At 39.7% G+C, this 206,634-nt stretch overlaps 2 protein-coding genes across 3 annotated transcripts; one reads left to right on the forward strand and one right to left on the reverse strand.

Moving 5' to 3' along the window:
• Window positions 1–1,543: 1,543 nt before the first annotated feature.
• On the forward strand, window positions 1,544–178,203 carry LOC105221357 (uncharacterized). Its single transcript, XM_054234723.1, is given in 23 exon segments — window positions 1,544–2,195; window positions 17,209–18,308; window positions 19,348–20,255; window positions 35,814–35,921; window positions 36,045–38,194; window positions 41,933–42,124; window positions 54,012–54,120; window positions 54,291–54,396; window positions 55,115–55,231; window positions 56,226–56,471; window positions 57,361–57,549; window positions 57,794–57,919; window positions 57,986–58,132; window positions 128,958–129,103; window positions 140,932–141,056; window positions 141,145–141,300; window positions 144,468–144,683; window positions 147,321–147,653; window positions 164,233–164,451; window positions 166,383–166,516; window positions 166,954–167,049; window positions 170,535–170,729; window positions 170,788–178,203. Coding segments are annotated over 19 exon segments (7,023 nt in total). The 5' UTR covers window positions 1,544–2,195; window positions 17,209–18,308; window positions 19,348–20,255; window positions 35,814–35,921; window positions 36,045–36,579; the 3' UTR covers window positions 173,344–178,203.
• Window positions 178,204–178,947: 744 nt separating this feature from the next.
• LOC105221359 (hypothetical protein) lies at window positions 178,948–201,440 on the reverse strand. Of its 2 annotated transcripts, none has more exons than XM_011198267.3 (5): window positions 200,011–201,440; window positions 187,328–187,794; window positions 181,810–182,030; window positions 181,201–181,748; window positions 178,948–180,451 (listed from the first exon to the last, which is right to left on the reverse strand). In XM_011198267.3, exons 1-5 carry the CDS (start codon window positions 200,321–200,323, stop codon window positions 179,991–179,993), a joined length of 2,010 nt encoding a protein of 669 aa, XP_011196569.2. In that variant the 5' UTR covers window positions 200,324–201,440; the 3' UTR covers window positions 178,948–179,990. The 2 variants fall into 2 exon arrangements, with proteins under 2 accessions (XP_011196569.2, XP_011196570.2); XM_011198268.3 differs by having other exon boundaries at window positions 178,948–180,400; window positions 200,011–201,410.
• Between the last annotated feature and the right edge of the window lie 5,194 nt (window positions 201,441–206,634).

The following is a 206,634-nucleotide window of genomic DNA, read 5'->3' on the forward strand; positions in this document are numbered from 1 at the left end:
CAAAAGTGCGCTTTGACTTCGTTACAACAGTCATTTGAGTGCCAGTGCCAGTGACAGTTCGGTTGAATGTCGGTGGTGGCGCGAGGCTACGACGTTGTGCTGTTGACATTTGCTAGCAAAGTGAAGGCAGTAAACTGTGAAAGGGTACAAAGTCACCGCGCGGCAAAGTCGTTAAAAGTAGAGTACGAATTAATCTAGCCAGTCTACGAGTGTGTGTGCGCGAGTAACGGAGTGTGTTAGTGTAGCCGCGCGTTGAAGCGTCTAAAGAAAGCAATACGAGAAACCGAAAATGTTTTAAGAATTCGCTAAAAAATATGTTCTTCACGTTGCGTTGAATGTGCGCGTGATTTCTTTTGGCTCGGCTCGTGCGAAGCGGCAACTTATTGCGATGCGTGGCGGCAATAAGCGGCGGGGAATTGCATTGGTATCGGCATCGGCGGCGGCGGCGGCGACGCATGTTGCAATTTGATAAAGTATGCGGCATGTGGCAAGTGGCAAGTGGCATATGTGGCGGGGCGTGCGTGCACGTGTGTGTCACCTCACCCCACTCACATCAGAGTATTTCCGATCCTTTATGACCTCTTACATGTTGCAGTGGCATTTGTTGCAATATTGTATTTACAGAACACGCATGTGTGGCACAAATCAAGTGGCACTGTGTGTGTGTACAAATGTAATCGGAATCGTCGCACTGCGTGTGGAATTTACAAATATGCATTTTCATGTACTCGCACGTAAATTTTAGGGCATTTATTATGCGCGCACACACACACACAGAAGCTAAAGTGTTGTTGTTGTTGCTGTTGTGCTTTTTAATGCCACAATCGCATGCAGCACGTACTCGAGGCGTACACACATAGCAGCAAACATTTAAATAAATATTCATTGCATGTGTGTGTGTGGCAAAGGAGCTGAGTGTGCTATGGCGTTAAATCCGAATGCAGTTGAAAAGCTGATTGAAAAGTATAATTACAGGAAGCAGCTTATTCTGAATTTGCTTACAACTAAGACCTGTAATGAAAATGACTTCGTTTCAAAGGGCAAATATCCAATTGCATACAATTGACCCAATTCAAATGAGTAGCACTCTGTCTCTGTGAATAAAGATTATAAGGGGGCTAAGTCTTCTATTCGGAGGTGAAAGAGAAAGTCAAACTGTTGCTGAGGTTCAACTAACTATGACATTACAAGCATGAAGGTGGATCAATTAGTGCTTGACAATTTAAAGAGATGATTGTGGTATTTAAAAAGCAAATTTTTTGGTATTGAAGAAAGAAATGTACAACTTAGTTTCCATTTCATTAGAAATAATATCCGTACTGCAAAGATGACTGAAAATAATTTTCGGGTATATAGGGTTAGAACTAAGGATTACCTATCCTGTAAAGACCGTGTTGTAGTTGTAATGGAGTTCTATCAAGTATTTGTACATTTATTTTGAAAAGTGTAACTGATATATTTTTTTATATGCCTCCCCGATGGAACTAAGAGGTTATCGATTTCATCATTCATTTGTTCCATATTTACGATCTGTACATTTTTTTAATATTTTCCGATTAATAAAAATGTGTAAAAGAAAAAAATTCTGGTCTTTATTCGATCCACGCGTCTTTTATAATATTTTGGCGTAATAAAAACTAAAACATAGCATAGCTAATCGTTATGAAATCGAGAACGCGTGAGTTGGATACATTTTCACAGACCTCAAAATTTTAAATTCCCACACGCAATAAATAACTGTGAAATGAAATGTTAAGAGTCATAGCAACAAACTGTTTATCAAGAAATCGCGAAAAGAACAGTTTGTGTCAGAATACATTCTGAAAAGAAAAACAACAAAAGAGTAATTAGTTGAAAATTTATGTGACAATGAATCTCTCAGCTGCTTGCCAAAATCATTGAACTAGAGGAACCGATGGGAATTTGGAAGTGAACGGATTAAGGTTATATGCTCATATAAGTGTACCTATATTATATATACTCGTATGTATGTGGAATAAGAGGCATTGAAAACATTTCTCTGCGCGTTCCGAGCCAAGCAACAACAACACGCAACAATTGCAAAAGATGAAATGAAAGCGAATATTCGATGAAACACTTCGTGTGGCTGTAAATACGCGTACTCACCTGTTGAAGCTGCTGGCGAGCGTCTGTTGGCCATTGAGGCCCACCATCGGTCACTGCGAGTCTGTCGGGTAAGTGGTAATTGTCTGTGTGTTTTTTATTGCTGCTTAATTAGTTTGCGATGATAAGCAAATTCTGTTTAGGTTAACCGCAAATACAAAATCATGAAAAGGTCTATGCAAACACATTTACTTTTTTATATAATACATATTTACAAAGGTGAGTGAAAATAAAAATGTGCTGAACAAATATTTAGAGAGATGGCAAACGTTCGCTCAAAAAAAACAATTCGACCCACATAAAGTGATGATAACAAATGTGAACTATGCACATTCACATACATACATACACACGCATTAGCCATATATGTAGGCGCAAGTGTAGACATAATAAATGGCAGGGATCCATTAGCATTCCCCCTAAACGCTAAGCCAATGAGTCCCGCAGGCAGGGCATGTGCGATATACAAATGTATCAAAACAACAAAAAAAAAAAATAAAACTTTTTCGTGCTTTCATTTACTTATTTACTTACTTGCTTTTGTATTTTATTTTTCGTTTGTTTTTTCATCTATTTCCCTCTTTTCTTTCCCCCCAAAAATATAATACATTTGTGAAATTATGCTAATTACTCGTGCACAGCGGTGGCGCGAGGCATGTGACCACATACGAATAGTTTCTTTTATAAATATTTAGATTTTTCCGGAAAAGTAAGAGTTTTCAGTATATAACTCGTGCTGAATTTCTATTATATATTTTTTCCGAAAGCAAAAATCTATTTAGAGTTGATTCTGAAGGTTTTACTTTAATATTTTGCCAGACAGTTTGCAGTTTATTTTGTACAGATAAACGTTAATTGGTGTTTTACTAATCATATGAACAAGTATTCACCTAAGGGCGGTTCTCTATTCCGATTTGGTTTGGAATGTGAACATAGATTTCCCAGAATTTATAGACTTCTTAGCATCGAAATTTCGAAATCGAAAATCGAAAAAGTTTTATTTTCACTAGCACACAAAATAAGTCAGAGTAACTTTTTTCCTAAATTCGCAAAAATGTGTTTATCGAGGTCCACAATAATGGATACCAAATTTTCATCAAGCAATGTTGCCTACATTTTGGCGCATTTCATTTATAATGCTGCAATGCGGGAAATAATAATTACAAAAGAGAAATTTAAAAATTGCAAATATAACTATAATATACAGTGGAACTCCACTCCATAACTCGCACTTTTGAACTGGCAATAGAAGTCAAAATTCATACGAATTTCGTTCTATAAATCGAACTTTTCGACCAGGGCATACCTAATTTTTAATTTTACTATCGAGCCAGAATTTTAAAAGAGCCTCTCTATATCATAAGGAGGCGAACAAAAAATATGATATTAAACTTATGGATTGCATAAATCATATAACAAAGGCATCGGATACAGTCGTCAAGAGCCAAACATTAGTTTTATTGATTATGTTATCCATACATTGTTAGTGTTAATGGAAGGAAAAATTATCAATTTCAGTAAAAGTGAGCATAGCGCTTAACCGCCAACGCGTTTTATATACCATAATCTATAATGATATGATAAAATTGATACGACGGCAGTCAAGTAGAATCACCACTTTAATTGTGATTTCCAAAACTGGTTCGCCAGCTTGTTTTCAATCTAATCTTTCGCCATATTATTAGACTCTAAAATATAGTTCTCACTTATCGTAAAGAGTACAACTGATAAAATTTTTATAAAATGTGTGAAATATCTTCCAGGGAGGTTTCGAATTATTTTCATCGAAAGCAAATTTATAATGAATTTATTTTTGAACTGTTTGAAAGATTTAATAGTAAACATATAAAATATTTAATTGCCCGCTTAGTTCTAGGTTACACATATGTATGTATGTCCCCATGATAGTTCATTACAGTTGGTGTTGAATTCTCTAAATAAATGGGCTGAAGCGTGCACAATGAAGTTCTCCGAAGAATGAGAAACTTCAATTACAATTGTGTCACAACGGACACTGTCCGTGACTGATGTGCACCCTCCGCTGATTATATAGGGAGTATAAGTTGAAACCCGAATTTTTAGTCCACAAAGATATCCTGATAATTCACAGCACGTTCCGTTGGTGGAATCAACTCCTTTCATTGAACAACTTGGTGAAGTTGAATGTAAGCAGCTGGAATTTTTTCCCTTTCTCTTCTTTTACTTACCTTTTGTGCACTCTTAATTCTGATAGAAAAGTGCTGTTATTTCGCCTTTCACAATTTTTATTATGATCATTAAAAGGAATACTATAGTATAGCAGCAATGCTTGGCGCACTCGCTTCACCCGCCCACCAACCCACCGACCCTTATGACGGTAGTGACTTTGCAGTGGATTGGAGACCAATGACCGCGTGGCCCAAAATGGCACAAGAGAATGCAGTGAACCGAGCAATGTGAACTGGGTGATCCGTGAGGCGGTGCAGTGACAGAATCTCCCCCTATTTCAATGCCACCATAGCGAAGGGCAGGGAAAAGGGTCACACGAGTGAATGTCTACAATGCAGAACGCTCTTTTGTTAGACTCAAGTTTTCTTTATAGATTTTTCATTTATTGTGTTCGATTAATGTGCGTTGCTAAGGCGAAGGCAAACGCGGAGGCGCCACTGAAGTAGGGAGAGCGGAGCGGCGCGTAATGCTCTTTTAAATCACAGCTTATATTCGCCATTGCAAGGGTCGTCAATTCATTTGTTGCGCTTCATTTATCCTTCACCTCAAAATATACAGAAAGGTTCATTGAAGCATCGAATAGCTTGACTTGGCTGTGAGGTCAGGGATAATTCTGAAAATTCCTCACAATAACGGTGCTTGTAATTATTTTACTGTAGTTAAGCAGAAACTAAAATATTTTATAGTAATTACGAAAAATTAAGAAATCACCAGATAGGACAGAGTTCAGCTTGGTTCCAAAAATGTACAGCAATCATTGCAACCTGCAAAGAAACCTGAAATGCAGTTATGATAGACCATTTAATAATGTCCAAAGGGAGTGTTTAAGACGTCTTTGAGTATTTGCGCATTTTTTATCGAATGAGTTGCTAATAATTCAACGAATAACAGTTCCTTAAGTGATGAAAAGATCACATATGGTCAAAGCAATATTACAAAATGCGCGAGCTCCTTGACATTTGATAAACTTGAACCCATAAATTTGGCATTGATTTTAAAGTAAACACTTTCATAAAAATATAAAAACGCTTCGAGCTGCATCAAAGCAAATCAAGCAAATTGGCGTGTAAATTTATGCAACCGCCCCCACATCAGATAATTGATAATAGCTTCGTGATAATAGTGGAAAGCGAAAAAGCAGTACTGGACTAGTGCAGCATGCATACCTTCAGGCGCCCAGCACTTAAGGTTCATCGCTCACTGTGTCGAAGAGGTGCCGACGCGAACAATGAACATGAACACGCCGAGCAGCTAATCCCGCCGCCAATTTGCGGTGCACGTGCACAAGTGCGAAAAACCCGAAAAGCACGAACCAGCGCACAGGCGACAAATTGATGAAAAGCGCACCCAAAACTAGGCAACTTAAACATATAAGCCTCTACTGCCTGCCATTTTAGGCGCCACTGCGGGTGCTATGATGTATTGAGTACACCAAGGAGGTGGGGGTAAAAACACGAGAATAATGAATGCACACTGAGGGCAAATTACTAAAAATAAATGCATAAAACGAAAGTGAAAAAATAAAACAGTGTGTTAATTACAAAAACTACAACAAGTACGCCCATTTGTATTAGGTGAGTGTTGCGACACAGTATTCTGTAACGGCACAACAAAAGACGAACATGTAGACATTCCTGTAAGAGGGAAGGGGGCATGGACACTTTTGTTGCGGCGCTTTGCTGGCTGGCAGCGTTTCCTTTCTGTCTCGTCAGTTTGTGTTTTTTTGCAGTTTGCAATTTTGTTTCCCTTCAGTCCATCCCACCATGCATCAACCAAATTAGGTCGAAAATTGCCATCACACGCACTGTTTGCGTCAGGTTGCCAAGTGCCACCGGACGAGTGGTCAGAATGAAAGTGATTTGAGTAATCTATGAATGAGGTACGAAAAACGATGTTAAAACGCCGCCGAACTGCGGTTACTTCAGCAGGCAGAGGGCGGCGCATGGTCATGGACAGGGGATCACTATAAACGCACCAACCGTCGAGGTAAAGTGGCTACGTAAGGCGATGGGCTACGCTAGTTATATGTTCGTGTGGGAAATGAGCAATGTATTGTGCTTTCAGACCTTCAAATACATTGTCTTCGTTTGCATGTAAATAGTAATCGTACTTTCAGTAGCGTTTAGTGCCATTATAAGGTCATCGCATTGTCGAATCGTAACTAAAGAATAGGAAAATTCCAATTTTTTAAATTGTGCAACTTGGTTTATTGTTCGCAAGTAAACTCCTAGCTGATAATTATTTAGTTGCACCAATGGTTTAGTTTTATTCGTAGTTGAGCTTTTGGAACGTACCTGTTCTCAGGGAAGATGCTATTGAGAATCGATTTTATCTGTAATGAGACTTCGCACAATAAGCTTAAAGATATCTCTCTTGCAGAATATTACAAAGGATACCTTTCCTTTAATACTTTCAGCAGGACCACAATGCATTAAAGCAAGCCAGCTGAATTTCTTCTCAACATTGCCGTGTTCGAGGCAATGAATAAAATGCTTATAATAGCCAGGTGTAAGTGAGCGCCGTATGTTTCCCCAGTTGGGGTCATAAAATCGCTAAAGATTAATGACCACTCTGCATTTAAGCGACATAAGTTGAGGTTAAATCGAAGTGAATTATTGCCCTGCAGAGGTGACTATGTATATTTCCGAAGAACAGGAAGGGTAACCGGGGCGGAGGCAACGTCGTTTGCCGCCGCGCCATTAAGTGGTCATAAAATTCGACCTGAGCTATAATGTTATGCAAATATCCATTGAATACGAGGACGAGACGAAGTTGCATGCGTAAGGCGCACCAGTGCGTGCTAGCTACATACTTATCCACGTGGAATGTTTATGTTGTGAAAATTTGTACTCATATCGGTAGAACATAAGCTGGCAAATGACCTTAGAGGCAGCCATAAATGCTCTACAGTGAGCCGAGGGCTATTGGTGGTCGAACGTCGAAGGCAGTCGCGGCAGACACGAGCATGCCATTTCGCAGATTTAACAAACAATTTTTTGACAGTCCAGTGACAACTGGTGGCTAATTCTATTATTCAGCTTATTCGCAAAGTCAAATACATTCACTCCTTCCCGCGGACATTCCACAGAGTTTCCGTGGTTGAGGTGAAACTTTTGCGTTGTCAATCATTTTCATTGCCAGATGTGAGAAAAACAAAGAATTAGACAAGTTGTTTGGTGACATTTTAGCGAACTAGAAGTTTTAGTTCGTTAATTACTCCTGCAGCTTAGAGCAAAGTTTCTGCGCCTCAGCAAGTTGCGTGCGGTCAGTGGCAGCTGTCAATATAATGTCGTTGTTTTTATTGTAGTTGCACACAAAGCAAATTTTGTCGCAGGCAGCCGACCACAGCCGCAGCTTTTGCGAGAGGCCAGCAGAAGACACAGTCGAAGTAGCTACCAATTGCTAATTGCTTAATGAAGCGAGCGCGCGTATTTTTCGTGCTCCGGAAGGAGGTCCGGTGGGGGAAGCACCAAATGGTGGCACGCGATTGTGCGATTTTTATACCGAATCATTAGCACATTCAGAGGAAGTGTTAATGAATTTGTATGTCGGCGTTAATGCGATTGTAATCTGTACGATAGCGAGATCGGTATGATTTACGGGCGTGCTGATGTAAAGACAACTGTATATGTGGTAATTATGCGTGCCTTAAGCTGAAAGATAGATTCTAACATTTATGATAAACTCAAAATGATTGGCAAAACATTATGTATGAGACCCTTTGAGCCGGTTCGCAAAGCATTTGACAAATTCCAATCGGAATCTTAGTACTAGATGCTTCCTGAAGCATAAATCTTCTATCTGTTTGCGAAAGTCTCGAATTAAACAGGAAAATAACTTCCTGTTTTCGCCTTTCTCAAATTTCATTCATACATACGCTTGGTCAAGTGACCCTGTTGGAGGAAACATAAATTTTGGAAATTGACTGGCAGTAAAATAAATTTACTTTGTTTGCATTCAAATCGTTGATATGCCTAAGTCCCTACTAAAGCTAATTTCAGTGAGCTTTCCGGCTGTGAGCCTTATTTATTTATGTAATACCTTCTTAGTTAAATTGAGTGTGTTGTTGGGCAAACCAAAAGGGCAGACAGTTGAATGCCGACACCTATTCCGCCACTAATCCCTAACATTTCGCACGTAAATAAGCTATTCAAGGTTATTTATTGGCACAAACACACGGGCACATGCCTCTAGAAGACACACAAAACGTTCTCGTTGCTCAAAGGTTGTTCGGCTGTGTGAACGACAAAGCAAAGAGGGTACACTTGCATGCTGCTCACTCCTCCCGGAGAGCCTGATGTTATTTTTATAGGCCAGCGGGCCATAATTTATGATATACGAGTATAATACATGCTCTCGGAAAAACGATCTCCCGAGAGCCACCGGGCCTTGCCTGCGTTTCAGGTATAACTCATTATCGTAGGAAAGATAATGTGCTTTTATTACCGTTATAACTGTTCAAATGAGTGTAATTGTTGCTTCTGCCATTTTAATAGCGCATAGTTACACATTAAATTTACCGTTAATTACCAACGGACCTAGAGCAAGCGTCAGTTCGGCTGGGTTGAATACTAGACTTTACCAGTTCTTTGCACTTTGTTTTGCTTTTCAAATTCAAAATTGTTTGTGCTTTTCATCGACTCTATTTTCTGTTTAATTTATTTCTTTCTATTTACACCTAGTGGTATCCTCATTCATCCCTGCCGTTATCAAATTCCTTCAGTTTGTTGCTTTTTGAATCAGCTCTGCCATTTTGGTGTTGACCACAGCGCTGCCAACACTTCTGCAGGGGCACAGGTAACCCGTCACATTTCAACGGACATTTAAAGCCACAATTAACAACAAAAAGGGAGGACGACAGGGCTGCCTGCCTTTGCAGCGAATAAATTTGCTCCTAAACAAAGTTTTTAACGATTACTTGGTGTGTCTGTGCGTATTGAGCCGAGACTTCGCTAGTGTCGTGGCCCTTTCGTTGCCGTTAGAACGGAGTGTTGACAAACTGCTCCCATACACAGCTCACTTCCCTCACATTTCAACATGCTTCTCTTCGGGTGTGTGCATGCAGTCCGTTACGAGTGAATTCCATTAAATGTGCCGTTAGTGTGCGCAAAGGCGGGTGACGATGGCATTTGCATGGCGTAAAGGGAAACTTTCATGAATAAACTATGAAGTTTTCTGTTTCATGCTTTTGACATGAAAATGTTATGGCAAGACATTGTCACATGCAAGACATCTATGTACATACATATATTATATTATATTATATAAGTTGACATATGTGCTTACATACATCAAATACATATGTGTCTGTTTGTGAGAAGTAACAGTTGTGTCGCTTCATTAACGGGCAAAACTCGATAAATTCAACGATTGTTTTGCTTACGAGTATTAACGGTAATTAAAACTATAACAACACCAATACTCTCTGTCACTCATTCTGTGACATTTCGATTCGACTCGTATCACCATAAAGTATATACATAGTATATAAATATATATAGTAAATAAACACACATTCCCTTGTATATATACATATGTACATATATACACATGTAAAGTGTGTACTGTGTATTAATGAATGCGGTAGCCAGTACAATGGCTTACATGTTTCTGCATTGCGTTTCCCCAATTGCATCGTTAAAATGTCACTTCCCTTTGTTAGACTTTATTAAACTTTCAGCAACAGGAAAGCAACAGCAATCAACAACTCGAATGTGCGCTGGTGTGTATGTGTGTGTGCCATAAATAATGAATGCTAGATAATTAAGTATGAGACTGTCTGGCATGCTTTATCGCCGCAGTTTTAATGGAAACTACAATTTTGTTATGCAAATTAAGCTGACACCGCCAAATAACGATGTTAATTAAAATTATTGGGCGTTTCAAATGATTACATCAAATTAATTAAATCAATTAAATAATTTGCCTCTCTTCACAGAGCAGTGGATTCGCTGGTGGGATAATTCGTGCATTAAATTTGGATTTGGATTTGGTGATTTAACTTTTAAATCGCTTCAAATGGTTCATTGGTTTTATGTATTTTCATTGTTGGATATTTATTGAAAGGACATGAATGAAGAAATCGGTTCCGCTTTTTACCAAATCAACTTTCCAGCAATAATCTGTAAAATGTCAATTGAGGTGTCTTATAAATTTATCAGGATATCACTCCTAACAGTTTCAAAAACTAATATAAGTAAGAGTGTTCTTCCATCTAATTAGATGTCTCTGCACATACCTTTTGCTGTTGTGCAACATCGTTTATTAGCTGTCATTTCAAACACTTTAAATGAATTCTATTTGTTTACTTTTATAATATGAAACAAGTAAGGAAGGGCTAAGTTCGGGTGTAACCGAACATTTTATACTCTCGCAATTTATTTATTTAACTTAATTAATATTATATAATACACAATTTGATCCACATATTCGTTATATATGTTACATAAAGTCCACTGAAAGTTGGAAACCTTAATATTAGGTTAGTAGCACCGATGTCCTCATGTTCGATATATGGGGCCTTGAAAACATATGGTCCGATTTTGGCGATTTTTAGAATGGGGCTGCCACACTATAAACGTAGTATTTGTGCAAAGTTCTGCACCTATATCTTCACTAGTGCTTACTTTATATATTGTAAAGTAAACAATTCAGATCGTCTTCAAAGTTCTGGAATATAGGAAGTAGGCGTGGCTGTGAAGCGACTTGGCCAATTTTCACAACATATTATTGGGAGGTAAGGAAACTATTACAAACCAAGTTTCATTGAAATCGGTCGAGTAGTTCCTAAGATATTTTTGACCCATAAGTCGGCGACGCCACGCCCATTTTCCATTTTGCAAAAAAATCTGAGTGCAGCTCCCATCTGCCATTTCTTATGTGAAATTTAGTGTTTCTGACGTTTTTCGTTAGTGAGTTAATCCACTTTTAGTAATTTTCAACCTAACCTTTGTATGGGAGGTGGGCGTGGATATTATCCGATTTCAACTATTTTCATGGTGTGTGGTGGGGTACGTAAGAGAATCGACTTCAGAAAGATTGGTTTATATTGCTTCATTTGTTTGCGAGATATATACAAATAAGCGATTTGGGGGCGGGGCCACGCCCACTTCTCCAAAAAAATTACATCCAAATATGCCCCTTCTGAGTGCGATCCTTTATTCCAAATTTCACTGTTATAACTTTATTTATGGCTTAGTTATGACACTTTATATGTTTTTGGTTTTCGCCATTTTGTGGGCGCAGTGGACCGATTTTGCTCAAAGCAACCCTCTCATGATCCCAAGGAACATGTGTTCCAAGTTTCATTAAGATATCTCAATTTTTACTCAAGTTACAGCTTGCACGGAAGGACGGACGGAGAGACATCCGGATTTCAACTCCACTCGTCATCCTGATCATTTATATATATATAACCCCATATCTAACTCTTTTATTTCTTGGTGACACAAACAACCGTTATGTGAACAAAACTATAATACTCTGTGCAACAGTTTGCGAGAGTATAAAAAGCACGAACAACCGATGAGAATAGAAACTGCAGGGGCAGGGTTTGACGCGCACTTTTTCTATTTAAGTGATCTCAAAGAAAGAAATTTGTAATTAAAAAAAAAATATTTGCTCGAAATTGTTTGATTCGTAGTGCGTCTTCTTGAGGTTATATTTTCAAGTAGTTGGTGTGAGGGCTGTGAAATTAGTATTATGTAATCCGCCCTTCAGAACTGTCCACTCAAAATAACTGACGGACAAGCAGCTGTCAGCAGTTGTGCAAAGAATTGCAATGTCAAAAGTTGACAGGGGTAAAACAAAAGAGTGACAAGGGTCCGAAACAAAAAAGAAATGCTATAGTAATCAATAAATAAGGCGATAAAAGTCGGAGCGACCGGAAGTGTGCATTTTCACATTGCTCAATCAAATGAGGGATTCAGCCATAATTTAATATCTTATATAAAACCCTTAGATAGATGTTGTGGACTGTGAATTGCAAGATAAGATACCAAATTTTGTATTTCCAATTAAAAAAATGTGTATGTATATACTTGAATTTCCAAAATTTTGAGGAAAAATAAGACGAATTTAGCCTGCTAGCCTATAAGAGTTACATTTCCATTTATAGATGTATCATATGCGAATTGGGTTCCGACGTCCGTTTTGAGATGAAATAACATTGACAGAAGTTTCTACTTTACCTCACAAAAGTTAATTCAGACGGGAAATAAATCTTTTCCCTATAATAATTCTTAGAACAAACCAGGATTTACTTTAGCCTCTGGGGTCTCTCACTTTCCCTATGTCAGATGTCAGATACGTTGAGCATAATTATAATAAATATTTTAATAGGTATAGATAGGGAACAACTTCGGCTGCTTCGGACTGCTGATTTAATTATAAAAAATAAGTCTTAAAGCAAACTGAAGACGTTTGAATTTCAAAGAATATCGCCTCGGTATCGGACTGCAGAAATGCGCTGAAGAAACATCAAATATTTGTGTAAACATCACGTTCACCTTTTTATAACATAAATATTTGGATCAGAGAAACAAGTATTTTTTCGTTAGGTTTAAGAAATAATTACTTCACAAGTCTAACATAATTATTTTCTTCTTCTGCCCCCCTTTGCGCTCATTTTAGTCGTCTTTATGTATGTGTGCTGCCCGTCACCCGCACTGATCGATTGAAATACTTTGATTTGCGCTCCTGCGGCGTTATTATGTTGCCCGATGGGCGTTCTTTCATACGCACCGAGCACTTGGGTGGCCATTTTATTAGGTTTTGTCGGCATTGTTATGCATTACCTCGAAACAATGGGGAAAAAATATGTATTTTAAGTAAAGAAAGAAATGCCAATGCCAGGCGAATGGCGAACGGCGATTGCGTCAATGCCAAGCGCCAAATTTTGGAAGTGTACCTCTGATGGATTTTATGTATGGTGTGTGTATTTGTATGCGTGTACTTCTGCACTTGAGTATGCGTGCGTTTGCGTGGCATTGACGTGCACTGTGCGGCAAAAAGAAAATTAAAGCTCGCACTTTAGAATACTTACGTCTTATTTGAATCAATCAGTCAAATCCAAATAAATTGAGTTCTATAAAATGGTGTTTTTTACGAGGGCTCTGCAATATATTTTCACCCGAAAAAGTTGAGCGGGTTCACTTAGCTGCACACAAACTCATTTTACGCCTCATTAAACGCGGAATGGGAATTCTGAAATTTTACTTAATTTCTTTTGTGGCATTCGCTTGGGTAACATGGAACCGAAAAAACACTGGCGGAGTGCGGAATTAATTGGCGGTTCTTTAATGTTATTGTAGTGAGCTTAAGGATTGTCTGCAGTCTTCCAGTTGCTCTCTTATTGCAAGACATCCTCTAACCTTCTTAGGGTTCTTCATAAGTTATCTCAATAAATTCTACCCGCTCTGAGTGTTATATGTTCACGAGTATGTGTGTTGTTGCTTTGGCTTTTATACGCGCCCGCTAACATTAAAATCTAAGCAGTAATTGCTATAATTCTTTTAGTTAATGTAAACAGTGCGAGCGCAGACCAGTTTACTCTGCGGTGGAATTTAATTTTTCCCGTTTTATTGCTGTTTACCGCGAAGAAAATGTTTACGTGGAATTTTGTTTTATCTGAAATACCCGTTAAAGCAAAACTATTTATGCGCTACTGCGGGCCATGGCTTTCTTGCCAATAAATCCACTAATAGTCGGTTTGGAATAACACATTTAGAAGCATAATTGCTGTTTACTTTGTGTAATTCCTTAATGGAGATTGTAATTAGAAATTTCTTTGAACAACAAAGTGAAAATGCCTGGCGAAGAAAAACACAGCAATTAAATAAATATCTTTGCCGTGCTGGCCTCCTATGAAAGCGGTAGGTCTTGAAGATATCCGACAAATGGAGCGACCACTTTCATAAACGTTTAGAGTTGCCGCTCAAATATTGATTTGATGGGGCTTTATGATAAGCATTTTCACTGCTGACTAACCGGTGAACTGGAAAAGACTTCGGTTCAGCCGAAGAAGAAGTTTGAAGAAGTCTCAGAGAGATGATCTGGTTGAGCGGCGATGACTTGTTTTGAACTTCATTGTCACCATGATCTATGAGACCGCTCTTCGTTGTTATTCTCGCAACCAAAAAACTCAACCTCAATCGGGATAAGATCCTTCACCATGAGCTGTAAACCCAGCATTATATTAATGTGTAAATAAAAAGGCTCTTATCCATTTAAAGCATTCTCCTGGTGACTGGTGGCTGCCTGCTGCACCTACACACGCCGCCAAGTGGCACGGCCGCATTGTTGCATAAGCCATTTGTATTGATGGCTTAAACGCATTTGCTCGAAGGTTAAAAACCAGTGGTGGCACATTGTGACACTTAAAGTTGTACATTGTTGCTGCCGTGGGTAGTGTCTTGCAACATTAACAACATTACTCGGTGGCTATAAAGGCCACTGTGGCTCCGTATCGCCACCATGTTGTCGCATGTTGCAAGTTAGTTATGTCTATGCAACGTAATAAGTGTTGACTTTTATGCGCTGCCACACTGTGGAATGCTGTGAATAAATATGTTGCAACTGGTGTTGCTAATGAAAATAATATTTTTCAACAAGACCAGCGAGAGCGACGACGGGAAGTGCTGTGCCCAAGGTGTTGGCGGTGAGTAACGAGCATAATGCAAGCAGAAGTAGCTACGTAGTACGTAGAAGTGCTGTTGCACGCGCAACGAAGCAGGAGGCAGTACAATATGGAAGGAACAGAAATATAAATAAAAGTTGCTAAGAAATATCTCTTACAATACGTTTTGTGGCATGCAACATGCAGAAATGTAATAACAAGATACACGTAGATTTATGGCGCAATGACAGTAGCTTTAACTGGATTGCTTCTTCTTCTTCTTATCATACTTTTTCTTCTTCTTCTACGTGATGATAAATCAAGAATAAGTTCCTGCAGTTTTATTGCGAAAATTCCTTTGCCAGCAAAAGTTTTATATTTAATATTTTAATGACGCCAGCAGAATACAGTTCTTTTTCCGAATCCACATTCTTCTGAGTTAAAAGAGGCTTCGTCTGTTGGACTTTACCTATTTCTAGATAGAAAATAATACGATCTGCAGAGCTAAACAGAGAAGGTACAATCTTCTATAAGAGTGTACAGCTACTGGCGTACGCCGATGATATCGATATCATTGGAAACAACACCCGCGCCGTTAGTTCTGCTTTCTCCAGACTGGATAAGGAAGCGAAGCGTATGGGTCTGGTGGTGAACGAGGGCAAGGCGAAATATCTCCTATCATCAAACAAACAGTCAGTGCATTCGCGTCTTGGCTCCCACGTCACTGTTGACAGTCATACCTTTGAAGTTGTAGATAATTTCGTCAACCTGGGAACCAGCATTAACAGCAATAACAATGTCAGCCTGGAAATCCAACGCAGAATCACTATTGCCAACAGGTGCTACTATGGACTGAGTAGGCAATTGAAAAGTAAAGTCCTCTCTCGACGAACAAAAACCAAACTCTACAAGTCTCTCATCATCGTCAACATCCGATGAGACGGCACTAAGAGTTTTCGAGAGAACGGTTTTGAGGAAGATGTATGGTTCCTTAAACATTGGCACCGGCGAATACCGCAGACGATGGAACGATGAGCTGTATGTGTTATTCGACGACATAGACACAGTCCAGCGAATAAAAAGACAGCGGCTACGCTGGCTAGGTCATGTTGTTCGAATGGATGAAAGTGCTCCAGCTCTGAAAGTATTCGATGCAGTATCCGCTGGTGGAAGCCGATGGAAGGACCAGGTGGAGAGGGACCTGGCTTCGTCTTGTATAACCAATTGGCGCCAAACTGCCAGAAGGAGGGATACGTGGCTATAACCGCGTAAGCGGTGTCTACGCCAGTCAAGAAGAAGAAGAGATATTAATCTAGTGAATTTGTCAGAAATGTATATTTTTCCTATCCTTGCATAAGTTAAAGAGAGAGAGAGAGAGAGAGAGGGAGTGTGTGAGAAGAGAGTTAGAAGAGTAAACGCCAATTTGTTTATCTTAGGTGGTTTTACAAAGTTCCTTGCTGATAAAAGCGAGAAGATCACTTAAAAATATTGCATAAATAGAATATGTGATATTTGATGAAACCGTAATGCCGGAGCAGAATTAAGTGTAAGTAGTGCAAAGGTGCAAGGGCTATACTAAAGTGATTTGATAAATAAACTGTTTAGTCTTCTTGCAAAGAATTAGTTGATTTGATTTAAAGGTTCAGAGTTCTGCAGACTACGAAGCAATTTCATGGCCAACACATCACATGTATCATCACATTTCACAAGAGGGTTTACTGAAACTGTGCTGTGTATTTACGCTGTAAGTACTTCGTATTTTGCAGATGACATTTCATTGTTTCGCTGTCATTGGGAGAGGGCAGTGAAAACATATTTCAACGTACTTGTACAAATGAATTTGCATTTATGAGAGAAATGACAAATTCCTGCCTTGATTGTCTGCAAAATGTTGACAATCTATTTGATACAATTTATTCAATTCTATATTAATTTTTGTTAGCATTTTCCCTCTATCTTTGCTTGTGTATGCGCTTGCTCAGGTGGCCTAGGTAAACCGGTATGCAAATGACATTGACATCAACAACGAAGGCTCCTCAGATTGTGCCAGAGGTCCCAGTGGCGAATACATAATTGTTTTTCACTTAATGGTAGTTAGACATTCCGCTCGGGGATCTCAAAAGAAACTTCGACTCAGTTTGAGAGTGTGAGAGGCACTAGTGACTAATAATTGTTGATAAATATGATTTAAAATATCAATTTCATTATTATTTATGTACATACAAGTATGTTTATGCCATGATTTTGTTTCTTCTTTTCAGATTGAACCTGCACTTTTCCAATCATCGCAATGTAAAAGAGGGTGACAGAACAGAAATATCGCTGCCAAGGCGAAGGCAAACGCACAGCTAAGACTACGCTTCTAAAAATAGTCCCAGAAGCAAACGACAACTGCGAGACAAAAAAACAAAAACAAACCAAAGGCAAAAGCCAAAAACCAACAATAGAGAAGAAGAAGAAGCCGGCAACAACAATGTGAGTGGTAATGAGCAAATAATAATGATGAAGAGAGTACTTGAAAAGCGTTGAAGAGCATGGCTGCAACCACAACAACAACAAGAAACCCAGCAGCGACAAGTCAATAATGCATAATGCGATGATTGAATTTGTGCGCGGCCAAGAAATGTGCGACAAACGCGACAACCAAACAGCGAAAATCAACAGCTGCTTTGCTACTGCGGAGCGCTGTCTAAAAATAGGTCAGGCGCACGTTGTGACAGTCGTAAATGCGCGATGCGGTAACATCAAAGGCAACAACAACAACAAAAGCGAGGAAACTACAAACAACTATTGAGGAGAATAAACGATCGAAAACATTTTAAGCTAATTATGTGACGTCATAGTGACGAACGAGTGCCACGTCACAGGCGTCAAGGCGTTCAAATAATGCCGAAAAGCCATACAAAATCATAAATACGAGTACATAAGTAAGATAAGAGAATGCGGCGCTGAAGGTTACTTATACGCCCGGGTGCCAGTCACCTTTGTTAGTTGCACATAAAGACGCTACGAAGGGGTGGAACTAAAATACCGAGAGCCAAAACACGGACCATAGTGAAACAAGAAATCGACAGCTGCTCAACCAGATATTCTCAGCAAAATCCGAACCGAAGTACAAATTTCAATAAACACTTACTCATATACACACATATGTATATGTACGTGTGTGTGTATGTGTGCTTTTGCGGAAAATTGAGCAAATTGTCAACGAAAATTGTCAAAATGTTTTTCAGCTGGCTCAGTCTAATTTCGCTGCTGAGATCACTTGGAACGAACGAACGAGCGAACGCGACCAGCGCGAATGTGAGCTGCCACAACAATAACACAAACAAAACAGCAAATAAATAATAGCGACAATGAGGTATAGCGGGGCTAGCAACAGTGCACTGGCATGCCTTGAATCGGAAAGACTTTCTTGTGCTCTTCCCCAGAATTGAGATTTCTCGTTCCTCACTTCTGGGATTTGTGGTGGAAATTGATAAAGAATAAAAAGTGCTCAAAATACCATTTGGTGGAGTTGTGGTGCACAAAAGTGATCCATGCCAATCAATGCCATTGCCTGGTTGGAAAAAAAACGGACAAAAAAAACAAGCGATAAGTTATATAAATCAGAACAGAAAAACATTGCTTCGGTTCAAAGTGGAAAATTTGCAAAATTTATTATTTATGGAATACTAAAAGAACAACAAAAACGTTTGTTTAAAAGAAATAAATGAGCAGTAAGGATCTGAATTACTGAGTAAAAATATGCTTCTTTCGAGTATAAAAAAGACTCGATCTAAATTTGAAACGAAGAAATCTTCCTTTGTTCATGTTGGACGCAACAGTTTTCAATCTAGTTTTGAGTAGAAATAAAAACCAATTTAAAAGAGACTTGACCAGTAATCAGACATGAAAGCTAGGCCGGAGGTGATCGAGTAGGAAGTTTTATTCCGAAGAAAAGGACAGGTATATTATGCAGACTATTGCTAGTTAGTTTGGGTTTCTTTTTGTTATTATAGGTCTTAGAAGGAAAATTTTATAATTGAAAGCAATAAATTGGTCCAGTCTATTCTTTAAAAACTCGCAACGGATTCTAGAGAGCTGACAGCTTTAGTAGTGATTTTTTAAAATTTTTTTGTTCCAATATTCTCTTAATAATTTTTGAACTGGGGATCGCAATTGGCTCATTGGACTTCAAAAGCTCTACTCAGTCTGCAAAGCCACTTGCAATCGCCTGGTCGAAACAAAACGCCGCCGTCGCCGTTGCCGTCGCTCAGTGCGATGAGAGCACAAGCGACCAACCGAAGAGCCATCAATTTCAATGGCATCGCCAACGACCTCCCACGATTACGCGCCGCAACGCAAACGCGTCAATGAGCTGCTGACGTGCTAAAGAAATTTTTTATGCCTTTCATTAGCGTAAAAGGTGAAAATTGCTGAAAATTATTATTTTTGCGAAAAATACGAATTTTTCAAAGCCAAAGAGTGAAGAGGAAAAAATGTTTCAGTAGTTCTACAAAAGCGAGAAAATTAAAAAAAAAAATCAAAAAAATAAATAAATCAGAATAAAAAGTGTGAAAAATGTGAACGCGAAATTAAGACGGAATAAAAATTAAAAAGTGAGTTGAGCAGCGCGAAATTCATTTTCAACGCAACTATTAGGTTTGTTGTTTTTTTTCGGTGTGTATATTTTGCAAATAAATCAACTTGAAGTGTGTGATAAGTGTTAGCGGGCAACAAGCAGCAACAACAAAGCAAGAAAGTCGACGGCGTTCCTTTGCTGAACACGCGTGTGTATGTGGAGCAGCGGCAGCGGCAGCGGCGCTGACAGCGGATCCAGACGCTAGGCACTTAGGCAGCGAGACGGATGTGTTAAATGCAATAAATCAATGGCAGTAGAGGAAGAGCAAAAGCGAATGGCGAAAAGTGAAAAAGGGAAAGTAATGTGAATGAATCGTTTCAGAAAGCAAGCGTTCTAACATTTGTATTTGAAATACCGTTACATAAATAAATAGAAAACGCCGAGATAAATATAAATTATTTGATTAACTCGCTACGTTCGTTCATTTTGTTCCTTTTGCCTTGCCCTCACTCCCTCACTCCCTGCCCAGCTTACGCTGTTCGGTCGTTGTACGTGTGCTTGTCGCCTAAATGTGTCGCTCAGCTGTCTGCTCCACAAGAACAAGAACAACAACAATAACATACGAGTACAAGCACAAACACAGCTACGATTGTGACATTGACGTCAGCTACAGCTACGCGAAAGTCGTGCAGTTTTAAAAACACACAAAAACAACAACAACAACATATTTCACTGGATTAAATGGTGAGTGAAAATTTTATGTTTGTTTGGCCCCCGAAAGGGGTTGCAAGGGGGGTAGGGGGCGGAAAAGTAGAAATGCTTAAGAAAATATGCGAACGATTTGTTGTTAAAGCTGTGGTCTCTGGCGAATCTAACGGCACACACAGTGTTGTGTGAAACATTGGAAACTAATAAATTATATATTTATTCGCATTACATGTGTGTGTGTGTGTGTGGGTTTGTGTGGAGGGCTGAGTGTGTGCCGTTTGCTGCTTATTGTCACTTACAGCTGTCGTAGTAGCCAGAAGTGACAGAAATGGCTCTTTAATACTCGTATATACTCGTAAGCGAATGTGTGTCCCTCTCTTGTGTGTGTGTGTATGTCTGTGTGTTTGTAAATTTATTGACAAGTTGCGCCGGCTGATAGAACATGATTCAGAGTTCATTTAACTTTCACAACTATATTTATATTTATAATACTGTTTCTTTATAGTTTTCGGAATGTGTTTTGGAATATGAAAAATACAAAACTAATATTTCGGTGTAAATATAAATCTAACCTTCTAACTAACAAACAAAAGACATTAGAATTGGCTTTCTTCTTCTTTGGTTAAATTTCTAAGATTTTCAAACATTTTAGTCACGAAATTGCCGTCGACCGCTGCCGCTGGAAAAAGAAGATCTCTTCTTTTCAATAATCCCAAATATTTATATTTCGTCTATTCTAAATATATTTTGCTACCTGTTGAGATTTTCGCCAATCATTTGCACAGCAGCACCTAATGATTGACGTTGACGTTGACATGTTCTTAGTAACTATTTTTGATTTTCATATTTGCGTAATAATCTCATGTCTGTGATTTCATTCCTTTCGACACATCCACGGTCATTCACCAGCCGCCGCAATAAAGACTGATAAAATCATCATTGGAAAGAGGTATATAAAAGTGTCGTTTACTTTCATCGTAAAAGAGTTGTAAAATGTAAAATTTATTTCTAAATAATGCAGATACACGTGCATTAGGGGGCCACTCCTCTTCTTCTTCTGATTGTATTTTGTATTTCATTTTCTTTTCTCTTTTTCCAAAACGAATTGTGAGTTTAATTTCTTTGAATTTGATGAATAGAGTTTAATATTTTAACCAAAGAACGCTTTAGAAATAATAAAGATAACTAGGATGATGATAAATATTGGTTTTGAGTTTAAATGAATTGCTCAATAAATACAGATGTTTTGCAAAAATTTTATTTCCACATTACATATTTATTACAAAAAATAAAAAAAATATGTTTCCAATGGAACTAATAATTCTGCAATTTTTGAAATGAAAAGTTCAGTGCCACCTTAAAGCGCTTGTGTGTTCGTATGCTTTAAAGTGCCTTCATACACAAATTTGTCGCTAAAAATTTATTGCGCACACATTTACTCATAAAAACGGATGAAAGTGCCTATAAATACGTGCTCATGCATTTTGCACCTCTTCATGAAATGGCTTTATGCATGCGAGTCACATGCACACACACACACACTCACACACACATACACACAATTGTCGATGCATTTTCATTCCGCAAATTAGCGACCTGGGCGTATGAGTAATATTTGTGTGACAAATACTTTGATTCAAACGGATTTGATGACGAATGCGACACGGATATACGTTTATTGCTGAAAAAGCCATTCAATGGGAATAGTAATGGGGTCATTAGGCAATAGTTTATTTACTTATGCGCCGAGCTATTGATTTCTAGATTGGATATTGATTATTGGCAAGACGAATAGTTTGCTTTAGAGCATAAAATTTCTATAAATTTTAGTAGTGAACCCGATTTGAAACTTTGCAATATCATTGTATAATTCTCGATAAAAACCAAACCAAAGCTCCACTCACTCCATTCACTTTTACGTTTTGTTTGCTTCTAACATATAATCATATGAATGCATGTATTGTGCGGTATACGAAGTTAAAACCATTCCTGGCAACAACTGAGAAAAAGTTTGCTGTTTCGTAGAGATAAGTTGCCATTTATAATTCGTACGAATTCGATGTGGTTGAACCATATTTGGCTTCTGATAGAGCTGCGGTGGCTTTCGCTGTGTCCTGGGGAAAACTGTCGTCAAAGTTGGCAGCCACAGCTACAGTTCGGATTCAAAATTATCAAAATTGCGGTTAGTGGTCGAAAAAGGTTGAGGCAAAATACTGAAAAAACAGCATGGCTGAAGCTCATTTGCACAAGTAAGTTCTCGTTAACGAATCTCAGGTTTTCCGACTCTTCTTCGAGTAAAAGTAAAATATCATAATAAATAAAATTAAAAAATATGTGCTTAAAGTGTGAGATTTTAGGGTTCACAACCCCACTTTTGATAGTAATTTATAAATAATTTAAAATAATATTTTTATACTCTCGCAACAAATGTTGCTAAAGAGAGTATTATAGTTTTGTTCACATAACGGTTGTTTGTAACACCCAAAACTAAACGAGTTAGATATAGGGTTATATATACCAAAGTGATCAGGGTGAAGAGTGGAGTTCAAATCCGAATGTCTGTCTGTCCGTCCGTCCGTCCGTCTGTGCAAGCTGTAACTTGAGTAAAAATTAAGATATCTTGATGAAACTTGGCACACTTATTTCTTGGCACCATAGGAAGGTTGCTTTCGAAAATGAGCAAAATCGGACCACTGCCACGCCCACAAAATGGCGAAAACCGAAAACACATAAAGTGCCATAAATAAAGCTATGGAAATAAAATTTGGTATGAAGGATCGCACTATGAAGGGGCATATTTGGATGTAATTTTTTTGGGGGAGTGGGCGTGGCCCCGCCCCCTACTAAGTTTTTTGCACATATCTCGCAAACCAATAGAGCTATATAAACCAAGCTTTCTGCAGTCGTTTTTTTTAGCCACTTCCTAATACAGTCCAAAAATGAAAGAAATCGGATCATAATCACGCCCACCTCCCATACAAAAGTTAGGTTGAAAATTACTAAAAGTGGGTTAACTCACTAACGAAAAACGTCAGAAACACTAAATTTCACATAAGAAATGGCAGATGAAAGCTGCACTCAGATTTTTTTACAAAATGGAAAATGTGCGTGGCGTCGCCCACTTATGGGTCAAAAACCATATCTCAGAAACTACTCGACCGATTTCAATGAAACTTGGTTTGTAATAGTTTCCTTACATATTAATGTTATGTTGTGAAAATAGGCCAAATCGCTTCACAACCACGCTTACTTCCTATATACCAGAACTTTGAAGACGATCTGAATCGTTTACTTTACAATATATAAAGTAAGCACTAGTGAAGATATCGGTGTAGAACTTTGCACAAATACTATGTTAATAGTGTGGCAGCCCCATTCTAAAAATCACCTAAATCGGACCATAGGTTTTTAAGGCCCCATATATCGAACACGAGGACCTCGGTGCTTCTAACCTAATATTATGGTTTCCAACTTTCAATGGACTTTATACAATATATATAACGAATATGTGGGTCAAATTGTGTATTATATAATATAAATAAAGTTAAATAAATAAATTGCGAGAGTATAAAATGTTCGGTTACACCCGAACTTAGCCCTTCCTTACTTGTTTTTTTTTATATTTAATATGTAAGCTGGTGAAGTGATTTGGCCATTATAGGCGTTGATTCCTCCCAGCCAAGGAACACGACTTTAAATCAAAATAAATCTCATCTAAGGGTTAAATATGCTATTCGTCGTGTGAGATTTACAAGCAGAAATGAAATTTGGCATATTTACAACAGAAATGAATTCAAGATCATTGTCACGGCGTACAATTTACAAGTTCTATTTCAAGGGAAATGTAGCAACAACGAAATTCTAAAATACATTCGAAAAATGCACTGTGTTTTCGAGCATATTATTTGATGTTTATTGTTTTCATTTACAAAAACAAAGGTAAAATATTGCAAAATGCAAAGAAATATTTGTAAACGAACACGTCTCGCGACATAAATTTAAATTATTTATTTATTCTTATAGGTGAAAATTCATTTACTACAGAAATATTCGAATAAATGAGCGGAATTTTAAAAAATACTTTTTGGGCATCTTGAAGACAGTAAGATCTGCATAGGCCAAACCGACTCCAATTTATATCTCACAAAATTTTACAATAATTTACGATAAATTATGAAACGTAACAGTTAATACAGCAGTAACTCATAAAGTCCATATATGTGGTCTCTTCGCCCGACGAATCTCAATGAATTATTAACCACATGCAATATGTATGTCTCATAAAATGGTGCAATGTCTCGGTGAGCACACAAGAAGAAAGAAAGGAAATTACACTGCATTATTAATGATATGATGTGCGTCAATGCAGCGAAAGGCTGCTTGTCTTCAATATTTGTACAATCAATAACAACAAAGCTTCAACGAGCGGACAATGAAAACCTCGTTGTTGACATTGTCATTATTGTGTTTGTTGTTGCTGCTAGACATTTTGCTGCTCATTTTCACACATCAACGGGTTTTATGGTTGTTTTTCGGCAGCTAAGAACCTGTGATGTCGTCGCTGGCACATATGCCACTCCGATCCATCTCATGCTTTCAAGCACAATTGGAAATACAAAAGCAAATGGGAGATTATGTAAATATTTCGGTAAACGAAACCTGCTCAAAGGTATGGGATTCCTGCGAAGATTTCCCCATAAATATAGAGATTATTAGATTTCCTCATAATATAGCTCGAGAGAGAGAGATGAGTTCTTGCGATCTTAAAGTAAGCTTTTAAATTTTCCTTCAACTCTCTTTGTTCTTCTCTTCATTGTTGTTGGCTTTTTCGATGTTTTATTGCAATTTTTATTCGCAAAGCACACTTCACCAGCGAACGAAGAAGAGTCGCAAGCATTCATCGAACTCAGTGGCTACCGCTAGAAACGGCGAGACGAAGCTACTGCCAAATTGTCTTGCCAAAAATGCGAATGAGCCGCACAGAAGAAGCGGAGGGTCAGGAGGAGAAGAGCCAATACAATTTAATCGACATGCAATACTCGCTCAGACCAATTCGTGCGAGAACCGAAAGCGAAGGGAAATATGATGTAAAGACTCGCTCGCATTGTTATGTGTAAAAGCGGACGCCAAAAGTCTGAAATTATGGCTGCCTTTCAAGTGCATTGCCAAGGTTCACAAGCGTGTACTCGTATGTAAGAGCTTTACAAATAAGGTGCACGCGATGTGTGTACTTACTTACAATGAATGACTGGGAAGTGCTCGACGGCTCATGCCAAAGAAATTCAGTTTCATTTCCTTGTTCTATTGCCGCCAGGTTCGTGGGCAAAGACTCGTACATAGTTCTTAGGCAAATGCGCTAATAAATGTTTACATTGAATGTTCGTTTGTGCGTCTCATGGCCCATGGTTGCATTCAAGCATGTTGTAAGATATTTCTGCTATGTGACGAATGTCGGCGTGGCCACGAATTTGGCGCTCGCGTCGCATTTTATTGTATGCAAATGTTTTCTTTGTCATATTTTCTGTTAATTCTTGTGAAGGCTGTGGGTACGCTTAAGAGCACTTGGCAGAGTGTTGGGTGTGTTCTTATATAGAATAAATTATGATTTATTCCATGTATCATCATCAGCATGAATCCTTTGAAACATTATCAGTGTTCAAAATGCCAACCTTTTTATTTTCGAAACCCGAATAAGCCATTTTTAGCATCCAAAAAACAAGAAGTGTGTGCTGTCGAGTGCCTTTTATCTCCCTGAAAGTGGCAAAATCTCGACATTTTCATCAAATGCAGTGGATCGAATGAGATTATTGCGAATGTGTGTGTTGGCTAACAGGCAGTCGTAAAAAGCGCTTTTCGTTCGATTGTGCGCCATCAAAATTCGCTGAACGTATTTGTATTAAAATGTTGTGAGCGCTGATTTGCCAACACTCGTTTACTTTTCTTGCGAAATTGTATGAAAAAAAAATGTTTGCAGAGCATGAAGCTGGCGCTGGTGCCATGGCAAAAAGCGACTTTTTCAAGTGAAATTTTATCGATGCTGCCACAGAAGAAGTAATTGGGGATGACGCTTGACAAACACGATGATAAGTGCAGTCTCATAACGGAACTGCAGCGTCACACATTCCCCCTCTGCTGCTGTGTGGAAGCCAGCGGATGACGTGTCACTCATACGCTTTGTTGCCAGCTTCTGCCCTGATTGCTGCTGCCAACGTGTCAAGGCTTTGTCTCTCTCTTTTTCTCTCTCTGTGTGAGTGTGGGTAAATGGTCTTTGATACTGATTCTGCTTTCAACGTTTTTGTATCACATTCCAGCAGTTACTTTTATCTTTAATGTCTTTATTGTTTTTGTTGATTGTAGATTTTGAAAAGCCTGACTTTGACTTGCCAATTTGCATTTCATTTTTTTTATTGAAATGCCAGGTACTTGACAGGCCTCGCAGACGCGGGACCGAAGCGTTTAATTGAATGAGTTGATAAGTTTGTGAATTTCGAGTGCGCGATTTTAAAGTTTATTTAAAGAAGAGTATTCAATTTCAAATTAATTCACCGATTTACTGCTTCTCGACATGTGAATATGCCGTTGAATGTACAGGCATTAAATGTGAGTAGTATAAATTTGACAGTATTTTTTTGCGGGAGTAAAAAGGAAGGAGAACGATGTACGCAAACTCTTCGAAGGCGTGTGTTAATACAAACCTCAAAGTTATTCAATTTGTCAAGAAACCCCGCCGCAGTTGTTGTTCTAAATATATGAAAGCACAAAACTTTGCACTTAGCCGACTTCAAACACAATTCTGCATTGAGTTACTTCATGCGTTTGTATATTTTTCTCCGTACCTTTTGAGATCTTCTCAGGCGGCCAAAAGGCGGTAAGCCACTCTGCCGGCGGAGAGTGAAGTGAGTCGTTAAGAGTTTTGAGTTTTCTAATTTTATTAATGTTTTGAAATTTTTGGGCAACCAAACTTTTCCGTTTACCATTTGGGCTCTGAATGTGGACTTAATTTGGTGTGAAATTATTCGCATTACGCACTTTGCCGCATTGAAATAATGAGCGGTTGCTAATACCTTTAGTGTGTGTGTAATTGAAGTAAATTAATAAGCGTTGATGTGTTATTATTAAAATTATGAAAATACTGTTATTCTTTGTTTCAAAATACACCAAGTCATTAATCAGATTAAGTGCGAGGTGTAACCTTTGTATGATAATCTGGAAATAGGCAGTACGGAAGAGTTCTATTGTTTATATACATTTTTTGTTGTTGTCCATCAAATTTCCGATAAGCTTTTTATGTCTGTGTTATTTGAAATTGACTTCTTGGTGTGAATGTCCTGGGCTCTTTTGTATGTAATTTTAAATATTTCCTCTCATATTTTCTGGATACGAGCTTCAAGACATTGATTAGATTCAAGAAATGCTCGTCAAAAGAATATATTGCCATTTTTTGCCAGTCTCTTGACTACATATCAACGTATATGCATCTCTCAGTGAGCGCTCAGGCGGAACAATTGAAAATTGTGGTTATTCGAAGGCCTTAAAAGACATTCACATTGCACATTTGCCGTACGAAAATTGCTTTGGGATATCGAGACCGAACTTGGCTGCATGCCGCCATGCATTTGGATGTATACTATATATGTATTCGCTGGCCTTGGCGAGAAAAGCTAACGCAACTGAAGTTTAACAGTTATGCAGAGAGCGCTCTGTACAATCACGGCATAGTTATATGCAATTCTTAGGTCTGCCGTGCGGTATTTTCTGCTACTCAGACTCAAACAGCATAAAATCAGTTTGACAAAGAAAATAAGTTAGTTGGTCTATATTTATCTCAGCTTGCATATTGTGTTAAACTGAATTTTATTTAAAAATATGTTTCCCAGTGCATTTTTTACTTTTCGTGCGCCTCTAATTGTTCGCTTCAATGAGTTGCCGCTTCTGCTTTAGTTTTGCTCGCGAGTGTACATGTCCAACAGTCAGTGTTTTGGCAAATAAATACCAGCGAAATGGCAAATTTGCGCAAGGAGGCTCAGCTATCATTGAAAGCCATTTTCCGAGCCAAGTGCAGCAGTTAAAGGCGCTCAAACACTCAAACAGCGGTCCCGGCAGCACAACCACATACTGAGGCAGACTCACCTATGCATATGCTGCTGTCTTTCTCTGCGCTTATGAATATTTCAATGCAGTATCAGCGGAAAAATGTCTTGCCTGAAGAGGAAAAGGGACATATGTTGCATGCAACACACAGAAAAGCCTTAGTGGCAACCTCAAGTGTGTGTGTGTTACTCTTGTTTTTGGCAAAATCAAAGAGGAAGCATGATTTGCATGAAATGTTCTTCGAGCTGCTGAACTGAAATTGTAGCAATAACGGTATTCGTGTTAGTGTGTGTGCGTTCGCAGTGGGACTGAAATGAGTAAGCATCTTTGGCTTGCGGCCAGCTATGCGAGCGCATTCGTGTAAACAGCAGCGAAAATCATTGCCCAACCGCCTGCCTTGACTGCGCCGCGGCGCGGCAAAGGCCAATGGCGATGAATAATTGAATTGTTTATATTTGTAATTAATTTTTACACAAACCACTTGTGGAGGGGTGCGCCCCTGCCTCTCTCGCGTCAGTGGCATTAATGCTGGTGCACTGCCACGGCCGTGTGCATTGCCGCGATGCGTGCGATGAGACATCCGCGTCGCGTAGCCCCGCGCTTCAGTGGGTGAGCTGTCGCGCCGCCAACAGTAAACTCATGTGGCCACGTGTGGCATCCTTCTGGTTTGCTCGCCCTTGCCCTTGCCTCGCTCTGCGCAAATATTTTTTGAATTAATCGCTCTTAACACACACCTAATGACTGAAATTTATGCAGGCATTTATTTGTTTGTTCATTTATTCGCGCGCATTAATCAGAACAAATATTTATTTATTCATTTTCACTAATTTATTCTTGTTTACAAATGCCTGTGGATGGCTGTGTGAGTGTGAGTGTGTGTTAAATCATTTAGTATCGCTTTTGAAGCGGCCGCATTTAATTTATATTCATTTGCGGAAATTTCATATCGCCGAGTGCAGAAAAACACGCTTTCGAAAATCAATTTTAATTTATTTAATTAATAAAACTCGCATACATACTTACATATATTAGTATGTGAGCAGTGAAATGAGCTGGGAAATGTGTTTTCAATTGCATTTTAGGCGAATAGTTCAGCGCATTGCAACAGTAAATAAGTGGAATAAGCCAAATTGGCAAATTATTTTGTCATCACCGACTCTTTTCATAGCGCCGATGTTTTTCAGCGAACATTTCCGCATTTAAAATTGAATTGTGCCATTTAAAGGCGCTTTTTTATTGAAAACTTTCGCATTAAGCTTGACTGAATTAAATGCAAACAACAAACAATTGAAATCTGTTAATTACTTATAAACTTGGTTTTTTCATCTGAATTTCATTAAAACTGTGTATTGAATGACTTCTCATTGTTGCCTACAATGTCGGCATTCCATCGGAGGCCTGAAGGGGTTGGATCGTTTCTTTGCAACAGCTTTCGCTTCAGTGAACGCTGGCATTGTTGCGATCCGCTCGAGTAAAACTTTGTCCCTTTCAGTGACAGCTATACCCCGTCCCGCTTGGCGTCTTTGACGTTAGGAAAATTTGAAACATTTAGCTCCTCCCCTAGCACTGGGAGGCGTTGCATGACTGGGGTATTTCACTTCACTGATTTTACAAAGTTGAATCCAAGCACAAATCAAAGCCTTTTCCTCTCACAATCTCACTGACATTCCCGTCTATTCGGTGCTTTCATTGCGTTAGACGTTTTTTGTGCAATGCAGAACGACTTATTTAATTCACTTAACGACCTCCCTCGGCATCACACCTTACCTCGCCATTCCACAATAATTTCTGCGTTTATTTACTCGCCGTTGCACGCCCAAACGACATTTTAATGGCAGCAAATCGACAATCTCCGACAATTTCTCACTCATTCGACCATTAAATCATTCATTCCTGCAGCCATTAATTCATTTATTTGCATCTCCTCGCAGCCCACACCCCGCTCACCGCTCATCGCGCACACGGGCATCATATACTTTGCAGTTACTTACGATTTTGAACAGCTGCTCAGCATTATTTTCCGACAGTTGCTGCCACAGCTGTCCAGTTTGTTATACGAGTGGTTTGTTGTTGTTATTGTTGGCTGGTGAAAATTTTATTTCCACTGGCATTTTGTAGTCAATTCAAAGTTGTTCGCCACTTTGTTCTCTGACAAAGTGCTCGTACATCCATGTATCTATGTGTGCGTGTGTGTGTGTGTGAATTTGAGGTCCAACTTGCCGCCCACTAGTAGCAACTACAAGCTTAATTTGTGGTCACAGCTCGCTCATTCAAAATTCATGCACCCACACGAGTGGGCGTGGCAAGTGCGGCAGGCAAGACTCAAGTGCACGGCCGAGTAGTTTGGTCTAAAGCAAACTTTCTACTTGGAAAATTGTGTGAAGTTTTCACAAACTTTCGGCCGAAGTTTCACTGCGATTGACATGAGCCACTCGTCATTTTCGCAGTTATTTGTCCAAAACTGTTTTTTCGGTTAATTTTTACCCGCTTTGAGTAGCGGTCTGTGCAGTTTTTCCACAAAACTTCGAGCTTCGAGTGCTTTTCTTGCTAAGAACTTTCATTGATTTCCTATTTACTTGGGCAGCTCTTCGGTTGTGGATTTCTCTAATGACATTTTAATTGCCTTGTGAGGTTTACCTGGTTGGTGGGAGTACCTTGTGAGGGGGATTTCGGAAAACTTTATCGCATTTTGATGACACGTTTAGGCCGGAGGTAGATTGATAACTGTTGTTTAAGCAGATTGCGAAAAGTGCTTTGAGAAAAGTGAAAATATCCAATAACGAAATCAGAGACGGGAAAATTTCAAAGAAGAAATTATTCACCATTCTACTAAAGATTGTTCTATAAGAAAGTCGTAGAAATAAGCAAATTTCGAAATATATTTTGACTATTCGACCTCTCATGAGCATTATCCTGTTCATCGCAGTTTCCTTCTCAGTCAGCCTTGCCAAAAATGTATTGTAACTCAGTCAAATGGCATGACCCAACTGACCAAAGTGACATGTCCATTTCTAGGCATGGTCATAGAAGTTATTTAATTTAGGTTGATAATGAGATTAAAAGAATGATTACTATGGAATTGAAACAGAAATAGCCAATGTTTTGGATATCAAAACTAAGTAAATTTGGATTCATAGATTTTCATACGCACATATAGTTTTCATATGGGTATCGTGAAAAGCGCGCTTGAGAAACCCATGCCAATGCGCTTAATTTTTTCGCAATCCAACTACTATAATAAAATATTTACTTTTGCAGATATGAGAGTGCATTGGTGTGTATGTATCCATTCCATGCGCGATTTCAATGAACCTGTCTCGATGGTTGTTACTGTTGTAGTTGTGGATTTTGTTCCAATATGGTATGGGTATTTGCTATTGTTGTATACATTTGACGGCGATGGCATGTTGGCATGACTACAGCCATTTCCTGTTTTCATATCCGGCGGGCATAAGCACTTGCCACTGCTCCGAGAGATACATATCAAGCATATGCACATACCTTCGTAATCACATAGGTTATATGGGTGGGCATAAATAAATTTATATTTGAAAATTATGTCTACCGTCTTCAGAAGAAATATTTTAAATTTTAAAATTCGCGATTTTCTATAAATTCTCAAACTGTTTGCATGGAATGAGCTGATAGGTCCTTATGTTTCCTTATAGTTCTATCCTGTTTGTCTCATTTACCCGCGTACTTTCACTGCTTACTTCAATTACATCTGATACGAGTACCATGACTTGCCATTCGCAATTTGCCAATGAAATTAAGAGGACATAGAACATAGACATAAACAGGTTTATAAACTTCGTCACGTTTTCTTTTAAGTTTTTATGCTCCGTCTATAATAATGACATAAACACAACTTTTTTTGTGAGCTGAAATGAGAGACTTACATCTTTACGATGATCCGCATACTCTTTGAATGAAGTAACAAGGCACTCAATAAACTGAAAGCGTTTTCACAACAATGTCACTCTCATATACATACATATATATTGTTCATTATACATATATTTGTGACATTGGAAACACGAACAAACTTGGGCAATAAAGGTAAACAAATGACAACGTTCTTGTCCACATTATTGGCGTTCCAGGTCAGCCAAATATTTCGCAAACAAATATTGTGCAACATCATCCCGATAAGGTTTACGAATGTGTACGGGGGACTCACCTGCCATGATTGCTTGCGTAAACAAGTGAATAGGCTGTGGAGGAGATGGAAAAGCTCTCATTTCCGGACTTGAAGAGTTCGTGTTTACCTTTGCGTTCTTCCGGTTAACCCAAAAGTTAACCCAGTGGCGAATCGTACACGCGCTTTTCAGTTGAATCAATATCTTTCAATTCTAAAATGTCACTTCTGTAATCACAACTGCGAATTTCTACCTGACTACTGGGTACTCATGTCTCTGCACTCGAAAACTGCTAAGATTGAACCTTTTTCCGTCCGCAAGTAGGCATACATTTGCCTTCGTGAGTGCTTTCTATTATGATTGCAAAGCAAATAACAATTTGCCCATATCCTTGTCTTCGATGGTAGTTTGGACTTGCCATTTCCCTTTTGCATAAAATAGACAAACAAATACACGCAAATATACAATTTGGAGATGTTTTCCAACGAAGAAATTGCGCAACGACGAGAATATCAATAAAGCGATAGTAAATGTGGCAACTTGCGGCAAGTCCTTTCGATGGTCGTGTGTGTGTGAGCGCTCTCAGTGTAGTTTGCATATGATAAATAATTTATTTACCTTTTTAGGTAACAAGTAATTGCATAAACGCTTGAGTCGATTGTGATAGTGTATGTGAATGTGCTTAGAATACCGAGGAATGTCACGTATACGCCACAGCTAACCATTTTTAAAGTTAATTTGTAAAAATTCATTTCAATTAGAAATGCTCTTGAAATTACAAGTGCTCATTTGAATTTGCGAATAAGCTTAATATTGCCACCCACACACTTTCATAAGTATGAAAAACAAAAAGGCTTTGGCACAATGAAAATGGCATTTTCAAGGAGTGCTAAGTGAAACTCCAAATTTGCAGGTGTAGTGTAGTTTTTCGTTTTTGGGTTTTTGGAGGTCTTAAAGGGTGTAAATAACTATTCACTAATTCTCAAACCCTTAGAGAACTAGTTGTTGTAATGAAAGCTGTGAGGATTTAAAACGAAATTAGTGTTCTTGCTTTCTTGCCTTGAATAACAAGAGAAATCTGCTGAACTCTATTTGCAATGTGGTTTTAAAGAAGAAAACGGAAGGAAAGCTAAGTTGAAGAAGAGAATATGAGAAAACTTAATTTGATTTTCTGTTTCTTGAGGAGAGTTGTGATTAATATATGATAAATATCAAATATAATTGAATTAAGTACGCCAAGGTTCATGGGAACTGTTGATATGATTCTACTCTGTGGATTCATATTCCTCTAAAAAAATAAAGCTTATAAACTACTTGTCTAAATACTTCCAAGCATACTGACAGAGAACATGAAATATTTACTTCGCCACAAAATATAATTATTTCTGCAAAAAGTTTTGAAAAAAAATTCTCCATTTTGTTACCTCGGAACTAGCTTTCTTAATTACGTATAAAAATTGCAGCAAAAAAGTATTATATTTTCAAGTTGTTCCGATGTCATGGTTATACCACATTAAACTCCATTCCTTCTTTTTCCATTTTCCGTGCTTTATGATGCGCGAGTGTACCGCAGAAATATACCTGTAGAATAATAAAGAAACTTTACCAGAATAACACACACTTAAATGTCCCGCAAAGTATTTGGGAAATTGTGGAATAATTCTATTTGCAGTGCAATTTGTCCAGACTGTGTTATAATTTCCGCCAGCTTGGACTGAAGTGAAACGGCCACATAACAAGTCAGCAAGCTAACAGTCAACAAAAGTGTTTGACCGCCGACGATGGCCACGAAACAATTTTAACTGCTCGCACAGGTTGAGCCATACTCGAGGTTGTGTAACGGGTGGTAGAGAAACTTATTGCTACAACATTAAGTTAAAGGTGAAAGAGAAGACATAAATTTAACTTGGTCACATTTTTTATTTTTTTTTGCCTTTGTTCTTATAAAGCTTGTCTTTGGAGCAATAGCTCCGGCTGAGTACTTGAGTTCTCTTTTTCTGTGAGAACTCATAACAAATATACATATATTATTCAATATAACAGTCCTTGTGAAGGGATAGTTTTGGGACCAACCTACACTTCGACGAACAAAAGCTGCATAAACTTTAGTCGCTTAAGTACTTCTGCGTTGAAAAATCCTCTGGCGGATAGCTAGAAAGTGAGTGGAGAGAAAGTAGCGCGGTCTGCGAAAAACGAAAGTAAATTAAAGAGAAGTGTATTTTTGCGTACGAAGAGCAAACAGTTATCCGTACGACGTTCAAAAAAGTGGATAATAAAGACAAGTCTGCCTCGCAACATAATGTAAAAGCACGACCGAGAGCTAGTAGTAGGTATATACAAGATGAGTCCGTATGCCAGTATATTAATGTATAAAGGCGGGGAGGTTCTCAGTGCTTTAATGTAATGAAATTTTGTGTTTAATAAAACTTGCGGTAAAAGTTACCGTTAATGCAAATAACCACACAAAAAGGTAAAAGCGAAATAGTGGAAAGAGTTGGGGAAAAAAGCTTGCCGCTCATTTTATTCAACAGTATCTCTCCATTTAATTGGATTAACTCTAACAAAAGTTGAGGAACTCTACGTTCTACGTTGGTAACGTTCGCTCTATGCGAAATCTGTTTTCTTAGTTTTGGGGACAATTTCTAAATCGTATTCATTGTTAATTTGAAAGAGAAAGAGAGAGACAATAAAGTATAAACGAGAGGTGAAATGGATGAAGTCTTACAATATAATATATATTATATTATATATATGGAAGACAATCAGTCGCTCCTATTACGGTGACCACATACTGTGTTTACCCAGAATGAGAATGAAATTTGCTGTGCGGCATAAGATGGATAAAAGTTAAGCAAATTGTGCGAGACGCCTAAATGGATTCGAAAAGTTTTATGCTTCGGTCTTGTTTCGTTACACTTTGTTAGTTGGTTATTAGCTGGCAAGGAAATGGGGAAGCATCTTCCATCGCACGGTACTTTGTCGGCGTGCCGGCGTTCCGATGTATGGTAAATGCTCAGGCAACACGTATACACAGTTACAAATTGGCGGCCAACTCATGAAACAAGCTGAAATTACCAGCGGAAATGTGCTCTAATGGAGAGCTAAGCGTCTGCATACCTTTCATGACGACTCTGATTATTCTTTTTCGTATGTAAGACACCGCTATTACGACAGGTGGCAAGTTCGTTGAGTCTCAATTGGGTTTGGACTATGTTTCTTTGTACTCTATAGAAAGAGCTTCGGGAAAAAATTGCATGCCATAAAAACAATTTGTAACCATGAAATCTCTAGTTGAATAATTGAATTATTTAATAACACATCAGTTATCAAGTATTCTAATTCTTCTCAATATCTTTACTTTCAGATATCGATCAATATGCAACGTTCTAAATGACGACTACGCGTCTAAACGACGGATAGCGCGGGATGTATCAGTTTTATTTGTGATATTTGCTTTCCCTGAGTTAAAGACGTACGTTAAGTTTAAATGAGATTGCCAGAGATACACAAATACATATATATATTGCTCTATATATATTATAGCTGTATATGAATGTGAATTCATCTTTATTCTTATCTATATCTTCTTTAATAGATGTTGTGATTTAGCTGATTTTTATTTGAAAGAGTATTTAGTTGAAATTTCAAACAACAAATTTTGAGTTTAGCTGTTTTTATAAGCTAAAACAAAAACCAAGACCAAAAGACAAGAGAAATTAAGAAAAACACCGAAGACATGGAATTCGTATAATACAAATATAATCTATAAATAATTTAAGTAACTTACGAATAACACAATTCTACTTAAGAAAATAATAAAAGTAAAAAATAACACTAAAATAAAATATAAAATAAGAATATGAAAATAAAATAGACTTAAATGACCTGAGACAAATGTTAGGCCCATACGAGCAAAGTGATAACTAAACATAGTATAAATTAAAGAAATCTCCACCTAAACATCCCATCGAGCATATAAAAGACAAAAACTCTTCCACTTAATCAGCCCAACGTGTTCCCTTAAATTCTGGTCCGTCCAAGTATCAGCAGCAGCAGCTCCCTAATCGCAACTGTGAAGGCGAAGTGTGTGAGATTCGCAGAGTCACCATGTCACATGGGGCCGGCCAGGAATGTTTGTGATATTTCCAGCTGATGAACTCATTTTGATGACATATGGTCCCGCAATACCACGTCTAGCACCACGACCAACACTCGATTGTCTGCGTGAACCCGAAGTTCCAATTGAAATACCACCAAGATCATTGCCACCGCCGCAACCATCGGCAATCGCCACCGCTACTGAAACAAACAAAGCAGCAACTGATAACAGCGCCGGAAGCGCAGCCGCCACAAACAGCAGTCGAACTGCCGCAAGCAAAGGAGTTAACAGCAGTAAGGACAATAGCGCCAACACCACTGCAGCAGCACACATCTCTTCTGCGTCGCGGAACTTGAACAGCGGCGCGTTCGCCGCTGCGCCAGTCTTCACCACCGCCTTCACTTACGATTCCGCCCAACCCGCTCTACCGCAACACGCCTCGAACTCTCTACCGCCAACGCCAACTCGTCACAACTCACACACATCGCGCACGTCGCGCACATCCCTGACACATTCTGCCTCGGCCGTACCTCCGCCGGACGCAGCCACCTCCAAACGTTCCAGTGTACGGAGCAATAGAAGTAACCGCAGTCTACACCAACAGACGCCGCCGAGACAGCAGCCACTGCAGTTGTCGGCACCGTCACCATCGAGTCTGCAACAGCAACAGCAGCAGCAACTGCTGCTCCTACAGCAGAAGCAGCAACAAGAGTACCAACAGCAGCAACTACTTCTGCAACAACAACAGCAGCAGCAGGAACAGTTACTGCGGCACTTGCAAATCCAGAAGCAAAACAGTATTTCTAAGCGACTCAGCAACTCAGCTACAACCGTCCAAATGCAGAACGATGCTGCGGACAGTTCGCGTTCGATGCAGGGCCGACAGGGCGGGCAAAGACCCACGCTAGAGCGCAGCTTAGCTGTGCGCGGCACCACGCCGCAACGTGGTCTTGTGCCGCAAAGAGGAGCGACGCCACAGTTCAGTCATGACTCCGACCAATTGGATGAATATACGGGCGCTACATCACTTGGAGCAGGTGGTGGACAATTGATAAGTGCGCGTGATCGTAGTCCAAGCATATTTCTTGAGCCACCTTCGCCCGATCCAACACAGATTATTTATGGCCCAGGCTGGGGACGGCCGATGTCACCGATGGATCTGCCACCAGAACCGCGGCCCAAGTCCCCCACGCCAAGCAAATCGTCTCGTTTGCGTCCAAAATTACATCTGCCATTGGGTAGGCTAGGACGGTCCTCATCAACGGATCAGCGAGAGTCGAATCGATTGAAGGAAGACCTACAACTACTCGTCGATAACCCAGTTTTTAATTGCGAAAATTTGCGACAGCGCAATTTTGATGCGTTCTTTGAGTCGGGGGAGCCGAAGTATAAGCTGCAACCGATGACACCGAACTCGGCTCCCGCCGGCTCGTTATCGAGTGCCAGTAGTCAGTATTCGCCGCAAATAGATGGACGTAGCACGAAGAGTGCCGGTGGAGGCGGTGGTGGGGGCGGACTGTTTGCACCCACGCCAAACGAGGGCAAGGCGGCACTGAACTCGCGATCACGATCCACCGAACAGCCGGTGTCACCGGGCCGCGAAAGACGTGCGGCGTCCGTTAGTAGTGGTGTTGTGCCCCAGAAAGGTGACAGGTGCCCCCAAAATACAAATTTTTATACAATAACTAATCATATTAAGATTTACAGTTTTGCAGTTTAAGAGGCTTTTCTAAAATAAAACCAAAATCAAAAATAAAAATAAATAAATAAATTGAAATAAAATATGAATTATTATCAATCAAAAGAGATTGCTGAATTAATAGTTTTGAAACAGTTAAAGAGAATGAACTGCGTGCATCAAAAAGATTTGAACGAAATTCGAAACGACTTGAACCTAACCTCAAAATTTGTTACTTTTTATTGCATTATTTAATTAACAGCTAAGCCTAACATTGATTGGCTTTTTTGTTTGATGTTGTTGTTCTTTTGCATAATATTAATTATCTTTCATTAATTTTATTTTGTAACAGTATTGTTTGGTATGTGGCCATTCTAACATTTGAACTTTTTTGATTTGATTTGAAAATAAAATACCTTTTTTATTAGATTTATGAAATTAACAGAATAGATGCTTATTCCATAATATATAATAGTTAGTGAGTTAAAGACGTAGACGCCTATCTATCGCCCGAAGGTCCGTTTGAGGCCTCTATAAGACAGGTGTTAAATCAAACTTCTTTTCAAGATTAATTCTTAACATTTCACGATATTTTTCAATGAAAATTTTAAAGTTATGCTCAATTCTTTGCGTTATGAGTTTGGAAGGTTTTCTTTGCCCAAGGCCACATTGCTGAGAGCCAATGTTGTTGCTATTGTTTCCCACCAATTAATGTTTTGACGCGGTTTGCTGGAACATACTCACGGAAGACACTTTGGAGCTATTCATTGTTGTAGTTGTTGGTTTAAAAGTTTGCGCAGGTTATGTACACAAAGCTCACATGTCGAATACATACCGTATATCCCTAGTCCCCGTGGCCCAGTTGGAGGCTACAAAGATGTTGTCACATTCTATTTGCCCTGCTATTGTTGTTGTAGTCGACCTGCAGCCGTGTTATTGTACCAATGTGGCATGTTATGCGCGCATTTTTCACAATGTTCACAATTTACACGGCTCATACACGAGAGTCCCCCTCCATATAGCCTCTCCTCCGCGCCCAGAACAATGCTTGCGCAAATGCGATTTGGTATTGAATGTAGCAGGGTTGCCGCGGCACGCGCATGCAACATGTAGACAACATAACAAGCACCAACAATAACAACAGAATAAACAATAACACTCGCCGTAGTCATAACAAAACAACAACAAAAGAAACTGAATTCGTGCAAATGAATTTTCATAGAAGTGACTTTCCGCGGCGAGTGACTTAGTTTTGTGGCGCGACGAGAGCGTCGTTTATATTTGTAGTGAGTAGAACAACAACAACGGGGTACAATAAAATAAAATAAAATAAACCAAAAACTATTCGACATAACTGCAATGCGTGGCTTGGGGCTATCCGGGCACAAGGTTAGTGGCAATATTGCTTAACACATCCGCTGAGACCACGGCACATGGCTCCGCCAGTTGTTGCAGCTAACTGTTATTGCTTGCATAAAAACTTTAGCAAAATGTGAATTGCAATTGTCGCCTTACGAAACCTGCCGTTTCTTGCGCCATTTCGAGGATAAGATGCAGTCGTCTCTCTCTTCCCGTTCTTATGCTAGTTGACTTCAGTGACACATTGAGGGTTAACATGGAGCAAAAGGTGATATGATGATATCGGAAGTTTCTTATTCGATGACTGTAGCTATCATCGAATTTGATATTTGTGTGGTTATTTACTATCCGAGTCCATTCGAATTTAGCTCTTCCTTATATTCTTATTTATACATTCAGCCAAATAATCAAATTCATTGGCTCTCAATTATGTGACGGCATTGTATTTTGGCAATCCGATATTCATAAATCCAAATTCCCTCTATTCCTAAACCGCAACGAGCTTCAGCGGAAAAGTATCGAATTCATTTCTGTCAAGTTAGTAGCGCGTTTCTCATTTCTTGCGTCAATGCCCCTACAGTTTCCGCTGATAATTATCAATAAGTGCAATTAATTAGGAAATGTTGTTTGTGTTTCTGTTTAGCAATTATCTCGCATTGCAGCGCTAACATTTTGCATTTTTAGAAAGTTCGACAATATTTGCTGAGGGTCAATGGGGTTTTCTATTTCGATACGTAAAGTGTCGAATGTCCAATTATGTGTAGCATACCTTTAGGCTTCCCCAAATATCCTCTCTCAAATTTCACTTAGAGTAACAAGCCGATTATTGCAGGCATGAAGAAGTTAATCGCTATATTGGGGAAAATAAGTTTTTTAAAGCTTCTAAATAATTCATAGCATCCGTGCCGCGGTTCACTAAATCACAGATAAAAAGGTAAAACAAGAATAATTTTTATTTAATAATGTATTTATCGAATTTTTATCTTTCAAGTTACAAAAAATCACTGGCTTTTAGACCTTAATCCCACGCATTTAAAACTTTTGGTTCGACCAAATATTCGCCTATAAACCCATAGAAAAATCAATGCGTAAAAACATGTATCTTTTGATTTTAAAAATTCAACTGTTCACGCTCCAATACGCGGATGGAAAAATTCACACCCTAAACACGCGTCGCTGCTTCGAGTTCGTTCATCCCCGTTCCTATTCGTAACTGCCGTTTCCCACGAGGTCGCGGCAGTTATTTGTGTATTTGTACTTTATGTCTGTGACTGGATGCGTTTGTGCATTTTAAAATACGGACGGTTGTTTACCTTCGTCATTAAGAATTCATAACAAAATTAGAAATAGAATGCCAAGCTTGTTTATATACATATTTAGACTTTAAAACGGCGAACTCCCTCGCATTGCTCTGCGGCATTGAGTGGCGTCGTGCCATGTCGCTGGCAAAGCGTTTGCCGTCCTGTGCGTGGTAATTGTCCTGAGCGTCTGCTGAGCTGTACTTCGTTTTTTATACACATTTCTCCTTTCTTCTTCTCTTTCATTCCCCAAACGGCCAACAGCCTGTTCGTTTCGGATTGACAGCTGTAAACAAGCATAAGAACCTCAATTGAGGCATTCATGAATAATTGATGACACGCTGTAATGCTCCCGTCGAGGGGAAATGAGTGGAGTGGAACGGGCCCAGTGGCAGTAGTAGCAATTATCTTCTGAACACGAGCTGTCACAGCTGATTGCACTGCCATGAGGATCGTTTGCTCCAAATCACACTGTTGGGCTGTGAGTAAAATAAATAAAAAATAGAAGGAATTTATAAGTGATAACAGTGTCAAAGCTCCACACTTCCTTTCGCTGTTGAAACAATACACAAGAAAGTGTGTCGGAAGTCATTGCGTCCTTTTCGTACGGGAAGAAACCCCGTCAGTCTAACTTCATGCCTGAATTTATCACCTACTGATAAGAGAGGTTGTTTATCAGATAATAAAACGTCGAGTTTATGGTTAGGAAATTTTGAGTAAAACACAAATTCAGCTTCTAAAATCGCATTCCCTATGAAAATCGTTTTCATATTTATTCACAATGCATGAACTTTAATTCTTTCGTTTTCCGGCATGCTTTAGCTTTATATGTGAGTTTTTAATATACTTAATTTTAACTGGAGGTATTTGTTCAGTTTAAGTATAATAATTAAATTTCTTTCGTTTTGGTTTAGTTTTTGTTTTTGACTTTCAAATTCGTAAATTCCCATACTAATATATTTCAATTATTTATTCTTTTCGCTTCTCTCTACAATCTGCACTCTGAAATGATTATCACTCAACCTCAACTGGACTCTGGACGCCAACAGATTCTTCAACAAAATCTTCAAGTGGTCGAAAAAGTCGTAGATTCTTTGGGTGGAGGGGGCCACGTAGTGGTTCCCTTGGCCCGCGGGCCGGTATGGCTTCCTATAATGGGGTGCTAAAGGATTACGGACACAGCAGTTTGAATGAGGCTTTCAAATCCCAAAACAATGTCAACTTTAAGTTAATCAAAACAGGTGAGTGACACGAAAATACTTTGCACTTTTTATCGAACCAGCCAATTGTTGCATACTGCAAGTATGTTTTTAGTGTAAATTGAAATCGTGAACAATGTGCCGTCAGAAGCTGCGAGAGACGTAGATATGTTTTCATCATTGATTCATTAAATTTTATGCGAGTGTCTCCTCCACAACGTTCCTTTTATTTTAAAATTGTGACCTTGCTTTGTCAAACCCTCCACAATTTGCTTTTGTGAGTGAATAAATGTTTAATTCTTATCCGGAATAACTATCAGCCATTGTGATTAACTGAAGTGCGATAAGATAAGCTGCGCGCAAATAAATTTCGATGTTTTGTATAACTTTCCCGGTTCGATAATTTATGAACAGTTTTTATTACATGTTTGTGTGTATCAGTGTGGGTTATCCCGAAACCGAACTGTCAAACAACACTTTGCCTATGTCAAACGCGACACCTCCGATCCATCCGCTGCATTGGGGATAAACCCCATGTGGCCACAGTCGCGACGAGGGCAATTACAAAATGGCGGCGACCGCAAGTGCAAAACTCACAATTGGCTGAATACCCTGAAGCGAGTGACAGTTTTAGGAGCGGATATTGTCCTTTAGCACGTCAATTATTTCGATGAATTTCAGTGGTCGGGCTCCATTTGTGCAAGTCCAGCTGTTTGTAATCGCTTGTTCATTATTACCTCATTTCCCTGTGTGTAGTTATATACAATATTAATGTATGTAAATAAAGACGCTTAAAGAGCTTTTGGCTTCGCTAGAATAAGTTATCGGGCCCATTAAAATAGATATTGTGTGACATAAATTGGTTCATAGTTCTATAAGACCTCTACTCTGTGGCATATCGATTTGTGTTTCGCTTTCGATAAGAAGATCTAAATCAGAACTCAACGCTTTCTGGTAGGAGGTCCAGGCATCGGAATATATTATTGTTTATGACACTTAAAACTCTTCGAAACCTCACGAAGAACTCACGCTAATCGAGTTTTCCGGGCTACATGAGTACGGAGTTCGAAGTAAGTTCAGATCACTCTGTCATAATTTCAATGTTCTGTCGGCGTCCACCGTGTCTATTTGGGCAATCAAGAGCACACACAAGCACTCGTCCATGCATTCGTGGTTGTGTTAGTGTTTTGGGAAATTTCACTTCCCGCTTCCAACGCGCACTTTGCTATCGCTTTTGACTGCTGTAATTGAATGTAACCCAGATAGGACTGAGCACACTAAAAGCATATGGTATGGTAGGGGTGTGTGTCGGTTCGTCAGTGTCTGTAAATGACAAATTACAAGGTTTTGCTTTTGAAATTGTGTCGTGTGACACAAAAGGGACTTCACGTCAGACAACCCTTTCGACAAAACGACGTAACTGCGGGGTCCATTTAAGTGTGTAGGTTATATGCTATACGAAAGTGTAGTGAAGGCTTTTCTCATTTGAATATGTATCGGCATATATTTACGATGTTAGTGAGTAAATGTGTTTGTGTCTTGTTGATTTTCATCGATTTTATTGCTCTCTTTATTGTTATAATATATTCTTGTTACAGTTGCACTCAGCTTATCGCTTTAACAGAAATTCAATGAAATTTTTGAAAGGCTTCGCAAGTACTTAAACAAAGTGGCACTAACTATGCAGGGATCCTCAAATTCGTTAGAATTAAGTTCTAATCTATAGCTAAAATAAACAAGAGGAGTCTTGTGCCAAATATAAATGTGTTAACTTGATTGTATCGGTTCTTTGTATAGAAATTTGACTAGATAAATTGGGAGTTTGAAGAATTTCGAGCAATCAGCAGCGAGAGAGGGTAGAGCCACAGCGATACATTACTTTTGTAATAACAGTAACAGTAACTCTACATATATAAGAGTGGCATGCTTAATGAGAAATATGAAATTAACGCTTCATTGTTTTTGATAAATAGTTTATGTACAATCGCACTCATCGTCTCATATTAACCCGTAGGAAACATATATATGTATGTATGTATCCCCATTCGGTATTCAAAATTACTTTCATTGAACATAGACCAATTGATGGTTGTGTCCTCATCGAGTTATTGATAAAATAGTTTTTAATTGGTGAACAATTTTTTAAATCATTATTTTATTATTTATTTTTTCAGTTTTCCAACTAACCAAGCCCCAGAGGTATACCTTGAATATTATGCAAGAAGTGGCTAGTTTTTAGAACAAATGTTTCTTTGAAATTTTCGTCTGCATATGATTGTACATACTATAGAAAAATTTTATGTGAGATAAATAAACGAAAAATATTTGTGTACTGATGTGAAGTGATTTTAAGTTTATTGTTTTTGTTTTTTTTTTTTCAACTGGAGATTTTTAGTTATCAAAAGAGAAGGGAAATCTTCATCCCACAAACGGACGCTCTAGAAGTTTCAAGTTGTCTACTAACGTTAGACGCTTTCCATAGACCCGTAGGTTAATTTGTTAATGCTGGTAAGAAACCCGGATCGAACCGAATCCTGCCATTCCAGCATCCTTATCCATTGCTCAGTGGCGGTGGTTGATTTTTTCAGTTTCCTCATACCACCATTGCTACTCAAAAATGTGTAAAATCAGTTCATTACGTTAATGAATGTCTAATAATTAGACACTCTCCTTTTTTGGTCACTTTTATGAGCTTCGAATAAAAAAGCGCCATCTAATTAAGCATTCAGCGCCAAACTGTGGGCGAAATCTCCAATTAAACTATTAAGTGCTTGTTAATAAAATTTTTTAGTTTGAAAAGCACTTGCGCCACTTTTTTAAACCGCCCATATTATGAAAGAAATTTGAAAAAGTCCTCCGATGCCTTCTAACAACGGCCGTGTCAATGGAGATGGGCAAAAGAAAGCGGAAGAGGCGAGAAAATGAGAATTAAAAGACAAACTTTGCTTGTCAGTTACACTGAGTGTACCGAGAATCCCTGCGACCGATTCGATTGCTCAATCAGGCGGCGCTGATAATGATGCGCTTTTTATTGACCTTTGAAGCGAGCGAGTGAGCGGCGGAGCCGTTCGCGTGTAATGCGAGAAAAAACTTTTTGCTCAGGGACTCTTTCACAGCTATTTTTAACTAACAGAGTGAAATTTTTAATGAACCAGTTGGCGAAATGTAAGAAAAGTAGCGCGCAAAAATAGATGAATAACGGTAAAAATATGAGCGCGGCGAGCAGGAGCGGCATTCAATTGCGCTTAATGAAATTCAATGTTGACATTTTAATTGAACTTCTTCTCCGTTCAGAGAGCTTCATTCATTTATTCAACTTTTTTCGCTTTCATTATCCTTTTCAAACAACAACAACAACATCGGTCAATATTGATATTTGATTAGTGGCTGTTTGAACGCTTGAGGAAAAAGTGTTTAACAAGGTAATACTTGAAGGTGGCGGCATTGAAAGGCGGTAACCCAGTAGTGTCAAAACTAACAACAGGACAATGAAATATTACTTTTGTGACGGAAATATCACATTTCGGTTCCTAAGGTATCTCCTAAGTAAGCTCCAAAAACATGTTCGTTTATGTTGTCGTTTCTATGGTCAAAGGTGCATTTATCGCAACTAAGATGTGGCCCGTCCCACATACTACAAAGTTACAATGTCAGCACTCAGTGTCCACTACTTGAATTGTCGTTAAGAGAGTACAACATCCGTTACAGCTGCTCAAAGCAATGATAAGCACACACATACTCACACAGCTCACTCGATTTGATAGCGGTTGCAAGCTGCGAAGGTCAAGCGGGATTTTTATTGCAGCGCCAATAGTGACAGGAGAGCCATAAAATGCGTTTAAAGTGCGATAAAGCGAGCTCAACTCACCGCAAACTGCACTAAAAGATGTGCCAATGAGGCGCGTGCTATCGGTGTTGCAGTAACTACAATAGCAGCAACAACAATGGCAGGAAACACGGGGTATCATGGTATCAGGAAGCGAGTGCCAATGACACTCACAGAGCAGAATGTCAAGACAAGCGACGCATCCATCAAGCACAAGCCAAGAAGCAATGAAGCGGCGAAGAATGCTGGAAGAAGAGTTGAAATATCTGCATTTGCACGTGACAGCACGTCAGAAGTGGCGCGTGGCGCGTGGCGAGCGCATAAAAGGTGAGCTGTGGCGAGATCGAGTAGCGCGCATTTAATGGCTTTGCAATAAAATCGAACGACAGCGGAGATACTCGTAATATGGATGTGTGTGTGTGTGTGAGCAGAAAGCAAGTGTCAGCGCGTTTAAGTGAAACTTGAAGGGCTGCCGCAGCGATCTCCTAGATGACATAATAATATTTGCTTTTAATACAAGTAAATTGACGTGTGTGCAAGTGATAGCTCGAAAATTTAACGAGCGATTAGTAACAGTCTCCAGGCCTCACACCTCACACCTCCTTCTCTTTTATTTCATATTATGTAATACCTTTTATAGAAACTGTACTTAAGCTTAAAAGGACCATAGGTATAATCGAAACCCATACGGAAATCTCTCAACGGCATATAGAGAAAGATCTCGCCTTTGTGAGTCGAAGAAGGCTTCGGGATGGATTCGGGCACATCTGTTTACACAGGCAGATACTGAGGTCATTCTTCTCAAGTACCGAGTTCCACAATACAGCGGTGGCAACTACTGAATAACTAGACATATATAACAAAGCCATATATATTAAAGCGTAGAAATAAAATATTTGCAATAGTTGAAACCATGAGTACCTTTAACGCCATTCAAACGGTGAAAATAGAGCGAAAGCTTCTATTTCACAGCCTGCCTCTAGGCGTGTTGGCCAAAATGAATTATCATAATATGATTAGCCGACATTTGTCCGGCAATTCGCTCGATTGGTGGGCAGACACTCATCCAGGGACGAAAAGGAACGCGTGAGGAATTCGTAAAATTCAATCACACCGCAATATTTTGGTACGAGTAAACGTGTTTGTATGTGTGTATATATGTATACTGTTATTTTTGGCTTGCGGCCTTATAAAATTCAAGTAACTCACCGCTGCGATGCTCGAAAAGGCAGACCACGGCCAACAGCCGACCGGCCATTGAAAGTTCGCACCCGCTTATTCCATCCGAGGTTCGCACACAAACACAAACAAAGCTCACAGATATATTTCTGCAGACAGTCGTGAGAGATTTGTACTTAGTGAAAGGACTGATTGAATTTATCGGCTGTAAGCCACAATGGCTATACCTAAATATTTTTTACACGCAGAACATATTCGAGTATAAGCCACGTGCTGCTGCATTTGTGTGAGTATTAAATGCAAGAAGTAATCAAAATATGACGAATTCAGGGGAAGAGATACTGAAGCGCAGCTGAGGCGCAGATAAAGCGATAGAAAACTCAATTTCCGTTAAAGCTTCAATTTTGTGCGAACATGAGCCACTCACCAAGTTCACGAGCAAGTGTACCTACAAACATCTGGATAATGGGTGCTCTATTTGGTATAAGTCGGAAAACCCAAATCCTATTTTATAAAGGTGAAGTGCAAGAGTTCCATTCGTCAATTTATAGACTTGTGGAATGGAACTCTAAAATTTGACGACACGACATATATTTGTCTTTATTCTAGCAAATCTCAGTTTAGTTTGACCGCAGTTTGTATCCATGGTCCGCACTTGAGTCTACCTACTGAGTGATCTATCGGTGCACAACTTTTCGCAGAGGGCATTCGTGACGTCACATTACATCACAGAGCAATTGCTTGAGGCTATTTGTAAGCAAAAGTGCAATCCGAGCGGACGAGTGTAGGAGTCTAGATTGCCTTTTTGGATAAACCCACCCGCACAGACACTTGAAGGCACAAACGCTACGGAATGTTCGGGTGTGTGTCTGTATGTGTGTGTGTGAAGGGAAGTGCACACATAAACATAACATCCGTCTGCATTCAAAGCGCATAACGGATGTGAAAATCAAATTCTCAATTCCAAAAACAACAACAACAAAGCATATAGTCAAATAAACAATTGGTTTTTGGCAGGAAATCGAGTTATTGAAATATTTATCAGCGAAATAGCGCAAATCAACGGCAATCGAAGTCGCTTAAAGCAAACAGAAATCGGCGAATTTATTAATTTTTGCAACCTTCTTGTTTACATACTCAACCCAAGCCACCGTCATACGTTAGCACGGCTGCAAAGTGGAAAACCGTTGAAAAGACGGATATGAAAAATGCGCTAGTGCCGGTGAGAGGAACTGCTGAAAGAAAGATAAATGGCTGCCACAGATTTGATTGAATGATCGAACTTTGAGTTTTCATTAGTACCAGCAAATAATGCGCTGCCAAATGTGTCTGTCTGTTCTGTTTACACGGACGAAATAGTGCTCCGCAGCATCATTCCTTTATTCGCAAATATTCGCCCACGAGTACGAAAGCGCTCAAAGGTAAAGCAAAACACTTTCGACAGCGAATTCACAAGCCATTACACACACGCACCAATCGAATGCTCAGCTTGTCGCTTATTCATCTTACCTGTCACGCTTTGTATGGATGCTGCTTGCTGTAAGTTGGTCGTGTCACGCGCCATAGAAAATGATAAGATGCGGGACAATGGCCATGTCTCATCAATATTATTTCATTTCGTTTTCTATTTTCTTTTTCTTTTTGTTGTTGTTGGAAATATTATCTCTTATTTGTTGTATTGAATTACATTGACATTGAGTACGAGCATTGAGTTGTTGTTGTGAAATTTATTACTTCCTGAGGGCACAATATTGGATAATGCATGAATGACACCAAAGACAGCTTATTGAGGGAAAACATTTACTATTTCCTTTTGTAATGGCATCGAAAAATCGACAAGCGACAATCGCGAAATGCGAAAATTTAAGTAAAAACTAATTGAGAATAAACTAACTTTGCTACTCTCTTTAATTTTCACTTTGGTAATTTCCGATCTGCTCGAAAATTTTATGAAAAAATGAAGCGACTTAACGAAGGTTTCAAGACCGGGGCATCCTCATGTAGAGACCAAGGTGGTAATCTGGTAACCGATGTCCAGGGCATACTGGGATTATGGAGGGAACACTTCTCCGACCTGCTGAATGGCAGTGAGAGTACAACACCAGGAGATGGCGAACCCGATCCCCCAATCGATGACGATGGAACAGATGTTCCATTACCCGACCATGAAGAAATTCGAATAGCAATTACCGATAGATTACCGGCAGAACTATTCAAATACGGCGGCGAAGAACTGATAAGGTGCATGCATCAGCTTCTTTGCAGAATATGGTCGGAAGAAAGCATGCCTGACGATTGGAATCTCTGTGTGCTCTGCCCAATACACAAAAAGGGAGACCCCACAATTTGCGCCAATTACCGTGGGATAAGCCTCCTCAACATCGCGTATAAGGTTCTGTCGAGCATATTGTGTGAAAGACTAAAGCCCACCGTCAACAAACTGATTGGACCTTATCAGTGTGGCTTTAGACCTGGAAAATCGACAACTGACCAGATATTCACCATGCGCCAAATCTTGGAAAAGACCCGAGAAAAGAGGATCGACACACACCACCTTTTTGTCGATTTTAAAGCTGCTTTCGACAGCACGAAAAGGAGTTGCCTTTACGCCGCGATGTCTGAATTTGGTATCCCCGCAAAACTAATACGGCTGTGTAAATTGACGTTGAGCAACACCAAAAGCTCCGTCATGATTGGGAAGGACCTCTCCGAGCCGTTCGATACCAAACGAGGTTTCAGACAAGGTGACTCACTATCGTGCGACTTCTTTAACCTGATGCTGGAAAAAATTATAAGAGCTGCAGAGCTAAACCGAGAAGGTACAATCTTCTACAAGAGTGTACAGCTCCTGGCGTACGCCGATGATATTGATATCATCGGAAGCAACAACCGCGCCGTTTGTTCTGCTTTTTCCCGCATGGATAAGGAGGCGAAGCGAATGGGTCTGGAGGTGAATGAGGACAAGACGAAATATCTCCTGTCATCAAACAAACAGTCGGCGCATTCGCGTCTTGGCTCCCACGTCACTGTTGACAGTCATAACTTCGAGGTCGTAGATAATTTCGTATACCTGGGAACCAGCATCAACAACACGAACAATGTCAGCCTCGAAATCCAGCGCAGAATAACTCTTGCCAACAGGTGCTACTTTGGACTGAGTAGGCAATTGAACAGTAAAGTCCTCTCTCGACGAACCAAAGTCAAGCTCTACAAGTCACTTATCATTCCCGTCCTGCTTTACGGTGCAGAAGCTTGGACGATGTCAACATCAGATGAGACGACACTAGGAGTTTTCGAGAGGAAAATTTTGCGCAAGATTTATGGTCCTCAGAACATTGGCAACGGCGAATACCGCAGACGATGGAACGATGAGCTGTACGAGTTATACGACGACATTGACATAGTTCAGCGAATAAAAAGACAGCGGCTACGCTGGCTAGGTCATGTTGTCCGAATGGACGAAAACACTCCAGCCCTGAAAGTGTTCGATGCAGTACCCGCCGGAGGAAGCCGAGGAAGGGGAAGGCCTCCACTCCGTTGGAGGGACCAGGTGGAGAGCGACCTGGTTACACTTGGGATCTCCAACTGGCGCCGAACTGCAAAGGAGAGAGACAGGTGGCGCACTATCGTCGATTCGGCTATAACCGGCTAAACGGTTGCAACGCCAATCACATACAATTTCCGATCTGAGCATACCTTTACACAAAAAAAAATATCCGAAAATATTCGAAAAAAAAACAAAAAGTGGAGAATAAATAATTTTAATTAAATTTCTTAATTCCTTTGCTTCTAACAGCGGTTGGATTGATTTAAAAATTAATAAAACGATTACATCTCTCATTTGAACACCACTTTCTTTTGAAGCAAATTAAAAATTGAGAACTTTTCATTTAATTAAATTTGAGTGGATAAATAAGGACTTATTTCCGCATTTGTGCAATTGAAATTTCCTCCTATCCACTTATGAATTCGTTACTGCTTGCCAGAGAGGATTTACCAGTATTCATTGTATGTATGTGTGCATAAATTGTGTGTGTTAGTGTGAGAGCCCGAGGTGTGCGATTGTGCCAAAATCATATAAATGAAACATTTTGTAGCTGCCATAATTTGTGTGTAAGTAATGAACTCCTCGGCTACAGAAAATGGAAAGGAAAGCGCTCTATCAATATTTCATGCGAGCATCTCTGCATTATTAATTTGACAGTTGCAAAATCGTTTTGGGTATTGCATTTGCACTAGACAACTTGGTGTACTTTGGTTGTCGAGTGACTGAATTGTATTATATAATATTCGATATCTTTTTGACATTAGGGTGGTTCAATAAATTGGAAGGAGCTCATAATTATACATATGTAGGTATTTTCATTGCCGTTTCTGCTGGTTTAAGAGGAATGCTATTTTGCGACTATTTAATCATTTATTTTGATTTTTTAACCTGCCGCTTCAGTCTAGGATTCGAGTTAAATTATATGTTACGCATACGCCATGTCGTTCTTATTGAGGTCACGATAAGAACTTCAACTAAAGCAGATATGTACAGAACATTTTTACTTGTGTAAGTACTGGGTTTTGACCTGTCAATCTTATATTACACAGACTAATATTCTGCAGACCACCCTGTACCTCCTCCGAGTTAATGGCAAAGTTCAAGTGCCCATGCCATTTAAGAAGTCACACATACATATGTATTGGCATGTATGTAGTCGCTTCAACTGAGCAGGTGAATGTTCTTGTGCATGGGCTGGATCTCTCTTGCGAAATTATGACATCGATTTGCTTACAAGCCGTATATGCTGTCTTCTTATTGCCGTTACTTTTACAACATTTATGCAATATTTATATGCCACTCAAATGCCTAAGTGCTGCGCAAGGCATGAGCGAAGGAGTCATTTCAAATGAGATATCAGCTAAGCCTTGTGGGCAATGTGAGGCAGCTATAAAGCTCTGTATTCCTAAGCTGTATTGCAGGCATAAACATTTGCATAAGGTATTTAGAAATGCATGCAGCAAGACTCAAGACTGACTAAGGCGCGGTCAACACCAATGTTGCTAAGAGATAGTGGTGAACTGTCAGTGTGTCAAAAAAAGCTGCTAGATGCAGAAATAAATTCTCTTCGAGCAATGTGTGCTTAAGTCATTTATTAGTTATGAGCTTAAACGAAAGCAAGTCGGCGAAGAGATTGTAGTAACGGCAGTTGGCAGTTTTTCAAGGAAATCCATTAATTAATCCATTTTGCTTTGGACTTTCTCACAAACACTTCAGATTGCGTCAAATATTTTGAAAGGCAGTCTATTTTCAACTAAAATGCCAATTAAAGCGGAGCTTGGCATGACAAAGACGATATTTGCCACTATAAATCTAAAATAAAATTTGCATACGTTAATAGTTTTTGAAAGATTTCAAGGAAAATTTCTAACCTTCATAAAACCATGTAAGACAATCAATATTGCTTTACCGGAATTACTTACCAAACATTCACCAATATTTTGGAATCTGCTATAAGTAGTATAACTCTAAGCAATGCATAGCACTATCTCAGCAGTTTTACGTTTGCACATATTTTTTTTATTGCCAGTAAAACACTAAGTATCGCAAAGTTGAAGTGCAAAGCTTTAGTTTAGTGCAATGCTTTTGAAAATATTTACTCTATTACTGGCTGCTGCTGCTACCATAGCTCGTAAGAAACTTTCAACGCCACAACGCGCCAGCGTAACAACCAATAAATACGAACAAATATTTACGCTCTTATTGCCAGCTTTCAATATGATAATCTACTTGTCCCACTTGCTTCGTCGCCTCGTCGTTCAGTTGCTCAGTCGCCGATTTGCCGAGTCGCCCATCCACTTAAACGCTGAGCACAATCGAATAAAGCCACTCCAAAATCAACTGTAATTCAATTTAGCACTGTTATGCGATTGTTCTGTCTGCCATGCGAGAGTAATCGCGTCCGCTTGTCCCTCTGTGTGCATCCCCTGAGGAAAATTTTGAGCTGAATGACGTTAGGCAGAACTAAAAGTGATCACAGCTCGGGGTTTTGATGCCTCGCTTTGCATACATAGATCGACGGAGGTATCAGAAAGGACAAAAGTGAAATTTTAAGGCTTTGCTCAATGTTCCTTAATTCGGAAGAACGTTGAAAGATTCGCAAATGGATCTCAGTGTTCTCCAGATGGGTATATGGTTATAATAACCTTTGGCCGGATGATAGGCTAAGTTAAGCAGATCGCTAAGAACCAGTACACTTCTGGAAACTCCGTAGGAAACCCAAATTTTAGGTCCGTCATTCCTTCGTGGCATGTGTTGCACTGTGGAGTGGATGCCTCTCCGAATCTCATCTCTTAAGAATAAAAATGTATAAAGCGGCAAATAAAGAACTTAAAAGGATTACGAACAATTTGTTTCAAAATCAAAAGCAACCGTGCTTTATTAACGGCATTTGCAACTTCAGATATTCGCTTTGCCGCTGAGGCGTGCAACAACAGCTACAACAGTGAGTGTGTATTTTACACCTTGTGTCTTCGGCCGATTTCAGTCTGCCGCATAGTTGATCAAATTTAATTTGAAACTTTTAATAGCCTCCTAAAGCCTCAAGGCTCGCCGCGTCGCCGAGTCGCCGACTTTGCTGGCACGTGCGACCGTAAGTTCAATTTCCCCACGGCCAACAGCGGCGCAAAAACAAAGCGCGCTGTCTACCATCGTCTTATCTGTGCGCTCGACTCTGCGACGTTGCTCGAGAAAAGCTGCGGTGCAGCCACACAAACCGCTGACGGCTCAAGCTCTGTAGTCGAACGGCGGCTGTCATATTGTAGATTAAGTTATGTTTGCAGTTGGCTTTTATGGAAATATATAAATATTTATTTTGCGGTTTGTGTTTAAATGGCATCGCTGATTTTTAATGCAAATAATCTTCTGTTTACTTCCAGTATCTGATTTCACCGAAACCCTCTCCCATTTATACGAGGAACATGCAACTGCCCTACAATCTTTGGTCTCCAATTTTCGTAAAAAGAATGCAGAACTTCGTAAAGAAAGGTAAGTGCACTTATCAGGGGATATTCTCTCCATCTAAGGACCTGGAAACCGGTTCCGTACTAGGAGATATCTCCACTGGTCGGAATTTTGAAACGATACTATAGCGATTGTAGTTTAATATCATCTCCAGTTGAGGTTTTCCTTTTAACTTCTGTTCTTCTCATTTTCAGACCCGCCTGCCATTTGGCAATTTTCCAAGCATGGGAAACATTCCTACAGGAGGTTGAATCCGATTCTCAGGCATCAAACGATGTGGCCAACGTGCTTTCACGTCAGGTGAGTCCCATTAAACACGATCAAAGCGTCAAGTGAGATTTATTATGTGGCCGTGACATTAAACAGGCGTTGCTTCATTAGCGCTGCAATAATATTATCGCTTTGTGTGTGCAGCCACCTCCAAGGACCACTTCCTCTGTGTGCTTGTGTATGCATATTGACAATGCGTGGTTGATGGGCACTTTAAAGTACTGACCGCAACCGCAGTCACACCGGCGAATTAGTCAAATGCACACACCATGCTGTCGGACTCAGTAGATTTTGAATGATATCGCAACACTCACAGCTCGGCAAATGGACGTATTTCAAATGTTAGTTATAAATAAAGATTTTAAAGAAATCGGTCTATACTTTCCATATATATTTTTTAATTTAAATTGTCGCGGCATTTTTTGCAATTTGCACAGAACTGCTGGAAATTGCGTATACGCCAAGGTGCACTTTATTTTAAATACATTGTTCAATCCGCTACTCCTTATAGCGCCTACGCGGCAGGTCTGCAAGTAGCAGCAGAGCAAACATCGTCGTTTGGACCGTAAACAAAACCTGCTTCTGTCACGTGTTGCCTCGCAGCTGCAATTTCAATTATGCTTAAAAGTAATTATCTCTTCGTCCAAGGAGCAGAAACAGCAACGGTGCATTTTCTTTGACTTTGGCTAGAAACTTCAGCAAAGGCTAATTATTTTTCTTAAATTTAACTCTCGCTTTTCACTTGCAGGTGTCACGTCCAATGCTCGATAAATCCTTTCATCGCAAAGTTCAAAGTCGGAAAATTTTCACACACAGGGAGTCTTTTGAGACTATTATCGCAAAGACTGAAGAGAAGCTTTCGAAGGTGAGTATCAAAAACCACATGTTGTGTGAAGAGGTACAAGCAGTGGGTGTAGGGGACAAATGAAAGACAAACACGAAGTAAATAAAAAATACAGAGTTAAAGTAAGTAAAAGGAACGAAGTTGAAATATTAAAGCGCGGAGAATGAGTGAGGTGGCTGAGAGTAAAATCAATAAACAGGAATAAAACATATGCATTTCTCAATGTCCTTATGCGACGTCGGAATATTCATGACAAGCACTGCATTCGCCATTCGAGCTTATAAATATTCATGTCGGTTGGCGCAAAGACCGCTACGTAAGCTCTGCATGCAACGCTCACGACACTCGCTCATCATGTACGGCTACGATGCTGCTGCTGGGCATTCCCTCGGATACTAAATGTTAAACTTGCATCTTGAGCTTGTTTAAAGAAAGCACAAATAAAGGAATTAATACCTCCCGAAGCAGACAACTCAAATATAGTGCGTTCAGAGGCGTTTACTCCCATGTGAGCGTATGTTGCCCCTATGTATTTGTTCATTTGGTTGTGGAAAGCATCGCTTACATCGCATTTACTGCGTCTGTAAATAGGGCCAAAGAGACAAGGGCACTTGGCGGCGAATAGTACGCGGATGGTTCAAAACTTCCGTAAATCTTTGCTGAAGCGAGTATGATTACATGGGGTTGGCGTTGAAAGGTCTGTTTTAATGCTTTAAATCGAAAATTTATAAGAATCTGTAATCGAACCGCGATCTACTCTGTACTCTGAAAGCGTGAGTTTAGCTAAGCCCTGTGTTGACCATCGAAAGTGTCTTAAGCTGAAAACAACGCTCCAAAGAGCGGTAATTGCATGTCCCACCCCACCATTTGTCCTTCGTTCACACGAAACGGACTCGGTCTTAAGTGCGCTGTCCTTCTCAATTTGTCCGATTACATTGTTAACTCAACCGTTAAATGGCATTTTTTCTGTTTCTGTTTCTGTTCCTTTTGTTGTTTTTGTGTGCTCTCATTGCAGTGTCGTTTGGATTACAAACAATGTTACATGTCGCATCGCCAAAGTCCCACACCACTCTCACTCACCGAATACATAGACGCGCACAATGCGTACGTGCAACAGTTGCATGCCACCAACGCCATGCTGGAGACCTACCACTGTGAGACGGTGCCGCAGTTGATGCAGGAGCTGGAGGAGATACACAATGACTTGTGCAGTATTATCTCCGAATCGATACAACAGGGTGCCGATGTCATTGCCAACAAGGTGAGTGAACGCTTGCCTGTTTGTGGTAATCTCGTTTAGAGGGTATAGATCTGATATTAATAGCTTATTATAGTGCAGAGAATACTATGTGAAGGGATGGGATTGGCCCGCAATAGAGAAGGTTTGTATGTCTTGGTCCAATGGTAGAGGCTTCGCATCGGTTTCGTTGATGTATTTGGCACTGTTCGGTATGAATAGTTCTCACCCGGTTTTTTAATGAAATTATTGAATTCCGTTCGTATTCTTAAATTCGAGGTAAAAATGTGTGTTGTTGTGCGGTCAACGCTGATTTGTGGCATACAATTGTCATAAATAAATTACTGGATGGAACAATTGAGTGCCACACACATACTTACAGAAATCCAATTCCAATTAAAATCGAATTGTACATGTGTGTGGGATCTCGCAGGTGAAACACATGCCGGCCTCATGTTTGTATGTGTTCGTATATGAATGTGTGCGTATGTAATGTGAGCGCAACTGTTGAATTGCCTCTATTGCAATCGTCTGGTCAAGCTGCGCACAAAAGGTGGTATAAACAAGTTATTCATGAGCGATGCTTGGTTAACCATTAATAACAACAACAACAGCAATAAAGAGCAGGTCAATTGTAATAATATTATTGTGGCCGCAATAATAAAATGGGAAAATAAGCAAACACACACAATGCGCATTTCAATGGAATCGTTATGAATGCCAATTTAATTAATACAGTTATTCCATTACGAGTGTACACACATACACGCGCACGCCAATACAAATACTCTCGGTTTTCGGTTTTACACTTTTTTGACACGCAGCGCAGCTTTAATTTTAATTTAATCAACTTGCAGGGCATTCAAGTGAAGTTCGCCTGGTTAATTAACTTGCTTTCGAAATTCCATTGCAGGCATCGGATCAGGCGAAACGCTATGGCTCACTGACGGTGCAGTGCAGCGCTGTGTCGCCGATGCAGGACCTCACGAGCTTCGTGCGCATTCTGCCGCCGCTGCCGTTGCAGGTGCAAAAAGTTCCTAAGCGCATTTTTGCGCCGCCGCAGCTACCGCCGGCCGAAGTCGAGGATAACGGTGATTTTAATGTGAGCGAAAATACTTTTAAATTCTCCAAAAATCTTCAATTCATTTGTCTTTTTATAATTTTGTTAATCTTTTCGGAGAAAGGTATCGATATAATTCTTTTATCTTGAATTAAAAGAATAAATCTGTTTAAAAAATTCCAAAAGCCTTGTGTGTCCATCTTGGAGGCATTTGTGGGGCACCGTTTACTTTGGGTATTTTGTAACGTTTTTGTATAAACTCATCTCTTTGATTTGGTTTCTCTAGGAGATGGCGCCGGTATTGCGCAATGAGTTGGTCTTCGATCGCCATTCGACATTGTCGTTGCGGCCAGCCCTCGAGTCGTTGAAGCGGGAGGCGCATGAGCTGGAAATGCAAATACGTTTATTACAGGTAAAATTTGTACCGTTACTCCATTGGAGAAATAATGACTGAAATGTCTGTCGCTTTCTTCTCAAGGATACCGTGGACGGCTTGAACCGCACGCAGCAGCGAGGCATCGAGGGACAGTTGTACAACAAGGTCAATGAGCTACAGGAGGAACTCTCTTTGAAGAAATTCGATTTGCGTGCTAAGCAGTTACACTTTGCTGCCATCAGAGCACAGGTGAGTGGAAGTTCCCTAAAAAAGTTAAAGTTTTTATTTAGAGACATAACTTCTTCCAAGAATTATTGCAAAGAAATTCACATATGCATTGGCAATACTGAACAGCGTCTTGATTTTCAGGCGAAAAATAGTTTTTTTCAAAATACTTCTTTATTGTATTTTATTTAAAATGTTGCTTTTCTGACTTCTTTAGTTCGGTAAATTTATTTGTGGTTGAGCTTTGAAAGCGTTTAACAATTTAGTACTTGTGTTCTAAAAGCTTTCTTTGCTAGAAAGTCTTTTTGTGTACCTCATTTCTATTATGAGCTTTCCAAGTTCTATTAGTTAAGCAAAAATATAAATTTTGTGAAAGCTTCGTTAGCCTACAGTCTTGTCTACAAAACGCAAAGAAGCTTTTAGCAACAGCAAATAATATTATTGCAGTTGTTAGCTTTATTAAGCTTCGCACATTTTATTATAGCATCACATAACTTGTAGTTTCCAGTTCTCATATCCTTTTTATCGAAAAGCTTTTTTCCAAGAGCTTCCAAAGCTATCCAAAAACTTTCTACACTACAGCGTGCAACAGGTGCTTTCAATTTTCAAACAAGCTTTTCCCTCTTAAGAATATGGCAAGCTCCTTAAGCTTTCCTAGAAGAATTCTCTGTATGAAGTTCATGCAAATAGAAGTGACATTGACCTACTTAAAACACCAACAAAATGGAGATACAAATATTGCCACTGTTTACCAGCATTGGCGCCTGTGTTTGTATAGCTGTGTAGCGAACAGCTGTCACATTGACATTTGAAACTTCGCAGCTGAGCGTGTGTCCGACTGCCGCACTGCGCATGTGACCTACTCATCCTTCAGTCGCGGAACAGTTGTTTCGCAGAGTCTCTTCCACTTACCTAGCATTGCTCCAGCTGTCACTCGCGACTCCCGTTAATGTCAGTCAAGTGGCGAGCGAACGAACGCGAGGTCGTTTTTGAATTTACAATAGCAAAGCGGAGAGCTAAAGCATATGCAACTAGAGTGTAGCGAAATGGAGTGATAAACGCTGCGGATTGAACACGAAAATAGAAACAAAAATAAACCGGACTCGCTGCTAAATACGCCAGACAGTGATTGAAACCAAGGTGAATTAGTATTTATAGTCAAAGCGATTCAAAGAAATGTGATTACGTGAAAGTTGGACGGTCAGGGAGTGAAATCGGGTTCGAGCGGCTTTCCCCAGCAACGTTTGAATGGGTTAAGTGCGCTGTGTAAGGCTCGAGTCTAGATATATCTGAATATATTAAGAAAGTATAGGAAATACGCGTAACTGCCCTTGTGTTGTAGTTAAATTAGTTCAAATCGAATTTGTAAACAAAAACATTACAACAGGAAAAAGGAAAACGAATAACGGGAGTGCGTAAGAGTGGTGAACAGTTATAAATAAATCAGCAATCGACACTTTCTCTTCCTCCCACTTCCGCACTTAACACAACACTTTGTCTGGTGTTTATAAATAGATAGCTCCACAAAACCCCCCCGAAACCTAGAAAGAGAAAGTGAAACGTGCGAAGGTGTGAAAAGTGCCAGCGGAGTAAAATAATTTGACAATGAGACTAAATTCATAAAAAGAATTACAACTTTTCGATGTTTTGTATTCACATTTTCTCATTTTGATGGGATACTAAACGTAAATTATAACGATTGCGTGAAGCAATGCAAGAAGCGTGTAAGTCGAGTATTGAAACGCTTGTCAGTTGGTGCAGAGCGTAGTGAAGTGAAATGAGGTGAAGTGAAGCGAAAGTGTGAGCATAAACGCCCAAAGGAGAGTTAATTTGAGAATGAGCGAGAGCGAAGCACACAAGAGAGCACCACAGAGAGACCGAGTGAGCGTGCTCCTCGTATTGCATTACAAATACAAAGTGTCATTTGGAGACGGAAAAGCCCGAATTGAAATGCAACACTGCAACTTGTAAATTCATTTCGTGTAACTCATCATATAAAAGCGAAAGGCGTTACAGGCCGCACAGTCAGTCACGTGCTTCGCCAATTCGAGTGTATTTCGAACGGAAAAACGGTAAACCGCTACTCGCTTGCGTGCCTCACAAGCTGTTGGTCTACGCCTACGCCAAAGCCGCCAAATTCTTAAAGCAAATTCCGTGGTTCGACGGAACTGGTTTCGCTAGCAAAAAGTGTGCGCGTATAGGTGTTTTGTGAATGAAATACTTTCCGCCGCTCTTCTCGCTGTTGCGGTCACCGAACAATTCATTGCTAAGCCAGTCGTGGTCGTGCGACCAATGCGTGTCGTAGCTCTCGCTTTTCAGTCTGCTTTTAGGCGCGTGTCCCCTTCGAATAATTCAATCAAATCCGCGACCAAGTGTTTGCGGTCAAACAGTGTGTGTCTTCTCGAGCACGAGTGTGCCAGTGCGCTTTCTTTGCATTTTTTGCTGTAGATGTGCGTGATGGAAGATGCAAGCGAAAACCGCGTGAAATTTTCGTGACAAAAAAACAACAACCAACTCTTTGTGTAATAAACTTCACTCGTGTAAATAAACTTAGTTAGGAAATAGTATGTTGAAATATTAGTAGAAAGAAAATTATTTAAATAAATTAAATATATTATTTAACAAAAATATCCAACTCGTATGGTAATTATTAATAAAATAAAAAAATATATATTTTTGTTTTAACTGACTTGGACGACTTAATGTTCTAAGTCATCCTTGAAAGCTTAAACAATTCTAAGACTGGCGCTTTTTTGATACAAATTGAACCCATTATTCAAAAAATTGTAATAATATTGCTCTACCTCAATTTATGTGGTGGTCTGTTTATGACAGTAAAAGGGTTCACTTCATAAATATATCACAAAAAAAAATTCAAATCCTGTGGTTTTTAGATTGGCCTATGAGCTCATTATATCATCTAAATCGAGAATTTCAGTGGACGATATTCTTCTCCAGCTTAGAACAAGTTCCACAGCATACAAATTGAATATATTGATTAAGGTCTTTATTTCTTCAGGTGTTTATTATTTTATTATTTCTGTAAAAGAAATGTAGGACTCTACAAAATCTTTACAAAAATCATTAAAAATACTCAAGTGCTTATAATTATTGTAAAAACAACGATATAAGAAAACCATCAACCAAAAGGCATAACTCATTACACTACAAAAAATTATTTTCACAGTGTATATATTTAAATTTCCAACGTCTAAGTGATTCATCAAGTGCAACTTCCAAGTTCAGAAGAAAATAAGTAACTAAACAAATAAATAATTAAAAAAAAGTAACAAAATCTCTACAAATATATAATAAGTTGAGTTGTTATATCATCGGAGAATAGTTAAAAAAAATGATTGTCTTTCCGCTGTGAAGCTGAAAGGTTCAAAGTTGAATTTTACGAAATTTAAATAGTCTTTACAATTTTATGTAAGTAAAATATTTTTTCACTCTCGATTTTTCTACTCACAACTACAACTACTTCCTCCGACAACTCTTTTGCTATCACCACTTTCTCCGTCAACTATTGAACTAATGCTAATACTGCGCTATTCGTATGGTACTTGCTAGAAAGTATTTCTAATTCAAAATGTACTGCCGCCACTAATTATTCACGCTAAGACTTCTCACCATTGCTGTATACTAACTGTAGTGACACACGCTAATTTCTTTTTAATTTTTGATTTGACTTATCACTTTCTTGCTTACTAACATTCTCACTGATTTTTGTTCGCTTCAAAAAGTATAACAAATGTCGATAAAGAAAGACAGAATCGAACAACGTTCAACGACAGATGCCATTATTTAATTTGTGATGACTACTGAAATAATTCACCAAACAGTGCTCTCAATGAAAAATTATAAAGTTTGATTGTGCATAAATCGTATCAGTTGTTATCAGTCATTTATAAATCTTGTGTAAAAACAAATTCTTAATTTTTTCCTATCTTCCGATGCCATTTTTCAGACTCCAAACTACTTTTGATTACTAGATTTCAAATATTTTTTTATTTTTATACTCACGCAACAAATGTTGCTAAAGTTCAAATCCGAATGTCTGTCTGTCCGTCCGTCTGTCCGTCTATGCCAGCTATAACTTGAGTAAAAATTAAGATATCTTGATGAAACTTGGCACACTTATTTCTTGGCACCATAGGACCACACCACTGCCACGCCCACAAAATGGCGAAAACCGGAAACACACAAAGTGCCATAACTAAGCCATCAATAAAGCTATGGAAATAAAATTTGGTATGAAGGATCGCACTATGAAGGGGCATATTTGGATGCCATTTTTTTGGGGAAGTGGGCGTGGCCCCGCCCCTTACTAAGTTGTTTGTACATATCTCGCAAACCAATAGAGCTATATAAACCAAACTTTCTGCAGTCGTTTTTTTTAGCCCCTTCCTTATACAGTCCAAAAATGAAAAAAATCGGATCATAACCACGCCCACCTCCCATACAAAAGTTAGGTTGAAAATTACTAAAAGTGGGTTAACTCACTAACGAAAAACGTCAGAAACACTAAATTTCACATAAGAAATGGCAGATGAAAGCTGCACTCAGATTTTTTTACAAAATGGAAAATCTGCGTGGCGTCGCCCACTTATGGGTCAAAAACCATATCTCAGGAACTACTCGACCGATTCCAATGAAACTTGGTGTGTAATAGAAATTACAAAGTAAATTACAATATATAAAGTAAGCACTAGTGAAGATATCGGTGCAGAACTTTGCACAAATACTATGTTAATAGTGTGGCAGCTCCATTCTAAAAATCGCCGAAATCGGACCATAGGTTTTTAAGGCCCCATATATCGAACACGAGGACCTCGGTGCTTCTAACCTAATATTATGATTTCCAACTTTCAATGGACTTTATACAATATATATGACGAATAAGTGGGTCAAATTGTGTATTATATAATATTAATTAAGTTAAATAAATAAATTGCGAGAGTATAAAATGTTCGGTTACACCCGAACTTAGCCCTTCCTTACTTGTTTCATAATCCTTTCGTCTCGATGAATACAGTAAAGCAAAGGAACATTTTCTAAAACTAGTGCAACATAATTTTTGGTTCTTCATCATTTGATCTTTTTTGGTATCTTGGCCTGAGTGTAGGTCTATAAACGGATATATTTTTCATATTTAAAGAACCAAGTAAAAACGACAGATTTCATTCAAAATATATAATATCCGTTCAGAATGTTTATAATCCTTCCCAATTGCTCAGATTATGTTGTGGAAACCTTACTACTTCAGGCTAAATCATTTGAACTTTAATCTAAAAATATTCTTCCTTGAAAATTTGTTCGTTTTGTCAAGTACAAAATTAACTGTTTCCGCACGCAAGAACTAAATTAGCAATTAGTAAGCAATGTAAATATGTTGGTGTAAAATCATAAAATTGACAAAAAAAACTGAAATTGAAAAAATCAACAAACACTTTAAGCAGTTAATAAAACCACAATTTACTTGAGAGCCTTATTCCTACTCTATCCAGATTCTGATCTAACGAAACACGCACAAAGCACAATTTTATGAATAGTAGTCGCATTTACAACAAAAACAAACTAAAATATACCAGAAATATATAAATAAGTTCGAAAGTTAAAAGTTAAAAGCTAATGAAAAATCACTAGTAATAATAATAATAATAATAAAGTTAGTAGGAAAATATAATATTTAAAAATTGAAAAATAAATAAATTAATAAAAACAAAGTGTTTATTAAAAATAACTTAAAAATGTTATTGAAAATTTCAAGCCTTAAGTAAAGCAGTTAGAATAATTAAGAAAACAACGAAATATAAATAGAAAAAACCAAAAATTTGCCACGTAAAAAATTCAATTGAATTAACTTAATCTAAAAATAATTATAATTAGAAAAAAAGAAAAAAAAAAACAAATACAGTTTGTTGCCAGACAAAAGCACAATTTTCAATAGAAAATATAAATAGTAATAAATGATAAAGAGTTCTTCGTCATAATCGCCAATACCATTTGATCTCAAACGCATATATAGTTGTTCGCTTTAATTTTTAATTCCTTCCCGTTACCGCCGTCGTCGCCGCCGCCGCAGTCGCCTCCGTCACAATGCGCGTAATCGTGTTAAAGAAAAATCGCAGCAATAAACGCGGCACGCCCACAACCGCACCGACCACACGTGAACTTCCCAAAAAGTCACTCGCCAAAGTAAGGAAATTCAGCACCATTTCGTTGTTGTTGTTGTCGTTGTTTTAAAACAGCAAAAAACCAAAACAAAAACAAAAAGCAATATTTAACAATATTTTTTACTTGTTGTTCGTTGTTGAAAAATTACAAAAAAAAAAAAAAATCATTCATTGTTATATAAAAAAGAAGGAAGAAAAAAGAGAAATCGAATATTTTACACACTGCATCCAAATGCAATCAATTTTTGAGGTGAGGTAAAACAAAATGTAATTGCATCCAAACTTAGCCAGCCACTTCACTGCAGAGGGACAACCAGACGAGCGGCTAAGCTGAGATCTCGTCCAGAGGGCCCAGACGATAAGTGGGCGATTTGAGAGCCGAGTCAGCTGTGGCCTTTGGTCACTATTGCATTACCATAGATCGTATGACGTGCCTCGTAAAGTCGTAACCCTGTGAGGCATGTAGAGTCCACACATCTAACCTAATCTCTGTCTCACTTAGTCTCTCTTAGTTGATACTATGATAGTAATAATCGAATAGTTGAGCGCGTTTGATAATTAATTAACGGATGCTGCATGCAAATTAGTTGAATTCATTTACGTTTTTAGCGCAAATAGAACGTCCCCACTTTCATTAGCATTTACTTAGTAGCGAATCCCGGAAATGCCAAATAGTTTAATGCGGATATGCTAATGCTGAAAATATGTAGTAGTAACTGTTATTATGTATTCATTAACTCAATATCAATAAGGAAATTAATTGGGAATTGCAACCAGAGAAAAACCACAAAAAAAAAATTAATTACTCTAATGAAACTATTCAAATGAGATGAGAATTTATCTGTTGCAAAGCGTGTGTTTTTTATTTAACAACTAACTGCATTGTTAATTTTACAGTTAAGTTCTACATATTTAATTATCCAAAGTGTATTTAAAATTAAATGAAAAAATCAAAAATTATGCAATGCTAAAAATGCCCGTTTGTTTGTGACTAGCGGAAACGTGTTGTTGTTTAATGCGCGTTACTAACTCAGAAATTGGTTGTAGTGGGATGCCAAAACAGAAACAGAAACAGAATCAGAAAAACATAAAAAGTTACATAGAATTTCGTGTTAAATATTAAATTGTACATATTAATCTAGTGTTCCTGCTCTTTCTATTCTCTTGTACTTTGTACTTTTACTTGTATATATGTATTGTATTATATGTAGAATTGTAGTGATCGCTATTTGCCTCTGTAGCACTCTGTCGGATCGAAATTTCAACAGTTTTGCCATGTACATATATAACTATATAACACACATTTTTTAGATAATTCAAATTACATACGTAACTACCGATTATTTATGGTACTTTTATCACTAATATTACCCCTTAAGTTATAAATATGAAGATATTAAGAAAGACTTTAAGAATAAAACTTTTGTTGTTTGAGTTTATTTGGAGGTTTCGTACCTCCCGTTAAAATGTATGTTAATAAAGCAGAGGAATCCTTGACTTATGCTGAAAGGTTTCATGTTGTTCAAGACTTATTTTGTAAGACATGGTTTTTATTTTTAAAAAATATTGTTTATTTCGATCATGATTTTAAGTTTTTGTGATACAACTTTTCACAATTATTTATATCTATGAAAATTACTGCAGTCGCCGATATTTATAGGATTTGTAAAAAGTTTGAACTGGAGAAATTTGAAAAGACTCAGTGTTACCTTACGGTTAATGGGTGTGTATGTGGTCTACTTTGTTTCGTGATTTGTTAGTTCTAGATATCTTACTTTGGTGATGCCTAAATGAGAACATTTCCAACTATTTTAAAACTACTTCATCATTATTTTTGATCAATTAATATCTACTGATTAATAATAACTTTCTGACATTTCTTGTAATGCTTTTAGTAAAAGCAAATAGAAAATAAGTTTTCAAAACAATTTTTCATTAAAAACAATTGCACAGTTTGAAATAAAAGCAATATTGCTCTCACATGCTCTCCAACTATGTACGAGTATATCAAAAATGAAAACGAACTTTGGGTAATGAATATTTTTAATTTGTTTGCTGCACAAATTTTGTCCAAATAGTACGGTTTGCTAAGCATCGCTTAACCTAATTAAATTGAGGAAAGCAAGAAAGCAAATATGAACTTTGCAAAAATAACCACAGCCACTTTGTGTAGCTCGCACAGTGCCCAACTTGTGTATGCACATTGCTAAGCACAGCAAGAAATATTAGTTCAAAATTACTTTAAAATTAAATTAAATGCGAGAATCTGCCAATTTCAATCAAACGAAACCAAAGCAAAATTTGCACTCCACACAAAAATATTTCCAAAGGTCAGCTGTGGGTCAGCAGAGTTAGGGGAGATTCAGCTTAGGTTTAGATGGGTTTCCGATGTAATAAAGTAAATGGAATTGAAATTTTTAGATGCCACAAAATGTGCCTGCTTCCCATCAGCACAGCTCGCAGCCACAGCTCTGAGTGGCTATCCGATCCCCCTCTCTCAACAGCTGTAGTCACTCTTAGCACGCTCAACAATAAACTCGTGCGAAGGAAATAGCCACACTCGGCGTCGGTCAGATTCGACCGCCTCAGAGCAATTTTAATTGAGCTTAATGCGGCATGGCATTGGAATTTGGTAAACGACTTTTTCACTTCACTTTGGCTTCCGGCATTTGTTCCGAATCTGTTGAAACCTGCTTACGATTATTCACCCCAAGTGACAAGTGAAATTGAAAAATATCAAAATAGCAGTAATACAGCATATTTACGACTACAAACGAAACGAAACGAATTGAAGGAAAGTGAAGTGAGGAGATTAACGAGAGGAAAGAGGGGAAAACAAAAGCAAATGATCGAACAAAGTAAAAATTGTAAATTGATATTTCTAATCAAAATATATATGTATGAAGAAATTAGGTAATTGCCAACGGACCTGATACTCGCATGAGAGTTCTACCTAGATAGAGACATACACTCTCCTCACACTTCGTTTATCTTTTTCAGCCTCAGCTCGAAAGGAAGTGTAAAGTTTATTAGTAGATACTTAAGAAATAACGGTAATGTACGAAAGCTTGTAGAGTTGTGACTAGCTGCTGCGCTCCACCGAACAGTCACTGGCGCTCGCTAACAAGACAACGTCTTCGGAATGTGCCATGTGTCTCCGTTAGCATAGCAATCTTCAAATGAAACACTTTAAGTGCACTTAAGCACAGCACTTCCAATCAAGCTGAAACAGATTCTTAGTTAAAATACTTTCAAGTGTTTACACAAGACGACGACCACTTTATGTGTGGCGGCAAGATAGTTGAGTGCGCGTGTACTCGCCCAACTTTGAGTGGCAGCAAATACAATAAGTAAATTAAAGCGTCAGCGTCGTAGAAAGCCAAGAGCCGAGCATCGCTTGGACAAACTCTTTAATAGTGGTAGTTAAATAGAAATCCATGTATGTGTGTGTGCGTGTGTTTCGGTGAAAATCTTCCCAATTGGTCTTTTAGTGCTTCATCTATTTGAAAAACTAATAATCAAAAGAAAAATAAAATAAAATGTTGATGAGAATGGAATTGGTCTTTAAGGAGCACACCTAGTATAATGGCCCAAAGAAAAGGTGATTTTTGGGAATGTTTATAAAAAAAAATACTTTATCAATTATTTCAAAATTTTAAGAATATATTTATACATGCTTCAAGAATATACAGTGTATATCAAAAATGAAAACGAACTTTGGGTAATGAATATTTTTAATTTGTTTGCTGCACAAATTTTGTCCAAATAGTACGGTTTTCTAAGCATCGCTTAACCTAATTAAATTGAGGAAAGCAAGAAAGCAAATATGAACTTTGCAAAAATAACCACAGCCACTTTGTGTAGCTCGCACAGTGCCCAAAAATCAAAAGAAAAATAAAATAAAATGTTGATGAGAATGGAATTGGTCTTTAAGGAGCACACCTAGTATAATGGCCCAAAGAAAAGGTGATTTTTGGGAATGTTTATAAAAAAAAACACTTTATCAATTATTTCAAAATTTTAAGAATATATTTATACATGCTTCAAGAATATACAGTGAAATTTTGAAGAAAAAAATTAAATATTTTTTAAGTTATAGTCGATCTCCAACGGCGCGAAAAAAGGTCCTGCTGCAGTGATTCCGCCCTTCTCCGTGGATATAATCTAAAAAAAATTCTCGTTAAACTAGATAATAGTGTCTGTACAACCACCTACGATTACGTTCAAAAAAAAATAGTCGAATTTAACCCAAAATTTTGGTCGTTTTTGGCCTGCCAGAATTCAATTTTTTGATCAGATCAAAAATCGATACGGAGAACTATATATAGAACATGTAAAAAAAATTCGATAGTGATCGGATCTTTGTTTTTGAGTAATCACTGCAGCAAATTCGGAAAATGCTGTTTCGAGAAAAACGCGTTTAAAGATAAAATGATCGTTTTCACTGTTATGAGTGGATAGTGAAAAATTTCTTGAGATTTCTAGAAAGTATTATAATGATATATTTTAGTATAGTATAGAGCCAATAATAGAAACCGGAATTGGGTTATAGGGGATGGAAGGACAGTAGACTATGAACAATACCTCAGGTACGTCTCGTAGCTAATGAGACTCTCTAGCTGCCGAGCGGCTGCTCTTTAAATAGGTATAACTCAAAAACTATTTGAGATATCGATTTGAAATTTTAATATGTTATTTTTAAAGGTGTAATCTACCGAAATGAAATGAATGAAAATCGATTTTTTTTTGAAATTTCACACTAGGTGTGCCCCTTAATAAGCTCTGGATTCATTCATTTTGAATATTTTGACTACTTTGCCATTCATGTAATTATGGATATATGCACGAATATAGTCTCGCGTAAGAAGTCAGGACTAAAGGCGGCATATGTAAACGTTCGATGTACTTTGGTACACCCCTGAGTATGAGTGACATTCTCCTAACACTATTTACTAATAAAACTTTTTTGAAAAAGGATACTTACGGATAGAGAACACTCGATGCTATACAAGTATTTTTGTAAATGAGGAAATGTATGTATAAAAAATATCTAGAAAAAATACGAAATTTAATAAAACACTGACTGTTGAGGGGGTCTCAAATATAATAGAACAAACAGCGTTTCTAGCGATTATAGGAAGTCAAACGGCGCTGTTTAGGTTCATAAGGAGTTCAGATACATATATTTAGTTTTTAATGGGTGAGCATAATTCTATTGCTCGAGAACTCTCAGCTAAAAATCCAATCCAAAGAAAGTGAAATTGTAATCAATTGTCTATAAGTAATAGTAATGAAGTATCTTCGCAGAAATTCATAGTAGATAAGAATGTCTGCATGCATTTGAGAGTTACGAGTATAGTAGACTCCTGAAAGCAAATGGTATAAATATTAGTAATATGCACGGGCAAAAAATACAGAAAAAACTCATTCACCGTCAGTGCAGCTACTAGCTATTGGCAAAGTCAACCAAGCGCAGTCGAATCTGACAATTTGTGATCTCTGAGAGGCCAGCAGCAGTAACTCAATGATAGTTGGGGCAGTCACTGTGACTCGCTGTCAACTATAAAAAGGGTTAATTTGAAATTTATTGCCGCATGGGGGCAATATAGCAATGTAGAGAGTTGCAGAGAAACACACACAAACACACTATGTATGAGGATGTGTGCATAGACCATGAATAATATACTTTTTACAGCGGCCAGGCATATGCTGTTTTTATTGGTGACCCCATAAGAAAAAATCAAATTGAACTTTGAAGCTTTGAATCAAATGGAATTGGCTTATTTTGAAAAATGTTTGTTATAATCGAAATAGCTGCTTGCAACACCAGCTGGGTCCACATGATGTATAATTTCCTACAAGGCTGCTGTGAGCCACAAAGCTGATGCGCTCGAACGGTTTGGAGCAGACAGCGTGTCGCCTGAGCGCACAAAACTGCTGCCCCCTCCCTGACCCACGTACTAAGTTGGGAAGCGAATTCAGAGCAACAAGCGATGACATTGCGTGGGTGCGTCGCTGCGAGATCTACCCGTCGCCCGCTCTCTTATATTTCGCTAGATAACTGTATTCATGTGCTCATGTAAATGTGTACGTGTGTTTGTGAGCATGTTTTGTATCAGTTTGTTTGGCACGGCTCGCAAATTGCGATTTTTACGCTGCTGGCGTGGGGTGCCCTTGAATTTTTATGTATCCTCCGCTGTGTTGATGATGCCACGCACACGCACACACTCTCCTCAATCGCTCGTGTACACTTGAAAATATCCTTCACAGACGATGTGACACACTAGTGGCACTCATTCAACTCGAAAGGGTTGTAACTGTAACGAATGGGCGAACGCAACTGCTTACATGCCGTTGTTGCTCATCGGTGTGTGTGTGAAGCAAAAACAATGCCAGCAAGCGAGTTTTGTTTAAATAGAAAAAACACAGCTTAGTTGAGTGGTAATTGAGGTTGAGCGCCCTGGCAGACCCGCAGGCTGCACGCCGTTGCCTATGTGCTGCCTCAATGAATTTGAATTTTCTCATCAGTTTGCCCTTCACACACACGAACACACACGAACACACAGCCACACACATGTATCTCACTTATTGCCAGCGCTATTCATGCGTTCATTCAAGCCTCTCGGTTTGTACTTTGTACCGCAAGCAGAACTATTTTTTAGCTTCCTCTCCGCCTTTTCTTTCTTTTCTTTTTTTCGATTGGGTGCTCCTGTTGCCCAAATGTGTCACCCGAAAATAGTGGCCATCCATCCATCCATCTTGCCCCACTCAACCGCACGCAATTTCGCCGTAAGCTCGCCAGTTCGCCACGCACAATTTGTTATTGTCGGTGTTATTGCTGTTAGCAGTTGATGTTACTGTTCTTGTTGTTGCTGTTGTTTAAGCCATAAAAGCCATTTGGCAGGCAGTTAAATATTTAAAACTTGTTGCGTGTGTCATTCATTCGGTAGCTCCGAGGCATTTCTGCGAAATGGAGGTGACCGAGGGGCCATGAGACACTCACATGTGTGAGGGAAGAAGAGGAAGCAGAAAATTTATTTTTAAAATCACTCATTGTAGTTTTGCCCAGATACATTGGATTTAAGAATGAAAAATGCATCAAATTTGCTAACGTGTTCCATACCAAAAGGCCATAAAATGTTAAGTTTTGAGGGAAATAAAATTCTTAAGCTTCAGTTACACAGGGGTTTGCTAGATTAATATGTCTACATTTTATTGAAAGATAATTGTTTACTTTTTTTTCGAAAAATTTTCATTGTACAAGGCGAATGAATCTTATAAACAGATCAGAATTTAAAGTGTTTGATTTGCCTCTGCTTTGTACTGAATATTAGCTTCTAGTGCACAAATAAACCCGCATTTCTAAAGCTAGCTTGAAATCTGTATGTGGATTCTGTGGCATTCGAGCCACCCTGACGCCTAATGTGTGTGTGCTTGTGTTGCAGTGTGGGTTGTTTTGTCCCTTTCAAGGGATATTAGGGAGTATTAAAAAGTGACAAAGGTCTGTGCAACAACAACAACAATGCATTTTGTTGACATCTCGAGTTTGTTCAGTTAATTGCTTTTAATTTGTGGTTAATCGAGGATTTGGCGAACTTAAGTGACAGCTTTTCATTATCAATAAAAGGATTTCGAAAGCTTTTATGCCTCGCTGCTTCTTTTGGCAAGAATAGAAAAAAATGGTTGATCTTTTTACTTCATAACTGGGCTTAAATAAATCAACACCTCTTTCTTAAGGGTTAGTGTTTTAGAGGATGGAAGACCCGAAGGAAGGTTCGGCAGAATTTTCACACTGCTTTGTTCAATTCGTGAATGGTTTTAATAAATGTGTGAATAAGTAAATTGTAATACAGATACATTTTTATACTTTTTGCTTCCATTTTCTAAAGTACTAAGACCTTAATGAAGTGGGTAAGTAGAGGTTACTCTCCTTTGAAGGCGAGGTTCATCAATATTGAGTAAACTTTTGAATCTCGCAGATTGCATTTTGCCTGCATTAATTTGTTGAATTTGCAGAGTCAAGCAGTACCTCGGCTTTGCTCCAGTTGGCAAAAGGCGAACTATGAAAGAAGCGTCAATCTTATTGCGCTCACTCTCACTTAGCATTTTGTGTAAGTGTAAGACTAAATTTATGATTTCTTCTGGGTTATTTTACATAACAACACCTTTGACAGCATAGCCTTGTTTGGCCTGAAGCCGAATTTGAATAGAACGAATGAGATGGTGAGTGCCTGCCATTGTCAGAGATTCGCAGAAGAGGCTCAACACTTGCACTAACAGTTGTGTTCGCCTCTACATATTTATATAACGGCCTGTGTTTGTAAGCGTTAGCCTGCCCGGTTTGCGGAGCAGAGCAGTTTAATTAAAATTTCTTGCCTCGATTTTGGTGTTAATATTGCGGCTTAAGCATCTCTAAGTTGGATAGCATTTGCTGGGCCACCATCAAAAGGGTTTTGTGGTAATGAAGAAGTTATTATTGAAATATGTTTCCGGCATAAAGCTGTTTCTGCATTGTTCATAAAGCATAAAGAGCTGTGCTTCAATGGTAGAAAGCGAATCAAAGCAAGTGTGGATAAGGAAGACAAGGCAGATGTGGCATAAAACGTGAATAATATAATTATATGTACTAAGAAAAGGGTTTGCTATTGAAGCAATAAACATTACCACGTTGGATTTAGATTTTCAATTGCCGACTGTATTGAAGCTATAGCAACTAAATGTTTGGGTAAAAAGTGCCTATTTGAGAAAAAATGCCATTCACATATCTGATATGCCCTAACAGGTTGATCAAACTAAAGGGAGTATTTTACGAACTGTCCATGTCACACATACATTCAGCAATTTTCGCATATAATCTTGGGACAGGTGATCCAATACAAAAAGCAAAAGACAGTATCCAGTTCATGGAATTTGCTGCAGTCTAGAAATACTTCTCGTCTCTCACATAGTTTGGCAACCGAAAATCGAGATTTCTCATTTATTGGTTCTCATTCTCATTATTATTGTTTATTCTGAGAAACAAATTTCCATTGAAGAATGTATGTATGTTTGTTACAACATTAAGCGCTTGAACATCTAAGCCAATGGCAATTGTATTGCTTGTCCGGGTTGTCAACATCGATTACCGCACAGCTGCGATCCCAGCTGGAAGCGGGCCAGCTTCAATTTGCATGTATGACCGTTATGTTAACAGTGACTTCAACAAGCGGCGAACAAGACAGCCCACACCCACAAACACTTTCGAACAAGAGGCGCATAACTCTACTTGCCACAAGCTGCTGCATACTGGGCGCTGCTCCAGCGCCCGGCCATCGAGCAGAGCGCACACACGCCGCACGCCGCACGCATTTAATGGCTACATAAATATTAATTTAAAATACAATGTGCCATCGCACAGCAGGCGAACATTTTAATTGTTGTTTGTAGTTGTTGTTGTTGATGTGCGGTGGTAGGGGCGTCAGCGGAGGCACAATTTATTGTTATTCACATTCACAAACACCGAAAACTACTCCTGCACTTGTGCGTGTGTGTGTGTGTGCGTGCCTGTCTCCTTGCTGTTTACATTTGGCTTAAAAGCCTGGAAATTTGCATGCTCTCACAGTTATATACACTCAGTGTTGTTGTTGCGCGTGTGCTGGCGCACGTTTATTTAAATATTGACTCTCTGCTTTGTAGGCAAAGGTGTCACCTGCGGTCTGGTATTACTATTTTTGTTTGCCATTGTTATTAAAACTGTTGTGCTGTTGTTGTTGGTGTTGGTGTTGTGCGGGGGTATGCAAATAATCTGCTTCTGATTATTCCATCATGAGGATGTTTGCCTGGCAAAATTGAAATATAAATCTTGTAATAAAATAAGACAATAAGAAAGGGTGAAGTGTGTCAACAACAACAACTTGCATAGAAATAGCACAAGCTGGCAAGAACAATATTTATTTGTGTATTAAGATTAAAGTGAGTGATGCCGAACGCAGATATGATACCAAGGCGCACTTCTTAATATATGTTCATAGAATTCGGTTTATTTTTGGTCCTGAAACCACTTAACTAATTGATTACTGCCATCTTAAAATGTTTTATTAAAATTGGTGCTTTAAATAGCTTTACTATTTCCTTAAATATCACAAGCAATTCAGTGAGGGAGTTAGTATTATTCTATTACAAGAATAACAAGTTATTTTAAAATAGATGTTTTCAAAAATTGGAAGTTCAAGAAAGTTCCAAAATATATTCCTTCGTACTAAGTATAGACACAGCTAATAAATTTAAATTAGTTATTGGGAATGCTTTGGCACTGGTGCAGAGATTTTTTTCTTTCGGAAGTGTGAGGAATACAATAAGTTTAAGCAAGGAGCTTAACTCCAATATTTTAGAGAACTCTTAAGAATTAACACTGATGGACTAAACATTTTTGTTAGAAACACTTATTTTGACAGGATGTGGCACTTAGGAGAGCCGGAGAATCCTAGAATAAAGTCACAGATGTAGATGTGAATGAAATGAAGAAAATAAATATCTCAGCCTCAATACCTCAATTGTGATTTGGCATTTCAAATGCTTTTCCATGTCATACCTCACTAACACAACACTAATACACTGCATCGGAAATATAATTTCGTCATGGATTGGTTTGGTCATAAAGCTTAAATATTAGTCCATCATCCAAAAAAAGGAAATGTATGAACATAGGAGACTGAAAGACGAGTTCTTTTTCAGGTGACTGACAACACTGCCCGTTGTGGCTCAACGCTTGTTGACGGCTGTCAACTAACGGCTGTTGTATTTGGCCTTCACTTGGCCAATGGTCTGAGAGGCTTAGCAGCAAGTGTTCATACAAATTCTAATGGACACAAATACACACACACACACAGCCCCGTTAGACAAAAACAAATAAGATTTTTGACCGACAACAGCAGCCGGCAGTGGGACTCAGGTGGAATACTAAGTGGCTTGGCCGAGGCTAAAGCTACTGCTACTCCTTTGCATACAAGAGATTTCATGAGTATGTGTGAAGATAAACGTGTCGCTGGACAGTTGAGTTCGTCCAGAAATATGTGTGAACATTAGCATTGTTGTGCCTGGCATAGTAAATACGGAGAGCAACAACAACACGGCTCTGGCTGGAGAAGATAACAATGAAAGTGATGACAAAAAGAGCAAAGAATAGGCAGGTAACAGCTGTCGAAAGACAACACATGCTTTGTCCGCCTTACTCTGCAGTTTTTTAATTGAATTTGTAGGCAACTCAAATGTGGTTTCTGCACATAAATATCACTTTCGCAAGCCACACTTCCTTAAGGCCTTTAACTGTTTGTTTGGATTACATAATTTTGAAAAGGTCTTCTTTAAAGTTGAACCATTTAACATCCATTATAAAATCCGAAATCCAGTTTTTATCCGTCTGCCGCCTTTTCCGACCGCTGAGCTATCAACATTCGTTCCATCAACATTGTCATGCCCGATTATGACAGCGGCAACTCCGCATTTCGTATTTATTCGAGCTCTCAACACTCACTTATCATCATATTGTAAATAGCAGTCTCACTGACTGACGGAGGAATGTTAAACCGAAAGCAAATAAAACCCGTCAAGCATTTGCGCCAACGACTGCTTAAGCCTCCACAGACAACAGTTAACCGCTCGATGCCAACAATTGGCCGGCTCAGCTCAGCTACAAGCCGCGGCGAAGAGGGTCTCAGCGTTGGCGTACAATCCCCTGATGCCGGCTGGTGGTCATAACGGGTCGCTGCTGTTGTTGTTGTTCCGTTACAATTCATGCGATTGCATGGCTCTGCCGGAGCGTGTTGATGGACGTATATCCTCTGAAAATCCATTTATAGCTTTATTAATTGCGACTTGTACACGCTAGCCATCAGCTGGAGCTCGGTTCAGGGCAGCTGGGGTGTGAGGAGTGAGACGTAAGCCGAATGGTGCTGCCGCTAGCATACTCCAGCACATATTAATGCGTTTTTGTAACAATGCGGCAACTCCATGTGTTCAATGGGCCACTTAATGCTGTGGATGGAGAGTAGATAGCATTTGGTCATCATGTGAGTTTAATGGGCATCAGCGAATCGGTTATCCATAATGTCTGAAATTTAATAGTACTGATTTTATTCGGTTGGTCTTTGGTTTATTTGAGCATCTTTCTGCATGTTTTTCATTTCTAATCTTAAGCTTTATTCGCTGTTAGTTCTTGTGTAGTGTCTTTCCGAGGGTACAATTAGTCCAATGTTATCCTTTTTAACCGTGCATTGTAGTCTACATTGTTCTTTCAACAAACTCTAATGTTAATTCTTTATTTCCAAAGAAAAAAGAAAAGCTGGAAGCCAAGTCTTCAGTGCTTGTGTATGTATTCACTCAATATTAAACTTAGTTTAATCGCTATTAATTTTGCATTATACTGCCTCCTTTTTCGCTGTCTGTTCTAGAAGAGAACCAACAATGAATCTAAATCAAACTGCAATTATGCACCGTTAATAACCGCTGCTACTGACGGCGGAAATCGCGCGGTCGAGCCGTGACGGCGTCACTCGGCGTCTATCATTAGAGTCGGGCGTCAGCCAAGCGAGACGCACCGTAGAGCGCCGCTCAGTTAATGCTGCGCTTTTATTATGACATTTTCTAATTAATATTCATATTTCTCGCCCGCCGCTGCGCGCACCGATCGGCTGATTGGCAGCCTTTGAAATCTTTGTCAGCGATTTTTAATTGCATTAATTCACTAATAACGGCAACTGTCGGCGCTGCCGGACCAAATTTAGCGCAACAGCTCACATTTTATTTTGCCCAAATTTTTTACATGACACAAAAACAACAACACAACCAATACCATGAAAGTAGTGTTTTTTAGTGTAGAAAGTAATTATGCTTTCGTGCTGCGCTGCTAGCTACTCGCTTGGCTTGGCTTGGTTTTGTAAATTGCAGCCAGAAAAAATGCCGTACAATGAAAGTTTACCTGTGCGCCAACAATTGTTGCGAGTCAATGCACGTCAAAAAGAGTGAAAAATGTTTTAATTAAATTTTAATTAAGTCGTTTGAGATGCATGCAATAAAGTGAGAGCGAAAGTTGTGTCAGTCAACGCCGTTACCAGCGCGTAGCAACGGACGGATATGAGGTTTACACAGAGTCAGAAACCTTTGCGAGCGGGCGGCCAAAGCATCTTTTCTAAAGGGCGTGACAGCTGTGGGTTATGGCGCTGTTCTCGTTTTACTCGCAACAAATGTTCGTGTATGACTTTGGAAAATAGTTTGCTGGGCTAAATTGAGCAGGATCTCAAATGAAATGTTCTAGTTATAAAAAACTTTGGACAAGTTTTTCCTCCCGAGTAGAATGTGCCCTTTTTAATGCCTAATACAGAATAAGATGACTTTGACCCTGGTATTTACTAACCGATCATTTGATGCTCGAAATTGCAGTGAAAAAAACCGGCTATAAATTTAGAGAGGTGGATAATTAAGAATATTTTTCCAACAGTTTTCAAACACACGTCTTTCTCAGACGCACTTTAAAGCATTCCAAATAATGAACGCAAAGCTCAGTGCTTTTCAGGCTAACGCCACCAATTAAAATTAACGAAGTTTCTACTTCACAGTTCGCAGTGCGAACCACTAATTGACGAGGTACAAGTGAATTTGGCATAAAAAGCAGTTCCCTTTTTTACTAAACCACTCATTCGCCACTTTCATTTCCTTTTCATTCGCTCTCCAGCAAAGTTGCTAGTGATAACTGTGGGTGGAATGCGCAAACAAAAGTTCTGTTCGCATTTTCGTCTCCAAATGATGCGATAATTAAAAGTCAAAAAGGCTGTTCAACAGCAGAAAGAAGCGCAAAAGTAGGGGCTGAAATGAAACTGCCGCGTTGACCTTTGACGGAAAGTTTCTGGCGCAAAGGTGACTGGCTGTTTGCTCCACAAGTGAGCGCCAACGGAGGGAGCTGTGCTGCCTTTCTGTGGCTTTCTTTGGAGTGGTTGATATGCTGTTGAAAGGGTTACTTGAGTTTATGTGGATATATGTACCTCGATTGGCTTTATTTGAACTTTGACTTGAATGAGGAATTGAACTTTGGGTTTTTGAGGGAGGGAAAGACGGTCTTTCAGTTTGTAAGAGTGTGTGGCTGGTAGATTTTATTATTACATTTTATTTCTGAACATATGACATATATTATGGGGCAGATTTGAGAGATTTTTAATACATCAATCCATAGTTGACTTGAGTAAGTATTAAATCAAAATTAGGATAAATACAATTGCGTTGTTAGATTTCTGGTGGAAGCAAATATATTATTGTCGATTTTATAATATTTAAATAAAAAATATATAAGTGCAAGCTTGGCAAGACCCATCCTTGAATTTCAATTGACAAAATCTATAGATTTCAATCAGATTTGGATTCCGAACAGCTGCGCTTTCGACTAAACGAGCGCTGCAAGTCCCACATGTGTTGTAATTCAAATCCATACTTGACATGTTTGCATTAACAAGTTGTCACAAAGCCGCAAACATGTCGACAATTCTGCTCATTGCTGGCGGAAGCCTGACAGACCGACAGGCATGGCTTAGCATTCAATCAGCACGAACAACACCAACCAAACACCGGCGATAATAGCAGTCACCAGAGCTGGATGTGGCATTGACATCGATAAACAGAGAGACAGAGAGACACGTCGCAACCAAGCCCACTGGGCATAAAGCACAAGTCGAACATTCCGAGCGCACGCACACACCCACACAAAGCACACAAACAACATTAGTATGTGAGTCGAGAAGGAGGCCGTGCAGCGGCGCTTTGGCACGCAGGCGTAAATGAATTCGAGACCGAGGCGACACGGCGACGTAAGTGTGTGCTGAGTATGTGCCAACGGAAGTGCATACACCACGTGCTACACGCACACACGCACCCATAGTAGACGTCACATGAAGTGCAGGCAATGGAAAATCAACTAAGTCAACCGTGTGTGCTGGGGCTCTGAACTCAAATGCAAATTGCATGATATGTCAGCCAAAGCGGTGGGTGGAAAGGGATGCCAGCGCGAGCTGCGTGCAAAAAATGCAAATCGCACTTAGTAACGCCAAAAAGCTGTGGGCAGCCAAACTGCCACTAATTCGATTGGAAAAAGTCTCCCGAAAGTTTTGCAGCTCGCTGCCCGCCATTTAGCCGTTGTCAAACCGCCATTGATTTACGTACTAAGCGCCCGTTTGGCGAGCGGTGAGTGTCGCTAGCTAAACGTGAACTCTGGCCCACAGTCACAGCCTCGGCGACTGGCACAAGTGCACTAGCGAGTGGGTCGCATTATGGCCCGTTAGAGCGAGTTTTGGCAATTTGTCGAGCACTCACATGCAGATACACATACAACGATATAGAGCACTCACATAGACATTCGCAGGCTCATTTAATGCGATTCAGCTAATAATTTATGCAAAATACTATGCATAAAAGCAATAAAAATTCATGAGCGCTGCACATAAAGCATAGCAAACCACAAGCTACAAGCACACACCCACTCACATGGTTTTGCGTTAGAGACATGTGTGTGTAGTTATTCATAATTGGCAGTGTATAACGGTTGCGCGTGTGGCTTATGAAAAGCCAATGAATTTTTGATATTAAATCCTTTGCTTTGCTCCCGGTAGTTTCGGTGGTCGATTTTCGGTTGTTCACAAAGTATTCGGTGGTGAACGGAAATAGATGTAGTGGAAACTGCCTACTTTGTAAAGGTTAGGAAATTTAAAACACAAATATTAATAAAAAGTGAGCATTTAGCCCTCAACAACTCAAGCAAGACTAAAGGAATTGTGTTATTAAGTAGTTTTTATTGCCAAACATTGGTTAATTTGGCTCAGAAATACTTGATATAACCACTTTATTGTATTGTGTATGCAATTTTATCGGACAGAGCTTAGTTGCCGACTGTCAAAACAACCGTTACCAGAAATTTTGAGATGGAAAATCAAGCAAGAAAGACTGTTTGTCGTAATTAAATTTGCTAGCGGTGTCAGATACCTGCTGTATTTTCCCTTCAATTTAATAAAATCCAAACAAACAAGATCAAAGTCGATGCTCGTAATTCCTTGGAAGTATGTCCTGTATCTTCGGTCGTCTTTATGTTTGAATAAATTCTCATCGAAGTAATAAAGTTTCGCAGTAATTATGTATTTGCACTTTCTTAGGCAGTTTATAGGATTTTAATGCACGCGCGGAACATCATTTGATTAATATCCCGGTGATACGCGGCGTATACGTAACCTTGGATACACCTATATACCTCATCCCTCAACAACAAGAGCAAAGCTCCATTTCATTCACAATTTCACTTCATTCAGCATCGATTCAGCTAATCCCTGCCTCACATCGCGCTAACTGTATTTTATTTACCTTCATTGGCTTACGAGCACATACAACAAATCAACCTAAACACACAAACACATATACAATTGTGTTTGTGCGCATTTTAGTTGTTGTTGTGCTTGTATTTGTGATTATACCATTGTTCCGTCGGAATATTTGAACACTCAATGAGAAGCATTGCTTTGCTCTGTGTGTGTGTGTGTGTGTGTGCGAGTGGGAGCATGTGCGGTTGTGTGCGAAGGCTGCTATGCAAAAGTGCCATTATTTGCTTGGCACTTATTGTTCTCGAGCGAGAGCAAAAAAATCTCCATTCAAAGCGCTGGCTGTGTTTGCTTGCTGTTGTTGACTTTTTTCTTGATTACACGCCACACACACACACTCACCCACCCACATATGCAACACGCTGCTTATTCGCACAACTATTTATGTACCCGCCTGGTGCGGCCTTTGGATACTCGTCTACCTTCCTCTCGTTATTTGCCTTTTATTGTTGACGTTTATGCTGCAAATAAGATTTATGGTTCAATTTATTATGGCAATAAATTTGTTAAAACGTGCAAAAGCAACAAAGGAACAGCAATAGCAACAACAACACGGCGACCGAACTGTGAGTGATGCGTCTGCCGACTGATGGAGTGTCCGTCCGCGAGTGACTGCACTTTATTCGTGTTCGAAGTCATATCAGTAGTGGCGAGCAATAAGGCATTAAAGGGAATGTGTGCAATTATGAACTACCGCCTGTTGTGCGTGTTGTTGTTGTTGTCAGTTAATTGGCTCGATGCTCCCATGGAACTATTTCACTGATGAAACTGAAACTGACGATATAAAACGCCATGAAAAAGCCAATTGCTTTTAAATCGCTTGCACCACATCAATAAGTGGCGATTTCCCCTCCGAAACTGCCATTATCTTTTATATCAAATATTCGAGTAAGAACACACAACTTCGAATTTAATGAGGGATATATTCAGAACGACTGAAAGGCTCACATTTATTTTGTGGCAGTCACTTTTAGGCGCAAAGGGTTCTGGCTTACCTTAAATATCTCTTTTGTGCAAAACTGTTTCATTGCCTCAGTTAAAGGAATTTCATATAAAAAATCACAAAATATTTGGATCGAATTCTACTTTCGTAATTTTATGTTACTCTTCTTTAATATAAAATCTTTAACTAAATTTAAAGACATTTAACTATTTTCTATCCAAAATAATCCTAAACCAGCCGAGTTATTAAATATTTCGTTTTATTATTGCTCTGCGGAGTGAGAGAGGCACCCGGAATTCACCAAATGTTGCAGTTGCTTTTCGATGACAACAAAATTTTTGCATTTTCATGCTTCGTTGATCTTGTTGACCCATTTCACCGGAGTTTATGTAAAAAAAAACACAAGTCACAGATCAGAATGTTGAATAAATTCTTTACACATGTAAAATTTAATACTCAGCGAGCTAACAAGTGGAGGGACAACATTTACTTTTTGTTAGCGACAATTAAAATGGCAAAATGCACACGACCTCGCCGACATATGCACACGAATGCATTGTGCAAACACGAAGGACGAGCGGATTTAAAAATAAAAAACTAAAGCAAAGCGATAAAGACATTTCCCGAAACAACGTAGTGCGAGTACTGGGCATGGCTGAAATGACCAACCGGCTTATGGTGCGGCTGTGTGCTTCGAAGTGAAGGTGAGAGGGCGGCAGTTGCAGACACGTCCTGCTGTCAACTCGTGAAAGTTGTGCAAACCTTGCGAAAATTGTGAATGTAAGCCGACAGGGTGTTCGTTCAAATGTGTGTAACGGTAAATAATTTCATGTACTCGCATGAGTGCGTCTGTCGGTGGAGCTTACACAAACAGCGCATTTGTTGCATATGTTGCAAATAAGATGCAACAGCATGTGCCACAGTGACCTAAGCACAAGCGTGCCACATGTTCATACATATGAATGGTGTTAATATTTAAATGGGTGTTTTGTGTAAAGTATTTGCTCATTTTATGCCAACCCAAGTGCGCCAGCAGTTTAAACAAACTGATTTTCCAGAAGATTGTGATTGTGAAACCAGTCCCGGTAAATGCCACTGCACAAGTAGAAATTCCCGTTTGCAACCGAAATGAGTAACATTAAATGTATAGCAAATAGGGACCATGATTCTTACAAGTATCGTTGATGATATGTATGAATTCGGCTTGGTAAACTGAGTCATCCCCCTCAAACTAGTGGGATGGTTACCAAGGTACACATGGTATTATTATGTAAATTAAAAGACTCTACTTCAGAGTCTCTAGTGAAATATGCAAACACTTCCTTGGCTTTCCTCGTATTTGTGTTTCCCACCTTCCCACCTCTTCTTCTGTTGCATTTTAATAGTAAACAAGCTTTTGCACTTTTCGTCCCAGCCCCGGATGTATGTGTGTGTGTGTGTCTATGTATATGTAGTGTCTGTGTGTGTGCGCATCTGTTACACCGGCCACATTTGCGACACGTAACGTATTGCCAGCTGCCAACCTTAATGTACCCACAACGACTGGCCGCAACTTTTGTTGCTGTGCTTCAGCAGTGCACATTCCACTTATTGCCTTTATTGCTGCTGGCACTTTGACAACATTTCCTGTGGCTTAACTTGCCCGACGTTCTCCAGCAAATATACATCAATTTGTTGTTGTTGTTGTTGTGCCCCTGATGCTTATTTACCATTTGCGGCCATCGACCATTCCATTCAGTATTTACTATTTAAAGCCTCAGCCGATGCCATGATGCCAGTAAGGCAGAGTCATGTTTTTAACCGACACTAAATTGGAACTCAATGCTTTCCCGAAGAATCGGAATTAATTTGAATTTTATTGGAAGGCCATTTGGAGTGACCGAGCAAATATGCTGGTGTGGTGTGGCTTGGCACGATGACTGGCAGTTGGCTCACAGTCTCTGAACAAATGAGTTGGAATGCTGAGCATATTGTAAAGAATGGTTTTAGTCTTTAACCAGCCAAATTCCCAAATTTCTAACCTCAATGTGCCGAAACGAATATCATGGAATATTAAAAAAAATATCATAAAACGAGAAATAGGCTTCCTGGAATTTATGCACTAAATTGAAACGTTAAAAATTAAGCGCAAACAGTCTTCTGTAATTGTGTCTGTGCATTGCATATCGAGCCGCTTCAATCAGCGCAGCGTTACATGGCGCGTTGTCTGTGTCAAGCTTGACGAAATATTTAGTTCCTTTAGTTCCCTTATCATCTCTACAGCATCCCGATTACAATCAGGCACTCAACTGCACTTCGTTGAGCGCCACTCACTTCGTCCACTTGAACGTAACGCTTCCTGTGCGGCACGCGGTTCGCTGTCGCTGCGCTTGTCATTCAACTGAAAAATTGTCAATGCAATTTCTTGATTCTCGTCGACTCGCAGCGCGCAGCAGCCGGAGAGCAAGCACAATCAAGACATCATCAATGTCAACCTAAAAATGTCCTCACACTTGCCTCGTCCTCCGACCGACCCGCCGTACCTACTCCCTGGCGAGCATTCGCTTTTATCCAGCGATTTTTCGCTGACATTTTCCATTTCCATTAGATAAGGAATTTGTGTTATTTGTTATTCTAACCTGTCAGTGGCAGTGAGCAAATGCGTCGCTTCGCAGCTGCAGCATGAGCTCGGTGTGCCCCGACCAGCTGTGGCACCGGCTGCAGCTGCCGCTTCCGCAGCGCGCAGAAATCAGTTCAGTTCGATATGCGCCGTCATTTGCGCTCTGCATTATTGATGTTGGTTGGCGCAATCAGCGGGAAGTACAAGCATTCGTGGCGTTCAGGAGCGCTCAGAAACAGCAGCAAATTCACTGTCACTTGCACGCCGGGTCATCAGTAATTTGTCAGCGATGATTGGCAAGATTATGTGGAGATTTCTTATATGGCAATAATAAAGGGCACTTGCAGTCTGCTCGTTCGATAGTTTTTGTGATATTTATTATGTTTTTTGCTTTAATTAGTTTAAAAAGTTCATGTTGAAAAATACTCTTCCACCCTGTGAGGACTTGATAATCCGAGCGGAGCTATTGAAGGAGATGGAACGGTATGTTGGAACCAAAACCAAAAAGGACTCAATTGAGGACGATGATGATAGAATATTGTGATCTGGAAAGGCGGTTCCCGAACTCATCGCTCATGGTTCGTGAGTTTCTGGTTTGGAACCGATATCATATGCCAGCTTATCCACTAGTCTGACTTCCACTCAAATATTTAACAGACTGATACTCGAGCATAATTCACATGATCTATCATCTGCTCTGACTTTTTTCTTTTGCTTAACATTTTTGCACGCAGGCTCTGTATGACCACACATGCGAGTATATAGACCTCTAAAATACGTTTCAATGCGGTTGAGTTCATGTTTCTCACATACACTTTAAGGCTGTGTTTAACAACTCCAAACGTCCTGTGACCTTCCATTCGCAATTTCAAGTGATTTTCGCAAAACAAAATTGCATGCGTGTGCAAAGCAATTTGCCATCATTCCTCGGCGGCAGCTGTGTAAGTCAACAGACCATGTCTGTGGCATATTATCACCACTTCACGCACATAGGGCTCACAAGGCACGCACGTTGTCCTCGTGCCCTCGCATCCGCGTGTGGAATATAAAGTGTAAGTTGCAAGTTGCATGTTGCAACATTTAGTTGTTGTTGCTACCAACTTTTTTGCTGCACTCAGCATCGGCCTTGCAGCGCCCGAGAGGGGAGCGGGGGAAATGCAATTACATGCTGCAGGTGCAGAAAACTTTTCGCACACGAGTGTGCCGGAATTCTTGCTCGCTCCAACTCGTTCGTGCCTCGCATGTGTGCGCTCGCAGCAAATAATTGTGTTGTTAAGTGAAACAAATGTCAGTTTATTGAAGACACCACGAACGCGTGAACTTACTGCTTCCCGAGAATTGTGCATCCGGGATGTCAATGCGAAAGCGACGAAACGAAGGAATTGCTGGCTGCTCAAAAATTAGTGCGTTCAGTTGACGTTTTGTGTGTTCAGACACATAATTATTTTGAAAAAAAATATTTTTCGAAATTCATGGACTTTAAGTTAAGTAAATGTAAGCACTTTTGATTCCGGTTTAACTGACAGTGCGCGTGTGTGCTTTTCGATATTTCGGTATTACCAAAACTCAAGATTGCCCAATATACTCGTTTACATTCAACTTCCTTACTTTTTTGCTCTTCCTCTTCTTCACATCATTTTGACGTGGCCAGCTTCCGTGCTAATCCCCTGGGGCACGCTTTATTGGCCTTTTGACTGCCTCATATTGCTGAGTTGTGGCTTTCGCGCCATCCTTCGACCGCCCGTGGTTTTCTGGGGCTTTCGCTTGTGCACCCGCACAGCCCTCAGCCAACTCGCATTAGACGAGTGTATATGTATGTATTTTTAATCTTGGCAATATTTTTGATTTCTTTGATGTTGATTTTGCGCATTTCTTTGCTTTTCTGCTTCCTTTTGCTTTGCCTTCGCTTTTCGCTCACCATTTCCAATGGATGTATGTGGGTGTACATGTAATCATATGTTCGTCTGTTGGTTAAATACATTTTCAAATATAACTTAAACATTGTGGTTATTGATTTGTGATTTTTTGAACTCGTGATCGTTATATCTATTTATATTAGATTTTCGGAGTGTCTGCGAGTTTGGCTTTAATGCCTTCTTTATTGAGGTGAAGATAACATTTTAGAAACCAAAATTAATAAAGAGTACAAAGTAGAGTCAAGCGCAATACTTTTGATTATTTTGAACTAAAAATCGAAAAAGATGTTGAAAATGTTATTTTATGAAGAAGAGTGCTCTCTATTTAAGATATATACTTAAGGGTTCTGAGTACAATCGTATTCTCAAGACAAATATAATGTACCGTGCAGTCAAACTGTTGTTGGACATAAAGACTTCTGTAGATGAGAAATTTCTCTATAATGAAATAAACAGTTACACAATTTCCGATTCAAGTGACACTTAAGTCAATTTGCAGGTATTGCGTGACACTATCACTTGCTAATGTAACTGAATTTTCGCTTAAATCAATGAAACATGCTTTGTTTCAAATGGAACCTACTTTATGGTTGTGTGTTCGTGCGAAGACTGCAATTACGCGGTCATCTCCTATATCAGCACTCAATCGCTATCAAAGAGATGGTGAACAATGTGTGTGTGTTTGTTGTTCCAATAATTGAATGAACAATGGCGTCGGCGGTTCCCAACAAAAGAAATGCTCTCATACTCCCAGCCATAGATAATACAACAACTACTCTTTGATTTGTCTGTGTTCAGAGTAGCCTTGTAGGGAAAATCTACAAATTACATTTGATTCATTATGGTTAAACCCATTGGTTGATAAACAACTTTGCATAAGATCGCGCTTTCAGTGGTGAATGTCTTTAATATATCTCACACAAGAGTTCTTTCGCCGTTGTTGTTGTTGTCATATAAACTGCTTTGCATTGAATAGAGGTGTCAACTTGGTCACAACCGCAGCAATCACAACAACAAATAGTAATTGTCTGAGTTGATAGGCAATGTGCTTTTGGCGCGAATGCGAATTGACGGCTGCGTTAGGTGATGACACGAGTCGGTGTATGGCCTTTTCTATTAGAGAACTAGCGATGGCTGATTAATTGGGTGTACAAATTGTTAGACCATAGCACTCGAAGGAAAATAGATAAACATATCATATTATACATGTAGGTATAATGAGGCTTTACTTTAGAAACATTCAAGACTAAAGAGATCGCGCAGCGTATGAATTACTGCTTTCATTTAAAAATTGGCAAATACGTAGATGTTTACTTAACCAATATGCGTACTTAATTACTTTTTGCCGTTGAGCTTTATATAATTCGTTTAATATTTTAAAAATTATTATTTCCAAATAGGAGTTAATAACTTTTTAAGCCTTTAATTCTCTTGCGGCCTCGCTGAGAGCCCGCCACTTTTAACCAGATTTGATTTCCAAATCAGAGATTAAAATGAAAATCTGAATTTTTTTGTATGAAATTCATGACTTTGAACTCAGTTAAATACTCTGTAGTTATCATTGATGAGTTAATCTTTCGCAGCTTTGTGGCATTTGTGTGTGAGTGTGCGCCATTTACACGCTCAAACAAACAGTTTTTGTGCGCCACAAATGAAACTCGCCAAATCAGGCTTAAAATGCAAATATTGAGATTTAATTTATTGTATTAGACTTTATTAGTTTTCCAATATTCCAGTGTGTCGAATTGGTTTAATATATATTCATACGAACACACGTACATCCATATATTATTCACATGAACAAGTCTATTTTTAGTGCCAAATCGATCTGCTCTAAAAGGCACTCACTTTCAGTGCTTCCCTGCGCCGACATGTGCGCCGAGTTTGACAAAATTCTCAAAAAAGATACGCTCAGCTGGGGTCAATATGCAAATGAATTGCATTTGGGTATGCTTTATTGCATTAGAGCTGGCTGGTTGATTCCATTTGCATTTGGTTAAAGTTGGTTGCAATGGCTGCCTGTGACTGTCTGCGCCCTCCTCGTGCGCCTCGGCGTTCGATGTTCGAAATGTGAATCTAACTAAGTGTAATTCGACTAATTCAAATTGGTGTTAAAATTTATTCAAATCCGCTGGTAACTATTTATGGGAGCAGGGAATTAAGCGAGCGATACACAATTGGCAATTTTGTTTATTGGAAAGAGAAGAAGACAGTTTCTATATATGCAATATATGAAACATTTTCGCAACTAATATCAACGAAAGTTAGAAATTTCGATTATTTTAGCTTTTGTTTGCTTGAGTCTACGTGAAAAAAGTCTCGCTGCAGGGCTTCAGTTCCTCAAAGTGTTATAACTCGTTACAATTTCCATGACAACGAAACTATGCACAATGAAGAGGAGTTAAACCGAAAATCCCCAAAGAGTAAACAATGCAGCCGCCAACACCTGTACCGGGCGTCTGAAGAAGTATTTACGTAACACAATGAGCTGCGCCCCTTCCTCTCTGCTTCATTAGCACAGCCGTCAGCGCCAGCGCTATTATTCGTCCTGTTCCCTCAACTACATTGTCACAAGTGCCGAAATTCATTCTGAAATTACAAAAACAAATACAAAAGCAGAAAAAGGAAAACTTTTTGACAACATTAACAAGTTCCGTTACTCTCGTGCAAGAGCGCTCGCCTCACTTCGCTGCCGCGCCCAGTCTATTTTGGGCTCATTGTCTCAGCACACCTCTGCGCCTTGCCGCTGCGTGTGCTCGTGGTGTTTGTGTTCTGTTTGTGTGCTGCCAAACTCGAACCGCCAACAACAACAAAAGTATAGAGTGTCATAGAAATATTAGAAACTTTGCTCTGACAGTCTGTTGCAATAATGCAAAACAATGCTGTTTGTATAAACTACCGTTGTTCTTGTGCTTGTTGTTGTAATTTATTTGTTGGAATAGCTGTCACTAAAAATCCACATCGCCAAATTCACTTCACACCGCTGCACTGGCGTTGTTGTTGTCTTCGTTGTTGGTGCGTGTTTGTTGTAGCGCTTAGCAGCGCTTGTTGTTATGCAAATAGTTTTGCAGTTTAGAGAATTTAATAATGAAACTGTTATATAATGCTCGCCGATGTAAGTAAGTCGATTGGAATAATGTGTGGCGCTCAAACACACTCATACTCATTCACTTAAGTACTTTAGTACACTCTAGCTTTAATTGTGCTTCAGCATTCTACGCAACTGCTCTCTGTTAATTAAATTAATAAATTTTGTGTTTGTTTTGAAATTGGCAACCAAAATGCCATTTGTGTTCCGAAAATACAAAAGATATATAATATATGAGTTCAAAATAGTTTTAGTACGGTAATTTAGTTTAGACTTAGCTATTATAGCTTTTCTAAGATATAATACTTTAAATTATTTTTGAAGCGTTATTTTTGTTATTCCTGTCACAGAGTCACTTTTATTATTTCAAATCATTCTGATTATACTAACTGCATTATTCTAGTCGTATTTCCAGTGTGTAGTGGAACAAATATTCATCACATTGAGAAGGGTTGGCATCACATTCGAAATTTGAAATGAATGTTATCGATGAAGAGTGCTTGTTGAATAAACGCAATAAAAGGCAGAACACAATCTATGTGATGGGATGTGGATCCCACTCCGGACATAACCTTTAACTTGTGTCTATGAACTTGGTCCGGCTTCATTTAAATTAATTTCTCATTCAAGATACACGAGACTCCAGTTGAAACCATGTTTTATAAAGGGTGATTTTTTAAGAGCTTGATAACTTTTTTAAAAAAAAAAACGCATAAAATTTGCAAAATCTCATCGGTTCTTTATTTGAAACGTTAGATTGGTTCATGGCATTTACTTTTTGAAGATAATTTCATTTAAATGTTGACCGCGGCTGCGTCTTAGGTGGTCCATTCGGAAAGTCCAATTTTGGGCAACTTTTTCGAGCATTTCGGCCGGAATAGCCCGAATTTCTTCGGAAATGTTGTCTTCCAAAGCTGGAATAGTTGCTGGCTTATTTCTGTAGACTTTAGACTTGACGTAGCCCCACAAAAAATAGTCTAAAGGCGTTAAATCGCATGATCTTGGTGGCCAACTTACGGGTCCATTTCTTGAGATGAATTGTTCTCCGAAGTTTTCCCTCAAAATGGCCATAGAATCGCGAGCTGTGTGGCATGTAGCGCCATCTTGTTGAAACCACATGTCAACCAAGTTCAGTTCTTCCATTTTTGGCAACAAAAAGTTTGTTAGCATCGAACGATAGCGATCGCCATTCACCGTAACGTTGCGTCCAACAGCATCTTTGAAAAAATACGGTCCAATGATTCCACCAGCGTACAAACCACACCAAACAGTGCATTTTTCGGGATGCATGGGCAGTTCTTGAACGGCTTCTGGTTGCTCTTCACCCCAAATGCGGCAATTTTGCTTATTTACGTAGCCATTCAACCAGAAATCATAAGACCATAAATCGGACGTAAAGCGCGAAACACATTTCGAACCGAACACTGATTTTGGTAATAAAATTCAATGATTTGCAAGCGTTGCTCGTTAGTAAGTCTATTCATGATGAAATGTCAAAGCATACTGAGCATCTTTCTCTTTGACACCATGTCTGAAATCCCACGTGATCTGTCAAATACTAATGCATGAAAATCCTAACCTCAAAAAAATCACCCGTTATATTGGTCTGATTACTACATTCTCCTTCCATTTCATTAAGAGAGCCTTAATAGTAATAGAACGTATATAAAGTCCATTAGTACTTTTCACTTCCAATCGCTCTCTTTTAATTTCACTTTCCACTGACAAGATCATGGGACATCTGAGAATTGTTTCTTTTAACCGTATTGGTAGCATATCTAAACTATTATGTGTTGAAAGCCACAAATTTGGACAAATTTGTTCTCAACACAAACACAAAAAGTTTTCGGTTCGAACATCCCCGAAGTGTAAAGTCTAATGAGTTTTCTTGCCGAGAATTCTTTATATCGCTTTTCTCAATTATATACAAAACAATACAACCATTCTGGGAGTGATAATTCTTCAAAGATTACGCAAAAGGTTTCGGGTAAGCTTCTAGCTTACTCTTTCAATTATCGCCAATGAAAGTTTGAAAGTTTCTCGAGACCGAAAGGTTTTTAAAAAATGCAAGAAAAATCAATGACCCAAGCAGCGACTATTGGGCAGAGAAACAGAGTCAGGGTATCGTATAACGGAGTTTTGGAAAAAGCAGAGCGAATTGAAACAAATGGCAGTTGACTGTTGTGTTTAATGCTTAATGCAACGCTGAGTGAATTCGTTGAGCAACAACAAATAGACAGAAGACAACGCGCGCATACCGGACAAAAGTTGAAAAGTAATAGTTGCGGACGAAGGCGAGGCGGAAAGCACTGGAGGAAAGTTGCTGGCGAGAGGAAAATGCAAACGGAAAATGTTAGTGGACATTTAAAGGAAGTAAATAGTGCGCACAAAAAGAAGCGGCAGCAAAACTTTACAAAGCACTACAAATATCTCGCGAAAGAAAGGACTGAAAAAACAAGAAGACCCGAAGGAGGGCAAGTGGCGGCAGCGATTGCAAGCATCTACATGTGTATCGCGGTGAAAATCAGTTGGCAAGTTGCACTGCGACCGAACTTGGCAAGAAAGCAGGCAGGAGTAGAGCGGGGGCGCGGAGGGCGAAGTGCGGCGAATGAAAAGGAAAAGAGCAAGAAGAGTAAACAAAAGCCGCAGCGTAGTAGAGGGCGGAGGGAAGAGTTCTTGCAACGCGCCGTGGATGTGTTGCCTTGTAGGCGATGCTTTATGTGCATGTGAGTGTGGGTGTGCGCGCCAAACATGTGTATCCCGTTATACTATACATGTGCAGTGTGCGGTTTGTGCTGCGGATTGTTTATCGGCTATGTGTGTCCTGATGCGCGCATGTGTTGGTGCATGCAACACGCTTTTGGGGCACTATTATTTCATTAAGCTGGAGCTTAGCACACGTTCATCAGTGCAAAGTGTGTTTATTCTCGGCGCGCCATGAACCGGAATGGGGTTACATCCCGCGGGACGGCTAACGGTACACAACACACATACACCCACACATAGGAAGATGTGGAAAGTGATAAACGGTTTTAATTGTGGCATGCATTGCAATCTTCGCGGAAACATGGCGGAAAGCTCATTGTTCCCAAACCAGTACTTTCAGTGGTGACTTTGAGACCATTATTGACCCGGTTGGTCTATATTTCTGTCTAATCTATCTTCTGTCTATTACTTCAGTAGGGGCTTTTACAGGGAATGATTGCATTGAAATTGACAAGACTAAACTCAGTTATGATCCAAGAGAGAGTTATCTATGCGAAACTCTTGTAGAATAGTTCAGGCTGTATAAAGGTAAAATGATTCAAAAGCAGAAAAGACTTTTCGCAGAATATAAATGAGAAGCTTCTTCATTATTCTTGAAGTCTTCAGACTATTTCATCTATTTTCATTGCTTACTGTGTGTTGCAGCATCTTATAAAGAGCGCTAACACCTGTCATCAAATCCAGACTATCAGACTGTCTCTTCTATGCAACCAGTTGCAACTGAAGGCCTTTGCATTTTAGCCTTCACCTCACCTGCATATGAGCGTGTGTGTGCACGATTTTGTGGACCACTTCTGAGTGCCACTAAGCCATAAGCACTTCCGACATTAAAACAAGCCTAATTAAAAGGACTTCCGCATTCGCCAGCTTAACTCATACAATCAAATTGAGCTCTGCGCTCTGTGTAGATGGGTGTCTCATTGCAAATGGAAAGCGTAAATATGTTGCTGTAATCAACTTAAAATCCACACAAATGTAAGCCACGTTTTGTACAGAATACTTCGGTTTACGATGTTCTATAGTAAGTTGTATGTATGTGCATGCAGAAGATCTTGCAGCAACGCCCCAAATGCGCTTTTGCTACGGGTTTGGCCCAGCTTCTGCCTCTGGTGGCGGCCACCCTGAGCTTTCTTGGAAGCTTGTAATCCTCTATAAAGATATGTTCCGCTGTGCCAGGATTTCAACTCACGAACCACCGATTGCTGGTTGCACACCCAACGCACCCGCATTAGGTTGGCTTCAATATTCCAAGCATTCAAATGCGAGGAAAAACAGTTTTCACAACGTCAAAGATTCTAAACTATATTTCCAAGTATTTGTGTATGTGTATGCTTTGTACACGGAATATTCAAGCTGTTGCCGTCAACTCAAACAAAAGTTTCCTTTGCGAAATGTGTGTGCCAAGTGAGTTGAGCCCCGGCATAGAACGCCTCGGCTCGAAATTAATTAAAATGTTATATTTAAGCTGTCGCTAACTGTGTGCCTCATTCAACAGTTTCCTTTTCACTTTGTTTGCTTCTCACTTCCTATTAACTCTTAGATATTATACTACGTCGTTATCGTTGTTATTGTTGTTGTTTCGCAATAATACGAGTAGTTGTGAAATTCCACTTAGCAAAGTGAGAACTTTCAACGCCCCCCCCCCGAAATATGCCACAAGTAAGTGTTCTTTGCGCTCCTCGACAGCTGCTGATAGTGCAGCTTCGTTGGGACTTAGGCGGTGCGTGAGAGAGAGAGAGTGACTGGTATCAGTAAGTAAAATGTGAGAGTATGAAATCAATATGTGGAAATTAAAATGTTTAATGTTGGTTTTCAGGTGTGAATAAGGTCAAAGAAAGAAAGAATGTAAAATTAAATTTGCTTTAAGATGGTCTCAAGATTTTTCGCATATGTGAAATCTAGCAGAAGAAGACATGTGTCTTTGGAAGTATTATGAGGGTTACGAGGAGAGAATAATATTTGAATTGATTTTCTATGTCTGAATTATGCAACAATTCTATGAAAATCCTCAGCAATTTAACAATATTTCGAAATATTTGTAATCATTGTTCCTAATTTGCTCAGATTACTTTCATCAGAAACCAGAAAATACGACAGCAAATCCAATTCTTATTCTTAATTTGTATTCTTATTTGTATTCTAATATGTTAATTATGTACTCATATGCTATGTATGTAAGTATGTATTTTAGGTGAAAGAATAAGTAAAGCCCTCACTTTCATTTCAATTATTTGCACCGAGAACATTTATCACTCGCTTTTATCCTTAAGTTTCGTAAGCACCGCAAATGCAATTGTTCACGCAAGCATGGAGCGAGCGTCAGCCAAGCATGAAACGAAGGCTCAGTCTCTTATGTAATCAGTGATATGATGTGCAATTTCGCATGACAATTGCTTACCAATCAACACTGAATTCATGAATATCCCGGCCACTCACGGTAAATATTGTATGCAATGCGATATACTCGTATATTCATGCGATTCATTTATATTATTTTTCGCATATTATTTCTATTATGATCATAGTGGAAAATTGTATATCTCTATGTATAGATGTAATGTTATTTGTTATTGTAACTGCCCATTCATGCTACACACTTATGTATTATATATGGATATTTGGTATAATACAGAGGCATTTGAGTGAATTTGTTATGCAATATTTCTTGGAACTTGAAGCTTGAAGCTTGCAGCACGTTGTGTTTGTTCGGAAGTTTCTCACAGAGTCTTATAATACCGTTATTCATATACGATTATTCCATCTCTAATATATTCTCCTCTCTCTCTACCTCTTTCTCTCTCTTTTCAGGTAAGTGAGCATTGCCATATTTCTACAATATTTTAGTTGTGGGGCAAAAGCAACGACTTAAGCCAGCGCCAAACAACAAAGACGGCTGTCGACTTAAGACGCACACTGCGAACTGGAAACAGTAGCACAAACGCCTCCAAGTAGGCTACCCCAAAAACGAGCGCAGATTCATATACAGATATATATATATATATATATATAAATATGTGTGAAAGAAGATAGATAAATATTTAGGTAAAACATAGAGACATATTTGCATAGTCACATAAAGTGGCAGCAAAACACACTTAAGTGTTGCTGGTAAGCAAGGACAATGCGAGGCCTTCAAGTAAGCGTTGCCCGTGCTCGGTAAGGTAAGGTCTGCCTACGTTTGAGTGTTGCAGGACGGTGAATTGGCGTTGCGGCGGGTGAGTTTGTGACAAGTGAAAGACCTTTCGCACCTGACGCCCAGAATTTCGCACCTAACTCGGAACTGCACACACACAATGTCAGCCGCTTCTGCTGTTAATGTTATTTGTTGTTATTGTTGTTGTTTTTCATAATATTGCGTGCCATGTTAATGCGACTCTGTTGTGACATTACCTGGCACTCGTGGGATTTTCCAAATACTTGTTTATCGGTTCGTCATTTTCGGGGCATCCACACTTACACACACACACACACTCGCATACAAATATATGCAAATATTTCTGTGGCAAATTTTTCGATTTTTTGTTCTCTCTTTTTTTGCCGTTTTTCTTACTTTAGTGCTTATTACGGTGGCGCAATTTGGCATGACAACAGCATTTGTTTATCACTTAGCCCCCCCGCAGGACTTTCGGAATTTGCTTTTTTTTCCTTTTTTGTTTGTATGTGTGAGTTTGCGGTGATTCGTTTGATTTCCCCGTTGGCCGTCGCATTAGATCCACATTTACTTTACATTTGGCGGGCTCGCAATGTTGACTGAAGGTCGTCGTAGCAAACATACCTCTCAAGCCCTCATCCACACACCCCATCACAGCCATTAGCAAATGCCACACTCGCTCATTCCATGTAATGATAAACCATTAATTTTATGGATTTTAATTATACTTATTGCTACAAAAACATATACAAACTCATACACATCCACATATAGTCAAATGTACACACATGAGGACAGACATATTTAATATGGCTTGCGCTAATGGAATTAGGCGAATAGGATTTTGATTGGCGTGATTGATGAATGTCCCAGTGGTCCCAGGCGTCCCAGGCGCACTGGTGAGGAGCGATGATTGGTTGCATGCTTGAGTGCTCGAGCGGTTGACCAGCGTGCGGCAATTCGGTGGCAATTAATATGTCAAATAAACGTACGAACCCACGAATAGACAGCAACAAAATACAAAGAATATGCTAAGCGTGTCGATGAGGGTTTACAAGGGGCACAAAGACGACTATAGAAAAAAGTGCCGAATTTAAATGCCGGAAAACTGGTAATGATTTATAGTCTCAGTAATGATTCCTATTGCCTTGATTACGACAAATCTATTTTGGCAGCTGATATTAGTCGCTGACATGGATTCAGGGGAATGGGAAAGTTTTCCGTTTTTATTAACAGTTCCAATATGTTTTATGTAAATATTATAGGATTCCCCTCAAATTATCATTCTTCTATTCTTAAAGAGAGCGGAATGAAATGCTTTAGGTTTTTTCAGAGATAGTGGTTGTTACTTCTATCGCCTAAATTGTAGTGTTTGCTGACTGATAAAACTTCCCAATGGCTTTGCCAAAGTGTTTCTACTTATTTTTCCCTGCCTTGCTATTTTATTAATACTCAATATATTTTCTCCTGCCCACGTGCGTACAAATAAAGCGAAGCGTATAAAGAGTGATACTAGGAGAGCATATATGTGGCAACTGATCAATTAATTAAGAAACAGCAAAAAGGGCAATAAAGATACACTGTTCTGCCTAAGGAGCAGATATAAATATAAGCAGTATACATTCAAAACCTACATGGGAAACTTCGTTTGGACACGTACAAATCACAAGCTAGAACAAATCGTAGAGAAAGTTCTCACTAAAGCACATTTGAATGTTGCGCCTAAATGCACGCAAAAATAAAAATTTAGTTGATGTCTTGACATCATCGAACCATATGGCAAGCTACTGGATTAGGATTGGGATTAAATATGCGAAACGCTGTTATTTGCTGAATCCCAAAAATAAAAATACCATTTCCAATATAAAATTAAAGTGCAGTCGCTTCAATCCTTCATTTCGGATGCCTCACCCCGGAGCTGGGCTTGTCAAAAGTCAATAACAAAGCATTTTTAACATCTCGCCTACATTTCGACACTGGTCGTTTTGAGTGGGCTGGTTGAGCTCAGCTTCAACGCAGTAGCAGCTAAGCGGCAATTCAAAAGCGCTCATCCGCTCGCTCACTGCATTCAAAGCATATTTCTATGTGCACGCCGATCGAGACTGTGAACCCCTTGCCCAACGTTTCCTTTTGAATTGCAGTCATTCGCTCGGCGCTAGTTTGCCGGCTCGTTAGTTCGCTTTGCTAAGCCTTTGTGAGCCTGTTGATTTATCGGCCATCTCGACAGTCAAGTCATCCAAGCCTTTTCTCTAATATTTGACTCGTTCACTGGCTGCGCGGCGTCGACGCTGTACAGCGGCACACACACACACACCCACACGCAGAGTCGCAGGCGTGCAGCGTTCGTAGTCATTGCCATTGCCATTGATGCTGCCTTTGATTGCTCGAACGAAGAGCCGTTAGGTGAAATCAAAAATCCAAGCATCACTCCAGCGCGCCAAAAAACAGAAAAAAGTTAAAAAGCGAAAACAAAAGCAAATGGGGTAACCAACAAGAGGATGTACGCTGTACACGTCCATGTGCCACAACAGACGCGTAGACGAATGATAAGATTGCGGGTGGGACCCGGCGATATCCATCCGAAGTGGGTACTCATCCGAGCTGCCACATGGACACACTCTCGCCACGAGTTCAAAGGAGGCGGTTGTGAGTGCAACTAGTCCTTTGTTGTTACGGTTGTTGTTGTTGCATCCACTTTTGCGGGACAAAAGCTTGTTGGCAGCTTGTACCCGCATTGAGCTGTCGTTGACGGCATTTGTTGCCAGCAGCTTTTGTTGGCTGAAGAGCCAAGTGGCTGCGCGCTGTAAGTCTTTCTAGCCTCTGCAAATCCGCTAAATTGTAACTATTAACTTATGATTTTTCTATGCCTTTCGACAATTTGGCGCGCATTTGGCTCTTCCAAGCTCTTTGGATGGCCATCAACGGCAATTCCTTTTCGTTAATCACTTTGACGATGCCAAATGTCGTGGTTTATATGGATTAGGATAAAATTTTAACATAATCGGTAACAAATATGCTGAAATACTTATTTTAGGTACTGCATTGGCAACATTTCTAGCATTACTCAATACAACGAAGTGTATCCCTTGGCAATAGAATTGTTATTTGACAACTGCGAATATCGATTTCATATTAACTTTGATACAAATTAATTCATACTTTCATAACCACACATGAAAAGCTGAGATAGCCTGCGAGACCCACGCGTGTCACAAGCGATAGATTCAATTCATTTGAGGAAGCCACAAATCTAAATGTTGTAAGAAGACCTTGAAACGAGTTTAGAATTTCAACGCTTGAGAATTAATATGCGCTTTACTGCAGAAAGGCGTTTGCTTTTGGATGGTCGCGTTCAATTTCGCTGACACCCAGGCGAAAAAATTTCAATTTACACAATTTCTGCCACAGCTTTGTGGAGGCGCCAAAGTGTGCACGTGTGCGGGCGTCACATTTATGAGAGTGTTCGTTGCACGCCCATCTTGTTCACATTTGGCACTTCAGTCGACTGTTAAATAAATGGGTTGACTTTGAATCTGCGCGGAGGCGCCAAAATGTATGCACGAGCACACGAATAACGGCGCATCACCACAACTGCTGCGCAGCAACCACAATCCGGCGCAGCAACCGCAAAGTTAGCCGAATGCCGTATGACAGCTCCCGCATTCACCCGCACATTTTTGCGTAGCGTTGACACAATTTTGGGATTACTTACTGTACGATTTTGTGGCTCTACCCGTTGCGTGGTGTATTTGGGAATGCGTGTGTGGGAACTCGATTAAAAGTCAATATAGATTGAGTGATCTAGACATTACTCGACATGAGTGTGGATCTCTTAATCTTCATCTTGCGTCTTCGAGGGAAGCTAAAAAGGTAATATCAGATATATGTTTGGGTTCTCCAGATGTAAATTGTAGCGACGTGAAGACACAGTAACTTCCGGAGCTACTCCTGGAATGTTATGTAAGTGCAGGAAGATGGAGCAAATACTTTTGTCATCATACATTAATTATTTATATATCTCTCTCTCTCCTCTCCTTTGTCTATAAATGTATTTTCATTGTAGATTTTGAATTATAACCCAAAGGATTATCTCCAACAAGTGCTTCGTTGGCTCTTAGTCTAGTGTCACATTCACATCCAGCTTAAGCGCTTTGCAAGCGTTCATTGATTTCAAGAGCATGCACTGCGAGGACACCTGTAGTATTTCGCAATTCTGATGAATATAAGATTTGATTCGATATGAAGTGCGGCAGCTAATCCACTTGATGTGCTTTCGCGTTGCAATAAAAATCAGTGTTCACTTTGAACAGCTGCAAAATGTCGCTAAAAGCAAGAGTAGAGCAAATGTAACTCGCAGCCGCGTCTCCTGCCTGTGTGGCTTCGAGCTCGCATGCGGAGGCAACTTCCGTGTAAGACGAACTCTTGGCGGTAAGGTGAACAGCGGAATAAAGTGGAGCGATGATGGTATTTTAACAGTTTTGGGCACTGAGGGCACGAGCAGTAGGTTGGAAAACGGTGGAGTGGCACACGAAAGCTGGTGGCAACTCGCTCATGACGGAGCACTTCATCAGCGCGCCGCTTAAGCGTCAGCTGAGCGATTTACTTTTATGCGATTTCCTTTTAGTCCTTCTTTTATATTTGCCATTGCCACTGCAGGTCGCTAGAGCAGGGAACACCCCGCTTGGCAAGCGTTTTACGACAGTCGGCTGAGGAGCAGCGCCCATCGTTCCCCCATCGTGTTGCACCACTCATAAATAAATAAGTAAATAAATATTTTATGCAGCGACTCATTTCTCGTGCCTTTCCTTCGGTTGAGCACTTGTTTGTTGTGTTCTTTGTTTTGTTGCTTTTGTCCTCCGTTGTACTTTATTTACATTTTGGCGCTCATCTGCAAGGCGAGCGCGTTTTATATGTGACCTTCTGCGACGGCGACTCTGCTGCTGCGCTGCTGATTCAAATTAAGTAACACTAAATTCGCAATTATTCTGCCTTCGTCACCTCTCTCGCCCTTCAACTGCAAGCGTTGCGTTGGAGATCCCTTGCAATTTGTTTTATATGCACTATGCACATTCCCCCACCGACCGCGCTCTGCTCTGCTCAGCTCCGAATGCCAAAGACACAAGTTTTCAATTTCGTTTTGTTTCCATTGTCTCCGTAAATTTTTCATAAGCCGAAAACTCGACACACGAGTAGAAACTCAAGAGGGGGCCGGGAAAGAGGTTGGCATATGGTGGTCTTAATTTCACATGACGCGAATGGAAGAGGGAGTGGGTGTTAGCGGATCGGTTGGAAATTACGTGGAAACGGTGCATATGTTTGCGAACTGTCGCAGCCTTTCCTCGCTGCCTTTTTGCATCGGCATTTTCGATAATACTTTGACAGTTTTCTGCAACTGTCAGTTCGGTGTATTGACATTGATATGAGGCATTGTTGTTGTTGCTGCCGATGTTATTGGTATTGTTATGTTTCTTTTATATTCGCATTGCTGAGTTGTTGTTGTTGTTATTGTTGCTGTGCTATTTTGCTATCAAATACATTTGACATTTTGACGTTTTTCGGCGAAAGTTTCGTGGCTCTCAGGTACCACGTCACATGTCAAATTCGCCTCGGCATTCCTGTTAGTTCTGAAAGTTTTGTTATTGTTTTTGTTTGCAGTTAGGAAATTTCATATTCAATTATTTTGTTTGCTTCGGAACTTCGCAAACCGTTAGCAGACCTTTGCTGGAAAGATAGCCGGCAGACTACTTATAAATAACGGTTGTCAGTCTGGGTGATTTTTATACAAATTCTAAAAATACAAATGTGTTTCCTTCATTCGGTCCCCCATGTCACGTTTCACCTACACCTCCACAACTATTGTAAAAGTTCCCTCATTTCCATCGTATGTTTACTAATTTGCTCATTTACATTTGCGACGCTTTTGTTTTAATCATTCTCCCTCCTTTCTTTTGGCGCTGAATGGAATTGAGCAGCGTCATTAAATGCATGTAAATCTGACACTCGTAATGTACTCTCTCGGTATTGATTTGTAATTTGCTTGTTCTCCATTCTCCATTCCCCATTTCCCATTTATATATGTTCTTTTCTCCGATTTTTTGCTCATTTTGTATGGCTTTCGAGACATGTCGGTATGGGATTACAATCTAACGGTTGCATTCAATGCTAATGAGACCATTGTGATTCAATGGCAAATGGAGAAGCCTAAAGTGGCATTAATGTCGGATAAGTGTAGCGTCTAATGGTAAAACTATTACTAAAAGCTCGCTGAAAACGATACCATAAAATAATGGCAAATAGCCACTCGCCCCGCACCACTCGAAGAGAAGCGATAGAGGAAGACTTATTGAAAGTGCTAGCAACCATGGAGACCATCGTCATAAGCAGTGAATCGGATATTTGATTAAGAACTAGGTGTCTTCTGCAACTGAAAGTCAAGCATAAGGCCAAGAGTTTAGCGATTGCTTTCGAAAATCATCAATTTACTTTTCATAAATTTATTGCATTATTTTATTAACATACATGTTCTGCAGTGGTGACTTAGTCCATTCTTAGGTTTATTTTAGTATTTTCCATATATTTTGAAAAATAATTACACTGAAATTCATTATAATTAAGTGGTCAAGTGCTTACATGGCATTCATAATCGATAATTTCGCTCGAAATCTGCATAAATTTCCCATTTAGACAAATTAACTGTAAATTGTAAATGCTGATAAATTATAAACTGTCAAAAGCATGCAACATTCACGCACACGCACACACAGACGTTGGGCTTCGGGCGCCTGCTTATTTATGCTTAAAAGCTGAGCATGAATTATTGCAATTTGTGAGTGTTGACTGTTGCAATTATTAACCCATTAGTGTTATTGTCAATACAAAGAAGGGCATTTACACTCACGGACATACATACAAATAAATATATAGATTTGCATGTGTATGCGTGTATAAGTGTGTGTGGCCATGAGTGCGAAGTCATTCGAACGCACATGCCCTCCCTGACACACACACTCATTTGTATGACTGAAATAGTTTCCCGTCACCGCCTCCAAATTCAATTCTAAGTCAATCGGTTAAGCTTTTCAATTGCCTAGTCACGAATATGAAGGTGTCTATAATTATTTGTGATTTCGCACTTCTACAAATTATTTACATTTCTTGATCTGGGAAATTCGTTGTGTGATTGTGACAGCTGCATTTAAGATTTTAAAGAGCATGTCGTGGCTTGAGTGGGAACACCTCGCTCCGCCTGTGAAAAGTTGTGAGAAAGCTGTGACTGGCGTAACGCTCAAACACAGCTATCTAACGGTTAGTGTGCGTAACAAATATTAAAATTATATTTTCAAAGTAGATTCAAAGAGTCTGCAGCAGATTTGCAACTAATTCATAATTCACAACAACTTTTCTGAAGACTGACTTTTTGTAAACTTTTGGGACTTTCTCGCTGCTACATTTACACTGGCTAACGGTACTGAACAATTTTGTTGCTAGCCTAGAGACAGTTCTCCAGATATACACACTTCTTCATACATATCTGCAAAGGCATGACGGACCATCTGGGCGCCCAAAAACTTTGCTAATGGTCATATTTACTTGAAGAAGAGTCACTGGAGACAAGAACGCGCTGACTTACTGTTAAGCCTAACACCCACAGCCAAATATTTTCGTTCTCACTGCTTTCTTCAATTCTCCTCCAACAAACTTAGCGACTTTTGCCAGCCACAGTCAGCCACACACCTTCATCCGCAGATCTACTTGCCTACAGTGAATTGTCTGCGTCTAAGGCCGTCAGACTTTATCATTTACTGCGGCGGCTTTTTCTCGGTCGTTCGGCGAAATTTCATTAGTTATTTTCGCCAAACTTCAGCATGCTTGGCATGCCGAGCAGGTTTTGCTCATTTCTTATGGTATTTTTTTATGACATTATGAAAATTTGCGTTTTCCGGCCGAAGACAAAAGACGGCGGGGAGCAGCAACCAGTGAATGGAGAAGGAAGATAATGCCAGGAGCATTCTGCATTCAAAATTCAACACTTTTTACACATATAATCGTTCATCTTAAAAGCTTAGAATTCGGGAATAACGAAATGGAAATGAGGGTGTGCTGTAAGTGTATTAAATTCTTCGTAATCCCAGTGAATATGTATATATGTGGTGCTGTGAAATTTTTATTGAGCTAGCGCTGATCCGCTTCCTCTGAGAATGTGTGCCTGTATTCGGCAAGGAAGAAACGCTTTCGCTAAATAATGCTGAATCAGCTCCGAAGGCGCGCGACCAAAAAATGAGCACAGCATCCTGCTGATTGAGTGCGACTCAGCAGCCTTCCACGAAATGCAAGCAATTGGAAACTCAAGCAGTAAATTCGAGGTTACCTGGGCGTTAATTGCTTTTGATTGCTCGCGCGCACACCGAACGCCGCAGCTGCTTAAAGATTTCTGCAGATTTGACAGATGCTCAGCGCAAATATTCGCAAAGCTTTTCGCTTTGGCAGCTCTTGGAGATTTACTGGTTTATTTAATAATAAAGCTTTGCTTTGTGCATGCGGAATGAGGAGAATTTCTTTCGCCCAAGGCCTCAGACTTTTACATAAATATAGAAGGGAAGAAATTTAAATATTCTCGTTTGAATAGAACTCAAAAGCACCTAATTTTCCAAGACGGGGATTTAAGAGCTTATTTCTAAAATTGTTCCTATGAACATGCACAATATTGCAGCGGAATTCATAGCGAAGCTGCTACCAAAATCGTTGAATTGTAATCAATTTTGCTGTATTGAAACAACAACAACCGCTTCCTTCTGTCCACCCATTTGAATCGGAAAATAAAGCTCGTGGTCTGCTTTCTTTATTCTTTATTCCTTATTCCTTTGTGCTTTATTTCTCCAATCAATTTCCACAGATTTATACCAACTCCTTAATCCCCGCCTTCTTTTCCAATTAACGAACTTTCACATTCGGACAGACAGCAGAAATGCCACATATTTCATTATTCCCCAGCTTTTTTTATACATACGAGTACATATTCCGTTATAATATAGATAAGTTCGAACTTATCTCATTCCCTTGTGTGGCCATGCTTCGGCGCTGTTGTACAATAATTAACAATCCTGCCATTTATCTAGCCAACCGCTGCCCTTCAGCGACAACAAACGAGCAACAACACACACACTCACAGAGCTTTGGAAGGCAGAGCGACTCAATGGCATGCATTAGCATGACATATGTATGCGGGCGCCCTCACATAGCATAGCACAGCACAGCAGCGCATAGCACCACAAACCAATATGCAATTTATTAACACAAATTGTAACTGTTCTATTGGTCGATCTTGTTGTTGGTATTGGTGTTGTTGCAGCTGAAATCATCCTCGCAACACAATTCTCAACAACACGAGCAGTGGCGCAGCGAGCAGCGAATTCGGGTTGTGAATGAAGAAATGGGAAAAGAGTCAACACATCACGAAATAAAGAACACGAAAAACCAAAGCTGTAACGGTTAGCAAGAGCAAGGCGGGAGACTCCCATCTGCTCTGCTCGTCCTTTTGTGCACGCTCCGCACAATGGCACACCGAGCACAATGCAATCAGAGCCAGCTGCGGTCGGTCGTTGGCGGGGCGAGGGCACGGGGAAGCCTCGGTGTGGTGGTGTCGCGCTTAAAAAGTCGCACAATGAAACCGATTTTCGTCGGTGCTTTTGTTCTTCCTTTTGTTTCTGTTGTGGTTGTATTGTTTTGCTTTGACTTTTCTGCTTCTCCCATTCACGCTCGGTCGGCAGATGCCTGACGGCGCCGAGCGGGGCAACAGCTCGGCATCAGCATCGATGAGTTAGCGGTTTTGCCAGCGACTGCTGCTATGATGTGCTCATGCAGTATGTTATTTCTGTAGTTGTTATTGTTGTTGTTTTTATTGTTGTTGTTGTTACATAACACACCCACCATCTATTGGGAATTAAAGAGTGTCATAAAACAGTGTCGAATTCAGTGAGTTTATCAGCACAACTGGACCTGTTGGGACGCGCTGTTCGCTCGCTGCTTCCCTCTGCCTCTCCTCCGCCCGCTTTTAGTTCATTGCTTTGTGTGGGGCGACTGATAGCTGGCGCTCAGGAGTGCTCATCCGACCACGCACTCTACACTTACATACAGTTAATGTGTGAGTGAGCAGATAGCGGCACGTTTGAGCAGAATTATGCACCCATTGGGGCTGCACCTGCTGGAGAGAGAGAGAGAAGTGGGATGAGGAAGCCACCGCTTGTGGTTGCAGGAGGTGTTGTGTGAGGGTTCCAGCCAGTTTCGTGTAAATATTTGGCCCTGCGCTAACAATAGTCATCGAAATGTTAACAAAAAGAGAAGAAGAAATTCAAAATTCACTAAAACTTTCAATTACACCAACAACAAATATACCGCATATACCAAGTACTCGTACGAGTGTATGTGTGTCTGTATGTGGTCCATTAGGTGGTCGATGCTCGCAATCGTGTGCATCTGCAATGGAAATTAATTAAAAACCGTTTTTCTTCCGAAATTTATAACGCTTCAATTTGGCAGTTTGATGGCGAATTTCACAAGCAATAATGACAAATGGTGTTCGTTAAGGGAAGGAGAGCGGTGGTGCAATCCGCAATATGGAGCGCATATTCATAAATCTGAGTTCCAGCAGCTTAGACAAAGGAATGATGAGCGCTCGTTTGGGGCATCATGGTTTTTGATGGAAGCTCATGAATGAATGTGAATTATTCGAAGCTCATGAATTGATTACAAATGTGGATTATTCGATGATTCCACGAATTATTGGCGGGTTATAATTAAAGCGCATCAATTTTGGGCACTTTTCTAAACACATTGCTTTTTTTAAGTATAGCTAAATGATTATTAGATGCGGAAGACCTAAGGAATGGTCGAATACTTGCCCTTCGATGCTCAAGATTTGGTTTAGAATAAAATACATTTCTACATCGTTACATCGTTTGAATATTTGATGAGCTTTGAGTGTTTTTCTCATTCCACATTCCTTAGTCTAGATTACAGTTCCGAATGCGAGCACTTTAAGCGGCATTTACCGTAATTGCTTCTCGCCAGCGCACAACTATTTGCTTGGCTTTTCCAGCGCCATGATTTGAAGTTATCGCCTTCACTCCGAGAGTCTCCTTGGACAAGGCGAGGGAAAGGCAATTGTCTGCGCCAAGTTTGTGTAAACGCGTTTGGGCGCTGCAAGCAGACACCTCAATTGCTGCCGTTTCCTGCACTTCCAGACTGCAGCCAATAAGTGTTTGCCGCCTTTAACTGTCCTCTCGCCTTCTTACGCACATGACGAGCTTACTTCACAAAGCCGGCGGCGATTATGAGCAAACCGACAACTTTCATCCGCAACCAGTGCCCCTCAGCCACCTGGGCGACTTTGGGTTGTGTGCGCAGTGTGGAGTGGGTAATGGGCTTAAGGAAAGGAGCTTACAAGCCAAACTCACTGTAGGAGCGGGAGTGGAGGTGCGGGCGCAGGAAACTAGTAAGTGCCTGTGTTGCGAGATGTGAAGCCATTTGTTGCTCGCAATTTTCGCACTTGTGCTCTCGTAGACGAGGCAACAATTTCCTAAACTCCCATTCACAAGTACCTGCCACATGTGTGGCTTATTACAAGGCTTCTGCATGAGTGTCGTTACTTGCTGTAGAATGGCAGCAACAATGCGAGCGGAGGCACAACAACACATAAATCTCGTTGCGGTTGAAATATTTTGCGTAGTTGCAGCTCATCCAAGTGTGAGTTGCATGCATGCAACATGACTTGCTATTGTTGTTGGCGATGCATTAAACAACTATTAAAGTGCATATGACTGTTGGCGGAGCGAGTGTGCGAGGGTGTATGCCACTGAGTGACTGGCAAAATTATTTGTGCATTATTGCCACAAAAATAGAGCTGGCGCTGGCGCCGTGTGTATTGGTGCGTAGGATTGTGTGCGAATTTCTAATGCATTTTTGAAGTATTTGCCGCCTGCTCACTGCCTGGCAGCTAGAAACCCACGCACGTCGGCGCAAATATGTTCAGCAACTGCTCAACTTTTAGTCAGAGCACATAAATCCAATGCAAATTGCGTTGGACGGAAATACTGTTGCATGAGTTCCAATGTGTTTGTTGTTATGTACCCTTCGTATGCTTACAAAATTTGGCTTGAATTAGGAGTGTGAATTAGATTGTAGCTGTTTGCAAGTAGATTTAGAGTTAGCAGCAACGGAGCAGGGCGTCAAGATGGATTAAAAATGTTAGGAAACTCCTGCTAAATAATATTAAAATCCTAATAATATTGCTTTTAAGATGCTCATTTGCTTAATTTCGCTTTCGAGGGTAGGGAAGATACTAGTTATTAACTAATATTCTTCTCACAATACTTGCAAGTTGATCTTCTACCTTCTACTGTCTTACGTCTCTAATGAATTCAAATTTCTTCCGTTTGTGCATAATGAACCACTTTTTCATGGCAGTAAGTATATGTAGATATCTATGTTAAGCTGCCTTCACTGAGTGTAGACGCACATTTGGCCGAATTTAAGGCATTTGTCTATCTGATTCGACTCTTCGACTCCACTCCGGCTGACATAAGTTGCAGTCATTCGCCTCTTTAATCTTCGTTAATATGTCAAGTGGTTTGTCAGCTAGTTTTTCCTCATCTGCTAAGGTTTGTAAGCCATAAATCATAGGCGGGTTAATGCTGGGTCAACAAACAACCCATTTGATTGGTGAATGTCAACCGATTGTGCCCCTCTGACCGCTCTATGCTCCAGCTCTTGCTAATATCCTCAAATTGTCTCAAAACCGAGCAACACAACCCGCTTGTGTTCGGCCCCTACACGGCACACACACATACATACATACACCGAGGTATTGACCCACAAACACCAGGCCACTCAGAGATGTAGATACATCTACATGGGCAGCAGCAAGAACCTAATGCCGTTAATGCGCTTTGAAATTTAATATCTTAAATGCTCAAATGGCGTAAACATGTCTCGCTCACATTTCGCAATTAGTGACGCCCTAAGTCAACAACTCGAGTCTCCAGCGACAGATGCAGCAACAGGAAGCCGTGGGCGTCGCGCCCGCCCCTGGCTTTGTGTTGTAGTGTCAATGTGTGTGTGTGTGTTCGTAGTCGACGACATGACGACTACATTAGACGCTGCCGGCAGTGGCAGGAGCAGGGGAAGGGGCTGCTGGAATGTCTTTATCACACGCTTAATCATTTCATTGCTTACTAACCTAAGCAATCGCACCTGCACTGCCCTCGGAATGTGTCTTCCCCTTCGCACCTTAACATTTCGAATGCCCACTCACCTTGTACTCGGCCGCCTCAATGAAACTCACAAACTTACTATGCATATGTATAACGGTTTAAATGTGTACCTGCCGGTCGACTGTATTTACTGCTTACTGCCAACACGAGTGCAATCGAAGGAAGGACATTCCGTTTGTGGCTTCCGAAGAGAAAGTGATGAAAAAACTTGAGAAAATTGCCAAAAAACGAGAAAAAGAGAAAAAAGTTTAAGAACGATGTCGAAATGCACACACATCGTCACTCATACAGGCACACAAGTACGAGTTGGTCGGTGTGCTTAGAAAATGGCGAGCAACGTTTGACAGTGATTAATGAATTTTTTGGAGCAGATCCACAAACTAAAATAGTCGCATACTCGGACGTACACACGTATGCACACATGGCCATAAATGAAGATAAACGTCTGCCTCCCACACCCTCATAGTCACACCAACCGTCTCCGAATGTAATGAGGGAATGTGTGCCTCGAAGATTTGGTTGGTGAATTAAAGGAATTTATGGTGTAGTTCTATGGTATCAAACGGTTTTGGAAGATGGCGGAGCATTTAAAGTAGAAATTTTTCATTTCGTGGATATTCATGAAACATTTTGAGGCAGAAATCTTTCCTTCATCTCAAAGTGAACACCTCAAGTGGGATGGGACGAATATACAAAGCAACTCCCGGAATGTAACTGCGAGTCGAATAGTTTTGAGAGCTAGAAGTGATTTGCAGGAGTCGAACTCTTTTTGATATTCGTTCAACCAACACTAACCAGCAAACTCAATTTAGTGTTGTTGGGAATTTTTTTTTCCAAGCTTCGAATGCGATGTCGCCAACATATGCTTTGTGGTGGCATTAACCGGATGATCTGGTCCATTGAGCTTTTGGCAATTCGTCAGCAACTGAATTCATATTTTCTGCCCTACATACCTGTGAATATCTATTTTTAATCTCGTGCAGTTGTGATGAATTTTTGAGGCGTAAGCGCATTCTGATCTTTTATGTATTGTTTTTACCAGATTTATTTTGGATTAACTGTTTTTTGAACACAGAATACAGGCTTAACTCTTCCGCATGAAGTGAGCCAGGCATATTGAAGCGACTCTAAAGCGAGTCAGTTTAAAGTTCATGAAATATTTATTTCCCAAATCAGAAGTGACACAAAGCAAAGGATGACAAAAGAGATGACTGCCTTAATATATTTTGACAAATGTGACGCACACAGCAACTCTTTCTCCTGCTCCGATGCTTCTTCTTCTTCTTCTTCATTGATGCTAAGCCATGCTGACACGTGAATGAGTGTGTGCTATGCGCATCTATGCGGCACTTGTGTGCGTGTCTGCATCAAGTGGAAGTTGAACACGCAGTACTCGACAGCGCTGAGCTCTCTCTGCCGTGCCACGTCCAGGCACCTAACACACTTACCTCCGTGTTCGGCTGCGAAATAAATCGTGTAAAAATCCCTCAAGTGTCCAATCTGCAGCACACTTTGGTTAACACGCTCCGAGTGCGCAGGCAAAACGTGCGAGACATCTGTTTGTGTGGCTGTCCATACTTACAAGTACATATAGTATATAATCATAGCACTTTCGCTGCGGTATGTAAATATGGCAGGTGTTTGGGCGCATAGATTTCGAGGTGCTTGGTCTGTTCGAGTGTTTGGACTGTGTGATGAGCTGGAGGAGATCGCCAAACCATGGATGAGAGCCCTGTCAGAAAATTTGGAATACAAACAGTCATGGATATTGAAACATTTCGAGCCATATGCGATGCCCGAAAACCCCACAATTAAAATAGAATTCAAAAATGCTGTTATTAAAAGCATTTTCTATTTTAGTTGCCAGCACTTTCAAGAGCACTAAATTCGGTGCTCAGGAAATGTAATTTAGTATTGATTTCTATAGCACTCGTAAATGAGCGAAATTCAGTGTGGGTTTACGGAAGAAGTAGACAGCTATGAGTATATAAATATTTGTATGTAGAACCCATCTTTCGAATAAGAACACAAACAAACAAAGAAGCCCGTGAATGGTAATGACATTTTAACATAAACCACCGACCCCCCATTGGCCCCCCGTCGCCCACATCCCTTAAACGTGCTGAGTCCGCTGCGTGCTTGGCAATATTGAGTGCTGGTCTGAGTCGCATTTCGTGCATATTTTTACTTCATTCGCCACGTTCGTGCCACACGCTTGCCCTCCACCCACCGTCCTCCGTCCTCCGCACGCCAACAAATTCCTTCGACGGACATTTGCACGTTCGGCGCTAAAGTGCCATCGCTCCAGCCGTTTGTTGGGCCATTTCTGCCTGTTCGACCTGTTCGGACTTCGCATGTACCGTTCATGGCGGGACTTCGCATTTGTTGCCAGTTGCCAAGTACTTGTTGTTTTTGCTGACATTCTGTTACATAATTTTTCCGACTTACGTGACTTCGAGATAATTTAGCAACGCTTCGTGGCAGCAAGTGCCCTCCAATGTGTGCGGGTATATATGGGTATGTCTGTGTACGTCGCGCAGCAATTTGCATACACTTTACAGGTTCTGACTAACACCGTTGTTGGAGTTGGTTTGCAGTTAAATGCTGATTTGAGTGGGGAAACAGCAGGTAAATGTTGTAACCGATTTCCCCTCGGATTTTCTACATTTCAATGCAATTACACATTCATCTAACAAATATACATATATATATGAAAGCATATGTATATAGTATGTTCTTGTGGTTGTTGGAGATCTTTCATCAATGTGCTGTTACTATTTTTAGTGTGTGTGGGCAGCCATTTCTGCTGCCAATTGAGAATCATTTGCTAATGCGAACATTTATTTCACTTCTGCTCGGCTGCTCATACTCCTTGGCGCACTCGTGACCGTGGCGGGCTGTCGCAAATTGCTTTAGCCACTTGAATGATTTTTGATGATGAAATGTTGCAGCATTGCAAATGGGGCAACCTGTTTCCCGTTATTCGATTTCATTCACTCCCAGCACCTATTCACACACTCACATTTATACATAGATTTAGCATTTGCGAGTGCCACCTGACCTGGGCGGCCGCAAAAATTTGCATTTGAAATTTTCTAAGAACTAATCAAGCGCTCACATTCGATTTTATTGTGCGTATCAAAATTGGATTTATTTAAATTCATTGATTGACTATTATGCAAATGATTTGACTAAAATGTCTAACGGTATGCAATCCAAATTAACCACAGATGTTTGGGGGAGTGAATGCCAGAGTTAGGTATGAACCGAAAATATAAAGTCCTGCGCAGTTTTCTGATTAAAATATTATTATAGAAATTAAATACAGAAAAATTCTATTAGGTCGACAACTTTGCTTCCGCCGTTTTTTTTTTTTTTGTAAATTTAACTTTTTTTTTTGTATAAAAACGGTTACAAATGTCGATGAGCCTCAGCCGCACTTTTCTTGGAATTAAAAAAGAAAGGCAAAATTTCCCGCAAATGTCGAGAATTCGGCTCAAAAAGTGACATTTTCAGTTGAGAATAAGTTTGGGATGCAAACAGATCTCTACAAATATTTTGTTGAGTTAATGTTGACACAAATGTCCAAGATCGATATAAAAAAAATCGATTTAATCGACCAGTGCTTGACCCTAGAGACATCTATTGGAAAACGGCGGAAGCAAAGGTGTAGACCTAATATAATTTTTGCGAACTTTTTCTTGGAATTTAATCAAAATATTTTCCAACGGAAACACTTTGTGTTGAATATATGAGGAACTTCAAAGTGTAGTTGAAATTCGGTGATTTAAAGAATCTAATTGGAAGCTGAAAGACGTCAAATACTTCGAAATAAAAAAATTAGGTTTAACTGCTGCTTCGTCTGATATGTGTCAAATATAACTGTCATTGCTTAGGGAAGCGAGAAAATATGCATGCAACTACATAAATATGAAACCCTCTGCGCTCTCCTGCCATTGTTCGGTTTCCTCTTCACACCTCAAATTATACGGAAATATTGTAAAATGCCAGATTTTGAATGAATACGATGCTTCGCTGGCGGATATTTCTAACTTACCAACTTTACTATTCACCTCAGAACCCCCCTCAAAATTGTAGAGACCACTGTGAAGCGCACTTCCAAGTATGCTCGTGTGCATGTCGACCCATTTCCGTGAAGTTGCATTTTAAAATACATCTGTGTGTGTGTGTGAGAGCACAATTCGGCAGAGTCTCTACACTTCATATTTTCCAAATTTGACAATTTCGTGCATTTTTCAAATATTCAGAGCAGCATATGAGAGATAAAGTTATGCAATCACACACATATACACACGTACATAACGGTACATAGTGTTGGTGGAATAATAGTAGTGAGTCTGTAAATAGAATGTGAAAATGGAAAAAAATAAATAAATCCGAAATAAAATGTCTACAGTTGAAAAGATGCAAAAAGGTAACTGTACATTGAGATAACGGTGTGTTGTTATTGCTGTAGAATGTGCAATTCTGTTAAATAAGTAAATACATATGAAATGTACCGGTGCATTCAGGCGGAATGCATCTCTGCATTATGCATAAATACTTCGGTGCATCGAGATTCAAAGGTTGTTCGGTGAACAATTAAAGTTAACGTTTATTTAAAGTACCGTTTTTCATCAAATTCCTTTCTATAGTCCTATCAGTATTCAGAGAAGCGCCTGGAGCGTTGCTCAACGGCAAGAACTTCAAGTGCCTAGATGCGCTTCAAGACTTTTTACCTAAATTCGGTACTTTTATTTTCAAAGCCCATAAGAGCTGCTGATTTGGCTTTTCTAATCGATGCGATGCGGTCCATTACAACTTGTGCTTCTATTTCTGGCAGTATTCGGCCCAAAATAATAAGACTTTAGTCACTTATATGAGTACCAATTTTTGGCGCTTGAAAGAATCGAATGCCTTTTCATTAGCATGTAGAGACACACACACACAACCAAAAGCAAGATCACATGCATAGTTCCAATGGTGGATGGGAGGGTGGTGTGCAAGCGCTTGGAACAGCGAGTATAAGCAAACACTCGAAAATGAGTGAACGTGAAGGCAGAACAAACACAAATTGCGGCGCATTGAGAGCCGCGTATGAGCCTAGTTTGGAGGGAGTCTACTTAAATGCGGGCGCTATTGTGTGCCTAACGGTCTTCAAATGCGTCTGGTATTTGAATGTGGTTGCTGCTGCCGCTGCCGCTATGTGTGTGTGTGCGGTTAATAAGCCGTTACTCATGCACGAGTTACACGAGTATGTGTGCTGGCATCGAGAGTGTTTACACAGCGACATGTTCTTGGCTGAGCGCTCAACTTTATGCAAATCATATGCACCCACACACACAAATGCACATTCATCGAGGTTGAAATGCGTTTGCATATGCACACACTCATCGGCGTGTGTAAGGGGGTTATTGCATGCGCATGAGTCAAATAATTAAGTGCTTATATTATGGATGAGTTGCGGCCGTTAGGGTAGCTGCTCGCGACTAGACCGCCATAAAGTGACTAAGTGCAGTCGAAAAGCTCTCGGCTAAAAATTTCTATGGTAATGAGCATGCTTCCACACCGCTTGTGTGCGTGAGTCGCGTGTGTGTGTGGTCGCGCGCATTTTAGTAGGCGCACTTAATTAAAACGGCATGTCACGGCGCATTTAGAGTGATGTGGCAGCGTAATTATGCGGCAACTGCCACTTAAGTGCAGTCGCCGGCAAGCTACCGACCTATTGAAGTTAGCTAAGCTTAGCTCATGAAGCGCGAACATATCTGATTGTAATTATTTAAGTGGGCCAACAGAGAAGCCAACAACCATTGTGCCACTAACGCACGCATATCTATTTTTAGGAGAGTTTAAATCTATTGGCTGCAGTGCGGAAAATTTAAATTCTCCGGCTTGTGCAAAAATGAGGAACGAACAATTTGCCAAAGCTTTGCGATTTATCAAGCAAATGCCAGTGACAGAAGAGCTGCCGTTTAGGCTTTATCAATAATACACCAGTGTTGGCTAAGAGCAGCTCTTTTTATTTACATTCATCCATGATTTTTAGTGTAAATTGTCCTTTGCTCATTTTCTCGACCTTCGCTACCATCATTGCTGTCCTTTTTAGTTCGTAAATAATAAAGTGACTGTTCACCCTTTTTGGAAAAGAAATAGATTTTTCCTTCAAAGAGTATTCAGACACACATTCAAGCACACGGGCTTCCAGTTGGCCGTTGTGTGCCTTTGAGAACTAAAGCTGGTCAGAAGTGACATATGAATTTATGGAGGCCAATAAAATGCCAAAAAATGGCACGAACGATATAGAGAGAGGCCAAAAACGGTGTTGCTCGGATTTAAGCCTTGAACTTGATTACTTTCGCCTCTAAAGTAATCCGATGTGCTTATTTCTCTTTTAACACTTTAATTTATTAGCGCAATTTTTGCGGTTGCCTTTGCGAACGAGCACGCAGAGACTCCAAAAAGGGTCGAACCGCTAAAAGTTTTTCTATTTGGCGGCAGCGTGTCTTTGGAAAAGCGCGTTTCTGGCAAAGTGTTGATTACTTAAGACAATCATTGGCCATTATGGCTATGAACTTCATTTCATTACACACATTAGCTGAGCACTTTTGTTGGAGCTACCATAACCACTGAAGAGTGGATAAGTAATTCAATTCATTCACTTATACTTAATTTGGCATAGCATTAATTTAACTACTTGATGGAATTAGATTCCGCCGATTATCCGACAATATTTGCCTTTATAAGACTCTTTTGAACATTATATATATATCGGATCGGAATATATATATCAATATAGCGAAATATGCATCTACATATTATCTTGCTTAGGCAAGTGCTTCTTCATCTGCCCCGTAGTTATCTCTCAGATCCTGTGGCAGGCGTAGCCTCATTTGCGCGGATCACTCATACGCCGTAGCATTTTTCCCGCGTGCAAATATTGTCATAATTAATTTATGGCTTGTAATTGGGTCAGAAAGTGTGCATGCAAATGCAAGTGGCATGTCATAATTTTAATGCAGTGCCAAATGCAAAAACAACAACAGCAAGAACAGCGAGAACATTGAAAAAGCATTGCAACAAAAGTGGTGGCGGGCAGCGAGCAGCGCACATGTCGGCGGCATCCACTTGAGTGCTCTGCACGGCAATGTGCATTACAATCAACAGCGAGGCAGAACAGAAGAAGGCGCTGAAAACAACCAACAACCAACAACCAACAGCCGACAGCCGACAAGCAAGCACTAATGGCGTGATTTACGTGCCGCAAACTACACTTTTTAACTAACGAGCACAGCCAGCGGGCACATTAATCACGGCGCTTGATAAAAAGGCGCCGGGCCTTGCTGGGCCCACAACATATGGTCGCAAAAGTCTTCAAGTAGTAGGGTAGCTGGGCAACAGGGCGCCGGTGCAGCAGTGAAGGCGGCGCTGATGGGAACAGGTGGATGGTGGGCAGGGGGGTCCAGAGTTGAGAGTGCCACCACATGCAGGACAAATCAAATTACATTTCGAATACACCCGCGCTGTGTGCGTGCATATGTGCATGTGTGCTTATCATGCATTTCTATCGCATTATGAACATGCGGCCAGAGTGCAAAAGAGCAGCCTTTCCCTTCCCTCTATCGAATAAAATATTGTAGCATTTTCTTTTTAATGGCCACATACGATGTTTATCAGCTCGAGGGGGAAGGTAGAGAGGTTCGCAAATGGGGCAGCCATTCATTGCACTTGCGTGAAATCAAAGGACTTTTGTGCGAAAATATGCCTCGCCTGTCGTTTACTCAATTGAAGAGCGGCGACTTGCAAGCGTTTATTATTGTGACATTTCCTTTGATTTATTTATTTGCGAATGCGTCCGATGAATGCTGAAATGGACTCTCTTTTACTCATTAAGAGTTTGAAGTGGCAGATGTGTCATGGCCTCTGGTGTCAGATGATTAATAATAACATACATATATGAGAAGCGTTCATCCTTTCTTTCTTACAAAAAATATATTAGTATGCTTTCGGTCTCCAGTGCATGAAACTAATCGAACTCATTGAGGAGGGAACCAATTGGTCGAGATCAATAACGTGAGACACCATTACCAACTCTCCCATATAATGTGCGTCTGCATATCTTTGAGCATATGTCTCTTCATGCGCGAGTTAAAACCCCGTTTTCTTCCACACAATAATTTCATAATTTTTTTACTCAGTTGCCAGTTGCATTTAATTAAGATTGCCATCGCACCCGGCGGAGGAGAGAATGCGCGCTGTCTCCGCGGACGGACATGCCCCGCGCCAAAGCCGCTGGGGCCAGTGAAGAGTGCAATTTTTCGTTATCTTTTTGTCCGACGATTGGCAAACGCTCGTGCGAATAAGCTTACACCCACACACACATATGTCGGGAGAGGACTAAAGGGGGCTGTACGCCGCAAACGCTGCTGAGACAATGGCAATCAGAAAGAAAATGACAAATGCAATAATAATTCTTATAAATGTGTGAGTGGTCGCGTGCACAGTCTCCCCATTCTTCACATTATTATTGTGTTTCTTTTCGTTTACAACAACAGTTGTTCAAAATAAGCAAATGCATTGGAAAGAGTGACGAGACGAGGCGCTTAAGTAGTTCATATGTGTGTGTGTGTGTGCGAACAAGCAAAGTGTTGTGAAAGAATGGAAGATGACCGACATAATGGATCATGACACACGAGAACAGTGCAAAAGCTGCTTAGCTGTCCCTCAATGCCACTGACGATGGTTCTGTGGCTGTGCAGAAACAAAAAACGCAATAATGAAACAAAAAGTAACAGTAAACACGAGTAAATCGCCGGAGAATTCAAGTGTCGCCGCCAGTGTGGCTGAATTGGTCAGCTTGCTGTTGTTGTTCTTGCTGTTGAACAACTGATTCGTAGTTTTTGCTGAAGCGTTTGTATATGTGGGGATGTGGATACAGTGACACTTATTAGCAGCAGCAAAGTGGAAGAGTAATGAAGCTGGCGGAGATAAGCAGAGGCCAAGGACTTGGCAGGAGATTGAGAAAGTTTATAGCATTTAGTTGGGGTCAGTTTCGCTGGGGTCTTTGCGCTTGTAGATCCCTCTCGCTGCGTATGTGCAGATTGTGAAATCTTGAGATTGATCTTCATCCTGGAAAGGGAAGCTCATACAAGCATCCGGGTAATCTGGATGATTGTTCTTTAAATCTTTAATTATCTTATCTTTTAAAACTAGCTGGAAGCTAACCTACGGTGAGATACTCACAAATATTTATTATATTTCTGGGGCTCCCGCGTAAACATTAATTTCGTTACACTTTTTCATGAGAATCAATGCGAATCAGCGTGGGATGAATTTAGTGAGTACTATTAAAACCGCAAGTCTATCTCCCTAGCTCTTCTCGTTTACAACCCTCCAATTGAAACAGCTCAGTTGGCCTTCCTCGGTCCCATCTTCTAGAGCATGCGGCATCTTAACCCACTTTCTGCACACCCTCTTGCCCGCGCGCGGAATATTTCGCGAACATTTTTATTTCATTCAGACTCAGCGCGCGTTTTCGTTAGTTTCTTGTGTTGTAACACTTTCGCTAAACTTGTGCTACTATTTCAAGGCGAGTTGTGTGTTGAGAGCGAAGCGGAGCAAGAAGGGTGTTAGATGGCAGCGGGGAGGTAGCGGTGTAGGGATACGGGAGTGGATTTGAAGGCGGCTACAAATTCAATCGCAACATGGACGCCAACACTACGCACTGAATGAATGAAACTTAATGCTTGAATGCAACACAACAACAACAACAATAACAACAGTGGAATAATGGCACAAAATAAACACTCCGAACACAACAAAGACACACTACATTATGTTCGGCTGTTGTGTACAGAAAGCGAACACGAACACGAAAATGATAAAAAACACAACAACAACAGCAACAACACATGCAAGCCATTAACTTTGCGTCAAGTGAACTTATTGTGCCGCCACGAACTAAGCCAGCCCCGCGCCAGCGAGTCCATTATTGCAACTACAATGCAAAAGACTACAAAAAATCGAGAAAATATCAAAAAGAAAACAAAGCGCGAGTACAGTTATTTGTATGTTGGTGTGTGTGTGTAAATATATTAAATGCTCGCAAGTAAGTGCATTTATTTTCTATGGAAAGCGTTGGGAAATATGTGGAGCGTGAAATTTTTTACAACTTCCATACACACATACAGTATATGCCCCAAAAGAGCGGCGAAAAAGAGGTCGAAGGGTGTGTGTGTGTGTGCAGCCGTAGTCCTCGAAAGTACATTAAAGTATTCATCAGCCTGAAAGGGCGCCAGCGAACCGGCCGCTGGGCTGGCCGACGGCTCCTCACTTATCACTACTGCCGCCGCCAATATTTGTTCGCAAAAGCGTTGAGAGGTGGGCGAGCGAGATTCCACGCGGATTTACAGAATGCATGCGAGCTTTTATCCGAGGAGGGAGTGGGGAAGGAGGCGGCGAAATATAGCAGTTGCCAGCCAATGTTTGCGCTGACTGGATTTCTCGGTTAGCGGAAATATGGATTTTTAGGTGTATGTCAAGCCGACAAGCCGACAAGTTGCCACTTGAGTTCCGTTATTTGTTTTCGATTGTGGAAAGTGTTTGGACACATTGCTGTGAGCTGTGTATTAAAGCAAGTTGGTGTGAGTGCTTGGTAATCGGGTTTTCAAGCGAAACGGTTAAATCAGCAACAACAACAAGTAGTTTATAAAAAAAAAAAGTTTGCAAAGGGAAAGCGTTTCGGTGGGATATGTGGAAAGCTATGATTTTGAAAGGAGGATCGTGCTGGATATTATCACTAAGGGGGAGAGATAGAAATTAATATTTACGAGTAAATATATCTTTCCCGACTCATATAAACTTTCACCAGCCAACACTAGCTCAACAGATTTTAATATAAAAATATAATAGCACGACAATGGGTGTGTGTGAGAACCAATGTGAGCACACAAAGTACAAACAAGCTTTCATTAGCCCACATGTGTTCTACTAGTTATTGGCTAACACCTACTAGCATACGAAAAGCAGCATACCTCAGTACGAACATGCACTCTATTGCATTGCTCGTCTGACTCTGTGTGCACACAAAAGAGACTAAAATGTCGTCAACATAGAAATGCGAAGCGAAAACTGATTTAAATTTTAACACCAAACGAGCATACGAACATCTGAGAGCTGCAGCAGGAAGTGCCTTGGATCTCCATTATTCCGATGGCTCGACGGTTGCACAAATAGTTGGCTGCCTCAAATTGCTATCTGCATTAGGGTAAATTCAGCCGCACGTTCGGTGCTCGCTGCCTGCAATTACTGATAAGGAGCTGGCTAAGCTGTCGAGGAATTTCGGTTAAATTTGCACTTTTATCGCCACATGTGCCCCGCACCATCGTTGAGTGGGTGTGGCATGTGGCATTAATTGAAATTGACATAATTAATGGTTATTATCGTGGGTGCCAAAATAAAGGAGAGACTAAAATTTATTCAAAATGCAATTTACTCTGCCAATGCTGGCAGTTCTTGCCTTTAAATTCGCCTTTTGTATTTTGTATGCACTCGCAAACAGGTGTGTGGAAGCATTGTGATAACGCATTTTTGTCGTTCAAATTCTGCTTCGTTGGTTTCGATCGGGTTTGTTCGTGCCAAGCCGAGACTAATCTCATATGGGGGAATGCTGTGCACTTGGCAACATAACAGAAATCAGTTTCACCGCAAATTCAGGTCAACGCGACGTTTGAGTGACTTGTAACATTTTGCAATGGTTTCTTTTTTTATTGTTGCTGTTTTTGTTTTTGTTTTTGTTTTGCCTCGGCACTACAATTGCATATTCATAACCGGGATTAACTTATAATCACAATAATCAAGTGTCTGTACAGCTGCTCAGCTTTTAATCCGCCCGATTGCTCGGTGCAGTACACGAACTGCAAGCTGCAAGCGGGCCGAGCTCTCACCCACACCATTACACTGACTTGGTGCACCCACACATTCACGAACACACTTTATCGCTCACTCATTTCCACAATCACTGCCTCCTCCCTCATACATCGTTTGACTGCTCCTGACCCACTTGGCTCATGTGCATCGGTGTGTTGTTGGGTTGGTGTGCCTCTGTTGGTGCGCAAGGATGTGATTATGCATATGGCAAGCCGATTGTGGATCAAAATATTGTTTTAGTTGCCACATCAGGCAGGTTTACACTGCATACATGAACGAGTTGGCACATACTCACTCACACACACACACGCCGAGTTGATGCTGGTACTGATGTATAAATGTTTCTTGGTGTGTGCGCTTTTACAGTTACTTCATTGGATTTGAAGTTGACAGGAAGGAATGCCCGGAAAGTTTTACGTCCAGATTAAAACATGCAAATGTACTAATAGGAAGTGCAGCACATAGCACACAGTATACATGTGCACACACTCTCATACATGAAAGCAACATACATATTCACAGGTTGTGTAGGTTGTGCCAGCGAAAGAAGGAGTGAAGGGGAAGCGAGCAATGAAAATAAATGTTGCCATTACACTTGACTGCAAGTCAAACAAATTTTATATTTGCTATACCAAACAAATAAAACAGCAACGACAACAACAATAACAAGAGCAGCAGCTGTAGAGAGTATGTAAAAGCATGGCAAATCAGCAGTTGCACTCGAATGCATCAATTTGACTTGGCAATCGGTTTGCGTTCACGCTCGACTCGCTTCACATGACACATAAATAAATACTAATACACGCATGTGAACAGAGGCGGCTACAAAATGAAGAAGGGGCACAGGAACTGTTGAAACCCTTTCGAAAAAAATTTAAGATCTGTAAGCATAAAATGTGTGAAGAGTGGACTAAAAAGATGATTTGAATTACAAAAACGATTATTTTCAATTTAAGAAAGATATTTTGCGAAATCTGCGAATTTTCGTTATCAATTTTCTCACAGGGCATTGAGTGCTGTGTCCCAGTGTCTCCACATTGTACGCCATATAGTAAAATTGCATGTTAATTATACGCCATGTTGGGCAAAGTGGCTACAGCAACGATGGCAGCGACAACCAAAGTGAAAGTGAATGTAAAAGAAAAGTTCTTAGTAAGAAAAAATAAATTTATTTTAATTTGTAGAGCATGAAATTGAATTGTCAGTGCAAATGTATTGGTGCGAGCCAATGCTTGCCCCTAAGTCAGCCTTAATTGTGCCGAGAGGAGGGAACACTCAAGAGTCAAGTTGCTTTCAGAAAACACACGCGTTCTCGCTCTGCTCAAGAACTGCTTGACAGCATAGAGTGGACATTTAAATTCAGTTTTTTTGACATAAATGTCTGTAAGACTTCATGTAGCTCGACTTACTCTTAACAGATCACACTCTTCAGAAGAGTAAATGAATTTACAATCTATTAAATCAAGTTAGTTAAGTGTCTTTAAAAATTATCCAATGTAGTTTTCTGTTTTCTGTTCTCTGTTTTTTGGCACATGCAATCACTTTTGACATGAGAGGACAAGTGTCATATATTTCACCATAGTACATGTATTATACAACAAACAATGCCTGCCAGATGTCCTCATTTAAAGCAACATTTCCATACACGAGTGCAGAGGACAGACACATCAATATAAATATCTGCAAATGAGACCTGAGTGCAATTAGTGCAGAGTGAAATGATTAAAAATAAACTAAATTCACTCTTACATCACTTCCATTGCATTCTATTTGCGATGCTCTGAGTGACAGGAAATGTGCAGACGGATCCGTTATTTTTACGCCTCGTCACAGTTGCTGGAGCTAACAAAGCAACAAAGCAGCAAAGAGCAGTCTGGCGAGGCGAGCGCCTGCCACTGATTGCCGACGACAAAAGCCAGCCAGCCAGTGATGAGCTGCAATAACGGTGACAGCCATAATCATTATATATGCATGAGCTTGTAGTTGCCGGCAAGCAAGCAAGCGAGTGTAGTGTAGTGTAATCAAAGTCAGAGCCACTAAAAGTTTAAATAAGCACAAAACAACGAATATGAAATACAACAACAAAGAACAGCAAATAAACGATGCCATCAGTGGCTGACTTGATGCCTGTGACGGCAGAGCAGCGAAATGGCTGACAAAAAGGCGCTAATAACGGCAACGACAAACTGACAACATGACATTAAAGCGCTGTTAGTGTCATAACAAATGTCTGTCACGGCTCCGCGTGTGATGCATTGAACATTTGTTTCGCTGGCTGGCACCTATACAATACATAAATACGGTAAATAAGAAATCAAATGGTATTTAATAGCTGAAACATAATGTAGCGAAGGGTTTGAAAAAGCGCTGCCAATTCGCTTATGTGATAGAGAGAGTGAGGAAGAGAGGAAAGAGGCTAGCTGCTTATCAAATTGATGGCGACACCTGTGAATAACCTGTTGGAACCAGGCGCTGTACCCAGTCGCCGCCCTTAGCACCCAACGAGTTATTCACCGACCAGGAAACCACTCAACAACTCGCATTAGCTACCTGCCCGCTGACCTAGATGCATAAACACAAGCGCAATTTGCAAACGCAAACCACAACCGTTTCTTTGTTTATTTGATACTCTTCTGATACGCTATGCCCTTCTACCCCTTCAACCGCTCACCCGCTCACTTGTCATATTTGTAGGGGCTTGCTCTGCGCCATCTACTTGTGTGACTAACACTCACATCCACAGTTGGTCTTTTATGGCTTCCCTTTTAGCCTTCTTTATTGTTTACTTTCAAGATTTTGTTGTAAAGTTAATAGTTTCATGTTCAGTGGCATTTGATAGTGTCTTCATGACATGCACATATACACACAAGCACACAAACATATATGTGGGTTATAAGTCAGGCCTGTCAGGGGGGCGTGAGGGAAAAGCGAGCGAGTGAAATAGTAAACTATCCACAAAGACAAATGTTATAAAGTTGATAATAAATGAAGGGGAAGGCGCATAAAATGCTCATACATCGACTGAACTTCTTTCTCTCTCTCTCTATAGAGTAAACATGTATGTAGGCTCTTTTGCACCTACCGGATTTGTATGTGTGCAGCAGATTAAGTTGCGAATGCAATAAAAAGACAGTGCAGCAAAGTTTCAAATAAATATTGCTGGCAAAACAGGTGAAAGGGAATTAAACGTGAGCAACTTACTGTTTCAAAAGGTTACTGAAGCGAATCTCTGGTTGCATGATGTTGAGACTTGAAAAAACCATTAAGTATACGTTCGAAAAATGCTAGAACTAATTAACTATTAAGAAGACAGACAATTATTAAAGGCACAGAAGAAAAATCGAAACTCAGATTTAGTTTCCAAGTACCTGAAAGTGTTTACCAAAAGAATCAATAAGATCATGGTAAGCATGTAACATCGAATATTGCCTAAACCGCTCTTAACCATTTCAAATGCCTTCAACATTCATTCTACTCATTGTCTTTAATGGGTTAAGAACGAACTGTGGTTTAGATTTTATTAGAATTTTGAAAATATCATACTAGTACTCTTGTTGAGATATATTACATTTTATATCCTCTGTTGTGGAATCTAGAATCTTAAATTTCAAGCGGAGTTGGGGACTGATGAGAATGCTGAGACTCTTCGTACAATTGGTGCTTGAGAAAAAATCAAATATGAAACCTAATACTTCAGTACTCTGGCTCACTGAGAATGTTAACATTGCAAATGTAGTGCTTCTTATACCAAGAGGCTCACTGTGAATGATATAAATTCACATCCTTCACACGCTAACGCTAGTCTTCATCGCAATACTTTGCTTTGGAAGATCGAGAGTTATTTTCTAGACTGCTGTGAAATAGGCAAAGGCAGTTGGAATTCCAAAGCAATTTCCGAGGCATTGCTTAACTGCCAGCAACGCTTCATTTATTTAGTTTAACGAGATATATTGTGCCGTCGCAGCTCAAAATAACACAGTCATTACCAGAAAATTCATAGCGCATTTGTAAGCATAAAATTATCTACGCCTTAATTCATTCATTATGCACACACCAACACCACAAAAACACCACCACAACTAAATGCATACAGGCACAGGCACATCCATTGCATGCATCGCATAATTTTCTTCATTAAAACCGCAATGCTAAGGCGGCTGACTGGTGTGCTGCTTTCGAGGAGCCAGCGGCGACAATAAATAATAACTAGGCCAACACTGTAATGCATAGATACGAAGTTTCCCAGCGCAGACAACAACATAACTAACACATTATGCGCGTTCGAAACCGGCAAATGAGTGTGTGTGTGTGTTTGTGAGTGGTTGTTGTTGGTGTGTGTGGGACTATCAGCGGAGCTGCAAGGTAAATTAATTCCGAAAATTAATACACAAAAGCAATAGCAGCAACAGCGGTTGTCACGAGCAGCGGCACCGACTCCAGTCGCCAAGCATATTCAGAACACGAGTCTGCAGAAGCCTGCCCGAACATGGCTGGCACTCAGTCGGCGGAAAAGTAATTAGATATTAGCTAGCGATGTATGTGTTGGGCATGTAAATTTCCCTGCATTATATATCTCATATATTCATCTAATATGCAGGCGCACGGACGTCTCACATTTCAGTTGCGACACTTTGACAAGCGGCCTGTCACTCAAGCAGTCTCAGACATGCGCTAAGCGAGGAATGCGAGGGGGAGAGCCCCAACCGAAATGCTGCACTTAATCTGGAATGTGGCAGCTTATTTATGAAGCATTTCAATGTCACATACGATTGTTCCCATGAATATCCGATGAATTACAGTTACTACTGAATTTCATAAAACAATAAGAAGCGAGCCGAGGTGCAGTTTAAATGACAGCTGATGGAAAGCATGTTAGAATAAAGTATGCGTCGCTGGTGATTATTTAAAAAATGTTTAATGTTTTCAAAAGAGATTAAACTTGCAATTATATGTTCAGCAAAGAAAAAAACTTGTAGGGTATCTCTTTGGGCTTTCTGAAATATTCTTTATATGTGAAGACCTCGAAAATGACTTCCATGAAAGTGTGAGGATTGTTGCTTTGAAGTGAAATCTTGCTGCTATTTAAGCCACATATCAAATAGTTGATGAAATGACAGTTCACCGTGTTTCTAAGCTAAGCTTTAATTCGAGTATTTTTGGTCTGCTGGCTTTGTTAACCATAATTCATATATTAAGTTATATATTTTTATGATGAAATCTGTGAATGATAAAAAAGTGTTGTATCTCATCTATAATCCATTGACGGGTACTTAAAACTATTGTACTTTTGGTGAACAAAAAGTCAAAAGCCCTTCTCTAACGCATCAGTAAGCACAAGTTGATTAAACATTACCGTTACAAATAACGTGTATAAATAATTTGCCATCCATTGCTCTCGCATTTAACTCTACCCACCGTGGCAAATATTAGGAATGTGTGGCAGGTAATCGGCATCAAATGTTGCCAGCACCGACGGACTTTGCTGCGGTTGAATGGAGTTCAATGCTGTGCGGCCACTGGCAGTTGGGTAGTTAAATATTAATTATATTTTGTGGCGCGTGGCTTTTGACACTTGTCGACTAATTGCAACAAATGAGCTGCCTAATGCCGCAGAAACGTGTCGGCTGCGGTGACATCGGCGCCGGCTGTCAGTGCGAAAGTCCTGTTAATATTTAAATAAATTTAATTTATTAAATTAATTAAGTTGACACAACAAGTGCAAGAGTTTTAATATTTAAATACTCACACACACACACATATATACATACACATGTCTGCATGTTGCAACATTCAGCTGACAGTTAGAGCTGACGTCGCATGAATAGTTTAGTACATGTGTGTAATCAAAATTTAATCCTGTTTCCAATTAACCGGAGAAATATGCTACCATGTGCTATGCGACTGTGTGTCTGTGTGGAAGTGGTGGTGGTGCAGTGACTAAAATGTTGCACATACGACATGTACGCCAATTAAGTTTATCAGCGTATTTTCCACATCGTAAGCAACGCATTTGGCAATTGCGGCAGGCGACCAACTGTACACACCAAACGCCCGGCAAAGGGGTGGGGGCGCTGAGGTCGGACGGCATGTGGCGGTTGAGCTAAGGAATGAATGGCGCGCCATAAAAACGTAACGCAGCGCCTAATTGCCGCAATTAAGCCGACATCATGAATGCAAATTATGCCATAAGCTCGCATAAAAACACCCTGACTCAAGCATTACAACAACAACAATAAAAGCCGAACAAAGTCAACGAAATTCCAGCCCAGCAAAACGACGGCTGTGACGTATCTGGGGCGGCCGGCAAGCCTCCGCCTATCAAATCGACTCAGCGCGCTATGCCGCAGGCAAGTCGAAGTGTAGTCGAAGTGTGGCTGCAAGAAAAGCAAATAAAAATTGGGAAGAAACGATAATCGCATTACGCGGCATTTATAAATACTTCTATGCAGTGAAATATGCACGTCTGTGTGCTCATGCTCACATTTACCCTGTGTCTGTGTGGGTGTGCGTGTGAGCATTTGTTTACTTGCAAAGCGGCGCGTAAATCGCTAGAGTTAATTTGCTGCAAAGATAAGCGCCTTTGGCTGTGCAGTCGAGCGGCAAACGCGAAGGTAAACTTTCGTCGCGCCGCCACGCCGCGCCTCCGACTCTGCGGGAAGACCACACAATTGTTTTCTCGGTTTTCTTTCACTTTATTGCTTTAAGGCAACTCTGCCGGCTGCGCGGGGGAGCGGAGTGCGGGCGTTCACTAGCATTCTGCGAAGTGAGTGAAAACTTTTCCGCCTAATGTTTGTGGGAAGTACGTAACAACAGCAATTAAATGCCGACAAGCAAAATGAAGTTGAGGCATCCGGCTCCACAAGCAACGCCTGAGACACGACAATAAAAATTGTTTTCTCCATTTTGAGGTATTTTGAATGACTTCTTAGAAAGTTACATTTGGAAATGTGGAATTTATTGGAATTAAATATTTTACTTTTGCGAGGGACTCAAACCTGTTAAAGGTGTTTGCTGAACTGTAATCACACGATGAAAGGAAGTCTAAGTGAGAATAATCACTTGCGATGAATATAAAATCAAAATGGACCATGAAATTCCTTTACGAGTGCAACGGTGAAAACGCTCAATTTCTATGTATGAAATGCTGTTGTGTGTATGAGAGTTGTCGAACAGTCGCAATTGTTTTATGGCGCCCATACTCATTCATTCACCAGCACATACATGCATCTGTCGTGCGGTACAAGCCGTACACTGGTGATTGCGACATTTGCAGTTGATTGAATTCGTAATGTAACCAAATTATTTTCACTTGACCACCTTTTCAATTTCCGTGCGCAAAAATGTTCATTGTGGTAACGTTCGTTAGCTCGTGAGCGGGTGAGCAGCGACGAGGTGTTACTCCATAGCGTCCGAAGGGACTGGTTGTTGTGAGCGGGAGCAGTGTGGAATGTAATGAAATTTACCACACGAATAGACAATCGAATGCATTCACATGGAAGTGTATTGAATTTGCGGATTGCCGTTAGATGGCATTTGGTTGGCAGGCGGATTTCAGTGAATTTCCAATATTTACTGAACGAATCAAGCAACTGGGGTTTTACTGACAAGTGATGAGCTCGAAAAAAGGGATACAAATGGTTTAGGTGTAGGTTACAGAGGCTTTCTCAAATATAAAATATTTTATGTAATTTCTGCTTTGACAAAATAGGAAATTCAGATTTCAAAGCAATGTCCATGCTGATAATTTCCAGTAAATTTTGGTATAACTTTAGAGTCACCAAATCACCAATCGTAAACTATGAGAACAGCAATATAATGTTGATTTCTTACATTAATAATAACAACACATAAAGCGAAAATCTAAAATCAGACCGTTTCTTTGGAAAGTCCCCTTCGAAGCCATGAATGCCCCCGGCGTTATGTGCATACAGAAGAATATGTGAGCAAGCCAATTAAGGGTAATGTGGTGTGATTTAAGTGCCGTAAAAATTTACTGGCTATAACACACTTTGCTGGGCTTGCCTTTACCCCCCTTGCTCTCCCTTCAGGCAACAAGAAGCCGCGGCTGCGGTTTTCAACGCTTTCAACTTGCTTGTTGTCTGACATTTCCGACTCTTTTCCAGGTGTGTCGTCAGTCTGACAGTTTGCTACTTCCGTTTATTTTCATCGGTTGTCTGTTGTCAATTGGTCCCCCCTCTTCACCGACGAAGTGTATTGCAATCAACTCACCGCGCTGTCAAATGAGTTTCCATGGTGCGCTTTGCCAGCGAAGTGTATTATAAATTTCATTTCTCTTTAAAGTATTTCACAGTTATTCTGCTGTGCTCACTCAGCCGTCAGCCGTCAGCTTGGCGACAGGATATTAAAAGCTGTGACGTTGCATCATGAGAAATTAGGTTGGCAACTTGCAGTTTTGCACACTAGTGTATAATCAAATATATCTACATTTATATGCTTTCACTCATATTTCTACGAATGCCAAACAACTGCGGTCCGTTGCAGTTTCTTCTAATGAAATTTATATTTATTTTTTGATATACATATGTAGGACAAGTTAAGTTTAAGACGTTGCTTTTACTTCATATAAATAAAGACCTGAGGTCATTTGCTAAATTTATATTTTTTCTTGCAGAAAGATTTGTACGTGAGCAAAGTCGATCCGGGTTCGCCACGCGCCGAGCGTAAACTTTCAGCCGCGACCGCGCCATCGATGAAAACAAAGTGGCTGAAAGCATTTAGAAGCCTAAAGCCGGCTTCCGGTTCAGCCCCAGCCGATAGGTGAGTTCAACTACCGATCCCTCTCTCTCTATACCATACACAAAACACGCTCAATAAACACTCTTACGAAGTGTGAGAGATATACAGCCAAAAGCACATGAATTATTAAGTTTAAGTTAGATCAAATTATAATGTTAGTTAGTTAATAAGAATTATTTCATAGGATATATATAGAAAAGAGGGTTTCATGCTTTTGTACTTGTATTATTTTATTCTGAGTATGATTATTGAACACCTAAGTATGTAAGCGGGTAAATTAGAAGATATTTTGATAAGAAAAATAAGTTAATAATAAGACTAAGTAACGCGCGATGAGAAAGAAACTTTGCGGAGAGCCAATCTTTCAAACAAAGACTCACTTAAAGAGATTTTGATGTTTGCAGTCCTAACTGGTCGGGCTAACAGTCTCACCCACAGCTACGGCAGTCAATCTGTGAAATTAGAAAAACATATAAAATCAAACAAACATATTTTATTCTCTAAAAATAAACTAAGCCCAAAAACAAAAATAAATAAAAATTGTGTACTCTATAGAAAAATTGCAAATTATTCAAGCAGCTGCATATTTCAGTAGTTTACCGAGTGGAAATTGCTGTCTGAAAATTTGTGCCACAGAGCTCACAACTAGTTGGAGGGTGCAGGGGGTAGTCGAGCAGCCGCTTGCACATGCATTTCACACTAAATGATTTCCCCAACCGGCCGATGAGCACTCGCACTGATTGCGGCCGTTTGGCGCCGCGTCAGGGAATTGCAAAATGGAAGCGTGAAGCGAAGGCAAAAAATATGCAAAGTATTACATAAAAAGTAGGAATGCCGCAAAAAACTGAAAAATTCATATGCCCCACACACACACACAGCCACACCCACACCCTGATTGGCAAAATTTTGCGCTTACACATCAAATCGGTCCTTGAAAAGCGCAAAAAGGTGGAAAATGTAGTGGCGGCAGTAGAATATCGATAGTTGGAAAGCCATCAACCGCTGCCGGACCGGCATAGGCGACACACACACATATTCGTACATGTGACATGCAAAATGTCTGCCCGTCTGTGTTGATCATGTGTATTTACCGAATGCGGGCCAGAAGCTGTTTTGCCTTATGTAATCACTGAAATGTGAAATGTTCTATTGAAAATTATTATTTTCCAGCGCCGGGTGTGTTAGGCTATATTGAACTCCTGAAAGTATGCCAAACGGCAGACCGGTACTTGAAGTGCGCTCGCGTGTGCTTGTGTGTTGCAAGTATTGACCGGTAGATCCGCTTTTTAGCCGAGCTCATCAAATATCAGCGCCATAGACTGTGGTGGTGGGGAGTGGAACAGCGGCGAGATTACAGCTTAAAGCAAACAAATCAAAGCGAAATAGTTGATGATGTGGCAAACGAGGGTTTGGAACGCAATGCAAAAACAAAAAGTGCACAGTTCGATGGAAACGCTGCAGCTCATTGGTGCTGCGCAGCGAGACCTACCACTTTTGTGTCGGTGCATTCGCCAAGCGGACATCAACAGCTCTCTGCAACAATAGAAACTGCCTGTATTGCCGCCAACTTCGCCAATGCGCCTCTCGCTAAATCACATGTGGCACAAATGTGAAAATATTAAAGTCACCTTCAGTGTTACAATCACCAACACACTAACACACCCTCACACTTATTCCTTTTGATGGATGAGCATTTCGCTATTCGCTCGCATTATTGTTATTATTCCTGTTTTCGCTTCACAAATCTCGGCATATTGCAATCGCGCGCGGCGCTCTGCGGCTTTTCCATTCAATCGCGATGCGGTAAATATTTAATGCGCCGTCCACCTCGCATCGCCCCGCCGCCTTTGACACACGCTAGCGTAGCGATTGCACGGCGGTCCGTTTGATGTCAGCACGAAAGCGAAAGGACAGCCGTCACAATGCCGGGGAAATGCTGCAAATATTGCATTTAACTAATGAGTAGTTCGATGCGGTTGCTTTACCGCCTCGCCACCTCCTCGCCGACCGGCCGCAGTACAAAATGAGAGGCATGCGGTTGTTTGTGGTGAAATCACTTTGGCGATTGAAATTCAAATTCAAATTTAAAGTTTGTTTTGTGCTATTCTCGACAGCAGGCGGATGGGTCGAGAGCTTTTCTGTTTCACTTTCAGCAAAAATTTACTTGGCAACTCTGGCCTACATCTGACCTTTGCTTGTATTCTCTCTCTCCGCAGTGATTCAATGTTTTACCACTGCTTTTGCGTTTCAACTGACCGCGGCTGCCAGTTTTTTCATGGAATTTCACTTTTTATGATTTGAAAGCAACTTGGCAAATATTTGCTAGGCATCTGCAGATAAGTCCTTATCATTATCGATTGCCAGACTTTGTAATTTGCTCAAAATTGATGCAGTATTTTCAACTATTGGCAGATGTTGGTTGTGGCACTGTTGAAATGAAAAGTAGATTTCACGAGTAGCAAGAGATGTAAGGATAAATTCTCTGTACACCGAAGGCAAAAATAAGGGAAATTAAGTAAAAAAATGAATTTAGAATTTTAGTAGGCGGGAAATTTATCAGTTTCGAAACATCTATGATTCAGCAATTAATACTGTACATTTGTACATGTAGAGCATTGCCTAAAGCTTCGCTTTGAGACAAAAGTCTAGTTCTCTTATAGCCTTTCCACAAAAACCGGCGAGTCCCTCCAATTCGCCAAAATCAGTGATTTTTTCGCATGACTGAAGTTCGCGTGTCTTTCATTTTGCAACACAACAAGAACAACAAACAGTACATAGCTATAAATATCACACTGAAAGGCCGCACTTCCAACGAAGTAACTCAACCGACTCATGTGACGACAGTGAGAGCTCTCGCCTCTACCATCACACCTGTGCATGTATGTGTGTGTGTGTGTGTGAGTACTTGGAATTAAGTAAATGTTGTTGTTGATGTGGTTGAAATTCACGCGAACAATTGACTAAATCAGCTACCCGCTTGCGGTTTAAGGTCAGGCCAGTCGGCATTGCGACGTCAATACTCTCGCCGCTTGGGTGGCGGCAAGCGCGCGAAATGTTACGTATACGACAGGTAAGCCCGGTAAAACCCAAGTGACAAATTGCCTTGCGTGTCACATTGCATGCATAAGTAAGTAGCGTTTTGTTGTGGTTTAAATTCGCAACAACAACAACATAAGCATGGAAGCCTTGCCTTTGCACGCATTAGGGTTGGCAGCGCCATTACTTATATAATTTGCTGATTCTGAAGGCTGACAGTTTCACAAAAAAATGTGTTTTGCTCAGAAAAAACTATTAGCTGACCAATTTCATTATGATTTCAAAAAGTCGGCGAAATAAAGTCCCTCAAGCAGTACTTCAAGTACCTGCTTTGACAATCAGTCAAATAAGAGCATACCTGTGAAAAGTGAAATTGAAGTGTTGAATACTGGAAGACACATCCCTAATAGATGAAATACATATATGTTGAGAGGTTTGCATGTGTGGCGATTTGGTGATTATGGCTTAAGGTGACCTCTCGCACGCCACCCAGTCCCTTTGTTCGATATGCTCCCAGTCGCATATTGTGAGAGGTCAGCTAATAGAGCAGCAACCATTGCATTCACTTAAGTACCAACAACTAATTGACTTACTCGTGTACTTTCACTTTTAATTACGGTTTATTAGTCGAATCGAGTTGAATGTGCAATGGGTGTAATCGTAAAATGTTCGAAACAGTCGATTTGCCGCTAAGCTCAGCTAAACCAAAAGTAAATAGAACGGCAATTAAGTGCAAGCGTATGTGTATAGTGTCGAACAATTTCCTCGCGCTGAGCGAATGCGCCTAATTTGTATTTGCACACAAGCGATCTGAATTTAATTTCACACTAAATAAGGTAAGGTTAAAATTATGAAAATAATTTATGGATTCGTTAGCTCTTCAGTCGTTCTATTGCTGTGAGATTGCGTTCAAAGCTTGAACAGTTTGCACTTAAAGTCCACGCTAACGTATCCTAAGTAAGTTAGTAATTTAACAAATAATATTTAAAACGAAAACTTTAAGCGATCAAAGTTTAGTTTAGTTTAACTATCAAAGCATAAATAAGTTATGTAAGCCATATATGTTGCTAGTTATTAAGAAATACCAATTAATTACTTGTAATTAATCTTATTTTAATACAATAATAATAATAATTGAAATATTTACTGATTGAGTAAGCCTTTTAGGCACTTACCATCAATAAATGAAGACTATTTTAGTTTAGAAATTTAATTGCGAACAACATAAATACACGAACACTTTTATTGAGCAAAACGCAATTAATTTAACACATCGAATAATCCAATTATTTTGTTGCATACATTTTTGTGTCATTGCCTAAACCGAACCGCAATCAAATTTTTATCATGCGAACTCACATTTAACAAAAAATAATAATCAAACAAACAAATAATTCGAAATCCATATGGCAAATCGCTTATTGCAAATTCAAACCACCCAGTCAACCACGTCCAAATCAAATGTATCACGCCGTCTCAACTGTTCTGACCTTAAGGTAATGAAATCAAATAACCAATAACAAATAATTTATGAAATATACAATTATCCAGAGTTTTTGTATCTGTTGCTGTAGGGAGCTACTCTGTCATCTATTGCAAATTTATAATTAAACATTTACTCAACTCACGCACTTTCTGCTCTCCATCAATCGTACACCTAAGTGTGTGTCTGTGTGTCGGTAATTCCCTCAACTTCCCCAAAATCCTGAAATCGGAAAGAAAAGACCAAATTTCATTCTTTTTCTATGTAAATATGTATGTGTGTCACCACTTTCCAATCGCCCACTAATTTTCCGCTATGTTTTAAGTATTTGTTGTTGCTGCATAATCACATACACTGTCTATTGTCCTCAATTGCTCTCCTCACCCCCACCATTTCACTTGTATGTACATATACACCCACACATATGTAATTTATTTACCGTTTAAAAATCTAGCAATAGTTGACTTTAGAAAATCAGTAGCTCAATTATCCTGCTCCTAGTTAATTGGCGTATATAAATATAGTTATGAAATAAATGTAAAATCCGTTAGATAGTGCAGTTACACTTAACCTTTTCCACAGATCAAACTGCTTTTCCCTATTCCATTATCTTCCATACCAATTTTTATATAGATATTTTAATGTGATTAAACAATTATGTAAATGTCTATGTGTCAAACGACGACAGAGAATGCATTCGCGTCACGTTCGGCTAACAAAATTACACTCTTAATTGAACACGTCGCCGAGTTCTCCGTGTAAATATATTCTAACACATTTTCACCGAAAATAGAGAAAAATGCGTAAATGAGAGGAGATATAGACAAATTTACAGAAAGGGTCCAATGAGATTAAAAAATAATTGATCTTGAAAATTTTCCTCGGCGTTTATTTCATTTGTTGCAAGAGTCTAAGAGATATATTCATTTATTTTCTTAAGACTGGCTATATAGGAAAGGACTTAATAAAAGAGGTCTCTGAAAGCAAGCGGCGTCTCTCACAATGTGTTTCACTTTCTATTTTCTCCATTTGTGGTACTCTAAGATGCAAGTAATAGGAAATGTTAACGCAGCTCAAACTGTAAGGTGGTGAGCCCATTTTCAGAATATATCTATTTCGAGCATTTTTTATTTATTTCAATACTCGAGAGCAAACTCAAGATGTACTTAACAACTTCATAAAGCTCGCTCGCTGGAGTCAGGCACCAAAGCGTAAAACAAAAGGGGGCAAGACAGATTATCCAACATGCTGAATGGCAAACATAAATATTAAGTTGCATACAAGTACCGAGGGTCCGGGGGCTCCGTGGGTGGTTGGTTGGTCTAAAAGAAGTTCACGTTAATGGTTGAGCGAATTTCGGAGTGCGCCAGTTTCGAAAGACAAAGCCAAAGCCAAAGCCAAAGACAAATATGAAAAAGTGGCGCAGAGTTGGTGGCACTTAAAAGTTGGTGCGTGAGTCGCGTGAGAGGCGAAGTGGAGCCATGTGGGCGGCACAGCAGAAGAATGAAGAAGTACCGAAGCCAAGGAGCAAAAGTAAATCACAAAAGTTTTCGCATTTCTCGAAAAAGTTTTTACAATTTTTTTCGGTTTGTTTTTGTTCGCTATTACAAGAACAAGAACAGGAGAGCATATGTACATACATTTGTAGTTGCGAGAGATACTCGTTTGTTTTTTGCTCGACTGCGTTAGTTGTCTGTTTGTTTGCCTCGAGCAAATACGAACAATATGGGCACATGCATGTGTACGCAAACAACAACAACAACGAACAAACAAAAAAAAGAACTGAATTTGAAAATATATTTTGCTTGCTCAAAGGATTTATGCGAATATACGAGTATATATGTATGTGTTTATGCTGCAAGAGTTTTAGAAGGCTCCTCTATTTTTGGTCGCTGCATAAGCAATAGAATGAAAAATTAATATTATGAGCTTTAAGGGCGTATCTGCAATAAATCTCCAAAACAATGGCTCCACCAACATGCGAAGACCCACTTCGACAAAAGCGTTGCTAAGTGAGGAACTCGAAGCTGGAATATATTATTGCTTTTGTAGACCAGCTCACAAGTCTCAAACCGTTTCTTATGCAAGTTACAAAATATTAGACATTTTCCTCACACTTTATGACAGAACGAAGTTTATAAGACTTTCAGGATCTCACTAATACTCTCGGACATTGAACAACCGACTAAAATCTATTCATAACTATCACGAACCCTTATAAAACCCTGCATAACCCTTTGGATCAGTTCCCATTGATTCTGTAAATTATGCACTCATTCATACATACATATGTCGAGTTGCTCCAAGGTAAGTATCTTCCCCCAATATACCGCCTGAGGCATTTCCCATTTCCAAGAACAAAAAATTCCATATAAATTTACATGACTAAATACTCTCAACTAGCAGTAATCGGATTCTATGTAAATACATCCCCAATGCATTTTCCCCAATCCCCACTAATGTATAAAGAGCCCATCAGCCCCTCCTAATAACTTGAAAATGTATGTGAATTATAAATAGAATAAAATATTTAAGTCCTCTCGGTTTGCGTTATGCGAGTCCCTTAGAATCGTTATGTATGCATTCTATACTCATACTTATAGTATATACACACATATAGTTATACCGTTAGTTGTACATAAAGTAAAACCAAAAACCACATTTATTTATATAAATTCTAGAAATTATTTCCTAAATTCTAGTTAGACACACATTAACCGTTACATGCGAATGTGTAAGCATTTACTAAACATAAAGCGATTTATGAAAAATGTTAAAATATTCCCATAGAAATGCAACCCTACCTACTCTCTAGCGTCACCCCTTCCCCTTTAGACTACCGTGCCGAGAACTTCCGCTCTTCTGCACTCCCAATACACTCAACTCTTGTACATACATGCTATTCTCAGTTACATTTTATTTAGCCAACATTCATGCGAGACAAATTTCATTTCTAAATGCTTAACTATTTCGTATTTATCTTGAATTTTTATAGAAAGGCTTCATGTACATACGAGTACACATGTTTGTGGGTAGTAGTACATGTGTGCCAGCCGACGTCCCGAGCGTTGCATCGGTTCTTAAATCTTACATTTTACTTTAGTATTTCGTACGAATTTGCTAAAATTATAGTCGAAGCTCTGTTATATGCGTAGACTACATATAATATCGCCTTTATGTTCATATCATTCTTCGCAGATTCATTCGGAATATTTCACATGTTTACTTAAATCTTTGTTTCTTTTGGATTTTTTTGAAATTTTTCTATTTTGATTTTGGATTTCTTAGTTTGCTGGGAGACTCAATGTCTCCAGTCCATGATTACTACTACTTTGGACTATAGCGGCAAGGTTGTCCTCGAACGTTTTAATGATTCTCTGAAGTTCTAGACTTCGATTCTATAAGGGCTTGTGTATTTGAATGTTTTAAGTCTCCAATTTCTGCAACAACAGCTCTAAAAAAACCACATGAAAAATTGGTGCTTCAAATAAATGTGGAAAATGAATATCCAAATTGTTGGATGACAAGCCGTGCATGAATGGCTAAATAAACGGTCCGACTGCAAAGCAAAACAATACATGTTTCTGGCACTCGCACATATATCCGAATGAACATATGAATTGGACAAATTTATGCGTGTGTGTGTGTTTGCAGTTGCCTGGCACTTGGCAAATAAAACGTAATAACTTTAGTATTGCTCTTTATCGCTTAGTATCGGGCAAATAAATTTCATTCCCTTTCTCTTGCATTGCCTTTTACTTGCGTTCTGCATTAAAGGCCAACACGAGGCAACAACGAACTTTGAAAATAGGGTATTTGAGTGTATGGAATATCAAATTTCAATTTCCCAATTGCCAATCGACCACCTCATAACGAGACTGGTTTGTATTGTATTAGTTGCGGACCAGTATGCGCTCACACACGCAATAATTCCGCTTTGCTGCTGGGTAGAAGGGCTGCAAATACGCATTTGGCGGCGTTTGTTTCAATTTCATTCATAGCTCGTGCTGTGAGCTCTGCAATTCAACGAGCAAACAATGCAATGCAAACATTAACAATGAAAGTATAAACAACAACAACAACAATTAGTAGTAGTGTTGGCGGAATAGACAACGCGTTCGAAAGTGAATGCATGCACCACCGAAATGGACCAATGACCGAATGTGCGCATCAACATACATACACTCACCCCCCAGAGACTGACTCGCATATGCGTATGTCCCTTGTATGCCTCTCTTGTCTGTCTATATGTAATCGGCTGAGTTTGTGTTGTTGTCTTGTTGTAGGCATTTATTAGCGCACTTTGTGAATGGCGAACGTCGAATAAACAATGAGGCGGACAACACGAAATTAACTAGATAAAAACTACTGTTATAAACAAACAACAACAACACAAACAGCAGACACCAACTGAATGAAAATTGCTGTAACAATGCAATTGAAGAAGACATGAAACAATAACAACAATTACAATAATAATAAAACAAAACCAACAACAACAACACATGCCGTTCGGCGCTGTTGTGTAGGCCGCGTCGAAATTATGCCGTGAATATGTGGTACAACCAAAGCCCAACGGTAACAAAAACAACAACCACAGCAACAGCAACAGCAACATTCAAACGTGTCAGCAACGGAAGGATGAGCGCTTGTGAGTGTGTGTGCGTGTCTGCTGAAATGCAAAATGAATAAACGGCATATGAGAAATTGGTTGCGTATACGCCACGGTGCGCCGAGCGTAAAATGCCAGCAAATTAATGATAAGCAAGCACACGTGCACATACATCCACACACACGCACAGACATGCTGGAGCTGCGTGTTTATGCAATAAATATTGCTTTATGCACATATTTACGCTGAGTAAATATCACAAGTGGCGGAGCATCCCTAGGTTGCATGCATGCGTTGTGTGGTGTGTGCGAGCATTATGGTTAAATAAATTGTTATTGCTCATGTAAGCGGAAGCGTATGAAAGTAATTGGCAATGAAAATAAGATCCTTTTGGTGTTGAACGAAAGCGAAATGAAATATATTTTTTACACTTCGCTGCGGAGATACAAACGCACACACACACACACTGATGAAATTTATGCTCGAGGCACGTGGAAGGCGAGAACGCAATATTTCCATTTTTAATTTAATTTAAATGGGATATATTCTAGCAAGAATTATCGATTAAAGTGCTTGTGTGCGGAGATAATTTGTATGGAAAACAATTATGCCAATGCTCAGTTAGCAACCAAATGCATACCAATCGTGCAGCATTAATCATTACCTCAATTAAATTAAATAGCAATTCAATTATGTTGTCACACTAGCACATCAGCTGTCATTGTGAAGTGTCAGCTGTTTCGGATCAATTAATGAATACATTAAATACAATCGAAGTAGCAGCGGAAAAGCAAATGCTTGTAAAAGTGAAAGTGAAATGACTTTATCAAATATGTATTACCAAAGCATGAAAGCTTCACTTCAACCCAACGGAGGTACATTTTTACTAAATTCGTTTTCAGTTTGATTTACAACAATAAAAATATGAATGGAATTCGATTAAATCACCTTACCTTTCGGTCTGTTTAAAGCGGGAATGTGTGTCTGCCGCGTAATTTTTCTTGAATTTATTATTACATAATTCGTAAATTCTTATTTTCTCCCAAAGTTAAACAGAATTTATCCATTTATCCGTTATTTGTTCACACATTTTTTAAATGTGAAGCGAGTGAAGAGTAATGAAATTGACTTCAATATCGCATGAGATAAAACTAATTTAACTGCATACACTCATACATATATGGGATTATTCATAAAAATATTACTTTGTGTGCTGATGAAATCAGCGCTGAGGATGCACAATGGCTTAGTGAGTCTGAATGCATAAACACATATTTATACATTCAAATACAACAATGCAGTATCAGTGTCAGTATGAGAGCGAAGCGGATTGTTCATTGGGAAGGTCAATAAAGTAGCACACACACTCACATATACATATCTTTATATATACGCATGTGCACAAGCGATTGCGTTGATCTGCTTTGCAATTACATTTATTTAAGCGCAAGTGTGTGTGTGTGTCGGCGCAGATAGGCAATCAGTAATTGGATATTGTCCGTTAACATGACACGCAAACACGTCGCCTGCACTCACACACACTCACAAACAAGCGCATATGCATAAGTAAGTGACATTTCGCATTCACCGCTGCGTTCACACGCTTACTGGGAATTTGCGAATGGCCGGTGACTCGCTGGCTCGGTGAAACGGTTGTTCGGTTGCTCGGTTGCTCGGTTGCTCGGTGGCAATGTGCCACATTTCAACTTCGCGTTTTTTCAGCTCGCTGGCCAATTTGTCAGTTTAACAATTATCGGGCGTATGTTGTTGTTACAACTGATATAGTGTTGTTGTTGTTGTCACAGTTTTTCCACTGTTTCGCGGACTTTATTTCATTTTCATTTCCTTATTTTATGTTGCTGCTGTTTCTTGCTGCTGCAGCTTTTGCGCTTCGACTCGTTGTTGTTGCCATTTTACACTTTGCTTTAATTCACTATATGTACATATGCACAGTTGCATGTGTGTGTGTTTGATTGGCTTTAATTTTCGCGCTCATCCGTCGTTTTAAAATCCCCATTCATTTTACGAGTTAATTGATCGATCGTCTGCCACCGACAGTTGTCGCAAAAACGCAATCGCTTATATGCTTTTATGTGCGACACGGCGTATATGTAACGTTGTATATGAAGATTGCAAGTATGTAGTTTCAAGTCCGACCCCCTTCTTCTTGCGGAAAACTACTTCCTATGAATTGTAAAACTGTAAACTCGTAGAAATCGGAGGGAGATTTGATAGTGGCGCTTCGTTTGCGGGAAATATTTTTGTGTGTGAGTCACTAGAGCGGGAATAAGCTAACAAAATTGGGAAATGAAACTCCTTTGCTCTCTGGTTTCCATTATATTGAAATTTCTGTGAAAGGAAATAATTGGTTTTAGACATTTTCAGGGAAATACAATTAGTAGAGCTGAAAATCATGCTAATTGAGAATTTCTTGGAAACGTCTATGAATAAATTTAGAACAATTATTTGTAAATTCTATTTATTTTTCAATTCCATTAAATGTTGCTTTTGTTGTTATTTTTTCAATATGTGTCGATCTTAGTTAAATGCATATATTTAAGCGAATTTGTTTATCAAAATATTTGTTTTCATTTAATTTCACTCGTTCATCGCTCTACTCACACCCATTCGTCCAGTCCTCTGAGAGACTTCGCGGAATTTATTTTAGATCTTCACTAATTTCGCTTTCTTTCTCTTATGATTTGCTCGACTATTTAGGCGCAATGGAGCCGCCGGTACGTCTTCACAGCCGCTGCGCCCCAACGAGGATGGCAGCCATCACCTGCAGGAGTACACATACAAGAAGATAACCGCCTGCGATGTTTGCTCGCAAATACTAAGAGGTAAGCTCAATCACATTCCTGAAATTCCGATATTTATGCCCAGTTACCACTCTTGAGGCAAAATAAACTGATTTCGCTTTCCCCACAGGTCACACACGTCAGGGTTTACGCTGCCGCATCTGCAAGCTGAACGCTCATGGCGACTGCGCCTCTCAACTGCCCCGCTGCCAGCCAAAGCAGAAGCTGCTGCGCCGACAGAAGAGCACTTCGGAGTTGGAGAACCGCGTCGATGTCGAGGAAGAAAGTGAGTTCTGCACGTTGCCAATATCGAATTTGCCCAAATATGTTGCCCACTAATATATTGATGCACTAATATTTGCTTAATCGTAGCGGGGTATCTTAAGGGCGGTTTGTTGTTGTACGAAAACTGTATGTTTACATATTATATAATGGTATGAATGAAAGGCAAATAGTGCTGGTACAACAACTGGTATAGCAACTAAACAAAAAACAAAAATGGGAGGAATCACGCTTGCCAGCAGATGGGGTGCGCCGAATATGCAAGCAAATAGGCGGCGCATTTGCAGGGGTTTCTTGCTTTCCACAAAGATTTGCAATTATTTTCGCGTTTCTTTAGATCTTCTCCACTGCAATATCAACACAGAACAATGATAGTTCCAAGTTAGTGTCTCTCTTTATTTATTTTTTATCAAAAGTTTTCTCTTTCGTATTTTCTGTTTTACTTCCGTTACGTTAATCGGTATGTTTTTCTGAAACTGTCAAGATTTATTATTATATTTTCTTAAACAAACCGTTCTCTATAGCTTAGCTCTTGAAATTAGCAAACAAAAAAAATCTTTATAGTAACTATACTTCTTAGCTGGTGCCCTCTAATGAAATCCAACCCCCACTTTTATGTTACTCTTCTTACTATATTTGTATATCGGTTTGTAGGTTAGAATTAAGTTGCCTAGAACGTCTTCCCGCCGAAATAACAAGAAACACTACTATGCCGCTTGTTAATAACTCATAAAGTTATATGTGAGATAAAGAAAAGTTCAAGGTGATAACACTCACGATGTCAAGAAATTAAAGAACAAGTACGCAACTTAAAAGGTGCGACTATCAAAAAGCAATACAGTTGATCTTAGGAGATATGAAGCTGAAACCCTACACAATCATCAATTTTTAATTTACTGAAGAAAAGTGTTATTGCTCTATATGATCTCTTTATTAAGTTATTTTTTCATTGATTTGCTAAAAAAACAATTTTAAATGCTAAGTTTGTGCATTACTTACATTCCGCAGGGAAACTTAGGTATATTTAAGTGTGCGTTGCCCTGTTTGTTTTCTTCCGATTCAATGCAACTTACCCTCTTACGCGATGAATTACTGCTGAGTCTAATTAAAACACTTTTCATACCCATACATATTCCCCCAATCGGGTTTATGAATTGTGTTTACACATGCAAATCTTTAATTCAGAGGAACTGAAGTCCTCAATTGCATTTGACATTTTCCTCTTCGTATGCATTCTCATGAAATTTACATCCTTTGCAACGAGCGAAAGGCCTTCCACCTCCCCACCACAAGCGTTTACATTCAATTTGCATTGTCATATGCCGACAATATTTACCGTTACATCGGCTCACCAGCACCGACATCGAGTGAAAGAAAGAAAAGCAAACCGAAAAAATATGAATTTCTAAGGCATTGTCTTGCGCCACGAAGTAGGCGAGATGTGCAAGTGATTTCTCTCGTTGTTTACTCAGCCGCATGTACCAGCAACAAGAAACAATCGAAATCAAATGTCTTCTCCTTTATTCTTTATTTTTCTTCCAAAGACAACTTTGAGCAATTGCAATTTCATATTGCCACATTATTTGTTTTACCTCCTTTGCCCCCTTGGCCCCCAGCTTTGTTGTGTGCTTTGGATAAAACTTTCCCATTTTTCTTTCGCCCTTTCTTATTTGCATTATAATTCTAAAAGATGACGCTGGCCTATGAATTTCCACTGCAGAAAGCAGAATGCTCCGTTCAAGTGCCGGATTGATTGCTGAATATTTACCCGGGCAATGTAGGGATAGCAGAGCGCAAGGCAGCGGGGAGAGGGCGCTTTGCAATCGACAGTCTCATTTCCACCGAATTCTTTTTGAGCGCCTTCTTACATTCAACGCTGCTTATTTACTTTTGTTTAAGTGCCATTAAGGAAATTGCATTGCCCATACTCAGAGCGGTAGCGAGTAATAGGAGGCGCTAGAAGAAACACCACATCTGCATATATAGAAGATTAGTTTAGATATGGAAACGTTTTCCTTTAGAAACACATTTTATGCAAATATTACCTTTTAAACAATGCAGGGCCGCCATGTAATCGAGTCTTCGACTCAAGTGGCGCTTTGTGTTCATCAGTGGACCCGGACGTAAATGTAGAAGCCACCAAAAGGACTCTGATTCGATTGTTAAACGCTCTCCTTGCAACTTTCATTGAGTTTCGTTGCACCGCCTTTGCGAATCTCCAATTGCTTGCATCCGCCAACACATTGCTTCAAGTATTTCGTGCTCAACACACTTAACTTTGGTTGGAAAATGTTCTCAACAACGGAGTACATAGATAAAAATGCGAGGCGTGGGTGAGAGGAGTGGCTTTTGATGAGCAGACAAATCAATTGTGACAATCTGATTTGGTGCTGATTGACGCCATTGAGCCCTCGCTGCACACGCAACTAAGTTTCCTTTGTGCGGAAGAGAGCGGAAGAAGAAGAAGGAAATTGTCAGCTCAGACTGCTCGACTCAGAAGTTAAATCGCACTTGGCAATCAATTTAGGTGGAAAAAACTTGCAAAAAGCGCAGAAAAAATTTTTGTTTAGAATTATTTCGCTCAGAGCCACGGCGTCATTTTCATGATTTTCGACCAAAATATGAAGATGAAGAGTTACACACAATTTTGTAGGAGTGATTTTTGAATTCGAGGAAATTCTTGCACAAAAATCAAAATTTTACAGTTATACTCAAAACAGACACTTGCATATTTACTCTCGTTTCTTATTCCTCCTTATATTTTTCGCTTAATTTGGTTACGATTCTAATGCACGAACAACTCTTTTGAAACATAATAAACCAGGCAATTATTATTGGAGAATACAAAAAAAGAAACGAATGATTTAAGTGACCTGTCGCGGAAACGCAGCTGACAAAAAATTATATAATAAAACAATTGGAAGCGATAATGAAATGAGACAAGCTTTCTTAGTATTCTTAATACAGATAATTAGAGATTGAACCCCAGTGTTTTTGGACACATCTGAAGCCTTACTAAGTCACTTAAATTGTTCGTGACCCTTCCAGCAAGGTGCACATAATACACTGACTATCTAACGGGTAATTTCCGTTGCCGTTACAAGAATACTCTAAGATTGATCCGTGTGAAATTTAACTAAGTACAAAATTCCATCAATTGAAATATTCAAGGACCAGCTGAGGATGGCATAAGGGCGCCCACGCCGCCACCGCCACTCGCGGTGCAATCAAAGGCACAGCAGCAACAACAGCTACAACAGCAACAGCAGCAGACCCTGGGCGACCCTGAAGAGGATGCGTTGCTGGCCTCGCCCAATGTGAACCAAACGGTTGGAAACAGAAAATTTCGCCAGAAAGTGCCATTCATCGATCGCATAGCCCAATTAGGTATACGAAAGTAAATCAGCAAATTAATAAACAAAAAACCAAAAACAAAAAGAAAACTTAAAAATTCAAATTAGTTGAATACACAGCAAAGCATAACGAACATAGAACGAGGAGAATACTTTATCACAATAATTATTATAATTGTCGAGTAAATTGCTTTGTTTTCATTGCGAACATCCGTAGGTACTGCATACACAAACACAAATACACGCACAGGCACAGGCGATTGGCTCACTGAATGCGAAATTTCCAAAAACAAAAATTATTAAATAAAGCCACACTCAATTATCGCTATATATTACATATTTATAGATATACTCGTATTCAGTTATAATCGTGCAAGTGTACATCAGAAACAAAAGAAAGGCCGCAAAAGACAAAGGCTACAATAAAATGCAACCGTGTGCTTGCTTTAGTTGGCGCAAATAGATCTATTTATTATATAGTATAAACATACGTAGCCATATGCAATATAATTTTAAATTTATGTTCCATGATGTTTTGCCATTATTTCCGAGCTTTTTGGTTTCCAAATTCATAAATAATCCAATAGTTATGTTACAAATCGATTAACGTCTAGTCCGCAGTGTATCTTAGATTGGCATAGCATGTCCTTTGGAAATTAAACGCCAGTATGTCATTCAAATATATATTATAAATCTCATCTCATAATCATTCGGGTCGTACATACATACATATAAATAGTTGTAGTCATCACACGGCACCCAGTAGAAAGAGAAGCCACTAGCGATGCTCTTAGCCCCGCTGAGTCAACAACCAGTTGAAAATCGTATCACAATTTACAGAATATTTTCAAAAATTGATAGCCCGTCTGCATTGGCAATGAAATGATTTAAGAGTAAGGTAATCAGTTTTATCCCCTCTTGGAAGACCACATAGTCCTGAGTAAACAGTTAATCAATTCCCCCGTGCCCATTCGGTCTTGCTAAATTCATCCATATTGAGGACACTGCCGACGAATCGATCCATTTAAGAAAAATCACAAAAATATAATTGAAATATGTTAGAGCTTTTTTTCTGTTAGAATTGGCTCAACAGACTTGCTTTTCTATGCGATAAATACTACTGTTGGTGGGTCTGCTGCTTTGATCACTAATAATGGTTGTCCTCTCTACTGGGTCCTGTGTCAAGACATTTTAGTTTTTCTTCTGTTTTTAAATGAAAGGCTTGAGTTAATTTCACTATATTTTATTGTTGATTAAGCATTTAAAACACAACAACCACATGCAACACAAACACGGAACACAAACCCGGAACACAAACAGAACCGAATAAGACGAAAGCTCGCCGAGTTGAAAACCGCAACAAATCAAAGCACTTGCTGCCGAAATCAGTTTTATTCGCATGGATTAAAGAAGTTCAATTCCGATCTGCATCACTGCGCAGATGAGAAAGTGCTCTGGTTTGTCGGATCATCCAAGATACCACACAACCTTAGGAGCACTTTGCCAGGCACAATTTTTGTAGTGTTTTGATTAGTTGATCATTAGAAGCGTTTTCTTACTTATTAGCATTGCTAGAACGATTTCATGTAGCTGATTGAGAGAGAAAAGATGAGAGCGATGAAGCTAGAGTTCTCCGTTCATCGGGCCTGTATAGAGACTCATCAAACATGCCTCCTGATTTAAATTCACTTCTGTTATAATTTTCGATTCGATTTATCCTTGTTTATTTTGATTTTCGTAGGACTAATTAATTCACTCATTTACGACGATTGAATTTTTCAAAAGAAATTCCATTGCGCAAAAAAACACGGTCGGCATTAGGCGCCTATTAATCATTTCCTGTAAGCTTATTGCGATCTTATATTTCCCCCTTTCTTCTAAGAAATTAACTCTGATGATAGACATGCAGTAACGACAATATGATTTTTAGGTTAGAAAACTATCTGCTGTTCGTAACTCTGCTATCCTATTTAAGTATGACTTCACTAATCCGACAGAATAAAATAAGTGTAAAAAAATAATTTCCAAAAATTAAAAAAACTTGTTATCCACATGTTTAATATAACTGAAGGAAGCTCATTTATTCCCTAACGGACAATAATTATTATAATATTATATGGACTAAAATATTAAGTTGCATAGAAAATGCATAGAAAAATATAAAACATATGATTCATGGCTTCAGTATTATCTTTAGTACCCTTAAGCTAAGTATAACTAAATAATAATACATTTTACAGCACAATATTCCCTTAATTTCATTCAATCTTCATGGTTAAGAAAAACTAAATTTTATAATTTTAATCGATCGCCAATCAAATTTCTCATGGTCCCTTCATCCATTTTTATTTTTATATCACGAACAACATTTTATTTGGGTAAAAATGACACTGAACTGAACAACTCATCAAACGCCCTGCAAACGCCTACTCGGCTGACATTAATTGGCACCCGACGCCACGCTCGCTTCATTCCCGACGACCACCGCAACACAAAATTATAACCCGAATCGTTAATTGGCCACGCCCACCCACCACTTCGTATTAAAATTTCACGAACAACAAAATTTTTGCAAAATTTCGAATCATTCCTCGAACAGAGTTCACAGACATTGATCAAATCTATCACGTACTCAAACAAACCGGTGAACTTAAGTCCGCGAATATTGCAGCGTCCACGACGGGAACCGGTGTCGTAGCCGCCAGCGCCGACAAATCCGTCCAAGGTAGCAGCAAAACGGATGGACCCGACATACAGATCGTTAACGTGCCCGATTACCCGGAACGTACCGGCATCGTTGGGGGCCCGGGCAGCAGCAGCAGTACGGGAGGTCTCTCGGCGATAGCAGCCACGGCCGTGGCGGCGGCTCAGCGCGCTGGACGGGGCGTGCGGCCGCCGCCGGTTCCGGTGCCAATACTCGGTGTGCAGTTGCAGCAGCAGGAGCTGGCACAGCAGCGCAGCGGTGGATTGCCGGTGCCGCAGCAAGATGTCTCGAGCAGTTCAGGTCCGCCATGTTTAATTCCTTCCATGATTACTATATTTCAGTTCACCTTTCTCCTCACACCACAGAGTTCGTTTTGAAGACATCTCGTTTCACTTTTAACCCACACGTTCGCAGCAGATTTACACATTTCCTCACTTTTGTTCATCGATAAGACACATTCTTTAGAAATAAAATATGTTTTCTTCATAGATATTAAACTCTTTAACATCCATATTACTTTGTAACGATCTGCGGCGATCCCTCAATCATTGGGTTAGTTCGCCCATGCACCACCCTGCGTCACATGTGAATAATAATTCGTTTGTTTTTGTTTTGATACTCTTTCAACCATTTCCTCTCTCTTTCTCTCAATTTCCGCTTGTCTCGTTTCTTTTTCTCTCTCTACTGTGTGCCTTAGTTTGCTCGTTTGTATTTGTGTATATTTCTTTAGGTTCCTATTCATATTTGCATACATTATCCTCTTCCAGCGTCCTGCGAATCCTGCCCGTCGATCTTTGTTTCCTAGTTCTTGATATTCTTTATAATTGTGTCACTTTTTGTTTAGATTAAATCTGTAGTGAATTTTAAATACTTTCCCCTTTAACAAACTTTTTAAATTTCTTGCAACCGTTTTGAAATGACCGCAGTGTATGAACTCTCTTTTTGAAATGCACTTGCAACAAACAATCGACACAGTCCAAACAAACCGGAGAGCCGCAACAATGGTGCTGTATTAATCCGTTGTTAGCCCACTCTCGAACACCATACGAAAGTAACACACAAGTACAGTCACTACCCGATTCTCACCCGCACACCTAACACCGGTAACAAGTTCACACTCTGGCTTCCTGTCACAGTTATCCAAGTTCCACACCACCGATCATACTCAGAAAGGCCTTCCATTGCCATATGATTTCTATTCTCCTTTTGGTTTTCATTCTGTTTTATTTTTCCAATTGCCTCATGCTTCCATTTTCGTAATATTAATTAACCAAACTCGATCGCTTCAATTGCTTAATGCTTAGTAATGCCTTTACTATATTTATATATATACATATTTGCTGATGCGCATATTTCTGCCGATTTGCAGCGAAAAAATATGATTTTCTATTTATGCACTCTCCTGCGAATGACTTTGCGCTTTAAAGGATAAATATTAATTTGCGATTATTTCAAATAAACTCTATTACAAATATACATACATACATAGTATAAATAATATAAATAAATAAATATGTGCTGGTGATTGTGATTTATGCCTATAATACACATATATTGATATTTTTACACACATACATACAAAGTAAAATTGTTAAATATTAAATCGCTTTTCAAAACCTGTAGCTCCTTCTGAAGCATACTCGTAAATAGAACATTGCACTTGATGAATGAGATTGCTTAGCTTACATACATACATGATCTTATAAATATCCATATAGTGTGTGAATGTTATAGATTATAGATTTTAGACTTTTTTGGTGGTGGGGTCTGTCGCTCCATGGCTAGAAACCCTCAGAATGATTTCGATGCAATTTTGCATTTTTTCTAGTGACCTTTTGAGTTCATTTCAAAGTTTAATGTTTTGCGAAATTTCTAATTTATTTTCATTTATGTAGTTGCTCTCTTCCTTTCAATTTTTTTTGAATAAATATAATAATCACTATGGACTTATTCGCATTTGCCCAATGTAAATGTTTGAAACTGAACTGCAAGTGTTAGAAAATATAAAATAAAATTCTCTACTTCGTGCTTACACTCCGTGCTTAGACTCACTAATGTACTAGATCCTAGCACAAAAGTACATCTGGCTCCATACTACAACATTTAATGACTCCGTGGCGCTGCAAAGTAAGCATTGTATGCTTTCAGGCGCGCTAACCTTGATGAATCAAAAGAAACAGAAAGTCACCCTGCTGATTAACCACGAGCAACGAAGTAATTAGTGCGTTTATTAACGCACAAGTGTGTTGCAAGTAGAAAAGAAACCCTTTAATTAGCTCGCCATTTTCGTTGCAGCAGTTAGGGCGCATTGCAGCAGACGAAAAAACGGCGGGATATTTAATTTGCGGTTCGCCATTTCAATGTAATTTGTTATGTGGCTCCTGAGCAAGCCACGAAGAGATTCCATATAGCTGGACGCCTTGCGTCCACCATGAACTGGCAACACACAGAGCGCCCACGAACTGCGCAACCACCTGCCGCAAACTAGAAGCTTATTCACGTATGTTCGTTTTCCTTTTCCGTGGAGTTTTTTGGCTGTTTAGTGCGGCGGTTGCGATGAATGGTGTAACAGACTCAGAAAGCTGTTGCAAATTAAACGGCTTTAAAGATGGAGGTGGCCAGCGCTTGCGGCGCTTAGAAAAAACAAAGTCTCTCCACCCGCATTTCTTGTGGGGAAGCGAAGCGAAATAAGTCCAACATGTTGCCGCCAGTATTTATTTGCGCAAATTGCTTTCCAGCGAACACATCCTTTTCATGAACGCGAGAGACTGTAAGCAAAGATGGCCACAGTACACTCCTCCGCATGTGGTTGTGACGATGAATGTGCGCCTGGTCTGCAGTGCTCCAAAATGCTTTTTCAAGCTTTGTCTGTAAGATTCACCCCACTGCCTAGCACTTCGTTCTGCTTTGCGGGGAAGGGTGTGTGTTTGAAAGAGCCAACATAAAACATAGTCTAACTGCAGGCGTTTAAGGCGTAAATATACTGCGTTGACAGCGGCGCTATGTCTCGCGTGCATTTTTATTCTTCTTCTTCTTCTTCTTCTTCTTAACTGGCGTAGAAACCGCTTACGCGGTTATAGCCGAGTCCACAACAGTGCGCCACGCATCTCTCCTTTTGGCGGTTTGGCGCCAATTGGTAATACCAAGTGAAGACAGGTCCTTCTCCACCTGGTCCTTCCACCGGAGTGGAGGTCTCCCTCTTCCTCGGCTTCCACCAGCGGGTACTGCATCTATTGGGGAACGTCGTTTGAATTGCAAAGTTGCAAAAAAGAACACACACACACCCATATATATGGATATTCCATGCCACGTAACACCCATGCCCGCAGTAAGACCACACGAAAGACGACGCTGCCAATGCCTCGCGGGCGTTTTGCGACACGAGTGTACGCTGCTGACGGACGGGCGGCGACGTGCGAACCGACTGACAGACATGCCGCAAAGAAATGTAAAGAATAATAGGCCATGTTCCTGCCGTTAGCCGAAGAGCTATTGGCACGACTTGCATATGTGTTGCACGCCACATGAAAGGGGAAATGAAGATGGCGTACTAAATTTTTGGGTTTTTTTTTTTTACTTTCCGAACTTGTACTTCCGTTTCTGCCGTAATTCCTATTTGGTGGCAAAATCTTGAACGTCTGCGATAATGTTTTCTGCCACCAATCTTTGCATTGACATATTTATGCTCCGATTCATGGCCAGTGGCATTAAGCGGAGCCAATCTGAAGTGAGTTATGCCAATTTGTCTATATTATTCTTCTTCTTTCAAGGAAGAGGTTTTTTGATCATTTTTATTCATGGCACATAAGTCTATGTTTTAAATCCAAATTGGAAGTTGTGCTAAATTGCGCAGAGTGAAATAAATATCGAAAAATATCGATTACCGTAATCAGCCCGACGCTTGTACACCCAGTCAGCGGAATGACGGGACCCTTAAACTTTATTTATTATCCATATAACAACAACAATAGCACTCATTTAGTGTAACTGAAGCCTTCCTCCGTTGGGAAATAAATTACGAGAACATAAACGGGAAATTACATTCTTGTCCAATGGCGGTCGGTGCTATCGGCAAACAGCGAACTGCGAACTGCCATAGTTGTCACGGTCGTTATTAAAGTTGCACCTGGCGCTGCCAAATAGTTGGTAAATGAGCAGCGGCAAAGGCGATGGAAGCTGCAGATATGTCACACATTATGAGGCTGCACAACGTGCGACAGGCCGCTTTGGCCATGCAACAACTGTAAACTCGTGCTTTACTGCCAATTGCCGAGCATGGCATAGCACCGCATAGTTCCGTGCAGCACCACAGCGTGCAACAAGGAAACTTTTCCGCCGCAACTGTAAAACTTTTGATAAGGCCGTCATTGTTAAGGTGAGCGCGATAGTTGCAGCGGCCCAGGAGTACACAGCCGTCGTCCTTCGTGCTGTAAGCTGCAACATGCCACATAATCAGTGGGTGCCGCGAACTACAGTAATAAAATTTCGCTGATAAAAATGCTTTGTGGCAGTAAAAGTAATTGCAACACTGCGCATTGCCAACAACCTTGACTATAAATGAGCGCCAGGCATAGCGGGGCATGAGTAATATAAACCGTTATATAGTAATCTTATGTAGTTGCACGGCAGCTGGGCAAGAGTCGCATGAGCACATATATTTTTGGTTATAAAAAATAAATTTGTTGCACGTCAAGTCTTAAGAGCGACCACCAAAAGGGTTTTATGAACAAAATGCCATCAAATATCTCACTCCAGCAGAATTGGATAGTTAGTGGTTAATAACGACAGACAGAAGATACTCAATGCCAACGGTAGTTATAAAACTGTAAATTGGTTTCTAGTGGCAAGAAACATGGACCCTTAGAATCTGCAGTAAGCAGAGTGTCTTGTGTTTCTTTGGACCATTGAAGCTTCGACGTGAGTAATACACAGTCGAAACACACGAACCCACGCAAGTTGCCTTTAGGGCATGATCATCTCTGTCACATGTTCGCACTGGTACGCAAGGTCATCACAGATGCCTATCGATATCAGTTGTTGTATCTAACTTTTCACTCGCGTTTGGCCAGTGATATAAATCGAAGGTGTTTCCAGCTTGTCTTTTCTCCGCGGCCCGACCATGTGTTGAGCTCACCGTATGTGACACCCTACTATGTTCGCTGCCATTGAGTCACTGTTGTTGCCGAGTTGTTGTGGTTTACAGAGGACTGGCAATTGGAGGCAAGTTGCCGCCATCTTCGGCCATTATTTCGCCACAGCGACAGCTTCCAACACCGTGTCCAATAGCAACAACAATGAAACAACCGCCAACTTTCAGTTGTCTGGCCACCACAGCTTCCCAGCTCTCGCAATGTTTACAACAATACCAGCGGCAACAACAACAATGCTATCTAATAACTAAAGCCATAACACTGGCTAGCGACAATGGCGTTGCGGCCGTAATTTTCCAGTCAAGTGCGCTGCTGGTTGGCTTGCAAGCAACACCGCACCCCTTCACCCCTCCTCCTAGCCATCACTCATCCATTTTCTGGCTTCACCTAAGGAGGTTGCACTTACTGCTTTGTGGCTGGACATGACTTTGGCGGCGCCGGCGTCCATTTGTGTTGTTGTCTTTGTTATTTTTGTTAACGGCGCTGTTAAATTTGTCACTACTTTTGTTGTTGTTGGCAATATACTTGCGGTTTCTTGGCTTTGCGCCTTCAGAGTTGGCATTTTCGGCCACATTCATTCGAGACCTCTCTCTGGTACGCGGCCTTCACCCCCCACTCACGCGCACAAACACACACCAATGCGAAATACTTTCGCCCCTCTTCTTTGCATTAGTATCATTTTCTTTGTGGCGAGGTCGGGAATTTTAGGCACTCCGAGCAGGCGGTAGATGTTGGTGCGTTTGTGCCCTTAATAATACCACTCTCGAGTTTATGGCGTACTTGCGCCGCACTTTCGCAGCACTTTAGTGCCACTTCTGTGTAAATTTTATTTCCGCTCCTTATGATATAGTTACAACAACAACACACACACACTCACGAAGACGAAGGTTTATTTTTATGCGAACATTCACTTAACTACACAAAGGCAGTCACACACTTATAATGACGTTTAAGTTGTCGCGCATTAGGGTGGTCCTCCGCGAGGAAAAATGGTGCTCTTTTACGGGCGAGGCTCGAAGCATGGCATATCGCCGTGCGACTAGTGTCTATTTGGGAAGTAAAACTTCTTGTCTGTCTCCTTAACACCCCCCTTAACCACACTCAGACATACATTTGGTTGAGGGGCAAACGCTCATAAATGCTTTAGCTCACTCTCACAGGAGAGTATATGGCATCAAAGTTTCTAATATCGCAAATTCAATTCGCCATAAAAATCATCCGAGCATAAAAATTGTCAATGAACATCGTCAAATGGAAAATTGGTTTCACTTTGCTCCATCATCAAGTGGAATTGCGGAAAAATCAATTGTGTTTATGACACAATTGGGAATCTATGAATATTATTCAGCAAAATGAGGTGAAAGTCGACACTCACTCGACGCATTCACATACGTACACTCGCTCACACTTTAATGTTGAGTTGTCCCGCTCACAACTTGCTCACAACTCTTGGACAGTGGAACATTCCACCAACAACACATTTCAATATTTCTTAAGAAGGTCGAGGTATAAAGTTCACCAAATTTAACGTGCAGTTAAGTGTCAAGCATTTTTTGGGGCAAAAGTAAATTTTGAATTTTCTGCTGTTAAGTTACCCATATTAAACTGTTAATTTGGTGCAAATCCTTCAGTCTTGAAATACTTGTTCCTGCTTCTTTTGCTATGTTCATGCCGATTTTGCTGTTATATTTTAGAAACTGTTAGCCAAATCTAGTGATTAGTATGATAATACTTAGCGAAAGTAAAAACTTGAGCTTGTGTTTTAGATGCATGATCTTGTTTATAAGTAAACAAAAATTAAAAAAGAGTTTCACATTTTAAAGCTTTTGAATCATTTTTTTTTAATTTTAGTGCAGTGCAATTAAGTTTTTTTGCATTTTCAATTAATTTTTATGATTATTTTGATTTACTTCAATTACTCTGATGGATTACTTTTGAAGCTTACGCTGTGCAACAAATTGGTTGCAATTTTTGCAGGGTTTTCACAATAGTTGAACAGGTGTTCCGCGTAGAGAGCAGCGGTGTGGAGTTCAAGGTTGTTTTGAATATTTTAACTTTACCCCGATTATGTTTAGTAACTGAATTTTGGGATTTCGGAACGAAAAAATGGTATGATTTTCTGCAATCACACAAACATATTTGTGTTTTTTTTTAAACATAACCTCAAAAGAGTGTTTAATTATTTCTTAGGTATAAATCGTTATTAAGATCTCAGACGTAAGCTCACTTTATCCACTTTTGCACCTTTTTGATCTTTAGCAAAATTCAGAGAACTTTCGCATAATTTACTAACCAATCTCACCGATTTCTGGCGCACTTTTCCTTTCCCGTATTTTCTATTTCTTTTGCCAAACGAATCAAACCGCCACGATCACCAACAAACCAAAATCTGACCTGACCTCAACATCCAACGAAAATCTCTTCGAAATCATACACCCTACAGACTATCGTTTGTCCCTGGGCAACGCTGCCGCCGCCGCCATGCAAATGCCGCCACCCCTCTCGATGGCGAGTCTGCCGACGTCGTCGTACATCAGCAGTGGCATAGGCATCAACTACTACACCGCTACGCAGCCAACGTCGGCGACACTCAAGAACAACGTGCTGGCCTACCAACAGCAGCAACAGTTATTACACCAACAACAACAACTACTACAACAACAGGCACAGGCAGTGCCACCGACAGCAGCTGCAGCAAGCGTTTCAGCGGCAGCGGTCGCACCAGCCGGCGGCGCAGCGCCGCTACCATCAACGCAACAACAAACAATTGCGGCCGATTCGGGGATGCGGCGTCGCCTGTTCGCCGGCTTTCGCCCGCTTTCGGGTTTCGGACGCTTGCGTTCGCGCTCCTCGCAGCACCGTTCGATATCATTGCCAGAAAGTAATTACAACAACTGCGCACCAACTACTACAACTAAGTGCTAATGCAACTGTGTAGAACCGTCTCACTTGCATCACTCTGTGTGTACTGCATCCTCTTGTTGCAAGCTGTTGTGCTCATACTACTTTGCCTACTTTTGTACTTAAGCACTTGCGGCGTGCCACTTGTGCCGCTCGCTTGATGGCTGTCGGAGCTCTTTGTCTCTTTGTCTTTTATCTTTTATCTTGTATCTACTATCTTTTATTTTCTATTTACACTCTGTCTTAATAGCTGTTTATTCCCTCCGCCTGATTTTCTTTGCACTTTTATGTGGAATGATTCCTTTGGAACTTGTGGATTATGATTGCACTGAAGCCGGTAGAAAGAAGGCTTTAACCGCTTAATATTTTTACTTAATTACTGTTATCTTGCTGCAAGAATGTTTTTGGGATCTTTCAATGTGTGAATGGCAAAGGAAGAAGCGAGAGAGATTCTTCCAATTTGAGTGAGCACTTCTCGATGTATTTATGCAAATTCGTTTTTACACTGTAAATAAAGACACGCATTTTCTTTTGATTGGAAATTATGATTGTCTAGCATTTTAATTTGCTTAGCTTTAAGTTCATTTCTAAAAGATAAAATTTTCATTGTCACTTAGTTTCCTTTGGTTCTTTTGATTCATATATTATATGCGGTCAAAAGGAATGGGACTTCCATTCACGTGCTGAGTTCATTTCTTTGTCTTTCCAATATATTTCACCCCATCAATTTGTTGTTGTATTGAGAATATTAAAATAAGTTTCGATTCCTATTTTTGAATACAACGAAATGACGTTCTGCGAAAGCATAAGACAAAACACTCGCTCTCCTTAACCCGCTGTGACCTATACAGATGTAAATGTGTAATTGTTGTTTTTTTTTAGTTTGTAGTTAAAAGTTTACAAAAGGACAGACAAAAAAGTAGAGAAAATTGTTTGAAATGAAAGTGAAACGTTTTTGTATTTACTCAGCAAAGGGCTCTACTGCTCTGTGCCGCATTTGAAGAGTGAAAAGCCTACGCAAATTAGTAGGAATTTCACCGTTAGATGCGTTGAAAGTGCTGGCTCATTTTCGAGTGGAAATCCAGTGACCAGTTGGGGGAACATGGAGCATAAAATTTAAATTAACGCCGGAACCACATAAGAGCATAAGCACCGACTGCAGCACATACACTCACCAATGTTGGCAAGCTAAAGCGACTGAAAGAAAAAAATAATTATAAAACATTTTTGAAAAAAAAAAAAAAATGATTCAAGTTTGTGTGTTTATATCAAGTGCAGTTCTGAATTATAACGAATTTAATTATATGAAAATACGCACACGCATATATATGTATATACTTACACACACTCATATTCTCCACAAAAGCACTTCAAAATGGGCAAATAAATATGTAAATGCGCTAAGCGCAGGAAAACGCTCATATTAAAAATTGTAAAAATGTAGCACACACACACACACTCGTACATTGGCATGCAGTTTCACAGTTGTACATTTTTAGAATTCACTGTTATTCGCTTTAAGTGGTTTACAGGGCGTATGAGTGCTTTAAATGAATTAGTCGGAACGAGGCTTGCCGGCGCAGCTCTCTGCACTCGACGGTGTGTGCCAGCACTCACATATACAAACAACAACAGCAATTAGCGGAGCAAAATACCAGTCCAAATATAATTTGCGGATTTTCGAAAGCAATGCGTTAGGCTATAGTGACGGCTGTGCATAGAGATGTGGCTTAATATATGTATAAACACATGTGCAGAGGACTACGCTATAGTAAAGGCTCCACAGCAGCCCGGAATGATCCATTATTTGTGTTCTCCTGGTAGAATTTTATCTAGTTGAACTGAAACTGAATTTTGGAAGGATTGCATTGCTATTGGAATGTGGTCCGGGAATTCGGCACTCAATCACCGAAATAACGATTTAGTTAGTTAAAAGCCAGATGATGATTTATTTTTGTAGAGCAGTAAATATATATTTAAAAACAATTAGTACCGGATTAGTTACCAGCGGAGTAGTTGTGGCCACTTATCTAGCAACGGTATTATTATTAATTAGCATTCACGTTACACACAGGCCTTCCCTTAAGAATGTGTTCTCTCCGTATAACATTTTCCATTTGTGTGGGTTAAAAGTGCGCTAGACCGGCGGCTGCTTTGCGGTCGCTACACTTGTGGTCCCTTCTGTAGTGCGCTGAAAAGTGTTGGTTGTGTTTTACACCCACTTTGTATTTAGTTTTGTTTTTGTTTGTGCGCGACGCTCACGTCCTTGACATAATGTAAACAACGCACATAAAATAACCACATCATAACTTATGGCAATAAAAGCCCATAACGGCGCCGGCAGCGCTGCCACCCTTTGTTTCACTGCTAGCATTATTTGCCCCATTCATTGTGGAATCCTGTTTTATGAATTAATACACTCTTTTGGCCACTGCCTCCAGCAACTTTCACATGTTCTTTCTTCATGCTTTATCGGCATTCTCCTTGCTGTACGCAATTACCTTTCACCTTATCGGCAATGGATTTTTTAGAAGCGAATATTTTCATGTGGTTAAAAATACCTGCCGAGCACACACCCACCCTTTTTGCCTCTTAAATGTTTGTATATTTTTATTACTTTACGGGTGCCTTATTTATTGGAGGCCTAGTACACACAAATATTATGGATTGAAGCCGAGCACTTTTTACTGAAAAAGCCGCCTTCACTTATGGCAAATTGATGCCTGAGTGATCTGAGAAACACACTTCGCGACTCTTCGGCGTCAAGGAGTCAGTAATGGACCTAAATTGTAATCATTACCAAGAGTTCATTACTTACAGAAATGTGGAACCGCTCAAAGCCTCATATAACGGGAAACATCATTTTGTGTATTTTCTAACAATAGCAACAACAACAACCACCACAGCTGCTATCTACGAAATATACCGCCAAAATTCACACCGCTCATCCCCATTATTATTTATTATACCGCGTTTGGATGAAGTTCTCACAAGTTACGAAAGTGTAAAAAAGAAGTATTTATGTTTCGCTTTGTGCAAATAAACTCGCCGAAGGAACACTCAACAGCAACAACCGCGCCAAAAGGGGCGCCAGTTTAACAAAGAAAGTTCGTCGCAATAGAAGAGCAGCTGGTAAGCGCCGAAGAAGAAGAAGAAGAACACAACACAGTCGGCGCGCCTGAAAGAGGCGAGCATATTTAAAACTTTATTATGGCAGCTAAAAATAAACAGATGATAAATCGCGCACAAAAAGTGTGTGCGCCCGTATGAGAGTGGGAGAGAAGAGGAGCGCGAGAGGCAGGCGCATTTGAATTATTTGCTTGGCATTTTAAGTGAAACACTCGTTTGTCCTTGAATTCCACTGACTCTGATTAATTTAATGAGAGTGCTCCAATTAATTTCATTTAATGCAGCACGCCTGTCGTCTGAGTCGCGTTTTATGGGCAAAATGTGGCGGATTACCTTGTGTGAGAATCTGTCAGTGAGTTTCACAATGAGAATCGTTGCAAGTACAAATGTAGAGCAATTTAAATTATTCGGCTGGCTGCAGTTGAGCTCCACGCGCTTTCCCACTGAAAATATGCGCGAAAGTACGAAATGGGTGAGGGCAACGCTTGTAAATGACAATGAGTATGTGGGAAGTCGTCCTTTGTAGCTGTCTCTAGACATAATATCACACTCATTTCGCACTCTCGCGCAATTATTATTATTTTTTTTGTTTGTGTTGGGCTTTCAAATTATTTTTGTTATTTTGTCATGCTTACTGCGTACTCCCAACGGTTTTTATGTTGGTTTTTGTATCTTTGTCTCCATTCGGTTGTTCTCGGCGCAGCGCTAACTCCGCCACAATCATTTCCTCTTCCGCAACTCGTTTCCTAAATACTTCCGTGTTTTTATGGACCAAAATATATATAATTTTTGTTTTGTTTTTGTAAGAGAGAAAAAATTTGAATTTTCATGAAAAAATTAGTAAAAAAAAAAATATATTTTTGTTGCGGCTATGAAGCTGCGTATCTTATTAATGGAGAAAATCTTTTAATTTCAAAGACCAAAACTACAACAGAGCTCTGTTTTTACTCTATAGAAAACTTAAACCTTTTTCATATCATCTACTCCTAATAAGCAGATGAAACTAGTTTGGCTTACCTTCCGTTCTCATTCGCCAACACAGTTACTTTTGCCAATGCAGCTTCAACTGTAATAGCATTTGAGCAATGCTATTGACAATTTTGCTAGAAGACGTCAATAACTTGAAAGAGCACGTTGTGTTGGCTATACTTGTTCAAGCACCGTCGACCGTCGGTGCGTATGAGCAACCTGGAGCCAACTTTCCTTATAATTCGCATTGCTGTCTTGTATTGCATGTCGACTTCTTACTTCTATTGGCATTATTACAACTATTACTATTATTATTCGTATTAAGCGATGTTATTATTATTGCCGTTATTTGTGTAAAAGCAACCGACTCGCCCACTCGTAAAAAACTCTGCCGACGTTCGAGCCCATAAATGCGGGTCCATGTAACACATGTAAATGCGAACGCATGTGCATTCTTGTACATATATTTATAAATATCTGTGTGCCACAACAACAACAAAAGTGTGCTCATAAAAAGTTTTGGACACGCACGAAATTCGGAAATTCTGTTTCTTCATTCGTTTGTTTATGTTTTTGTTATTGTTGCTGCTCCTTCTTTTGACGGCTTTTGCCTGTCATTTTTCGCCTTGAGAGCGTGCATTTATTCTCGCTCATTGATTTTATTGCCGTTCCACCTATTTGTTGTGTTTTTGTTGCCTTCGACTGTCGGCAATGTCTTCTTTGGACTGAAGCTTCGCGGCGTCTACGGATGCCTGCGGTGGACTTTGTTTGTTTGTTTGGTTTTGGTTTCGTCTTCTTTTTTAGCAATCACTCTCTGTTCCACATTATTTCGGGAAATATCGATTTTCTTGCCGCAAATAGATTAATGTCACGAATGATTTAATATCAATTTCGTTGAATTTAGCAGATAAGGCCGTATTCACAATAATTGTTTGGACGGATTAGGAGGCACATGAATTTGACTTTCAGCACAGCATGTATATGGAAGTCATTGCTCTAGAATCCAAATTAATATTAACTTTATTTAGGAAGCTGATAAATCGAGGTTCTGAATGATTAGCGCTAAGGACTTTAATTTAATTTCATTAAAGTTGGGATATTTAAATAAACTTATGCTTGCCGAGCTAAAATAATATGCAGCCGAGTCTTCAATTGACCACAACTAACATACTGAGCCTTTAACGGAACCCCTCATTGCATTTAATAACGGAACACTAACACCAGACAACTTGCGGGTCCAAAAAAGCATCCTTCTAACTGCAATATAAGCATGCTTACCTACTACTAATCAAAGGCCAACTAACCAAGCATGGATGTCGGAGATCACATGTTATAGATGCATTTTGCAAATATTCTCTTTAGTTGCAGACACAAATTCGAGTCCAGCGCGTTCGCCCGGTGAGCCGCTTATGCTGAATAAGAAGATTTTGAAGAACAGCCAAAGTGGCAGCAGCGAGCAAGCGCCTACCGACGTCTCCTCGCTGAGTGAGATTGCGTGCGCCAGCAGAACGACGGCTTCGCTAAGCAGTCGAGCAGCCACGCCGGCGCCCAGCGAAAGTGGACGAAGCGTCGGCATAGCGGCTGCCAAAACCGCAAAAAAACGCGTGCAACTGAAGTGAGCTCCGAGAAGCAGTCAAGGAAACAATAAGTATTACTAATAGAAGAGTGGGAGATAAGAGCAGAAGTGGTGAACTGGTGGCACCATTAAGCCGACTTTGAGATTTCGAATTTTTAATTTCGAAATTTGTTTGATATATCTATGAAGTATGACTTCGCATTCAATCGTGACAATGGATTAAATTTGGATTTGGAGCGGTCCACGCACCTGGTCGCATCGTTTGATATTGTTTAGAACCTCTTTATTTTTGGTATTTTTATTTCTTGTAATATTATCTTAATTCTATATTGTTTATAAGCCCAAGCAATTCCGCCCTTCTACCCTACCATAATGAATGTTATATGACCTCAATGGCCGAAATAAATCAAATACCCACATTTATAGCCTCAATGACAGCAATGATAACTGTAATTTAAATATGTTTAATAAACTACTACATTATGGAGCACTATGTAATAAAGTCGGGATAAAATGCGCTTCAATAGATATTCAATATATTAAGATATTTCAGATATAAGTGCCGTTTCGTGGGTTCTATATGCATAACAGCAAATTTCAAGTAGTATTATTATGTTTGCCTAGTGTCTTCTACGTCAAAATTCCCTTTGTTGGCCATTCACACAAGAGTTTTTTAAATTTCTAGATTATTTTCAGAGAACCAATAGTTACATGAGTGTTGCTCTAGTTGCTTTCAACTTGTTACATAGTGTTCCATGAAATATTCAAATTGTTGTTACACTGTTAAAATAAGTTACTTAATTAAACGAAAAATAGTTTCTCATAACTGTACACTGTAAATGTAAGTCAATAGGTTAAATGCTGATCAAGTAGCTAGAATTAAAAAAAAAGGTGTAAAGTATTTACCGTTAACTACGCTCAAGAGTATTCGGCAGCCAGGAATCATGCCATTTTTTCGCGAAACGCAAATAAACTAATTAAATTAAAGAGAACTTTCGTAATTTATTTCTTGCATTGCACACTTCATTTTCGATTTGTTTTTGTTTTCATTTACTTGTTCTTCAATTCAAAATAATTCTGTGTATTTACTCAGCGAAGATGAAAAATTAGTGATTTATTATTATACGCTTCCATACTGAGTAATCCGTTATTTTTTATAATTATCATCGTGTTTGCAGCTTTGTGGATTATTATATCTTATACCGTTATTTAATTGTAATGATTGTGCATTAAATCTCGCTCCGTAGCAATTTCCGTTAGCCTCATTAATTATTTCGACTAAATGTTTCATTTGCAGTGATTTCATATAAATTATGCAGCACTGCTATTTTTTACCGTTATTATTACGCTTTCCATTGTTTTTTGTTGCATTATTTGCCCGAGAATTATTTATTCAGTGTGTGTTAAACTTTAGAAATGAAATGGCGTAAATGAAATATAATTAAGTGTTATTGTTGTATTGTGTTAGCCGTGTGCGTGTGTGTTCATTAAAATAAAAAATTAAATGAAATAAATAAATTATATATTAAACACATCTAAATGTAAATATTTGTTGTTGTTTTATTTGTTTTCTATTTTACTTGCACATAAATATTATATTTAACCAACATGCGGCCACTTACACTGTGATTTAATTTGCACAAAAATTGCAATTGCAAAAAAGTGCTTTGTAATCAAGTTCTTTCGATTTCATATTTTACAATTGTTGTTTAGTATACACGGACATTCATTATTCACACGAAATGGCGAAATTGCAACTCTGCCACAAACACAACTATGCCGATTGAGTTGATTAATTTATGGCGCTTAAATAAATTAATTTTATAGTTAATTGCATTTGAAAATTCAAATTAAAAGAAAGAAATTACTGTGGGCCAATTTCATGAAGGGTAAAGTGAAGTAAGTAAATATTTACCATCGGTTGTTATTCGACACGCTGTTTGGGGGTCATATGAAGGTTAAAAGAGCTGTTTATGGCGTTATCACTCATTGCTTAATGGGTTATTGATAGCAGGATAGCAATCAAATATTTTTGAACTAAAAATATTAAGTCAAAAATGTAAATCTTTTTCTTTATCCGTTACCAGAAAAAAATAAAATAATTTTATGTCTTTTGTGTTTGCTCCATTTTGTTAAAATTTTTTAGTGATCTTCTTATTTTATTTTGAGCTTTTGCTTGAACAAGCAATACTTAGTATGTCCTTAATACAATCAAACGTTCCGTTCTCTTATTATGGCGCCGTAGAGGCCAGTAAGTTATATGTGTTAGCGCTTACATAGAGATGTCCACCATGAAGACAGCACGAAGCAATGCAAAGCTGAATTAAGAAATGCACTCCTTGCCAATAGACACACATCTAGCACTTACAAACTTAGCTGCGCACTAGATGTTAGATTTAAGAAATTTTTTATGTTTGTGCACGTTTTGTTCCTTCCAACACTTATCGTAATAGCACTAGAAACTGTACTGGGAGCACCCGCGACACCCTTCACTTAAACGGCAAATATCCTCTTGAAACTAAAAATCACTCTACACCGATTGGATCGATTGCTTTTGGGCGCAGAGCCGCCTCCGAAATTGCTTAACTCGACCTCTGAGCTTACCAAGCCACCCTCCGCCTCCTCTCACAGACCTACCGGTCCAACCAGTCGCTATCTTTATGTGTACACACTACTCACAATCACCGACACAGAATTGGAAATCAAATGAAAAAGACAAACTCCAACTTCCAACTGCTTTGCTCACTAAATGTTTCCTACTTTATTATCCAGAAAATTTATTATCTAAATATTCAAATTCAGCTATATTTATGCCCTAGTTGTTCAATATTATTCATTAATTAATTATTAATTGTAAGTTCTATGCATAGTTGAGATAATGGAAAATTAATGCGTTTTTTCGAAACAAATTTTTTCTTCAACACTCTTTTTTTGTGTTCAAACCAAAAATTCAAAATCAATTCATCATCAAATCAAATATTCATCATACGTCATGTTGTACAATAAAAACAACAACAACAACAAATAAAACACAACAACGTCGCATACGAATGGCTAACGTTTATTATGCTTACAACAACCAATGCTTATGCCAACAACAACATCGTCAAATCAATTGCACAAATTATTTGGTCATCGCCCGAACAACAAGCAGCCCCCCACTCGCCGCGTCGCCAAAAGTTGAATTTGCGCATGAAATCGCTGAGCTTGGACTCACCAGAATCGACAGAACTGCACGGCCAAATGCGTCGGCGCCAACAGCCGGTCATCGGTACAACAACAGTTGTTGGTGGCGGCAGCGTGTATTACCACGGCGGATCCGGCGGCCACTTGGAGCATAATACTCCGCCATCGAACAATAGCCGTTTGCATTGTAAGTACACACCCAGGCATTTGCTCACACACACACACACACAAATACATGCACTAGGGCTAAGCTCATATGTGCAACGAGTGCCGCGAGCTTTCGAAACCAAAACATGATATATGCTACCTAACCTTTAAACTTATTAACCAAAGCATCAATTACTCCTGCATAGCGTCCGTTTCAAAACCCCTAGTTAGGCACTGAAGACATTTTCCAACCACAAAAGCATCGATTATATTTACTCCAACTTCCACCTAAATAAGAAGCAGTCACTATTTCCTGGAACCGGTCTCGAAAAGCCTGAAACCCCCGAAAAGTTGTAATCAAATTTAGATAGCTGTTTGATCTACCTGCTTTCCATGCAACAACCCATTTTCACTTGCAGATTTTTGCTTTTCGCAACTAAATTCGTTCTCTCTAAGACCCCCAATCAAATACGACTCTTAAATTATTTTGTGTTAAAAGTCGGGTTCATCGGGAGCAAAGAAGCAGAGAAAATATATATTCCAAAAGTGACTTTTGTCTTCGTTTTTAATAGCTTCTAATTCCACCGATCTTCCTGGGTTTAACCCTCCTCAACCGCTATAAAGTCGGTCACATCTCCAACATCAATGAAGTCAGTTTTCGCAACATTCCATTCCAAGCAGCAGAGATCATAAGCCCTCATTTTTGGAGTTCAGATGGACTTTAAAGATTTGTTAGGCAGATATGGCAACACCGGAGACCAATTAAACCCACAATAACTCTCACAAATATACGAGTATCCACATCTTGTGATGTCTGACATTCCAAATTCATTTCACCAATTCGAATGCGGAAAAAATCTGAAAATAATTTATTGTATGTAATAGTACCGTTAGCAATTTGCAATTTTAGAAAAGTCCTTGTGAACACTTGAGCGTTTGCAATTGAAAGTATTTTTGTTGCGTTTCTAGTTTGTTCGTTCGTAAATTAAATAGCAATTACTCATTTATATAAGGTTGAACAGTTACATATACAGTTACAATTATAACAGTTATTCACCATAGTTATATGTAGCGTAAAGCATTTAATATCCATGTATATATATATATATATCGTACATATATAATATTTAAGCGTTCAGTTGTTGCGTTAATGAGTTACATGATATATAAAGTTGAATCTATCTTAAGGCGTTCACGCTGGTAGCTAGCGCTTGTCTCTATCGTACGTAATCATCACGGTTCAATTACAATTTTCATTTTAATTTTAATTTCGACTCGCTCATCTGTACATTCACGCCGCTCATTTCAACATTTTAATTGCAATTCAATTCAATTACACACACACACGCCCAGCACCCACACAACCTCACATAGACATCGCCCACCAATGCTTTGGTACACGACTGTACATGATCAAACGGTGTATGGAGTAGAAGTATTTAATTTCTCGTTTCGAACTTTAAGTAGCATTGGCGTAAATAATTAGCGAATTGCAAAAACAATTATTAGTTACAAGCGAAATTAAGTGAAATTGTTGAGCAAAATTTGAGCCTTAGCACTTTGTGCGTGTGCTTTCGTTTAATTTCATTTCATTTCATTTTGTTTTCCATTTTCTTTTTCGTTTTTCTTCTTCTTCTTCTCTTTCTCTCCCTTTCAACAACTTTGCTGACTGCACGCCACACGCCACTCACACGCCTCGCACACACACCATGGCCACGTGCACCAACAACAACATTCCATCGCCAACGATTGCAACAACAACAACAAACACCTATTCAATCACACACAAACACGCATACATATGTGGAGAACTGTTGCAACTGACGCGCCACAATACTTGCCACACACACTCTGCTCGTTCGTTACACACCGTTACAACCCCGACAACTTGCCTATCCCCATTCCACGACCATCCCCACCCCCCATACATTTGTAACAAATTTAATGCAGCATTCAAACGTGCATTTACAGCGCCCTCCAGCCCCTCACACCAGGGCCGCAAGCTGCTGTACGCCACGCGCGGCATGCGCGGCGGCAGCGTCGACCTGCCCGACGAGATGGAGAAGTCGCAGTCGTCGGCGAGCACCTCGCCATGCCCCTCACCAGTAAGGCAATTTCAGGTATTCCGTTTTTAGTTCGATTCGCTTCGATTTGATTTTCAGTTGCTCTGTTGTGCTCTTCAGTGTGATTGCCAATTTGTTCGGCAAATGATCATCGATCTCTGCAATGGGTGTGCTCACAATGGCTGCCATGCGTCCAAACCTTATTGGAGTCAATGAACGAACGAACAACAAGAACGATGATTTCCCGGGCTGAGCTGAGTGCCTCCACTGTTTGGCGGTCGATTGCAACCATCGTGAACACACCCATTCACCGCTATAGCTGTAACTCAAAGGGTTAACAAACAGCTTGCCTCGAAAGTATTTCTTTCTGAATAACTAGTTTTGTTTTTTATTTTACTACTCAATTTTAGTTTTCTTTTATGAGCTCTCTCAGTCAAAACAAAGAAGTAATTATACATTTTTTGAATTCTTCTTGTCAGAAATCTCACCGCTTATTGCCAACGAATTTGTATGTAATTCTGTACAATTTCAAAGCACGCCACGCTGACGAGTTAGACCTGAAAGCTGGTTACAAGGTAAGTTAATCACTAGTTTCTACTTGCACTTTACATTTCTTGGCCAACATTGTATAAAGATTCATATTCTTAATGCCCCGTGGCATACATGGATCTTCCAAACTAACAAAGCAATACACCATTCACTTTCATTTGTGTCTACGGGGTCAAATGGTATGAAAGTGACGGGTTCTTTTTAATAGTCTTGAGTCTTGAAGATTTTAGTGCGTTCTCACATCAATGTCCCTTGGATACTCTAAATTTCTACTCTACCCAGACATGAGCTCTCAACCCTTCACACCCACCCTCACATACTCAGCTGAGGCGGAAGCATGAAGTCCGAAATAAGTATGCCACCAAACGAAAAATTTCACAGTATGCTCGTCTGTGCTTGTGGATTAACAGTTATGTATTTACTATCATGCAATTTAAATATCAGAGAATATTTATTAAAAAATGAAAAATGACAGGCCAATTGTAACGGTAGTTGCCTTATCGACAGCGAATACGAAACAAATTGCACTGTCATAAATAAAGCTAATATATTTTAATTGAAACGCATATGTGACCGAGCGAACGCGTATTTCATTTAATAAATGAACACAGAGGCAATTAAGGCAATAAATAGGATTTCCCGCTCGCTTTCTGCACGACTTTAACGCTCATACATCGTATTTACAAGTTTATTTATGGTTTCAAATGAATTTGTTCTATGGTTCGGCGATTCAACGAAATCATGAAATATTTAGCGCTGCTCGTGGCACAAATGTGGCATGCAACATTTAGATTTGCAGCTATGCAAACGGCGCTTCAACCTGTTTCTGTGCACTTCTTGATTGACAGTGCAAACTGAGAAAACAACAACTATTAAAGAGCAGCGTTTCTTCCGAAACATAGACCCGGGAAATTTACACAATTTCAAAAAAATATTATATATATTTTTAATCACTATGCAGTTTTCCTACAGGGCTAGTGCGAATTCCCAGGTGCCCACAATACAACGAAAAATAAGTATAGCGACCACGATAAAGGCAAAATAATCAGTGAAAACAATGAAATGAGCAATAAACAAATCATGAAATATTCAAATATAATATGAAAGCAAAACGAATAGTAAACAAGGCTCGAGTTTAAATAAAATTAAAGGCCGTTGAATTTTTAATGAAAAATGCCTGCTCGCAGCAACACGAACAACATGCAATGCTTTTATTAAATAGTATAGTGTTTCAAGAGAAATAGTTCGAGTATCGCAACAAAATGCAAATAAAATGTTGAGCGGCCATTATTTTCACAAAAGGCTCATTTGAAAACATATGCCTCGAAATTTCGTCCATACTCAAAAATCCCTCAAGACGGATGATATCAGTTCCGGTCTCACCTGGTTCAATTTCCCGTCGAATTTCATGTATTATGTTTCAGATATATTTGTTCTAATCCATCTTGAAGCTCCATTGAGTTCTCCAAAAGCTCTCTAAGTTTAGAATTAATGATGGCAAATAATTTAAAGACGGCATTTAAATATTATTGAAATTATAGGAAAACGGAATATTTTTGTCATGAAATATCAAGCCCCACAAAGCGTTCGTTATTCATGGCAGCAGCCCCAAGTAGATGTAATAGATCTGGCAACGTCGAATGGATTGCCAACATAATTTTGCAACAACAATATAATGTTTAATTGAAAGACAAAGCGAAAACAGTTAACGGATGCCAATGTTAACAAGAATCTTGTTGTCTGTTGTATTAACTGCCGTTAGAAACTGATTGCTGTGTCATTCAGTAGGTGTGGCAGCTCCGCAGAGCGATTTTCCATTTGCAACCGCAGCAGCCGCCACACAAATCTGGGCCGGTGAGGAAGCGGTATGTGAGTGTTTGTGGATGTTGTTATGGAGCAGGAAGCGGAAGAAGGTGGAAAAGCATAAACAGGCGAAACAAAGGAGAAATATTGAAATGCAGAAAGAGGCAGCAAATTCAGGGGGGAGAGGGGAGTGTAACAGTAACAGCAAGGACAGCATAACGGCGTTGTGTACAACATAATAACACAAATCGATGAGCTTGAAGGCTAGACAAATTCATGATTCCGACAACAAACAGCAACCAACCGCCACCAACAGCAACAAAGAACAGGCGAACAAGCGAACAAGCGAAATGAAGAGCGCAGCAACGCCAATTGGAATTTATAGGAAGAAAAGTGCTTTGGCGCCACGTTGCAAAGCGATTTTACTACCTTCGCGGGTAATTGCTGCAGCTGCGAGCCATTTATTCCTTCCTTTGTCGTTGTCGTTGTTGTTGCTGATATGTAAGGTTGCTTCTGGCGTTTTTGATTAGAATTAAAGGCACGTCAATTAGATTGGCTGGCAATAAAAGCGCCAGTTTACGCTGAAGTGCACACACACACACGCACACAAATACATTCGTTTTGGCACACTTGCATGCACTTACATATATATATATATATATGTGTGTGTGTGTGTGTGTGTGTGTGTGTGTGTGAGTGCTTGCTGGTGCTCAAACGATTGATGGGTAATCGCTTCACTGGACGCCCTTTAAACCAATCCGTTTGCGCTTTCGTGCAACTTCTCCGCTTTATTTATTAACCTCTAACGGCGGTGTGCTTGTATGCGTGTGTGTGTATGTGTTTGTTTACACAAGTGGCTCAATAGCCAAGCTCTGCCGTCTACTGGCTTCACTGCGCTTACAGGTGCCAATGGCAGCTTTGTTTCGTTGTTGATTTCAAATATTTTTACACTTAAATGAAGAATCCACTCTCGCTTTGAAGCGCGCTGCCATTGAATTAGGTGTGGAAGGAATCAAAAATAAAATAAAATAAAAAATAAGAGAATTCCAAGGCTTTTTATTAATTACTACAAGAGGGAAGAGGGGATAGTTATAGAAACATTGAAAAACATGTTTACTTCCAAAACACTAAATCAGAGAGATGGAAGAAGACATAAGGAAGGAGAAGAAGATGAAGGTAAAGCAGGGAAAACACTTGTGTAAGAATATAATATTACATATATATAAAATGCGTATAGAATAGAACACTTCAAACTTCGGGCTTCGATTGCAATCAAAGGTTTTTCCAAGAACAATACTTCAAACGATCTTAGTAAGAATCCGCACCTCACTGCCTCAATCTCTCAATCGACCGATTGGTATCAAACTTTTCCTGAAGAATGAAAGGGCCTTTAAAGGAGAATTAATCTTAGGAGAAATACATTCCACCGTTATGTGTCGAAGGACAACTGCTTTAATTTTTTTTATTGTTTGAGGCGTGAATCAAACCTGGAATCTACGAAGGGTTGTATACAAACGCGGCCGCCACCCATATAGATATATTGTCGATTCTTCATTTCATGCGAGTAATTTGTGATTTCGGTTTTATCATACTTAAATCCTCGTAAATTTGCCATATTTTTGTTCAGTTTTCTTTTTTCGACTACCTTTCAGTCGTTGTGTTTTTAAATCGCTTTGTGAATCTGTCTAAATATTCCCTTCTTTAACAGGTCACGGTCATCGACACCTCAGACCCAGACTGGTGGCAGGGCAAATTACTAGGACGCGTCGGTTACTTCCCATCCAAATATTGCGTGCGTCTGAATGCCAATGAGAAGCCGTTGCAGGTCACACACAACTTGCAGGTATCCGATGGTGAGCGAGGCGAGAGTATGACGCTTTTGCGGGATCAAATAGTTATACAGGTACAAATTTCTCATATTTTGCATTTAAGAAAATTCATATTCAAATGATTCACTACAGACCGGCGATGAGGTCAATGGCATGGTGATGGTGCGCTCTGCAGACAATCGTCAGGGCTATTGCCCCGTTAAGTACCTGCAAGAGGTGTGACAGCCAAAAGAGCCGCCAGCTGAGCGTGACAAGCCGCAGAAGTCTTCGCTGTCATCAAAGCTTTTAGATAAAACGAAACGTAGAATAAGAATTGTAGTTTCCGAGAATGGTGGCAGTGGCGCGAGTTACAACAACCTGGGTCGCGAACCCAGTGCACCGCCTGCCGAGCACGGGATGAAGAACATAAATATTGATTACAATGACGACTACACTGGGGGTGCAGAAGAGGAGTACTATGGGGGTTTCGATGCGGCCACTGCCAGTAGTAGAAGTAAAAATGATAAGAATTGGGAGAACTGGGAGCGCATAAGAGAACAGAAATTGGAGAGAATGAAAAATATTTGCTTTGAAAGTTACCGTCAATCGAAACGAGATCGAATGCAACAAGCTAAACCCAAACCGAAACAACTTGACCCGACGTGGTATACAGACAATATCTATTCAAATCGCTCCGAAGATCTTGAAGAGGACTATGTGCCGGAGTGCCTAAAATATGGAACGTATCGCAAGCTTCGCAACATCCGTGAACAGGATGAGTTCTTTGTGGAGGATGCTTTGGATGATGTGCCACCGAATGTTGGTAGTAAGGGCAAGCGTGGCGAAGGGGAAGGTTCCTCCGGTTATGGGTTGCACCGCTCAATTAGCTGTAAGGAGTTTCAGTATCCAAAATCGCAGAGTTGTTATGTGATGAGTGGTGGCACATCCTATGAAGGTGGTGGTACCACATCCATATTGAAGAAAACCAATGTGCCCAAATCGTATTCGTTTAGTGCCACGACGTCTAAGACGACACCCTTCGATGTGATGGACTACGAACTGCCGCAAACGGGCGCAACGCGCCGCGACAAACAAGAGGCCTTCCGCAAGTCCGCGGGCTACTACTGCAGCAGCAGCCTTGACGAGAGCACGCTAGCATATGTGACTCACGAAGCGCCGACGTCAACGCCGCCGCCACCTCCGGCGCCACATTCATGTTGCGCGCGCGAACATTGCACCAGCGCCAATTGCCTGCTTGACGAAATCTATCCGAGCTACACGGCGGCGGCCGGACGTCGTACATGGCGCAGCCGTGGCACGCCCGTGGGCATGTATAGCGCTGGCGCCAGCGGTGGTAGCAACAGAAACCTACATACCGCCTCCGCCTCCACCACCGCCGATTGGGTCGAAGAACGGGAACGCGGTAGCCAGCGTGTGGCAGCGGCTTCGCGCTACTCTATACACTCGGGACGTGGGCGCGATCATGAACGTGAACGCCACAGCGATCGTGAGTGTGAGCAGCCACCGCCGCCGCCACCAACGGTAATTTGTTGTTGTGCCGCCGATGACTATTGCTACCACCGCCAGCAACAGCGCCATATTGCCAGGTCGCGTTCGCGCCTACACTGTCCAGGCCACCACCCGGCAGCCGAAGAAGAAGAACATTTACACTGCCGCGCCATGGCCTACGACACCGATCTCGATCATTTCATTCGCGATGAACGAGAACGTCTGCTACTGCAAGACAAATTCCTAGACGAAGACGAGCGCTATCTATCCAATGCTGGACCAAGTTTGCACTATACAAACCAATATAGGCGTCCGGCGCGTAGCAAGTCTCTTTTGGAAGTACAACCACCTAATCGTTATGATGACGACACGTGCTCGGACTCCACCGAAATGGACTTGGAAGACTTTAATGTAGACTTGGAAAAGTATTGGGCCGAATTGGATAAGCCACCGAGTCCCGTTGATTTAGATATGCAACGTCGGAATATGCAAAGCAATTTGAAGGCGAAAAGTGTCAGTGTAGGTTGCTATAACAACGGCCAGCCTATCGATATGCACGATCGTGAGCAGGAACGAATGATGATAAAGAAATCGCTTCTCGAGGGTATGCCCTCTCCGCCACAAGTGGAGTCGTCGGCGCCTGACGGCTCCTCACTACATCATGGCGCCAACAATTCAGGTGACTTTCATTTTTTTGAACAAGCTGGCTCGCCCCTCCACCGCGCCTATAACTATGGCCACAAAGTGTACCCGGTCGCAGATAGCCTACCCTCTTACAAATATAATAACTTCTACACAGATCATGAAGTTCAGACCAAACAGCCTACAACCGGTGGACCTCACCCCTCTGCCGGAGGTCATTCAGCACTCAGTCTAATCAATAACATATTCTCCATCTACAAGCCAAACAAGTATTCAGCCCAAAACTGCCAAATGAATGTCGAAACCAAACCCGAGCCTTGCAAGAAAATGAATGTCCCGTCAAGCCGTCGACCCCTAGGTGCCTCACATCCCGAGTACATGCACTCAATAAAACGGCCGATGTTGGTTAGTACCGATCAGCCACAATTCAAAATAATACCCGAAAAGACGGGCCTGAAAATTACACCGTTATACACGTACGAAGACTACATGGTCGAGAAGCCACAATCACGACATAAATTCGGTGGCATGACGCGGCCGGTGGTGCCTCCGCACTGATGGTGCTGGACCTTTCCATGGTATGGCGGTTGTTAGGGACACCGGGGCTGAAGAGAGCTGGTGAAATAAGCGCGAAGCTGAAATAGACTCGATAAGTGTTGAAAAGGATGCAGGTCATGGTAGCAGCCACGGAGGCAGTGTGCAAGTTGTGAGGAGGCGAACGATTAGAAAAACGAAACGAACAGGCGCTGGTGAAACGCACAAATAGCTATTCTTAGCGAAACTTAACTTAACTTAGAAAAATTTTAGCGTCATTGGAAGGCAGCCATACAACAATAGTAAAAAAAAGTTCCACACTCTACCCTACCCTACCTTTAGCCTGAATATTGAAAACTGAATCTCCATTATTGCAAGTAGGACCAACAATCAAGAGCATCACCATCCTGGTGACTTCGTGTCATCTTCGTCTTTAAACGTGAGATGTGTGTTCGTACATCTTCGTCTTCAGCGACTTTAGAAGATTACATTTCGCATATTTTCGGTTTCGGTTTCGGTTTAGTCAGCATCATTCAGCTCCACAGCAAGTTCAGAGGGTAATTTCCAAGTCTCGCGACTAGGATTGTCAGAGTACAAATGTATTTGGGTCGAGTCAGCAACACTATACCAATGGAAAGTCATCAAATAAAATTGATGTGATAAAGTTAATAATAAAGAAACATATATGACATAGGATTTAATATAAGGATGAAATAAGTAAAACGAAGAAGTAGCGATGGTCACACGTAGTACAGTGAGAAGCAGCTTTGAGAAGTGCGTGCGTAAACTTATTTATGTGCGTTGGAGCTGCCCATTATAATCGCATTTGATCTCCCGGCATTAACGGTAATTATTTGAAAGCTTCCAACTGAAATCTGAGTAAAGAGCACAGAAGTAATTCTTGTGGGATTTTGAGTATTACCTTCGCTTTATTACATTCTCTTTAGTTGTTATTCAAAACCAATAATTTAATTTTCTATTTAACTGTTAACTGTGTATTGATATCTTTGGCAGTAAGGCTATGCCTTTCGGTCTGTTTATATTTTACAAAAAAGAGAGTATCAAGCCAATACTTCAATGGCTAAGCACTGTACATCTCAAAGCTTTAAATTTTTATTCCTCTCTCTTTTAAACACCTTTGTTTCTGCTTTCATGTAATATTCTAGAAATCTCTATTTGAATAAGATTACTCACTGAAAATCCTGTTACTAAAATGCGCTCTCGATCTCTCAATCACAAAAAAAAATACACAAAACAAAATGAACTCAATTCGACAAGGAAGAAAGAAAAGCAAAACAAAACAATAATTGAATATTGGTAAACAATCATAAAATATACAAAAAAAAAATATATTTACACAATACTATACAAGTATATTTAAAAGATCAATGAATCATCTAAGAAAACAAAACAAAGAGTCATATCCAAAATTCCTACTTAAAAAAGAAGAAAAAGAAGAAGAAAATATGTATATCTACGAAACGCATGTAACTGTATATTGGTAAGTGCATTTGTAGTAGACGCTGCAACGGTAGAAGGCAGACCTTGATATGAACTTAGTCCGAAGTTTAGAGACACTTTTTGCAAGAGCAAACAAATATTTATTGAAGCTAACGTACATACATAATGAATAATGAATATCAATTTTTTCCAATACAAATATATAAACGTTTATAAACTTTTCTATTTTTTATACCAAAAATGACAACAACAATTTGATAATGTTATTTTTTTTGGAGACTTGCATACATAACCGAACACATTTTCCAATTAAATAAATCTAATATTGTACAATTTGAGAAACTAACAAAGCATTGAAACGAAAGCATAGGTTAGGTCTGTTGAGCCCTTCGCTAAGCAGTTGGCATTAGAAAATGGTGTTAAATGGAAGCTTCCGTACTCTCATGTGCAAAGCTCTACTGTAAGGAGAAAAGCTTCTTTATTCCAAAGAGCAACATGAAAGCTCGACATTTGACTATGAAAGCTGCGGGAACTTTTGATAAATAAGTGAATTTATATTTAATGGAGGAGTTATGAGTTCAACTGAAGGTCACAAATAGAATATTGGCTAATGCTAATGGAAAGGCAGCCGATTCTTAAGGATGTGTTTGAAATAAAAAACAGCGGAAGCTCAACCGATCGTAGGATAAACATATGCAAAGTAGATGTTAGAAGAACTTGCAGCACTTAGAATTCTTAGCACAGCTGAATGTTAAATGTTAAACAATGAAATGAAGAAATGAACATGCAAATTGGAATATAGTAGATATTGCTATATTTATTATAAAAAATAACAAAAAGACAAATGAATGTTTACAACCAAAATGCTCTCAAATTAAAGAGTAAATTAAATAATAAATTAAAGTCATCTAGTATAAGAAATCAACAGAATATCTTAAGGTTAAGGAGCCCTTCTAGCGTCTAAGGAATTAGGTAAATAAAAATATTGAGAACCACAAAACGCATTTTAGCAAATCTTATTGCAAATCTTATTGCTGACATTTGAACGAAAACGATTAGAAACCAAACGATGAACTTAGTACTTAGAATTCGCTTTTTTATAGTGTATCCACGGGCCTTATTTTTCAGCAAGTAAAAAGCAAACAAAAAACCAAAAACGTAAAACAAAAACAAAAGCAAAAGCAAAAGCTAAGAAACACAATTTGTAAGACAATGATGAAGCCGATTACCAAGCGAAGCGCATCCAAAGTAGATGTTGTTGTAATTTGATATAAAATAAACGCTCTGTCACTTGGCATTTTAGATTTTTGCAGAGAGAGCGAACTGAGTGTCTGCAGTTACACTTTTAAATATTGATCAAATCCCGTTAGATTTGTAGATCCTCAGATTTGTAAAATACACTCCTTTTTCCATAGATTCATCAAGAGTATTCCATTTAACAAGGCCAGAGAGGCAATTTAATCAAATTAAAATATTGCGAAATATATAGAAGCCCTCTCAGTTTGTGCAAACTTTCGAAGCTTATTAAAATATATTCCTAATACAATGCATGATTAAAGCTTTTATTACAACACATAGTCAAAACCTTTTAATTGATCGACATCGTTTATATAGTTATAAATATCGCACGAGTTTCAAAACATATTTCTTTCAAAATGCCAGAATTCGATTGCTGAAGTAGTAGATATGTAAGATTTGAAAATAATGCTCTTATTGGGAAACCACCAGCATTTAATATTATTTGAAATATTAATTTGAAAATATTTTGTATAAAATTTCCAACGATTTACTCAAGAAAATTGTCGCTTCAATGTCTCCTATCTGTCCATAAGACTACTTTCAGAAATTTCTCTATGCAACCCTGGTTTGTGAACAACAGAGTTGTTAATAGTGATGTATTCATCCATTTTAGGAGTTTTAGGTTTTTTTTAATTTTTTTAAGCATAAGTCCAACTGCGGGTTCCCAACATTTATCCATATGTCAATTCATATGTTGTAAAAAAGTTAAGAAATATTTATTCCGTGAGATTATAGTAAGAGTCTAATCGATTTTCTTACCCCCATATCAATAAATAATAATTATGAAATAATTTCTACAACATTTTCGTTTAATGGGAAAGTAGAATCTTGTTTGTGTACTCTTACATTCGAGTACTCATTAAAGGCCACCTTTATTTATACCCGCCTCTTTCACAGTTAGAAAAGGATTACGAGAATGCATTAAATCCGTATTCAGTAGAAATAATTTAGAATATGCTATTTGTAGGATCCACCAAGGAACTGGGGTTTAAGACAAATTAGATAAGAATACAGTTCTCACTATTTAAGTTAATTTTAATTTCATAGAATCCATTCGAATTCTATAACATAAAACAAAGTGTCATCGTAATGAAAGCTCTTTTAATTTCTGTGGTATTTTGGAATTTTTGCATTGTCTCCGTGTCCTTGTCCTTTCATTCACAAGTTTTCCTAGACCTCTCCCGTTTCTTATGAAAATGAAAATATACAAAATGACTTTGTTGTTGAATGTATGTATGTTTGTAATATGTATATAGAAATATGATAAAATTAATTGACAGTTTTATGAACAAATAAACAAATGAACGCCCAATTCTTATGAATGAAAAAATTTTTAAAACACATCTCACCCTGTGCGCCCAAACACTGTCCACCAGGCGCTTGCACTGAGCGAGATCCCCGGCGGGGGCAGGGGTAGCAGGGTGTACCAGAATGTGAGGAAAACTAAAATTTATGAAAAAACGCGTGTGTGAAAGCACGCTGCAATTGGCACTAGCAGACTAAATAGTCGTAAATAGTTAAACTAAGATGAACAAAAAGCAAATAGTACTTTGCGTAATTTATGAAATAATTAGTAAATGTAGTTATAAGAAAGGCTTAAGTAACAAGAATCTAATGTAATGTAACTGTAAACAAATTATGTATGTTTAAGTAAAGCAAAACTTGGCCGGTGGCACCGACACCAACAAAAGTATGCCATATAACAAAAACAAAATAGGAAATTAGTATCACAACAGCAGCAAAAGCAGCAGCATAAAGTTCTCAACACTACCGTTACGTGGGAAAATGCAGCGCCTAAAAGCGAGCTACATTAATTCGTCGTCAGGCTGCAGAAATCCGACACAAGCATCCCAAATTTCATATGAAAAAATCCATTTTGTTGACTTATTTTTGAAAGTATTATATGTAGATCAATCAACTCATCCTAAAATGGCTTGGAATTAAAAACAACTACCTTTTTTTCAAATAAAAAAAAAGTTAAGTCATACAAATGAAAAAAAGTTGAAGAGCGATAGTGAAAAGAGATCAAAAAGAGAGCAAAATGTTACAGCCACCGATGCTAGTTTCATTCTCACCACCATTATGAGAAATCGTAAAAAATAATAAAAGAAGAAAAAATAAAAATTGATAAATTATATTTTTAAAACACTTGACATCTCCTCACCGTCACACATCATAAAGTACCTAAGTATTTGTTATTATTAATGAACGCCCATATCATTGTTACATGTCACATGACTACTTTTGCATAATTCCTAACCAACAAAGTCAAAGCGAGAGCAAACTTATTTAGCTAAACGCCGTGAAACTTGTTGTAGAAAGTCTCCAAAAATCAAAGAACACATAATACATACATACCTTACAAATGAAATGAGCATTCTCTCAAGCTGAGCAACTAGTAATTAAGCCAAAAAAATGTGAAATCTATGTGTGCAAGAATCTTATGTGTACTTATACTTAAGTTATGATCGAAAAAAGCTTAAATAATGCAAAGACATGCATCCATAAATTATTTCTAATTAAATGTTGTACTAAACGCCAACAAAGTGGAACTAAAGCAAACAACACATTGAGAATTATTGAGAAAATTATGAATAAAAGTAAAAATAAAACGTGAAAACAATTGCAAACCAACAAGTTTTTATCATTCGATTGGGCATTATATTTTTCTTATTAGACGACAGTGTAACAGTCCGCCGGAAAGTATGCAAAGGCGTGTCGTGGATATAGCAATCTCCCTGCATGATGACGTCACTGCGACGCAGATTGTTGAGGCTAGGCCTTGTTCTCGACGTACTTCCCCTCTCCTTGGCACAAGCACAACTTTAATTCCTGAGAACTCTAGCGCTCAAAAATGAAATATCGGCATATTTTTGTAAAATTTTTATTTGTATAAGTCATTTTCGTATTATATATATTTTTGTTGTTTTTTGTTATTTTCCTACTAAGTAATTACGTTTGCATTTATAATTTTGTTTACACGTCGACAAAGCTTTAACTATGTGAATCATTAACTTATATCACATTACAATAAATTAGTATTAAATTACGTTTCTCCAGTATGCATATTAGCACTTATACATATAAATACGTTACATACAGATATCAAGTTAACCGCTATTTGGAATAACTAATACAATTACACAACGACTTACTCTCATTTCTATGGACATTTGACACTATTATTTAACAGAGAATTATTATCAAAAGCTCGCTCATTGTTGTTGTATTACGCATTATTGTAAACTGAAAAACCGAAAGAATTGAGTGGGAAACTGAGAGAATAAACAAATAATAAGGAGTGTCAAAGAATAAAATAGCCGCAAGCAACTGAGTACAGCTGATCGCCTATCTTGGAGAGCTTTCAAGCTTTTCAGAACAAATTCACTCAGGATAATTCTGTTCTTGAGATATGGATAAAAGCTTCAAATATCAATTCTTCTGTGAAAACTAAGTTTCATAGTCGAGCTTCTTTAAACCTATGCAGTGGAAATTAAGCTTTCAGTGCTTTCAGTGCTAAATGTTTCGAAGCATTTTAAATGTTTCTCTCTAAAACACATTATACTTATTATTCATTCAATCGGCTTGTGTATTGGTTTAAAACAAGTTTCAGGTTTAACTTTGGGGGAACAGGATTTAATCCAAAACAAATTTTTTTATAAACTATTGTTTAAAACAAAAGAGCAAAGTATCGAGGGCACAACACATTCACATAAAATATAAAGGAGCTTGTCGAGTTTCTAACCTAACAAATGAGCTCGTTAATTATTGTATAGCTAAATTAAATCTTACATCGAACTAAAAAGTCAGTCGTTTTTTTGGAAAATCAGAAAAACTTCTTCTCTACGCTATAGTATTTAGTAATATTAGGCGACGTCCGTCAGGTACCGCACGGGCTCTCTCAGTTGTCATCACTGAGCTTGCGAGCTGCACGTTGCACTCTCGAGCTGCACGCGCGTTGTTGTAGAGCTAGCTGCTGACGAGACGGACGCTGCAGCTGCTGTTGTTGCTGCTGCTGCCGTAGATGACGCTGCTGCTCCGTCTCCGCCTATGGGCATTGTCATTACGGTGCCATTGGGCGTTGTTACCGCGACGGCGGTTATTGTCGGCGGCATGAGTGCTGCAGCGCCCAGAGAGCTTAACGTTGTGCTGGAGGCCGCCTTTTGGTTGGGGAAGAGTACCGAGTAGGCGGGCGGCGGATCGAGCTCTTCGTAGTTGGGTGGGGATGCGCTGCCCGTTTGAAGATCACCTCCTGCGGCGGCGGCACTGCTCTGCAGCGCTGATTCGCGTTCGTTCTGGGTCGCGTGCTGGGATGCAGAGGCTGAAAGTGAACGGATGGTTTGAATGTGAAAGCTTAAGCGACAACAGCAAACTGGAAGGAAGGAAGGAAAGAAGGTAGTGGCGTAAGAATCGAGATGCCAATTGTAATGATGGAGGGATGGGAAGAGAGATATGTGCGAGGAAATATTTTTCGTTAGCGCGTTTCCAAGGAGAATTCCGTAGGACAATTTAACATTATATACGGCATTCGTTAGATACATTTCAATGATTTTAGTAAAACACAACGCGTCATTTCGCATGTGTATTGTAAGTGTGTCGGTGTATCCACAATAGTTTTTGTTTTAAAGATTAGTTTTGAAGGTGTTTGTGGAACGTGTTCATATAGCAAAATGTTATTTTGTAAGGAATTATTGTGGAACGCATTTGCACAGTACAAATTTTGAAAATATTTTTGGTTCAATGTGTGTTATGGGTGTCAAGCAATTCGAATTTTTGTGTTTTTGGTGAAATATTTTTTTTGATAAGTGTTCAAATTATAAAGAAGAGCATTAAAGTATGAAGGAAAGAGTCATTGCAATATTTTCGTGGTCGGTTTTAGTTGGGATTAGAGGAGGTTGGTGGAACGATATCAAGCAAATAGGAAAAGAGAAATTCAGGAATTGTTAGTTCGTGTGCAGGTGTTTGTGGAATGCAGCGTGTTGTATATAGTTGTTATTGAATGTAATGATTGAGTTGAAAAAACAAACCAAAATATAAAGAAAAAATTCATTACTCGAACGGAACAAACCACAGCTACTCAAAGTTATGCAAGCAAAAGCACCGAAATTCTCTAAAACTTACCCCAAAGTCCACATATCAGCAAGGCACCACCACACAGTAGCATGCCCAGCATGAGATAACCCCATGGGCCGTACTTCGAGAGGTCCGAGTTGAGGCCAGAACGTGTCGAATTGCGCCGATGATGGCCGGTGGAGCTTTCAGTGGTGTTCGCCTCGGCTTGAGCTGTGATGTTTGTAGTATTATTCGCATTTTGGCTTGTATCATTCGGACCGGATTTAGCTATTTGCTTCGAGTCGACTTTGCGCAGTGTGGTGGTATTCACACCGCCAGCGCTACTCTCATTCGCAGTCGCTGCATCCGCTGCTATGGCTATTGGGGTTGTAGTCCCGCTACGTGTCGGCACATCGAAGGCAAACAAATTGCGAAAAACCTCCAGAGCAAAGTGTTCGAAAATGTCGGTCTCCATGGCGGGTGGTATGGGTTCGCCGTAGCGCCGACGCTTCCAACACATTTCGTAGTCCTCATCACTGTCGTACTCATTGCTAACCGGACAATGACGAATGCCGTCACAGACGAGGTCCTTCGAAATGCAGAGGATTGGTTCGTCACTGTAAAACAGCGAGGTAAATAAAAAAAAAAAAAAATCCAATATTTTATGTAATAACTTACCCGATGCGCAAGCATTGGTGCTTCTTTTCACTGCGGCACTGATCGCCCTTGCCCAAGGCAGTGACCATCAGTTTGGAATTCAGCTTGTGGTGACCGTGCTCCCATACAATGCGCACACGCCCATGAAACAGTCGCACGGGGTCATCCATCTCCGGCGCTGAGTCCTCCAGCTGACATGGGTCCAATCGCCATTGCGGCGTATGGAAGTCGAGCGAGCTGAACTGTGAAGCAAACAGAACCAGAACAAAAACAATTGTATTTAATTATTATGCCAGACAGTTGTTGGTTACACGACGATCTACTAAGGAATGCTTGTAAGCACTTATAGAGGAATACTAAGGCGCATTGCTAAGCAAAATTGGTACGAAACATTCTCGGAGCACGGCAATAAAAACGACGCAAGCGACATGATTTCAATTAATTGACGACGTGCTTGAAATAACAATAACAGCAATAACAGCACAAATATGTATTATTCGCCCGTGCAAATTATCATAACACTAGAAGATGCTTTTGTTTTTGCTTTCATTGTTCAGGGAAGGAGAATTCGTTATTCTGCTCATAGCAGCAGCAAGTATGCCGACGTCGTTTCTATGTGTTCTGTAGATTAATCTGTAAGTGGACAGAGTGAAGTGACGAAAATCGTCAACAAATGAAGAAGAGCCGGTCTGCCGGGCATATGGTTTAGAAGTTAGAGGTGAGCGTTACACCTAAGCAAGACCGAGGATCGAGTGTATTTCGGTCTTGAAACAATTCCATCATCATTGGAAAAGCATCCAACAAGCGCTCAAATTCTATTGTCACTGTGAATGGATATTTATGCCTTTCATTTAATACATATATATTACGCAGTGTATTTTATTAAACAAGAAAAAAATAGTCTTTTTGTCAACAATAAGAATATTTGTAAATAAAATAAATACGCAGATCAACAATAATTCACCCGTTTTTTGGGTTGAAAACACATTGCCATCTGAACATTAAAGCGCCCACGCTGTCGAACACTCTAGCGCCAGGGCGTGCGACTTGGAGAATGTCCAATTGTTTTATCGACATCTATTTAAAACTGTCTGCCTGAGCTATTTCGCCAGTGGCGTGTGTGACTCGAATATTTAGCAATATATCTCTACATATTAAAATGTATGTTTGGATATTCGCATGCCATGTAAAATCAATAACGGTCATAAAATATGCATTTCGGCGGAGAACAATTATTCTAAGGCCAATAGATCAAACATTTTCAACTTTTTGACTGCCCAATTCATGGCATATTTATAGCAAACGTTCATACGAGGATACACCCAGCAGGAAATTCGTCGACGAGGAATCAATGTGCTCTATCGAAACGATTGGAAAGCTTGGTGTTTGATAGATGGTATCGATGAGTTGTTGGAACACACGTCTTTGATAAAGCGCAGACGTAGTTCTTCAGAGCTATGTTGGAGACTACCTTTTATTTTCCAGCTGGGCCACTGCGGACGCGCGAATGGCTGTATATGTTCGTGAGCGAATTAATATGCGAATTTGAATTGCCGTAAATGCTTTAGTTGGTGTGCCACACCCAGCCGCCCACCAGTCGTGTGCCCGGCGAAGCGAAGTCTCATTCATCGCATGCAAATGTCCAAGCGGTTGACAAGCTGGCCTGACATATTGACTGCCCAAATCGCACATAGCAGCAGCGCTGCTCCCAAGCGCTCGCACACATCTACAAGCTCACGCATAAATATGTTACGCGCACGCTCCCACTGGGGCGTCACGGCGTTGCTCGCTACGCAAATTCAAATTTCCCGCTACTGCCCGCTTTTTCAATTATATTTTAATGTCATATTTTGTTGTTGGTATTTATTGCACGTTTACTCTTCATTTTAGGCACTTGGGCGAATAACTAATTTTTACGCTGGAGACTCGGTCTATTTTTAGCACTGCTCTGCTTTCACATGTTTTCATTTATCTAAGCTCTAAGCTCCCTTATAAATATATATAGAGACTTATGTATGTATGTGTGTGGACTTCATTCAGAGTTTCAAGGTTGAACGCACGTCCGCCGCCCAGTTTATTTACATGTGAAACGAAATCAAATAGAACGAAAACATTTCAGACGAACTACTGCCAGTGATTGAAAACTTTAGGGTTATGTGTACATCAGGTGGAGAGATTTGACACAGAGCATTCAAGGGAATATTCTCCAGATAGGGTCAAGGGTATTCTTGAAATAGCACTTTCTGAGTGCGGCCACTCTTCCCAGTTTAGTTAAAGTCCATCTTTACATTAGATAAAAAGCCATCAAAAGCTCAAAAGCTTTTGCCAAAGAGGAAACGGAGTCAAAAATAGTTACAAATCTCGGACAAAATTTTCCAACTCCCACTATGTGTGTGTGATGATAACATTTGAAAGACCCACCTGAAGTTGGCTTCAGCCAATTGTGGAGAAGAAAGCTCAAAGCTCAACTGAACCCAGGGGTAAATCTGCAGAAATTCACAAGATTGTTGTTTTTAGATTTAGTTGTTGTCTCTGCGGCACCGCATTTGGCAAGAAACCTAAGCTGCGCTGTCGTACGTGGGATACTCGCTTGGATAAAGCTAAAAACGAGCTTCTGACCAGCTCAACGCCCAGCGCCTTACTCGCTTGGCGGCTTGGCTAACGAACTGATTGCCTTTGCGGATGAGTAAATCAAAAAAATAAAAATATTGTTTTCTTAAATGTTAAAGCGCTGGCAGATGGAGGCACATACACGGTCGCAGAGCCGACACCATTGTGTGGAAATGAATGCAAATGAAACTCGAAGCGCTCAACAACAACAAAAGCTGTTGGGATAAAGAAATTTCGAATGCGGTGCGACAACGCTTCCTGCTTCATTCATGCGAAGTTTCGGCGCCAATGGGATATAAATTAACCACAACCTTTATTGTGCTATTATATAAGTATATACATACATTGGAGCAGGTGGGCTTCATTCAACTCGCGAAATTTGCGGAAAATGTTTCAGCAAGATACATTTACTTCTGCAGTCCATTATGGAAGGGTGAACGCGACAAACGCTGGGCGGTTATCAGACTCTGCCGATATGAAAAACTTTTAATTAACGATCCAAAACGTCTTCACACCCTTACTTCCAGAAACTCAAGCCCAAAACTGCCATTCTAAATATTATTGTCTGTACCAAGATACCTTATAAAGACAGTACCCTCCAGTAAAATTCCCCCTTATTTGTAAATGCCGGTATATACGTTATATTTAGCTCGAGGAGCTTTCTTTTGGATCTACAGATCAAGTCGGTAATTGCTGCAAAAACCTTCATATCATTTCGAAAGACCACATGGAAGAATTGATCTTCAAACGATCCTCGGCTTCATGCCCATTTTTTTGAAGCAATTTTCTCGTTTACAATATTTTCGTTCAGGGTCGTCTGCACTTGCTGCCAAATGCGTTTCGGTGTGTTCAACCAAAAAACAAAACAACAAAAAATAAAGAAATAAGAAAATTACAACTGTTTCGACGGCGAAGCGCCAGCCAACGCGAAGTACCAACTGTTAAGAGCCACTAAACTGAAGTAATTCAAGGTGAGAATGAGATCATTTTAATAATAATTTTCATTTCATTGTTCATGTCTATATGCATATGTGCATAAATGCGTACATACATACGAGTGTAAAGAAAACAAAAAATACAAGCAGAGCAAACGGAAACATACGACAAAAAGAAGCGAAGAAAATCTTAGCGAAGGCGTTAACTTGGCAGAAACATGTGTTGTTGGGTATAATTAGTGGGAATAAAACACAACAATACAACAACAACATCAACGTATCAACTTTAGCTGAGCACTAAATAAGCTGGCAATTAAATGTCACCAAAGATAAAGGCCAACAAATATGAGGTTGTGATCTCTGGGGAAAAAAATTGAGATTTGATTTTTATTTTCTCAAAATACCGATTTGAAGTGAAGTTGATGAAGAGATCAATTCCGCATCTTAAACAAAAGACCCACAATTTGAGGCAGACTATAAAGACAGGTAGATTATTTAATGCAAATCGGCCCGTGTTCCGCACTGCCTTACACTGCTCATTCGGCTCTCATTAAAATTAATTTAATTACTCTTTTCCAGCTGCTGATTTTGGGCAAACACCAAAATAAATGACAGACAAACGAAATATAAATTCGATTCGATTCAAGCGTAACCCAAAAGCGAGCGCTTTGCTTGCGGACAGTGGACTGGCTAACTGACTGACTGGATGACCGACTGAGTGACTGCAAGCAATGCCTGAGTGCTTGTGCACGAAACCGTGCGAAATTCATGTACGCATGCGCAAAGTACAATAAGTCACATGTACGCGCACATCACACACACACACACACTGAATAAGCGCGCCTTTGGGTTCGGCATGGAAATGAGATTATTTCACATTGAAACTGAAATCGGCTTAAAAGCAAAAGCAAAAGCGTATTTGGCAATTTTCAAGTTATCGCATTACCACAGCAAACACAAACACACACGCACACCACCATATATATGTACAAGTATAATAGCCTAGCAAAGACGTCGTTCGAAAATAGAAATGTGAGCTGGCTGAAATAAATAACAGCTTCAGCAGCTTCAGGTTCTCGCTTTTTACTTAGTATTTTATTAAATTTATTTATAAACATTCGAAACATATCTGGCTTGGAATCTGGCTTCAAGCTCTAAGCTGCTAAACTTGCTCGAAGTCAACATGTCAGATTTGCGTTCTTTGAAACGGAAAAGAGTGGGGGCGAGGGGGGTGGTCTTAAAGTGAAAAAGCAAATTGGAAAAACAAATTAGTAACTCCATAATTACTCGCAAATCAGTCGAAGCCAAGCTGCAGCACACAAAAAGGCGGGAGTGACGAAAGCGGCGCCAAATTTAACTCAACGCCAATGCCGCGTTGGATTTCGCTTATTTTTAGCTCGGACGAAACTTGCTTTTTCGGTAATAAGGTCTAAACATTCTACATTGTGACAGAATACTTTCGGCTAATGACGCTAATTGGACATTTACCGAAGCCGCGGAGTTCGATTATTGCTGAGGGAGTTTGACGCCTCGATGGCATGAGACATTAATTTGTGTGGCCAGAGCTGACCAGCGGATATGAACAAAGACGAAAATACCTATACTTATGTTGTTATTGCTCTCACATAATTGGTGTTGTAAAACTTTTGTCCCTAGTATATACTCCAGTATATATCTATAACGAATCCACGAATGGGTTCTGTTCTTTTACCTATGGATACTGAGTCCATTTTCGGTCTAATTTCTTTCTTTATCACTCGGCCCTAACACCTAGCATAACTTATACTTTCAGATTGACAGTCATTCCATGGTTCCTGATCAACAATTATTTGGAATCAATACAGTGGTTAAACTGACAGCATCTATAGAACTCATTTTATGAAAGTTTTGGCTTAGCATTTACCGGTGGAAACACGGTAGCTGCATTTTAAATGAAACATTTTTTATAGAGATTGTATGTAACAAACTAAACAACATATAAAATGTTTACTCACAATGGACAATGGACACGATCTTGTTGGTTTTCCTGACTTGCTAACGGTCGCATTGATTTTGTCAATCAAAGACGTCATACCGCTGAGAGCTGGCAAACCGCTGCCAGGCGCTCCAGAGTTTGCAGCGGTTCCATCGTCTTCCGTCGGTGCGTTCGCTTCTCGTGCTGTCGTCGCGGTTACCGATGTAACTCCCACTGAGCTCGTCGCCGGGCCGACCACGTCGTCGACCTTGCCGTTGGAGGTGGTGCCATGGCGATTGCGGCGTATCTTTGGTAAAATAAGGCGTACGATGAAGCCATAGTTGGCGGGGGCGCTGAGGATGCGCGTGCACAGATGACGCTTCTCGGCTAAAACGCCGGGTGCAAATTCAAGTATTAGACTAGACTCTTTGCCGTCGCTCTCGATGTAGTGCTCCTGCTGAACGCTGCAGATCTGCTCGAATTTGGGATTCGTTAGGAAATTGATGTCTACAAAGGAAAAAAAACACATATGCATTAATCAAAAGCTCAATATGATGTAAGGGAGATCAAATCAATGTTTTGTCAGTAGAGTATTGTTAGGTTAACGGGCTGATGCAATGAATCTTATTTAGGCAGCTAAAATCGCCCATCCTTAGTGATACAGTGAACTCCTATGTATAAATATCATAGACCTTTATGCTCAAGGCGAATTCGAATTATTGAAGAGCGAGGCGTAGGTATGGCAAGCTAACATACTTTCCGCAGTTAGCACTTCTCAGAAACTGTGTCAAATGATTCATTCTCAGTTTGTGTTTTTGTGGTGTTTGCTTTTGCGGTCAAACGGCTGCCGAGTGATGAGTTAAGAATATTCTCATGTTGTCTTTATTTCATTACATTTGCCTTTACAATTTTACATGCAATTAGCTTCGTTCGTTGACAGCAATTACCAGTTAATCGATGGCGTATCAATAATGGCTTGACAGCGAACGCAAATACTTCATGCACCTTCACATCCACATTTACACTCATACATACTCATTTGTGAGTGAGTGTGTGTGTGTGGGTAATGGAATAGAAGTGGATGTGGTTGCGAGTTGTTCGAACAAATATTTGTGGATCTTAATTTAATTGAAATGTGCATGAGGTGAAACACGCTGAAAGGGCGACACGCCTCGTGCTGTCCGATAAATTTATATGGTTTATCTAAACAAATGCTACTCACCCGCTGTTCGTGCATAAATCCGCGTGTAAATGCACTTGCACTGAACTAAGCACTAAATTATGGAGCTTTACACGTGTGAATTATAAAAATCTTATCGCCTCAATCAAATAGTGAACGCTTGTGCACACTTTCCTTATGTAATACCATACGGAATATATCGCTTCCAAGTTTCATAATAAGCGACTGCAGATATCGTTGGAATGGTTCCGTACAAATACAAATCCTTCTCAATTTGAGGTGAGATTTGAATTTACTATTCCCACAACTCACTCAATGTCGATGTAACCGTGAATAAACTGCTATGGAAGTGCCAGTGTCAGGGGGTGTCTGTCTAAACATGTAAACATCAGCATCAAATATTTGATGAAAATGGTGATAATTAAATTAGCGTCTTTATTTGGCGAAGCCGCCGCGAAGCGCTTGTAATTCACACCCTGAATGTAAATCATTTATTTGATTTTACATAATTGAGTAATTAATGAAGGTTTAAATGAACTCACACATATAAACTTCCCGGCAGTTTGTCTGGGTTCTTGTTATGACAACTTTGGCGATAAAAAAGCTCAAAACATGTAAATAGGTGCAAGGTGAAAATGAGTTAGTACTATATGAATGAGTGTGCTAAAGAGGAAGAGAAAATAGTTGATAATTGCCAAATTAAAAGTGAAAGTTTTCAATTTTCCGCTGCTGCGCGCTAATGGAATTTTTTTTAGAAAATTATGAAAACGGGAAAACTGACGATAATCACTAAATACTCACACATATGTGTATTATAAGAGTCTATATTTCTACTGTGACGTTAGATCGTCTTGCTAATGAGCCAAGTGCAAAGATAACTTCGCTAGATATAATTGACATTTACTTGGCAATGAATTAATTATTGCTGCTCTCTAACACAACACGCCTCCTTTTATAGTAATTGAGCGGCCGATCGCCGGGGCAATGGGGTCAGCTGTGCAATAATTTGAAAATGTGCACACCAAGACTTAACATTGATTGCAATAAAAATAAGCTTTCTTTCTTTAAATTAAATACAATTTATTTAATTTGTATACAAATATGAACACACATATATGAGAGTAAGCGTGAAAATTAACGAAGCCCTGTAGGAAATATTCGAACTAATGAAAAGCTTAAAATAAAAGAAGATACATAAAAAGTCAAAAACGCATTCAATACAGAATCATAGTGTTCTATAATGCCCACTTTCACGTACGGAGACTGAAGATGAGGTACGGAGAGAAGAGCTGTCTATAGATGTTGTCGAAATTTTTTGTTGTTGAGAATGTTCTTTTGGTTGTGTGAGTCATAAACACGAAACAAGGATTCTCAAAGGTAAACTGAATTAAATGCCAACTTGATTAATGAGAGAATAATACTGGTTACTTCTCGAGATCTCTTGAAACTGTCATAAATGCTAGAGACGGAAAACATCGGAAATCTGCGTTCGACATGAAAGTACTACTCACAATTTCTTAGAATACAATTCCAATGAAGAGTAGAACCTTTCAAATATTATACCCTACGTATTTCCTACAGAGTTGGCACACATCTCTAAATGTGACAAATTAAATAAATTAATGCCGCCTGTGCGCGAACAACACTCGTCGGTGCAAACTTTTTAATTGGTCGGTGTATCCATCCACAACTTTTTCTCTACTCTATAACAGCATCTCGTTGAATGGTAATATTCCACAACTGAATTGCTATTTTCAGCTCAAAATAGCTAACGTTTTATTCGCTTGTATTTTTTTGTTTTTGTTTTTATTTTTATAATTGTTATTGTTCTCTGTTGCGCTTTTAATTGTTCGCTGCTTGAACGGATCGACGTTAAAGGTTAAAGTGTAAGTAAATTAATCAACCGGCACTCACGCAGTTAGTTGTGTGAATGTCGAACTCGAACTCGAGCAAACAATTGCACAGAAACACACACACACACACACATGTATGTATGTCTATACATAAACACAACTAGGAAACTCTTCAATGGGTCTCTTACCTTTTAACTGTGCGACATTGTCAGTGTGCTCTGTGAAATGCTCGAGCGGTCAAAACAAAGAAGAGAGTTATGATTGAAAAGGGGGAGATATGAAATACAACAACATTGCCATGTTAACAATTACGGCATGCCGAGAGTTACAATTGTATATACTCGCATCTCTCATTTGCATTTAATTATTAGCTAAGTAACTAAAGTTGCATATTTTCTAAAGGAAAATGTTTGCAATTTTCCTCATTCAATGCTCAGCTCAACGGAGTATACTGAATAAGCTATAATTACGCTTGAGTCACTGGAGTAAATAATCTCAGGGAAATGCGAGTATTCATGATTGCAGATTGTCATATTCTTACAATATGGCAACAATAACAATTAACTCCTTCGATTTCTGGAATTGATAGTTATACATGTACTCTCTTGTCTTCCATTGAGCAGCTTTATTGTTGCTTTGACAAGAGAGTAGAGCTCACACAGAGCGAGCTAAAAAAATTTTAATTACCAAAATTCATTGGAGGCGTGGGAGCATACAGTATTATTCTATATTGAAATATATTTAAATAATTAAAGCCATATTTATGCAACACATAAAGAGCAAACCTCTGCTCTTCCACCTGCCATCTGCCGCTTGCCACCTGGCGTGGTGACATCGTGCCGTCATGCCGTCAAGCCGCCACGCAATGCACCGCGACGTGACACCATGACACACTGTGGCGCCAGCGGCGTCTTCAGCTCTCGGCCGGGTCAGAAGCAATTAAATTTCCCCACGGAACGCGCCGCTAACGGAAAATGGAGTGCATCATCAACTGACACACATACGACAGCCGTCAGTCGGTCTTGCGACACAATTGGATACATCCGCAACAATCTCATCAGTGCGACTGCGCGCGCAATGAGTTTAATTCCTTTTTGCCGGAGTTACCTCATTTGATTTCATTTCATTGCTGCTCATTTTTTGTTCTGCCAACTGAAATTTCTGTAATCTCATTATATTTCCACTTCTTTTCTTTCTTTTTGTTGTGATTTCGCCATCAACTCGATTTGGATATTCATAATTTATGAGCTGCCAACTGTGCCTCTGTGTTGTGTTTGTTGTTGTTGCAAATTATTCATTCGAGAACTCAACCGGTGCTTTATTGTCGAGTTTTTTCTTTTCTTTACCTCATGCCATTAAGCTTTTTCCACTCGTGTCTCTTTGCGGTTTCTTAACTGTTGCAGTGTTTCAACTGAATACCCACGCTAATTTCATTCTTTTTCGGCATTTCGAATTTCGCCATTCACTTCTTGCTTGCTTCATTCAAATTTCCATAATCTCGACACTTTTTGTTGTTTTTGCCTTTCGCTGATTTCCGTTAGCCCCAAAGTGGGTTGAAAGTGAGTCAGTTGTTACTAAGCCCTCTTCGGGCAATGTCTTTTTTATTTAATTTTTGGTTTATTAACCTTTTGACGGCAGAAAATTCGCCAAACAATTCGCTCGCTCATTTAATTAGGAGAAAATGTGCATACGAGTATGTATCGGTGAATAATTGGGCCAGACATTTGTTTCTTTTACTGTTTACCCTTTTCACTTACGCACCGCTCAGTATGGGATTATTACAGTTTACACAACTGTATTGAAAATCATGTTGTTGAACAAATAAATAAAGGCGATATCAAGCAAACAGAACAAGAATTTCTGGTATTTTTGCTTTGTAAAAAATATTTTCGACTGAATTTCCACCCCTTCGGAGAGTAAATAAAGCTAAGAACTGTGATCCAGTACTGGAAAATTCCTCCAGGTACAACTCACAACCGTTATGAAAAGGCGCAGAAGTTGGATAAATATACTTGATCATTATAAATTAAATCAATTAGATATGAGTCATCGAACCATTTGTATGGAATTCACCCGAATAACCTTTTGTCTGTTCACATTTGAAAGGTTTTCAACACCCAAATATATTTAGAGCAGATCTGGAAATGCTGTTTTTATAGTGTCCTCCTCAAATGCTAGTGTCCATCCTATTATTCTCTGTCTCTGTATATATGCTCGACATATTTTTTTATGTTTGTTTCGAGCTTGCACGTCTACTCTTTGAAATTAGACAGATTTTCGAAAATAGTGACCTTTGCGCATTCTCAATCGGAGGGCAGCACTCGTAAGTAGTTCAAGTTGAAATCTACACGCATGGCTAGTGCAATTATCGTTTGAACTTTTATCATGAACACACTCGTTGTATGTATATATATATGTATGTATGTTTGTATGAATGGGGCGTGCAAAAGTACTCAGCTGATAAGTGACATCTAATAGACTCGCTTTATATGACAAATGTATGTATGTGTGCTTTGGTTGTGATCGGTGAAGCATAGAAATATAATTACATCCGATGATCCAATGAAAGTTTTAGATACCACGCCAGACTATTGGACTCATATTAATTGGAGTTCCAACGTCATATCATCCACAATCGTCCTCGTAATTTTTAGAGACAACAGCAAAGGTTTTCTAATTTTGGAACTTCAGATTCATAGTCAGCGATTTATTTGCAATACATCCAACATTTGTGTTGATTTGAGTGTATTGGAGTGGAGTTCGGCAGCCGTTGCTATGGGCCCAAAAAGCCCAGAGCCATTTAGCAGCAACCGGTTTTCAATTTTACAACGAGTACAGCGGAATTGAATTGTAAATACTCCAACACTATTAAAGATCGCTTTGCTCTCGAATTCTACAATAGCTGAAAACGAAATGCGTCTTTGGGAAATCCTTGCCCTCTACTCGGCCAACTGTTGAATCACTCGGATGACCGAACTGTGTGAGTTTTAATATATTTTCGCTTTAAATGTCGATTGGTTTTTGCCAACCTTTGGGTGAGTTTTTCGAGTCTAGAAGTGTCTTGGCGCGACCCATGTATTCATTAGACGCAATAAAAATAAAAACAAACACCAGACTCAACAAAAAATGGCGAAACGTGTTTTAGGCGCTCACACACTCATTCACATTTCAATTGTTTTTACTTTAACGAAACCTGTTGTCCGGCTGAAGCACTAAAGTGGAGATCATCAAAAGAATAAATTAGAAAATCAAATAAAGCTTCGCCTGTTTTTTGGCACAGAAACCGGTGAGCGATCTTACAAGTTTAGCATATCTATACACTTAGCTTCTATACTTAATACATATGTACATACTCACATACGAGCGTATAGTAGCTCGCACATGTGACTAACGCGCGTTTACTCTCGCGATTTGGCGCCAGTGTGCCGTAGAGACTATTTGTAGACAGAATGCTTTATGGACTCTTTTGAATTAATAGAATGGCTTAGAATTAATTTTATGATGCTTTGTTTACCGTTAACACTTAGTGAATATGAAAAGTATCAATAAAGGGGACTGTTACAATCCAAAGAATACTTTCTCCAATATTTTGTACAAAATACTGTATTTAGATTATCGTTGCTTTTAGATTGGTATATAGTGGATTGCTGGATTGGGTATATAAAATAAATTATAATAAAATAAACAGTATCTTTAATATAACAGTACTATTTATAAGCAGGTTTGGAACTTTATTAAAGCGATTGACTTAATAACATTTTAAATCACAAAGTTGAAGGTATTTTGACCTGTTCACGACTTTCGATTCGCCGCTCTTTGTGATCAAAATTTCCACTTTTCTCTCTAATCAAAAACCTTATAGATGAAAGCAATAAAAAAATGTTCCAGCAGACAATGCAATACAATATTCCCTCTATTGTATAAGTATTGCTAAATTCCCGTTATTTGTTCAATTCGCCACTCTCTTAGTTTCAGCGAAGGAGACTATTTTTGACTCTACCGATCAGATGGTATTATCAAGTGATATTTTTGATGAAAAAGGTATGATCTGAGGCACAATTTACGACTTCAACTAAGAGAAGAATGAAAGCCCAACAGTTATTTGCAAAGCAATAAAGAGTCAACAAAATAGTTATTTAGTTGTCAAAAACATATTTTATTCAAGTTGCAGGAATGGTTCTTATATTAAGGAGATATTTTAAGCTGTACATGTGAGACTCTGAACTTTAAGAGAACTCAAATGCTCAATTTTTGAAAAATTGTGTGCGAAATTACTGAATTACTGAATATTATTTTGCACACATATTCGTTTCCATGTTGAACACGTCGTTTATGAGTATTTATTAGACGTGTGGTCGCATATATTGTATGCATATATAAGTAAGATATAACTGCAACGAGGTGCATGTACATACTATATGTGAGGAGGCGTCTCTAAGAGTCTACTTGAAAGCGTAGGCGCGCCTAAAACATAAACAATTTTATTATTTATTTGCGCGACCTTAGAGGCTCTCAAGTTCCCATATACATATGTATGTATGTATGTCTCTGTAATTTACAATCCATGTAATTGCACCATATTTATGTATGTAAGTAGAATGCTTTCATTACCAAAACAAATAGAGTTGCTGTTGAAAAGCACGAATTGGGTCAATTGTTGTAGACGTAAAAACCCGCTGAATAAATGACAAATAGACAAACACACATTCATTGATACTTTGAGCACATATGTACATACAGGCACAAGATGTGCGTTTGTATGAGTGTGTGTGTGTGTGTAATTATGTGAAAAGTGTCAATTATGTATGAATACATTTTTTCATTCAGCTCTATTGACATGTTTAGGTGCATGGAGACGGACAGATAGACAGACATACTCAGCGGCACTCGCTTAATAGACGAGCGCATTGACGCTGCAAGTGCAGCTCAACAATGCGGAGCTATTTTCATCGTTTCGAGGCATTAAAATGACTTTTGAAGCATTAAGCAATTTCATGACAAGGTTGCCGCTCAACTCATCTTCATAACACACAAACACACCATATAGTGTATTAACATATTAAACAAAAAAAGCATAAACAAGTGTGTGTGTGTGTGTGCTAATTTGTCTATAACTCACAACTCACCAACGCTGATTGCCGCTGCTGTTAGAACATTGAGCTTTTGTTCATGAACGTTTTACATAAAAAACGCAAATATTAACTCGGTTAGCGATCATTAAGCGCATAAATAGGCTGTGAACATATTGACATACACCTTTTCCCCTTCTCCTCTCACACATCAGCACACACATGGACACTTATGTAAATATGTACGTTGGATAAACAAGTGCAACGCGTGTTTCACATGAAGTTGCAAATTCGATGGAGTAAAAGACCGCAAAGACTTCTAAAAAACAATAAAAAACAGTTCACAAAGTGTAAATCTTCTGGGACGCGACTATCACTAGCCACTGCTTGCCCATTGTGCTCACACAAATCTGATATTTATCCGCTTATGCATCTAACGCTTGCCATCTCCATAGAATAGTAGGCCAATCCCCGACCGATGGCGCTTTGTGCACTCAACCCTTTCCTGCCTCCATTAACCAGTCATGCACCGTTAGTCAGTTAGTCGGTTGGCCGTGTTTCGCGATATAATCATTTGTTACTTAAATGGGTTGAATAAACTCAGCCGCACATTCGAACGCTTTAACTGACACACACACACACATACTAAAGCAAACACATACATACTTGTATGTTAGAATGGATGTGAGTAATTCTATGTTTACCACAACATTCTATAAAATTACATTCAACTTCGGCTCACTACTTTGAAAAAAAAAAAAAATGTTGCTAGTTCTATTATTTTGTATTAAAGAAGAGTATTTTTACTATGACAGCAGGTGTGGGCAGCGAGTACTTTTGTGGGTACCTACTCTCCCAAGTCCTTAGTACTTTCTACTAAATCTCATGCGCTTCTTTACAATAAATGGATTACTATCGGTTCACTGGGCCAGTGGAACGCACCTCAGAAGATGGAAAGAGGTTAATTCATAACAGTAATTAACACCTCAGACAGTGTTAACTGACTGAACCCATTACGTAATTTATGTAGAAACGTAAGACTCACTCGGCAAGTGTACAGTTATACATTAGTTTTCCAACTGACGGTGAACCAACAGTTTGCCAGAGAATTGCATTTCTCCGCAAGAAAAGTAGGTGAAGCGAACCTCGATGTCAGGTTGTCAAAGTGTTTGGATTTCAGTTTACACATTTTTCTTAATTTTCCGTTTTTATTATTTGCAACAAGCGACAAATATCTTGACCCGTCAACTTTCTAATAAAAAACAGTTAAATTCCTGTTAGCTGTCAGTGGCACAAATAAAGAGCAAGAAACACTGCCGAAATCTATGAACGACAGACGCCGGTGAGGGGCATGATGTCGAGAATTCTCGACTCCGTGAGTGGGTTAAGCCATGAGTTGGCTGCAAGTTGCACGCCACAAGCAACAACAAGTCGCTCAGTTATCTTCGAGTGCAGTTAGCTAAGAAGCCATGCGACCGGCAACCGGAAAAACAATAGTGAATAAATAATCTTGCCACGCAGCGACAGAACGAACAGCAAGTCAGGCAATAAATGTGGCAACCAGCCGGCTGCGGAACGCTTTTCCATCGCACATTTACCGCTGTGACTGTCGTTGCACACCTAAATGCATACACACGGGGAATAACAACGCGATGGCAACAAGCAACAATGGCAGAGATGCACGCGAGATGCTAACGGCAATCGCCGCCGTCACGGCTACCAACTGCACTCATAAATATGCATGAATATTGCACAATACTACTGTACAAGAAGATGCATGGGGCGCACGAGGAAAGAGCCTTCAGGCAGCCAACTCCGACCGGCGGTTACCATAAAGCGAGATCAAAGAGGCGTGCCGAAGTTGCCGCTCTAATGGACGCGTAAATCAGGTGCGCATGCGCGTGGCACAACCGTTTGCCACCTTCCGCTTTGCCGCTCGGTTCTGGCGGCGATACTTAAATACATATGTACATACGCATTGTACATTTGTTTTGCAATTTATTGCAAAGTTTTGCACGCCACTGTACGGCGCAGCCAATATCAGCGAAAGAAATCATGAAACAGTTTGAATTATGTATTAGCCACATTCTGAATTTGATTTGGGCCAAAAGATGAGCAGTCTAACCCCTTATTAAGAAATTATTAAAGTTTTCAGCGCTGATCTCTTTCTAGGTCCCTTTGAACATATAGGTCTGAGTGTGAACTAAGCTCTTCTATGCCTTTTAGTCTTTTTTTAGTCAAGGACCCAGAAGCAAAAGAGCTCCAATCTGTTGCAAATGACTAAATAATTTTATTATTCTCTTGATTATTTGCAAGTAATTGTCCCGCAGGTGTTTCGTAAATCTCATTTTCGAATATCATAGCTGCACCTCCTTCTAGCCATTAATTAACCTTAGCATTACAATTGATAAAACTAAATACATTTTATATAACAGGTAATTAACGCACGTGCATAACTATTAAATTCAATTTTTTCGCTTCGGTTTTCGAGTTTAATTAGCACTTTTCGAAAAGTCATTAATTATAAAGTTCAAGGTGAATATTATCATTCCCAGTGCTTAATGAATCTGAGACTCAAGCAACGCATTCAGCTTTCGTTCGAAATCAACCTTTTGAAAATTTGGAGATTAAGACTAAGACTCCGGAGTGTAGAAGACGGCACTTAAAGAAAGAATTTGTACGATACATTATCCGGTTAGGAAATGTATTCGGCTAAATTGATCCACTCTCTATGCGATCATTAGCTTCCTGGAAAGGGAACTTCCCACTAAGAGCACCCTGTTTAGCCGCAATTAAGCCGTTAGCCACGATCGCGCTAAAAAAATATAATATAAAATTACAACTAAACAGTATTTTATAAATGCAAACACCTTCATTTGTTCGGGCGTGATATCTTCGGAAATTTCGTGGAAAATGCAAGATTTTTCTAAAAATCCGAAAGCCTCTACCCCCCATGAGTGTGTGTTTCTGTGGCGGTAGCAAAATCCAACTAATTGAGTTCAATAGAAAGGTGCAATAACTTTTTCTCTCGTTGTTGTCATGCCGTTGCTTTATTAATTGCATTTCACACGAACCGGCAATGGAGCAGTGTGTTTAGAAGATGATGAAGAAGAGGAAGAACAACGACAAGCGATTCTCATGCGGAGCCATTATACTTTGAATGAATTATTCAGATGCAAACCGGTGTTATGGAGAAGCAGGAGGTGGGAGGAGCAAAATATAATGAATTGATAATTGCAATTACAGTAAATATTTAACCGTTCCAACGGCACTCACTCGTGCATAGCAGAAACGTGAACTGAGAAATTACAAAGAAAAATAAGTTGCAGCAGCCGTCGCGAGTTACGCCATGAGCACACTTACTAGCATGTACTTCCATTATGCGATACAGACGTGTCTGCGGATCGCTGTAGCGGCAGATATTATCGCCGAACGAACTCAAATGCCGTTACAATTGCATTTGAAGGAAACTGCGTAACGAGCACTCGTTAAGTCATAAATTTGATATGATGAGCAGCAGCGGTTTTCAGCATTGTGAAAAAAGCTTCGGTACTCGTTTGGTTTTCAATGAAATTCAGTTCACAAATAGTTCGATTACCCATTTTCCAACACAAACTGACTTTAATTTCTCGTCTAATCTGCGGTTTTCAGGTCCCCACACACACCATACTTAAGGGACCCGCAAGACCGGAAGTAACAGACAGCTGATCGATGACGTCGAAGGTCAATACACTTTCTCTGGAGTGCTCATTTATGGTCAGCACGCGAGTACAATGTTTTTGTGAAATGTGTTTGTATTTATTTATATTGACGAAAAAACTTGCCTAGAACTCATCTCGGCACATTGTACCTTACTTCAAACTTATTCTTAATCTTGTTTACGATACGTTAAGCGAATTCATCTACGAAATGCTTGAGAATAAACACTAAATACTATGTGCTTTGGTCTCTACGCTTGTTTGCATATTCCATGGCAAAATTAATGTTCATTTGTTCACTGCGATCATTGGCGGTCAATTGCGGTCAATTCGTCGCCTTTGCTACTTTTTTTGCTTTTGTTGTTTCTGTATGTTCTGTATTTGTTTTGGCGTTGCCATTGTCGCCGCTGCGTAATTGCCAGTGTAGCATTGTGGAACCGGTTGCATGGCACACGCACACACCAACTCGTGGGCAATATCGGGCGAGTAAACAAAATATTCTCAAGAAATTATAATTAAATTGAACAATAACCGTTTAATAAGTATTCTCTAAAGACTTTGTTAGATTTCTGCGAGTGAAGGTCGAGGCTGGCATTTGACATCCATCCATTGATCCATTTCTTTCGAAGACCTCAATTGAGTACTACTATTTCCTAGAGGTAGAGCAGACATGGAAACAGCTCGATAGCTCTTCGTTTCTGTGCGCACAGAGCGTTGGGTCTTCTTAATATTTCTTTATTTTTGAAACAGAAAATGGCTAAATGACTTGGGAAGGTTGAGAGTGCGCGACGGCAATGCCAGCGAAACAGTTTTATTTATGATGAGGAAATGCTTTATATGTGTTTATATACAGTATATTATAGACTGAGTGTTTTCGTAAATAAATTTCTGGTTTTTCATGGAAATGTTGTAAGCGCACTTACTCGAGTAGACGGTGGCCCCCTCTGCGGCAGAAATCGCACTGGCCATGGCCAACAATGACAAAACGCCGATCAATGAAACACGAAGAGTGGCCAAGTTAATTTGATTCCTCATTTCACAATCTGGCATATTTCGCTGGCGTCTTTTAATAACGAATTTATTGCTTTTGTGTTCGTCGTCGGTGCTATTGCACACACGGTTTTTAACAGCACTGTTGCTGTTGTTGTTGTTATTGTTATTGTGGCTGTTGCTGTTGCTGTTGCTGTTGATGGGATAGTCACAGCTGTCGCTCAACAGAAGACATGAGTTGACCATTTTGCTATTTGTATGCTTCTTCTTGATTATTTACGCTCGCCTTTATATATTTTTATTGTTGTTGTTGTTGTTTCAACACTTTATTTTTATCGATGATTACGCTTTGTCACTGCTATTCTTCTTTAATTTTCTTATTCGGCTGCATTAGCATTGCCAAACACTCGCCAAGACTGTGGCTTTTGTTTTTGTTTTTGTGTTTATGATTTGATTTTTATTAATTAATTAAAATTGCAAATTTTAATTTTAATTTTTTTCACAACAAATCGCGTTTGCAATAATGCCTTCGAAGCGTTTATTATTTATTTATTTGCTTGTTTGTTTTTTGTGGAATTTCGCTTTGAAAATATTTTAATTCCAATCAAAAATGCAAAACTCGTCGGAGCAGTTGTTGTTGTTGTTGTTGCTGCTGTTACTGCTGTTACTGTTAATTTGCATCACCAATATGAGTTTGTCAGCTTTTATGTTGAATTTGCATCTCACTTGCTGGCGTTTATTCGGTGCAAATACAATTTAGCGATTCGAAAAGCCAAAAAACAGCTTTCACACAATCCACTTCGAGAGACACACCACACACGATCTCCCAGAGAAACACGTTAAAACACTGGACGAAATTGTGAAAATTGCAAAAATCGCTCAGGAATTTTCCAATTCGCGCACAAATAATTTCGCATACACGCCCTAACTTCGCAAATAGGCTCTTCGAATAGCTGAGGCCTCTTTATCATATCGTTTTCATAATTTCGCGCTTTGAACAGTTAACTGCCGCGTATTGTAATTTGCTCATTTGTCGTAAAACCGAAAAGCCATAATTTAATAGCGCAAAATTACTTGGAAATTTTGCGGTCTGATTCGTTTCCAACAGTTAAAAAAGCCGGAATCGTTGTTGGGACGATTCGTCGTTGCTGCGTTCGTCGTCCACGTGTTCGCCTCCGCTCAACGTTCGCTCGCGCCGAATATCAGATTCCAACTGAGCTCACCTTTGCGACGATCACAGCAGTTGGCAGTTTTCCGTCGTTCAACATTACCAACAACTCACACACTCTCACGGCATATGGCATCTATATGCGCTCACAAATCAGCAAAGGTAAATAAGTAATAAAATAAACTGCCGCGCGATGAGGTACGTGCGTGTGAGTGTGCCTTCGTTCACGTCGACTGTGCTGCGAAGCGCCGACTGTCTTGAACAACTTCATATTTTCCATCATGTTCGTTGAAGTGAGGTTTGTTGTGAGGCTCTTCGGCGAGCGATAATGATATTGACAACACGATCATCCCGCTAGTCGGCGGCGTCAACGTTGTGGGCTTCATCATCAACTGTGAGCAACCGAGGAGAGGTCTGTGCAGTCTTGTGTGTTGTCTGATCGCCAAATGTGGGATGGGAGCGAAGATTACAACAGGCGATGATCACGGTGGTATGAGGGGTGCAGAAGGAAGAGAGAGAGCGCGCTAAGCGCTCTAGCGTATTGATCGTCAGAGAATGTGATATGTTAAGCGCTTTAATATATTACAATTGACAATTAAAAATTAATCAAATAAAATCTATTTTCGCGGAAACCGCTTTGGCTGCTGCTGGACGAAGCGTAGGGTGAAACCGGTTTTCTCAGAAGCCACTGGCTATCGACTGATCTTTAACAAAACCCATCCACGTGTTGTAGGTGTTTGCATCAATCTTCAGCACTTTGAACGAAGTAGGGGTCGAAGCGGTGATTTAATAAGAGTATTGCAAGCACAAGAGGCCTTTAATTTTAGTTTAAATCTTGTTTTGTATAAAACAAAGTAACTGGGAAGGTAAAAAATGTCTAAGCCCAAACAGTTTAGTTCACTTAAACACACCAATAACTAAAGACACTTCCAAGCATCCATCGTATTTCGCTGTAGGAATTTCAGCCTCGTCTCTCGGTTTCCTATTTACATATCTTCTAGTGCGTATTTCAACGGAAAAGAAAATATTTTCAGCGCTTGGCAAGCGACAGCAAATACATAACACAGCAGCGAGTGCACTCCTTCCCTTCACTTCGCCATTCATTCCAGGCAATCCATTGAAATGACACTTCACTAAGTCGCCCAACCTGCTTGTCACACCTCCGACAGGCTGTGGGTTGGAAACGCTTGAATAAACGCGCATAAATTACCAACGATAAACAAATTGAATTGCGCATGCGCAACAACCAAAACATTACACGCTGTCAACAAGCTGAGCCAAAGTAAAATCAGTAAATGCGGGTTGGTGCGGAGAGCCACATTTGTTGTATTTAATATTTGGCGGTTTTTTACGAAGAACTTATATATATATAAAGATATAGATATAACGGGTGATTTTTTTGAGGTTAGGATTTTCATGCATTAGTATTTGACAGATCACGTGGGATTTCAGACATGGTGTCAAAGAGAAAGATGCTCAGTATGCTTTGACATTTCATCATGAATAGACTTACTAACGAGCAACGCTTGCAAATCATTGAATTTTATTACCAAAATCAGTGTTCGGTTCGAAATATGAAATCCGCTTTTTTATCGACAAATTTTGTTCAGCGATGAGGCTCATTTCTGGTTGAATGGCTACGTAAATAAGCAAAATTGCCGCATTTGGGGTGAAGAGCAACCAGAAGCCGTTCAAGAACTGCCCATGCATCCCGAAAAATGCACTGTTTGGTGTGGTTTGTACGCTGGTGGAATCATTGGACCGTATTTTTTCAAAGATGCTGTTGGACGCAACGTTACGGTGAATGGCGATCGCTATCGTTCGATGCTAACAAACTTTTTGTTGCCAAAAATGGAAGAACTGAACTTGGTTGACATGTGGTTTCAACAAGATGGCGCTACATGCCACACAGCTCGCGATTCTATGGCCATTTTGAGGGAAAACTTCGGAGAACAATTCATCTCAAGAAATGGACCCGTAAGTTGGCCACCAAGATCATGCGATTTAACGCCTTTAGACTATTTTTTGTGGGGCTACGTCAAGTCTAAAGTCTACAGAAATAAGCCAGCAACTATTCCAGCTTTGGAAGACAACATTTCCGAAGAAATTCGGGCTATTCCGGCCGAAATGCTCGAAAAAGTTGCCCAAAATTGGACTTTCCGAATGGACCACCTAAGACGCAGCCGCGGTCAACATTTAAATGAAATTATCTTCAAAAAGTAAATGTCATGAACCAATCTAACGTTTTTTAAATTTTATGCGTTTTTTTTTTTTAAAAAAGTTATCAAGCTCTTAAAAAATCACCCTTTATATACTTAGAATAGATGCGTCTATTATAATAGAGTTGAATACAATCTCAACTGCCCTTTTCGTTCCTGCCAAACTGACATAGAAGTCATTCAAGCTATCTAGTATATCGCTATCTAAATATCTAGTAGTTGGGATCGATACCCGACTCGACAACTGTTCAATAAAGACGATCCCCAGAGTGAAGAAACTGGAATCTGCAAACTAATGCAGAGGGAATTAAGGTTAACACAATAAAGTATAGATCATCACTGAGAATCTAGAACCAGAAATGTTCATAACGAAATGAGATTACAAAGTTTGAAAACGTCCAGAACTAAAGCATGAAACTTTCCAAGACCTTTTTGACGAAATATGAAGTCGAAGAATGTTAGATTCAAATTATCACAGATGTTGGAAAAAATAGAGATATTTATTAAGTTCGAATTACAGCTCTTCGGTAAAATGAACGATAGATAGTTTTGAACTTGTGTGAGATGAGGGAAATATGGGAGATACCTTTGTCGGCTTATTAAATTCATTTTTTGCAAAAGAGACTTATGAAACCCCAAATATAAGCTAGTGAGTATGAGCATGAGTTTATACAATTTGCGAAATAATTTCCTTTGAGACGTTACGACCAGGCTTTGGTGTGACAATGTGCGACTTGTTTACGCGATTAGTGGCTGGTGTCGCTGTTGTTGTTGCCATTGTCTCTTTTGTCTGTTTTACTTAACCTATAAACGAATGTCAAGCTGAAACATGGCCCAATCAGCGATTGCAGTACGAAGAGTGGTCCGAGCAGATGCATGAAAGAAACGATCCCGCTGCACTCACGAAACCGCTATCGAGTACGGCAACAGCCAACAGTCAACACACAACCGCTACACCGCTAACTGTTGTTTGCGTTTGACAAGGCAATGCACACTCTCAAACACACTCGTGCCACTTCGGCAGTCAAAACAAAATTAAATTGCATTCACAATTCGCCTCGTTCGTAAACTGTGCGCAGACCGCTTAAAACCGCGCTTGGCAACAAGAGAACGGACTGGCGGTGCGCCGCTCGTGTCTGCATGCAACACAACATACAATACACGAAGAATTGAAATTGGCAATGCGAAAAGGCGAAAATAATATTCGTAAACAAATTACCAAATGCCTGCTCCAAAAATAAAAATAGCCAAAGGTGGTTTGTGGTCGACGAGGCAACCAGTTCCACAGTTGAGCTCGTTGTTGTAAGTACTAAACTCGAGTCGGTGTTGCAACATATTTACACTGCATTTGCAAGCAAACAACAGTAACCACAATAGCTGCAGCACCAGACAGACTGATCCCCATAGACCTCAGATTTTCGATACCTCACGGTGACTTCAGCAGTTTTTTTTTCAAACCTCTGAAAGACAGTCCTTAACAATAGCTCAACAGTTGTGTTGAGATGAACATATCTAGTGCTTTCGGAACATCTGGTTAGGAAGCTCCAACTATGCACTCGTCTGCTGTGTAATAAACCCAATCGATCTGGCTTAATATCTTGAATACTTGAGGTGCAAAGTGTGACTCAACCAGCTCGTTGGTGTTGGCTGGGTTGCGACGTCTGTGAATTGTGTGGCCAGTTAGCAACCAGTCATCCGAATAGCCCGTCAGGCTTACGCGAAGCAGTCGAAGCAGTCAAACGAGGCGGCCAAAGTCGTCCACAGCGAAGCTTTAAGCTAACAGCCAGAAGCCGGTTAAGCCGTTTGTTTGTGGAACTCGACCAGTCGCAGTCGCCGTTAATCATGTTTTTTCAATGGAAACGATCAAATGCACAGTGATTTGAGATAACTCGACGATATTATTATTTGTGTATTCCTCGTGCGGAGGCGTGACTACCGGTCGAGAAGTCGTGAGCTGAAGTCTTGACTAACACCTGGAACTGAAACTGAAAACGTTTTTTTTTTTTTTGGGTGAGACACTGCAACGTCAAAATGCACACCAAACCAATGAGAGTAGAACTCAGCCAATATGGCTATATGGGCCATGGACCTCCACATTTTATGCCATCGGATATCAGTTCAAGCCACGTTTGGACCCACTGTGCAGCGGAGCAAAATGCTACTGCTGTGGCTTACATCTGGGTAAACGTGATTGATTTGTCGTAATGGCGCCACTGTTGTTGTTGCTGCACCATTGCCGCACACACACGCTCGCCTGTGGTGCTGGCTTCGCAGTGTGTGTAATAGCTTTGACGCGAGCTAAAGTTGTAATCGCCTGAAATGTTGTTTATCCGCAACTGGCGGGTTATTATTGTTTATCGATGACTCCATGGTGTTTGTTGTTGTTGTTGCGATTCTAAAAATAAACCAACGCCACTATTTTTGTGCGCTTTTTCGCCATTTTCGGTTGCAATGTTGTTAACTTCGTCTTTCCCCGGCCACAACTCGCCGCCGCCGCCGCCGTCGCCCCTGGCTCTGTCTGTTTGCATGCGGCAACAAGCTCCGCAGCCGTCACACACTCGTAACAACAACAAGTGCTTTTACGAGTGTATTTACTATGCAACAAGTTTTCGTTCGCGTTTTGCCACGATTTCAGCTGCACGTGTGTGTGCATGAGTATGTGTGTGTACGAGGTGTTTGTTATTATCATCGGAACCGAATAATGTAAATAACCGAAAAGGTTATACACCAACCGGTCAACTTCAGTCTGTTTGCCAACCTGTTTAACTGACGTGTTGTTGTTTTACAACAGATATGTAGATTGCTTATTCACATAGTCGCTCACATAGTAGTATTTGCTCGAGCGTGTATTTATAGTATTTGTACCTCATTTACCTGTTTTAAAGTCAAGATGTAATGCGAAAGATTTAGTGGAGATTGTGTCATTTCTGAATTTTGTCTAAGTCAGTTGTATCTGTTTTGGTCGAACAGTACAACTTCAATATTTCCCAAAAACTCTCATGGAAATATTTCATCTCTTCCTCCCTCCCCGACAGGGAAAATGAGTGTTTTGTGAATTTGACCTTAGATCCTTAGACAATTCGAACTTTGCAGTTAGATTTCAGGTAAGTGAATGAAGTGAGGAAAGTGTAGTATTGGCTGGTTAAGAATTGTAAAGCATCAAACTCTCA

This window comes from Zeugodacus cucurbitae, chromosome 6, assembly GCF_028554725.1.
Source record: "Zeugodacus cucurbitae isolate PBARC_wt_2022May chromosome 6, idZeuCucr1.2, whole genome shotgun sequence".
Taxonomy (NCBI): Eukaryota; Metazoa; Arthropoda; class Insecta; order Diptera; family Tephritidae; genus Zeugodacus; species Zeugodacus cucurbitae.

Coding starts and splice junctions, on each gene's coding strand:
- LOC105221359 (XM_011198267.3), bottom strand. CDS start 200,323: ATGGTCAACTCATGTCTTCTGTTGAGCGACAGCTGTGACTATCCCATC. Junction 187,795..200,010: donor GGGGGCCACCGTCTACTCGA/GTAAGTGCGCTT, acceptor TTTCCTTTGTAG/ACATCAATTTCCTAACGAAT. Junction 181,749..181,809: donor CACCAATGCTTGCGCATCGG/GTAAGTTATTAC, acceptor GCTGTTTTACAG/TGACGAACCAATCCTCTGCA.